At 37.1% G+C, this 247,223-nt stretch overlaps 1 protein-coding gene and 1 long non-coding RNA gene across 5 annotated transcripts; one reads left to right on the forward strand and one right to left on the reverse strand.

Moving 5' to 3' along the window:
* Positions 1-1,461: 1,461 nt before the first annotated feature.
* LOC121947998 (uncharacterized) lies at positions 1,462-46,716 on the forward strand. Of its 3 annotated transcripts, XR_015776404.1 has the most exons (9): positions 1,462-1,542; positions 6,235-6,294; positions 7,231-7,281; positions 8,771-8,811; positions 9,809-9,876; positions 13,989-14,057; positions 18,066-18,268; positions 21,093-21,188; positions 46,236-46,716. It is a non-coding gene; the product is annotated as an uncharacterized LOC121947998 (long non-coding RNA). The 3 variants fall into 3 exon arrangements; XR_015776402.1 differs by lacking the exon at positions 8,771-8,811; XR_015776403.1 differs by lacking the exon at positions 8,771-8,811 and having other exon boundaries at positions 13,993-14,057.
* On the reverse strand, positions 16,297-239,064 carry gpc6a (glypican 6a). Of its 2 annotated transcripts, XM_088076552.1 has the most exons (10): positions 238,417-239,064; positions 200,032-200,190; positions 145,461-145,852; positions 122,750-122,915; positions 97,465-97,595; positions 94,603-94,746; positions 91,463-91,492; positions 61,889-62,019; positions 59,311-59,486; positions 16,297-21,540 (listed from the first exon to the last, which is right to left on the reverse strand). In XM_088076552.1, exons 1-10 carry the CDS (start codon positions 238,574-238,576, stop codon positions 21,317-21,319), a joined length of 1,713 nt encoding a protein of 570 aa, XP_087932678.1. In that variant the 5' UTR covers positions 238,577-239,064; the 3' UTR covers positions 16,297-21,316. The 2 variants fall into 2 exon arrangements, with proteins under 2 accessions (XP_087932678.1, XP_042349145.1); XM_042493211.2 differs by lacking the exon at positions 91,463-91,492.
* Between the last annotated feature and the right edge of the window lie 8,159 nt (positions 239,065-247,223).

A 247,223-nucleotide genomic window follows, 5' to 3' on the forward strand; every position in this document is an offset into this window, starting at 1 on the left:
TAACCCTGCTGGGGGAAAAAAACAGCGAAAAACAACCCTATGTTAGCTGGTATTAGCTGGTTTTAGCATGTGAAAGATCATCTTAGATGGTCCTGACCCAGTTCTTGCAGATCTTTGATGGTTTAGCTTGGTGGGCCACCAGCTGGATATTCTGGTATGACCAGCCTGTCAAGGTACGCACATTTATCTTTATGCATATCCCATGACAGTAGACTTAACTGATTTAGTCCTTTTGCTTTTCATACTTTATATTCCACACTCAAGGACGTTTATTTGGCTTCAATTTTATAGGAACATTAATGGATCAAACCAGCTACCAGCTGATATGACTTACTACACCCTCAAAGATAATGCAAAAACATAATCTACCTTAAGCTGGTTAAACAAGCTGGTCAACCTGCTTAACCATCTTAATGCTTTTATTCTATTTTTGGATAGCTTTGAAAATCTCTTCCTTTTTTGTTTGTTTTTTCTTTCATCTTGGACAGCTACCTGTGGCAGCCTCGTTTGGACAAACAGATGTTTTATACGCTGCCAGATCTGATCTACGCACACTTGGTCAAACAAGCTTCTTCTGCGGAGACAGAGGAAGAAGAACTATGGAAATCAGACCCCTGGCTTGATCAAAAGTTGTACAACCTTTTTGTACGTTTTGTATGAATTAATACTGTTCTGCCTCTTTGGTGTAAATAAAGTTTTGAAAAAAACCCAAAATAAAACAAAACAAAACTTATCAGTTGAGGAGACAAGAGACAAAGGAATATCTGGAAAATATCTCAGGAACGCCCTGCATTGTTCCGTTCATGACTTTATAAATATAATACAATTTATAACTGATTTAAAGTTATTTTAGTTATTTCAAATACATAATACAGAGTAAGCTGTAAGAATAACCTATCTAATGCAGGTAATCCAATGTGCTCTCTAAAATGTCGAAATTGATTAAAGTTAATCAAAATCCGCCCAACTGCAGTTAGAATATGCAGACCTCTGCTTTAACACAGAAATTTTAAAAATATCAGAAATTAATTTAGCATCCATCAGCATAACCTCCAAAAGCACCAATAAAATGTCAAAATTAGCCAAGCAGTTGCTGATGTGGTGTTATAATAATTATAATAATAATAACAATAATAATAATAATAATAATGATAATGATATTATAATAGTAATTATAATTATTATTATATTATTATTATATATATATATATATATATATATATATATAAGAATAAGTTGTTTTCATCTATCAATAATCAGTTATATTCTATGCACATTTTGCTTTTCATGCTCTTCCTTTTTTCCTGAGACAAGCTCTCTTAGCATGAACAGCGAGGCTGCCATAGGTAGCGTGGATCAGCGCATGGATCTATCAGAGCCCCTTGTTTACTTCTAGTGCACTAGCGTGGATGTATAATAGGAAGCTGTTGCGCATGCGCAGAACGGATTGGGTGCTGACCTGACACGGTTCAATAAAGTTGTATTGGGGGGAAAAAAGAGAAAACAAAATGGCGACGGGCAGGGAGCCACGGAATCACGCAGGTAACAAACAAAACCACCCTAAAAACAGTTATACGGTTAGCTAAAAATATACTCCTGAAAACGTTTTAGTCGAGAAACAGGCGACGCAGTAACAGAGTATTGGTTCACGTTTTATCAGGACTGCTTAGTTTTACCGTTTGATGTCTGTATTTTCAGCCTGTTGTTGATCAGCCTCTCCTTCAAAACGTACCGGCTAACAGTCACCGCCGAGCAGCACCAGCATATGTTGCTAAAGTTATTTTGGGTGAAAAATAGTCAATACAGTGACCAAATCTTGGTTTATATTTGGTCAGAGCTGCCTTGTTTAGCTGTTTGATCCTTGTTTGGTGAGGTAAACCATGGTGGTGGCGAGTATATGAAAATCCAGGTAACGCGAAGAAGTATAATCTAACAGAAAGCTAGCGAAAATCTGCCGTATCATCCGGCGGATTTAGATATCTCTTTTACTGACCTTACTGCAGTTAAAGATGATGAAGATATCCTTTGGTTGGATTTTTGTGAAGACAGGTGTGTAGGTGTAGTTTTTTGCAGTGGCTGTAAACAAGTTGCTCCCTGAAATTCACACAGTAGATCATGCAGGATCTCTACATATTGTCATGGACAAAATTTAAGGATCCATAATATTAATTTTTCTTGCCAAACTTTTTCTGGCGTTTTTTTTTTATTTTTATTTTTTTTTAACATATCTGATTCAAACTTAATTGAAACACAATTTTAGTTAGCCCAAATACATGAAGGGAGAAAATGAGGGAACATATCTGATGGATAAAAAAAAACATTTATTCACACAGCGCTACAGTGACTGTATGTTACTGTAGACAGCAACAGAAAATACATTTGTCATTAAGTTACATACAGTGGAATTTTATCCATTGAAGATTACTATTAACAGTTTAATTATAGACAAAATTTAATTACCTTTCCAAAGCTTTCAGTGATTTTTTATAAATTTCAAGACTTTTACAGACCTGGAAAATACAATTGTAAAAATTTTATGACTTTTCCAGGTTATCCATGACCTGTTGGGCAAGTTACCTCCAAAGTGTAATACATTATATATTACTAGTTAATCTCATTTGAAAGTAATTAGGTATATTACAATATTACTGTGTCTAAATTGTAATGAGATACACTACTTGTCGTTACTGTTGAGTGCCTTTCACCAAAATAACCACAGAAGTATGACTGGGTATTTTAAAATGCTAAATGTAGTTTATTGCAGTTCGTTATGCATCCACTGTGGGCCCCTAAGGCTACTAACAGCTTAATATAATAGGCGCAGTGTAGGCTCACAACACAAAACAATCAGTAACAATAACTGTCAGAATCACAAAAGCAGAGAAAGCATCAAAGTCTGGTAAATTATTTAGATTTAAATTACAAGTGATGGAGACCTGAGAGCAGTGTTTTAATGGAAGTATGTCTAAAAAGTTGACATTTTCTTTCCAGTGGCTTTATTGTTCCAAAACATAAATAAGCAAATTTACACTGTATGATAATCGTCAAGCAGAAGACCATACTGTATAAAGTGGAGCTGGAAGTTACACACATATTATATTGGCTATGACTGAAAAAATATGGCTTCCCCCCCTTATTAAAGCAATAATTTAAACCAAAAAAAACTGACAAATCAAAGCATGTGACATTTAAAAAATATATTTGAAGTCAAACCACATCAAAAAATCAAAATGATTGGAAGTCTATTTTTGGACAGGTGCTCAAAGTGCAGTTATTCTTTGTAGATACTGCCTTTGGCATTTTTCATTACAGGTAATTGGGAGTTGAGAAACCTGGATGTTCACTTTGTGCACAGAGACTAAGAAATGAAGGGGGATATTATTGGACTCCTGCATTTTAACAGAGGTGAAGACAGGTATTTTTTTGAATAGCTCTCATTGAAGTAGTTTCTCTGTGCTGGAGTAAGTCCAATTACAATACACTTTGGTGTCTTCAAAATCACTCTGAGGTAAAGCCTCAGATAGTACGAACCGTTGTCTTTGGAGTCTTTTATCTCTGCACACTGAAGGAGGCCTCCTGGGACCTTCTAAGGAAAATAGTGCTGAGCGCTGCTTAAACGTATACAGAGATTAATTTCATATTCCCATCGAGGTTTCTGTTTCACTCAAAATTATTACTGTGACCTTGACAACGGCTAACGTTTAGCCTCAACTTAGACGGGAGCTTTAATCATCACAGTGCAGACGCAGACAGGGCTTTGTATCATTCTTGAAGTTGTTCATGGTAAAGCCAGTGTTTTCAGAAGCTTAACTCTGCACACGGGGCATGCCTTTCAGTGAGTCAAGGAGATGGATTGTTGTGAAAAATGAGTGAGGTCATTTTTAACTAAGGAAGGATTATTACCACAGTGACATTGCTTTTCCTGCGCAAGTTGTATAGGCCTGACAGGCTGTTTATATTTTGTAATGACTAAGTCGAATAACAGGATTTTTAAAATTTATTTAATGTGTTTTTAATCATTATTTCCTTTGGCTTACTTCATGTCTTCATTTCATACTCAAAACATGATTTATTCAGTACTTTGGTTTTGACCTGCAAAACAAATAACATTCCCTCAGTTTTGCTCTCAGCAACTATTAGCATATTAACATGCTAAAGTAAGATAATGAACACGGTAAACATTATACCAGCTAATTATAAGTATGTTAACAAATGGGTTCAAAGGGTTAAATACTTGTGAAAGGCATCTGACAGCAGCACATGAAAAGTGATGTAGCTCCAGGTTTGAATGGGTTAATCTGGAGTCAGTGCTTCACGGCTCACAAGGGTTTTAAAAAATTTTTATCTGGTACTTATTTTCTTTGAAAAAAAAAATGTTTTTCAAAAGTGCTTTGCTAGTAATATCTTATTGTTAGGTCAGTTATGCAACCAACATTTTTTAGCAAAAGGATTCATAAATTGTCCTTGGTCCTGTCCCCTTGGGTCTTATTTTATTTTTTAAAGATCGTGGAAGTTTGATTTATAGGGATTTGGGCAACTTTTGTCAGAGGTGTGTAATATTCAGAGTTATGTTTTCATTGGTTTACAATTGCCAGACAATAGGACTCTTTTTTGTTTTCTTTCTTTTTTTTGTTATCTTAGAATGAGCTGTTTATATCTACATACGGAGTGGGTCCTCTTCCACAGAGTCCGCCATGATGTTGTACCCTAGCACAGAATGGACAAACTAAAAACTGGCTTTAGATAGGGCCATTCACATTTTCATATCAGCCACCATAGTTCTACACACTTGTACTTGTACTGGCACATGGGAGTTTTAGTTTTGCAACCTCACTGCCAAATGCTACTAAATGCAACACACTAGACCTTTAAGGGAAATAACGATCACCCTATACTGTATGCAGTTAAAAGAGATGTTTTTTAATGCGTCACAGGTTTTCTCCAACTTATCATCATTTGCAGAAACTTAAGAAAGACATTGATGTACGTTGTACCTTATGTGGAGAGCTTAGAGTGATGCTGGTGCATTTGTTTGGTCTCATCCACGCACAAAACCACTGGAGTAAATTGTCAGGATTTGTTGCTTATTATATCTACCCTCTGTTCATGTGACTTTGAAAAAAAATGTAATGTTTGAATTGGCTGAACATGACAAGAATATTTGCTTGCAGTTTTATTGCTTTTTTTGACAAAATTGTATATTCACAAATACAGATTTTTAGCGAAAAGCCATATTCTTTTAAAACGTATGTGTATTAAGCAGTACATAGTTTCTGTTTCTGAATGTGCAAACAAAAAAACTTTTAAAACATTGATCCGATGTAAGCTTCACCAAAAAAATGATCTTTTTTTTCCTCTTATCTTCTTTTTCTGCAACCCCACGTGTTTTGCAATTGCAGACTGTTGCATTCTTATTGTAGACACAATGTATTGAAGTGACTGTCAATTTTATATTTGATTTTTACTTTTCTGAGTGAACCTACTTTAAAAAATCATGAATAAATATGTTAAGGTAAGCTTGTAAGCATTCTAATATTAGCATTTAGCTTTAAGGTCTTATGTGTAGGATTTAGTGGCATCTTAGTAGTGTACCAAGCATGTAGAAGAACTACGGAGGCTGACACAAGATCTTTTTTTGCTTTGAATTACAGTAAAAAAAAAAAAAAAAAAGATGGACTCTTTTATAAACTTAACTTAAAGATTTAAATCTAATATTATTTATGCTAAGAGATGCCCCTAAATCCTACACACTGGACCTTGAGAGCCTCATTGTGCTGAAGTAAAGCCTCAAAGAGCTGCTAGCCTTCCCAAAATTTAAATGTGCATAATAAAAGTCCAGGTTTGAATCTGAAGCATTGCTCTGTTTTAAGCAAGTCCACTCCAGTGTTCAGCTCACTCACGGGTCTGAGGTCTGTGTTGCATTGTGTGATCTTTTAGTTAAATTCCTCCTACACAAACCCAACACAGGCACCTGTCTACCTTGCACTAGACAAACACAACTACTGTTACCAGCTCAAGTGGGGAACAGTAGAACTAATGCCAACAGGTGGAGCTCAGGTCAAGTGTTGCTGTTGACCCATTCAGTGTAAAAATACTGAGACATTACAGATAATCACAGGTATATTTTACTGAACATTCACAGCTTGGATACACCAGTAGGGTTAAGAACCTGCATTTATTCATGACTGCACTGTATTGTTTCTATTATTCATTTATTTCATTTTTCATTTTCAGACAGAAAGAGAACAGTCGGCGTCAACGAGCACCAAACCGAGCCACCCTGCTGCCCAATAGGTACTTTTTACATTTCTTGATGTGTGTTTTCAGACATTAATGGTAAGCTGAAGGCACAATGGGAAGCACAAGCACGTACCTCCCACCACCTGGAGATAGCAGCCTGTGCATTCTCACTCTTGTTTTCTGTGCTCAAGCCTTTTTTTTCTCTGAGAAAGGGGTAAACAGTCCCATCAATACAGTGTTTTCCCGCTGTCTACCCACCCACTGCTTCCAGATTATCAGACAGGACTACAGCGCAGGTTTCACAATAAATCCTCTCATCCCTTTTCTCCCTGGCTTTCCTCTTCACTCATCTTCTTTTTTCATCACTCTGACTTTCCTCCTCTCTCTTTGGCAACTTACTCTCCCACCAAGGTGCAGTTTCACAATACAAAATCGTATTTTTTCAGCAATCATTTTCAAGCTTTTCCTTTTCAGAGATATGCCAGCCAGTAAATGAGGGTGCATATAAAAAATCTAATATGAATTTTACATATTTATATGCCTTATGTAGTTTTTCAGTTTGATTTATATGAGCTGCCACAGTATCAGTCATAGGTGTCTGCCAATTCGACCTGAAATCTAAATTTGGCAGACTTGCTGGGACGTGAGCCATGAGTTTATTCTCGCCGGGCTCAGAACTGGGATCAGGTGTGAGGATAAGTGACCATAAATAAGCCCGAAATATGTGTGCAGGAGTCTAACATTTATGAAAATGTAATTTGATGTACTGCTGGGGTTTCAAGTGGCCCTGCTGTCTGGTAAAAAAAAAAAATTCTAGTTAAAGGGAAGTTGTGAAAACTAGCAGATGACAGAAAAGGACATTTCAAAACAGAAAAAATGGGAAACATCGAAATAAATGGTGAAAAATTCAATTTTAATTAATTAAATGTGGTAATTTACTTTTCTATGTAAAAGTAAAAAAGCTAATATTTTTCTTCTTTCACTTTTCAGAGCAAAGCAGTTGTGACAAATAACACCACAAACAGATGGCACCTGAGACAGGTGAGAACATTGTAGTCTTTTTTCAGCGTATTTATCCTCATGTCTGCTCTTAGAAGGTCAGTTGGCCAAACAGTGCAATACTGCAGCATGTGCAGCACATAACAGAGGGCTAATTTGGCACAAAGTGAGACAATAAAACATGCTATCACTATTCCTTGAAATGAGAAAAATCACGCGTGTAGTTAATGCTTTCTGGTTAAGGAGGAAGGGGGAAAAAATTCATTAATCCCATCCTAGTTTCCTTCTTACTGCTGATAAATTTCCTGACATAATTCACTAAGTGCTTCTGTGTTGCTTTGTCCTGAAACAGAATCTTCACATTTTATTCATGCAACAGCTGTAGCATTACTATCATCACTTTCAATAATGTTCTGCGAGAAAAGCTCTATTTTATTTACTGACCTACTTATCACAGCTCACACAAGCATGGCTGCTTCTACTGAGACCATCCCCATGGCCACTGACCCATTTGCCAGACAAGCCAGCCTTCGAAAATTTGAAATTTTTTCAGATCACATAAGTCACACATAAATCTCTTCCTTAATATTTCTCCTCTGCTGCACACCGCCACTAATAGTACCCCTCTCTTTCAAATCCCACCCACCTTCTTCTCTCATAGTTCTCTGGTGCAAGGTGGGTGTCCCGCTTAGCATCGCTTCGTGACTGAGGTCTGACACATCCTCTCACTGCATCCAGGGCGGACGCACTGCCAGTTCCATTTATGACACAAGCCGATACATTATTCATGCCTCTTAATTAGGTAGTGAAGCAGCAGCTTATACTGCTGAGACATTTAGTAGATCAGGTTCTTGGATGGAACTTTCAACATGACTTTGCCACGGTACACAAAAGCAAACTCAATAAGAAATGGCACTGTGACAGTGGATGTGGTATTTTTAACTACGAGCTTTGGTGTTATTGTGAATACTTTAAGAAAGGTGCAAACAAACACAAGGTACTCATAAAACATCAGAGCACACAGAGTAGAAGTCACATTGAAGATTTTTAATATTATACAGGACATTAAGCATAAACAAAACACCTGAAGATAACACGGTTATGTTTACTGACTGAATTGTTGCTCTTCATGGTGCTATGTCAGAAAAAAACACGAAATTTGTGGAAGAAGAAGAGTGGTAATAAATACAGTGAGATGAACAGCTCCTAATGAATAACTTCATGAAAATAGTTAAATCCGTTAAAGGAAACAGCATTATTGATCACGACCACTTGACTTGTTTTCACTGCTGTCAATGATGACAAAACCTGCTTTTTATACAGCTGATCCTAAAAGTCTTGGCAATGGCATTGAAATCATTAATCAAAACATATGGTCTTAATTGATATTAAAATGACTTAAATCAGTCTTAAAAATGCTGACAGATGGAAAGTAGAATTTTATAAATCATTTCTTTCTAAAAATGCATTTTGAAATCTCAAAAATCTCAAATAATTTACCAAAACCCTTTTCTTAAACTTGTCATTATAGGAAATACAAAGCTGCCAAGAAAACCCACCAAAAAATGCCAGGTATTTCTCAATTCCCAATGCAGAATAAGCATGATACTAATGTTGCTCATAGTCATGATAACATTGCACATATGGAAGACATTCTATTTACTGGTTTTTGCACATATTGTATTGCATGGTTATTAAACAGTTTAATTCTTTATGTGGTAATTTAAATGTTAAATTCTTTAATGATGAACCACTCACACTTATTAGCCTGTTAAACTTTTGCAATAATCAGTTCTGCAAATCTGTATTTTATCAATGTTTGTTATTCATAAACATATCCGATGAAAGGCTGAATGCTGGCTGCAAGTGTTGTATTTTCAGAGCCAACAAATCTGGGCTGCTTTCGGAGCAAAGCCTTTTTAGTTCCCTCTTGTCAGATGAAAAAAAAAATGGCAGTGTGTTGTACCTGTTGGCACTGGAGCTGTATGCCTCTGACATGGCTGTATGCAAAACCTTGTTTCCTTTTCCTTTTTTTTGGAGTGCAGATCAGTATGGTGACAGGCCCAATATCCACTGCAGATTCCTCTCTTTCTCCAGTCAAGTGCTGGGTCAAAAGGGATAAAACCACTTCCTTTCTCTTCTCTGATACGTGCTAATACGCAGTCTGTCAGAACTGAGGTGGCAAGGCCCTCAGGGAGGGTTTTGCACTGAACTATTTCTTGTCTGTAGAAAGATCAGGGAGGGTAATCTCTGTCTCTGCTATCCAGGACTGTGCTGCTGTGTAATTCAGTCTTTATCCTAAATCCGGGGAGAGAAAGACAGCAGAGAGAGGGAGATAGAGGGAGAATTATTTGAAAACCTCTAATGTACGAAACAGGGAAAAAAAAGAGTATTTGCAGAAGCGACATGATTGCAGAGGGGTTAGGGCATTGACAAGGGGACACTTTTTCCAGATAGCTAGATGGAAATACATATTCACAAAGACTCCTCATCCTCATACAAAGCAGTGCACACCCAATGTGATAATTTAAACAAGTTATTCTAACAGTCTTATCATTCTGAATTGCAGGCATTGAACGAGCCCTTCAAAGACAATAAACGCTGCAGACCACGGTCATATCACTATCATGGAGCCAGGTGAGTGTGTTGGTGTATTGAGTCTGTAGTGTTGGTTTTGAGATGAAGTAAAAACAGTGGGTGGCGAGTACATCAGTATCTGGTCTTATTTATTACAAATATATATAAGTATTTTTTTTATTTAAATTTTAAATAAATAATGAAGCCTGTCCAAGAGAAAATATGATAGTCGAGATCCACTCTGAAGCTTATTTATGTCTTATTATACAGTACTGGGTTAAACCCATTTAATTGCTCAACTCTTGTGGGAGTGAAAATTGAAAACCAAGGTTTAATTTCATAGGTCTCTATTTTCAAGGGATTTTTCAGCGTCTCTAAAGCCCTTGCACTATTACTTGTCATGTAAAAAGCAATTACAATCAGTGCGTGGATGAAATGTGTCATCAGAGAATCCATTAACAATGTCCTCAGACCTTAATATTTACAGTCACCACCCTACTTTCAGAGGCAACACTGAGTTTTATGAGTTGTGAAGGACAATTAGAAGGCATTGGTCTCATTGTCAGATCCGTTGTGCTAGGCAGTCTATTTGAGGCAATTATCATTTCACAAAGGTATTTATTACAGTACTATTGTATTACATCAAATTATACAAGTGTTCATGTTGTGTTCGGGTCTTGTATTTGACGCTACGAAAAAGCCGTGTAGCTCACACATCATTAACTAGTGCAATAAAAAAGGTCTTTAATGACTTGTGAAGGAAAAACAACATCAACCGTCAGTTTTCTCTTTTAAGGACACAATAAGCGATACAAATAAAACTCAGCGTACTCAGGCTAATAAAGTAGTTTATCAATATAAACAGGCCCGCCTACAGAAATAGCTGTGCCTCTGAAAAAAGTCCAGACATAAGGTCCTTCCCAGTTGTGCATTACTCATATCAGCCTACCTCTTGGCTGGCAATTAGGTGTGGGTGATATGACCTTAAAAAAGTATCAAGATATTTAAGGGCAATTTTGCAATAAAGATATTCTTGATGATTTATTAAGATACAGGGGAAAAAATATTCTATTGATTTCAAGGACATTAAATAAAAACAAAATATAGTTTTATAAGTTAGCATAAATTTAACAGTTTGCTTTCAAATATTCAATAAAGTATCAATAATAAAGAATTAAGTAAAATGATCTTATTTATTTTTCAAACAGAAACTAGCTTATAGCTACGATTAATTTGTTTCTCGGGTCATGTGGCCGGCCAGGAGAGGGGGTTTTCATTCATAACAGGCTACATTTTACTAGAGCAACAGTAAACTATATGTTTTTCTTGTTTTAATAAGTAATAGTAAAGATTTTGGTTCAAAATAAAATTTGTTTATATTTCATTTAGGATGAACATGATTATTGCTGGCCTCGATAGCCCCCACCTCCAGCGGCTGGCCTCTAGAAAGCTTTCCCCTTTTAACCCCCCGATGGGCAGCGCTGATTGTAAATACACTTATTCACATTCTTGCAGATGGTTGGATTAATAGATTGATCGGCTAAAACTCTCATGTTTGTAGCTTAGAGTGACGCTACAGACTGAAGTCAGTGAGCCTGGACTAGAATAAGTTCTGGAAACAGTTAGCCTGGCCGTAACCAAATATTAATCTGCCACCCAGCACCTTGAAAGCACACAAATTTGTCTCTGCTATTTCCAGTCTTTAAGCTCTAAGCTTATGAGCACAAAAAATAACACATTTTCAATATCGATGTAACTGAAAAAATTGTTACATACAAATGTTATCTCCCCACAATATCTAAATACTGTTTTAAAGCCTTTTCCCAAACAATTCTGTCAAAAAATATATATCCCTTTATTTAAATTTTTGTCCTAAAATACTATGCTTACACTAAAACTGGGTTTTCAAAGTCTCAAACGCTCCTCACACACAAAATAGAGACGCCTTTACTTCCGTAACACCTCCCTGCCATCAACTCCGTTGGAACCACAGTTCACATGATGCGATGGTGAATATAAACAAGACGTATATATTGCCATGTCATCAGTACCTTTACTGTATGCAACAACTTGAGAACCCCCTTTTTTAAAGCCTGTTCCTTGACATTTTAGGAAACTGGCACCATTAATAATATGTAGAATTGGCTTTTAGCAATTCATTTTTCATTTGCAATGTACCCATGTTTGTACTGACAACTATCACTGGATTATTTTAATAGAAGAACAAGTTAAAAACATAACAATTCTTAGACGAGTTCTTAGATATAAAGACAGTCTTTTTTACATCTGGATTTATGTACGTCTCTTTTTACACATAGGACATAGGAAATAATGATTTCCCTTGAAAGTGTACGTCACACTCAATCTAAAAATATGTGGATCGTGTCTGTGAGTTGAGATTTATGGCAGCTGTCTCAGAGGTTTTTAAAGTACCTTGGTACCATCCATGAGCACAGGTCTTGTGTCAAAGTCTCAGATAGCCAAGTGTTTCTCGTAATGGTGGCCCTTTAAAACAAAGCAAGGTCCTGTGACACCTTGTCACATTTATGTTTACAGGTTGTGACCAGTAAACTGTTAGAATTTCACAGTATCCCTTCTCCAGCAGTTGCATTGCATTGCTTTTTACAGGGTTCGTATGGTCATGGAAAACCTGGAAAAGTCATGGGATTTCACAAACTCATTTTCAAGGACTGGAAAAGTCATGGGATTAATAAAAATCACTAAGGTTTTGGAAAAGTCATGGAATTTTGTTGTATGTAAAAAAAAATTTTTAAAAAAATCAATCATGTTCGGTACAAAACCTACCACGTCCAATTCATACGTTTGAAAGCATGTGCCTTGATTCTTATGTGACAGTATTTTTTCTCCATTTAGAAATTAATTTCTAATCAAATGCATTAATGATGCACTGATGGTGTAATTGGTTCTGTTTTTCCTTATACTTGAAAGCCAGTGTCAGAGTGATTCACTAAAGTATATGAAGTGAATATAAATATAAGCAGTTATAAGAGATTTGAAAAGGTCGCCGATTAGTTTTATTACAATAATTTACCTTTGGAGTTAGGTATATTGTACAGTGCTGTTATTGCTATATGTTGTTAATGTTCTCCGAAATTTTGTTGTGGGTCTTACGGAAAAGTTTTGAAACTTTGTTCCTCAAAATTTGTGGGAATCCTGTTTTTTGGATTCCTTAAGAGATAAAATTATTCAGTAATTTGTTAAGGGGAAAAAACAACCTCATTATTTGTTTTCCTGTCTTTTTACGTATCTCCTGACCCCTCAAATATTTGGCAGGGTTCCCGACCCACAAGTCTGGAGCCACTGACCTAAATGTTGGTTACAAGCTCTGCTTAAACACACAAATGATCACGCAGCTCCTCAAACATCACAGACCATTTGTTACTAAACTGCGTCCTTCTTTCCTCTGATATGTCAGATACTCAACTGCCAGTGTGTATTTAATTACAAAGTGTGTTGCCTGCTGCGTAAATCATCAGTGAGACAGTACGAGTTGTAATGATCAATTCCCAAATTCACCAAACATTCACCAAGTCATTTCTGCTGTCTTTTAGTGTTATTCTAGCTTATATCCTTTTGCAGTCATTTGCTGAAATGGCTTAAAAAAATACTAATCACAAAAATTAATAGAATTCTGAAGCTGTCCAGTTGTGTGGAAGTTATTCAGATGTTCTGAATGCGAAGATAAAGCTCAGAACAAATGGTTTCAATTAATTTTTTTAAAACCATGCCAGCTGATCAGATGGTGCAGCTGCAGTTACAGCACTCGTACTGTATTTCTCCAGCACTACAGTGGAGCAGAATTAATTCTTTCTACAGTCACATGTGGTTTTGCCAAGAGCAATTCAAAATTATCAAGTGGATCCCGCAGAAAAACTCTGCTCTTTGAAATCCATGAACTTTTTGTGTTTCGACTGGAGTTTGGCCCTTTCACACTGCTTTTCCATAATTGAAGCACATAAATAATTGTACACACAGAAAGAGAGATTATAATGAATAATTCTGGTTCTGGTTCAGATGTGAAGCTGTTTCGTGTTGTCCCCGTTGCTGTTGTCATGTGAAAATGAATAAATTGATGTTTGGGGGAGCTACTAAGATGTATTGAATGTTGCAATGCAGCTAAGCTTTTCTTGTCTCTGTGTCTTTTCTGTCAGCCAGACGTTCTGCTGCCTCCCCTTACGAAACTTGACAACGAGCCAAGTTTGACGACTGACGGATTACAGGTAGCAGATAACACATGAATCTCAACTGAGCTCAACACTATCTGTTTCTCTTTCTTTCACTTTATCTTTTTGGGAAGGTGTCTTTTTGTTCTGTGAGCATTCGAATTGCATTACATTTCTGGAATCCAGGTCTTATCATCTGCTGCAAATATTGTGCTAGAAAGAGGTGCTAGAAATGTAATTACCTACATTAAAAAAAGTTCTTACTAATTGCAATTTTTATATTTACAGTTTATTTAGAATGTACAATGTCGTTCTATAAATATGAGGATCAGTGTCACCAAAACAGCTAATCACTGATGTCACTTTATGAAAGAATGTAATCTTTCTTTGTCAGGTTACACATTTAGTGTATTACAGCATTATTTCTCAGTCAGTTTGAATGTTATACTCCCATTGCCACATTAAGTCTCAAAATGTATCATCTCTGATCTAAAGTTCAAAGTCATTTTTGAAAGAATATTGCTTTGTGTTGAGAAGGTGAGAACAAAAATGACAAAAACAAAATTGTGAGCAAAGGGGAGAATTTGTATTGAGATGATGCAAATTAGCTCAAAGATGAGACACGAGGGTTTTTTTTTCATGAAGGTTCATTAGAGTTCATTAGTTCTCATGCAGTAATAATTTTTTTTTTGGGAAGGGATCCGTCTTATAAGCATAGTCTGTAATTTAGCCTCAAACTGTATTAGCTCAGCCTCTCATCTGGCTTTCTAAAATGCATCTAAAGCGGAACCTTGACTATAATCTGCTGTGTTAGGGGAAAGAGTCTGAAATGCGGTGTTTTGCCTCAAATAGTATTTTCATTTTGTTCTCATACATAATATCTCATAAGTCTTAAATAGAACTAATTTCACCTCTTGTCATTCAAGCAGTTCTAACTTAAAAGGTAAAGTGGTTGGGAAATGTCAAACATGCAAATCATTTTTATTACATTCACTTGAGGGCTGCTCAGCTACTTTATAGAGCCATGTATCTCAGAGTTGGAACTTTTTCACTAAAGAGTTTGACTTGTCACAGTAAGAAAAGCACAGGTGTAAATAATGAAAGTAATGATGGTGATGGTGGTTGACTGCCTCAGTTTCAAGGTCCTAATATTATGCATGCTGACTGTCACACTGTAATGGCTTTTTGGGGCACTTGAATTTAACAGCCATTGTCAATATGATTACGAACACCTGTGCTTTTCCTGCTTTTATGAGTCATAGTGTCTGCTGTAAGAAAGGCCCTTATGTTGAGGAACGTTAAGGAAGTTCTTTAAGTTTACTTCATTAAACCCTTTCATAACCTATTGGATCTCAACCTTAGGCTCATTTTCCAAAACCCAGTTTGTTTGTTGTTTTTTTTTTCTTTTGTTTTTCTTGTTGTGTTTGTAAAGCATGTAAATATTGTGCATGTTAAGCATTGATTCTTGTTGACATAAACAGGCAAAATAACTTAAATACGTCTTACATTTAAGGAGAGAAAAAACTAACTAACTAACACGGCACTTATTTTAACCCAAACAAAATTCTTTCCCCAAACTTAACTTTGTTTTTTTTTCTATGTCTGGCTCTATTGGGCTTGGACAAACAACGTATTTTGTCTTTAATTTGGAGGCCTTGGCAGATTACTTCTCTTTGTAAGATATTGGTTGCTTCTGCACGCCGCTGCTTCACTGGTGACTCCCCAGCTTTTTGTTCCAGACACTGATAATGAGTTTTTAGCTGTAATTTTAGCTATTGTCGGCTGTAATTTTAATTTCAAGCAATACATGGAATGCCAGTAAAACTGATAAGTTATGTTTTCGGAAATCCTCAATATTATGAAAATTAGTTCTTGTTTAAACTGATGATTACGTTTTTCAGAGCCGAATTTGTAGATCTTTATCCAGAATATTTTTAGCTTTGGGCAGTGTTGCTTTGTGTAAGGGTGGCTTCAGCTGATGGACATTTGTCACATAGACATGACACATTTGGGAAAAAAAGTTTATGAAGTTAAACTTTGGAGTAATGCAACTTCGAACTAGATTAGACAATGGTCGGCATTAATAGACAGTATTGAGTCCCCAGCTGTTTTTCCAGACAGCAGTTGATATCTTTACAACTAATTTGTCGTCCCTCGCTTTCTTTATGGCCTCCGTAGAGGTTGGGTTGAATCTTTGACAGGCATTGTAAAAATATGATGTGTTTCTTAGTTCCTAAACAATGGAGATACATGGTTTTCAAAAGGCAATGATTAACGGAGACATAACAGAGAAAACTAGAGTAAGCAGTCATTTTTTAATAAAATGTTTATTATTACCTTTTGTATTATTTTCTGTATACAAGAATGTGTAACAAAAGCCAAATAAGCAATCCATTTTAGTCTTTTAAAAATGGTAAGGCATGTCTGCTTGTATAACCATCAACTTCAGTTCCCCCAAAACACTTCAACAGCGTGCACTGACAGCTCCGAAAATCTTAATGTGCTCCTTAGTTATCTGATTTTGCAAATCACAACAGTACCACACTCACAGCATATGTTTTAGCAAAGGTGCAGCAAACGATTAACATCAAAATGGAGAAGACCTTGCATAACACATTTTGTTCTAAACATTCTGTAAAAAACCTCAGCCGACCACGATTTTAGTCTTTTTTTTTTCTTTTTTTCTTTTTTCAAATGCCAAAGAGAATGAACAAGACAAAAAATGAAAAAGCTCATAGACAAATTGAGTTAAGCACTGAAGCATATCAGACAGTGATACTGTAATGTCTGACCAGGGTAACGAAGCTTGTCAGGAGAGAGAGGAATTCACAAGGCAGTGGAAAATGGCAAACATTTCTCTCATCATAATAACAGAAGACTGTTGTTAGTACCGATACCATCAGCATGTTCTGAAACAGTCATTTCTTGATTTACTTTCTATCCTGTATTCCAGGAGCACTAGACCTGCCTTATCCTAACTCAACCAATCCCAAACTCTTGTTGTTGCTATTAGATCTTGCAGAGGCTCTTAAGGGTGCATTTGATCTTTGCACGGCTGCAGATGCTTACTAAGTTTTCTTACTTTCACAAACATAGTTGTTAAGTTCTGGCTCACCTTTGACCCTGACTCAGGAACATCTGCCTTCACAATATTTTTTAATACTTGAAAACTGAATTTATATGGCTGTGTTTGCCTGCAGCAATATATTACCCACTTACCTGCCCTTCTAATTGACTCCTTCCTCCTCCTGTTGTATACTGTATGTTTATTTAAAGTACCAATTATTGACCAAGCACAGAGATCAGCTGAATGCCACTCCTTTACAGCCCAATTAACTCTAGTTTAATGGAATGATATGACGCTAAACATCAACATAGAGGTGCTGACAAAATATCTGTTTATGTTTACTTCTAAAAATCAAGTGTATTCTCTGAGAAATGTCAATGTTTGAAGCTGAAATTGAATTATCAGTCTGAGCCTCAACGGTCCGACGGCCCCATGTAACAGATCATGATTTTTACATGAAAGCTCCTTCATTGCAATTATCTGCTATCCAGAACTGCACTCCTGGGTGGGTGAATCCTACCAGATGAGGAGAACTGTTGCTGCACATCAGGCCCACCAGCTACTTACTTAATTCAATATTTAGCACATTATAAATAGTTACTGCTGGGTGTCCATCCTGTCTAACTACCTCCCATCTGTCTCTTCTGTCTGACCCCCTAAGTGAGTTCACATCGGCTTCCCTTTGCCTGACACAGTTGGGTGGTGGATTCTTTGAGAGGATGATCCAGCAGTGTAACCCATTTAACTTCAACAGCGGCGTAAACACTATTTCACATTTTGAGAAATTGGTTAAATGTGTGTGTTTAGTTTCCACTTCCTCCCTATTTTTTTATCTCATACGGACTTGACATTAAAAGGGCTCAACAGGCATTTTTAGTTGCCTCTGCAGTATGCATTCTTGTTTGCATGTTTTCTTTGGCCAATCAGAATCAATTCACCAACCCAAATCTCCAAAATGGATGCATTCTAACCTCTTCTTTTATTCCTCTTTCTTTTAGTAACCCAAAAAGCAACAGGATCAAAGAAACGAATACGATGAGATTGCCTCCTCTCACTCTTGCTTCATATCACCGTGGCCTGAATCACTCCGACTACATTTCTAGCCAGGGATGGGAAGTGAGGAAGTCTCCCACTGGTGCCCACTTCTCTGCATATTATGCTCTTGGTTGTCATCTCCCAATGCTGCTGCCTGGCTTTTCGGGTGAGTACCTGTTTACTTTGTTCCCATAGATTTCTGAACCCTTCTCAGTCTCCTCTTAGCTACCTTGGTCCTGATGCATTAACAATGTGTACACACAAAACCCATGTGTACGCCTTTTCCCATACATAAACTGGCATTTGCAAAGGAAGAATGTATGCACCTCACACTGACTTCTGAGCAGGCGTAGGCACAGTTTTAGTAGTGATCGCAGAGGAGAAGGTTGAATGTAAATAGAGAGATGGATAACATTGTTTTAAGCTCTTTTGCCAATTTCACTTATTATGTTATTAGTTTTGTAGGCTACACAGTATTGTGTAAAATATCAATCAAAGTCATATTTAAAAAGTTTAAAATTTGTTCAACTTTGAATTATTGACTAGCAATGAATTTCATTATTGTTTATTTAACTTTCCTGTCTCTGTTAATGATCATTTGATAGCACATTCTTTACAGTTATCCCCATGGGCAGGTCTAAAGAATGGTGAAGGGGCACATGGATAAATCTGCAAGCATATGTTTAAGGACGTTTCCTCATCCCTTTATGGCGAACTTTGGGAGTGGAAATGAGGCTTGTACCCATTCGCCCAGCGCCATATGATCTAGATTTATAAAACAAAATCAGGCGTACGCACAATTTTGTAAATGTGTGTCCTGCATTTCCATGCAGGTTTCTTATGAACAATTTGAACATGTTCTGTCTGTCCCTATATTGGTTTACCTCACTGGACAGTTGTGACACTGGGTAGGCCCTTATTTTGATCAGTTAAGTGTTGTCTTTCCCCAGGCTTTAGTTGGCTAGTGGCCTGTCGGCTTCCACAATTAAGGTTCACGCACCAGTGGTGCAGTGGAAGGCTTCTGCTCAGTCACATTTCCTAGAGCGGTTTCTGCAGGGAATGAAACAGCAGAGGTCAAATGTTTTCCCATCTGTTCTGCAGTGAGGGCTTCCTGTAGTGATTGGGGTCTCCCTTGTGAGTCATAATCTCCTCTTATTGGGCTCTTGAGCTCACTGAGGGGAGACTTCCCTTAAGGTGCTGTCTGTGAAGACAACCGTGTTGCTGATGCAAACTCAGGCAATGTAGATATCAGTCTACTCTAGTTGTTTGCTCATTTGAAGGGACGGCAGAAGCACTACACTTCACCCGTGCATGTAATTCGTGCCTGAGAACATCAAATATTTTTTTCAGGTCTTGACGGTTGCAGTTTGATTCTTATGTCCCTTTCTTGCTTTCGTATGCTTTGTGAAACATGCAGTGTCTCTGAGATGCTTGCAGCAGCTGTTAATTTGTCACAGCGATGGGTTTGGGGAAAGCTCCTGTTGAGACAAGGGACTTACTTATTGGCTATGTAAAAGGCATTTCAGGTGCTTATGAGCTGATGGGATTGGATCCTCCAGGCACACTCCAACACAAGGGTGGCTGCCTTAAATGCCCTCTTTTGTGGAGCAGTGAACATTTCTCCCTTTGTTTGTTTGTTTGTATGCCTGCGACCCTTCAGGAACATCCTTTTTCTGTGTGACCAGAGGTCACAACCACAGAGTTATGTTGGGGGAGTGCAAACTATTAGTTTGCTCCCTCTGGAGCCTGTTAGAGGTCAAAGCCTATTTTGTAGATAGACTGATGGTTATGAATAGTAACCCTAGTTCTAAGAGTAAAGTCAGAACCGTCTAACCTTGGCACCCTGCTGTTTGAGTTACTGAGTTTGTTCATGCCTTTTAAGAAAACCTAACCACTTGTGTAACCTGCAGCCTGTTTGGGTGGTGGGTGTGTTCTGATTGGCCAAGCAATAACATGGGTTTACCTGCAGAGCCTGTCAGAGAGCTGCAATGTCTACCATCTATAAATGTAATACAAACAAGTAATGAAACATTCAACATAAATCATAATTCTAAATAATTAAAGCGTGGGAGCCAAGAAAATAAATGAAAATGTCATTAGCATTTACCTAATATCACTAATGTATTCTGAGTCCTCTGAGAAATTAAAAAGGTAATCTGAACTGTGCATCTTAAGTACCCAAACAGAAGAGAGTAAATCAGGTAACTGAATATTGTTAGCAGGCAATTGTAGTATAATGGCTTAGTGTTGTTGCGAAAACTCTCCTGTGTTTTTTAATTTTACAGGCAATCAAATAACTTGTAAATACAAATACATTTATAGAAAATGTAGCCATTAACTGAACCAGTAAGATTACATTACAGTACCTTCCAGTGAAATACATACTGCAACTGTTAATAAGTACAATACAATCAGTTAAATGATCTGAAAATATAGATCCTCTGCCTCTATGGGGTAGATGTTTCCTGTAGCTTTATAAACTTATGAAGCCAACAAAAATAATCTGTGCAAAGTAGCTCTCTTAGTGCAGTACATTTGCACTTTCTTAGAGATAATCAAATGTGCAACTATTGAGTGGCTGTAAAAACGGCTGTCTCCTGAAGCCACACTGATATGACCAAACGGGAAACCAGGTGAACCGCTAACACTGTACAATCCTGTACCAACAAATCCCAAACTGTGTAGCCTGCTTTAAAAAAAAATAAAATAATAATAATATATTTTTTTTTCCTGTCAGTTAACATTTCCATGCATGCACACATTAACGTTCTCCTTTTGTCTGAGGGGGGAAAGACTAACGAAACATAATGAGCATTATCTCATTTTACACAACATCATCATACTTAGGAAAATAAAAACAATTTCTGCCTTTGTCTGAAAAATCTGATTAGATGTTTTTTTACATTCTAAATGAGAAGCATGTTCTTTAAAATCCACTTTCGAATAATGAGAAAACACCACATTTTCTTTTCTTTTTTTTTTTTCTTCAGAGATGTGAAAGCTGGTTCAGTGATGGCACCAAGCATTCTTTGGGGGACGAGCAGGATGCAGCACTGCACTCACTTCCAGTTCTACCATACCACACAGTAAGCCATTCTCAACAGGTTTCCACGAGGTTCTACATGTCCAGTGATGGAACAGCAGTAGAACTTGCTGTTGAACATACTGTACGTAACAGTATTAAAGTCAGTGATGATCAGGCCACACTCGTGTATTATCTCCTTTGAGTCTGCATTGCCCAGAGCTGGAGTGTGAGGGCGACCATCACCAGGGGTAGGGAGGGTCCTCGGGAAAGCGACTTGCCCGCCGCTGCAGCTGCTGCGCGTTCATCACTTCTGTCGGCTCCAATCACAGGAGCTTCTGTTCCAACAAAAACAAACTCTGTTGTGCAGCCGTCAGAGCAGCCACTGCCACTGCCAGAGCTACTGCCCTCGTCACCTGCAGCAACAAAAACACGCAAATTCAAATTTACATAAAAATAAATCCTCACAGGCAGCCAATAGGTTGACTAGAAGCAAAACAACAGCTTAAAAATGTGATAGCAAACCATGTCCTTCAAAATAATATAAATAAAAACATGATGGTGACTAATGAAGCATGTTGTCCAAAATAGATCAAAAAAGTCACAGTCTGTCATGTCCTTCAAAATATCATAAATGAGTAATAATATAGTATATCCTTCAAAATAGCATAAAAATCTCACGGCATATTATGTCGTTCCTCGCAAAAATAGCGCTAAAAAAAGTCAAAACATACTATGTCTTCCTTAACATGTCAAAAATAACATAAAAATGTCACAGTATATTATGTTGTCCAAAAGAGCATGAAGTCAGAATATAGTCTGTCATCCAAAATATGTCCAAAATGCCATGAAAAAGTCATATTATAGTATGTTGTCCAAAGTATGTCCCGGATAGCATAAAAATGTCATGGTATAGTATGTCATACAAAATTGCATTACAAAACTCATAGTACTTTACCTTATGTTGTCCAAAAGAGAATAAAAAATATATATTAGAGTTTGTCATCAAAAATAGAATAAAAAAATTCATAGGTTAGCATGTATTCCAAAATAGCACAACAACCACGTGGTATAGTATGGTTCCCAAAAATTCACTAAAAATTCATAGTACAGTATGCCATCTAAAATATGTCCAAAATAGCATAAAAATGTAATATAAAGTATATTAAGTTGTTAAAAATAGCACAAAAAATTCATAGTATAATATGTTGTATAAAATAGCACAAAGAAGTCAAAACATACTATGTCATCCAGAATAGCACAAAAATAGGCATACTATAGTATGTCGTCCAAAATAGCACATATGACGTCTAAAATAGCATGAAAAAGTCATAGTATAATATGTTGTCCAAAGTATGTCCCAAATAGCATAAAAATGTCATGGTATAGTATGTCATACAAAATTGCATTACAGTACTCATAATACTTTACCTTATGTTGTCCATAAGAAAATAAAAAAATCATTGTCATCAAAAATAGAATTTAAAAATTCATAGGTTAGTATGTCTTCCAAAATAGCACAAAAATGTAGTGGTATGGTATGTCCAAAATAGCATTAAAAAGTCATATGTCATCCAAAATACATCAAAATGGCATAAATAGTCACACTAGAACATGACATCCAAAACCACATAAAAATATGACACTATAGTATGATGTCAAAAATAGCATAACAGTCATACTATAGAATGTCATTATAGTTGTCATCAAAAATAGCATTAAAAAGTCATAGAATAGTATGTTGTCCAAAATACAACCAAAATGGCATAAAAAACTCATACTATAGCATGTCATCCGAAACAGCGTTAAAAAATCATTGAATAGGAGGTTGTCCAAAACAGCATAAAAAAGTCATTGTACAGTATGTTCAAAACAACATGAAAAGTCACAGTATAGAATATTATCCAAAACAGTATGAAAATATCATAGGATAGTATGATATCCAAAATAGCATGAAAAAGTCATTATAGTATGTCGCCCAAAATATGTCCAAAGTGGCATGCTATGGTATGTATGCTTCAAAAAATCATAGTATAGTATTTCGTCCGAAATACCATAAAAACTTCATAGTATAGTATGTCGTCGAAAACAAGTCCAAAATAGCATAAAAAGTCATAGTATAGTTATCATCCAAAACAGTTTAAAAATGTCAAAATACAGTATGTCTTTCAAAATATTTTAAAAATAGCATAAACATCATACTATAATATGTTGTCCAAAACAGCATAAAAAAGTCAAAATATAGTATGTCATACAAATTGCATCACAAAAGTCATAGAACTTTCCCTTATGTAGTCCAAAATAGATTTAAAAAATCTTTATAGTTTGTCATCAAAAATAGCATTTCATAGGTTAGTATGTCTTTCAAAAATAGCACAAAAAAGTCATGGTATAGTATGGAGTCTACAATAGCATGTTAAAAAATATTGCAGAAAACCGCATATTATAGTTTGGCCAAAAATGTAAATTTAGCATGTCAAAAAAATGGCCAAAAAAACACACAGTATAGTATTGTAAAATCTGTCAAATTTTGACATGTTCCAAAAAGACTGAAAACGTCATATAAGGGCTTGTAGAGTTGCACCATAGCATACAATGTCAAACACAGGGCCAAAAGCGCGATAACTTAGCATGTAATTCTATACTTCATACTATAGTTAAGTGAAAAATGTCAAATTTTGACATATTCCCAAAAATAGCTGAAAACAACATATTATAGTTTGTAGAGTCAAGTCATACCATACAATGTGGAAAAAAGAAGCTAAAAAAACATAATTTGGCATGTCCAAAAAATCGCATACTATAGTATGCCGAAAGATGTCAAATTTTGACATTTTCCAAAATAGCTGAAAACCATATATTATGCCTTGTAGAGTTGCACCATAGCATATGATGCCTGAAAAAAGACCAAAAACGTCATCATTTAGCATGTGGAAAAAATGCCCAAAAAAAGCATAGTATAGTATGACAAAAAATGTCAAAATTTGACATGTCCCAAAAACAGCTGGAGACTGCCTAAAGTAACCTGCCAAGACAAGCCATAGCTTAGAAATTTGCAAAAAGGGCCAAAAAACACCATAATAATGCATGTGAAAAAATGATCAAAAAGGCAAGGCTGTAGTATGGCAAAAATGTCAAAATATGACATGTCCCGAAAACAGCTGAAAACACCTCAAAACAGCATAAAATAGCGTGCAAAGACACACCATGGCTTAGAATTTTGCAAAAACGGCCAAAAACACCATAATAATGCATGTCCAAAAAATGACCAAAGAGGCAAGGCTATAGTATGGCAAAATTGTCAAAATATGACAGGTCCCACAAATACCTGAAAACACCTCAAAACAGCATAAAGTACTGTGCCAAGACACACCACAGCTTAGAATTTTGCAAAAGCGGCCAACAAAACCATCATAATGCATGTTGAGAAAGTGGCCAAAACAGCAAGGCTGTAGTATTGCAAAATTGTCAAAATATGACATATCATAAACATAGCTGAAAACACCTCAAAACAGCACAAAATACCATGCCAAGACACACCATTGTTTAGAATTATGCAAAAACATCCAAAAATATACAATAATTCATGTTGAAAAAATGACCTAAAAGGCAAGGCTATAGTATGGCAAAAATGTCAAATTATGCCATGTCATTAAACAGCTGAAAACACTTCAAAACAGCATAAAATAGCATGCAAAGACACACCATAGCTTAGAATTTTGCAAAAATGATCAAAAACACCATAAAACTTTATGTTGAAAAAATGACCAAAACAGCAAGGCATCATAATAATGCATATCCAAAAAATGACCAGAGGCAAGGCTATAGTATGGCAAAAATGTCAAAATATGACATGTCCCAAAAACATCTGACAACACCTCAAAACAGCATAAAATAGCATGCCAAGACATGCTATAGCTTAGAATTATACAAAAACGGCCAAGAACACCATAATAATGCATGTCCAAAAAATGACCAAAGAGGCAAGGCTATAGTATGGAAAAAATGTCAAAATATGCCATGTCATGAAAACAGCTGAAAACACATCAAAACATCATAAAATACTGTACAAAGACACACCATAGCTTATAATTTTGCAAAAAAAGGGCCAAAAATGCCATAATAATGCATGTCCAAAAAATGACCAAAAAGAGCAAGGCTATAGTATGGCAAAAATGTCAAAATATGCCATGTCCCAAAAACAGCTGAAAACACTCCAAAACAGCATAAAATAGCAGCCCAAGACATGGCATAGCATAGACTGCTGCAAAAATGGCCAAAAACCCATAAAAATTCATGTTGAAAAAAAGACCAAAACGGCAAGGCTATAGTATGGCAAAAATGTCAAAATATGCCATGTCATGAAAACAGCTGAAAACACATCAAAACATCATAAAATACTGTACAAAGACACACCATAGCTTAGAATTTTGCAAAAAAAGGCCCAAAACACCATAATAATGCATGTCCAAAAATGACCAAAGAGGCAAGGCTATAGTATGGCAAAAGTGTCAAAAATGTCATGTCATAAAAACATCTCAAAACAGCATAAAATAGGATAAAATAGCATACCAAGACACACCATAGCATAGACTGCTGCAAAAATGGCCAAAAACACCATAAAACTTCATGTTGAAAAAATGGCTAAAACGGCAAGGCTATAGTATGGCAAAATTGTCAAAATGTGCCATGTCATGAAAACAGCTGAAAACACCTCAAAACAGCATAAAATAGCGCGCAAAGACACACCATAGCTTAGAATTTTGCAAAAATGATCAAAAACACCATAAAACTTCATGTTGAAAAAATGACAAAAAAGGCAAGGCTATAGTATGGCAAAAATGTCAAAATATGCCATGTCATGAAAATAGCTGAAAACACCTCAAAATAGCATAAAATAGCATGCAAAGACACAACATAGCTTAGAATTTTGTAAAAATGATCAAAACCACCATAATAATGCATGTTCAAAAAATGACCAAAACAGCAAGGCTATAGTATGGCAAAATTGTCAAAATATGACATCTCCCAAAAACAACTGAAAACACCTCAAAACAGCATAAAATAGCGTGCAAAGACACACCATAGCTTAGAATTTTGTAAAAATGATCAAAAACACCATAATAATGCATGTTCAAAAAATGACCAAAACGGTAAGGCTATAGTATGGCAAAAGTGTCAAAATATGCCATGTCCCAAAAACAGCTGAAAACACTTCAAAACAACATAAAATAGCAGCCCAAGACATGGCATAGCATAGACTGCTGCAAAAATGGCCAAAAACCCATAAAAATTCATGTTGAAAAAATGGCCAAAACGGCAAGGCTATAGTATGGCAAAAATGTCAAAATATGCCATGTCCCAAAAACAGCTGGAAACACTTCCGAACAGCATAAAATAGTGTGCAAAGACACACCATAGCTTAGAACTTTGCAAAACTGATCAAAAACACCATAATAATGTATGTCCAAAAAATGGCCAAAACGGCAAGGCTATAGTATGGCAAAAATGTCAAAATATGCCATGTCATGAAAATAGCTGAAAACACCTCAAAATAGCATAAAATAGCATGCAAAGACACACCATAGCTTAGAATTTTGTAAAAATGATCAAAAACACCATAATAATGCATGTCCAAAAAATGACCAAAATGGTAAGGCTATAGTATGGCAAAAGTGTCAAAATATGCCATGTCCCAAAAACAGCTGAAAACACTTCAAAACAACATAAAATAGCAGCCCAAGACATGGCATAGCATAGACTGCTGCAAAATGGCCAAAAACACCATAAAACTTCATGTTGAAAAAATGACAAAAAAGGCAAGGCTATAGTATGGCAAAATTGTCAAAATATGCCATGTCATGAAAACAGGTGAAAACAACTGAAAACAGCATGAAATAGCATGCAAAGACACACCATAGCTTAGAATTTTGCAAAAATGATCAAAAACACCATAAAACTTCATGTTGAAAAAATGGCTAAAACGGCAAGGCTATAGTATGGCAAAAATGTCAAAATATGAAATCTCCCAAAAACAACTGAAAACACCTAAAAACAGCATAAGATAACGTACAAATACATGCTATAGCATAGACTGCTGCAAAAATGGCCAAAAACACCATAAAACTTCATGTTGAAAAAATGGCTGAAACGGCAAGGCTATAGTATGGCAAAATTGTCAAAATATGCCATGTCATGAAAACAGCTGAAAACACCTCAAAACAGCATAAAATAGTGTGCAAAGACACATCATAGCTGAGAATTTTGCAAAAAAAGGGCTAAAAACACCATAATAATGCATGTCCAAAAAATGACCAAAGAGGCAAGGCTATAGTATGGCAAAAATGTCAAAATATGCCATGTCCCAAAAACAACTGAAAACACCTAAAAAAAGCATAAATTAGCGTGAAAAGACATGCTATAGCTTAGAATTTTGCAAAAAAAGGGCTAAAAACACCATAATAATGCATGTCCAAAAAATGACTAAAGAGGCAAGGCTATAGTATGGCAAAAATGTCAAAATATGCCATGTCCCAAAAACAGCTGAAAACACTTCAAAACAGCATAAAATAGCGTGCAAAGACACACCATAGCTGAGAATTTTCCAAAAACGGCCAAAAACACCATAAAACTTCATGTTGAAAAAATGACAAAAAAGGCAAGGCTATAGTATGGCCAAATTGTCAAAATATGCCATGTCATGAAAACAGCTGAAAACAACTGAAAACAGCATGAAATAGCGTGCAAAGACACACCATAGCTTAGAATTTTGCAAAAATGATCAAAAACACCATAAAACTTCATGTTGAAAAAATGGCCAAAACAGCAAGGCTATAGTATGGCAAAAATGTCAAAATATGAAATCTCCCAAAAACAACTGAAAACACCTAAAAACAGCATAAGATAACGTACAAATACATGCTATAGTATAGACTGCTGCAAAAATGGCCAAAAACACCATAAAACCTCATGTTGAAAAAATGGCTAAAACGGCAAGGCTATAGTATGGCAAAATTGTCAAAATATGCCCTGTCATGAAAACAGCTGAAAACACCTCAAAACAGCATAAAATAGTGTGCAAAGACACACCATAGCTTATAATTTTGCAAAAAAGGGCCAAAACGCCATAATAATGCATGTCCTAAAATGACCAAAAAGAGAAAGGCTATAGTATGGCAAAAATGTAAAAATATGCCATGTCCCAAAAACAGCTGAAAACACTTCAAAACAGCATAAAATAGCAGCCCAAGACATGGAATAGCATAGACTGCTGCAAAATGGCCAAAACCCATAAAACTTCATGTTGAAAAAATGGCCAAAACGGCAAGGCTATAGTATGGCAAAAATGTCAAAATATGCCATGTCATGAAAACAGCTGAAAACACCTCAAAACAGCATAAAATAGTGTGCAAAGACACATCATAGCTGAGAATTTTGCAAAAAAAGGGCTAAAAACACCATAATAATGCATGTCCAAAAAATGACCAAAGAGGCAAGGCTATAGTATGGCAAAAATGTCAAAATATGCCATGTCCCAAAAACAGCTGAAAACACTTCAAAACAGCATAAAATAGCGTGCAAAGACACACCATAGCTGAGAATTTTACAAAAACGGCCAAAACACCATAATAATGCATGTCCAAAAAATGACCAAAGAGGCAAGGCTATAGTATGGCAAAAATGTCAAAATATGCCATGTCCCAAAAACAGCTGAAAACACTTCAAAACAGCATAAAATAGTGTGCAAAGACACACCATAGCTTAGAACTTTGCAAAAACAGCCAAAAACACCATAATAATGCATGTCCAAAAAATGACCAAAGAGGCAAGGCTATAGTATGGCAAAGGTGTCAAAAATGTCATGTCATAAAACATCTCAAAACAGCATAAAATAGCATAAAATAGCATGCCAAGACACACCATAGCATAGACTGCTGCAAAAATGGCCAAAACTCCATAAGACCTCATGTCGAAAAAATGGCTAAAACGGCAAGGCTATAGTATGGCAAAATTGTCAAAATATGCCCTGTCATGAAAACAGCTGAAAACACCTCAAAACAGCATAAAATAGTGTGCAAAGACACACCATAGCTTATAATTTTGCAAAAAAGGGCCAAAACACCATAATAATGCATGTCCTAAAATGACCAAAAGAGCAAGGCTATAGTATGGCAAAATGTCAAAATATGCCATGTCCCAAAAACAGCTGAAAACACTTCAAAACAGCATAAAATAGCAGCCCAAGACATGGCATAGCATAGACTGCTGCAAAAATGGCCAAAAACCCATAAAAATTCATGTTGAAAAAATGGCCAAAACGGCAAGGCTATAGTATGGCAAAAATGTCAAAATATGCCATGTCCCAAAAACAGCTGGAAACACTTCCGAACAGCATAAAATAGTGTGCAAAGACACACCATAGCTTAGAACTTTGCAAAACTGATCAAAAACACCATAATAATGTATGTCCAAAAAATGGCCAAAACGGCAAGGCTATAGTATGGCAAAAATGTCAAAATATGCCATGTCATGAAAATAGCTGAAAACACCTCAAAATAGCATAAAATAGCATGCAAAGACACACCATAGCTTAGAATTTTGTAAAAATGATCAAAAACACCATAATAATGCATGTTCAAAAAATGACCAAAATGGTAAGGCTATAGTATGGCAAAAGTGTCAAAATATGCCATGTCCCAAAAACAGCTGAAAACACTTCAAAACAACATAAAATAGCAGCCCAAGACATGGCATAGCATAGACTGCTGCAAAAAGGGCCAAAAACACCATAAAACTTCATGTTGAAAAAATGACAAAAAAGGCAAGGCTATAGTATAGCAAAATTGTCAAAATATGCCATGTCATGAAAACAGGTGAAAACAACTGAAAACAGCATGAAATAGCATGCAAAGACACACCATAGCTTAGAATTTTGCAAAATGATCAAAAACACCATAAAACTTCATGTTGAAAAAATGGCTAAAACGGCAAGGCTATAGTATGGCAAAAATGTCAAAATATGAAATCTCCCAAAAACAACTGAAAACACCTAAAAACAGCATAAGATAACGTACAAATACATGCTATAGCATAGACTGCTGCAAAAATGGCCAAAAACACCATAAAACTTCATGTTGAAAAAATGGCTGAAACGGCAAGGCTATAGTATGGCAAAATTGTCAAAATATGCCATGTCATGAAAACAGCTGAAAACACCTCAAAACAGCATAAAATAGTGTGCAAAGACACATCATAGCTGAGAATTTTGCAAAAAAAGGGCTAAAAACACCATAATAATGCATGTCCAAAAAATGACCAAAGAGGCAAGGCTATAGTATGGCAAAAATGTCAAAATATGCCATGTCCCAAAAACAACTGAAAACACCTCAAAAAAGCATAAATTAGCGTGAAAAGACATGCTATAGCTTAGAATTTTGCAAAAAAGGGCTAAAAACACCATAATAATGCATGTCCAAAAATGACTAAAGAGGCAAGGCTATAGTATGGCAAAATGTCAAAATATGCCATGTCCCAAAAACAGCTGAAAACACTTCAAAACAGCATAAAATAGCGTGCAAAGACACACCATAGCTTAGAATTTTGCAAAATGATCAAAAACACCATAAAATGTATGTTGAAAAATGGCCAAAAGTAAGGCTATAGTATGGCAAAATGTCAAAATATGCCAAAATGTCAAACAACATGAAAACAGCATAAAATAGCATGCAAAGACACACCATAGCTTAGAATTTTGCAAAATGATCAAAAACACCATAATAATGTCATGTTGAAAAAATGGCCAAAACAAGGCTATAGTATGGCAAAATGTCAAAATATGCCATGTCCCAAAAACAGCTGAAAACACCTTCAAAACAAGCATAAAATAGCATGCAAAGACCATAGCTAGAACTGCTGCAAAATGGATCAAAAACACCATAAAATAATGTTGAAAAAATGACAAAAAAGGCTATAGTATGGCAAAATTGTCAAAATATGCCATGTCATGAAAACAGCTGAAAACACCTCAAAATAGCATAAAATAGCATGCAAAGACACACCATAGCTTAGAATTTTGCAAAATGATCAAAACACCATAATAACTTGCATGTTGAAAAATGACCAAAAGGCAAGGCTATAGTATGGCAAAATGTCAAAATATGCCATGTCCCAAAAACAACTGAAAACACCTTCAAAAAAAACATAAAATAGCAAAGACATGCATAGCATAGACTGCTGCAAAATGGCCAAAAACACCATAAAACTTCATGTTGAAAAATGGCTAAAAAAGGCTATAGTATGGCAAAATGTCAAAATATGCCATGTCATGAAAACAGCTGAAAACACCTCAAAACAGCATAAAATAACGTGCAAAGACACATCATAGCTTAGAATTTTGCAAAAATGATCAAAACACCATAATAACTTCATGTTGAAAAATGGCTGAAACGGCAAAGCTATAGTATGGCAAAAATGTCAATATATGAAATCTACCAAAAACAACTGAAAGCACCTAAAAACAGCATAAAATAAGCCAAGACACATGCATAGCTAGACTGCTGCAAAATGGCTAAAAACACCATAAAATGTCATGTTGAAAAAATGACCAAAGAGGCAAGGCTATAGTATGGCAAAATGTCAAAATATGCCATGTCATAAAACAGCTGAAAACACTTCAAAACAGCATAAAATAGCATGCAAAGACACACCATAGCTGAGAATTTTGCAAAAAACAAAACACCATAAAACATGTTGAAAAATGACCAAAAGGCAAGGCTATAGTATGGCAAAATGTCAAAAAATGCCATGTCATAAAACAGCTGAAAACAACTGAAAATAGCATAAAATAGCATGCAAAGACACACCATAGCTGAGAATTTTCCAAAATGGCCAAAAACACCATAAAACCTTCATGTTGAAAAAATGGCTAAAACAAGGCTATAGTATGGCAAAATGTCAAAATATGCCATGTCAAAAACAGCTGAAAACACTGAAAACAGCATAAAATAGCTGCAAAGACACACCATAGCTGAATTTTCCAAAAACATAAAACTTCATGTTGAAAAATGACAACACAACATATATATACTGAAAACAGCATGAAATACATCTAAAACAGCATAAGATAACGTACAAATACATGCTATAGTATAGACTGCTGCAAAAATGGCCAAAAACACCATAAAACCTCATGTTGAAAAAATGGCTAAAACGGCAAGGCTATAGTATGGCAAAAATGTCAAAATATGCCCTGTCATGAAAACAGCTGAAAACACCTCAAAACAGCATAAAATAGTGTGCAAAGACACACCATAGCTTATAATTTTGCAAAAAAGGGCCAAAACGCCATAATAATGCATGTCCTAAAATGACCAAAAAGAGCAAGGCTATAGTATGGCAAAATGTCAAAATATGCCATGTCCCAAAAACAGCTGAAAACACTTCAAAACAGCATAAAATAGCAGCCCAAGACATGGCATAGCATAGACTGCTGCAAAATGGCCAAAAACCCATAAAAATTCATGTTGAAAAATGGCCAAAACGGCAAGGCTATAGTATGGCAAAATGTCAAAATATGCCATGTCATGAAAACAGCTGAAAACACCTCAAAACAGCATAAAATAGTGTGCAAAGACACATCATAGCTGAGAATTTTGCAAAAAAAGGGCTAAAAACACCATAATAATGCATGTCCAAAAAATGACCAAAGAGGCAAGGCTATAGTATGGCAAAATGTCAAAATATGCCATGTCCCAAAAACAGCTGAAAACACTTCAAAACAGCATAAAATAGCGTGCAAAGACACACCATAGCTGAGAATTTTCCAAAACGGCCAAAAACACCATAATAATGCATGTCCAAAAAATGACCAAAGAGGCAAGGCTATAGTATGGCAAAATGTCAAAATATGCCATGTCCCAAAAACAGCTGAAAACACTTCAAAACAGCATAAAATAGTGTGCAAAGACACACCATAGCTTAGAACTTTGCAAAAACAGCCAAAAACACCATAATAATGCATGTCCAAAAAATGACCAAAGAGGCAAGGCTATAGTATGGCAAAGGTGTCAAAAATGTCATGTCATAAAAACATCTCAAAACAGCATAAAATAGCATAAAATAGCATGCCAAGACACACCATAGCATAGACTGCTGCAAAAATGGCCAAAAACACCATAAAACTTCATGTTGAAAAAATGGCTAAAACGGCAAGGCTATAGTATGGCAAAATTGTCAAAATATGCCCTGTCATGAAAACAGCTGAAAACACCTCAAAACAGCATAAAATAGTGTGCAAAGACACACCATAGCTTATAATTTTGCAAAAAAAGGGCCAAAAACGCCATAATAATGCATGTCCTAAAATGACCAAAAGAGCAAGGCTATAGTATGGCAAAATGTCAAAATATGCCATGTCCCAAAACAGCTGAAAACACTTCAAAACAGCATAAAATAGCAGACCAAGACATGGTATAGCATAGACTGCTGCAAAAATGGCCAAAACCCATAAAATTCATGTTGAAAAAATGGCCAAAACGGCAAGGCTATAGTATGGCAAAAATGTCAAAATATGCCATGTCCCAAAAACAGCTGGAAACACTTCCGAACAGCATAAAATAGTGTGCAAAGACACACCATAGCTTAGAACTTTGCAAAACTGATCAAAAACACCATAATAATGTATGTCCAAAAAATGGCCAAAACGGCAAGGCTATAGTATGGCAAAAATGTCAAAATATGCCATGTCATGAAAATAGCTGAAAACACCTCAAAATAGCATAAAATAGCATGCAAAGACACACCATAGCTTAGAATTTTGTAAAAATGATCAAAAACACCATAATAATGCATGTCCAAAAAATGACCAAAATGGTAAGGCTATAGTATGGCAAAAGTGTCAAAATATGCCATGTCCCAAAAACAGCTGAAAACACTTCAAAACAACATAAAATAGCAGCCCAAGACATGGCATAGCATAGACTGCTGCAAAATGGCCAAAAACACCATAAAACTTCATGTTGAAAAAATGACAAAAAAGGCAAGGCTATAGTATGGCAAAATTGTCAAAATATGCCATGTCATGAAAACAGGTGAAAACAACTGAAAACAGCATGAAATAGCATGCAAAGACACACCATAGCTTAGAATTTTGCAAAAATGATCAAAAACACCATAAAACTTCATGTTGAAAAATGGCTAAAACGGCAAGGCTATAGTATGGCAAAAATGTCAAAATATGAAATCTCCCAAAAACAACTGAAAACACCTAAAAACAGCATAAGATAACGTACAAATACATGCTATAGCATAGACTGCTGCAAAAATGGCCAAAAACACCATAAAACTTCATGTTGAAAAAATGGCTGAAAGCAACAAGGCTATAGTATGGCAAAATTGTCAAAATATGCCATGTCATGAAAACAGCTGAAAACACCTCAAAACAGCATAAAATAGTGTGCAAAGACACATCATAGCTGAGAATTTTGCAAAAAAAGGGCTAAAAACACCATAATAATGCATGTCCAAAAAATGACCAAAGAGGCAAGGCTATAGTATGGCAAAAATGTCAAAATATGCCATGTCCCAAAAACAACTGAAAACACCTAAAAAAAGCATAAATTAGCGTGAAAAGACATGCTATAGCTTAGAATTTTGCAAAAAAAGGGCTAAAAACACCATAATAATGCATGTCCAAAAAATGACTAAAGAGGCAAGGCTATAGTATGGCAAAAATGTCAAAATATGCCATGTCCCAAAAACAGCTGAAAACACTTCAAAACAGCATAAAATAGCGTGCAAAGACACACCATAGCTGAGAATTTTCCAAAAACGGCCAAAAACACCATAAAACTTCATGTTGAAAAAATGACAAAAAAGGCAAGGCTATAGTATGGCCAAATTGTCAAAATATGCCATGTCATGAAAACAGCTGAAAACAACTGAAAACAGCATGAAATAGCGTGCAAAGACACACCATAGCTTAGAATTTTGCAAAAATGATCAAAAACACCATAAAACTTCATGTTGAAAAAATGGCCAAAACAGCAAGGCTATAGTATGGCAAAAATGTCAAAATATGAAATCTCCCAAAACAACTGAAAACACCTAAAAACAGCATAAGATAACGTACAAATACATGCTATAGTATAGACTGCTGCAAAAATGGCCAAAAACACCATAAAACCTCATGTTGAAAAAATGGCTAAAACGGCAAGGCTATAGTATGGCAAAATTGTCAAAATATGCCCTGTCATGAAAACAGCTGAAAACACCTCAAAACAGCATAAAATAGTGTGCAAAGACACACCATAGCTTATAATTTTGCAAAAAAAGGGCCAAAAACGCCATAATAATGCATGTCCTAAAAATGACCAAAAAGAGCAAGGCTATAGTATGGCAAAAATGTCAAAATATGCCATGTCCCAAAAACAGCTGAAAACACTTCAAAACAGCATAAAATAGCAGCCCAAGACATGGCATAGCATAGACTGCTGCAAAAATGGCCAAAAACCCATAAAAATTCATGTTGAAAAAATGGCCAAAACGGCAAGGCTATAGTATGGCAAAAATGTCAAAATATGCCATGTCATGAAAACAGCTGAAAACACCTCAAAACAGCATAAAATAGTGTGCAAAGACACATCATAGCTGAGAATTTTGCAAAAAAAGGGCTAAAAACACCATAATAATGCATGTCCAAAAAATGACCAAAGAGGCAAGGCTATAGTATGGCAAAAATGTCAAAATATGCCATGTCCCAAAAACAGCTGAAAACACTTCAAAACAGCATAAAATAGCGTGCAAAGACACACCATAGCTGAGAATTTTCCAAAAACGGCCAAAAACACCATAATAATGCATGTCCAAAAAATGACCAAAGAGGCAAGGCTATAGTATGGCAAAAATGTCAAAATATGCCATGTCCCAAAAACAGCTGAAAACACTTCAAAACAGCATAAAATAGTGTGCAAAGACACACCATAGCTTAGAACTTTGCAAAAACAGCCAAAAACACCATAATAATGCATGTCCAAAAAATGACCAAAGAGGCAAGGCTATAGTATGGCAAAGGTGTCAAAAATGTCATGTCATAAAAACATCTCAAAACAGCATAAAATAGCATAAAATAGCATGCCAAGACACACCATAGCATAGACTGCTGCAAAAATGGCCAAAAACACCATAAAACTTCATGTTGAAAAAATGGCTAAAACGGCAAGGCTATAGTATGGCAAAATTGTCAAAATATGCCCTGTCATGAAAACAGCTGAAAACACCTCAAAACAGCATAAAATAGTGTGCAAAGACACACCATAGCTTATAATTTTGCAAAAAAAGGGCCAAAAACGCCATAATAATGCATGTCCTAAAAATGACCAAAAAGAGCAAGGCTATAGTATGGCAAAAATGTCAAAATATGCCATGTCCCAAAAACAGCTGAAAACACTTCAAAACAGCATAAAATAGCAGCCCAAGACATGGCATAGCATAGACTGCTGCAAAAATGGCCAAAAACCCATAAAAATTCATGTTGAAAAAATGGCCAAAACGGCAAGGCTATAGTATGGCAAAATCTCAAAATCTGACACATACCAAAAACAGCTGGAAACACTTCAAAAATGAATAAAATAGTGTGCAAAGACACACCATAGCTTAGAACTTTGCAAAACTGATCAAAAACACCATAATAATGTATGTCCAAAAAATGGCCAAAACGGCAAGGCTATAGTATGGCAAAAATGTCAAAATATGCCATGTCATGAAAATAGCTGAAAACACCTCAAAATAGCATAAAATAGCATGCAAAGACACACCATAGCTTAGAATTTTGTAAAAATGATCAAAAACACCATAATAATGCATGTTCAAAAAATGACCAAAATGGTAAGGCTATAGTATGGCAAAAGTGTCAAAATATGCCATGTCCCAAAAACAGCTGAAAACACTTCAAAACAACATAAAATAGCAGCCCAAGACATGGCATAGCATAGACTGCTGCAAAATGGCCAAAAACACCATAAAACTTCATGTTGAAAAAATGACAAAAAAGGCAAGGCTATAGTATGGCAAAATTGTCAAAATATGCCATGTCATGAAAACAGGTGAAAACAACTGAAAACAGCATGAAATAGCATGCAAAGACACACCATAGCTTAGAATTTTGCAAAAATGATCAAAAACACCATAAAACTTCATGTTGAAAAATGGCTAAAACGGCAAGGCTATAGTATGGCAAAAATGTCAAAATATGAAATCTCCCAAAAACAACTGAAAACACCTAAAAACAGCATAAGATAACGTACAAATACATGCTATAGCATAGACTGCTGCAAAAATGGCCAAAAACACCATAAAACTTCATGTTGAAAAAATGGCTGAAACGGCAAGGCTATAGTATGGCAAAATTGTCAAAATATGCCATGTCATGAAAACAGCTGAAAACACCTCAAAACAGCATAAAATAGTGTGCAAAGACACATCATAGCTGAGAATTTTGCAAAAAAAGGGCTAAAAACACCATAATAATGCATGTCCAAAAAATGACCAAAGAGGCAAGGCTATAGTATGGCAAAAATGTCAAAATATGCCATGTCCCAAAAACAACTGAAAACACCTAAAAAAAGCATAAATTAGCGTGAAAAGACATGCTATAGCTTAGAATTTTGCAAAAAAGGGCTAAAAACACCATAATAATGCATGTCCAAAAATGACTAAAGAGGCAAGGCTATAGTATGGCAAAATGTCAAAATATGCCATGTCCCAAAACAAGCTGAAAACACTTCAAAACAACATAAAATAAGCGTGCAAAGACACACCATAGCTGAGAATTTTTCCAAAAACGGCCAAAAACACCATAAAACTTCATGTTGAAAAAATGACAAAAAAGGCAAGGCTATAGTATGGCCAAATTGTCAAAATATGCCATGTCATGAAAACAGCTGAAAACAACTGAAAACAGCATGAAATAGCGTGCAAAGACACACCATAGCTTAGAATTTTGCAAAAATGATCAAAAACACCATAAAACTTCATGTTGAAAAAATGGCCAAAACAGCAAGGCTATAGTATGGCAAAATGTCAAAATATGAAATCTCCCAAAAACAACTGAAAACACCTAAAAACAGCATAAGATAACGTACAAATACATGCTATAGTATAGACTGCTGCAAAAATGGCCAAAAACACCATAAAACCTCATGTTGAAAAAATGGCTAAAACGGCAAGGCTATAGTATGGCAAAATTGTCAAAATATGCCCTGTCATGAAAACAGCTGAAAACACCTCAAAACAGCATAAAATAGTGTGCAAAGACACACCATAGCTTATAATTTTGCAAAAAGGCCAAAAACGCCATAATAATGCATGTCCTAAAATGACCAAAAGAGCAAGGCTATAGTATGGCAAAAATGTCAAAATATGCCATGTCCCAAAAACAGCTGAAAACACTTCAAAACAGCATAAAATAGCAGCCCAAGACACACCATAGCATAGACTGCTGCAAAAATGGCCAAAAACCCATAAAATTCATGTTGAAAAATGGCCAAAGCAACAAGGCTATAGTATGGCAAAAATGTCAAAATATTCCATGTCATGAAAACATCTGAAAACACCTCAAAACAGCATAAAATAGTGTGCAAAGACACATCATAGCTTAGAATTTTGCAAAAAAAGGGCTAAACACACCATAATAATGCATGTTGAAAAATGACCAAAGAGGCAAGGCTATAGTATGGCAAAATGTCAAAATATGCCATGTCCCAAAAACAGCTGAAAACACTTCAAAACAGCATAAAATAGCGTGCAAAGACACACCATAGCTGAGAATTTTCCAAAACGGCCAAAAACACCATAATAATGCATGTCCAAAAAATGACCAAAGAGGCAAGGCTATAGTATGGCAAAAATGTCAAAATATGCCATGTCCCAAAAACAGCTGAAAACACTTCAAAACAGCATAAAATAGTGTGCAAAGACACACCATAGCTTAGAACTTTGCAAAAACAGCCAAAAACACCATAATAATGCATGTCCAAAAAATGACCAAAGAGGCAAGGCTATAGTATGGCAAAGGTGTCAAAAATGTCATGTCATAAAAACATCTCAAAACAGCATAAAATAGCATAAAATAGCATGCCAAGACACACCATAGCATAGACTGCTGCAAAAATGGCCAAAAACACCATAAAACTTCATGTTGAAAAAATGGCTAAAACGGCAAGGCTATAGTATGGCAAAATTGTCAAAATATGCCCTGTCATGAAAACAGCTGAAAACACCTCAAAACAGCATAAAATAGTGTGCAAAGACACACCATAGCTTATAATTTTGCAAAAAAAGGGCCAAAAACGCCATAATAATGCATGTCCTAAAATGACCAAAAGAGCAAGGCTATAGTATGGCAAAATGTCAAAATATGCCATGTCCCAAAAACAGCTGAAAACACTTCAAAACAGCATAAAATAGCGTGCAAAGACACACCATAGCTGAGAATTTACCAAAAACGGCCAAAAACACCATAATAATGCATGTCCAAAAAATGACCAAAGAGGCAAGGCTATAGTATGGCAAAAATGTCAAAATATGCCATGTCCCAAAAACAGCTGAAAACACTTCAAAACAGCATAAAATAGTGTGCAAAGACACACCATAGCTTAGAACTTTGCAAAAACAGCCAAAAACACCATAATAATGCATGTCCAAAAAATGACCAAAGAGGCAAGGCTATAGTATGGCAAAGGTGTCAAAAATGTCATGTCATAAAAACATCTCAAAACAGCATAAAATAGCATAAAATAGCATGCCAAGACACACCATAGCATAGACTGCTGCAAAAATGGCCAAAAACACCATAAAACTTCATGTTGAAAAAATGGCTAAAACGGCAAGGCTATAGTATGGCAAAATTGTCAAAATATGCCCTGTCATGAAAACAGCTGAAAACACCTCAAAACAGCATAAAATAGTGTGCAAAGACACACCATAGCTTATAATTTTGCAAAAAAAGGGCCAAAAACGCCATAATAATGCATGTCCTAAAAATGACCAAAAAGAGCAAGGCTATAGTATGGCAAAAATGTCAAAATATGCCATGTCCCAAAAACAGCTGGAAACACTTCCGAACAGCATAAAATAGTGTGCAAAGACACACCATAGCTTAGAACTTTGCAAAACTGATCAAAAACACCATAATAATGTATGTCCAAAAAATGGCCAAAACGGCAAGGCTATAGTATGGCAAAAATGTCAAAATATGCCATGTCATGAAAATAGCTGAAAACACCTCAAAATAGCATAAAATAGCATGCAAAGACACACCATAGCTTAGAATTTTGTAAAAATGATCAAAAACACCATAATAATGCATGTTCAAAAAATGACCAAAATGGTAAGGCTATAGTATGGCAAAAGTGTCAAAATATGCCATGTCCCAAAAACAGCTGAAAACACTTCAAAACAACATAAAATAGCAGCCCAAGACATGGCATAGCATAGACTGCTGCAAAATGGCCAAAAACACCATAAAACTTCATGTTGAAAAAATGACAAAAAAGGCAAGGCTATAGTATGGCAAAATTGTCAAAATATGCCATGTCATGAAAACAGGTGAAAACAACTGAAAACAGCATGAAATAGCATGCAAAGACACACCATAGCTTAGAATTTTGCAAAAATGATCAAAAACACCATAAAACTTCATGTTGAAAAAATGGCTAAAACAGCAAGGCTATAGTATGGCAAAAATGTCAAAATATGAAATCTCCCAAAAACAACTGAAAACACCTAAAAACAGCATAAGATAACGTACAAATACATGCTATAGCATAGACTGCTGCAAAAATGGCCAAAAACACCATAAAAATTCATGTTGAAAAAATGGCTAAAACGGCAAGGCTATAGTATGGCAAAATTGTCAAAATATGCCATGTCATGAAAACAGCTGAAAACACCTCAAAACAGCATAAAATAGTGTGCAAAGACACATCATAGCTTATAATTTTGCAAAAAAAGGGCTAAAAACACCATAATAATGCATGTCCAAAAAATGACCAAAGAGGCAAGGCTATAGTATGGCAAAAATGTCAAAATATGCCATGTCCCAAAAACAGCTGAAAACACTTCAAAACAGCATAAAATAGCGTGCAAAGACACACCATAGCTGAGAATTTTCCAAAATTATCAAAAACACCATAATAATGCATGTCCAAAAAATGACCAAAGAGGCAAGGCTATAGTATGGCAAAAATGTCAAAATATGCCATGTCATGAAAACAGCTGAAAACACATTAAAACATCATAAAATACTGTACAAAGACACACCATAGCTTAGAATTTTGCAAAAAAGGCCCAAAACACCATAATAATGCATGTCCAAAAAATGACCAAAGAGGCAAGGCTATAGTATGGCAAAGGTGTCAAAAATGTCATGTCATAAAAACATCTCAAAACAGCATAAAATAGCATAAAATAGCATGCCAAGACACACCATAGCATAGACTGCTGCAAAAATGGCCAAAAACACCATAAAACTTCATGTTGAAAAAATGGCTAAAACGGCAAGGCTATAGTATGGCAAAATTGTCAAAATATGACATGTCATGAAAACAGCTGAAAACACCTCAAAACAGCATAAAATAGTGTGCAAAGACACACCATAGCTTATAATTTTGCAAAAAAAGGGCCAAAAACGCCATAATAATGCATGTCCAAAAAATGACCAAAAAGAGCAAGGCTATAGTATGGCAAAAATGTCAAAATATGCCATGTCCCAAAAACAGCTGAAAACACTTCAAAACAGCATAAAATAGCAGCCCAAGACATGGCATAGCATAGACTGCTGCAAAAATGGCCAAAAACCCATAAAACTTCATGTTGAAAAAATGGCCAAAACGGCAAGGCTATAGTATGGCAAAAATGTCAAAATATGCCATGTCCCCAAAACAACTGAAAACACATTAAAACAGCATAAAATAGTGTGAAAAGACATGCTATAGCTTAGAATTTTGCAAAAACGGCCAAAATCACCATAATAATGCATGTCCAAAAAATGACCAAAACGGCAAGGCTATAGTATGGCAAAAATGTCAAAATATGACATCTCCCAAAAACAGCTGAAAACACTTAAAAACAACATAAAATGGTGTGCAAAGACACACCATAGCTTAGAATTTTGCAAAAATGATCAAAAACACCATAAAACTTCATGTTGAAAAAATGACAAAAAAGGCAAGGCTATAGTATAGCAAAAATGTCAAAATATGACATCTCCCAAAAACAGCTGAAAACACTTAAAAACAACATAAAATAGCGTGCAAAGACACACCATAGCTTACAATTTTGCAAAAAAGGCCAAAAACACCATAAAACTTCATGTTGAAAAAATGACAAAAAAGGCAAGGCTATAGTATGGCAAAAGTGTCAAAATATGCCATGTCATAAAAACAGCTGAAAACACCTCAAAACAGCATAAAATACTGTGCAAAGACACACCATAGCATAGAACTTTGCAAAAATGATCAAAAACACCATAAAACTTCATGTTGAAAAAATGGCCAAAACAGCAAGGCTATAGTATGGCAAAAATGTCAAAATATGACATCTCCCAAAAACAACTGAAAACACCTCAAAACAGCATAAAATAGTGTGCAAAGACACACCATAGCATAGAACTTTGCAAAAATTATCAAAAACACCATAATAATGCATGTTCAAAAAATGACCAAAACAGCAAGGCTATAGTATGGCAAAAGTGTCAAAATATGCCATGTCATGAAAACAGCTGAAAACACCTCAAAACAGCATAAAATAACGTACATATACCTGCTATAGCTTAGAATTTTGCAAAAATGATCAAAAACAACTTAAAACTGTATGTTGAAAAAATGGCCAAAACGGCAAGGCTATAGTATGGCAAAATTGTCAAAATATGCCATGTCATGAAAACAGCTGAAAACACCTCAAAACAGCATAAAATAACGCGCAAAGACACACCATAGCTTAGAATTTTGCAAAAATGATCAAAAACACCATAATAATGCATGTCCAAAAAATGACCAAAGAGGCAAGGCTATAGTATGGCAAAATTGTCAAAATATGCCATGTCATGAAAACAGCTGAAAACAACTGAAAACAGCATGAAATAGCATGCAAAGACACACCATAGCTTAGAATTTTGCAAAAATGATCAAAAACAACTTAAAACTTTATGTTGAAAAAATGGCCAAAACGGCAAGGCTATAGTATGGCAAAAATGTCAAAATATGCCATGTCCCCAAAACAACTGAAAACACATTAAAACAGCATAAAATAGTGTGAAAAGACATGCTATAGCTTAGAATTTTGCAAAAACGGCCAAAATCACCATAATAATGCATGTCCAAAAAATGACCAAAACGGCAAGGCTATAGTATGGCAAAATGTCAAAATATGACATCTCCCAAAACAGCTGAAAACACTTAAAACAACATAAAATAAGCGTGCAAAGACACACCATAGCTTACAATTTTGCAAAAATAAAAACACCATAAAACTTCATGTTGAAAAATGACCAAAACGGCAAGGCTATAGTATGGCAAAAATGTCAAAATATGACATCTCCCAAAAACAGCTGAAAACACTTAAAAACAACATAAAATAGCGTGCAAAGACACACCATAGCTTACAATTTTGCAAAAAAGGCCAAAAACACCATAAAACTTCATGTTGAAAAAATGACAAAAAAGGCAAGGCTATAGTATGGCAAAAGTGTCAAAATATGCCATGTCATAAAAACAGCTGAAAACACCTCAAAACAGCATAAAATACTGTGCAAAGACACACCATAGCATAGAACTTTGCAAAAATGATCAAAAACACCATAAAACTTCATGTTGAAAAAATGGCCAAAACAGCAAGGCTATAGTATGGCAAAAGTGTCAAAATATGCCATGTCATGAAAACAGCTGAAAACACCTCAAAACAGCATAAAATAACGTACATATACACACCATAGCTTAGAATTTTGCAAAATGATCAAAACACCATAAAACTGTATGTTGAAAAAATGGCCAAAACGGCAAGGCTATAGTATGGCAAAATTGTCAAAATATGCCATGTCATGAAAACAGCTGAAAACACCTCAAAACAGCATAAAATAACGCGCAAAGACACACCATAGCTTAGAATTTTGCAAAATGATCAAAAACACCATAATAATGCATGTCCAAAAAATGACCAAAGAGGCAAGGCTATAGTATGGCAAAATTGTCAAAATATGCCATGTCATGAAAACAGCTGAAAACAACTGAAAACAGCATGAAATAGCATGCAAAGACACACCATAGCTTAGAATTTTGCAAAAATGATCAAAAACAACTTAAAACTTTATGTTGAAAAAATGGCCAAAACGGCAAGGCTATAGTATGGCAAAAATGTCAAAATATGCCATGTCCCAAAAACAACTGAAAACACCTAAAAACAGCATAAAATAACGTACAAATACATGCTATAGCTTAGAATTTTGCAAAAATTATCAAAAACACCACAATAATGCATGTCCAAAAAATGACCAAAGAGCAAGGCTATAGTATGGCAAAAATGTCAAAATATGCCATGTCATGAAAATAGCTGAAAACACCTCAAAACAGCATAAAATAACGTACAAATACATGCTATAGCTTAGAATTTTGCAAAAATTATCAAAAACACCATAAAACTTCATGTTGAAAAAATGACAAAAAAGGCAAGGCTATAGTATAGCAAAAATGTCAAAATATGCCATGTCCCAAAAACAGCTAAAACACTTCAGAACAGCATAAAATAGTGTTCAAAGACACACCATAGCTTAGAACTTTGCAAAAATTATCAAAAACACCATAATAATGTATGTCCAAAAAATGGCCAAAACGGCAAGGCTATAGTATGGCAAAAGTGTCAAAATATGCCATGTCATGAAAACAGCTGAAAACACCTCAAAACAGCATAAAATAACGTACATATACCTGCTATAGCTTAGAATTTTGCAAAAATGATCAAAAACAACTTAAAACTGTATGTTGAAAAAATGGCCAAAACGGCAAGGCTATAGTATGGCAAAATTGTCAAAATATGCCATGTCATGAAAACAGCTGAAAACACCTCAAAACAGCATAAAATAACGCGCAAAGACACACCATAGCTTAGAATTTTGCAAAAATGATCAAAAACACCATAATAATGCATGTCCAAAAAATGACCAAAGAGGCAAGGCTATAGTATGGCAAAATTGTCAAAATATGCCATGTCATGAAAACAGCTGAAAACAACTGAAAACAGCATGAAATAGCATGCAAAGACACACCATAGCTTAGAATTTTGCAAAAATGATCAAAAACAACTTAAAACTTTATGTTGAAAAAATGGCCAAAACGGCAAGGCTATAGTATGGCAAAAATGTCAAAATATGACATCTCCCCAAAACAACTGAAAACACATAAAAACAGCATAAAATAGCGTGAAAAGACATGCTATAGCTTAGAATTTTGCAAAAACGGCCAAAAACACCATAATAATGCATGTCCAAAAAATGACCAAAGAGGCAAGGCTATAGTATGGCAAAAATGTCAAAATATGCCATGTCCCAAAAACAGCTGTAAACACTTCAAAACAGCATAAAATAGCGTGAAAAGACATGCTATAGCTTAGAATTTTGCAAAAACGGCCAAAAACACCATAATAATGCATGTCCAAAAAATGACCAGAGGCAAGGCTATAGTATGGCAAAATTGTCAAAATATGCCATGTCCCAAAAACAGCTGAAAACACTTCAGAACAGCATAAAATAGTGTTCAAAGACACACCATAGCTTAGAACTTTGCAAAAATTATCAAAAACACCATAATAATGTATGTCCAAAAATGGCCAAAACGGCAAGGCTATAGTATGGCAAAAGTGTCAAAAATGTCATGTCATGAAAACATCTCAAAACAGCATAAAATAGCATAAAATAGCATAAAATAGCATGCCAAGACACACCATAGCATAGACTGCTGCAAAAATGGCCAAAAACACCATAAAACTTCATGTCCAAAAAATGGCTAAAACAGCAAGGCCATAGTATGGCAAAAATGTCATTTTTGTTTTTGTTTGTTTGTTTCAGTTTTCCCGGATCTTGGCTGCGTCTGAATATGGTGATGACTGTGCTGATGCTGTGGCCCTGCCTCTTGCCATGCTTTTGCTGTGGCTACACCTCCGGTTGCTTTGATCGTGGTCTTGGTTGTGCTGTTGCTGTGGTCCTGTCTAAGGCTGCGCCTGTGTTGTGGGACTTGGTTGCGTAGATGCTGTGATCCTGCCCGATGCGACCTTCTACTGCCAGTTCTACACATTATGCCTCCGCTATTAATATACGCATTGGACTCTTATCAACACCTACGATATTTGCACGTGATATCACATCCTATCATGCACTGCATTTAGTAAATTTCCGTCTATCACTACTGTTAAATGATATGCTATTGTTACCATTACTGCTGTGCTTCTCTCTGTCTCTCTCTGTCTCTCTCTGTCTCTTTTCCTCTTTCCTCTGTCTGTGTTTTGTAATAATGGCCTTTGTAAATAAAATTAAATTGAATGGAATTGAATTTGTCTGAACTGGATTGTCTATTGTCATGAAAACAGCTGAAAACACCTCAAAACATCATAAAATACTGTGCAAAGACATACCATAGCTTAGAATTTTGCAAAAATGATCAAAAACACCATAATAATGCATGTCCAAAAAATGACCAAAGAGGCAAGGCTATAGTATGGCAAAAATGTCAAAATATGCCATGTCCCAAAAACAACTGAAAACACTTAAAAACAACATAAAATAGCGTGAAAAGACATGCTATAGCTTAGAATTTTGCAAAAATGGCCAAAAACACCATAATAATGCATGTCTAAAAAATGACCAAAACGGCAAGGCTATAGTATGGCAAAAGTGTCAAAATATGCCATGTCATAAAAACAGCTGAAAACACCTCAAAACAGCATAAAATACTGTGCAAAGACACACCATAGCATAGAACTTTGCAAAAATGATCAAAAACACCATAAAACTTCATGTTGAAAAAATGGCCAAAACAGCAAGGCTATAGTATGGCAAAAATGTCAAAATATGACATCTCCCAAAAACAACTGAAAACACCTCAAAACAGCATAAAATAGTGTGCAAAGACACACCATAGCATAGAACTTTGCAAAAATTATCAAAAACACCATAATAATGCATGTTCAAAAAATGACCAAAACAGCAAGGCTATAGTATGGAAAAAGTGTCAAAATATGCCATGTCATGAAAACAGCTGAAAACACCTCAAAACAGCATAAAATAACGTACATATACCTGCTATAGCTTAGAATTTTGCAAAAATGATCAAAAACAACTTAAAACTGTATGTTGAAAAAATGGCCAAAATGGCAAGGCTATAGTATGGCAAAATTGTCAAAATATGCCATGTCATGAAAACAGCTGAAAACACCTCAAAACAGCATAAAATAACGCGCAAAGACACACCATAGCTTAGAAGTTTGCAAAAATGATCAAAAACACCATAATAATGCATGTCCAAAAAATGACCAAAGAGGCAAGGCTATAGTATGGCAAAATTGTCAAAATATGCCATGTCATGAAAACAGCTGAAAACAACTGAAAACAGCATGAAATAGCATGCAAAGACACACCATAGCTTACAATTTTGCAAAAATGATCAAAAACAACATAAAACATTATGTTGAAAAAATGGCCAAAACAGCAAGGCTATAGTATGGCAAAAATGTCAAAATATGAAATCTCCCAAAAACAACTGAAAACACCTCAAAACAGCATAAAATAGTGTGCAAAGACACACCATAGCTCAGAACTTTGCAAAAATGATCAAAAACACCATAATAATGCATGTTCAAAAAATGACCAAAACAGCAAGGCTATAGTATGGCAAAAGTGTCAAAATATGCCATGTCATGAAAACAGCTGAAAACACCTCAAAACAGCATAAAATAACGTACATATACATGCTACAGCTTAGAATTTTGCAAAAATAATCAAAAACAACTTAAAACTTTATGTTGAAAAAATGGCCAAAACGGCAAGGCTATAGTATGGCAAAAATGTCAAAATATGACATCTCCCAAAAACAGCTGAAAACACTTAAAAACAACATAAAATAGCGTGCAAAGACACACCATAGCTTACAATTTTGCAAAAAAGGCCAAAAACACCATAAAACTTCATGTTGAAAAAATGACAAAAAAGGCAAGGCTATAGTATGGCAAAATTGTCAAAATATGCCATGTCATAAAAACAGCTGAAAACACCTCAAAACAGCATAAAATACTGTGCAAAGACACACCATAGCATAGAACTTTGCAAAAATGATCAAAAACACCATAAAACTTCATGTTGAAAAAATGGCCAAAACAGCAAGGCTATAGTATGGCAAAAATGTCAAAATATGACATCTCCCAAAAACAACTGAAAACACCTCAAAACAGCATAAAATAGTGTGCAAAGACACACCATAGCTTAGAATTTTGCAAAAATGATCAAAAACACCATAAAACTTCATGTTGAACAAATGGCCAAAACAGCAAGGCTATAGTATGGCAAAAATGTCAAAATATGACATCTCCCAAAAAAAACTGAAAACACCTAAAAACAGCATAAAATGGTGTGCAAAGACACACCATAGCTTAGAACTTTGCAAAAATGATCAAAAACACCTTAATAATGCATGTCCAAAAAATGACCAAAGAGGCAAGGCTATAGTATGGCAAAAATGTCAAAATATGCCATGTCCCAAAAACAACTGAAAACACCTAAAAACAGCATAAAATAGCGTGCAAAGACACACCATAGCTTAGAACTTTGCAAAAACAGCCAAAAACACCATAATAATGCATGTCCAAAAAATGACCAAAGAGGCAAGGCTATAGTATGGCAAAAATGTCAAAATATGCCATGTCATGAAAACAGCTGAAAACACAACAAAACATCATAAAATACTGTACAAAGACACACCATAGCTTAGAATTTTGCAAAAAAGGCCCAAAACACCATAATAATGCATGTCCAAAAAATGACCAAAGAGGCAAGGCTATAGTATGGCAAAAGTGTCAAAAATGTCATGTCATAAAAACATCTCAAAACAGCATAAAATAGCATAAAATAGCATGCCAAGACACACCATAGCATAGACTGCTGCAAAAATGGCCAAAAACACCATAAAACTTCATGTTGAAAAAATGGCTAAAACGGCAAGGCTATAGTATGGCAAAATTGTCAAAATATGCCCTGTCATGAAAACAGCTGAAAACACCTCAAAACAGCATAAAATAGTGTGCAAAGACACACCATAGCTTATAATTTTGCAAAAAAAGGGCCAAAAACGCCATAATATTGCATGTCCAAAAAATGACCAAAAAGAGCAAGGCTATAGTATGGCAAAAACGTCAAAATATGCCATGTCCCAAAAACAGCTGGAAACACTTCAGAACAGCATAAAATAGTGTGCAAAGACACACCATAGCTTAGAACTTTGCAAAACTGATCAAAAACACCATAATAATGTATGTCCAAAAAATGGCCAAAACAGCAAGGCTATAGTATGGCAAAAATGTCAAAATATGCCATGTCCCCAAAACAACTTAAAACACATTAAAACAGCATAAAATAGCGTGAAAAGACATGCTATAGCTTAGAATTTTGCAAAAACGGCCAAAATCACCATAATAATGCATGTCCAAAAAATGACCAAAGAGGCAAGGCTATAGTATGGCAAAAATGTCAAAATATGCCATGTCATGAAAATAGCTGAAAACACCTCAAAACAGCATAAAATAGCGTGCAAAGACACACCATAGCTTAGAATTTTGCAAAACCGGCCAAAAATACCATAATAATGCATGTTCAAAAAATTACCAAAACGGCAAGGCTATAGTATGGCAAAAGTGTCAAAATATGCCATGTCATGAAAATAGCTGAAAACACCTCAAAACAGCATAAAATAACGTACATATACATGCTATAGCTTAGAATTTTGCAAAAATGATCAAAAACAACTTAAAACTTCATGTTGAACAAATGGCCAAAACAGCAAGGCTATAGTATGGCAAAAATGTCAAAATATGACATCTCCCAAAAAAAACTGAAAACACCTAAAAACAGCATAAAATGGTGTGCAAAGACACACCATAGCTTAGAACTTTGCAAAAATGATCAAAAACACCTTAATAATGCATGTCCAAAAAATGACCAAAGAGGCAAGGCTATAGTATGGCAAAAATGTCAAAATATGCCATGTCCCAAAAACAACTGAAAACACCTAAAAACAGCATAAAATAGCGTGCAAAGACACAGCATAGCTTAGAACTTTGCAAAAACAGCCAAAAACACCATAATAATGCATGTCCAAAAAATGACCAAAGAGGCAAGGCTATAGTATGGCAAAAATGTCAAAATATGCCATGTCATGAAAACAGCTGAAAACACAACAAAACATCATAAAATACTGTACAAAGACACACCATAGCTTAGAATTTTGCAAAAAAGGCCCAAAACACCATAATAATGCATGTCCAAAAAATGACCAAAGAGGCAAGGCTATAGTATGGCAAAAGTGTCAAAAATGTCATGTCATAAAAACATCTCAAAACAGCATAAAATAGCATAAAATAGCATGCCAAGACACACCACAGCTTACAATTTTGCAAAAAAGGCCAAAAACACCATAAAACTTCATGTTGAAAAAATGACAAAAAAGGCAAGGCTATAGTATGGCAAAAGTGTCAAAATATCCCATGTCATGAAAACAGCTGAAAACACCTCAAAACAGCATAAAATAACGTACATATACCTGCTATAGCTTAGAATTTTGCAAAAATGATCAAAAACACCATAAAACTTCATGTTGAAAAAATGACAAAACAGCAAGGCTATAGTATGGCAAAAATGTCAAAATATGCCATGTCCCAAAAACAACTGAAAACACCTAAAAACAGCATAAAATAGCGTGCAAAGACACAGCATAGCTTAGAACTTTGCAAAAACAGCCAAAAACACCATAATAATGCATGTCCAAAAAATGACCAAAGAGGCAAGGCTATAGTATGGCAAAAATGTCAAAATATGCCATGTCATGAAAACAGCTGAAAACACAACAAAACATCATAAAATACTGTACAAAGACACACCATAGCTTAGAATTTTGCAAAAAAGGCCCAAAACACCATAATAATGCATGTCCAAAAAATGACCAAAGAGGCAAGGCTATAGTATGGCAAAAGTGTCAAAAATGTCATGTCATAAAAACATCTCAAAACAGCATAAAATAGCATAAAATAGCATGCCAAGACACACCACAGCTTACAATTTTGCAAAAAAGGCCAAAAACACCATAAAACTTCATGTTGAAAAAATGACAAAAAAGGCAAGGCTATAGTATGGCAAAAGTGTCAAAATATGCCATGTCATGAAAACAGCTGAAAACACCTCAAAACAGCATAAAATAACGTACATATACCTGCTATAGCTTAGAATTTTGCAAAAATGATCAAAAACACCATAAAACTTCATGTTGAAAAAATGACAAAAAAGGCAAGGCTATAGTATGGCAAAATTGTCAAAATATGCCATGTCATGAAAACAGCTGAAAACACCTCAAAACAGCATAAAATAGTGTGCAAAGACACACCATAGCTTATAATTTTGCAAAAATGATCAAAAACACCATAATAATGCATGTCCAAAAAATGACCAAAGAGGCAAGGCTATAGTATGGCAAAAATGTCAAAATATGCCATGCCCCAAAAACAGCTGAAAACACCTCAAAACAGCATAAAATAACGTACATATACCTGCTATAGCTTAGAATTTTGCAAAAATGATCAAAAACAACTTAAAACTTTATGTTGAAAAAATGACCAAAGAGGCAAGGCTATAGTATGGCAAACATGTCAGCATGACAGCTGAAAACACTTCAAAACAACATAAAATAGCCACCCAAGATATAGCATAGCATATGCTGCAAAAAATGGCCCAAAACACCATAAAACTTTATGTTGAAAAAATGACCAAAGAGGCAAGGCTATAGTATGGCAAACATGTCAAAACATGACGTCTCCCAAAAACAACTGAAAACACCTAAAAACAGCATAAAATACCGTGCAAAGACACACCATGGCTTAGAATTTTGCAAAAAAAGGCCAAAAGCACCATAATAATGCATGTCCAAAAAATGACCTAAGAGGCAAGGCTATAGTATGGCAAAAATTTCAAAATATGACATCTCCCAAAAACAACTGAAAACACCTAAAAACAGCATAAAATACCGTGCAAAGACACACCATAGTTTAGAATTTTGCAAAAATGATCAAAATCACCATAATAATGCATGTCCAAAAAATGACCAAAGAGGCAAGGCTATAGTATGGCAAAATTGTCAAAATATGACATGTCATGAAAACAGCTGAAAACACCTCAAAACATCATAAAATACTGTGCAAAGGCATACCATAGCTTAGAATTTTGCAAAAATGATCAAAAACACCATAATAATGCATGTCCAAAAAATGACCAAAGAGGCAAGGCTATAGTATGGCAAAAATGTCAAAATATGCTATGTCCCAAAAACAGCTGAAAACGTTTCAAAACCGCATAAAATAGTGTGCAAAGACACATCATAGCTTAGAATTTTGCAAAAATGATCAAAAACAACATAAAACTTCATGTTGAAAAAATGACAAAAAAGGCAAGGCTATAGTATGGCAAAAATGTCAAAATATGCCATGTCCCAAAAACAGATGAAAACACTTCAAAACAGCCTAAAATAGCAGCCCAAGACATGGCATAGCATAGACTGCTGCAAAAATGGCCAAAAATACGATAAAACTTCATGTTGAAAAAATGACAAAAAAGGCAAGGCTATAGTATGGCAAAAATGTCAAAATATGCCATGTCCCAAAAACAGCTGGAAACACTTCAGAACAGCATAAAATAGTGTGCAAAGACACACCATAGCTTAGAACTTTGCAAAACTGATCAAAAACACCATAATAATGTATGTCCAAAAAATGGCCAAAACGGCAAGGCTATAGTATGGCAAAAATGTCAAAATATGATGTCTCCCAAAAACAACTGAAAACACCTAAAAACAGCATAAAATAGTGTGCAAAGACACACCATAGCTTACAATTTTGCAAAAAAGGCCAAAAACACCATAAAACATCATGTTGAAAAAATGACAAAAAAGGCAAGGCTATAGTATGGCAAAAATGTCAAAATATGCCATGTCATGAAAACAGCTGAAAACAGCTAAAAACAGCATAAAATAGCATGCAAAGACACACCATAGCTTAGAATTTTGCAAAAATGATCAAAAACAACATAAAACTTTATGTTGAAAAAATGACAAAAAAGCAAGGCTATAGTATGGCAAAAATGTCAAAATATGACATCTGCCAAAAACAACTGAAAACAGCTAAAAACAGCATAAAATAGCCTGAAAAGACACACCATAGCTTAGAATTTTGCAAAAATGATCAAAAACAACATAAAACTTTATGTTGAAAAAATGGCCAAAACGGCAAGGCAAAAGTGTCAAAATATGCCATTTCCCAAAAACAACTGAAAACACCTAAAAACAGCCTAAAATAGCAGCCCAAGACATGGCATAGCATAGACTGCTGCAAAAATGGCCAAAAACACCATAAAACTTCATGTTGAAAAAATGACAAAAAAGGCAAGGCTATAGTATGGCAAAAATGTCAAAATATGCCATGTCCCAAAAACAGATGAAAACACTTCAAAACAGCCTAAAATAGCAGCCCAAGACATAGCATAGCATAGACTGCTGCAAAAAATGGCCAAAAACACCATAAAACTTCATGTTGAAAAAATGACAAAAAAGGCAAGGCTATAGTATGGCAAAAATGTCAAAATATGCCATGTCCCAAAAACAGATGAAAACACTTCAAAACAGCCTAAAATAGCAGCCCAAGACATGGCATAGCATAGACTGCTGCAAAAACGGCCAAAAACACCATAAAACTTCATGTTGAAAAAATGACAAAAAAGCAAGGCTATAGTATGGCAAAAATGTCAAAATATGACATCTGCCAAAAACAACTGAAAACAGCTCAAAACAGCATAAAATAGCCTGAAAAGACATGCTATAGCTTAGAATTTTGCAAAAATGGCCAAAAACACCATAATAATACATGTCCAAAAAATGACCAAAAAGAGCAAGGCTTAGTATGGCATAAAATACTGTGCAAAGACACACCATAGCTTAGAATTTTGCAAAAATGTCAAAACATGACATGTCGCAAAACCAGCTGAAAATACCTCAAAACAGCATAAAATAGCGTTCAAAGACACACCATAGCTTCGAATTTTGCTAGAATTATAATGCATGTTGAAAAATGACCAAAAAGGGCAAGGCTATCTTATGGCAAAAATGTCAAAATATGACATGTCCCAAAAACAGCTGGAAACCATCTAGAATAGCCCGCCGAGACACGCTATAGCACAGAGAGTTGCAAAAATGGCCCAGAAGACCATAATTTGGTATGTTATAAAATAACCAAAAATGTAATACCATAGTATGGTGACAAATGTCAAAATTTGACATGTTCCAAAAACAACTGGAAACCCCCTAGAATGACCTGGCCTGACATACCATAGCATAGAAAGGTGCAAAATTGGCAAAAACCCTCATAAGTTGGCACTAACTGAAAATGCAATACTATAGTATGGCAAAAAGTGTGAGATTTTGGCATATCAAATGGTGGCATCATAGCATACGATGTTGAGAAAAAGGCCAAAACTGTCATAATTTAGCATGTCAAAAAAATGGTCGAAATCGCATAGTATAGTATGGTGAAAAATGTCAAATTTTCACAAGTCCCAAAAATGTCTGAAAACGACATATTACAGCTTGTAGAGTCGCATCATAGCATACAATATCGAAAAAAGGCCAAAAACGGGGCTTCTACCCAAAGATGACACCCCAAGCAGGAGATAGTTTCTACTGGAACACACCACCCCAAGGCCAGCCAATAAGGAGAGACGGAGAGTGAAGAGAGTGATGACGTGACAGACCTCCAAAGAAAAGAAGAACAATAGATCATTGTGTGTGTTTTTTGGCGCTTTTTGTGCTTTTGCCTTATAAGCTTAGACTTGGTGTTAGACGGTACATGAAACTCCTGTAAAAGGGAATGAGGTAACTGTTGCTTACACATAAAGCCTTCCTCGAGCAGTTTTAATCTTTTTGTACCATCCCTGGGTGTTCATCCTTCTCAAAATCTGGTGAGTGGCTAAAAGACAAAAAGAAACAGGTTGCTGGACAATAGCGAACTTTTAGTTTGCTGCTTGGCTTTGACCGACCATGAGTGAACAAAAATTCCAAGGGAGGGTACCACCAGAGGTACTCCCAGAGCCACCCTGGATCCCCCAAGAGGGGACGGAGCGGAGACACTCCCTTGGACTGAGTGGTAGAGGGTTTGTCTCCTGGTCTGGTCAATCGTGAAAGTAAATACTGTTGGGTATCTATGACTCAGAAAAGAAAAAGACACAAAACCTCTCTAATAAGCCACGCTCTCACAGGTGGGGGTGTTGGTTTATGAGTAAGGGGGAGACACAGACTCATAAAGAGGAGAGCTGCAGCTCCTTGATAATAACGTTTGGAGGTCATTTACATTACCAGTTACTATATAGTATGGTATTTTGGTAACACTTTCTGTGAAGCCCATGTCTATAATTCATTTTATACAACAGTTAGTTCCGACCAAGCAATTTGATTGGTGGCATCCTGTGAGTGCTGCTATAGGAGTACAACATCACTTTTAACTCTGCATGTATCATTCTGCTTCACAGCTGTTCAACATCTGATAATTAGCGTAAGAGTGAAAGTGAGATATGTATTAAAAGTGGGATATGTTTATAGTATGGTGTAAGCATAGGCCCAAACAGCTATTTGGCGCTGTTCACGTAGCTGTCAGTTGCGTTAGGTTGAGGGAGGAGAGAAGAAGAGGGGAGAGAGAGAGGAGAGTGGGGGGCTAGCAAGAAAGGACAGGATTTTTTAAGTGTGGCTTGAGCTGACGGTTTATACATTGGAGCTGCTAAAAGTTAGGAGAAAGCCCAGGATGGGGGCAGCTGTGACGGACGAGTTTTGGTAAACCGTGTTGTTACAAGGATGTGCAGTGAGACAGGGACACACTTATCTGACACTTTCCACAGCCTGAGCAACACACCGGCGCACACACACACACACACACACACACACACACACACACACACACACACTGTCTGATATGGGACTCGAGGTGACGGAGATCTCGACAGTGAGTGGACAAACGTTGGAGCGACAAACTGTCTGATCAAATTAACTCATCTGAATCTCACAGGCCGCATTACCTACCGAGATAATTGTTCATGATACTACGGATCTGGTCTGTGCATAAGATGCAGACTGAGCTAACAAGGATTAGCAAGCAGCATGCAGGAAAATGTTTATGTGTTGCTAGGCAACAGCTGTCACATCCAGCGGTTGCCGAACTATTTGTGCCGGCGGAGCCAAAAAAATAATTAATTAAACAAACAAATCATAATCTGTTGTCGCTTGTTACTATTAACAAATAAAAGACGCTTGTAGAACTGTTGTGCAAAAGCAATATCACACTCAGGGACGTGCGTTGTGCTTGTATATCATCACGGTTGTGATTCGATTGTAGGCCTGAGGCCGTAGGGTTTCACCCAGAAACCCTGCGTCATTTAACATTGGAAAGAGTTTTCAGTATAAAACACTGACTTTTTTGGATTTGGAGACATAATAAACACTACTTTTAAGCTACAGAATGATGACTGTTCTAAAGATTTCTGAATATTAATAAATGCTTATATCTATATGCACATTATAACACCTCATTAGTGTGTTCATAATTCATTATAGACATTGGCATCATAATGAGTTATGATTATTTTTTACAAAGTATTATAAATAACCATCAGTGCTTATAACTATGATTATACAACATTAAAGAGGCGTTATAATGCATTTTAAGTATGTTCATAGTGCATTATAATCCAATCAATCCAAACCCAGCCAAAAACACCACTTTCCTTGACCTTCCACCAGGCAATTATTGCTGCGATTCATGCACTCAGTTTTACATGCGAGTGTACTACATACACCCACTCGATAACAGGAAAAAGCTTAAAAATAAAAGGCACTATATCCTGCTCAACAAAAACTGTAATTTACTTAATAAAAGGTCCATATGGTCTAGCATATGTTGGATAAAAACAGAGAGCTCTGAAAACCCAGATAGCAGAACACAGGAGCTGCATCCGAAACCAAGATCCACCTAGCCCGGTGCCGGTGCATGTCAGGGAGGCTAATCACTCTGTGGCCTCCCTGAGATATATTGGCACTGAGCATGTTAGGTCTCCAAGGAGAGGAAGAGATTTAAATACTCTCCTACTTCAGAGAGAGAGTTTCTACATCAACACCCTCCAAACTTTGACACCCAGAGGTTAAAATCAAGAATATGAGATTAAATATTTCCTCGTCCAAAGTAGCATAAATTGTCGAAGTATGGTATGTCGTCCAAAATAGCATAAAAAAGTCAAAGTATAGTACGTTTTCCAAAGTAGCATGAAAAAGTCATAGTATACTGTGTCGTCCAAAATAGCATAAAATTGTCATTCTATAGTATGTCCTCCAAAAGTAGAACAAAAAGTCATCGTTTAGCATGTCATCCAAAATGGCATTAAAAAAGTCAAAGTATAGCATGTTGGTCAAAAAAGCCAGAAAAGTCATATTATAGAATGTTGTCCAAAATATCACTAAAAATTCACTGTATAGCGTATCGTCCAAAAATCATAGTATGACATGTCGTCCAAAATAGCATTAAAAAAGTAATAGTACAGCATTTTTTTTTCCCAAAACAGCTTTAAAGTCTTTAAAGTTTAGATAATTAAGAGTCAGAGTTGGGAAAGTAAAGTAGCGGGGTTTGGCAAAAGAAAAGAATCATAGTTGGGTGTAGTCACATAACATACTTAAAGTAAAGTTATTACGGTTCATTTTAAGAAAGTAAAATTATGTAGGTTAGGTTTAGGAAAAGAATCCCAATTCTGTGTTGTTACCTTCCACATTCAACGTAAAGTTACATAGCCTAGCTTTAGAAAAGTTAAGTTCAAGGGTTAAAATTAGAATTAATTGACTTCATTGCAAAATTATTTTTTTTAAAGATATTTTTTAGGGTGTTTTGGCCTTTAATTGATAGGACAGCACAAGCGTGAAAGGGGGAGGGAGAAAGAAATGACATGTAGCGAGGGCTGAAGTTGGAATTGAACCTGCAGTCACTGTGGCAAGGACACAGCCTCTAAACATGGGGCACCTGCTGTATCCACTGAGCCACAAGACACCCTGCAAATGTTTTTATAATCATCGCAACTGGGCCTTTACAGGTAACAGAGCAATACAGGTTTTGCATGATTCAATATTGCCAAAAAAGCCGGTTATGAATATCAGTGTATTCTGAGGGTAGAACTTGAAAAAAGGGTGTTTTTGTATTCAGGGCTTAGTGTTATTTAGCCTACTTTTACAAGATATTAACCTATGCAACAATTTTAGATGTTTGTAATAAGGGGTCTGTGGTGTTGAAGAAGACACCACTCCTAACCAAAAACAAACATGGTAGCAACAAAAATGGAGTAAAGGTGAGAAAATTTAGTGTTAGTAGTTGTGCAGCCACACATTTTATTTAAAGTTTAGTAAATCTCCCTTCTTGTCAGCTGAATGGGCTCTGCATAACCTGAACGGAAAAATGATTTCTGTCATGGCAGTATTGGAGATGTACATCTTCCTAAACGTAGTCTTGGCTGTCTGTCATTGTTTCTGCTGCCATACCTACAGCTATTTATTCGCCTAATAATGTCAGTCTTGCCTCGCTGCGACACTGATGTGTCCTGTGGAGTTGTATGATGAGTCGCTACAGGAATGACACCTGGGATTTTATTTTGGCACAGTTTATATTTCTGTGGGTGTATTCTTGTGTGCGTAGTGAGGTCCATATCAAACATGCAGTGACAGAAATCAATACAAAAACTTTACTCTCTGTACTTGACTTCAAATTCTTATTATTATCTTGTCTCCACATGCACTTGCAAACACCCTAGAGTTTGGAGAACTTACTTGAGTCCTGGAAGTAGATGTCATTTCCGTTGTAGGCGTTCTTTAGCTTGTTGGTCATGACACGGAGAGCCATGATCTGCTGCCTTATCAGTGTGTCAGGCCTGGTGATATCCACATCCACCTCTGGGTTGTTCACCTGGTTGGTTAGACCCTCCTTCACCACTTCAGGGAAATATCTGGACACAGTGACAAGGACAACATTTAGATCACCTAATATCTTGGTGTAGTATCCCTGTAAGCACTATCAAAATGGGCTTTTATGGCAAAATTTTCCAGATTTACGACTAAATGCCTGGCTGATGCATGAAGATAATGTGTGATACAATACAAAATAAATAATAAATTTGATACACTTATGCTTCATGCCCAGATCCACAAAAAAAACCTCTTGGACCCACACCCCAAACCCAGCAGGAAGTTGGTCATTTTGAATTGCTCATGTTTGGTGATTTCCGACCTCATACTTTTGCGAACTTGTCCTACAGGATTGAGCCAATCGACTTCAGATTTGGCGTATCCGATCTTAATCCCTTAGTGATGAAAAGATATCAAACTTTTACGGTTTCCCCGTGGCGCGGCATTGAATTTTGATGTTTTGCGATAAAACAAGAAATTGTTTTATGAAGAACTTTGGTGTACATTGTTCTATCTGCCTGAAACCTCATAGGTTTTATAAGGGCTCCGCCCTAAACATGTATGTATATCAATATTAACTAGTCATAATAGTGCCACCAGTTGGCAACAGGAGGTAAGCCTTGTGGGACAATTATCATTTACATTATATTTACATGGTTTGGTCAACAAATGCTGAACATCATGATTACATGGAATTTGTGTCACCGCCACTGCCACCTAGTGGCCACTGGAAGTACTACACCATGTGAATTAGCTCACTCCAGGGTCTGAACCTGCATTTGTGGGGGTGCGAAGGCCCTTTCATCGCTGCTTGCAGCTTTAATGTAACTATGGTCTTTTAAAAACTGTGATAAATTAAAGTAAAACAGTATCCATGGTTATTAAAGGTTAAGTTTGGTATTTTTCAACCTTAATCTTTTCTCTGATGTTTTTGTGTAAAAGGGGCTAATGGGAACAACAATTTATAAAATAGGTCCATTATTGAGCTGTGATAATGGACCTACCCATTAGTCACTTAGACACAAAAACAAAAACAAAAAAGGGGGGGCTCTACGTCTAAAAACAGCAAACTTACCCTTTAAGCAGAGTCCCTGACTCTAAATCAGAGGCAATTTATTTTATGGTGCTGCTTGACAGAATTCATGACACTTTAGCCTCAGAAATCCCATGCAAATAGATAAAACACAAGCGGATGAAGAAAACATCTTCACTACACACCTCCGATTTAAAACACAAATAGGCACAAATGAATAAAACATGTCTTATTTATCCCATGTTTATTTAATTTGCTTATGTTTTATTTATTCACAGCATATGTGTTTTAAAACTGGTGAGGATGTTCTCTTAATTTGCTTGTGTTTAGTTCACATATGTTTTTTCTTAAATTGTGCGCTTTTTGCATGAATGCAATCCAATCAAATTACAGAGCTGATCCAGGTGCTTTAATTTTTGCCAGTATCATGCCTGTGTGCAGCCATTGTGTCCCTCTCCTTCACTTATTAAAGTGAATTTGACCAGGACTTTGCATCCTTTCTTTCTGCACAACAGCACTCACACATAATGCTAAATGGACAGCATTTTCAATTTACCGTACAAAGCTCTTGCGTGTAATCACGCTCTACAGCCTATTTCTTGTTGCACTTTGCTACAGAGAGCACTGCATGTGCCTGTTCCCCAAGAAAGACTTTATTTCTTTTACCTTAATAAATCTAAAACATTTAATCTGCTGTATGATGAAAATAATGCACTACATGAGAAAGTCAACCTATGCTCACAAGAAAGGAGTGTATCATTTAATTGCAGCACTAACTGCAGTCTTGTTTAGTAAAGTGTATGGTTATTTTGCCTGTGTGTCACCATTTAACCATTAATTTTGTACTTCAATCTAATTAAACTCTATTTAATTTAAAGTTTTATGCAAAGTGACGTGTATATAGTTTAAGTCTAATAATTTCATAACTTACACTGTCTGACTGTTTCTGACGTTTCATCATCTTTGGGCACTCAATTTACCATCCAGATTTAGAGCGCTGCTTCAAAATGTGACTGGCACAAACAAGAGAATTAACATGTCTTTTATTGCACCATCTGGTGATTTTGTTACTTGGAGAGGGCTAAAGTGATGGGGTGATATATTTTTTCTGCCAGCATCTCTGGTTCACTGTCAGAGAAAACAACTCACTGTCCAATCTACTGTACAGCTAGGCGACACTCTACACACCACAGTGGTGATAAGAGGTGTTGGAAACTCGGCAGTCTTCTGGGTATTAGAGCCTCGGAGCTTAAATAGAGGTTTTCCATATACGTAAGCACTAACCATTGTACTTACAGAGAGAGTTAATCTGGGAACACTGTGGTTATTTTAATCCCTGGCAGGCAAAATTTGATAACTGTAGAGAAGGGTGACTTTGCCATGGTTATTAAGAGTAACAGAAGTCCTCACCTGCCCTTCGTGTGGCTGTTCCAGCACTGATCCTCGTCTGACTCTGTGAGCTTGCCCTTGGCACAGATGTCATCAGGTAAGTTGGACCAAAACCTCCTGGACTCCTTCAACCTCTCTTTGATGTCAATCACCTGCCATGGGCCAAAACAGAAATATATTAGGGTTAATCATTTTATATTTTACAGGCTGAGAAATCAGGGCAAGAAGTGGACTGTCAAGCTGCTTAATATATACACCGAAGTACATACAACTCATGAGTTCTCAGAAGACTACGTTTATTTCACTACTTTCAGTTTAAACAACTTGCAAAAAAATGTATTTTAGAAAATATAATCAATGAAGAAAATAGGACAACTTTTTACAATAAATACAGTAAAAACCTCTATACATACAGAAACTCAAAAACAAACTAACAAAAAACACAAGACAAACACAAATATAGCTGACTTCAGTAGCTCCATCTTAGTATAGGGGTGTGACACATTGTGATTTTAAACATTCATGTGGCAGCAAAAGTTTGTGTACTTGCACAACCCCTTCTGTTCATTTATTCCATCAGGACAGAAGTACGGTTGGACTGCCCGGGGTTCTTTTTCTTTCCATTTTGCTTCTTGTCCACTTGTATCCATACTGTGTTCATCTCTGATTCATGCAAGACAGACTTGGGGTTTCGAATTTGATATTTGGCATGAGCAGTCACCCCCGACTGATTCCATCTGGACTCGGCAAGAAGTTTGAGCAAGTGACCAACAAACTGGCCAAAAAAAAATCCCCCCCCCAAAAAAAATCAAAATAACATGAGGATTCAGCACATTGTGCTGCTTTTGTCACTTTCATATAGTTAGTAAAAAATCATGAGTCAGAACACAGAAGCCTTAGTAACCTGAATATAAGTGGTAAGAGATTCATTAAGGTATACTCTTATCATGTCTTTTGAAATTTTACCTGTTTACCACATGTATAAAAAATGTTGGAAAAGAACGTGTTCACAATATAAATGAACTCATCCTTAACAAATAGTAAGGTTCTGTAAAAGAAGAGAAGGATGACAACAACATACAGAATCAACACCAGTTCACCCAGAATATTGTAGATTCAAGATTTTCAAACTTATTTGGCATACTTCAACATTTTGTAAAGAATAATTATATACAGAAGGTTAAATGTAATGTAGTAAATGAGAATACCACTCTTATGTCCGTTATTGACGTATGAAGCTTAACACAGCAGCTTGTTATTTCAACGTAGTATTAAGACTTCGAACAGGAAAACAGCTGCTTGGCTCGTAGAATACACTAAATCCACCAACTAGCATCTTTAAGGAAAAAAAAGTCATCGTATAGCACTTCAAAAAAATAAATCTAAGTATGTTGAAATTGTAGTATGTTGAAAAAAGGCATAGTATAGTATGTCAAAAAAAGAGAGTAAAGTATGTTGAAAAAGTTTGCTGAGAAAAAGTCACAGTATAGTATGTGTAAAAAAGCCATAGTATAGGATGTTAAAAAAAAGTCATAGTATAGTGTGTCAAAGTATAGTAAGTTCAAAGAAAGTCATAAAGCAGTACGTTGACAAAAAGCCATAGTATCGCATGTCAAAAAAAAAAAAAAAATCAGTATAGAGGGTTGCAATAAGGCTTAGTATAGAATGCTGAAATAAAGTAATAACATGGTATGTCAAAAAAAATCTGAGTTTAGTATGTTACAGAGTATAGAATGTAAAAATAAAGTCAGTACAGAGGGTCAAAAAAGGCATAGGTAAAAGTCAATTTTTTAAGTTGAAATTTTTTTTAGTATAGTATGATGATAAAGTCAGAGTATAGTCAGTCATTTTCTGTAACCGCTTGTCCTTGTAATCCCAATCCCAGCTGCCATTGGGCGGAAGGCGAGGTACACCCTGGACAGTTCGCCAGACCATCGCAGGGCTGACACATATAGACAGACAACCATACACGCACACAGTCACACCTAAGGGCAATTTAGAGTCACCAATCAACCTGAGCTGCATGTCTTTGGACTGTGGGAGGAAGCCAGAGACCCCGGAGAGAACCCATGCAGGCCCGGACCAAGCCCCGTTCCAACCGGGATTTAAACCGGGGACCCTCTTGCTGTGAGGCAACAGCGCTAACCACAGAGCCACCGTGCCACCCTGAGAGTGTAGTATTTTTAAAAAGTTAAAAGTTAAAAAAGCTAAGCTAAGCTAAGTTAAAAGTTAAGCTAAAAGTAAAAGCCTGAATGAGAGGACAAACACAGGTGATATTTTACTTAAAAAGTCAAAAACAATACAGAAACAAAATCCACAGATATAAAATCCTGCATCCAAACATAAATCCCTGGAATGGAAAGGTGTGCTAGTGTGTTTTAATATATATATTTGGCATAAAGAACATTGTTGATGGGTCACGACCTTCTCTGTGATATTGTATTGCTTTCAACAGTGATGCAATTTTTCCTGTAAATTGTTTTGGACTTGAACCAATTTCAGCTGCTGAATTCTTCAAGGCTCTGAAAAGCATAGAGTGCTATTCATAATTTATACCCAAATATGTCAAAAATAACATCTGATTTAATGCAAAGCCCAATGCCTGTATTCTTAATGTTAGTGATATTTCAGCAGAGTTGCCAAAGGGTATAAAAATTGCTATATTTTATCACAACTTTATAGAAGAAATACTGTGACATTATTGAAAATTGCTATGTGTAGGAGTTATCTGCTTGCTGTGGCAGGCATAAAATAAAATACAAAAACAGAAAACAAATACAAGGAATTGCACATTTCCAATTTCAAACCACTGAATTAACTGGGGAAGTGACTGTCAGGAGTTGCAGCCTCAGGCTTCGCTTCATTGGTTGAAAGGACTTTTCTTGAAGCACAGAAAAGAAATTAGAGCTGCCACATAAAATTCTGACATATCAACCTGATTGTTTAGCGCAATACATACGTTTTCTTCAATTACTTGTTTATAAGTGTTAATCCACAAAATGCTTTCCTAGGGCTGGGTGATATGGAGAAAATCACATAGCACAATATTTTTTATTTCTGGTATTTTATATTGTAGTGATGACTACGAGTGCTTTCGCAAAGTATTTACTGTGAGATTTTTATTTAATATAAATAATCACTGGCAATGTGGATATAATGACTGTAGGTAAAGAAAAATAATAGAAGAGCTTGAACTGTCTAATAAGTTCAGAAAATTACATTATTTTACACTAATGCAGCCTTTTAAACCAGTGAAAGACAACACTTCTGTATCCAAAATCTAAGATGATAAAGTCTCACAATATCAATACAATGTTGATGTGTTACCCAGCTTTAGTCTCTACTGCAGCTTTAATAAAAATAGTATTTGATAAAAACAATTCAAGGTTCACTTACTAGCCTTTTCTGGATCTTTCAACCTTATGTGAGTTTAGTAGTGATAAAATATAAACCATGTGTTATGATTGAAAGCTCAAGAAAAAGAAATTTAGTGGATTTTCAATTGGAATTGTTCTATTAAACTATTATTTCCAAAGACAATGACAACATTTGATTATTCAATATAAGCTGGCATGGATGAGGAGTCCTTAGTGTATACACTACAAGACAACTGAGACTACAGCAGAATATTATATCAGACTTTGCTGCAGCATATTCTCTCAGACGTACCATCTCTGAATAGATGTGTGTTTAACACCTGCTCTTCCTGTGTCTACCACATTGATCTATTCACATATTCTCCTTCTGTACTTTGCCAGACATATTGCATATTTCAAGCTGTGGAGGGATTAATAAATGTTATCATTTTATACATGCAGTTCGCAGCTCAGGTTTTATACATTTTTCACTAGCGGTAACTGTTCTGTGCATCTTTTTGCACATGTGACCAATTAACAGATCAGGAGCCATATGTTGTTGCTAACGGTCAGTCCTCTTACAGTTAGCTGTGTTTCCCAGAGTTGTACATTAGCGCCTGATTTATGATACAATTAAATCAATTATTTAATTTTCATCAAAGTTTTGCTGAAGTCGTAATGTAAACACATAAAAAGAGCAGAACAGAGACACTAACTTACTCAACACTATATTAAGTATTAGTAGTATTTAATGTACTGTAGTACAAAAAAAATGCTCTTTGGCTTTGGATGCAACACTTTTTATAGAAGCTAGTTAGTCTTGTATGCTAAGGTTTGCAATGCATGGGATGCTCGGGCAGACAAACACAGTTTGAGAAATTCTGTGCACTTTTGCATCGCTGTTATCAACACCCGTCATGACCAAAGTGTGTCAAGACAGAGACGTGATGAAGACCAGAGTGTATTGAGACTGAGTCAGGACTAAGATCAGAGTGTTTTAAAACCAGGACATATCCAAGATCACACCAGTATAAGTCCCACTCTGCATTATACACTTACAGTGGATGTGGAACATGCAAACCATGGCAGAGGTTTGCACACATTCATCTTTTGTGGTGGGCCACCACAACTACAACATCTGCTGCCACAGGTAGATTTTTGGAGCTGGACTATTCATTAGGAGGGCTATTGGAATATATATATACTTTTAAAGTGCACTCGAGGCAAAAATTGTCCAACAGAACATCATGAAATTCATTAATTCCCATAAAAATACCCATTAAAAACAAATGATGATTCCTCTGTTTATTGCCATACTGTACATATGCATGTGTAAGTATACCATGAGAAATGTCTTGATATAAAAATCAAAAGGCATTACAGCTTTGAATTTTTTTGTGGAAGTTTAGCTTTGTTTTCAATACGCAAACAAATGCAAACACTAAGGAGATGAAATATAATATAAATAATATATATGTGGTGTTTTTTGGACAGGAAATTTATGGAAATCCCCACAGTTGTTAACAATTCTTGAAACACAAGTCTGAGTCCTCTGTATGAGACAAAGAGAAGGCCATAGAAAAAAGCGGTTGAATCTGAGGCGGGACTGAAAGTGGTCTTACGACTGGTGTCGAGACAACACTGCACTGTTGTGCCAACCTCTTAAGAAGCCGAACACCACCTTTAACAGCTTCAAACGCACCACTTGTGGAAAAATCCAGAGCTTGAAAGACCTGCTGTGCCTAGTTACAGTTGTCAAGCATATGAACAGACCATCACTAGTTGGGGGATGGGATTAGCGACATCACATACATGTTCTAAGTGGGAGGTAGAAATCTGTCAGTCCTGTCATCTGTAAATCACGGGTTCACTCTGCTCGCTGAAGCAGCATGTGTTGTGGTTGGTGGTTAGTTCAGGATGTGGGACTGACTGCTCTGTTGTTCGAGGCCAGTGGGGTGACAGTTGAGAGAGTGGGAGCTATCAGGTTAGCTCTAAGCCTGAGGTAATAACCCAGTGAGCAGCAGCATTTCTTTATCTTGGCTTTGGCTGCAGGCCACAGTAGCCTGTGGTTCATTCAATAAAGCCCTTGCTGAACAGAGTAAACACCTCATACAGTATAAATTAACTCTGCTTCTTGAGGGTGCGGAGAATTTGACAAGTTATATAACGACTTCCCATTATGCTAAATATTTAACAATGTTACACATCTGCATGTGCCAGCTGTTGTTCTGAAAATTACCCCTCACTGAGATTTAAAAATTAATTTAGGAGAAGGAAGGAGTGGTCAACCTTGTGGTTACCTAATTATAACACCCATTAAGGACCACTCACCTCTTCCTTTAATCCTGATCCCTAATACCTGGAGTCCTGGAATCTGAAACATGTGACAAACTGAATGATTTAAAAATCGCTTCATAGGATTTACATATTTTAATGGTTTCATCTCTCTTTACCCATTTCTTGGACTCATTATATCGGGCTCCTTATACTGGATTTGCTACATTAGTATTGGATCCGTTATAATCCTATTGTAGAATTATAATCCCCTTGCTGTATTTTGTATTTCTACTAACTGCTTCAACTTTCTGTTCATGTTTTGCAACTGCCATTTTCCCACCCATAGCTCCGACGGCACTCCTTGGTGTCTCATGGAGAAAAAAAAATTCCTCCTTTAAATGTCTCCTGCTGAGGTCTTTTTCCTGCTTTAATGGAGTCTGTGCTGGGTTGGAAACTGTTGTGAGACAATGTCTGCGATATATATATAAAAAAAAACACTTGACCTGACTAAAAAAGCATTGAGGTTATTCTGGCTTTAACTGACTGAGGCCATACAGTACGTTGCTACATGGATAATGTGATAGTTTTCATGGGTATCGATACAGCCATCTTTAGTTCTAGTATGTGTATGTGTAGTTCTAGCAAATGCAAAGCTGTAGGCCCTGAAAACACTTGTGTTTGTGTTCATATTAGCAATTATTTCTTCTTCTTCCAAAGATGGTTATTTTATAGGAGTGTAATAATTCTCCAAATCCATGATTTGTTTTACTTTTTTGAGGCCACAATGTCATTATTAGATTACTGAGTCTTTATTCATAATTATCCACCAATAAGCTATGCTGTGCCATCTTGTGTTGAATTACAATCGATATTTTATTTTGAATTAAAACCGTGACAGCCCTATTATTTTTTTTAAAGTTTTGTGCTAACCGATCAGTAGTGGTCCCACCATTTTCAGTCAACGCAGACAGTAGCAGTAACATTTTACTTTACTAAGTTTTTCAAATTGATCACAAAATATAATATTGAAAAAATAATTATAATAGAAAATATATTTTAAAAAATCTAAATACATAGACATCTATTTTTTTAATTGATCTGTTATTACTACTACTACTACTACTACTACTACTACCAAGCTATCAGTCAGACACGTTATCTGTGTTTCTTGTAGGTTTTAACACTATAGCTTGCAAAACAGACTGATGTATTACATGAGATTTGAACTCAGACCCTCAAACCTTCAAACCGATCCTCTATCTCCCTGAGCTAATGAGCTGTTGACACGTGTTCTTGAGATATTGTGTTCACAACAATTAGACAGACCAGGTTACACTGACCTTTGACCAAAAACCACCAAAATCTAATTATTTCATCCTTGAGTCCAAGTGGACATTTGCGCTATATTTGAAGACATTCCCTTGAGGCATTCTTGAGATATCGCATTCACAAGAATAGGACATCCAGATGTACAAAAAACCTGAAAACATAATGCCTCTGGCCTTGGCTATTTCTAGTGCAGAGGCATTAAAACAATCACCCAGACCTAATTTATACATTTATTTGGCTTGTACAAATGTATGATTCTGCATGCAACACCGAAAAAACGTATCCTTATCCTATTTATTTATTCTTGACCCTCCGGTTACAGTTGAAGCCCTCATTACTCATTGTGCACTTACTAAAGTGCAAGCGGACACCAGTAATAGCAAAAAAAGAAGAAGAAAGAAACATGCACACACACATACGACCCTCATCATGTCCTAGCTACACTGGGGATTTGGGAAAATGTGTGCAGTGAAGCCTCAGGTCTTAACAGGACATGAAAGGGCCTGTACCAACAGGATGCCACTGCAGGAGACTGCCCTCACATTTGATGTGGTAATCCTGTCATGGAGACACCAAAGCTGGTTAGGTTTAACACATGCTGGTGTGGCTGTGATTCATGATGGCCTGAAGCAGCCTGGCACTGACAACAAAATATGGATCAGAGCAGAATGTGTTCGGTTATTATACTTGAACTTTAAAATTTAACCACAGTAATGTGACATTTATATGGTCCATTCTGACAGCCAAATGTCTCCAAACAGGAATATTTCAGATTGACTGGAGGCAGGAAGGATATACATATATAAACATAAAAGTAAATAAATCAGTTTATGATTCATTTGGGGATTGATGCCTATGACAGTATAATGCAGTGTGTTCCATGTGTATAATATAATGTGCAGTCCACATAAACAGTGTCAGGAGTTCAGTATCAGCACAATCTATTCTACTGCACAACTAGAACAGTAAACAAACACTTGTTCATAAATAAATGCAGACACAGATACAAACAAACACAAGCACACACACACTGCACTGAGTGTGTATTGTGTAGACAAAAAAACTAACCATGAGTCTTTACATGAGCGCCCAGGGGCAGTTAGTCTGACTCCAGCTAGAATAGTTGCTGCTTTCACCGCATCTGTGCTGCTGCTGCAGCTGCAGGATTAGATGCAGCTGAACCTTCAGTGTCTCTGCTCGTCTCACTGACAGCCCAGAGTTCACTGCTGAACAGCTTTACACAAACCTCTAAATAACTGATAACATCAAGTTCAGGTTCATTGGTAGAAGAGATCGAGAACAGTGATACAAATTTTCTCTCAGTTGGAGACAATGTACCTGTTTATTTTCCAGTTTAAAATGTATACTCAGTTTATTGGGTACACCAAGCCAAAATTGATGCCCTCTAATACAACAGCCCTGCTATGAATAATAAAGGTTTTAATGTTCAGATTTTGGTTAAACTGTTCTAGAGAGGCTGCAGTTTGTGGTGCTTGTAGAACTGTATTTTATCATACTGACAGGTGTTTCTATTATTTTGTCCAGCCCAATTTTATGAATAAGGGTAGGCTAAACACCTCTATAAAACAGTTGCAACAAACTGATGACTAACCTTCATGCTTGCTGTGTTCCTTGCAGGACTGTTGTATTAGCTTGCATTAGTTATCAGGTGTACCTAATCAACCGGCAACTGAGAGTGAAGACACAGCCACACGTGCTTGAAGCAATTGTTAAATTCAACATGAAAGCTGTCATGAGTTATTTTCCAGACACTGTCACCCTCTACAGTGATGAGAGATAAATGAGATAATGTTAAAATTACAACAAAGACAGCAGATCATACACAGTCACATTTGTGACATTGTGTCTTCAGCTGCCGTTGAGTGAACTATTATTTTACACAATCCTTTGTCTGGGCATCTCACAAACTTTACTAATCACAGTTATAAGTATTTGCAGATACTTTCTATGTTATAACTACCTGGTCGTCTTGTTTGGTCCTTTCCATTTATATACAGAACCAGTGTGTGATTTCAGACAGTATGCTGGCATCACAGATGCAAAAGAGGTGTGACGGTTGTGATGTTTAGCACAACAGCATCAGCCTCTAGTGTAACACATAACATATGCATCAGCAGTGTTTTCTAAGCATTAATTATGGCACAACATGGTAATAACAGTCATTTATTGTCTGTTATATGACAGCTTATTTTGTCCTCTATGCAGAAAGGACAGAGCTCCCAGACCTAATTTGGTGGGTTTTTCACCAGCAGGTTGGTTCAGTTCAGTACTCATTTTTTTGCGTTTCCATTGTAAAAAGTTTTGTTCGGTACCTTTGGAACAGTCCCCATTTTTCGTCACCCCCCTCCTTGAACTACCTAGCATGCAAAGTACTAAAAAGTGGAGCTAAAAGTGCTCCAGTCCATTGACTAGTTAGTAGAGAATCAACACAATGGGCTGAGCTGTGGCTGGTTTAACCACTGTTCATACCATGACAAGTTTTTTATACATTAGTAAACTATAACAAACTGAAAGGATGTTTCGCAGCCTATAGCAACCGTGCCAGACTGAGAATTTTTTTTTTTAATTCACTAGGACGACTGCCGGCAACTTTTAAGGTGGAACGTTTACTTGTAATGTTACTCAATTTATGAGATGACAACATGAATCCATCGCCATACCTTAAATTTCAACGTGACAACATTTCATTTGTTTTTATTGTCTCTCTTGGATGACAAACACTTTTAAGCATTTAAAAAACTTATAGTAATTGCAACTGGATTATGTGAACTGCATATATTCCAATCACCTCTTGGAGAAAAAAACTTTGCTGAACATTGTTGTCGTGTGCGCCAGCAGCACCAAACCCCTGTTGCCTAACAAGGAGTCAATGCGATTTAACACACTATGATTTATAAATATCCCATTGAAAGAAACTCTCACTCCAGCCTGCTCTTTTTTGTTCAGAAAATGTTGTGCTGTGCTGCCCCGTTCTGTGGGTGATAAACGGGGTGCAGACTTCGCTCTGTATCACTGGTGAATGAGGAAAAACAGCATGTGCTGCCAGACGGAGCAGTGAATTACAACAACCTCGCCAACCCACACATCATACGTTTAATACATAATAGCCAAACAGTATCAGTGTGATAGTCCCACTTTGAACAGGCAGTGTTAAGAGGGGATTTTGTGAAGAATTCTATACAGAATAGGCATAGAGCGAGCTTTAAACACTGCTTACATCTCTGTTAACAACAGTGATTCTCTTCCCAAGAACACACAGGACATTAACCGAACCTATCTTGATTGATTTCACAAAAAGTGATCCACTTTGACTCCCTGTGTGCTATCTGTATAATAGATTTGATGCTAAAAGGCCTACAGTCCCCTGGGCGAACATTCCTGTGCATGCATTCACCTTTCAAGTCTGAACTTATGCTACACTTACACACCATATGTGCACTGAGAGGGCTGTTGGTCACTGTAATTATTCCTCCTTATTGGCTGTATGTGTGGTTGCACTATAAAGGCATCTCTGCACAGGGAGCAAGAGGAGAGATGATAACAACGGACTTTATTAAAACAGCGCATACATACAAATCTATGCTTTAACCATGTGTATGAACGTTTAATGCAAAAATCTGGGATTCATCAGTATTTCTTTCCATGAATGTGTGCATTCTCTGCAAACTCTCAGGGTGTTAAGATGGCATATCTAGCCTCGCTTGAAGATATTGCAGCCCGTTCAAGGAGAGAGCACATCTTTAGACACCACCATAATGTTTCTGAAGAGTGACGAATGGTCTATGGACTCTTTCCAATACCAGGACACTCACAGACGTTCATTGACGGCTTGAGAATGGTGTGTCAGGGCCTTAAAATCTGAATTAAAACAACTTCCTCTGGGGTACCTGCAGGCTCAGTGGATAGAGCAGGCGCCCCGAGTGTGTAGGCTGTGTCCTCGCTGCAGCGTCCATGTGTTCAATTCCCGCCTTGGCCCTTTGCTGCATGTCACACCCTCTTTCTCTCCCTTTCACACTTGTGCTGTCGTATCAATTAAAGGCAAAAAGGCTATAAAAATATCTTTAAAAAAACAAAAAAAAAACTCCCCATGATACATGTCGAAATGGGCAGCAATCTGATAGCAAATAGCAGGTGCAGGCCTGTACATTTAAAATGACTTATTCACTAACATGCACATGGTGGCAAGAACCAAATTGACCAGTCAAAGCTGAAGTAATGCTGGACGGTATGACCTAAAATTTTTATTAAATTTTAAAGATTCTGGTGGTTTTACAGTATATCAAGGTGCACATCCCTCTATCCTTGGACCCTCACAGTGGATAAGGAAAAATTCCCCCTAAAATCCCCCTTGGCAGGAATCTCAACTGTAACCTTTCCCATCAAAAACAAAAGCCAGATGTTAGAGGGTGTTATTGTTCTTTTTCTTTTGTCCTTACACTCAGGATGTTTTGAATTAAAAATTACATTAATTCAGAACTTATAATGTGAATCTTGTGTTTAATTATAAACAGTAAATGCCTAATCTTGTGATACATAAAAAACTCACCTGAAAACCTGCAGTTTAATAGCCATTTTTAATAGCCATTTAAAAAAAAAAGAAAGAAAAAGAAAAAGAAAAGAGACAAAAAAGAAACAAAAAACATGATTGCAGTTTTACCATTTTAATCTATCCCCTTCTCACCTTTGTGTGTTGCCTGAATCAAATATGTTATTCAAACAAAGCTTTATCTAAGCCTGCTTCCTCCTGGGTTTGCTGAGTCTTGGAAGTGGTGTCAAGTGTTTGTTGATCCATCAGAGCATGTAGGGCAACCTCCAGCAATGCATGTTAATGTAGGTCCAGTAATTTTAATTAGGACTTTCATGGGTCATATCCACCTGCTTCAGTTCCAAATAACAGCCATATCGTTGACTCCAGATAAACTTAGACAAGGTGAGCTAACCTTATTAAATAGCAGACAGAACTCCCTTCATTTACCCTCACTGTAATTTGTTTAACCTCTAAGTTTTTTTCTTTGCACATCACAACTCCTGCCTTATATTGATGCTAACAAATACGAGTATATGCAGACGCTCTCTATGTTCAAACTACCTGCTTGTCACTGTGAAGTGTATGTGGGAGTGGAGCTGTAGCTCACTGACGCAAGGTTTTAACACTGTGATTGGTCCCCCACTTACGTCTCTGTTAACAACAATGATTCTCTGCCCAAGAACACACATGGGCCATTAACAAAGCCTATATTAATTGATTTCACAAAAAACAATGCGATGCAGAATGACTCACTGTGTTGTGAAGAAAGCATTAATTGAAACCAAAGCACGCACCAACAGCTTGTCATTTCTGTCAAATGACTCATATGACACCCAATTTCCTGAAGAATGAGTAATTATAGAAAAGAAACACAACAATTTTTAAACACAGGCAGATTTGGAACAGCAGATGTCAAGGCAGCCAAAGTTTTCAAACATTTTGTTAAAACAAATATATAAATAAATTATATATATATATATATATACTTCCCTCCACAGTCTATGGCCCTAATAGATAAATCCCAGTGCCCCCTGATCTGAGTCGAGACAGTCGAAAAGCCACACGAGCCTTTTGCAAAATGATCTCAATGTGTGTTCAGGCTCATGTTGATTTGAAAGCCCAGTACGTGGTTTAAATACTAACAATAGAATTAAAATCAATACAGATTTTCAGAGGAAGCCAGAGTCGGAAGGCCAACAGGAAGATAATGTGTTTCCTCCTTCTAGACGCAGCAAGAGGCTGCAGCTTTTTTAGCTCCAGCTGCGATCTACCAATACTCTACAACCCAAAATACGTCAACACAATAACACAACAGTTATCATGACAGTGAGGAATGGAGTCAGTATGATCGTTTTGTGAATGTTTTAAGGTTAAAACAATACACTGTCTGATTTCTTCTCACTGGTTCGAAGTGGGCCAGGGCTCAGTTAAAAAGGTGATGTCATTTACTTCTGCCAATCAGAACTGAGAAAAATTTGGATTTAAATGTGATGTCAGTTTTGTTTTTCTTTTTATCAAGTTCTCTATTATTAGCGTATGATCAATAATTATGCTCAAGCTGCCCCACAGCTGTTAATCAAATCCTATCAACCCGCATCCACATAGTTCTACAAAGCAACCTTTTTTTGTTTTTCCCCAAATTATATTTGATTGTTTCTTATTTGCCATAAATATATAACTCTTTATAGAGTTTCTTTAAATCTTTCAAAGACAAGATTTACAACTAACTTCAAGCTTACAGACAATTTTAAATAATTACTGCTAACCCCCCCCTTATAATTATTACAGTGTACATAATTAAAAACTAAAAATAAATACATGAGGCATACTAAATTAAATGTAGCAATCTCAAAGACAGAGCAGGATGTTAGATTATTTTCTGATTATGATATTGCCAGTAAGAACATTTACTTGAATTCTTTCTGCAAAGACTGCTGATAATTAGAGAAGATGATGTTTGGATTTCATGGCCATCATTGGTGAATGGCTATGGTGAGACATGAGGTGAAGGCCACCTTATTCTGAAAGAAATGACCCCTGCCTGTAATTGCACATGAACAAAAGCTTTGTGAGGGTTCAATAGCATATTGAGTGTGGGATTTAAAGGAAAAACTACTCTGTGGGAGCTGAACTGCGTGGCTGTTCGGTAGAACATTTAAAAGGTTATAAAAACTATCTTTAGTCTGCAACTGAGGGTTATTTTTTCGGCAAGGACTATTTCCTTCTTTGCATTCTGTTGTCTTTTTAAAAGACTGGGGACTCCTGGATGTTTGCATCTTAGCAATAATATGGTTTTATCTGCGGGGATATAATATTTCTAACTGTGGAATCACTGATATTCAGAGCTGATGGCTGGGATGAGGGAGATGCTTTGGTCCTAACCACAGCGCTCAGAGGCAGAATTTTCTAACTAGCTCATGCCATGACAAGTACAAGGCAGAAGCGAGGACTAAGGTATGAGCACAGAGAGGTATCTAAGTGCTCAGGAGTCGGCAACTCTCTGGCCATTACACTAAAAATATTAAATATATTTTGCAGTTAGACTTTGAGAGGTGAAGAGGATGGAGAGGAGAGGAGAGCTCTACTGCTGTAGTGTCATAGCAGGACCAAGATCTCCAGTACTGACCCTTTCATTTCACATAGACAAGAGCAGTTTCTACAACCAGGTGTCAGGTTTTGTGGAGGAATGGCTGACATGGGAAATAACAAGGTCTGGTCAGTTTGAGTCCTTTTAGGAGGCAGAGCTTCTAGCAGTTTAAGGCAGCATCAGAGGAGCAGTTTGCAGGAACTTACACATGAGGTCTCTTTCAGCTGACAACTATGAATCCAGCAACTCCCCAGAGTGATCTGGCTCTAAAGAAAGTATTACAAACCACTATTTTTACTGATGCAGACACGAGGATTTAGATGCAAATTTGTTTTCATTGAATGCATAAATATGTTTCAGGGGCTGTGAAGGTGGTGGTCATTTGCATAGCAAAAGTGTTCGACTGTTAATTACTTCAACTCTCACAACAGGTGAACTGTTTAATGCAATATTTTATGATCATGTCTACAGCTAATTATGTAATTAGTGGAGGTTTTGTAACCATAATGTTATGTCCCACACATCTGTTAGTTTCAACAACAAGCAGTAGGTATAGTTAGTATGCATTTCACAACTTGTCCCCATGACAACTGCTTTACCCAATAACCTTCATGGTTTTTACAGCACTGTGTGTGTGTGTGTGTGTGTGTGTGTGTGTGTGTGTGTGTGTGTGTGTGTTTGTATGCACTTGTTATCCCTGTAATTATATTTGCAATAAAGTAATAACAGGATTTTCTCATATTACACCGTATTTACTGTAGTATCTGTCAACAGCATCCTACAGTTTAGACATAGATCTTCAAACATGCAGCCTCAGAAATGAGAACCAAAATATCGAATCATCGCTAAATGCCTTTAGCAGCCTGTTTTTACAAACAAAAAAACACAAAAAATATTGGAATTTTCCTCCCAAGACAAAAATGACCTCACACCCTTCTTTATACCAACCACTTTACAGATCAAGGACAATAAATAGTATTTCAAATTTGCACTATGTCACCGGCCTGTGTCTGATTCAAAGGTTAGATTTTATGAGCTGTAATCAGGCTCAAGTACATGAATAGATTAGAAAAATAAAATCTAAGATCAGACCAAAAAGAAAAAGAAAGCAGCAAGTGTGGAAGTACTTGGAGAAACTAACAAGAGGGTAACTGCCTGTTGGACCTTTAAAGGAAAAAGTGCTTTTTTAAATAACCAACTGCTTCTGTCAGTCTGGTGATCATTTCTCATGCAGCAGAGCAGGTGCTCCGTCCTGCTCAGGCTCAACAGACAGACACTGAGCAGTGGTGGACTGCTCGCTTTGCAGAGCTCCATCAGTTTCACACCAAATATCAATGAATACGCGTGTATGCAGCACCCATGAACTATTGAGAGGCTTCTGATTTCAAGTGTTCCTTTTCATCTTTGCTATATTTTCAATTTCAATGCTGAATACATTGTGAACCACCACAGAGGAATGTTAATATTGTGAAATTGCAGCCCACTGAAAGATGGCTTTCTTCAATTATGCCAACATATGGAAAGTTTAAAAAGATACGGTTATTATTGATTAAAAGTTCATCCCAGTATCTTAACCTGAAGATAGTTTTTATCAGAAAAAAAGAACTTTGACAACACATTTTTTCTGCCAGCTCCTAAAATGTTTTTCCTTCCCTTGGGCTGAAATCTTCTTGATTTTTTTCCAATAAAGTTTGACCTGATTTGAGAGTTTTCTTACGACAAATATGAGCGACAGACCACTCATTTTGAATCTTAAGTTCATAGCCTGTAAAGATCGCTTGAGCTTGATACTTCACATTAAAAATAAAAAATAATTTAAATTTTTCCAGCGATTTCCCTTTTTTTTTTTTGTAAATCGTATCAAGTTATTTTTTTACAGATACAGATACACAGCATTTACACGCTTTAAAAAAAACATTCTGACCATATATGTTTTTTCCAGCGATGTCTTTGAGTTGTCTGCTTCAGGTTCCACTTAGTTTGTAAAACAAAAACCACCTGCGCCCATTATTGCACCTGTCCCTTTCGAAGTCTTTGCACAGGCTGAAAGGATGTTGCTGCTGAGAGACTCAGAATCTGTAAATTATTTATATTTCAGGCAGAAAAACAAAGTTGGAGAACAGAAGGGTTGACACTGAGGTAACGACTCGATTAGGTTTCAGGATGGAAACCAGGCAAATGAAACACAGAGCATCATTTCTAGCACCTCAGTACCAACACTCCCCTTTTAATGAATTTCACTCACACAACAACCCTGTCTCCTAGACATTACATTTCTATATTGCTCAACTGTTTTCATAATTATGTCGTAGTGACAATGTTATTGCTTCCTAGATTATGTTCAAAGACACCCTTTCCTTTTGTTAATGAAACACTTTTATGCACTGAGCTGGATGTGCAGAGAGTTGGTGGGGTGTCGGGGTGTATCGTGGACAAACAAGCAAAGTGCGGGACTGTGTTTCTGTGCTTTTGGCAATTTTCAATTTTGGTTTAAAGTAAATAACAAAGGTAATAATAAAAAATAATCCCGCATTCACTACGAGTGAATGCTGTATTGCAAGATTGCCTGTTTTTGCAGAATACATACAATGTCCACATTTTTTAGATTTGCCAACATTTCCTCATTATGTTAACAGAAAACGTAACGAACACACACACACACACACCAACCCTTTCCTTTTAGGGTCATATATAGCCCCCTCTTAACGCCACAAAAAACCCACTAACATTCACTAACATCTGGTCTTTGTCTTCAGTGGGAAAGGTTATAATTGGCGTTCACTCGCAGGACAAATGACTGCAGTATTCATGGGGATTTATCAATTTATCGGCCTCAGCTCCAAATGACAGTGATTTCAATATGACATCTTAGAGGATGCACAATTTTTCATCCCTTTTCGTGTATGATGCAATGATGCACTGCCACAAAATGCCATCTGTCTCCATCCAAGCAGCACTATCACTTCCCAATTTGAAACAAGACTGAATAAAAAACAGGTTTTTAAGAAAGAAGTAACCTTTGTAACATATTCAATGACATCCATGCTGCTTTCTACTGTTTACTAGCCAGCTCTCCATTTCCCTAGGAACGCCGATCAGACCTGCAGCCAATTTTTCCCAGTGGCCACTAACGGTATTGCAGTAAAAAAAAAAACCTGCCATCCAAAGAGCAATCTCACCATAGACCATCATTATAAAACAGACATCTGTAGGACAGGACATCTCGAACTGCAAATAAGGTCAGTTATAACTCTTTTCATTATAACTTTTTGATCCACAGAGGTTTTATATTTGTAAATCACCGCAATATAGTCTATGAGCCAATTTTTTTTATGATTTTTTTGTTATGCTCAAGGCAAGCAACTCCATTTAAATGAACAGTGTACCATCATGTCATAAGATATCTAAGTATTATAATAAATATTAGAATAAATGCATGCTGATGCTGTGCATGTACATGATATGGAGTCTATTGCCTATTTTTTTGCAGTTTTTCCTGCAGTTAAAAAAATTGATACATGTGCCATTTTTTGGAGAAGGTTTGTATGTATCTTTAAAGGGTAAGCCCACTGTTGATACACAAGACCTGTATATTTATATCTTATATCTCGTAAATACACAAACTATTGTTGTCTCCAACGGAATGAATATGTTAAATATGTTCATGTAATGCTTGAGGCATTACATAAACAGGTTGTTTCTCATTACTTGTGCATAGAGAACGCTAAACCTAAATAATAAATACTTTTTGTCTTTGATAAAGCATGCTTACTTTTGTATTGGACACAACTGAACTCGTTTTAGCAAAAAGCAATAAAATTGGACCTTAAACGATAAGGGTACTGAGCAGTTTTAGTACAGCACATTCGTGCTAAGCAAACTGTGACCTGACTAATGTAAGCACAGATGGAAGTTTCATACACAGCTGGTTTTGTGTCCCATCCCAAGGGTAAACACACCGTTTGGGGGAAAAGGCTTTACAAACAGATGCTTCTCTGTATGTAAAGTTACTAAAGCAACTTTATAACGAAGCTGGTCACAGATTAGATAATACAAGAAGCATCAAAATTAATGCATGCATTAACACCTGGACTCAGGCAGGAATAAATAAATAAAACTGGTGTAATTATTCAGCAGTCTTCAGCGTATGACACTGGAATATGTCCAACCTTACACACTAATACTGAGCCTCATAGCCTTAAATATAAAAATATTCTGTTTCACACTTCTATAATTTATGGAAAAAATGTGTTTAAATCCCTTGCATATGGGTGTTAATTTGATTTTTGTATTGAACTCTTGAGTCAGGAGACTTTAAACGTCAAAAATGTAAATGTGTGTATGTGTTAGGCCATAAATTGCCTGGCGAAATGTCCAGTCGTGCTGGAACAGACTCAAACACCTTCATCCCTACAACAGTAATAAGCTGGAAAGGAAACTGATGAATAATTTAGAGTGGGGATGGCATCAGTATTGATTGACCCTGGGCTAGTTACAGGCACAAAAACAACAGAATTGAGGGTAATTTGTTCCCCTCTTTCTCCTTTACTTTCATGTCGCCCAAACACCTCACAAACACACTGAATGCGACTAAAATCCTCTGTAACTTCTCAAACAAATGCACACAAGTGAGACAAAAAGATACATATAGTGCTGAATATGCGTCAATACTGATATGACAGAATAAGTAAGCGTCGTTTCACAAACTTCATGGACCAAAGCAAAAACAACACATAAATAGAGGAGATGCTATTGAATTTCTGGAAAGAGTGGCTGTATTGACCAGTCTTAACAAGAAGTTTAGAGTTATGTAATTGTGATAATTATGCAAGGATAGACTGCAGGATCTTTACAAGTCCTCCAGTTTCTAGGTCACATGGACAACAGGAACTACTTAATGGTACGGTGGATTGAACCAGCCTCTCTGCACTGAGGGATTTAAACTATAAAAGCATGTCTATATGTACAGTATAAAGCCTGGTTAAGAGGTTTTCAACAGAGTAGGAAAACCTCCAAAGGCAAGCAACACAAAAGTGGTCACTTTCTCGTTATGCTCATAGCAATTGGGTTAGCTTACCTCCAACACAATGGCCCTGCATTTTGTGATTCAGTGCTTTGAATTATGCACTTAATAGGATTTCCTTGGACACACTATGGTTTTATTTCAGCTTGCCCGCCTACCCACATAGATGAGTTTAGCTCAAAAGGCTCAGCTGTGTTGAAGCTAGGTAAACACCTTCTACCTTTAGGCAGATGTGCTAACCACACTATGTCATGGGAAACAGTGGCGGCCTAAACAGCCCGCTGATGAGCAGAGAGGCAAGAGCTGAGACAGATTCCAGTACATGCTGTGGCTTTCTGGCAGCGTCTACTGACAAGCTGCTCGGGGGCTAAAGCAGCCAGGTTTGGTGGACCAGTTTGGCTCAAATTGAGCTTGAGATGGGAAAGGACTCTCATTTACACTGAAACTGAAGATAATGCAGAACAATCGTTACAATGAAATGTGGGGCATTGTATGTTTCTGAAAGTCAGGAATATGTTACATTTGTATGTTTCATATGTATGACAATATTCAGGTTACATGCATGCTGAGTTTCTCACAAGGACTGTTGGGCATAGCTTCCATGATGTCACCCATAGGATCGTGGACTCATTACTGCCATTGGGTTTTTAGCCACCAGAAGTGACCATATTTCAGTAAAAGGGTGGCGCTGTGGAGGAGCGAGGGATGGATCTGACTGAGGAGCTTAAGACACAGGCAGCCTGTCAATCAAAGTGGCTTTAAGTTTTAATAAAATCGAACAGGTGATTTTTAGGCTAATTTTTACTTAATTTAAAAAGGACTATAATCATACTGTGCATACAACATCTCTTATTTAGATTTTACCCATTTATATTGTTAAATTATGTTGTATATTTTTAACTTGTAAATGTTGAACCATATTGTGTGCCTTTTTGTTTGATGTCTTAACCATTGTACATGCTGTTATTTTTAGGATGCCTTTTAACATCAGGCGAGGACTACTGACGAAAATTTGCTCTCCAGCTAACTCAGGGGCATTTACATTTGTTTGAATGTGGATCACCATAGACTGTCCCTTTTTTTAATAAATGATGAAAATAAAATAAAATTAATTACATAAAAATGGGGGTTGAGTAATGTGATGCCAAGACTTTGTGCTAAAGGTGTGGGTAAAGTCTGGTACTTGCAGGTTCATGCTTTCTTTGAGAGCACTGTCTGTGAATAATGGCACCTGAGTTGATTCAACCTGTTTGTTGGTGATTTTACAAAGAACATTTTTACTCACTGCTCTATGACAGAGCCGAGTGATTGGTTAATTAATCCAGGCTAACAAACTGAAAATACTACAGCAGTGCACACAGCATCCAGATGCATACTGGCAACACTGTTGGTATTTACTGTATATACAGCAGGGTGTTGATTAACCAGTCTTCTGCATGCAGCATACAAGGGAAAGATGTGTGATGTTTTGCTGTTCACAATACAGTACTGTGGTGCTCCAAAAATAAATTCTATAATGGCATGACTCCAGCACCTCTCCCTCTGTTTCCAGGTTTATTGTTCATCATTAAAGTTATGTGTAAACACAAAATCAGCACTATCCTGCACTTTCAGTTCCAAGCACAGTGTGGAGAAGGCAGCTAACAATGACCATAAAGCAACTTGTGTGTTTGTCATGTCTATGTAGTGTTGATTATGGTAAACTATCTTGCACATGGAGATGAGCACTACAATTTCAGTTTGGTTGTCTCAGCCAGGTTTTGGAAATTTGAAAATCCACATGTATGAGATGTCGAGTGTGAACCGCTTTCACTGGCGCTCATTATGTTTGAGCAAGTGAGCCAGGAAATCATATAGGGAGTCTTTGTGCCATCTCAGTGAGAACTTTTCAAACATTTTGTCTGTATGATATCATGCAGCGCTCTTGTTGTGGAAGATCTGTAAAGACAAGCTCCACCAAGACTAAGCTGCAAAAGCTTAGAGGAGCTTGCTAAAAAACAGGCAAAGGCACAGGAAACTACCAAACAACAAAACATCACCATGGTTTTGTAATTTATCATCATCCCTGCAGCACGAACCATACTGTGCACATCTTGCAGACAGCTGTCGACCACAATAGGTGTCTAGCCCTCTATTTTTCTTTTTCAGCAGAAACAGCCACACTGACACGGAGTACTGTGAATTGTTTTTCTCTAGAAGCTACATTTTTACTCAATTATGTGTTTTTGTAAGAAATTGGTGAATCAAAATCCGAACAACCATGATCATTTTATTGCTTAACACACTGTCTGCGATGCCTCAGTTGGTGCGTGCACTTCTAACTTAGCAAAGCATGAAAGTACATAAAATAAGACCATTTAATGTGAAGGGTAAAAACATATAAATGAGTGAACTACCCCAAATTAATGGTGAGGAAGTAAAGCAGATGAAGGGGTGGCATGGATGAAATGATAAGTAAAGTGATGGAGCTGCCTGGCTTTAAACAGTGAGGGGTTAGAGGGTGGCCACATTGATCTGTTGTGTCTGTCCACGTACATTAATCCTAATTCAGACAGGTCTCCGTTGAGCGAGCACGGCTGATTACACATCAGTCTCTGTCAGATTTCCATCTCTTTTGACAGACAGAATCACCTCTGGACAGACGGATTCATCGCCCTCTATTAAGCCATGGAGGTGAAAACTGAGACAACCCACTTCACACCTTCCCATCATTTTAAACTCATTAATAGGTATCAAATGAAAATTTAAAATAGCCCAGCAATGTGCTGGAATGACTGTGGGTTTCCCAGCTCAATTTTTAATTTAATTTACACTGAGTAGACAGCATGTTTTTCTCCATTCTCTGGCCACCAAAATCAGCTAACAGACAGAAAACATCTGTCCAATTTGTTACAGTGTGGTTGTGTTGTTGGAGCTGCGGCACAACATCAAACCGTGGCTCACAATTTTCTCAAGCCAAAAACCATAAGTTCATGTCCCTAATAGGGATGTCAATTTCGGTTATTTTGCTTTCAATAGGTTGACACCCATTAACCGCTACCTAACACATTCATTTTTTTAAAAAGTAAAATACAAAACAGCTATAGTCCAGCACTTAATTGCCTCAGTGAACTCTAGCACAGCATTTAAAAGCATTTCCTATTTAGATGTTAATATATTGTCTTGACTTTTATGTTATTTTCTGTTGGCTTTGCTGACTGAAAGTCAGCCAGCCATGTTAACATGTGGAGATGTGCTCACCACCTGCACTGCAACCCGATTAACGATTAACTGTTGAAATCCCTAGTCTCTATCCAACACATTCTAATTTGCAACTCATCAGATACTGATGACTGGTCAGGAGCATTACTTCACAAAATGTGACTTGCTATGTACCCCTCCAGCATTAGTTTTAGATGCTCAGGGATAGCATATTATTTTACGCTCCTTACATGCATTGTGTCTTTTAAAGTTACATTTATTTTCTCAGGAAATGTGTGGTTTTAGCTTGTTAAATGCATAGTCTCTTTTCATAATACACTTAGAATGTAGGTTGGAAAAAAACAGGTTTTTTTTAGGTTTAGAAGAAGTGACAACATGGTTGGGTTTTGAGAAGAATGTCATGATTTGGCGGAAAATAAGCATTTTTTTTATTAATATAATGTAATGTCCCGTGACATATGTCACTAGCATAGTATGCTGCATATACTAGCAAACTACATAAGATAACTCCACTGACTTTTGGTTTCATACAGGACACGAACAGCGGGCACCTGGGTGAAGGTCCGAGGCTTGTTTTAAGCATCCACTTCCCTTCTGCCTGCCCTGTGCATAATATAATGACTTTCTTGCACTTTATACAACGGTAGGCGCCCAGTGCATCAAAAAATGTTACAGGAGTCCATGCTAATTAAGGACTCCTCGGTGTGTCGATTTATGACACTAAAGGCCACTGACCATTATTTGACAAGTTGGGAGTGAGACCAGGTTTCCCTATCTAAAACTATTTTGAACATCTTGATCTATAATGACCACAGCAGCATTTCCCACACATTCATGTGTTTGTGGTGCAGCATCATAACATCAGCATCCACAGCCACATTTAGATTTTCTAGTTTTGGAGATGCGACTTAACTATTCATTAATTTATATAGTCTAGTGTTGTCTATCGTTTTACCAATATACCTTAAAAGAAACGGGCTGCATTCCTATGGAAACAGTACACACCTGTTTCCTTTCACTTGCCTCACTTGCCTGAGCTGCAGCTGCTCCTCCGATCCATCGATCTAATCTGATCAGCTCTTATTAATCCTACCAGAAACTGACTTAAAGGAAGTCTTGAATGTGACAATTAAACTGTATTTTCCTCAATTATTTGGCCCGCAACTCCCACTTAATAAACTGTTGTGAAGTTTTGCTTGTGCTACGTTTAAAAACAGTATTAAAAAAGTATTTAACTTTAGAGTGAACTTCTGACACCACAAAGTATATACTCGTTTTTTTCCACCAGATCTTTGTCAGCACTATGTAATACAGAGATTAGAAATCCCAACAGCACTCACACCCTGTGGTTGTTACTGCTGCTAAAACATTAGCTCAGCATGCCCAGTATAATGAATTAGCATGCCAGTGTGATTAACTGGTGCTAACACTTGTTCTTTTGTCGCCTGCTGATCTAAAAAGAAGCTGTGGCAAACTTAGAGAGAAACAATGTAGCGAACCAATCTCCAGTACATGCCACAACTTCATTAGAGCTGTAACTGAATTCATTTTATGACATGACTCATGGATTTGGCCAATTTGGCCATGTTACCATCGGTCATAATTGGCTGTTGTGTCTGCAATTGCACTGGGCGGAGTGACTTTTCAATGACTGATTGCTCTGGCAGGAAGAAACTTTCATGTGGGAATTGAGATTTCTACTTCTATTCAGAAGCTGAAGGATGTTCAGCTCTGGGTTTCTTTCCATGCATTCAAATTCACAGTGTGTTTCCCTAAATCTCCATAAAATCCTTTAGTCCTCTCAGTGTAGTGTGGCTACAATAAGTAATGCACACTAAAGTATACATAGGTGGTGCCCATCAACACTGGATTACTGTGATTGATTGAAGAAATAAAACACTGATCATTTATTTTAGACTTTTTCCTTCCTGAGAAAAATGGTCATTGCCAGATCGTTTCCTGGCCCTGGCACTCTGCTGAAACAACGTGAAATGGAGCGTGGAGAAAGGCCTGGCCACTGCTAATGACTGATTTACTTTCTCTCCAACTGCATCCCCATTCCAACAGCGCTCAACAACAAACAACCCATTAGAGAGGCTCAAAATATTTAGAAATTGGTCAAATAAATCAATAATGGATTTCTCTCAGGACATCCATCACATTTTACCGCAAGCATTTGTGTAATGGAGAAATTGACAGTAATGTCCTGTCAGCACTGTTAGTTTTAAGCTGATGGAGAACAAAGTCATTTCTGTCAGATTTGTGTCATCAGACATCTGCTTATCATTGGCAAAATAAATGAAGAAAATAAATGTTAGGTACCGAGTTCTTCAACCCCCTCAGAATATCAATGTGACTGTCGAACACATGGTGGAGGATGTGCTCCAAAACTATACTGTAAACTGAGCATGTTTATTTATCTCTACAGTGACTTCAATCTGGATCGCTATATCAGTTGAATGATGAATGATGCAAGTGAAAACATGAATCTTTATTATCATCTTCATGGGTACGCCTTTATTTTGTAATTCTCTGTCACCATGAGGAGAAAGATGATGAAGAAATAGTCAGGAATAAATCTGCAGTGTGGAGATATAGTAGATTTTTAAAGAAAATTAGAGTCAATAGACAGAGCACATGCCATATGTAAATGACATTATGAGATGAACGTACCTGCCTGAAAGGGCTTCTCACTCTGCTAACTTCTTGCAGCATCATGGCAACATTAGCTGCTCTGTTTCAACAATGCTGAAAAAATGTGCATGCAGGCTGAAATTTAACTGTACTGTTCTGTTAGGATATGCAGTGACTTTGACCAACAGTGATTAAGAAAAAGTATGAATAATACATGTAAATTCTTAAGCTATAACTAGAGGAAAGCTCATGGGTGATAAAAAAAACAACTGTTTTGTCTGTGAACTTTTACAATTATTATTGAGCCGAATTGTTTTACCTTTTGTTATGTGATCTTGTAAATCTAGCTTTTATGGCTGTTGGGAGAAGTTTGCCCTTGGGGCTTTAAGCCCTGGATTTGGATTTTTTTTATTTTTTATGCACGTAACCGGCTACGATTATTAACATTATTTATGTGATGTTTTTTATCTTTTATGGCCAAAATTAAAAAGAAAGGGGTGGAAGCTTCTTCTGTAACAGATTGTGTTACATGGACAGATGATATTGTCATATCGATCACAGACCCCTGAATCAGTCTAAATTGTATCACGGCAGACTTGGTGATATCAGCAGATATCATATCAGTGTTGAAAGAATCAATGTAATATCTTATTATGATGAAACTGGTGATTTACACCCCTACGTCTTATCAATGTAGCATTTTACCTGATAGACTGAGTATCTTATCTTGAGCATCATATTCATCAGCGTCTTCAAATGAACGTGCTTTGTAGAACAAGGCAAAAGCTAGCTTCATGCTTGCTGTAGTGGGAAGTTCACACGCTAAAAAATGCATTTCAGCACCTCCGGTTCCTACATCTCAAAGTCAATGGGTCTTTTGAATTGGGTTTTTGATTAGAAGCCTAAAATAAGGTCTCAGGTTAACACAAGCTGAAGAGACTTTCACCATTTGTTCAACAACATAAATCACTCATGAACTTTGAAGCTTATGTGTTTTCAAAAATGCAGTTGCTAAAAAGTGGCTACAGAACATCATCATGCCGAGCTGCCACATACACAGCTTTAAAGCCTTGCTGCGGTGGCGACGTTAAATCTTGTGACAATGATGTAGTTCGTTCATAGCCTAACAGTAGCTTTTTATTTCTGGTGATTACATTTTGGCCTCAAAAATGCTATAAGTGATGTTCTCATTTGACGATTATCTTGCTTAACAAAACATACTATTATCATTTGTTTGCAACAGAGCTTATTTTGCACAGAAATTCAAAATGGAATGAGAAAATCTCATAGGCTTTTTGATGAGGGAACCATGGCTAAGCTAACTTTCGCGTCAGACTACAGAGTAACATCAACCCTGATGCACTATTTCAACAACAAGGTTACACCATATGGGGACCATAAACGTCGGTACAAACTTTCGTGGCAATACATTCAATAGTTGTAGAGAAATTCCAGTCTATTGGTGGACCATCTGACAGCCAATGCAATTCCACAAGCCTGGCAAGAAAAAAAATGCTACAAAGCCTGAATTGATCCACAATATTGTACAATGGAGCACGGTCAGCCTGTAATGTAATGTTAAGTTTTCAGATTTGGCTGTTGGTTCATAGCTGGTATTAAAAATTTCATCTTTTTAAATTAAACATCACAGCTTCTGTGGGCTGCCATCAGTTTCATGATTTTTTAAACAAGTCTCCACCACAAAACAATACAATATATGCACACAGACAAACAAACAAGCAAAAAAAACAAAACAGCAACTGAATCTGCGGATGCTTCCTCTGGTCAGTGTTATACAGACAAACAGTGGAAGAGCCCTCTCTGACTCTGAGGGAAGCTTTCCTTTAAATCAGAAGGTCACTCAGTCCCAGTGATGAGTCAGCACTACAGAAAGACAGATTTCTCTGTAAACACTGTAGGGTCATGCCATTAATATACATTACACAGTATCATAGAGTTAATTAGAATTCAATTGTATGGAAGGAAAAGTCCAGTAATCTTACTTAAATTAAGAATCACAGACAAAGCAAAACACACAAGGACAATTATAAATCAAAGCTTATATAAAACTACAGTATATTGTTTAAACCAGTACTTCTGTCTGTATTTACAGTACATTCTACATGCAAAGAAACATTTTACATAAGTCCGCTACAGGACTCTTTATAATAAACCATCCAGCTTTAAATCGTTTAGCGGTGAGTGGTAAAAGGAAAAGGATTAGACGATATGTAACAATTTAATTCAGCTTTGATCTGAGATGCAGATGACCGACTGGGACGTGAGAGAGACATTAGCACAAATCAACTGAAAACAGACCGAGATTGAGCCATGCTGCAAATGGATCGGAGAGCGAGACACTTGAGTAAATATATAAGGGATAATGATGACTGAGAGCTTTACATTCATCATAAAGCTCAATGCTCAATGGTAATCAAAGTCATATTAACTAAACCCTTTGCTCCTTGTTTCTGAGCCTGAAGCCAATCAATTTTTTCATAAAACTCGCTGATCTCAGACAAATCCCACCACTGAACTGCAACTTCTGACCTTTCCGTCACTCACAGAATGTGTGCACAAGTTGCTCCCAGTCACTGCTTATGTAATTAGCTGCTGCCTTAGCAAACCAGAGACTAATTATATACAGACAGTGAGTGTAACACAATGATTTCATGAACATAAATCCTGCCTTCTGTGTCCAAGGTCTGACTTGGAAATAAAGCAAATAAATGCCATCGCATATGTGTAGTTGTGTATGTAACAAGTAAAATATTGTCCTTAAAAAAACTTGAATTTAATGTTTTTTTAAATACTTTTTCAAGATCTTTTTTTGTAACAAAATTTAAAAATGTTTTTTTGAGAAATCATATATTTTTTTATTCAAGCACTGCAGGTTAAGGATAAAGGCAGGCAGTTTACATATATATGTTCTTGTTCAGAGTTATGTTTTATTCAGGAACATGGTTACATGTTGACTTAGGTTTATCTAAATTTTGCCACCAGGAATAAAGTAAAAAGACATTATTGGTGTAAGTGTTTTTTATATTACTATGTAACAATTTGAGAGCTGTTAGTTTGTTTAACTGTCTGCTTGCACTAACATCCAACTGTAGACTGAAAGTTTCAAATCCACAGCAAAAACATCAACACTTCTGGCACGGGACGAGCTGAGTCGACAGGTTCTGCTTTAATTTATTTAATCATAACAATATTTTATTCAACTTCACTACACAGTACTTTATTTAACATTATACTTTATTTACCAGTATAACAGTAATTCATTAAACTTTATTATAAATGTAGTTTGTGGACCTTTATTTTATGGCAGCAGCTACTTTATTTGTAGCTGTGGTTCATTTAATAATTTTGTATTTCGTTAGTTTACAATAGATTTCAAAATATCAAGATACAAATCATGTATAGCAATATAGCCTAAATATGTTGATACGTTATTTTAAATCAATTTCGTAAAGCCCTAGCTAAAACATTAATTCTAACATTAAAGTTTCTGACTTTCGTGTCATGATGTCATAAGTTGATGACATCACTATGTTACATTAAGTGCTGTGCAAAACCGTGCAATGAATGGTGAAATTATCAAAAAGCCTTTGGAATCTGCTTTAAAGAAATGAGCATATCTCAAAAAATAAATAATGTACAGAGTTTGAATAAATAAATAATAATAAATATGGAGAGTCAACTTCAATATTTTATCCATTAATATGGGTTATTGAGTTATGAACTCTTAGCTTAGGTTGTACAGAGGATATATGGATATGAAGCATTTGAGGATTCTTGAGAAATAATCAAAAATATCAGTGAAGGCACTGGTGAACCCTTGCAGAATTCAAAAGGTTAAATAATTTATGTTGTACTTAGGTGGTGTTAACTGAATGCTGGCAAATTGTTTGACAGATCATCCGAGTATTGCAAAAGCCCTACATAATAACACTTGCTAACATATTCAGGATGCCATTAAAAATGATTAAAAATAGTCAGAAACCTCGCTCTATAATGAAAATTACCCACTGAAAACATTCATACACAACATCAAGCAAAAACAAGACAGCATACTCTGTTTCTATCTCTGCACAAGGCCACAGCTGGTGCATGAGCTTATCCCAGCATGCAATGGAAAATAGGCAAGAAAGCACTTAGGATTCTTTACTAGGCCATTATAGGGTTAACATACTAACATATGCTGATCACACCTGTGGGCAAATTATTTAAATTCTCTAATCAACCTAAGCTAAAAGTCTTTGAATGGGGGGAAAACCCGAAGGAAACCCAAAGAGAAAATGCAAAATTCAAACAGGAGGAATGATGATTCAAACTAACAACTGTCTTGCTGTAAGGCACTAACAGTGCTTACCAACGAACCAGCATGCTGCAAAGTCTAAATTATTTTAGACAAAATGAGAAACAGAGAAATCATAAATATTGACCTCAGCAGCGTAGACTATCCAGACTATAAACACCCAAGAATAATACAACCAAAGTAAATAAACAGCAATGTCACAAACAGGCAATCAATATCAACTTTGAATAATGTAAAGAGGCTGAGCTCTATAGGCAGGTTGATTAAAACACCACAAGACAGATGACTTGGTGAAAGGAAGAGGAGGAATGGAAGGCTTACACTGTGTTGCATTGTCCTCCACACAACCCTCTGGGAGCAGCAGAGAAATGAAGAAGAAAGAGATTTAATTGGACATTGGAGAAATTGAGAGACTGAGAGAGAGAGAACAGGAGCAAAAGAATGTCTATTAGTTAGTGAGGCAAAAAGTTAAATGATAAATGGTGCAGCTGAAATATTCCATCCACCTGCCTCATCTCACTATGAGATTTAGTACCTTAAACCTTTTTATCCACAATATGTTTCCCACTGTGAAATCAGTTTAAAAGCTGCTGCCATCAAATCTGATCAATGCAAATATCAGGAGCTGCACACAAACAGCAGCATTCGTGGATAATTAGTCTAATAACAGCAGTTATTTCATTCAATGCAATCAGCTCGGCTCACAAAAATATAATCAGTTAAGGTTTACAGATATTTTAAGGATTTACATGCTTCATAAATTTGCACAAGAACATGCCAGTACAGCAGAAGAGTGAGGTGTGATGCAGTGAGTAAGACTCACTTTTATATGAAGTTGGCCTGAGAGTAAGTAAAAATGAATTATTAGAAATAGTGAAACCTGTGGATTTTCTCTAAATGTGCTTTTATCTTTTAGCAATTTTTCTCTATACACTATTTTTGAAGTGAAGTGAAAAAAAGAGGAGGGTTTGGTTTGGGGTTTTTTTTTCTTCTTTTTTTAATCATGCCCTGAACTGAAGAATAACATTTTATTTAAAATTTTAAAGGATCTGGACACACTTTTTTTCATTTACAGAGAGTATAGACTAGTGGTTACCAACTGGTGGGTCGTGGTCCAAAAGTAGGCTGCGGGTCCATTCTGAATGGACTGCAAGTGAATTTGTCAAGTCCCAGTACAGCAACTATTTAATTACCCCGTTTGTGGTATTATTTGGCCTATTAACATGCCATGCCTTTGCAGCGTCACTGGTCTTGAAGCACAAATGTGCACTTCTTTGGGTGCAGTGCTACTTATTTACTAAGGTTTAAGTAACAGAACTTTATTCTTTATTCTTGCATTGTGTTTTATTTCATTGTATTCTAAGCCTGTGTGTTGTTGACATTTTGTGAAATGAAACTGAACATGTGAAAATTTAGGTGTGGACCTTGAACTAGTGACTTAGGAGAAATCTGAACTCTGCAGCTGGACAAGTTGGGAATCACTGGTATAGACTACATACAAAGACTGACTGACTGTAGCTTCTAATCTGCTTCTCCGCTCCTGCATATTTCCATTTTAATCCTGTCAAACAACTTGTTCAGCAGAAGATTATCAACTGTGCCTTTTATTTAAAAGGACAATAATGTAGTTAATAAATGGATTTGTCAGTTGGACAGAGGATTATATAAAGAATGGTGTATTAAACGGATTGGTCAAAGGACAAATTGGTGACATGAGAAATATGGTTTAATAATATCCAACCCATGGGTGGACATGTTGTTATTCCACTGAAATGTCTTTCTAAGCACGAATGTTGTACAAAGTACTTTTGTTAAAGGTATACTTTGAGGATTTGTGGGTTAATGGATTTCATGCAAGACACAGTATACACTCAGATTGTGTCTTGTGATTTTTTGTATCCAGTTTGTTCTTATTTTTTTTAGTACCTCTGGATTTTTGGGACTCACCAATGATTTCTTATTTTTGCTCTAATAGAAAATGTTATGAGTGGTTGAGAGTTGTCTTCCCCAGATATGAAAAACTTCTGTTTTAGTCTACACAGTGTTAATTTGTTTTTTTGAAAATCCTACATAGTATACCTTTAAAGTGAAAATCTATAAAAATATTTCAAGGCACAATGGGGTGTTATTATAAGAAGGACTAACAATATATCATACTGTTAGAAGTCAAACTGTATATAACGCCTCTCTTTTTATACCACAGAAGTTTGCTTTAATTATGAGTCTACATTTTGATATTTAAATGTTTGACAATAATGCAGGCTGACGTGGACAAAAGCCATAATTCATTCCTTTGGTAATTTTGATTTATTTTAAACATTATATTTACATAACTATTAAGCCCTTGTGAATACCTAGAGACATTACTGCAGCATACGTTTTGTAGCAAAGGGAAAAGAGATGCACAGTTGTAGACTGCAGAGATTAGAGTTTTGGGTTGTGGGGCCAGACTGATCCAACACCATGTCGACTTAAGGCCCTCTGTGTTGCTATATGCTGGCGGTTGACACAGACAGTCTCCTCCTCATTTTGTTTCAGTGGCATCGGGGTGGTGAAATGGATCTTTTTATCGCCTCAATTAAAGTCTTAGGATGTGTCATCATCCTGAAGTTCGGTGGGTGGATGTTGAATCTGTTTCAGCCTCCTCAAGACTGATTCTGAGAGCAAAGTCTGGGAAAAGACATAAGCCACATTTTTTGTGATTAAGTGTGTTTCGTAATCTTTCCTAATGGCTCTTTTCCTTCAGCAGTGTGCACTCTGAGGAATATATCCTAAATAATATGTCTGAGGAGGTTAGTGGGAAAGCATGTGCTTTCTGAAACCTCTGGCACAGAGAGTGTAGGGAAAGAAAATATTTTAACTCTGTGCACAGCCTGGTGGGAGACACTCAGAACCTGGGGTCGACATGGACTACATGAGCATGGATTTACAATGATTTTTCTTGGAATCATTGAGGGCCTCTATTTTTTTTTATTCTGGACTTTGGACTTGAGCCGAAATAAGCTGGCCTTAAGCTCTGTTTGCCTCCACCAAGTGTATTTCAAAAAATTCTCAACACACTTCTGTATAGAAAATTGGTGGAGCAGTTAAAATACAGAGTGAGAAAGGAGAGCGTTCAACATCATTTAATGCTAGAATATAGACTTCTTCAATAAAACCATCATGAACTGGCTGCTTTAGACTTAATTAAGTTTTAAAGTGAAAGAGATTTATTTTAGGAATGTATTGGTTTTCTCATGCAAATGATCTGACCTTAGATTATTTTCTACTTTATAGTTATCTCTCACTTAGAACTTTTTGTTAAATGCATATTTTATATCCTGTCTTTTTTCCATACATTACAAATTCAACCCCAAATGACCTTTAAAGATTTTTTTTCTTGATATTTAATCCGTCATTCATTTCTTAATACTCTATCCAAATGCAGTTTAAAATACTAGTTATTTCATCTCTGTACATACCAGTCTATCCAGGCTTGTTCCAGCTGCTGTGGTCGGCCTCTCTTCAGGGGTGTAGGGTCGGAAGCGAGCACTGAACACATCAGAAATGCCACGTGCAGACCTGCCCATTCCTGAAGGCTTTGGCTGGCCGCATCCTTGAAAAACCTGAGCAGAGTGATATACAATTACTTCAGAGAGGGGGAAAGGACACTGGAAAGAGGGTACAGATTGTTTCTACAGTATCTTGAGGAAATCACCTGTTTTTGCAACATTAAAGGTCCAAGATTTTAATTTTTGTGTCATATAAAGTAGATAAAGAGGTTAAATAAAAACTGTGAAAGTATCAAAACACTCAATCCAAACACAACCTAAATTCAAAAACTGTGCCTTTACACAAAATATCAAAATGTGTGAATTTGTGATGTCACAAAAGCCTGATTACCACTTAGCAGTCCGGTTCAGTCTGGTACATGTTTTCCATTTTCATTGTGAAGAGTTGTGGATGGTCTTAACATTTCCTACCATCCAACATTTTTTGTCACCTCTGTTAAAGTGCCGACTTCCCTCTGCATCACTTGAGGTACTGACTGCAGCGGAAACCACTTTTGGGTCTAAGTACATGTTGCAGGTGTTACTTTTGGCTCTAAAGGTACTATACTGAAAGTTATTGGTGGAAACAGGACTAAATATACTATATAGACTGTTTTAAAATTGAAACCTAAACATTCTAGGTGAGCCCCTTTGTATTTTCTGTTGGAGATTTTTTGAAGTGCATATGATCGACATCAGCTGACAGGAAATAAACATGGACTTGTGCTTTTCCCTGGCAATACAGTTCCAGTTCCAAAATAGAAAGTGCTGCTACACTGCCATTACAATCATATCCCTAGCTGCAAAAACAGTGCAGAGAAATCGAGCACAGATTTAGAAGACTCAGAAACCCTGACCAATCAGAGCAGACTTTTTCAGGAGGGGTTTAAAGAGACAGGCACTAAAACGGAGCATTTAAGACAGATGGTGAATACACGTTTATCTAGACAGACAATGTGAGAAAAACATTGTGTTTTTTAAACACTGAAGCCTTTAAACATGCTCAATTACAAACGCAAAATAAAAGTATGAACCTGAAAATGGTAATAATATGGGTACTTTAACACAATATTTCTTCATTATTAAGACATGTGCAGGTCTCATTGCAACTCTAAATAGTTAGGGACCAGGTTATAAGAAGTCCAGAGCTGCATGAACTCTACACTGAGCCCCAGATAAGTCTATTTACACATCTATTTCCATCCAACAAAAGTTTTGGTTTGCTTTCACCACAGACATTTTCCCTTCAAAAGCTTCTGTCAATTTGCTCTTTCTGGTCTGTGACTTGAGATAGAAAACTATATAGAGCCAGTCTGGAACCAATGCTATCTATCAGTGCCTGAGTCTCCTTTTACAGAAAGCGTTATTGGTGGCAAAGAAAATGAATTAACCCTTGATAGGCTGTTTCTTACATGCAATTTAAAGTCATTGCTAGAGTAAAACCCTTTTTAATTGCAAAAATACAATAAAAAAGAGCTTTTAATTTGTGTTTTAAACTGAAATTATATCAGATAGTATTTGCTTTTTATGAGTCTGATAGACCCATGTCATTGTAATTTGCAACCATGACAATTTTGGCTTCAGGAAATCTAACATTTGCTATGTTATACACAGAAAATAACTATGCATCAGACAACACTATTCTTGGACAAACATTTGATTTTACAAAGATGAGGTTTTCAACTCTCCCTAAAATAAAAATTTAAGTTTTCTTGTTCATAGTGAGACAAAAACAGAGGAGCAATTCTATTATTAATTGAACCTTACATTAATCAGTGTGTAGTTCATAGAGGTTCATTATGAGAATAGATTGTTTTCTGACAGTGTGGTCTCTACAGGCTCTGAGGGCCCAAACAACAAACCTCCAAACCGCACAGCTCATTAGCATTCCTCTCTGGCCCGTCCGCCGGCCCCTGGCTCAGTATGTGATGGAGCACTCTAATGCGCTGCATGGCTGTCATGACAAGAGGCTGTCTTTTCTCTAATATTTATCAATTCTTCACCATGATTACAGTTCTGCTATCCTGTACATCACACCAGCAAACCGATTTTCAACAGGTCGGCACGGCGGGAATGAAGGTACGTACGGTTAAAATGTGACTGTGGGGGAAAGATTGTAATCTCAGAGCAATCTGTCAGCCCAGAACATCCTTGCAGGGATGGAGCGTCAAGTGCATAGACAATGGGTGAAGTTGTAAATTGCAGCCTTCTCGATATGGAAAAGAATGTGACATCTAATTCACACTGACCTTTGTAACTCTGGCATGAAGATAGCACAGAATACACCAAAGGGTCTGAATAAAAAGTTGAACTGAAAAACCTGCCTTTTGACAGGAAAGACAATGACAAACTATTCTGTGTGTGATAATATCCTGAATGTGCTGCTTGAAATTTCAAACTATTCTAAAGAACAATAAGCAATCTGAAGTCCAACAGGGCAAAAGAGGAAATGAGCTGCTTCTCTTGCATGCTAAACGCTCTTTAAAATCATCTTTATACAAAATACCAGTCTCCACCATCCTGCATCCCAGGTGTGATTTGGTTAAGACTCCTAGACTGAAATAACCCACCTCATATGGTCATTATTAACTCTGTTACATAACCGTATTTTTTATCTCCCTTTCTTTGTCTCATCAGTGTCATTATTAATGTCATATACATTGTTATGTAGTTTTGCATTGATTAATACAATAAAAACTTAGTAAGTCTAAAATGGTTTATGTATAAATTGTTATCAATGTAACAGTAAAACACATCACAGCATGGCAAAAAAACTCTTTCAGAAGACAGTACCTTGGCTGACACTTGCATGCTGTTGTCCTGCATGGTCATGATGGCGTCAGAGATCTTGATGTCAACTGGCTCAATAACTGCTTCAATATTGAAGGGTCCCTCCAGTCTGTCTGCCACCAGCAACATAGCATCTGTCATAACAAAGAGCACACATGTCAGCTCAGAGATATTAAACGCTCACACACACACAGACATTTTACTACTTCTGTTTATGCACACACGTCAATATGTTCACATCATCGCTGAGATTTAACAATACTCAGTGCAAAACCTGTTGCAGGGTGCTTTGCTCCACTGTGTGTCTATGACATGGCTCCAACTAGGAGAACAAAGAACAGACCCTTCTCCAAATGAAATGACTGCCAATAATCACAAACACAAAAGGAACCTGCCAACACCTTCATGTAAACACACACAGTGGAAAAAATGAGATCTCTGGAGCAACTCGGGTTTGTAAGAGGATGTGCGACATCAAGTAGAAATTAAAATTTTAACGTGCTAAGCTTACAAATAGTTTATACATAAAATAATCATTGACTTGCTAATAACCCTGGTTAGACAGAAAGCGACAACACTTCTGATTTATTCATCTGTTTGCATTAGTGTTTCTAAACTGCGAAAGCATATCAATAAATACATAAATTCATGTCAATGCATCATGATATTAATTACTTTTTAATAACAGCTCAGACACTCACTGCTTAAGTGTCCATAAAACACCAAAAACATGCAAATAATTCACTTTACCATAATGCATCACTTGGAAACATCTGGTAGCAAGTGATGATAGCACATGCAGCGTAGTATTTGTTGTATCCTGATTATGTCAAAACCAAAACTTCTCACATCACATCATATCTAATCATGTCTTTAGAAAACATAAAACATATTTTATGTGCTTAACAACATGAACAACAGTAAGAACAAACAAACAAACACAGACCATGACCTCATCACAGCGGATAAAACTTGGCATGAATCGATCCCTAAAACAGATTACCCCTCAAACTGCCAGTTTTAATTTTCATTACAAGAAAAAACAAAAAACATGATATTATGTTCACACAGAGGAATTGTTGTATTGATCGTGTCAGACTGGGAGATGGTAGCAGTGAAAATTATGTTTGATATTTTCATTAGACTCTATCCTTTGTCTCTCAAAAAAAGTAATTAAGAGCCCAGCGAGTCTTGTTTGAGTGGTTAGCACTGGTTAAGTGGTAAGGGCAGGAAACAGTGATATCAATAAGACTTCCATCCCTGTGCACTGACATTTGCAGCAATGTGGACCAATCAGGAAAAGCCTATTTACCCCTACGGGGACTGCCTGCTCCCTGGAAAAGGGCAGCAGAAACACTGTTTCACATCCACTTAAGCGATAAAGAATGGCAACGCAAATCATTAGATCATGAGTAATCATAACAAGAGTTTTCATGCATGTGATCAGTGGCTTCTTGTGTAGTCCACCAAAACAGCTTCTGTGGACATTTGACTTTTTTTTTTATTTCACCTTAAAAAGGATACAACAATATGCACCACAGCACATTTCACAAACGTCAAAGAAAAACACATGCGCTGTCTATTTTTGATGGTGCTACAGCACTTCTCACAAAGTAGATCAAGTTCTCGTGCTAACTGGCACTGTATGTGTATTATAAATACAATGTAATCATGAGAAAAAATGTGTTTTTTATGACTAAACACAGCCACAAATCTCTGATCTATGTCATTCATAACTAGACTTTTCACAAAATCAACTCTGTAAGCACAACAAAGTAGGAAATAACACAATGTAAAGATAGAAAAAAAAAAAAAAAGACCAAATCAACAAAATCCACAAGTCTACAAAATTAGGCTGTGACGTCATGCGATGGACAGAAGTGAACTGGCTGCAAGCAGCGCAGCTGTGCCTGGACGATTTTTCTCTCCCAGTTTCTTTACAGTCTAGCTCGAGGTGAAGATAACAAAAACAGGAATGTCACTTTAGTGGATTATAACAAATTGGGTAAGGAATTCATCTACAGACGTCAGTTCAAAATGAGACCAAACTTTTCCATCGATGTCAGTGACAGAGACACAACAAAATCCAAATTGTGGCCTGCAGGACACAGTATGGGTTGTTGTTTTTAGCCAAGGTGATTTCTGAAAATCTTGCAGCCCCTATCCGATGAAGAGGAGTGAGGAGTCAGCAGTCTCTAACCTTGTAAAACAGTCAAAAACAAGTTTACCACCGTAACCACAAGAGGTCCTTGAACATACGGACATAAATGTGCTGACAAAATATTAGGTTGATTGGTCCAGTATTATTCAGATTTAGCTGCAGACAGATGGATACACACACTCACATTGGCACATGCACACACAAGACCAATCCAATAATCCCTTCCAGGCTGACGACTGGCATCCAGCAGCACCCCAAGAGACTGCTGCTTTTGAAAATTGTGAACAATAAGAAAACTATAGTATAACATCACCAGCTAGGTTACCTAGGTAACTTTGTTTTTCAACTCACCTATAAAAACAACTCAGCAGTACTAACAAGTAACAAACATATGAACATGTTTTGAACTCCACGAGATATTTTGATATAACATATTGAGTAAGAAGAGCTGAGGGCCGTCCATTAGGGTCTATGAATGGGATATGATCTGCAACACACGGAGAGCTCTGACAGCTCCCAAATTCTCACACACATTAGCTGATAGAAGGCATCTAGCCATATCAAAACAAAGAAATACACTACCAGAAAAATACAGTGGATAGGCACTATTTTCATCAACGCACAGATAACTTGTAATGGAAGTAATTGCACTTTAAACCCATGATCACTACTCGACCAACACGCAGAGCAACAAGTACGCTCTCTCTGCTCGACACGCCATCGGGCAGGTGGGTTGCCAGCGTAAACTGGCTGCCCAAAATACCAGCATGCACTGAATAAACATATACCTAACAGCATATTAGACAAGGAAGCACCAAATGGGCAACAACTCAATAACACAAACTTGTAACTTTGGGGCCTTTCCTACTAAGCAATTCAACAAAATCAGGGCAAGAAGTCCTCAAACAGAAACGGCAAAACAGATCCGTGTCGGGGCCAGCAGGAGAAACACTACTGCACATATTCAGTGGGCTGCATACCGTGGAGGTAAACCCGGAAGCTAGAAAACTTTTTTGGCACATTTGCCAGGCGTAGCTTCATTGGTGTGAATAGAGGCCATTTTTGGTCCGCTGTCTAGGTATTATTAAAAAAAAGTGTCTAAATGAAATTACAGACAGATTCTCATTGAGACAGAGATTACAGCTGTGCCAAACATGGTGTAATAGCCTTGTTGTGGCGGTATCATTAAGTCAAGACTGTGGTGTAGCTTGTTTATAGCATAATGTTAATTTTTTTATTCTAGCGACTGCATTAGTCCTCAAAAAAACGTGTAGGTATTATAAACACTTTTTTTATTCTTCTATTGTCCAAAATCCAATGGAACCACATGGAAGCTAACTTCTGCATTAGCGTCCAGGAAAACGTAATCCCTGGGGCACTCTATGGCATGACTCATGAGTGTTTTCTGATCTGCCACTCTGTGGTTGAAGCTGACAACTGAGTGACTGTTGGTAGGAGACAGAACATGAAGCCTTAAGTGTCGAGGCACACTTTGTACTGCATTGAGTTTTACTTTTTCAATTCTGTTTTAATATTGTGTATTTCGGCCTGTTGTGGAAACTTTAACTTGTTAAGTAAGAAAAGCTTAGCAGCCTTGTAAAATTGACAGATAGGATCATTGGGGTAAGTCAGGTATAGCTCTTACAATTACAGTGAAACAGGCCAGCGCTGAAGAAAGCCAATACCTTTCAAGACTGTCCTGACCGGCCCTGGCAGAATGAGTTTGAGCTCCTGCCCTCGGGCAAGCATTTCAGAGTGCCTGTCATGAGACCTAAGGAACATAAAGTCTGCCTCCTCTCAGTGGCTATTGACAGGGCAGGATATTAAGCTCATGCGCTTGACTGAGCAGAGTGATTTAGAGGACAGGTGAGTACAGAGGAGAGAGCACTAGCCTGTTTAAAGGGAGGGGAATTAAAAGCATAAAGATTAATACTCATACCTGGTATTGCCAATTAACATTGAATTAAGTTGTGATAATATCCTGGGGCGCAGTCTCAGCCGAGCAGAACTGGGCAACCATTCACTGCAACCCAACCTCCTCAAAAAAGAGGTGTATACAGTACATTTAATCATATATCTGTTGTATTTATGTATGCATGATACACACACACACAAATACCTTTGTCAACAAATCTGTACAAAGGTTTTTTTTTGTGTTTTTTTTGTCTGTCAAAATATTGGAATAAAGTTGACAGATTTGGCTAAAATCTGGTGGACAGACCCTTGATGATTATTTGATGGGGTTTTTAGTGGTGATTAAACCTATAGACAGCTATCTGAACACCCGCAAAAGTGATTTTGAGTACTCTGCCAAGTGTTTTTTTGCCTGTGGATATAAATTTGTCTTCACTGTAGCGTCACAACCGCTCAAGAACAAGCTGCGTTCAAATGGGGTTGTGTTTAGCCTGAGCATAAGAGGACCTCGTTTGAACGCCTGCTTTGCTGACATTTTCAGAAATGGAGCAGGCCTCAGACTCAAATTTTTCAGGGATGGTAAATTAATTTTAGCAGTACAGAATCATTCTTCGTAATTATACTACGTATAAGGATGCTGATATTCCCAACAGCCTCATCATTTTCCTTCGATACTATGCCTTTGCATTACCTGCATTATGTGACTCACTCTCTAGCTTGCTCAATATGTTAGCCTCAGTGGCCTCTAGACTATACTATACTCTATGTTAGCTACTACACCCCAAAAAGTGTGATTTCGCCCAAAGTCTCATTTGATTGGATGAACTTTTGCAAATGCCCCTGAGTGCAAGATGAGTCATCAAACAATTAAGACAGTTTTACCCTGGCTTTACAAAAAGAAAAAAGATACAGACTTTGATGTAAAATACGGTGATACTTTGTAAAAATGTTTTAGTTGTATGTATATTTGGCATATTAGAAAACACAAATGACCAATTAACACAGCATACAGGATTAACTGGTAAAATGTGGTTTTAATATGGATTAAACCAGATCAAACGATTAATGTGTTTCTGACACAACTGTTGGCAATGGCGGGAAATCTGGGACTTCCAAGTGTTAACATGCATTAACATATATTAACATGCTATTTTCTCAGTGGCTCGAACCCAAAAGACTGATGATGATAAACAAACAGAACGGAAAAAGTCGAAACATCATGACACTAAAGAACACAGTCACTGACCCATTTTGTTCTTTTTTCACTATAGACTCCTTCAGATGTAAAAATGTGATGACCTACTACATGAAAATTGCATAATTTCTTTTTGTTTTTCCATTCTAGATGTGTACCATGTATAGTAAATAAATGTACGTTTTATCTTATAAAATAGTGCTTTGTTTAGCTCATGACCTGCTGTGATTTCCTGTGTGTTTGAGGATTTCTTTCTATCTCAAATACAGTCTCTGGTCTAACGTTATCTGTTATTGGCTGTTTTTTTATCCACACTTTTTACATCTGCACACACTGATAGGTTTTACTGGAATATCTGAGGCTAACTGAACCAAATTATAACCAGCATCTGGGTGAGAAAAGAGTTACCTCAGATTGTTATACTGAGATTTAGTGAATTAAAATAATTCAAACAGCTGACTCAATTTATGACCAAAGCGCTTTTTGATGAAAGTTGAAGAAATTTTACACCCTGGTATTGGTGTTCAAAAATCAATTATTGGCCATATTAGGGTGCTAAAATTGAGGGATAAAGGTAAACTTTTGACTTTCATGGCAACATAAATCTTATTTTAAAGAAAAAAAATCATGTTACTGATTAGCCAAAGACAAAGACAGCTATGCATTATCTGTGAGTTAAAATGTGTTTTTATTTATTATACCATATAATTCAGTTTTTTTCCATAGACACATAGATTTGTGTGCAACCCTCCATGAACAGCAACCAACATGTTAAACCTGAAACAATTCTCCAAGAACCTGTCAAATTACAAATATTGCTTTGCCAAACCCCCTAAAAAACAAAATCAGCCAGACTGCAGACAATTTAGTATGCACATATTTGAGCATCTTGGACGAAAACTGTAGTAATTTCTTTCTTTTAGGTTGTGAATCTCAAATGCAGGCCAGTGCTTTTACAGCGTACTGAGTGAACAGATCTACAGATAGACCCTGCTCTTCTGTCTGTTAGTGGCTGTACCTTTGAAGAGCACTCTTGTTTGTTTACTCTGGAGTCTCAAATTGGGCGTGATGCTTGGTTAGATTTCCATCAGGAGCTGGCTGGAGGTCACTGTGGGGGGCCAACCTGAGTCCTGTGAAGTCTTCAGCTGCCTATGTTTAGCAGAGTACCGCTCTAATGCAACCACAGAAAAAGCCTCAGTGGAATACAGTGAGAGTAGAGGGGAAATTGGCAGCAATTCTGTAACTCATTCTATAAAAGACTCAAAGACCTAAATGATATCCTCAGCTGAGTTCTGACAACCTATTTTTCATATAGCCTAATGAATATTTGATGGGTTGTGAGTATGAGTCGGCCATGTGAATTGCTACAAGGAATTGTTACTTCTACATGCTTAAACAACTTTGGAAATTATGTCACACACAGGAACCCTTTTTTAAAAAACAATGGACTGTGGATGAAAAGCAACTTGAAGATGAATCTGTCTGTACTTTAAACATTCAAACAAAGTGTGTACACACTTTGCTAAATCATTTCTGCACAAATGGTCAAGTAATAACTCATACGACCAATTTACCACCGTTTAAGTGTTTACATTTAGGGGTTCGAGCGTGTTATTTTTGTGCTGGTTTATTATTTTTATTCTTTACACAAACTTCAGTGAGATGTTACATTGTATACACATGAAGTTTTCACCAAAGATTGGAAGTTGTGTGCAAACGCTGCTCAAGCAATATATGATCCAAATTGGCCTGATGGGGGCGCTATAGTTAAACTCAGACACCATAAGACCGATTTACACAAAACTTTATACAGAAATCCATCTCTTTGCAAATTTGCCTCAAGAACCACCACTAGATATTCTGCTATTTTAAAAACACAATTTTTACATACTCCAGTCCCAGTTTGTACTTAATTTTCTGTTAATCACCAATGGACCAAATTTATCAAAAGTTATCAAAAACTTGTTGATAACGCATTCTGTTTATAATATAATGAGCAATGAACTTTAAACAAGTGTGACTCATCACATAAATAGACCTTACTTCACATCCGACAGGCCAGTCATCAAGCCAATTATCACAAAATTTGCAGAATATGTCCACATAGGTATCTGACATATGCCTTCCAAGTTTCATTCAGATAGAGCACTAGGGGTTGCAACGGATGGGAAAAATGGGTATTGCATTAGACAAATTAGGCTATAAATCAGACATTTTTTGTGCAATCATTACAAAACTGTCAGAATAACTTTCACAACAAAGTTGAACCCCATGTGGTGAACTATTTGGATATCGCTCAATAGAGGGCACCATCAGTTCCAAACATGTTCATGGATCTGGCGCCAAATTGGCAAGTGTAAAACTGATTTTCAGTCTTGCTATTTATGCCTATTTGCTGTGGTCCTACCTCCCCAGTTTTATCATGTACCAATAAACTAATACCCTAGTATAAAATAATATGTTGCTGTGCATAAAAGTCCTGACTTTTATTCATTGGACCAGGTCCAGATCAAACACTTTCCACTTCTAGCTGTTTGTAATGTCTTGAACCCCTAAATCCCTTGTGGAGGCTATATTTTTCTGATATTTTTATAATTGTCTTGGACCCTGTTTTTCAGTTTCAACAGAACAAGCTACAGATTGAAAACACAAAGCCTCACGATTCTATTTGTGGAGACCATTTTAAGATTCCCAAATCTCTGTGACAACAGTTGCTCATTTTGTAATATTAATTATTAATTATTATTATTAAATAATTTTGCATAGAAAACACAATGGTAAAATAGTAAAATAAGTGAGAAAATTAATGATCATGTCCATGCCTCTGTAAATTGGTCTCAGTATCACTTCAGCATACACTAATTGTGGGATTTAAGGTAAAGGTTAAGTCAAAAGAGTTAACTTTTAGAGAAGGTAATGGCTTTATTCAAATGGGATCGAGTCACCACTTTACATTAGGTATGTCATTTTCAGGCTTGCAGACAAGAAAAGTGGTGCTTGTTAAGGGGTTTGAAACTCCACTTCTGACTTTTATTTTATTCAGATTGCACTCAGGGGAAACGCTCTGTTTCTGTCTCTCCACTGACTGCCAGATTTGGACTATCAACAAACATTCAATAGATTTTTAGAAATACGTGATTTACATAAAAAATGTTCTTGGTACTTGCTGCACTGCAACTCAAAAGATGTCTTTGAATACAGTGTTCCTGATGGTGTACACTGACATACATTGAGGAATCGCTAGTTTTAAAGTACTTTTTTATCACATATTTTCCATATCTTGAGCCAGATCTACTTTTTTATATATAAATGGATTTATAATTGTTTTTCTGTTTCTCCCTTTATCTGATATTGATCTTGACTGATCTATATTCTTTTGGCATTAAATTCATGTAATGATGAAATTGTTCAATTCGTACCACCATTTATCCATCTATCCATTGACTGACACAGCGGGCTGTACTGGCATGGTTGTTTACAGCTGGCTGCACGGTGCCAACTTTTTTTTTTCTTTCTTGCTCCAGGCTGCATGCTTGGCTATTTCCTATTGGAAAACTCTCCTTTTTTCTCACCCAGAGGGATTTGGAGAGACTCCGCCAAACTACCTGCAGAGTCTCTTGGGGGACACAGCAGTCATTCATGTGTGAATCTGTGACAAATCAACAACTTTTATGTGAAGATGTTGAGAAACAAATACAAGGTTTCCCAGTTATCAAGGACACTTTTAACCTCTTGATTTTTAATTTTTATGACTGTTTAATACAAACTAATGCAGGTATTTCTGCTGTCTGATCCCACTGGTAGATCAAATTGACTCCTTTTACTTTTGGTCACTGCTCAGTCAATACAATTTTGATGTGGTGAGTGGTGCTAGAGAGTTCAATAAATACACCCACTCTAAGATCAATTTCTGTCACATAGTACTAGATCCATCCTCAGCAGGTACCTATAAAATCAGTTAGAATATATGTGCTCTCTGGTTTCTTGCCCATTGCTGAGGAACTACATAGTTTGAAATATTGACAAGAATATTATTGACAAAAGGTGTGTCTTTCACCCCACTTAGAGTTTTACTGATGTGAACTGATCCAGGAGTTTTTGAGATATGATACATGCATTTTGTAGGAGACATCTCTATTGAGATTTACCCATTTTAACATTGTGGCCAAAAATCTTAATGAGTGGGAGTTAATGATTTCTTGTTCATTGGCCATCACTAGGATGTCAGATTTCAGTGGTGAAAAATCTTTGACTATTTCACACCGCATACTGGCCCAAGTAAAATTAAATCATACTGGGCTCTGCATGGCTGCTCTGGAGTCAATGGGAGAACCAGAGTGTCAAGTCTTACAGAGAATAGAAATGGTCCACTCAGCTTAGACTGTGTTCAAAATCATTCAGCATGACCTTGTCTTTTAAAGTCAAAGGCGTATCACTATCCAGATTATGTAAACTGGTAGCTCCAGTGTCACATACAGTCTGTCATTCTCTTCGCTGACATAGAGGCCGGAGAAAGGTGTGAAACACTGAATGAGGTATTGAATAGTTTGGGTTGTTTCAATACTGATACCAGTATCAGAAATGTCTCAGATACTTTCTAAAGAACTGGATCGGGTACTGCCACAACAAAAGCCAATGCACCGATCTGATACCACGTAATTTACTGATAAACTTTAAAGTAGTTTCACACCTGTGTACAATGGCAGATTTCCTGGTTACAGATTCTTTGTCACTCTGAAACAGTAGTCTGCAAAGCAAGCTGCATTGTGCAGCCACTGGTCTCTAATGTTTTAGAGCAGCAAAAAATAAGTGATTTCTGTTAGGAAGCGTAATTCTTTCTGTAAATTCAAACAGATAATAATTCATTAAATATTCTTCTGTCTTTTATCGTTTGGGATTGCGTGTAGCTGCTACTAAGCAGCAGTTCTAGCATGGCTAGGTGTGTTAGCATTACGCTCTTCACTTACGTTTATTGTTTCTGAGGTTGACTTTATGCCAGAGTCTCTGCTTGTAAACTTACAAAATTATCTATTTGGGCTCACAAAAATGTTCATACACCAGGAATAATAAGCTCACTGTCCAATATGTTTCAATAGCATGTAAATGTCGGCTAGTTCACCTCACTGTTATGGATAAGTGCTGCACAGCAATTTAGTGTTAGTAAGCTCACATAATTGGACAAAGACTAATGGGAAACAGTAAACCTGTCATTAATATTGTGGACTTTAAATTTATTTATTATTTCATTTTGTAAATAGGCCAATTTATCTTTGCTAATAATATGTTGGATTCATGATAATGTGTATTTTCATACAAATTTTAAACAAATAAATAAGGGGCCTTAAATTAAAAGTCAAATTAAAGGTTTCAAACAATAATTTGGCAGCCCCCTTACCGTAACTTTGAGGACCTCCTCGGGGTCACGGACTCCCTGTTGGAGACCAGTGTTCTATAGCATTCATGTATTTATTCACGGTATACAAAGGGTTTAACCAGATCCATGCCACACTACAATGATGGCATTCTTTTCAAATGCGTACTGGGTTCATGGTATACAATGAATTTATACTTAATTCAGTGGTATCGGATCGGTTCTTGGTATCTGCAGATATACAACTTTAAGTATCAGAATATGTATCCAGACAGAAAAAGTGGCATTGGAGTGTCTCTAAATACTTTTATGTTGTTAAAGGTGAATGAAAGTAATGGCTTTCTCTTTAAAATATTTAATACCACATACATTTTAAAATCACTGAAAACAGCAACAGCAACAGTTTGGTATTGCAGCCACTGCTCATCCGGTGTTGACGTGAATTAATCGGGCTTTCATTCTATTGTTTGGAAATGATGAACATAATGCAAAGATAATTGCACACACATACAAGACTGCCCAATGATTCAGAGTTGCAGATAAGAAAATGGAGAGAATAACTTTCACCATCTGCGAGTGAAAACTGAGAAAATCTCTGCATACAAACACTATGCATCCAACAATATAAGTTAATGACACCCTGCATACATTTACAGAGACAGTTGATTATTCTCCTGTCAGTGGTAGTGATTCTCTGCATGCTGACAAATTGCAATTGTCTGATAATGATATCTAAACAGTGCATGGATTATATTCTAATTTTAGATTCTTTACTGCTTTATGTTTTGCTTGTATTAATGATGGCACAAAAATGATTGAGAATATATGTATAAGATAATACTTCTGATATTTAATTTTATTAAACTCCCTTAAAAAAAAACAACCCTTCAACTGCATCTTCCATGGGGAGAGTAGTTCCATGTCACTGAGCATGCTTGGGGAGATGGCTACTTGTTAACATGCTTTGCTTGTTTGACAAGCTGGGAGAAAACTACACTGGCTTTGTTCAGTGAGGAAATGTGTCACCTAAATACTGTACAACACAATGACCCTGTTATCTTTTGCTGCTGTCTCTTTTGTACTTTTGTCTATCACAGCATATAATTGCTACTCAGCACTTGCAAAGATTTCATGGAGTGTCTCTTGGAGCATCTCGAGGAGAGATGCCAGTTCAAAGTATAGTATGAAAACTAAAACTGGGAAAAAACAAAACAAAAAACAACTTGAAGATAAAAAGAAACATGAAAAAAATAAACAAAAAAATGTTTGTGCATTTATAATTTGGAATTAGCTCTATTGTTTTCCTATTTTTCATGATCAAAATTACTGTTACAGCTTTCTAGTTTTGGGCAGCATCATGACTCCACATTTAGTGCTGTTGAATGCTCTGGGTTTGATTTCTAATCCTAACTGAATACAGGGTGGCTCCTGCAAAAGAAGCAACTAATGGATCAGAGACTAAATGTTGATCAGTGACTGGTGAATATGTCAGTTAATCTGTGTTAACCTTACAATGACCTGGTGACTCGTTCAGGGAGCCTCCTCATCTCCTCTTAATACATGTTGTAAAAGGCTACCTCCCCTTCCCCCAAGCACATACGATGCCCTTAGAGAACATTAAATCACCCATACAACTGATTTAAAGTCAGTACATTTTACATGCACTCTATGATTATGCACAGAGAAAAGCAATACCTTCATTACTGAAACTATCCTGTTAACTCCTTAATTAGTTTATTATACTTGTATTGAGATTGTAATCAGAATAAGCACACTATAACTGGATTAACGGAGCCATCAGTCTTAGGAATTAGTCTTTGAAAGTAAACAGTATATTGTTAGTTTCCTTTGGCTATTTTATTCTTCACACAAGCTACAAAAGGTCACAGACTGAAGCTGTTTGCAAACCAACATGTTGGAGGAAAGAGCAACATGGCTTGCTGTGGTGAAACAGTAAGGCTTTTTTTTTGTAATGGCAGTGAGATGAGTTTTTTCAGTCCAAATCCAAACAAAAAGTGAAGTTTGTGTTGAGGTATTATGTAAATCTGTCAATTTGAAAAATATAAGATTAAACAATTTCAAAAAAGAAAATAAAATAAAGACATTAAAGGCTTTTGCACATCTCGGGCGTGATAAATAAATGACGTAAACATGCAAAATGGCTGCCTGCTCAAAATTACTCATACCAGCAGTGATGTGAATTTGCAGCAGGTAAAATGCTTGAATTAGCTACTGTAAGCTTTGTTAGTCTCCTTTTAGTGAAATGGTCTGATTGAATTTGAGTTCTTGTAAAATGTTACGGGATGTTTGTGTCTAGGGCTTTGATTGTGAAAGGTAAGAAACAAAGGAGGGGATCTGATATACGCTGCCGCTGTCAAGGTTGAACAGAGCAATAAAGTCTGATGTCTTGATTTTGAATATAGACTATCTCAGAAGAATGGACCTTGTTACAAAAAACAAATCACTCTGCTTTTTTGCTAAGTGATATCCACAATCTGTGTGAAAGTAATCATAACAAAAACAACATTTTGAAAAAAAAACTCTCAAAATCTCAAAACCTCAGTTTCTAAAGGTCTTAAATAAAATGTAAAATATTACTATTTAGTCCATTTTGAGATGTGATTAAAGAGATTAGAATATACAGACTGGTGTAGCATGGTTTGCTTTGCTGTATCTGATACAATGCTAACTATCACTAGGAGTCACAAAAGGCAGAGGTTCAATACTAATAATAATAATTACAGTTGTAGCTGTTGTTATTATCATTATTATTATTATTAGTAGTAGTAGTAGTAGTAGTAGTAGTAGTAGTAGTAGTAGTAGTAGTAGTAAAATAAAAACATGTCCATCAATATATTTACCTTAGGGGCAGGAGGTCATTAAACACTTAAAGAAAATTTTTCTTTAGAAAACCTTTATCAGCTTTTTAAACATTTTGTTGACTCTTCACATGGTTAATGAAATTATAGAGCATAAACTATAAACCTGGGTTCAATGTTATTTTTTTTTAATTGCCCAGTTAGGCCAGTTGGGCATTTAGAAACGTAATTGCTCCAAGTCAAGTTTTACTTGTCCCTATACAAACTGTTTTATTTATTGGTGAATATGAAATGACAACAAAGACAGCAGTTTCATATAATACAGATTTATACTGGGCATGTGCAACTCTCAACTGAGATGTGAAGGAAGCAAGATGACTCACTTCTCAGCTATTTTAATCATAAACTCTGGAAAAAAAGATGTGTTTGATAGTTGTTTGTGAGTTTCTAGATTTACAAGCCAAATGCAGCATTCTACTTGCTCCAGGGGTGAGGACAATCCTTACTGTTGAGCCCTGAAAAGTATTTTAAATGCTGCAATATCCAGTCAAGAAAAAATGCATTATTAAACAAACAATGGAAGACCTGCAGATTATTTTGAAGCAGTCAGTGCAGTAAAACTGCCCTACAGAGGCTAACAGAGCTAAAGCCATGGATTAATTTTTGTCCCAATAGACCACTGAGCTCTCTGACCTTTCTTTGAGGGGCTCAGTCTCAGTGGATGAAAACACATGCAACATGCAAAAAGAGATTACAAACACATTATGTCTCTGCCAACGTGTTCTACAGAACAGTGACGCACTTGTATTCTATTTTCAGTACAGCAGTACCAAATGGCTTGCAGATGTTTTGTATCATTAATCAAGTCAACAGACGGACAGGAAATGAAGTATGGAAACTTCAAATCAGCTTCAATCGTTCCGTCAGGTTTAATACAGTATCACCATCCTTCAATCTGCATTCTTCACCTTTGTTAAACTAACTTTTAAATGCATCCAAAGTAGAGCTTGAGTTTATGTTGAAAAATCCCAATGTTTGTGAAACAAGTGTGAAACAAGCTTTTCACTCTCACTCAGAGCGCTCCTCGTCTAAACACAAATACTGCCAAAACCACTCTGCTTAAAGACGTCTGACATCAGTTCCCTGTAACATTTTTTCCAGTTTGCAGCTGCAAGAGGTGAATCAATTGCAAAAGACTCTCTAACTTGCCAACATATCTGTTTGTCTTTGGGGAGTCTCCACAGGCATTCTCTCCTGCATTTACAGCTGGATTGTAGCTCAATAACAGCACCAACAAATACTTCTTAATAGAGCTTCCCCCCTTGTTTTATTGGCTTTTGGCAATGTCTCGACTACTTATCTCATCTCAAGTCTCAAATACCATGTCTGTTGTTCCTCACATATGAACTCTCATGTCCTTTCACATTAACACTTTTATCAATTGCTACAGCTGCAAGACACGACTGCTTGTGCTGGATAACTTTATCTGTCTGTGCTGCCTTTCAGCTGTTTGTTTCATTCTTTAGTCTTTTAGCAAAGTGTTTTATTGTTTTACAGTAAAGGACACATTAAAATTAAATGTGATATTCACCCATGATGGATTACCAACTGAACTCAAGTGTATCTGACTGTCACACATTAATGAAATTAGTACAAACATGGTGCTGCTCAGACGGTAGACAAAAGGAATCCCACTTTAAAAAGTAGTTAAGGCCCAGATGCACCAAACCGACATCTAAGATCAAGTGGCAGCGGAGGCTGATTGTTTCATCAGTTTATGCCCCTTGTGTCTCAACCAAAAACTTGCACTTGAACACACTGCAAAGACTAAAGCCGACATTAAACTAGCATGTATATTCTCCACCTGCAAGAGAGGAAATAACTGTCAATAGCAGGCGGCGGCAGTCTTTAAAAGTCATCAAAACGGTAAACCAGACGACTGGCAGGATGGGTTCAAGACGCGAGTTAGTCAGTCAGCACATCAACAACACAACCTGATGACAAAGAACAAAAAATATTTACCGCGCCCAAGTGAAAAATTGCACAGTTTTAAACAGTTTCTACTAAAGAGTTCAGGTTTTCCACTCTTATACAGAACACCAGGCACAGTGAAAATGCGGACACACACTCACACACAAAGGATGAGAAAAAAAGGACATTTGCTCACTCAGCCCCCCATGTCATCAGCTATCACCACATAGATTCTAATCAAAGCTCAGTGGCTAAAAAAAATAATTGTAACTAACAGAACAAGTTTGTTTTGATCTCAAGTCCTCTTGACTTAAGTCATTGTTTACATTTGCCACTTTCGTTTCACTTCTTGTGCGCTGAGGTGAATGGAAAGTCAGAGTGATTACATCCACTGAAGGACTCCAACAGGCTCTAAAGCCGTTTTACATTCTTAATTGACTAAACAAAATACAATTAGGACATAACTAGTGCTAATGATGCGGTGTACACTACAAAAACTAGGGCAAGAGATGGCCTGATATCGGCTGGCCATTGGGTTGGTGTGTCAGGGCCCTTAAATGGTCTTAGATCACTCTCCTCAACCACATACTACAAATTAGTACATTTCCAAACATGTCAAACTATTCCTTTAGATATATATGATTTGAAAAGTCTAAAAATGCAATATCATCAAAATGTATAATTCTGTAAAAGAAGTATGCATAAGTTTACATGAGTATGAAAAATGAGGATAAAATATAATAATATTCAGTGGACATGTGTATAAAGGCAATAAAACTGTTAAACATAGCTGTGGTTAGGAAAAGGATATGTTCACTGTATAGAAAATGTAGCCATGAAAGCATCCCTGCTACATTACCAGAAAATCGTCATCTTGCTTATTCTGTGCAGCCTGCGGCAATTAAAATATACTATATTCTTGATTATTCTGAGAATATGGAGATCATTTCCACTGGGCTTAGTGAGTCATCCAGCCTTCAACTCTCTGACAGGCGGGATCCCGCTAGCTAGCTTGTTTGTTCCTGTCATGTCTGTTACTGAGACGATCATGCCTAATACTCCATCAGTTTGAGTGCCTGTGTGTGCTTGTGCCTGGTAAATGTCTCAGATTTCACTAAAAGATGCAGTTTTTGAAGAATCATAAAGACCGCTGAATTACTCTTCAGTTAAAGCATGTGGATGTTGAGTGACACAGAAGAAATTTTACAGTAAGAAAGGTGGAGAATTTGCAGATATCTTTAAGGCGGCAGCGTGCATAACAGCAGAGTGTGAGCTTAGTTTCTGCCAAGCTATCTGTATCATGTAAAGTAAAGTACCGGCAGCACGTTCATCTTCATAATCTCACAGACATCACAGAAAGTCCTTCTTGGAGGACAGAAAAAAAATTGCCTTGATTTCTTGTGAACTGGGGGTTGTGGGGAGGTCCAGTTACACTGGGACACAATCCATGCAATTAAAAAGAAATGAGCAAATAAAATCAATGAGGATCGCTTACACTGTGGTGTCAAAGGACTCAACAGAGGACAACACAAGCCTATATCTTAATTAGGAGAAATAATGTACACACAGACACAGCCCGGCGCATGCAGTAGGGGAATACATTGTATTTACAAATGACTTCTCATTTAAAGCAAGAATGAGTTTATTACTTTAACTGTAAATCCAATCCAAATCCAAAAAAAAAAAAAAACCTGTCCGCACTTAGTTACTGAAGCTACACCTGTCAATATTTCCATTCTCACATGGCACATACGTGGACAAAGGTGACCACTCAATATTAGACAATTGATCCTTGATTTCAGACAGACGTAGACAAAAGCAGGTTTCACATTTTTAGCTGCTGATTGACAAATTTCTTGACAGTACAATATGACACTGGCTGATTTTATCATCTGTTGCCAGTTAACTAATTAAGCTAACAGAGCTCATTGGAAGCACTGGTTATGTTCGAAATCATTCACCCATTTTATCAATCCCTATTTACGATCTCGGGAATTCTTTGTAAAAGACTACATCGTGAGCTTGTCTGTAACATGACAAAACACTTTCGGACACTACTTAAGTAATTTTCTTCATGCACAATCAAAACATGCCATATCAACATCAGCTGTTGGTCTATCCAAATATCAAAGCGCATGTTTGAGATAAATTCATGATATTATACAGACATATTTCCATCAACTTAACTAAAAAAATTACAAAGTACTTTATGGCTGTTTGTGTTATGATGTGCTGTTCAGCCTGCATTTCACTATAACGTTTAAGAGAGACTATAAGAGAGAGTAGTGCGACTACAACTTGTCCTATAAATGTAAAGAATTTACCATTCAACAAACTTTGATATGTTGAAGTTTGGTTTACCAGTTAGATGTAATAATTTGTGAATATAATGTGTATTGTTATACAGTATGCCATTATGGCACAAATCAGGGCTCGGAACACTCAAGATGATCAATATTAGATAGCGTTATTATTAGCCAACTTCTGTACAGCACAAAATCCATTGCTGATTTATCAGTTGGATACAAGTTGGATGAGTTGGATCTCTCAACCTCACAACAGAGGTATGAGCTAAGCCTGCAAATATCCTTAAATCCTTGACTCTGTGTAAATCTGACCTGTGCAGTGCAGCTACAACTGGCCCCTGGCCTCCTGTTATTTGCAAAAGAGGCCCCCAGGCAAAGCAATGTGAGTATGGAATAGTAATTCCCACTATACATTCAGACAGCATTACAAATTGGCACTATACAGTGGACTGAGAAATGAGGAATTTTAGACACAGCCACTGTCTTCACTTTTTATTGTATTCACTTGACTTATTTTAAAATTAAATCCTTTAGAATGAAAAGCCTTCATAAGGCATTTGGTGAATACTTACATTATTCATTCATTAATTATTTATAAAATATGACAACTTGATCTTACTTTAGATAATATTGGGAATTGATTGCCTAGAAAAAGTAAATTATACAACTATTAATCTTAATTTATGTTTGAGTGCTAAGTTTACTTGAAATTTAGCTGTATTTACTTAATTTTGTGATGTTGTTGCAACTTAAGTGAAATAAAATTGTTCTTTCTAAGTGTTAACAACTTCATTAAACCAAGGTAGTCTGACTTAACTTGATCATCACAGAGAAGATTTTGCCAATGATGAAATTAGAAGACCTATGTCCTGTTTTTTTTAAAGAATAAAACACATTTAAGAAAATACAAATATAATTGACATGTTTGCAACCAGCAGAATACAGATACATAGCACAGTACACTTCGTTCAGTGAAGTTTATTTGATTTAACTTGTCATTTTTACAAAATTAAGTAGCTTTTAAGTAAACTTAGCAATTAGTAAAATCAGCTTGTCAGACTTTACAGCTGCAGGTAGTAAACTATAGTAAACTGGACATGCTAACAAATGCAGCTTAACTTAGAGCAAATTAACCATTCCTTTCATCTCTGCTTTTATTTATTTTTTTTGGTTTTGTGCAAACACATCACCCTCAAACTCTTAAATAAATTTGACTTTTGCTTTTACTATTGCCCCATGCACACGGCTTCTTCAGTCTGCCATGCCTAGTTACGGGTGCTATGCTATGATTGGACGATAACTGTTTGAGGAAAGGGTGTATCAAGAAATAAATTGGATCCTGCCATTAATTTTGGCCACGTGTAGCTGAAATTATGTTACACAGTAATGTCACTTTCCTGTGAATAATGGTGTTGATCATGGTGTAAGCCTGAAAAACTGCAGTGGTGTGTGAATAACAGCATGTGTCCTCTCTCTCTCTCTGAGGGTATTTTAACAAGGTGCTGACAAGAAAAATGATAATGATGTGTCTGTCATGATGCAGAGCTGGGTAAATTTGTCATGATGGCAGGTGACTGATGGTGTGGTATCACCCATTGGCCAAACCATGATTTTTTTCCCTCAACACTGAACACAGACAGACAGACACACACACACACACGCAGGATGCCTAAAATCACTCAGCACATGTACGAGCAGGTAAATCACATCCTTCCTCAGGTTTATGCTCATTGTTCACCGGCAGTCTGTCTTCCATTTGCAGCCTGAAAGCCGTGAAGTCGTTACGGTAACCTTTACAAACTGTAAACTGCCGTACTGTGACTGTAACTTTGAAATGTATGACACCAACGCTGCAATCACTCATTTTTCTCCTGCATAGTGATATGTAGGCTGCGTCAAAGTATCCACCAAGGTTATTATTGTTTTAATGTTACACAGATTTCAGGAATAAACACGGCAGTGGCACATTTGTTCTACTCTCCCCAGTAATGCTTTTAAACCCCGCAGAGTGATACTGACATCGTAATATCCAAAGTGCTTGTATTTATATGTGTTTATTAAAATCCTGAGTGGTTATCAATTTGTCAGATTGTCTGGAATTTACTTTCAGTCTCAAGCTTGTAAGTCTCCTTGGTTTGTTTGGTGGTACAGTGCGTCTCATAAATTCCTCTGCTTCTGTGTTGTTAATGCTTTATGTTAAGTGACATTTTAATGGCTTTGTACAACGTTTAGAGCAGCAGAGAAAAAGTTGTCTTGACATGTTTACAGCTAAAAGCATGTTCTGTTGTTATTGTTTTGATTTGTTTTCATCCTCTACTCCATTCTGTCCATTTATTTTCTACCAAAAACTCAAAGCCAAAGCCATTATGTGATATGGATAGGAAATAGAAATATATTATTACCATGTACTAATGAGAAAAACAAATCAGAAACATTACACAAGCATTTGTGAAGATCAGAAAGAAAAAAAACAATTCTTACAAGTTTATCTTCTCTGTCCAGAACAGAAATATTGCACTGGTAGATTTATACTCAAAACACACTAATGTTTTTTCCTGTCCATTTCAATACACCAAGAATCTGAAGGCAGAAACCACCTTATTGTAAAAATGTCAATAAATGGTCTTAACAGATCTTTTTTTCAACTAAAAAAAATAGCTTTTTTATTTTTCATGAATGGTTTTGTATTGTATTTATTTATTTATTTCAGTAAACCAAGTTAGTGTGACTTAACTTCATCATGGCAATGGGAATTTGCCAGTGCCGAAGTTAGGAGATCTGTGAGTTCTGTATCGTTAACATGTTTAAGAGATTATACAAATATGACTGACATGTTCGCAGCCAGTAGAATGCAGATATATGGCACAGTAAACTTAGTTTACGGCAGTTGCTAAAATTTTGAAAAAATGATTTAATTACATTTTTTAGTAATATTTTTTGTTTTTCATTAATGTTTTTGTATTGTTTTTTCATCACAAATCAAAATATCGTCAGTGTCGTAACTATCTCCAGAGAATATTTTGGTCAAAGCCTCCTAAGATGAATATTCTGTGTACATAATAAATAGTGTGCATTACAACACAAATGATGTACTTTAACATATGATTAATACATTAAAATGTGCCTCCTCATTGCATCACACTCGGACATGCTTGTTGTAAAAGGGGTGTGTAGCTCTACTGAAATTTACTTTAGATGATGTGGGACACTGTAATTTGCTTTTGGACTTCCCATCAAATATGTTTGTGTGTTTGGTTGGAATCAGATGACAGTAATCATAAATATAGACATCCCATAAAGGTTACGTCCATTTGAACGGACAGGCTAAATATATGAATATACCCAGGACAAAATAGATTTGATTAATATTTTGGAAAAGGACTTTATTCTGTTATTCTCAAAACTATAATAATTAAAGTGCCACATTATTTACTTGGTCGTTTATTTACCTGATGTCCAGATAAAAAATAAAAAATAAAAAAAAGGCTGGTATGTATCTGTTACTGAGGGCCGCCAAGACATTTATGACATTTCATACCAGCACGACAATAAGCAGTACAACTACTCAACTGTTGCAACTTGAGTTCCCTGGTTCGCATTTTCAGCAGAGACAAGAGGCACCATGTGTCTTGTGCTGTATTGCATCAGATGAAATACACATTTCTGTGGCAAAGTGATGACAGAAAACTCCTGATCTTCATTTTTCAAACAAAATAGAGAATAAGCCATGTGATGTGACTTTCATGTGTTCTGGTTTTTGTATTTCAGAGCAAAAGAGAGGAGGGAGAGAGGTGCGCTTCATTTGTTGTTGTGCACTTGCCAGAAATTGTCATCTACAGACATGTCAGCAGTTGATGTCACCATGTGTTTTGTGTTTTGGGAATGAGGGAACATGCAAGAACATTTCTATTAATGTTTAACAGGAGGCAAAAAAACAGTTCATAAAGTGCTATCCTCCATGTTGTGATGATTTAAAAACCAAAAAAAAAAAAAAAAAAAAAATGCATTAAAGATTTAACTTCAAGTCCCCACAGTTATTTGCAATATATTGTATTGCTACACAGCCATTTTGAAGCTGATTATTAAAACTCTGTACTTATACAATTCTTTTTTATTTGAAATGCTTAACAATGTTAATGACATGTTTTCACTGATCTGTGTAAATCTAGTGGTTTTAATTAAAGCCTTTTTTTTAGTCTGAAACATTAAGAAGTACAAATGCTAAGATAGAAATAGTATCTTAACCATATTTCTCAGGTCCACTGTTAGACTCTATTGAGCTGGAAATGAGTCAAGGAGTTAATAAGCACACACACACGCACGCACGCACGCACGCACGCACGCACGCACACACACATTGCGGACGGGCTTTATGCTTGTTTTATGCTTGTTCCATTAGGGAGGCTTACCTCATTTGACACATCATGTCACTGCCAATCATTATCTAGCAATTAAACTCAAAGTGAGGAGAAACGATCATAAGCCAGCTTGTTATATTTAGCCTGTTTCAGAAAAAAGTGCTTGGCAGTGTTCTTTTTCTGTTTTCCTCGCTTGCAGCTCATATTTCCACGTAGCAAACCAAAGGCATACGAGGTGATGTACATAACACATGCAAAGTTTAAAACAATAGGCAGCCATCTCAACTCCTCACAGAACCAGTCTACTTAAATCAAACTCAGCCAGTATTATGTATTAATTTCACTGCTGGCTTTTCTGCCAATAAGATTAAAAAAAAAAACTGCAGGCATCTGCAGGTCAATACAAGCTGCCTTTAAATTTTGTGCTCTGCTTCCACAGCCACAGGTGCAGCTATCTGGGGTGGAGGGTTTGGGGGCATATCCCTGTAATATTTGTGCATTTGGCCACTTTCAATAAATGAAGTGTTTGATTATCAAAATGTCCTGGCAGAAGACTCTAGGAATTTCTGGTATTAGGTTTAGGTAGAGGTGACGTGTAGATCACATGATAGATTGTGAGCTCGATACAGGCTGAGGCCTCTGCAGCGGCCCTGGCTCCATTCCAGCCCGCCGCCCTATGCTGCATGTCGTCCCCATCTCTCTCCAGATTTTCCCGTCTATATTTCTGTCCTTTCAATTAAGGGATTAAAAGTGCCAACACAATAATCTTAAAACAAAAAAACAAAAAATCCAGTGAACTGAACACGTGGGTCTTGGTTGCACTGATGCCGTGATCCTACTCGACGCCAACATCTACTGCCTTTATTATTAATCATGCCTCCACTATTAATATATACATGTATTTCATAAATTTGCTTGAAGCATTACATGCTATCAGACATAAAAATAATAAATGTAATTTAAATTATATGTTATGTTATTGTTACCATTACTGTTGCTGTGCATCTCTCCCTCTTCCACCCTCTCTTTCTCTTTTTTCTCTCTCTCTTTTTGTCATCTACTGTAATTCTGTTGTTTACTATTGCACGTCTATCTGTCCTGGAAGAGGTTTCTACCATTTTTTCCCCCTGTTAAAGCGTTTTTTGGGGGGAGTTTTTCCTTGGTTGATGTGAGGGTCTAAGGACAGAGGGATATCATATGCTGTAAAGCCCTCTGAGGAAAATTGTAATTTTTGATAATGGGCTTTATAAATAGAATTGACTTGACTTGATTGACCACTAAGTACTTCTATTTAGTTATAAACAGTAAAAACAAAACATGTTAGGGATAACGCTTGATAAAGTGTCCACTGTCAGTTTTTAATGGCTGACGTGGATGCGTAAAAATCAGATGTGCAGCAGAGTATTGTTACGTTTAGAAGTAAATGTAATAATACATTTACAGTGTTAAAAATAACATAAATCTGCAAATCTTGTTTTATTCCTTGTGTCTTATCTTCAGACAGGTCTCTCCAAAAACACATGTTGAAATATCCTTTTCAATTATAATTTGCTCCAGGAAGTAAGAATGAGGCAAGCTCAATGAGAGAAAAAAAAAGCATCATCTGGTTTAAGTTTAGTCAACTCATCAATCTTCTTTTTTGTCTGTTTTCAATAAAAGCAAAAATAATATTTGTTACATAAATGTCCCTGATTCAGCAGGATTTAGAAAGATTATAGACCATTTCCAGAACTCATTTTCTCACTCTCTATGGAAGTTCAAACAAAAAAAAGCCTTAGACTTTCTATTGTGGTCTTAGGATCAATGGTATCAATAGTGACCTTTAAGCATGAGCAAAGTCCACAGGTAAATGTCATTGAAGGTTCTTAAAAATTGAAGGCTGTGCATCTAATCTAACCTGCTCTAATAAACGATGATTTGAAGGGATGACAAAGACAGACCGTGTATGGGCTCAATCCATAAATTTCTATAATGCAAAGATGTGCTCCAGTGGCGAGAACTGACCTGTGATACATTTAGAAGTTGTCTCTGAAAGGCGAATCAATATCTCTTGCAGGCTGCACAGTAAGCAAATCGAAGTTCTTTAGCAACAGTTAATGAATACAAAATGTCAGTAGACATCAAAAAATTAGTCTTTCATGGTGAAAATAAACATCCCTTGGGTTCTACATTTCTAATTATAATACCCTCAACAACATTTTCTTCCCAAACCAAAAAACAATGTCTGCACAAAAAGTGGTTCAAAATTAAAAATCCACTTTTTCTACACCTCAAGGGTGTTTTTGTCAAACCAGATTCATCATTCTGTTGCAACAACAGCTTTTCCCATTACTGTCAAGCAGAGCGTCCCTTTGCGGCAATAGATTTGCCTCTTCACAACCGAACAAGACACTAACTTTTTAACACATGTCATAAAGCTGCGAGACATCTCATTCAGTGCATAGGGGCCTGTGTTGATCTGAGACTTCAGACATGCCATCGGAGAGAACAAGCGGTACGTCATCTGATGGTTTCTCGAATGACAGGCCTGTCACAAAACAGCCAAAAGCTTAGAAGTGCAGTTCACTTGACACACAGTCTTCAGGGATGTCTCTTAAAAAAAAAAAAAAAAAAAAAGTCGCCCCATTTTTAAAGAAATCTGTTAGTGTGGGTGGGAGGATGGGATTGGGGTACATAACAAATAAAGCATCGGCCTACAAAAGATCCAGAGGGAACACTCTATGTGTCTCCTTGGTATCCATTTAACAGGAGAGCTTACAGCATCCAGCTACTTACAGCCCAACCGAAGTGCTATATTACTCACCGAGCTCAGCTGGAAACACTATAGAAAAATGTGTTTGCCTAGGATCTGCTCTCCTTTATCAATCCCAAACAGCAGGGCCCAGAGCTTTAAGCACTATGCCAGGGTTCCAGCAACAGCAAACAACATTTCAGACAGAAAAAGAAGGAATGGTTGCACAAATAAGATTTCAGTTTTGTCTCTGTAAATCCTTTAAAGCTGAATCTAACACAACACATCCTACTGAATTCCCACAGAGACTATTCAAAGGCACCGCCTTGGAAAAGTAACATGCAGACTTAGAAGTGTGCACACAGACAGACAGACATACTGACAAATTTTAAAAAGATGACAGAGAAAATGAGAAACCGTTGCAAGGGCACTTGGTTTGAGTGAGAATATTTCATTTCTTACCGATGAAGAGGTTCCACTCAGCGTCGAGGTCTGCCTGGTTTGCTAGACAGCCCCTCATAACGTTGTGGCAATAGTTGTGACAGGGTTTCAGCCCAGGCATGCCGCGGCAGTATGGACAGTACAGCATCTTGGTCAGGGCTTTGACACATGCTGGAACTACATTCACCTACAAAGCAAATAGAGAGATATTCTTCAATTATGTCAAGTCTTTTCAAGCTTATTAAAGGGATACTGACTCTCAACCAGCTTTGTATGTATCATGATATCGGGTGGATTTTAGCTGTCTGTTGTGTTTTTGTATGTGCACCACTATGGACACAAAAGGTATAGAGGCCACCTCTTTCTCTATCTCAAATTCAATTCAAATGGTAAAACTAGACAGCCCTGATCAAATATAAACAAGATTCTGTTACTGTATTACGCGTTTACCTGTCAGGTACAGTGCAGTGCATTCTGGTAGTTGGATGTTTTCTACATCTTCAGTTAAAGGGAATGCCAAAGCCCTTCTTCCTCTGTTTTCTCTAGTCAAGTGGCACCATTTCCAAAAGTATTTTCGTCTTTCAGGCAAGACAGGCAAGTTTTACGAAAAGACCATCTTTCTTGCAGTGAAATACTTCATATAAAAAACCATATAATTGGGGGGAGAGAAGTTGTGTTAAAACAGTAATATTGACATTTCTATATTTCTAAAAATAAGACATCATGAAATTTCCACAGGAATGAAGCATCAGTGGTAAGGAATGCAATCTCCAACTGAAAGTTCAGGGACGTAAAAGTGAAACGCATTTCAACTTTTGACAAACATCGCCACACTACATTACATCTTCTGAAGCTTGAAATGTGAAAAGCCGCCAGATAAAACTGTATGACAAGACAATGTTTACAACTCTGTCCATCTCCATTCCTTGTGAGAGATGTGCCTTTTGTTGTTGGGCCATGTCATTGTACCAGCTTGAGTGAAAGCGACAGGATTCTCACATCTGCTTTCCTTCAGGGGTGGGGATGCAGAACGAACAGTACATCTGATAATTGGCCTGTCAGCCTGTATTCATGCTTGACTTTAGACTGTGTCCAGAGCACACTCTGGAGACTGATGGTGTGTCTGGGTGTCTGTACAGAGGAAGGCTGGCAAATCGGTCAGTGGTTATCATAGGAGAGACCACACCACTGGACGCCATTTTTATATTTTAAAGGGTTTAGGTGTAACAGAGGAACCAGTCTCCTAAGAGCCAGTAAAGGGGAGACACCCAAGGTGAATAGGGTACATGGTTTAACTAATAGATACCACCATGAAACTTCCCCAGTTGATTACTTAAGGCGGGATAATGAACTTTTACATTACACATTTTCTTAAATTTCATGTTTAAATATGCAAATGATGCATGTTGTATTTAAATATGCACACATTTTCCCACATTGCCAACATAAAAAAAAGAAAACATATTACAAAAAAAAGTTTGTTTTTTTTAAAGGAAATTCTGGATATCTCTTAATCATTTCCTTAATCAAAAAATATCATCAACAGTCATGAAGACTCAATTTTTATCATGTTTTTAGGAACAGAATTTTCATGAATCAGGTTATGAATGATTTTTGGATAAATCCCTCTGAAAATCTTCACAATATAGACAGGAATAAGACTGGAAAATTTCATGTTAGGGTTACTGAATATACATTTTTGGCTCAGAGAATGAGGAAACCATCTCATCTAAACAAAGTCTAAATATAGATTAATGCTCATTCATTAATTTTCAAAAGTCAGTTCAAGTCAAGTTGTATTTATTTTATAGCCTGAGATCACAAATTAGAGCTTTAAAATGTGTACAGCCCCAAACACCTTGTATTTGTAGCCTTTCAATTCAAATAAGAAAAAACTCTTAACAGAAAAAAGCAAGAAACATCATGAAGGAGCAATATAAAGGAGGAATCCCTCTAGAATTAAATTGAGTTTTTACTCTGAAAAATAATTATTAATTATGCTTATTGTTTTATTTGTCATCTTTTTTAAAAAAAAAAAACAAACAAAACTATTTGACCTTTGTTACTGCTATAAGAAAAAAAATAGAGAAACATGCAGAGACATACAAAACAAAGCCTGGTGATATAAGTACAGATAAAAAATAAAAGTGACCTGAAAATAGAAAACAACATCAGTGCACTTCTGGAGCGCCATAGCAACATCTGATGCTGTGCAGCACTACATCCAGCTTTAGTCTTGTCTCCAGTCTGTTTTGAACACTGTGGTCTGTCTTTGATCTTACTGGTACAATGGCCCGACCACCTGTGTGTGCATGTGCGTGAGTGAGAAAAGGAGGAGAGAGATGAGAGAGAACAAGGGAGAGGAAGTGTAGGAAGACAGAGATGTGCGCTATTAGTGTATTTGCTTTCACTGCTGCTGGGCAGCCGACAACAAGGACCAAACCAACCGTCTTTGACATTTGCAGTCTGCCGCTGACAGCACGCAATGTCAACTAAAAAGGCCATTAAAGAGGTTGCTAGCTGCCAATCCATCGCAGCATGTCATCCTCTGGTATTATTATTGTTTATATCACTCAGTGGTTAGCATGTGGAAATTTTTTTACAAACACGGTACATTTGATTGAACACATTTCACAGCTGACATGCATGAAAACCACTTACATGTACGTGTCAGGCTTCTGTGGCATCACGTTAGAAAACAATTTAATGTCATTAATGGAGCTTTTGCTTGTATTAATATTTTAATTTAGAATTAGACCAAGACCAAATTAATTATTATTAATGTGAAAATATTTTGTTGAGATGAACTAATGGCCAAAAAAATATTATTTCAGTAACTTAGATACCAAGCCCAAACCAACATATGAGAAAAATCATTCAGGGTAACACTTTACTTTAAAGACTTAATTCACTGCTGTCTTTTCATAAAACTGGGCTGTCTATGCTAAAGACAGACATAAATACTTTCGAAATTGGTACTATATGACCAGAGAAAACAGAGACAAAGGACTGTGGCATTCCCTTTCACTCAAGAGATAGAAAACCTGCCAGAATGCACAGCACTGCACCAGACCGATGAATGCTTTTACTGGTGGTTTACTGGCTAGTACGAAACTATCTTGCATACAGTTAAAAAGATGAAATATGTTTCTGAAAACATTTGAGGCAAGAAAAAGACAATACAAAAAACAGAATCTTGGTTTATATTTGTTCAGCACTGCTTAGTTTTACCGTTTGGTCTCAGTATTTTCAGTCTATGTTTTCACAATACAGGAAACACTATGGTGCCACAAATTTGCGTATTACAACTAAACAGTGCACTAAAAAATGTTTCTGAAGACATTTCTGATGACAAATAGGCAACAAAGTAACAGTATATTTAATCAGCATTGCCTAGTTTCACCATTTTATCCGAGTTTGGTCTGAGTTTAAGAGAGAGAGAGAGATAGAGAGAGAGAGAGAGAGAGAGAAAAGTGTCTCTAAAACCCTGGAATGCTTTCATTCTTTTTTTAAATTTCTAAGGGAATACTGCCATAACTAAATTAAAACAGCGAGACAGATCTGTTAAAAGACTGACTTCTGTATTAAAAAATTAGTTCTCTGAGGTTCCTCACACCCCCTCAAGATGCAAAATGGTTTAGTCTGTTGCTGCACTAGGATTCATCTGTAAACTCAGCGACAGTCCAGTGAGTGACTGCTTATGCGGTTGGAGCACCAGCCTACAGTGTCATGTTTTTCCCCAAAAGAGGGAAATCAGGGTTCCAAAAAAGAAAGAAAGAAAGATGGAAAAGGAAAGAATGCACTGACTTTGTGGGAAAAAAAGGAAGAACGACAGAAAATTGAAAGCCACTTGAGAGACATGGATCCAGAGAGGAAGGGCTCGGGGCCAGCAGAGTCCATTCATGCATAGGGACCAGAATTTGGTGGTACAACCCCCCCACAGACGCACACGCACACATGCACACACACGCACACATGCACACACACGCACAGTTTTGCTTTGTTTTGTTTCTTTTTTACCACATTGCTTATACCTATCAGTGGAAGCCTGCGCTGTATCCCTGTTTTGTTTTGTATAGTTTTGTTTCGCTGTCTTAAGTTTTATTGGATGTGTCACTGTTTGTCTCTCTTGTGTGTTGAGTGTTTGCATGTTGTTGTGCTTATTTTTTACTTGTTCTGTTGTCACTGCATTTCACAATAAAAAGGAAAAAAAAAGACAGAGAGAGACAAGGATCCAGAGAGGAAGGGCTGGGGGCCTACAGAGACTACTTATGCATAGGGACCAAAATTTGCTGGTACACCCCTGGATACAAAGCTGGCTGAAAATCTTCAAAGTCACCGCTGATTTATATACAGTATTTCCAATAGTGCTATAAATATACCAGCTATCAGCCTGTATGAACCTTTCATAATCATTTGATTTTATGCACATTTACTAGCCTTTATTTCCTACATTTTCTAATTCATAGACAGTGCTGAAGGGAGGACAAAAAAAGAGAAGAGCAAACAGATAAAGAACCGGCTGTGGAGAAAGCCAAAGACGCTGCCAAAGAAGCAGAGAAACAAACACCAAGAAAACAGAGAGAGACAGATACAGATGAAACAGACGGAGAGAAAACCGGACAAGACACTAGCAGACAAACAGAGGGAACGGGCAGGTGTTACCGCCACATTTGGACAGTGAAACTGAACAGAGAACGTGCCAATCACACTGTTTGCTTTTGGAGAGAGTTGCATCTTATTTCCCAGAGAATTTTTCACTTGCAAATACACGGTCTGTGATTTTCTAAAATAATGATTTTCTTAAAGTAAATGTAATTTGAGCTGGAGATGAGCATTACTGTATATGATGAAATCTGGGAAGAAGTGTGTGAATGGGGACATAAAGCAAGAAAAAGCCCACTTTTGAAAATGTTCAACTGGAAATTCAATTCAATGAGGTATTTTAGTGCTCCTCTCATTGCATCAAAAGTATGAAAGCAATGACACAAATTTGTGCTGGAGGGATTGTTAACAGGTTGGAGATTACACACGCGTTTTTTGCTGGATTTTCTAAAACTTAGGGCATACTGGGAAGGGATTCATACAGAAATACTGACCATTTTGAACACTGACTTACCTTTAGACCCATAATATTTTATTTTAGGAGCATTCCCTGATGGAGATATGAATAGTGAAAGGTTTACTTACTGAATATCCTTTTTCAAAAGAAATAAAAAAAAAAAAAAACCCTTTATCTTGCTAAAACCACTGTCACCCACTCTACCTGAATGGCAAAACAGACTAATAAAAGTGCACTCAATGGAAAAAATAATGCCAAAACTCCATTTAGTCAAAGATAGGTTTTAAGATGTATGGGCTCCTGCAATTACTTGTTTTAGATTACGAAAGTGCAAGGCTGCTATATTGATTTCATTGTGAATTTGGCCAAAGCAAATATCTGTTTCTCTTAATGTATTTTCATTTTATTTGTATTCTATTTATTTTTTGGGGACTCTGCTTTTTGTGCATGCATTGCCATGATTTTGTAGTTTGAATGTTTATTTACTGTATTCTAAATAGTGCTAAATATTCCAGATAAAGAAGCTAGGTATAATGTAGAGGGTTTCCCACACTTTCATTTATTTGTGGCAGCCCGCCACGATTATCTGCCACTACAACTATATTTTCTGTTTTTGGGGATAGACCAATTTAGTAGGAGCGCTTTTGAAATATATATACCATTCGGTTATATGTATACATGTCCAAATAATGCTCTTAAAACCCAAATAACACCAGAATATCCCACGTCTTAACCGAAAAATCCTGAATCCGGAAACAACCTGATTCTGATTATTTCATCGGAATATGCTGTTTATACTACACACTTCAAATTCCAAATTGTCATATTTGTAATAAAAGGGTAATACTGGTGTGCATGTAACCAAAGCCACTGAAGAAATATTTTGGTAAAAAAGTATATGTAATATTTTGTTGGCCAATTAAACAAGCAGCCAACACCAAATTAATTTTTGTACTAGTTTTTGTATTATTATTCAGTTAAATTACGAACTGGTATCCTAGTGCTTCAGTATTTGGCTGTCTCCATCTGCAGCCCACATGCAGCCAAAACTGTTATATATCAGTCAGGTCACTCTGTACTGGCCCTTCACTGACAAAATCAGTATCACATATATAAATCCACGCTCCAAATCTGACTGCTACATGCAATTCTCCAGTCTACCTAAAGTGAGACAGGGACGAGACAGTTTTTAGATTGCACTTCCACCTCTACCTGCATCCTCATACATCTCCAGCCCTCTCTCCCTCTCCCCCGTCAATGACTCAAAGCCTGCAGATTAAATATAACACTTTCCTATCAAGCTATTTGAATCATTTTACTCTACAGGCTAATTTGCATATAAATATTGTTACAGTGACAGCCGAAAGAGAGAGAAAGAGGGAGAGCTTTTGTTTTCTGTGTTGGCTCAGCCTCACCCTGTCACTGCACCTGGGCAAGACATTAAATCCAGTTAAAACCGCAATCATAAAACAGAAACAAATCAACAGGATGACACTGGAATATATTCTCTTAATAAATTCACTGTTCCTCTGCTGTGGTTTAAATGATGGCAGCATTATAGAGAGCTTAATGAATATATAGTACACTGTATCATCTACTCAACATCAGCAGACCATTGCAAATGTCATTTTGTGCAATTTAATTCCATTTCACTTTTTCTTCAAACTTGTACAATAAAGTACAGTATTTATTCATAAGAATATTAAATAATTTTAAAAAGTTCTGGGATTAATCTGTTTCTGTCAATTCAATTAAACTTGGCCCAGTTTCCAGACAGCCTATTTAAGAGACATGGAAAAAACACTGGGAGAATTTTCTCAACCTGTTCTGACTGCTCTCTTTGCATTCAGTGTGGCCTTTTAGTGGCAACCAAAGAAATATATTTCAGTCTGCAAATAGGAAAAGTGTTTTAGGCTGCCCTTGAGCTTTGGGAGCCTTTAGAAAATTTGCATTAAAATGGTGCCTCCTAACGCAATTATCTTACAGGGATTTTTACATCGCTGCAGTTAGTGTGCCCAGCAGTCGCTGTATGCCCTGGATGAAGGGTAATCTGATAATCTTGTTAGCATTTATTTACAGTTGAGTGGATGGAATATTTCACAGCAGGCTGAGTGTAGGACTGGAGCACGAGACGCCTCAGATCCAGAGTGAGATTAAAACACTAATCTACTCATCTGACGTTTAAGTGCTGTGATAACACCATGTGGAGAGCATGTGTTTATGTGTGAAAGTGAGTGTTAGTGTTGCAGTGGTGGAGGCAGTATCAGATTCTAAGTAAAAGTAGCAATACTGCACTATCAAAATACTCAACTTCAAGTTAAAGTCATGCATTGAAAATGTCACTTAGGTATAAGCACCCAGCTATTATTATCTAAATGTACTTAAGTATTAAAAGTTCTCATTATGAAGAAAAACTGATTATTATGCATTTGATAACTGGATTATCATTATCTGCAATTAGCATGTGTAATTGCCTTTTTCAGTTTTTTTGGTTGAGATGGAGCTACTTTTATCTTTTTTATACACTGGTGGGAATTTTATCCTACTGCACTAAAGCATCATCATATATTATCTTAATCTGTAAAATAACTAAATATGTAACATAAACGTGGTTAACTGAAGTGCATTGAACATTTCCTGCTACATAGTGGAATAGAAGTATAAAGCAAAATGACTCCAGATTTCCAGGTAAATTACATTAGATCTACTTTGTACCTAAAGTGGCCATTCTAAATGCTTAATACTTTGATACATTGATACATTAGGTACATTTTGCTGTAAATACTTTCTAATACTTTATCTTAGGTAGTTTTTTTTTCATTGTTATATAAGTACCTCTGCTTAAAGAAGAAATTCAGCTGCAAAATGACCATTTGTATATCAATAATAATTAACTAATCCCATGTTACATTGAATTTGTGAAGAAAACTTTTTTTTTCTCACATGCCTCCAGTTAATGGAGAATCCAAAAAAGGTGAACAGTCGTGATTAACTGAAGTCATTGAGGACTGCATTCAAAGAACAGCAAAACTACAACAAAACATCAGTTTATAAACTCATGCACACCTCGTGCAGTATAATTCAAGTCTCACTTATCCAGTCGTATGCTTAGTACTTTGCAAACAGTGAGCCTTACAGACGGGAAACTGAATATCAATGCCCTCTTAAAGCCAGACTCTATTGACAGAAATAGTCATTTCACCTCGCTGAACATGTGAGCTGCTCATCTACCACTGTCTTGATTGCTTATTTAGTGCTACTGTGACACTTTGGTGTTTTAAAGGGTTGGTTAGGACTTGGATTATATTCCATGAGTTATGCAAGATCTTGTAGATGAATGTTTTGATACATTTTTGCTGTTGTTAAAAGCTGACCCCTATGACTTAAGTTCATCAAGAATTTCCTGTTTGGGGATTTTTCATTCAACATAGAGGAATGCGAGAAAAGCAAAGTTTTCTTCACAAATGCAACATAACACAGGGTGAGAAATTGGTAAATTAATAATCATTTGGGGGCTTGAAGTAGTCCTTTAAGTACAGTACCCAAGTGAATGGACTTAATTATGTTTAGTGTTTTGTAAAGAAATGCTCCACTTACAAATGAGAGTGGGGTGAGGCGTAAACAGCGGCCTGCTCATTAGCCTGCTGCTTCAAAAGAGCATCTTGAAGATGCAGTCAGCGTTTCAGCCAGACTCCTGATGTGAGCATTAACTTTATTGAGGATTGAAAATGTGAGATTATAAATGCAATGAGCCCGAGCAATAATACGACAAGCCACTTCTCATTTTATCCATTAAAAGACTGCAGTCAGGAGCCATTACACTCACACCTGAATTCACTATCAGCTATTAGACATATCCAAGATAACTAAATCATGATGATAAAGGACAAGGCTCACTATCATAATGAGAGATAACTCTAAAAGACATTCTTGGAAGACATCACCTTGTCTATCCGACAGGGTGTTGTCATGCACATATGGCATGAACTCCCTTTAGGAGTAACAGAGTGGGAAGAGCACAGACGATGGAAATTGCTTTGTGCCACAAAGTAATGAAGTTGTGAGAAATGACAATGACTTTGCAAGCTACCAAGGCCAATCAAGGGGAACACTAGTGGGACGGTGAGACTGTCGCCAAAAAATTGTCTCAATAGTTCTGTCATAATTATTGTGACAGGCCACATTGCTTCGTACTGATTGGACATGGATGTAAGACTGCATTGGTGCCCCAGTGTCCCCACTCAATTCCACAGCCATTAGTGTCAATGGCAATATGAGTGATCTGTCACTGTGCAAATCAGACTACCATCTGCCACCAAGAGAAACATGTGCCTGGTCGCACCAAACGTCTGTGTAAAAAGTTCACTTAATTCCTCCTAACCAAAGGAATACATTAAAGGGTGCTGCAATAAATATCAGAAAGTAATTCCTAGTAGGTTATAGAAAATTTATACCATCAACTGGAATATGCTGACAGAAGTTAACAGTAAAATCGTCACATGCTATCCTTGTGCTGCACTGGCACGAGCTGCTGCTTTTTTAATCATAAGAAAAAAAAAGAGAAGAGCAAACTGGAGTGATGATGAGACAGAAATAATGCCCATACATAGTTAAGTTCAAAAACTTTCATCACATATGTCTGTCATGCAGTAAAATATGCATTATCGCATATATGGTGTGCATTTGCTTTATGTGGTGGTTTATGTTTAAAAGAGGAGCTCATAAAGCACAAGTGCTGCTCATCACGTACAGAAAAATGAACAACATGAGGTCCTATATTTTGGTTTTTGCAACTCAACACTAATTTTCAGAGAACACTGTATTTGTTTGCCATAACATTTAACAGACAGCTGCATTTAGTGCTTAAAGTTTTACTTGTACACACGCAATGAACTCATAAAACTTGATGCTCTGTTGGAGTTTAAACTTCAGTGCAGTAGTTAGACCAGAGACTCCTCACAGGTTAAGATATCAGTGTGATTCTCTCCAGCTTGAACACAAGAGCCAATTATTAGTCTTCATGGTGACACAGACAACATAGAAGACTAAAGGAACAACATCTACTTATTAATAATTTGTGACAAATGAAGAACAGGTTTTAAGAAGGCCATGTAAATTACTTATACTTCACTAACAGTTTACTGCTTGTGGTGTCAGGAAAAATGATTCTATTTACCATAAAAAATGTTGGAATTGTACATTTCAGCAAAACTCCATACACATTAGAGTTGCATGTTAATATAACGTGGTAGTGTTTCGACAATGCTGTGGTTAACGTGGTTAGTTTAGACACAAAACCCACTTGCTTATGGGCGGGAAAGGATCATGTTTTGTCTTAAAATCCACAGTTTGGCCACAGTTCTCAGGAAAAGACAGCCATTTTTTGGGGCACTATCCCCTTTGACAGGTCCCCATAAAACACCCACCTTTGGATATTAGAAAGCCACTGGAAAAAAACAACTGCTCAGTCCAGCTGGACCTCTGTTTATTTTTTGGCAATACACAGCACAGTGTCACAAATAGATGAAGATACACAAAAATATATCTGCTGTTGTAAACCACAAACATGCCAATTTACAAATATATGTAGAGGCTAAGAGAGTATTTAAGATAAGCAAATGAATATTAATCCTTTGGCAGGGTACAACATTGACAGTATTTTTCACTTGCCTGGTCGCACATGTGGGTCACAAATCTACTTGCCCAAAGTCAATTTTTGCTCTGCCCTATACAAATTGTTTTATTTATTAGTGGTTGTCAAATAACAACAGACTAAAGTCAATTGCAATGAAAAATGCTTGAGGCAAACTGCACGATATATAGTTGGAGCTTCGCCAACATCCTCCAAAGACACCCAACTAAACTCTTGTTCCCAGAATAATAGAAATGCTTGTTTGCGCTTCAGCCTTTGCACTTTGTCTTTATCTGCCAGTATTTTCTCGTGAGTGCCCAATCGGTAGCGCAGATTTGTAACTCTAAACAGAGATGAGAAGGAAGTGAAAAAGCTCACTCCTTTACTACTTTCACTGTAATGTGTAAACAGCTGTGTTTTTACTGTGCATATGACAATAAATGTCTTGAATCTTGAATCTGTTCCGTTATCAGCTCTGAAAAAACGATGTGTTTATTTCTTTGATTGCCCAACATGGCATTTTACCTATCCCAGTCCTTATTATTGAGCCTAGTTTTGTACAGAGAGTCACAGATTGCGGCAACATGACAGTGTGTGCACTAAGGTTGTCACTAATAATAAAACATGGTCTGTAGCACTTCATACTTTTACTAATCTCCTTCCTGTGCCTCTCTGTGAACTTTAGAGTCTCCCTCCACTCACCATATTAAATGTTAGATGGAGCCAAAGACGATTCCTGGGAGCCTGCACTAAAATCACTTGCTGTCAAATCAATGAATGTCTGAGAGTGACAGAATAATCCACAAGTGAGCAGCTGTGCCTTAACGAAACAACGCAGTGGTACTCAGCAAGCCCGGCGACCCACGCAAATCAGCTCAAGTGTCTGTCTTTGGTGAGGCATGGGATCGCTCGCTGATCTACCCTGACATGTACCATGTTATGTGGCATGTCTAGAGCAGCAGTTGGGACTGTTTCTTTAATTTACCAAGACAAGTGCAAACATGCTAAAAGCCGAGCCCATACTGCTCAATGACTAGGCACAGCTCACCGTGAGCCATTCAGCATCCCTGGTGGGTACCAGACCTGTCCTGCATACACTATATTTTTATCCATCTGCCATGGCTCCTCCTGGATTAAAGCAGAGCTCTCACCCCATGTCCATCTGAAGGTCTGCAGCCCAGCCTGAATGTCAGGGGCAAACACGTCCCATGCGGCTGCCAAGAGACCTCTGAACAAATGTCACAACATCAGTGCTGACAACCTTCTCTAAGTGCTTGTTAAATAAAGATGTGGTGCTATACACTTTAAGTCAAGGTGCAAAAAAGTAGTCATAAGACGTGATCTGAGCTGGCACAGCCAACTGGTGTGACATATTTTTTACTAGTTGTTGGATGAGAGATATTTTCTGAACATGCTAATATTTAATGGAAGTTTTGACCATTTTCCATGCTTTTGTATGTTGCTCTAAATGACCTTCTACTCAGTAACAGGCTGGCTGAGTCTCTATCTTTAGTTTTCGGGATGAAATTGAAGAGCATATACTGTTGAGATGTATACAGTATATTTCTTTATTATCCTTTCATATCATGTCCTTGTATTTCAGACCACATGCCGTCTCTCATTTTTTCCAACATTCTGCAGTTCACCACAGATCAAAATCTTTTAATTAAAAAGGACATCTTTGGTGCAGCACATTTCCCGATGACGTGCCAACCTTTTTGAGCCAGTTGCCATCTGCCGTCACAGCACTGTGGCTGAGGCCTTATCCCCAGCAAGCTGTGTGAGCTGTGAGCCAGCGAGAGAGAAGGAGACAGACAGAGAGAGAGGGAGGGGGAGGGAGAGACAACTTTGTCTGGTGCATCTGTAGAAGTGGGCATCAGCTGAGAAACATGGATGAACCATACTCTCATATGGAGGAGGTCACTTAATCTGCCCTGAGCAGAATCTGCTGTCAAATTGTACTAGACGACTTTCTGGTTGTGCAACATTTCATCATCGCAAATACAGATATTGAACTACATGAGACTTGCATAAGAGACACTGTAATATACTCTCACTTTTCTGAATAAATTGAGGCATATTGTCTGTAACTAGTGCCATCTGTTTAATTATCGAATAGTGAATTTGTAAATACTGAATATTCCACTATTATATTCCTAAATAACCAATTCCACTAGCATTACATATAAGCCCCCCATTGCGTGCAATTTAGTTAAATAAACCTAATTTATTTTGTTATTGCCTGTATTTAATTTAATTTAATTTTGCTTAACAAAACATTATTTTTAATATTGATTAATCTGCATTTTTTTTCCTATCAGTCTATCAATAGTTTTGTCTATGAAATGTAAGAAAGGATTACTACATGTCCAACACAATATGAGTCCTACAGTGAGACAAAAGACGCAAATCCTCATCAGGGAAAAGCAAAAACCAGAGTTGAGTTTAGACACAAAAACCGCTTGGTCATGGTTTGGTGAAGATCATGTTTTGGCTAAAATACCCATTTTTAGGGGCAAAACCCCACAGGAAACGCAGTAAAGTCTCTTTTTGTGGCACTATCTGCGTCAACGGGTCGCAACAAAGTGCCCACGATTGAAGCCAAAAAGCCAATGAAAACACAGCATTGACTTGCTAAAACGCAACTGGTTCTGTCGTTTATTGGTCTCAGACAGTGGTCTGCAGCTTGGCAGGGGTCTCGCCTTAGAGACAGGCCTCCTATCATCCCCTCCACCTCTAGATGAAAAATTTTGCTCATATATTACATTATTTTAGAGACGCTAATATAATACATATAATACATAGAAATCGTGCAAATGCAACGCATTTGTGGTTTTGCAAAAACATGAAATGTATACTTTTTTCTGGTAATTGGGCTGTGTTATGGTATTTTTGCTCAGAAAATGGCAGAAAAACAATTAACTGATTTAGCAGACGATCATTATTTTTCTAAGACTGGATTAATCCACTGATTGTCACAGCTTTACAATATTTTATATGAATATCATGGAGAAAAAAAATCTTGATAATGTGCTTTAACCCACTGAGAAAACCAGCCAGATTACTACAGATATGCTGTGCTCCAGCTGAAGTCGGAGGTCATAATTTCCCTGTTTAAATTTCCAACTTCTAATCTTCAAATACTCCAGGCTCACAACGACAAACATAAACAAAAAACATGGCTGACCGTGAAACACGAGGTTTCTTGGCAAGAGTACAAAGAAGTTATCTCTCAGCAGTGCAGCCTCCTTGCATTTAATACACAAAACAGAGGAGGAAAAACAAATAACTGTAGGCAGCTACCTAATACCCATGGTGACATATTTTGACACTCATTTACATGCAGAACGGGTTTAACTATGATATCATTTTAATTAAATGCGGCTAAATATACCTTCTTTAATTGATGTTTTACCATTCATAATGTGCACTTCCATCGGTTTCATCAATATTGTGTGACATCAGTCAAATGCGACTTAACAAGTAGGAAGTCTGACTCTGAGTTGTATATTTTCTAATGGGAGGTATACGTTTTGGAGTTTCTAATTGTGTGGAACACAGCATTAATTTAATGTAATGATGGGATGACTTTGAAGCCAATGTCTAAGAGCTAGCTGGCTCAACGACCACCACAGAGTGCCAATCGAACAAAAAATCTCATTATCTTATGCTTCATGCTGCTAACGGCTATGGGTGTTTTTTACATGGACGGCTTACCGTACAAGCCTACCAGACACATGCCCAGGATCCCAAAATGGCAGGGCTCCACGTGGCTGTAAAATATCACTCAAATTAACACATACCAACCAGGAAGAGACTAAAAATGACCATGAACAGATGCAAACAACCTGCAAAGAGTCATACAATAACCACAGATGGGGCAAAATAACCACAATTGGACCCAAAAAACAAAAAAAAAAAAACCAAAATTACTTCAAAAACACACAACAACAACCACTAAAAGATGCCTAATGATGACAGAGATGTGCAAAACCAACACAGAGTCTGTATCTCTTGCTCTATGGGAGAGGTGGTGGAACCTTTTGCATAGTTGCATGTTTATACTGTACTGTAGCAAAATACATCTTAAATGCTTAGTGAAGCAATGTCCTTTTATTTAAGCGCAGTGTTATGCAAAAGAGGTAGTGTGCTCAGACTCAAGTTTCTGTAAGTGCTTTTGATGAACACTATTGTCCCATAATGTATAGCACAAATGATACAAAGAAGCTGCTTACAGCTGCAATAATTTTAAACAAAATGCAGGTAGTGGTGGGACATCTACAAAAAGGGAAATCTGCTCTGTGTCAAGAAACTGGTACAATAAAAGGGAAATTTTAAAATTAAAAATGTATTACATAATTCTACTACCCTGGAGACTTTAGTTGGTTTAAATCCAAAAAGCAGCAAACGAGTAGTGTGTTAGCCATCTCTATGTGTTTCCATCACTTTAGTCCCATTTATTTTTTATAAATTCAAAGTACTGACTCAGAGTGACACTGCTGTCTGAGCTTGTATTATTGAGTGTCGAATGCACTTTACTGTTTTGCCCTGACAGTGAGTGGGCTTAACTGATATATGGTACTGTAGAAAAGGAAAAAAGACACCCAAGAAAAGCTATGCATACCACATGTAACTGATCCCGATATTTCGCACTTGTCACCAAAGACTCAGTAATCTGGCAGAGCATTGATCTAAGGTAAATGCTGTGCAAAGATTAGAAACTGCCTTGGAGCTTAATGTCAAATTATCTGACAGTTCGTGGTAGGAAATGAGTGTATAATGAGATCAACGTGACAGTGTAAGCCATCAGGAAAAACAAATCCCTCCGTACAAAATACCTTCCTTCCTTCCATCATCACGACTAAATATGCACCATGGACTAGGCCTGCTTCCTGTGCGTATGCAGAGTGAGTGATAAGTGCTCTAAATGCCCGAACTCTAAACCTTTCAAAAGGTCCAAATCCCTGCAATCTTCTCTGAGCAGGTCTTAATGTGGTTGGACTGTGTTTTAAGTACCCCCAGGATAAAACTCTTAATGGTCATCATAAACTGTAATCCAGAGAGATTCTGCTCTTAATCCAGGATCGAGGTCCAGGAAACTGTTCAGCGTGAGTCAAGTGCAATCCCATTTTAGGGAGTGATATCTCTCCAGTTCTGACTCGACTGCGTGCAGAGCTGTCGGTTAGCAGTAATTATGTATGGCTCATCACCATCAGCACTCCATCCTGTGTTAAAGGAACGTGGAAAATCGAACAGACAGATGGTTGAAAGCCGACATTTCATATAAAAAGAACATTTTGTAATTTTTAAACCTTCATGGCTGATTTGGTTATCTGAGTTAGAGCCTTAATGGTGGCTAGTTAGAGCCACTCACCAGGGGCCATGTCCAGCATGCGACACTACATGTATAAATTGGACTTAAGAATTGTGGCACAGACAAGATATTTTCTGCTAATTCTTATAATGCTTCTTGTAGACCAGTAGGGATTTTAACTTCCCCAACTCCAAAAATGAGGGAAAAGGCATTCTGGGTCTGTATGCTTTGATTTATTTTTTCAGTGCTGGTAAAATGGTTATGTGAAAGACGAAAAAGACAAACAAAGACACCTTTGACTGACGTAGACTAAATTATTGAGATAGAATTTAATTATTGGTTAAAAGCACCAGCAGTAGACAGTCTAGACAGAAGGAAACTTTCAAGCCAACATGGCCAAGAAATCCATGAAGTGTTGAGGAAAAAAGGACATTTTAGAAATTCAGTGACAATTGGGCATACTCCATCTGCTCAAAAAGATTATGTAATAAAATCTATCCAACATCCACGAACAGCTACTAATTAATGTTAACCACAATTGTGTTACTAGTAATAATATTCCCTCTAATGAGTCATGTAACTAATTACTGATAGTAGTTTAGAATTAATATTTCAGTTCACCCAAAAACAAATAATTCTTTATGATCTTACTTTTATTGTCAACTCTCTTCTCAATTGAAAACCAACAATTAATCACATTCCAGATTAATTTTTATAACCTTCACACATGCATGTCAGAAAGCAGTAGATTAGCTTGGAAGATGGAAATGCTCACATTAGGCAGCTAAAACTATTCTGATTACTTTGATATTGTTTTGGAGGAAAGATGTCAAGAACACCACTGCTCCAGATAGCAAAGCTAAGACTCTATCAACTATGAAAGTCACGTCCTCAAACCCCCTAACCAACAGCACAACAACATAAAGTTTGTGAAAATACACCCCACCAAAGGTAAGCCCTTAGCCGCCAAGAATGGCTGCATCCTTACATCAACTTAAGAATCAAAACTGAATTTTAATCGTGGGCAGCTACAGGCGTGACAAAGAACTAATGAAGGTTCAGGGTTGGGATGAAATCACTACGATTTACGTTCTGCAAGCTATCTAGCCTTAGCTGGGCTTACCACATTCAGGCGTACAATAAACATGAATTTTGTGGATAAAGGATGCAAATACCAATGTGGAGTGTAATGAAAAAGTAATATAACCAACAGTGAAATGAATTACAGTTGGCATAATAACAAGGTGAAAAATGAGAAGCTAATCTTCTCATTTGACAAGCTGGAACCAGAGAATGAAGCCTTTACTTAAAAGCTGGTAACAATTTATCATTTATCAGAATACTTGCGGATTGAATTTCTATTAATGAAATAATCCAAAAAGCTCTACATTTAACACACACATCCTGCATAATGTGTAGTTTTACTTTTGATTCCTGACAATACTTTTTTATTTACTTAACTATCTCTTAAGTATAATTTTAATGGCTGGACTTTTGCCTGAAATTGCAGTATTTTAACATGATCATATTAGTACAGTACTTTAATTTAACTAGTATGCCACTGCTACACAAAAATAAGTACTCAGTATTTCACAATACTTTTCTCTCACAGCAGCTATGAGATGTGTGACCACCCACGACCAATTACAGCAAAGACATATGTAGTTATTACAGCAGCAACAATACAAATACAGTATTCCACTGTAATGTATATATAGATCCTTGTCGCACATGGATGTGAAATTGAACACAAAGTGCCTTGTACTGTATACCGTGCTGTGCTTACACCTTAAAATGAGAAACTGCACTCTAAGACTGTGCTGTAAGGAGATGCAAGCGGCTTTTTGTCGCTGAAAGCAGCGAGTATGCAGGGTGATTCTTAGGTCAAGGTGATTTGTCATGTCAAGCAACTTTTCACCTCCAGTCCTATGCTTGTTCACCAGCCTGACAGCCTTCAGCAATGCCACACTGTTTCCTGGCTCCACTTCATAATTGATGAGGAAGCAAGGAATATGGGATTTGATCCAGAGTGAGGGTGCCTTTAAGGCCCAGGACAGATGTATAGAGGTGCTCGTTTTAACTCTTTATCTGAAATGCCACTGAGGAATGGTGGAGGGCTACAGGAGCCCAGTGGCATGCTATAAGACAATAATAAACAATTTTTAAGATGACTGAGTCTTCAGATATGATATACGGCAGCAGCAGGGAGGAAAGCACTTTAATATGCTCATACTGCCATGATGTAAATTCCTCGCGATTATGAGCGGACAGCGGGTACAGGAGGAGGGTGATGATATATCAAGCTGATGGTTCAGTTTCAGACACAATGGTAATAAAAGTTGGCAGTGGTTTTTGTGTCTGGTCTAATGAAAAGAGAAAGTAAATTGGGAATTTTACTGTAGCCTTTTCCTGTGTGTAGAAATAACGTGGCTTTAAAAAATGATTTCATCCCAAGTCATGCTTGGTTGCTACAGTTTTCTCACACAATCTCATAAACTGACCACATTAGTTACAACAAAAATTGCTGCCAGAAGTGTTTTCTTTAATTGGAATTTCTGTGAAAAAACAAGTACAACTTGAGTCTCATGTCTGTTTGTTCATTGTAAAATCTCACAGTTTAACACTATAAGATTTAAAATCAACACTATCAGGTTGGTGTTCTATTGAGTCTGGCGCCAGCGTAAATTTTTAGATACATTTATTTTCACTAGAGTAAAACGGGAAACATTTTGACAGTATATTTTATCCAAACTCAACAATACCCACTAAATAATTCAGGAAAGTGTTAAAATACTCTGTAGTGTTGTAATTTTAATTGCAGAGCTGCAATGATTAATTAGCTATTTTTGGTAATCAATTAATGGTGTCAACAGAAATTGGATGTGAGAATGATGAAAAAAATGAATAAAAATTTGAGGGCTCTGGATAGCCCACCAGCAGAAAAAATTCACATTGTACATTTCTGCAAACCATGGGTCATCTTGATTGTACATTTCATAACAAAAGTGTTTCTACAGAGAATAAGAGCTGATTTGTCATTGGGAGGTGAAGCGGATAGTGGATGGTGTGACAGCTAGGTGTGACAGCTGCCAAACTGCAGACCACAGTTCAAAACTAACAAACAACAACAATTGTTTATGGGTGTTTTCAGCCAAAAACATGATCCCGTCCTTACTCTAAGTTTTGTTTTCATTCCTAATCACATCTTTACAGCTTTGTTTAGAAATGTAAAGTTACTACACATCTGCTAAAAAAAGAATGTACAATTGTAACATTTCTGTGGTTTGCAGAAATCTACCATGTGAACATTTTTTTCTAGTGATTGGACTGGTTTGTACTGTTGTTTGGACAAAATAACAAATTATTGAATAAAACAATGTAAAAACAATCAGCAGATTAATGAATAATGACATGTAAGTTGAAGCCCGAGTTGACTATACTTAATGTTGAAACAGCATTTTCAGCAATATAACAAAGATTTACATGGGGTCATATACCTAAGTTGTGATGTTATATAATGCTCACAGTTATGTGCACAATCTACCAGGTTCTATGATCTGCCTCTGTGTGGCCAGAGCTCAGCACAGGGAGTTGGTTAAGTCTCCAACATGAGAATGATTAAAGGTTTTTCAGCACATCTCATTTATTTTTTGCTGTCTCACTTTCTTTCTTTCCTCTTCTGACAATTTGTCTTCCCTCTTCGACTGAAAGGCACAGCGAGCTTCAAGATAAAACCACATGAAAAGGAATCCTTTCACCGCTGAACTCTGAAGACGTTTTCAAAACTTATGTTTGAACTTGAGAAAAAAAAACTACAGTTTTATGTCATTTGTGTCTAATTGAAGGTGAGAAAGCCTGCACTCTTTTCTGGAGGGGTCAACAACTTTCCAGACTGAAACTGTCATTATGATTTATCAGCAATTTAATGAAATTAGGAGATTAATAAGTGTTGAAAAATATCTAATTATAGTTTCTATTACTAAGGACAAATTTGCGGTTAAGGGCCTATAACAGTACATTTTGCAGTTTTTAAAAGTGCTGAAGACAGTGTGAAGTAAATATTTTCCAACATGAGTGCTCATTTATTCCATATTGTCCTTGTAAACTTTAAATTGTCTCTTTTAAACGTCAAACTGTAAATCAACAGAACCAAATATAATACATGTAAATGATAGAAAAGAAAACTCAAATTTAACAAAATCTTCAATTAAATTTGCTAAACTAAGCTCTCTAAGCCCTCATCTTACACCATTACAACTTCCTCTTTGATAAATTTCAATGTTATATATTCTTCAAATGATGAAATTTGACTGTAAATAACTGGCCACTAGTTTCATCATTCTGTCTGTTTTTTTGCATCCATTTCATAAAGCTGAGCAATACACTGTACCACCATCAGCAAACAGCTTTGCTTATATAACTTTTTACAGTTTAGACACTGATGAAAAACTGTTGCATAACTTTCTGTGTTTAACATGGAATTAGAAAACATATCCGCTAAGCCTTTAAAAACACATTTCTAATCTCCAGTGTTTGATAATGCTCTGAAAAAAACATATTTATTTTTCAGAATCAAATCAACCAATTTCTCAAACCAAATCATAAACAACTGCAGAAAAAAATATCATGATTAATATAATCAAATGAACTGTCAGCGCAGAAAATGTCACTAATTTTCCTGATACACGATGTCCAAAAAGTAACAAAATGAGAATAGCAGACAAACAAAACCACATCAGAAATCTCGGCGGGATATGGGCTTTAATCTTTTCTCTTTTGCAAAGCTTTTCTCTCTGCGGGTGATTCTTCTAAAATGTGGAGCATACTGTGTGCTGTGTACTCCACCAGTCATATGAAAAAATGTCTCGTACTGGCCCTCAATCCCAGAGATCAAGCGCATCCAAAAAAAAGATCCTCATATGGATAAAAATGTTTGTTCTTTATATCTGAGCTTTAATAAATAATTCAGATGCAATCTAATCTAAAGGAGTGTGATGCAAAGTCCAGTGAAGATGTTTCAAAGACCATCGGTATGAATAGAGCAAAACCCAGGAGCTATTCTCCTATCTCCTTTCAGACCTTACAAATTTTATTCAAGAGTAATGAAAAAATGTATGCGTCAATTCCCATCTGGAAGCAGTTAACTCTTTGAAAGCAGGATTTACATAATTTTTCTTCTGCCTCCAGATGCCTCTCACAAGCATTTAAACCTTAAACAAAACCTTGAAACGAACGCAAATTGGTTTGATTTATTTCAAAAACATGGGAAAAAGGCAATCAGCAACTTTAGTTAGTAAAAAGTTACAAGAAAAAGACCTGAGAGTTATCTTTTAAAAAAGAGAATTATTAAACAATAGGGAAATATATAAAGAAAATAAAATTTTTGTTTATTGGACTTGTGCATTTAAAATTAGCTTATAGAAGTAAATATCTTATTTATCTTTTTTAATTTCAGGCAATTTTCTTGTAACGCTTTACTAATTTCTTGCTAATTTTTAGGTCTTTTTTTTGGAAAGTCGTTAATGCTTGCTTTTCATGTTTTTGAAAGAAATCAAGCCAACTAGCTCAGGTTTTAAAGGGTTAAACGAGCATGTCAACCTGAGTTCCCCAGCTCTCTGATGCCAATAACCCTTCATTTGCAACATCCACAGCAGATGTCACTTTTAACATTTGTGAGAATCCTGGGATTCAGACTTTATTTGATTTGTATATTGTAAGAGATTTTTGCTTTATTTTAACAAATGGCTGATAAATCAAAATTATCCAGATTTAACGCTTTCCAGTACCTTCAGATTCAGAGATGATGTTTGGAAATTTATACGAGCTGACAACCCAACTGACTACACTTAGATCCACTGTCAAGGTCCCACTTCCTAGCCTAGTATCTATCCTCTACACAGCCCTGCAGAGTGAAAAGGTGGACACTTTTCATATAAAAGAGAAATGAAAAAAGGATTTTAAAGATCCAGATTGCAGAGAGGAACAATTAAATCATGGTTTGAAAAAAAATAAATGGATGCACTGTTAATGTCAGGCACTGCCCAATGCAATAACCTTTCAACTCTACAATAGAAAAAGTCTTCCAGTGTGTACATAGCTATTGTTGCTTAATGTCATGTCATTTCTTGGTGTATCTTCAAATGTTTCATATCCCTAAAATCTGTACAACCTAAGCTAAAAGGTTATGTAATGTAATAATTGTGCAATGCCACTTGTTTTAATTTAATGTAGGATCCTTTGATTTTGTTTTGGGTCCCTTGGTTGGATGTTTTCTCTCTTCTTTTTTTTCTAAAAGACCATGGTGTCTGTATTAATTTTGTAAAGGCCCTATTTATCTTCATATTGCATTTGTATATTTACCAATAATTTCCGCATTTGTATATATTTGCCAACAACTTGTGCAAATTGACTCCATGCTCGACAAAATGCTTTCAATACAAAAAAAAGAAAAGTGCAATAAAGGGTGTAGGTGGATAGACCATCGGTCTAAGAATCATATAAATGATTAAATATATTTCTCTTGTGTGTCAGTCAATCAGAATAACCATATAATATGGACAAGAATTATTTATGGCTTCATGAAAACAACCTAATGTTACAGAGACATATTCAATGCCTAAATTTTTCTTAAAGCTAAATACAACACTCAACACCACGTGATCACTTAACAGCCGAGCAACACGACAACTGACAAAACAGCTATGGGAAAAAAAATTAGACTCACCTTGGCGACCCTGTTGGCGACCTCCCGCCCCACCATTAGCCCCTGGACAAATGTCCGTGCAGCGATAAAGGCCCTGGTGACCTGAGCCTTCAGTTTCCTGGGCACGTCTCCAAAGGGCTTCAGCTGATCTGTGTATTTACTGACACACTCCAGGTAGTCGTCTGTGAAGTGGTACTGTGAGTTGAGTAACTGGAACATGCGCTCCAGCAGCCTGGACCAGAAGTCATTGAGCATCTCCTCCAGGTTGACGTTGCCCCCTGTGTAGTAGCGCTTCAGCTCAGTGAACAGGTCCTGGAACACCTCTGAGTTCTGCATATACAGTTTCCCGTACGTCCTTGTGAACATGCTGTTGAGAGACTTCTCAGAATTGTCCAGCAACTCCAAGAAAAACTCTAGATGGATGGATGATTTAGGGAGAGGAGGGAGGAAGGGAGAGAAGAGAAAAACAGCTGGGTCATTGTGCAGATATTTACTGTATCTTATGTCTTTCCCTACAATATAAAGCAGACAAAAAGCTTTGAAAGCGTATGGCGGGGTATAATAAAATCAGAGTACTGTTGTATAAAACGTCTCTTTTTATGGCTCCGTCTGCGGGTACAGCAGCAATGTATAGCAGCCAACAATAGGTACTTGATTATGCTAAGAAAGTCAGTTCAATGCATTAATAATTTAATATCAGAAATAATGGGCCACAAGGACTATGAATGATTAATGTAAAGGTTCTGATTGCATACTGTAACAAAATATTCACAAGTTTTAGACACACACTAGTATACATTATCATCCTGAGCACCCACCATTATTCCCAGACGCACGAGTTCCTCACTGAAACAATTTATTTGCCTGCCGAGGCAGCTGGCCTATGAGCCTATAATTGAATATTATGTTACAGTATATTGAAAGAGGCTTCATTCGCTTCAAATTATCTGAAGAGTATGTTAACAGTACTAAATTTCACCATGAGACAAGCACATCTATTTTATTTCTATTATTACTTTTGCCGTTGATTGTAAACACACCGTACATTGTGTGACATTAAAAAATTAACAAGTCTTTTAACATGAAAGCTGCTAAATTATTTTCACTTTTCAAGGGCAAATTAACTACACTGATTCTGCGGTTCAACAGAGGATAAAGCCATCTTTAGTCACAACTGTGGCAACAGTATCTCGGCTTCTGGATGTTATTTTTCTGTCCTGTGACAATGGGAACTGACATTTGAGAGCCAGCATTGCTAGGAGACTCACATTCTTACCAGATAATTCTTCCTTTTTATCAACAAGCCAACATAGTGTTGGCATAGCATTTTGAGTTGTCTGTCCCTTTACCATCTTCAACACTTGATTTATTTTGCTGTTAAGGTTGTATTCAACTCAGCTAGGATAGAAGTTAATGTTGGCACACAAGGCAACATTTGTACTTATTACTACTGGATTTACTTTTCCACCTTATATAAAGATGGACAATGTGTCTCCACTCCCTGCATCTGTACAACAATAAAGCCATAATATGCTGGATTCAAGGACTGCCATCTCGCACAGAGTGGTGCCAACTTATTCTTTCTCTCAACTTGTCAAATACAGACGCTTGGTCAGTGGCACGTCACGTCAAAAAATGATACTTTAGGTAGCTCTCCTGTGTTGATATTGGACCTTCAAGGACAGTGTGTCAACTTATGCTTGTTACATGCATGGTGTCTTTTCAGAATAAAAGCCAGTTTCTGCAGGAAATGTACAGTTTCTTCTTGTTAAATACAATCTTTGAAAATAAACTCAGAACAGAGTTAAAAAACTTAATTTTTAGGATGACTTTCTTAAGTTTAGGCAACAAAAGCACATGTTTCGGTTAAGAAAAAAACATCATGATTTGGCTGAAAATAACTACACCTTTTACTAACATAATATAAAGTCATGTGACATACGTCACTAACTTAGTATGCTACACATACAAGCACACTATGTCTTTATATAAATATCTCGACTGACTTTTGGTTTTACACTGGACAAAAACAGCTGGCTTCTGGGTGAAAGTCAAGAGTTTGTTTGAACTAAAATGTGAACTTCTTGCTATCATCACTATGGTAATTGCCTGGTGTGTCAACAAATGCTGCTGACTTGGTCTTTTCATACCGCCGTTATAGGGTGGGACGGGCCACTGAACAAGCATCATTAACTGATGAGTTGAGAGTATGACTGTGTTGCATATTGAAATCCCACCCATACATCAACTCGACACCATTGGCCCAACTCAATTGCGAGCACACCCATTAAGACACACAACTGTCAATCAAACTGTCAAAGTTCCTTTATAGCGTCAAATAACTAGTTAGATAACTAGTTAAAACTAAGCTTACAAAAAATTGAACATCCGTGTCTCATTCACGAACACTGACTGGGCGGGCTTTATGGATTAGACTGCAGTTAGCCACCAATCAAGAATTTTGGCTTCATTTTTAGGGAGCTGTCAGATCTGTCCATGGTCCATCCCAATCCTCAACAGATGCAATATATTAACACAGTAATTTCCCAACTGGTTGGTCACAGTCCAAAAGTGGAATTCTTGGCACAGAGTTTTTTTTTTCTGTTTATTCTTTCAATATGTTTTGTTTCTGTTTAAGTTATAAGGCAAGATATTGTTTACATTTTGTAGAATCAAATTGAATATGTGGTAATTTATCTCATGCATGAACCTTGAACTGATGACTAAGGAGCAGCTGAGAACCACTGTATTAATAAGTAGTCCAGTGCCTACTTATGTGACATATTCCCAGCTACTGCCATGGCGCCCAAAAGCCTGTTAAGACTGTAGACAGAAATAGGTACAGAAATAGACAGTACATATACTTTTGAATATTTTCTGTTAGATAACATTTCTGAGGGTGGAACTTAATCCTCAAATCTTAATATGAAAGATATGACTACATCTTTACATTGTTTTACATTAAATATTACTTTACAAATGTCAAACTGCGCAAGTACAACGACAAAATTAACAACCATAGCAATTATAATACTGTTTCTTTTCACCTGCCCAAGTGGCTCTCTACCATGTGAGCACCTGATCTCTTGAGCATTACCACATCGCCAACAAAGAGGAAAATAAGAGAGAAAAAAAATCAGCACGAGCTGGGGAGTATCTCTGAAGCCGAGCAAATAGGATTTCATGTTCCTGAGCGCACAGGCATAAATGACGGGAAGATCACATCTCTCCATGCACAAATGCCAAATATTTTTTCTCCTTTCTTTGTAAACAAACACGCTGCAGACATTTCACGTGTCATGCTTGCTGACAAACCATACAGGGATTCTTCTCCTGTTTGGGTTTTCTGGCTCTCTGACATTTCTTTGCATTGTTAATGATAGCAGTCGCACAGCTACGTGGTGGTCATATCTAGCTCTAATAATAAATCTCCCGCCTGTGATGATATGACTACACCATAAGGAACTATGAGTCAGTTCACATGTAGCTTGTTTTGTTTACAGTGAAGGAGGGCTGTGCTGTAATAATCAAGGAAAACAAGAAGCTAAGAAATGTTTGAAACATTCAAAACATAACAAATGTAAATAGTGGAATCTTAGATTGCAAGGATTTTAAGACATTTACTATTTCATTTCATTTTTTATTTTGATTCATTTTGACTTGAGATCATTTGAAATATTAAATATCTTTAATACTACATACCAAATGGGCTATAGAAGTGCATTTAAGGTGCAGTGTAAAAGGCCATTTAATTAATTTGATTAAAAACAACAAAATAAAGAAGTTAAACCCAATTATATTTAAAGTTATCTTTTCTTCCATTATATTGTATTATACCAGAAAATAGAAATAAAGCAATTATGAAACTATTCCAAACTGCAAACTAAATCACGGGCTATGTAAAATCCTACCATGCTGTAATCTTAAAAATAAAACATAGCAGGTAAAAAGAAATATGTATAATTCACTATCATGCCCTCACACATTAGTCCTTTTTACTGTGCGCATCATTCAGTAATATCAAACCATTTTGGCAGAGTGTGTGTTGTTCTGATAAGCAAAGGCGATGTTTAAATGAACCACTGACTTTGTTGAGTGGAATAATACAAATACTCGTACTTCAGCTGAGTTCAAGAGTCAAACTCTGAACCTTGCATGATCATCCACCACTTTGCAAAGTGTGCTAAACCACCAGTGCAAATTCCTGGGAAACTTTCTGTAAAGCGGGGGCCCTTCTGTGGGGAGTTTACATGTTCTCCCCATGTCTGTGTGGGTTCTCTCTGGGGTCTCCAGCTTCCTCCCACACTCCAAAAACATGCAGGTCAGGTTGACTGGTGACTCTGAATTGGCTCCAGCCCCCCCAAGACTCTTGCGAGGACAAATGGTTAGGGAAAATGAATGAATGAATGAACTTTCTGTAAAATTCTACATCTGCATATCCTCTGGCTCTACATGCTAATGTAAAACCAGAAGTTCATTTCTCACTATATCCAAGACTGGTGGGAGTTACAGTTCATGTTTAGCTGTGCTGGAATCCCTTTGAATCACCTTTTGTTTTTACAACTTGTTTAACCAATCCTCTCTTCTCTCTATTGAAATCGCACACTATGTCGACACCTTGAGCAGGTAGACCAGTCCCTAGTCACTCACTCTAGTTTCCCTGCAAGTGAGTGACCTGCCATTACACCTACATTTGTTTAAATACTGAGAGCCCGCAGGGCCTTTTTTATTCCGTTTTTCCAATTGGATCTGAATCAAGGACAAGTAAGCCCCTGTGTATTGTACAAGCAATTTTATGTCACGACAGCAATGGTGTTACCATTTCAGTAGCTCTCATGAGAATTCATATGTATCACAAAACAAAAGCAACACAAGTTAATTCTTATTATTTACAGTGATTATTTGTATAAAGACTACATATTTCAGTTGTAAAGAAATTCCTTAACACTTGTAAAGCACCAAGACTGATATGTTCTCTTCTACATTTGACTCTATATGTTTTAGACAAAATGAATCATGGCCTCTCTGCCAAGCTGTAGATCTTCAGGCTACTTAACACTGTAAGGTGCTATGATGGTTGTGGCCTCACAGCAAGTAGCGGGAAAGTCCAACAATTCAGAAATTCAACACATACATCACATGATAAGCTTTTATATTTTGAAATTTCATCCACAAGAAACGTGCAATTAAATCCTCTGTGGACAAACCAAATGCCTGAAAAATGCTAGAACTGCCACAGGTGACACACCATCCATTAACTCCTTCACTTCAAATCACTGATGGGTTACATCTGACATTATTAAGCAGCAGATACATTGAAACTTCACATTTCAATAACACTGCTGTGGTTAGCATATGGTTAGATTTAGGTTTAAAATACCTGGTTTTGGGGAAACAATCTCAACTGGACAAGCAGAAATGTCCTGGTAAAAAAACAACTGCCTTTCATGGCCCTACCTCAGGAAGAAAAACAGCAATGTCTCTGTGAAAAAACACTGCTTTTTGTGCCACTATCCTGGCAGGAAAAGCAGTGATGTCTCAGAAACGCAGCTTCAGAATACCCACAAAAGCTGCTGGAAACACAGCAACGGCTCCCTAAATTACAACCAGCTTTGCTGTTTGTTGGTTTCAAACAGTGGTTTGTAGCTTGGCAGACGGAAGTGACACATCATCCATCACCTCATTCATCCCCTAAAGACAGAGTCAGCTCATGTATTACGTCATCTTAGTAACAATGATATGATGCGTATAAAATGTACAAATGTAACATATGCATAGACGAAATGTACTGAACATAAACACAATATATTGTTACCATCATACTACTATGAAGGACCTGCAATCTGACCCTCATCCTTCATTCTCTTTGCATATAATAAAGTTCTGCCTCCATTTGTGTGTGGCAAAGGTTTGTAAAAAAGATTGGGGCAGTGTTTTATCTCTGCATAGCTCATACGAGATGATCAAGTCCAACGCAATTATTTCCATGAAGTAACACAAGAAAGACTTGGCTAAGATGAATTGTGCTGGGAAGAAAATTCTGAGCTCACAAAATTAAGTTTTATGCAGGGTAATTGAGTCCCAGGCGATGATGACATGAGAGGTCATTACGAACAGATCACATGCTTTCCTAAACTGAATCGAAGTTACTGTGAAAGACTGCTGATAGATAATAATTTGATAATTTTATCAGATAACATAATGTCTTTGGGAATGTTTTACTTCCAGGCAGGCAGAAAACAGAAGTGACATCACATAATGACACTCATAGTTTCTATGATTACATGCAGCTGACTAAAACTGTCTCTGTTCACGTCATAAGACTGTGGTTATTGATTTTCCAATCAAAATTATGTTCAATGACGGACTTTAATCATCTCCTTTAAGCTGGACCTTCCGTTAGTTGGATTTAGCTTCACGATAGATCCCTGCAACAATGCACAAGTGTACAGTTTTCACTGGAGAATGTCGTTCTTGGCCCCCGTGGCGAGAGTGCTAACTAATGATGCCAGTATTGATTGGTTGATTCTGTTAGGTATGAGGAGCAACTTTTGACAGACTTTTAGACTCTAAGTCTTCTTATGACTGTGTGTGTCATTTAGGATTTACAACTCTCCTGAGTTTGAAAAATATTCTTGTTTGAATTAATGATGGAAAATCTCAAGAGGGAAATACCCATTTAATACAATTAATATACAGCAGCAGCCTTCGCTGCTACAACTTCTGAATGGCATATCTTAGACAACCATTACTATAAGTACAAATCAGTTGAAGTAGTTGACCAAAGTTAAACGTTACTTCATCTGAGCTTATGAGTTCTTGAACTAATGAGCAAGTGCACAGAAATAATCACCACTCTTCTCTTGCATAACTGCTGGGTCTTTATGCAATTTCAAGGCCTTTTACCTGGAAAACAGCCTGTATTGAGAGTTTCAGATCGCAGCTGCAGCTTGCCAACTTGTGAAGAGTGAATTGCTCTCTGCTGGCCAAAACACATATTTGGCCAGGAAATTATCATTGAGAGTTATTGACCTTGGATAACACTCAGCTATTCGGCCTTAAGGGTCTTAATACTTGGAAACATCTCGATACAAGGGTGTATGCTTACTGACACAATGCATTTAAGAATCAGCCAAATCTCCCAAGTAATGGAGATTGTTCAAATCAAAAAAATTTGGAAAAGGAAAGATGGATGTTGCAAGAAAATGAAAAAAACGTGCCAACACACTTGGGAGAGCTTCACTTTCGGAGCTAAAGTCTTTGTGAAATGAGAGCTCTTAAATCTAAAAAATTCACTAAAAGTTTCATTGTCTGCTTATTGAACTACAATTGAAATATATTAAAATACAAAAAGTATTGCACGAATGATTGTAGGTTATTTTTTATAGTAAAACTAAAAAAATGCACTTAAAGTGGGGAATCAGGCGATGGACAAAACCGAGCTAACAGCACATGTATTAAATGTTAATAATGTGGTATTTTCATCTCAACCCTTTAGCCAGTTTACTATCCATTTATTGTCGTGATCACAGGTATCCACCCCACGGCAGAGACAGCTTTCCAAAGGATGTATGGGTGTGAAGCCAAAGACAATTTTCCACAAGTGTACTATAAAGATGTCTATTGTTTTCTAACATTTTAAAAGTCTGAAAATTTCTAACATTAGAAAATATAACCATCCTTAGTACAGTAACAACAACCTTTGTGCATATCTAAACAGCAAGAATACTATAATACTTGATCATCTTTTTGTTTTGGTTTTTCTCATTTTGTCCCAGTTTTTGTATATTTTGTCTAAGAGTCTATAAATACATATGTAAATACCTGGGACTCCTGTTTAACATGCAAACAGATTTTTTATGTATGTGTTTTGTTTACTATGTTTATGCAAACATTATTTATCAAACAAAAAAACGTTATAATCAGGCAACTGTGGCTCTAGGGGTAGAGCGGGCTGTCAACTGATCAGAAAATTGGTGGTTTGATCCTTGGCTCCTGCATTCAACATGTCGAAGTATTCTTGTGGTGAAGCAAATATAATTTCGTTTGACTTCAATTTTTAATAAAACAAAACTATTAAACCAATTTGCATATTTAATCAGCAAAAAAAAAGCCTGTCTTCAGCCAGACCATAAAATGTACTTATTTACTTGTTTGTTTATTTATTTGTTTATTCAGTCATTCTCCCTGATTTGTGGAAACAGCATGGGAGAAGGGCTGCACTTGTGATTCTGGAAATCAATCATTTCCTCCTAAGTTATTACAAAACTATTTGTATGATTTTTCACAAGATAAGTCATTGGTCTTTGACTGCATTTGTATCTGTGTATCTCCTGTCAGACCAAATTATGAACTCTTCAGTAGTTTTAGAAACGAGTTTTAGTTATTGCAAATGAAAATGGAGCTAAATGAATACTGTACTTACTATTTCTTTTTGACTATAGAACAGTCTTCTCAACCTTTTCATCCCCAGGCTATTCCATTTAGCTCTGTTTTAAATTTAAATGTATTTCATAATAGCCATTATTATGTTGTTGTATTGATTTATTGTATTGAGTATCTTAGTTTTGTAACATGGAGTATATAGAAGTTCTGTAAAGTGCACAGAAAGGCTCGTCACATAAAGCTGAATATTATTTATGATCATATTTAATTATATTAGTATCATATTTGCCAGCCTTGGGTTTTTCTCTGAAGGGAAAGCAGAATGAAGAAAAAGCTCAATAATGAAAATAAAAACGGTGGCAATGTGAACCATCACATTAGTGCCAGTCCTAATTGAGGTTGGACTTTGTAATTCTCATATTGCATACAAAATATAAAACGTGTGAATACCCTTGAAGTAATTCTAAGCGTGAAGAATCAATTTTCTTTTAGAGCAGTTACAAAGTGCTCCTCTGATATCTGGCCTAATTACTGTAAATAATTATCATGATTAATAAAGGTGACCTTTCTGTTGCTCTGATAATAACACTTCTTTTCAAAAGAAGACAGAAACCTGCACTTACCAATTAATTTTACTCCAGACTACTTGAAAACTCTTTTTTTTTTACTGGCTCAAACAACTGAATCTATAATTCTTGCTGCAGTTAATTAAGACCAAATTTCAATTAATGGTCTGACAGTCTTGAATGACCAGAGGGTAGTTATTGTCAAAAGCTTGGCCTGGATTTTATTACATCTTATATGTTTTAGCCTGGTATTGCATTTTGAATGGAGTCGGAGAGACTGAATTTTCTCTTGTCAGGAGGATGTTAAACTTAAAAAATGAAAAACACTGATACACATTTTCCCCACATAATCCAATTTATAAATACCTGGCATATTGACCTGTGCTACTTTATAATAAACATCACATGAGGCTCATATCTACCGCTATATATTAAGAGGTCTTTTTTATCATCTATTCAACATACATTACGTGTGATACTGAGCAAAACTTCTTGATCTCAGTGGGCTGCTGCTCGTTGACAGAGGCATCCATTATTCTCAAAGACGTCAAAGTGGGAAACCTTTGTAGCAGTGTCACTCAAGTGAACCACTTAACCTGCAAGTAAACAGCCTTGTACATATCTAAATGGTCCAATTCTTTGGTCCAGACTGAAATATATGAACAGCAGTCAGCTGGACTGACAGATTATTTTATATGAACATTCATTTTCCCAGTAGAAGAATCACATTGACTTTGGAGATTTTTTTGACTTTCCTCTAGTACCAGTAATATGTTGATATATTTGTTTTTTAGTGAAATATCTAAACATCTATACGATGGTTGGTACAAACACTCACTGTCCCGATGCTCCCCCCAAATGGAGTAAAAAAAATCATCCATCATAGGGAGGGAGAAGTCTTGATATAATTTACAAATGTCATACTTTCATTCAAAAAATTTTAAGTTACAGAATAGTCGTGCCAAGAATGAAAAAGAAAACAAGGGAGAGATTTTTCAAACCCTAGAATGAATGTAAATAAGAGGTCTAAGAAAACTGATCTTCATCTTCAAATCCAAAATATTACACTACTAGTGTGGTTTAAGTTGTCCTATCTCATCTCCTCACCCCCAAAATCACATAAACTTTCTAGTTAACAAACACAACACGTTTTGCTTTCCCCCCTCCCACCTCTACTGAAATTCAATCTCCTTCATGTTGCCGGTTTTCAGCTTATGGCCCGTCAGACACTACAGTGGCTCCATTTTTCAGTTTATAAACATATTTTATGTTAATCATGTTGTCATATTGCTTATTGCAAATGCAATGCAAGTTGGATTTAGCGATGTGATGCCACCCGTACAAGTTGATGATGTATGCAACTTTTTATTTGTCAGAAAGTGACTAACGACAAATGCTGATTTAACTGGTTTGCATAAAATCAACCTGGTCTAGCTTGTACACCGAACTGGACTGGCAAAACATTAACCGTCAGCTTTAGTCTTGTTTATTTACTATACTTACTGCTCTCTCTTTATTCAAAATCTCATCAGATTTGTCAGCAACACTGATACTAAGAATTTGCTAGTCACCTTCAAGGCTGACCAGTAAATTGTGCTGGACTAGCACTTAACCACATCTCTGACCTTGTCAGCTCCCGTGATCCAGATCATTTTACAGACATGGTTAGTGTTTCATTTTCCAGACAGAGGTGTCACATTTCATTCATTCCATGTGTTACAATACTTGAGCTGAACATAATCGAAGTAAGGTTATTTTAATATTGGTAAATGTGAGAACAACCTCTCAAATACCAAGAGCAGTGGTCAACTAATTACCAATATATAAAAGATGTTTTGTGGCAAAAAGTTAGCACCATCCACTTCCCAAATGCTGGTGAAATATGCAAATCGCTGGTAGGTCTGCTTCCCTCACCAGCCAAAGTAACGTTGAACATTCTCTAGCCATTTGGTCAGTAGACAGTACAGATAATGTTGCACCGTGATGTGTGTTAAAGTATTTGAGCTTGTATGCGTGGGTGGAGAGAGCACTATAGTGGCAGATGACATCACCATGGTCTAACAAAACGCCTTTTGTATTTGCAGGGAAACAACATCTGATGTCGACCTGTGATGTTTGAGATCACAAACAACCTCAAAGTCACAACACATGATATGTGCTGTACACAGTCATGTGTAGCATGTGTGTAACATAACAATCTTACATCAGATGCTGAGATTTTAATATACTTTTCCATCCTGTCCTTATCTGTCTTTCCTTCACTGTCAAACTCATCCTTTCTTTTTCTTGAGCTTGCCACTATTTGTGATGAAATATTCGTATGGAAAAAGATATTCTGTGCACAATAGTAATTTAGAGAAACTGGAGACAATTTATAATTACTTAATGAATGTATATATTTCTATGCTGTTAACTATCAAATAATACATTATTTTTCTAGCAATTAATTTTAGAATACGGAGAAACTCAATCAAGTGAATGATATCAATGTGTCTCCAGTAATGGACTCCATATAGAAATATATATAATGCAGATTTGATTTATCATGTATTTCCCTCATCAAAGATCCCCAGCACATGTTAGCAGTGTGTGCATTGTGTAGCAAAGCAAATTTCCATCTCATTGTTATTCACAATTTAAAGCCAGCACTTCTCTATATCACAATAGATACTTGAAATGACTGCAAGGTTTGTTTTGTTTAGTTCTCTCCAATATTCATTACCTGCATAAGATACAGTGGAACAGACAAATGTGTGTGTGCGTGTGTGTGTGTGTGTGTGTGTGTGTGTGTGTGTGTGTGTGTGTGTGTGTGTGTCTTCAGCCAATTATGATAATGTTGTTTTCTGTCCTGTTTGTTACTGTGAACAGACTGCCAGAGTGGACAAACAATCCTTCTACATGTTTCAGTCTTTTCTCTGTATTTGTGAATAATTATTTGAGAATTGGGGGCAAACCAAACAATGATCAGTATCTGATACGTTGAGGCTCCATTTTAATTTTACATCCAAAAAGATTATTTTGTTCGCAGTAAATCATTTTCATGTATGTATTTAGAAGTCTGTGTATGGTTGGGCAAATAGTTTTTGTTTTGTTTGATGTGGTGATGGTCTCCTGTTGTACAAACTATACTAATTTACCCAAAATATTTTGCCAGTATTATGAAAATTCCCCACTATTGTGTTCCTCAGTAGGTTTGGTTTAGTATTACATAAAGAATATGCATGAAAGAAAATGACAAATGGGAATGGTTACTGGCTCACAATTTTAAGCTTTCTCATTGTTGGCTGTCTGACTTTCTCCCCTTGGACACATTTAAGCTGTAGCCAAAGAACATTGTTTTGTTAATATTCAGCCAACCGGTCTGTTATGAATTATTATGCATTGCAGAATATGTTTTTTAAGGTTACTGGACAAGTTTTTGGGACAGGAAAGTACATGGTGGTATGAAACATTTCTGGAGAAAAACAAGAACCTAAAATCATTAACTCTAAATGGTTTCTGTTGGGGCAACCTGGTCCCACTCCCAATTTGTCAAATACACACACTTGGTCAGTGGCCCTTGATGTAAGATATTTATTCACAGAGGCACCCTTTGCTGGCTGTATGAGATGCATCAGGTGGCAAAGATTTTTGATTCTCAAAGCAACAGCCACAGAGCAAGAAACTGCTTAGAGCAAGGGAAATGGAGGTTGAAGGGTCAAGCAAACTCTGGACTTATACCCAGGAAACTACTGTGTCCTGTGTGAAGTCAAAAGTCCACAAAGTAATTTTGATAGTACCATGTGCTTTTTGATACATTGTTTTGATAATATACTTTTTGATAACATACATTGTTGATGTGTGGTTTAAGAACACTGATAAAGTTTATTGTATAAACATCCTGGATATGGTTCAGATATGGTTAATCTTACAGTTATTTGGGGTAAACGTCATACTTGTAAGTGGAAATGATGTACTCCCTCTTTCATTGTGCTCATATATACTTTACCAACTTCTTCAAGTCACTAAAACACATGGTAAAATTGAATTGCAAGGCTTAAAGACTGTATAAATCTTTACCTAGGTTCTTACTGTTTAAATGTTCCAAAGGCACTCATTTTAATCCAAACCGTGACATCTTTTTTTCTGAACCTAATCACATGCTTTGCTGCAAAAACACGAGGAAGCACTTACTTTCTAGTTTATTTTGAAAAGAGAGAGCATGCATTTAACAAGCGGAAACTGTACATTTAATGTGAAAACAACAAGCCCTGAGCGCCGTTTACCCTTTATACACCAAATTTAGCATGTGTGCAGGTTTTGTAAACACGGGAAAACAAACTAAAATTGGCTATAGATCCCTTTCCCATCACTATCAGACTAGAGCTATCTACAGTTACTTCTTTATGACTCTTTCTTATTTTGTCTCTCTTTCAAACTCAGGCAGACTAATTTGGAATGATGTATGAACTGCTTTTTCTGAGACAAACGGTATTTTGTGATGATGCATGATTGCAACTCATCGGTTAAGGGGATAAAATTAGCGTGTTTATCCAGGTGTTGTATGTTCATCAATGCCAATCAAATCCAGAGCCAATAATACCCATGACTACTTTAAAGTCATTTAACACAGGTGTCAACTGTGGTTGTCAACTTTCCCATTACATACAAAAGCCAGACATTAACGGGTGTTAGTGGGTATTGTTTGGCAGATGTTCAATGTTGTGAGTGAGAATCTATTGGTTTGGGATTGGAAAATGTTAAAATTTCAAAACACAATTTGAATCAACAGCTGTATTGCTAAAGGGAGGCGAGCCTCATATTGTGAAATTACTTTTAAATGGGCAGAATTGCTGCAAGACAGTTAAACAAAACAAAATGATTACAGATATTTCCCTTTTAACTACATACACATATTGTGCAAATTCTGATTTTCTGAGACATGCATAATGTATTCTCTAAACTTAATCTACAGTCTGTTTTTCAGTTTAAATTTAATTCTAGTTTGATTTGTATCTTCTCACTGTGTTTGCTCTTTATGCACTAAAATATAACACACACAATGGTACTGAACAAAGAGTCTCATTAAGGCTTATCCTCTCTGCACGAGAACATTCAGACTAAATATTTTTGCCCAATCCATTTAACATTCAGAAACATCTGTTTTCAATCATATCTGTGTTGATGCTGATGAATCCCAATCGTTCATTAATGGAAAGCATGATAACAGGACCTTAATTATCATGCATTAACATATCCTAATGACACTGAATGAGAAGTGTCATATTAGTCAGTAGAGAACACCCACATCTGTAATCAAAAGGACCATCGAGGCATTGATGAAAGCAACAAATAAGAGCTTCAAAGAGGAAATTTAAGGTTATAATGGGTGCAAAAGGTCCAACTATCGAGCTGCTACAGGAGTATTACTGCCACACAGAAGAACAACCTATGACAGGCGATCACAGAGGGGCTGAACCGCCATTAAATCCTTTCAGAGCACCGAGCAGAGAGTTATCTTGACTTTCCAATAAAGTGTAGTATAGCAGCACAGAGAAAAGCTAAAGGCCACAGGCCACTTTCAGTCCTCCCAAACTGATGCTGGACATGTTTCAGTGTCTGGCATTATTCCAGGAGGGAACAATGACATCATACCCACCACTGAAACCTTTCACCAGCTGATCGACTCAAGGGATCAAACCAGGTCAGATTGCGGGGCTAAGAAGAGGGAAAGTGAGTCTACCCATTAGCTCAATTTCCTTGGAGTCCAAATCTTTTGGGACTTTAATTCTTTTGGGGGGGGGGATTAACCTGTTTTTTTTTTAATACTTTGTACTAATATTAGAAGAAAAGGCATACAGTGAAGAAAAGACAGCCTTTTCCTTGTGCAATGTCAACTTCAGCAGTAATAGCCTACATGATCTGTTAACGCACACATTTTACACATGGGTAAATGTTTTATTTAAATTATGGTTAGAGATTGGAATAATTTGTTTGATGACTACATGACTTTGCACATTTTTTTCTAACATGGCATGTTCAGGTACACAGAATAAAAGGATCTGAATTCTTTGTATTTGCCATTTGGCAAATCTCTGCATGTTCAGCCTGCATATTGAGTTGGAATTAGCTACCTGAGGGAAAAGCAGAGGAATGGGAGCACATTTTAAAGTTCACCTCCCCACATTAAATGATAACAAAAGTGTTTAATTCATGCGCTATTACATTACAGTAAAAAAACATTTTATTATCCCTTCATGAAATCAACTTAAATGTGCATTATCTACAATGAGACAGCAAAAATGTGTCAGTAGTTTTTACAAAATAATTTATACAGCGGCTTCTATTCAATAAATTTGGTTGCCTTCAGCCATTGTGGTGAACTTTCCATATCAATGAGTATAAATGCTTTATAGCAACATTGAATCTATTTGTGCATCAAAGTGATTAAGTAACTTAATTATAAAAAAAGGCATTAAATTCATCGTGTTAGCCTCAGACAGATGTCCCCAGCTGGCTATTTGATTTACAAACAGTTTCTGAATCAAATTTTCAGAGGATTTACTATATCAAATGTACACTATGTGTCTGATTGGAAATTAGCATTTCAGGACCTCAGGTTACCTTGTCTTAAGGTCAGTGGGTTTTGGTTAGAAGCCTGAAATAAGCTCTGTGGTTAACACAAGCTTAAGAGACTTCTAGGTTTTGACATAAACTACGTCTGTAAAATACCCAACCTACAAACTTTGAAACTTTTATGTATCTTAAAAAAGGTGGTGCTGACAAATGCCTAAATGATACTACAGAACATCATCATGCCATACAGTGCTGAAAACGGCTTTACAGCCATATAGCAGTGGTGATACAACTGTGCCGTAGTTTGTTTAAAGCCTAACTTTAGCCTTTTACTTCTGGCGATTGCATTAAGTATCATAAACATTTGTTTACCACAGATTATTTCTGCATTGATCCAAAATCCATTGGATTGGAAACCAGAGCGACATTAGCTTCTGGATTGGCCTATTGAGAAACCTCATTCCAGGGGCCTCTATTAACTTGAAGAGACACAAAACAACAAAAAAGAAGCAAAACCAGCATAAAGTCTAAATGTCTTGCATCTATGTAGGAGAGGAGGTGGGGTCTTTTGCATATCTAGGGGCCCATTGTCTCATAATATGCCCATGATCACTGATCTCTACTTTGGGCCCATTATGTCCACACCACGTATTTGTTACTGTTTAATCTGTTACTACATCACTGATGCACAACACGGGTAGCCTTCACTTATGGGGGCTTAAATGAGCTTTTAGCTACATCTGGCACAATAAACATGTTCTGCATTGTCCCTGTTGAGTGAACATTAGAAATCCCAATTTATGTGGATATTATGACACAAAAGTACATACACAGTTACAAGTTTTTATCTGTTTTTATCAGCTCTGTCTACTAACTCTCCAGTGCAATTAGCTAGACTATTGCTCATGTTGCATCGCATACTGTACCTCAGGTTACAGTGCAATACATTACCTGCTTTTCCGTTTGTTTTATTAGCATCAATAAAATATTCAAAGTTGTTTGCATCTTAAAATAGTGAGATAATTCTGGTAGGCATAGCCAGTTTTAAAACTAAGGTCACTTGAGTAATTGCTTTAAAAACAGATTTACTGCAATTACTCAGGGCCTTTATTGACATTTCAAAACTGTCAAAGTGAATGGATAAAAAGACACTTAACTCTGACATTTGAAGGCTATCTAAATTTGCTTTCTGAGTGCTAAAATATTTTTTTTTCTTGGGATGCACAAGGAGATTTAAATGAACTGTTTAGAGAAACAAGCATATACATATGCATATTGATTAATGGAAGGTCAGTTCAGACATGATTGTTCATCAATCAAAATCAAATTCACTTTAAAACTCTGAGCGGGAGCAAACAGATGAGTGAATACATGAATACCAAAGGCCTTGATCCCCAGGCAATATCACTCCACTTTGATGACAATGCATTTTCAGGTGATGACATTGTGCACAATGATACTGTACGGAGCAAGGAGACCAGGTGGTAAAATCCATTCTCCCCCCATACATGATGCATATCACACTGGAGCTGACAGCATCAATACAGGGGGCTCGTAATTAAAGCCCTCTGTTGTAGGATATAGAGGAACGGGAGGCAAGTTTCACACAGCCCATCAATCACACAGTGGCAGCTCATTTAAAACATCTTTAAAATTAAAGTTGCACCAGCCGCTGCCTTTTACAAAGAGCAATTGTTTTCTGACAGCTAAGTGAATCTCTGCTGAAATCTCTGTGAGAAAGGTTGAGTGTAGAGGACTTTTATGCAGAGAGCTGACAGACTGAATTGAGAAGGAGCCCATTCTCTGTTCTCAAAGAAATAACTCCGGCTGTACTTGATGCTCTGTGATAGCAGCAGAGAGAGGGGTCACATATTTGCCTTGGATAACGGGCTTTTAGACATAATGGCACACAGCCAGCAAGCCAAAACAGAGAAATTTCGCAATTCAGCATCTGTTGTATTAGAAGATGCTTGATGGTGTCCAAACGTACCATCTGGCTCTGTAAATAAAGGATGAGTGGATATCGATGCCAGTTTCCTCTGCAGATTTGTAAGTTAGTTGAAAGATAATTTGTATCCAATAAAGCGTAATGAAGGAATGTTTTCACTGAGACATTTTGCCAAACGCTGTGCACCTCAGTAAAAAACAAAACGATGAAAAATACTAGTGTGTGTTGAAGCAAACAAAGGTACCATCCTATGCTACTGTGACTCCATGTATGCACAATTACTGCCATAATGCACTGTGACAATCTAGGTTTTTAAAGCATGAATTCGAAGCATAATAAATGACACCTTATCTGATTTAACTGTACATCTGATGGATAATGATTCGTTATTACTATTAGCTCATCTATCCACAAGAGCAGCATGAAGATTCACACAGCAGGCACATGTTGTCATTTCTCACATGAACTGCCATCATTAAAGCATGATGCCGAGTACCCTGAATTTATATTGTACTGTGCAACCCTTAAGTCCCCATAGTAGAGGGAGAAATACTGTGTGTGTCAGTGACAGGACAAATAACTGAGATGCATTAATAAGAGGCTTTTTGCTTTTTTTCTATCTGTATGTTACTACTAGAGATGCAGAGAAGCTACATGACAAAAATAACTTGTGCTGTATGTTAAACAGGCTCCCTGAAGGCAGGCAGTGATTGGTAATTCCAGTGACACTGTCAAAACCAGCACAAGATTTGTCCTTCGTAACATTCTGTTCTTTTCTGTCTCAGGCTTAGTTCATAATGCATACTATAGCGGCTCACTAAATTTTAGATGTAAATCTATGTTAGTCAAATATACAAGACTAGTGCGGTATACAGCACTGTCGATAAAAAGTGGTTCTGATTTTCTTGTAGACTCTCTGGAGGTTGATGACTGATTATGGGGATAAATAACAAGTATGCAGTGTAATCACCTGGCCTGGCCATCAATACTGTAAATGTGGATGGAGTCAAGATACTGCTGGTGAGTGAAGGTGGTGGTCTAAAACAGATGGTTTAGATCTTATCAACTGTGTTTCTGCTTATCAATTTTAGCCGTCAGCAAACAGTATTTCATATTCTCTCCATATTGTTTAGCGAAAACAATATACGATAACTTATACTACTAGTTTATGTATGTGTAACCATGTATGGAAGCTTAGTAGCTAAGGTCACTTGTGTTATTGCTCTAAAAACAGCTTTCACTAGAATTATTCAGTGACTTAATTGCCATTTCCAAAACTGTTAAAGTGAATGGATAAAACAAACCTTAACTTTTTCATTTGAAGGCTATCAGTATAATTCTCAAAGTCAGTATAATTCTGAGTACTCATACGTAAATTAGGTAGATCTAATTTTATAATAGTTTATCACTACAATCGAGACGGGACATTGTCTTTTTTACTGCACTACATATATTTTGCAGCCATAACTGGTTGCTTTTCAGATTCAAATTTCAAAAACCTATAAGCATATAAAATACAATACATTTTTAAACCCCATATGCACCAAACATCAGAGAACTAGTGGTGATGAACTATCTGTTTTATCACTTTGGCCAAAAAGTTCCAATTGTTTACCAGTGAGCACATAAACAACACAACAGTTGAAAGAACAAATGAAAGTTACTGTGCGCTGGTGAACAATAACACAAACATTTACAAACGCTCTCTGCTAAAGAGCTCAATGGTGAAAAAAAAAAAATTACCTTACATAACAAGTTTGTTTCAATCTCACTCCCACTTGATTTAAACAGTTCGCCTTCCTCACTTCAATTTCTCTTCTTGTCTGCTGAGCTGAACTACCAACAACAGTTATTCCATTCACTGACGGGCTCCGCTGTCTCCGACATTGATTTAACAAGTTAGATCAGCTCAAAAAAAGCCAACAAGAGGGTCAACAAGGACCAACTAGTGCCAACGGTGAGGAAAACACCGCAAAAACTACAACATGAACCACTGGCCTGGTATGTCAGGTCCCTTATACAGTAAACTGAACCACCTAACAGTGTGTTTAATACTTCTATAGTATAATACACAATGATGTAAACACTGACAGCCAATTTTGATTGCAGAAAATATTGCACTTTTATTCTTTAAGTACATTTTACTGATAATACTGACATACTTTTACTTACTTAAGATTTTGATTGCAGAACTTTTACTTGTTATGGACTATTTTTATTTTTTATTCTAGTAAAAGATCTGAATACTTTTTCCACCACTGGCCAAATCAAAAAAGAATTAATAAGCAGAATCATAGAGGCATGTTTTGTACATTTCCTGCTGATATAAATTTGGAAAAGGCTCCAATTCAAAGTTGATCTTCTGTACCCAAACCTTTAGTGTTATGTTGGCGGCAGCATCAGAAGCAGCAGGCGGCACGATAAAAGAACATCTAAATCATTTACAGAGAACACTGATTTGTGATTGCCTCGGGTGTGGATAAGACAGGCCAATGATAGTTTAAGACTTGTTGAATGATGGCGTGAACCAGGAGGGAGCTGCCTTTTAAATAAAGGACGGTGGTAAATTATATGAGAGGGCTGGAGCCAAAAGGCACAGCTTCGGCATAATAATGAAATAAAAGAAGAGGAGGAAAAAGGAAGTGGCCTTTGTGACTCATGTCTCATAAAGCTCCTTCTTCTCCTATACTTATTACCACTTTCATAGATCTCCAGCACTACCAAATATGGCCCAAACAATATTCTCAATATCTGTGTGTGAGACAAGAGACATGTTAACTCTTACCTAGCCAGCTTGACATTAAAAGACACTCTGAACATGGTTATAAAGATGAACTCATAGATGTATTAAAGTTTGTGCCATCTAACACAGTGATCATGTTTCAGTGACTTCCTCATCTGCACTGTGCGACTGCAAAATCACTGAAGCTCTGATAACAAATTGTCTAATCCAATCCAAGTGCCAGAACATCAACATTTTCTGACAACCTCATCAAAAAGAGGAAACCAACAAAGCAGGAAAAATATTGGCTAGAAAATGGGCATTAATAATGAGCACCAGCAGAGAAGACGACACACGGCGCAATGAATGTGAATGATTTGGACGGCTGTGACCGGGCGAGCCTACAAAGTCTGCTGGTTTTGAATCTTCCCCTGCTCTGTGTCAAAAACAACAAGTCTCAGCTCTGCTAGCATGCAAGTTCTTTAAAGAGAGAGGCAATCTGCTCTCACATTCATCACTCCTGCCTGCCATCAGCCGCCTGTACGACAAGGGTGGAGGCAGAAGAGAGCATGCAACGTGGGCCCGTCAGTGGAGATGTGGACCTCAGTGAATGATGATCGCCTGGTTTCTGTCTTCTCTTACATTTAGGAGATCAAATTTTTGTAACATCATTGTACTGTTTTAAAATTTTGGCTTCTAATTAAGGGTATTATATTTAATTATGTATATAATAATAAAGACGATCTATATGTTAATTTTCAGGCTCGTATCTGTATTTAATTTATCTACTTGAACATAATGGTCAAAAAATACATTTTCCTCAGACTGTCTGCGCTGGAAAACATGTATTCACCCTCTATCCTTAGAAGCTGAAAAATGAAGCCAATGCAAAAAAACTGCAATTCCTCGAATGACCACTTGAGGCTGGCTCCAAAGCAGAGTAAATCTCCAATGACTCCCATGTTATAATGCCCATCTTTACAGCAGAAATAAACATTTTTATAGTCTGGTGCAAAAAACAGCTTTGCCTTCTATAGCTAATTTTAAAATGACAGCTGTATGGGGGTGAATTTTTATATACAGCAATTTATCTGTTTACATCTTATAAGGCCTTAAGTTACATTATTCATAGCAATATATATTTAAGGAAGGAGCCACCTGTGAGGCTATGACTCAGATGACTCAGATCCACCCCTCGGTCCTTCACAGCTCCACCTTCTCATCCAAATATGGTCTCTTCTGGCTCCAAAAAAGACAGCAACTGCAAAAATGCTAAACTCAAAGCATCAGAATGGGAGTCCACAAACCAATGGGTTATGTCACGGTGACTACGTCCATTATTTTTACAGAGACTATATGTCTAAACTCTCCATTTAGCACGTCTCTTTAAGCCCCCCGTAGAAAAAGCCATGTTTGCTTTGATTGGTCAATGTTTCCAGATTTTCCGTATCTCACTGCATCTCTGCACCATCATTGCAGCTGGTAGAATGATTGCAATGAAGAAGTGGGGCACTTTTTTTTTACCGTGAAATGTCACCAAGAAAGTCTTCTAAATACAGTCGGGCATTTTCCAGCTGGAATATGTTTCGAAATGTTGGATAAATTAAAAAACATCAGCAACCAAGTTTACATGTTTCCCTGACGTGAGCACGTAGCTTCATGTAGCAGTGTAGGCTACATAATATAAACACTTATAGTGGTAATGTGCCTGGAGCAGATGACCTTATAAAAAAAATTCACCACACTAATAGGAACATCAATCACAGTAACACTATATATACGACACAAAATACCAAAAAGCCTAATAGGCTTAATAGGTTTATGTTATCATTTGACAGAATGTGATTTAGAAATCTTAAGCTTTATAGCAGTTTTCTGGCAGTGACCAAATGAGGCAATGTTAATGCAATATACTACATTAAATAGATAAAGATCTTTATCAGGGCCTCTCAAAATCTGCCACAGACATGGTTAAGGTTTGGTAAAGTAAAACTATTTGGGTAAGATCAGAGAAACGGGAAAGAAACCACTGTTGACTGTCAGACCAATCATCCACCCTGATGTCCTTTCTTCTTGTCAGGAAAATGTAAATGTGTCATTTCAAACATTTGAAAACAGTCCAATGCTGTCGTTTTTCGGCAAAAGACAGGCTCTGTGATCTGGTGTCTTACAAACTAAAAACAGTCGGTGCAAATCTTTACACATTGAAAACTTAGTGACAGGAATGTCAATATATTTAGAAAAGTGAATTCAAGTTCAAAATGGAACTATGTCTGCCCTTTGCGGCAAATTTGAGGTGCCATATTATTTGAGGCTTGCAACTCCCAGACAAGGACATCTGTTTTCTCATGGGAGAAGCCAATCTTAACTCCGTTCTCCGTTGCAAAACTGACTGCACGCCATGTAAGGGCCGAGCTCTGCTTTACAACAGGAAAGAGAGGAACCGATCTGATACACCAGGATTGCTGTTAACACACCTACTGGTGATGATGTATTCTTCCTGATCCCAACCCACTTCCACCTGCACTGCTGATGAGATGTATACCTCTGTTCTCAAAAATAACATCTATAATCACTCTGTCATGTGTGCCTGTGTGTCATTCATTGTGCTTCACATAATGCCAGCTTATTTATCATAACAAGACAAGGTAACATCTACCCTAAAAATAAATGGATGTCTGAAGACAAGGTGGTATTTGAATTAAATCTACATACAATTATACCTTGAACATTTTCAAATACCTTGGCAACCTGGACAGTAATGAATACTTGTAATAGCATTTTGTATTCTAAGCACAGAGATGTAATTGAATTCAGTGATATTAAAGGTGTCTCTTGCACAGTATGCACATTACAGCATTACTGCTCATGCCCCCATCTGTGGTGTGTTTGAGTCTTTAAGTTCAGGCTTAAAGGCTCATTCTGCTTAAAACCAAAAACAAATAAATTTGAAAGTATTCAAACTTCATTTGACACATGGTCTGCAGTGACATGCAGGGTGGTCTTTCGTTGAGGTTGTGCATCAGAGAGTAATATGCAATAAAAAATACGTTTAGAAAAAGAGTTAGAGTTAAATAAGAACTAATTTAACGTATAAAAATTCAAAAATTAAAACCAATCCCTTAACCTCAATTTTGACATTAAACTTAGACCCTCGATTTGCCCTCTTTGGCACTAAAGAAGAGGATGATATGCACCTGACTCCAATGAAACAGCCCACACTGTCCTTTGCCTCTCTTTTTTTGGGACAGACTGTCAGTATAGAGTGCTCCAGGGATAACATTTTTCTGTGGGCCGACACAGAAGTTAGCCTTGCCCTGGTTCCCTCATCAAAATGCCAATAGGATTTTACCATTGGCTTTTGGATAACTGCTGAAAACAGGCTCTGTTGCAAACAAAGGTTTATGATACTAACACATTTTGTTTAATCTTCACAAATGAACACCACTTTTAGGGTTTTTCATCCTTAAATTCAAGCACCAGAGTTAAAAAGCTAACATTACACTGTAAACAACTGTGGTTTCATAAGTGAACATCCCCACAACGATGGTTTATAGCTGTTTGGCGTGGTTCACCGTAACGAAACTTGTAGTGTCATTTAGCCACTTGTTGGCAACCGCCTTTTTTAAGACACATATAAGCTTTAAAGTTCACAGTGGGGTATTTACTGAAGTATTTTATGTTGTTGAACTGAATGTTAAAGTCTCTTATTCTTGTGTTAACCACAGACCTTATAACAGGCTTCTAACCAAAAACCCATTAAAAACCCCACTGACTTTGAGATGAGGGAACCGGGAATGATAAAATGCTAACTAATTTCCGGGTTTTAGGGACACATCCCCGGGGCACTCTATTGCTAAGATGGAAAGACACTGCCCCACCTACCCACGCTCAGCGACTGAGAGACATTATGTTCTAGCTAAACCTTGAAAAGATTTGCTTTTCAGCCTGTAACTCCAATGTGTGGGGACCTTTCCTGAAATACTCAGAACCTTCAGTCAAACTGAACATTTATCATCTCGCTTATCAATTTCTAAATCTGCCTTCTCATACTTATTTTTTCATTCTTTCTGTCTTCCTATTCCAAATATAAAACTCAACTCGCGGTAACTTCCTATATTACTCCAGGGACTTTTAATATATGGAATACCAGCATACTGAATGTGCTAATTGGGGTGAGGGATGATTTGGGCATAAGACTGAATGCTCGGTTCCTATGTGGTCTGCTAAGCTGACACACTTGTTATGCACTTTGACATTTCCTATGTTTATTTTGTACATTGTTCAAAATTCAATTAAAATCATTTATACGAAAAAAATTTCAAAGATACAAAATATTAGAGTATTAAAAATACTGACGAGCATATTTTGCATTTTATTATTATCATGCAATAACGACCATTTTTTATGCCTGGCAACAATCATTTTTTTCAATGTACTGTTCAGTGACAATACAGAGGTCGACAGTAGGTCTACTGTTGCCATATTCCTTAACTACATATCTTAATATATATATAGTAACTTTTTTAATTTCTCTTGCCGCAATATAATCATTTCAAGTTATTCACTGTGACTAGACTAACTTCTCTCAAATAAATCTAAACTGCACGCTGAATTAACTTTGTCACCAGAGATGGCGCAATACCATCTCTAAATTGGGCCATTGGGGATCATTTTCCTTCAAAACCACCTACAATATCTACTGAGATTGAACTTTGAGGAGTTCTTGTCATTATCTCAAAGCACTAAAATAATTGTCCTTGAGGAAATTAATTACCTTTGTGCACTATTGCACTCTGTGTAGAAAGTGATTTAGAGTTAATGAAAGCTGAAGCACTGTCATCTCTTCCGCCGTCCCTCATTTTTCAGGCTAATAAAGTCAGTTGAATCAGTGGGTCACTGCAAGTTGCCCAGAGCATGCCGAGTTTGTGCACATGAGAATTTAACAGATTCTTTGTTTTGTCTCTTTTTCATCCCAAAATGAAAAACTGAACAAAGGAGCCCTCAGGTTATTTCTACTTTGGCCTGTGAAATTGGAGTATACAATTATCTCAGTCGTGCACACGTTTTGCCTTCTACCTGCAAAACAAGCAGCAGTTTCCACCGCCATGAAAATTAGCAATGTGAGGGGATTAATCAGTGACGGCTAATTGCATTACACTTCAAAGATTAAGATAAGATTATGAGGGATGTGACAATTCATACTGTTATCAGAGGTAATTAGCAATTCAAAAAATTCTACCGTTTTTGTATCCCAAAGCTTTTGATGAACTGAGATTCAGTGTAAGTAAATATATAAACAGTCTGAGGAAAGTTAAAGCCGGTTTGAAGCTGAAATTAGTATGAGATGTTTATTGGCTGATAAGCCTCAGTCCCTTCAAACTGCAACATAACAGCAACAACCTCCATTACCACAATAAAGAAATGCACCACACATAATCACACAAGTCCATCACGAAAGCAATCAAGCACATCAGGATATTTCAGATACAAAAAAAAGGTGAAAAGATTAGGATGCTATTTTTAACAGCACTCTAAATTGTCAAACCCAATTGAACTGCTTTGAGAAATTTCGCTCAACTTGGGAGAAAACAGGCTTATAGACACTGTCCTCTTTTCCCTCCTAATGTAGTGAGTGAGTGCACTGCACCCACACCCACTGCAGTTTGATCCTCTTATTTGTTGTGAATAGGGCCCATCAGCCTGAGGCTCAAGAACCGAGGGGTGAAATCCTCCACTCCCAGTGCCTGTTGTGTCTAGTAACCGAGGGGGAAATGGAGGTGAGGTGCAGCCAAAGGGGCCGCTGGCGAAGGACGACTGCCAGGCATAAACTAATTAGCACGGGCTGTGGTGAATGGGAGAACATTAGTGGGGTTGAAGTTAGTAACAGCTACAGTGAGTTAGTAGACAGTAGAATGTGAGTGTTTTGGGAGTGAGCTTAGTTGGGCAGAAATGGTGACCACTTTTTATAGTTTTTCTTTTTTTTCTGTATTTCCATCAGTGGTTTGGAGTCATGCACCCCTAGTTTCAAAAGCCCCAGGTTTTATGTCACAGGCCCTTGTAGAGGTTGCCCCATCTCATTGCTGGAGGTTGTTGCAACTGCATATCATTAATGTATTAACAGATCTGGATTCAGCCCACCAGTGAGTCTTGCTGCCAATATTTTGCAGTGCCAAACCACGGTATTGCAACAAAAAAATCCCCAATGTGCCAAGAGGCATTTTCACCATATGTGGTCATTGGAGAGTAGTATTCTATTCAAGTGTATTCTTAAACCATAAAGATTGAATATTTCTAAAACTTTATTTATTCCTCCACTACTGTGTGTGTGCAGTGGACGGTGCAAATTGAAAGAAACCAAAATGCAGGAAATCATTGAGATCTTTCTTTGGTTGATGTGCAAGCAAATTTTATTCAAATAAACGGCTGCCATTTTGGTGTCTGGTATCAAGGTCATACTAGACATTCATACTCAGTGGTGTAAGATATCCAAGTAATACTATTTTGTTAAAGTACTTAAGTTTTTTTGGGGGAGTATCTGTACTTTATTTGCATGTTTATTATCCTGTCAACTTTCACTTCTACTCCTAAATTTCCCCAAAGCATTTTTGTTACACACTGCAAAATAGGGAAGGAACAGAAGGAGGAGGGATGGGAGGGAAGAAAAAAATGGATTTTGTTGGTTAAATCCTTCAAGCTGCAAAGGAACCAGGCTTCATTTTTAAGGCTGTGCATATTAGAAATAAATAAACTTCATAATTCTTAACATTTCTCACCAACTGCTTTTGTATTAATGGCATTCACTTATACTTTTACTTTCATTACTGATAAGTACATTCAATACCATAAAATTACCTTTGATACTGAAGTACAATAAATATCTGATTATCTAAGACTTATTCAAGTGTGGCTTTCAGGTATCACACCACCATCTGTACTATATTTTAATTTATTTAATATTTTTATTTAACCAGGAATATTCCCACTGAGATTCAAAATCTCTTTTGTGACAGAGTCTTGACAAAGACAGCAGCATGAAGAGTTTTACATAAAATAACAAACAGCCTAAGAACACAACAAAACAAAATATTTTCCTATTTAGCCTAACAATAAGGCTGCAGTCACAGAGCTTTAAAAATTCTGCCGCCTCATGTTTATGCTTTTCAGATAAAGATTTTCTGTTTGGTTTTGTTTTGGCTAATATGATCCTTAAAGACACAAGAATTGCACATAAACCAAAGAACAGTGGCTTTGCAGTAAAGATAGAAATGTTATTTATCATAAAGTATCAAGAAATCTAAATGTGATTTTTGTGAATTAATAGTGTGGCAATTTACATAAAACTTTTTTGGTCATATATCTATTATTATAAAAAGCACAATAAACAATTTTATACTGATATGTTATTTCCTAGAGTGATTTAAATGTAAATAAATGCAGCAAATACCATTCTTTAATAACATTATTTGTGTTAAATTGTTCGTTTTTGTTGGCCTGACTTCATTGTGCCTCCATCCTGACTTTTAATGCCAAACATACCACCCTTTGTGTTTAGAGCATCACCGCCCTGAGCAGGTCATGAAATTAAGTGCGGAGAATGAGGCAGGAGCCCAGTAGAGTGAGAGTGGGCAGCTTAATCCAATTTATGAACATTTACTTAAGCAGTCATTTCAGTGCCTCTCAGTCCGTTGCCTAGCTGCGATGACCCAGCTTCCATTATTCACAGCTCTGATGTTCTATATTTGTCAGTAATTAATAGGTTCACAATAAGACTTAAAACATATCCTCTTGGAGAATTAAATAATTTTCATTTTGACTTGTGTTATCCATGTTTCCTAGAAAAAAGGGTAGGACGCTTATATTTTGTTTAAATGTCTTCCATCTTCAAATTTAAATGTTATCAGTTACTTTTAATGACAAATTTAATCTTCAAATATAAGTTACTGGTCAAATTAACATGTCTTCTGAAGCACAAAATTCTTCTATGATTTATCTTAAAGTCCAGGTTCTTATTTCAAAACAGATCTTGATCGACCTTTTCAGAGGACTGCGCCGCATTTTCACTCATATTCAAGCCACACAGCTGGCACAAAGTTTGATGCGATGAAAGAATCCAAAAGGCCAAATCATGTTTAAGTGGCATTTTGATGACATTTCTTTGGCCTGTTTAACCTTTGGTGAGTTTCATTTTTCTTGTGCATTACATCTTATCCATGCAGACCAATTTCTCATTCCCTACACCACCAAACACTGCTTTTTTATGACTCTTCACCAATCTCTCAGCAGAGCCCGCTGGATAACTGCAATCACAAATGCATCGATACAGCTGAGAGGCAGAGAAAACTAGATGCAAAATCACTTGAACTTTTGATTTTAGTTGTTTAGTGACAGAATTGAAACGCATAAGAGTGGACTGTTTTAAATTTTTATGCATGTTAGTATCACACATACAGTGGAAGTAAGCACTGGATCTTCATTTTCCCTGCTTCTACAGGCTGTAAACATGATGTAAGCCTGCTAACTCCACAGAGGAAACAGAGGGATAAGCATTCTGGCAAAGAGCACTGTTAGTTTGGCTCAGACCAAGAGTTGTAGCCTGCTCTCTGAGGTTCATCTCTGAGATAGTCTGTTTTGGACATTTAAGTATGATTTATGTTCTGTTTGGGGGTATGGGGAAATGTTTTTAGAAGTACCTAAAAAGACAAACGTGGTGATGTCTGGCAAGAGATAGTGTTTTATGAGCCTGGTGTGTGCATGTGGGTATGAGATTGCCAGAGAGCAGCACTTGTTTATCAATTTTGAGAAGTTGAGTCATTGTCAGCAGCCAAGTAAGAAGTGCTGAATTCAAGAGATAAGGTCGGTAACAACTGCAATGTTCATGAGAGCTGTTTTTATTTATGCTAGCGTCATCGCTCCTGTGATTGCAAGATCATTCTGCCAATCTGTCGGTTCACCACTTTGGTCCAAACTGACATATCTCAATAACTAGCTGATGAATTGCCATGGAGGTTTGCACAAATATTCATGGTGTCCAGAAGATGACTTGTAAAGACGTTGGTGATCCCCTGACTTTTCCAAGGTTCAGAGTTTTCACTTACCCTGTGAAATATGTCAATAAGTTCAAGGTTCCCAGAGTATTTGTCCTTGTGACTTTGGTGAGCCAGTGATTTTTCTGCCACTGACACAAGGTTCCAATTTCTGCTTTTTAGTGAAATGTCTCCAAAACTGTTGCATGAATTACCATAAATATTTAATACAAAGCAAACAACCAACTAGCAGGTAAGTTCTGCGCCTGAGAGGAGATAACTCTCAATATCAGCATGCAGAGCTAGTCTGTACTGGTCATTTAAAAAGGAAAACCGGAAGAGTGGCAGGATGGATTCAAGACTCTAGTTAGCCAGTTAGCACATTAACAACACAACCTGATGTTGAAAGAATGGCTGATATTTACCATGTGCTAGCAAACATTGACACAAACAATTATTATTGATTTCTGTTAACAAGTTCAATGGCTAGAAAAATAATCTTATCTCCTTTAACAAGTTTGTTTTGATCTCATGCCCTCTTTAGCCGTTGTTTGCTTTACCCACTATCGTTTCTCTTCCCCTGCACTGAGCTGAATTGACAATCAAAGGGATGTCAATATAGAAAGGGCTTCACTGTCACTGATACAGATTCAACATGCAAGACTGGCTGAAAAAAAAACAGACAAAACAGACAAAACAAAACAAGGCCCAACAAAGGCCAACTAATGCCAATGTTGTGGGACACACTGCAAAAACTAGGGCGACAGACGCTCACCAACAGCCTAGCCAGCCTTGGTGTGTCAGGGCCCTTATCAGCATGTTAGCATTTTCCACTGTGAACATACTTGCATACTAATGACTGCATTGAGCTCAAAGCACATCTGTGCCTAAGTACCCCACAGAGCTGCTGGCATGGCTGCAGACTCAGTCTTGTTTTTGTAGAATAGTCTGCAAAAGAGTATAACTAAACCCCAGAGTTTTGGCTGAAGTGCCCTCTAAAACATGAAAAAATATATATAAATGTAATATATCTGACATAATTTGTGAAGTTCAAACTACAAGGTCAGGATTTTGGACCTGAATCCATCCACAACACTACTAAATACCTATATACATTATTTTTCAGCTGAAAAGGGGGTTTATGGGTTTAGTTATTCTTTTATATTAACTAAAACATTTATATTTGTACAACTATGACTTATGAATGTTAACATTTTGGCTCAGACCTAACAACACTTTTACAAACTACATAAACCATATAAACCATACCACTCAGCACAAAAGACACCAGCTAAAACATGAAACTTTTCCCATTACCGTCTGCCTCAGTGGGTGCTTGCTCCAGCAGGGACTCCCGAGCCTTTTCTTGGCTCGAGCAAATGCTACAAACCATTCACAGCAGCTAGTTGGCTTGTTTTCGTACTTAATGAGGCTTGAAGAGTTTTAGGAATGAGAAAAGTAGAGCACATTCTCACACCTCACTTTTGCAGTGAGAAATGGACACTGTTGTGCTTCAGCACAAGGTCGTGCTTTGCTTCAGATTTAATGGGACACCGTATGTGCATATTTGGGCATGAAAATAAATGCTGTAAGGCAGAAACATGAGGCCAAGAGAAATGTAAGATCTGCAGTTAATATTAATAAAGGGTGTTTCCCACCTCTTGCTCAAAGCACGCTGAGAGTCTCCAGTCTGCACAGCCCTCAACAGAAAAAGCCGATATAGTATTAACAGAGATGAAAGGAAAATATATAATCAGATACAGTAGGATGGTGACAAAGTCCACTTTCTATTTGGGGAATGTGATCTCTTTCTTTAAAAAGTCAAATGTGCATATAGTGCAGGTTTTAGGTGAGGAACCTCCACTGGAAGTATTGTCCCTGGTTACAATATGTAACCTTAAAAATAAGTTGGACACAGCCATGAAATACAATGCAGTTCCATCATGCAGCAGCCTAAAAATTGCACTCATTATGTGAATTTTGCAATGTTGATTTTTTGTTGAAAATGTGTCACACAGGTGTTGACTCAAAATTCTCATAATTCTTGAGGTCATATCTTGTGTCGTTATTGGATTCTAACTCTGTTTTTCAACTGCATTATAGAGCAAGGTGTTCTTGTTATTATCTTGTTCATTTTGGACAAAATAGCCCCCATAACCACAAACAATGACCCCAGTAACCTATCACAGCACTCCACTACCTCCAGACCATTACTCGGCTCTTCACTCCACTATTTCTTCTTCCCTTCTCAGTTACTTCGACAAACTCTGTTTCTGTTTGCCCACACAGGCTGAAAACCGCCTTTCAAATGCACCTTTCCTTCTGACCTCCAGTCTTCCACACAAGACCAACCACTGCTTTTGCTCTAATTTTACTCTCCTTGGTTCATGTTTTGCTGTTTGCATGGCACACTGATTAAAAAAAGCCAATATGAAAGGAGGAAAAGTGTCTCACTGCATGGCAAAGCCCAAACACTGAGAGGTACAAAAGACAGGATCGAGAGCAGGATTGTTAAAGCCGATAACACAGCAGTTTCAATCACTGTGTGGTGTGTGTGTTTTTCTGGAAGCCCAGCAAGAGGCCCGGGCTTGGACAGAAACCAAAAGATAAATGTTCTGAGGTTGACTGGCTGCCACACCTGTAGTGTAATGGGTTCATGATCTTACTTTGTTTCTCTGCAGAATACTTAGCTAAATCTCTGCACTAAGTGACATCCAAGAGCCGAGCACAAGCTGTCATCACAGAGAGATAACACAAAAGTGGTTGTTAATTTGCAACCCAGAATCCAATTATTGTCATAAAATACACATACATGCAGAACTTACAAAGCAGCAACTGCATCAACTTGCATAAAACTACATTTATAATTTCCTTAGAAATGTTGTAAATCAGTGTAAGTGTTGCTTGCTAAACTTAGTGTGAAACTTGGGAAACATTATTCAATGTTTTTTGGTTGTTTGATCCCATTTGGTCATGTTGGAATCATGCTTTTCCTAGAATTAGGAACATACAAATGTTGGCCCTTAAAATGTAACAAAGTGAACTCCCATAAGTATCACTGAAACATTCAGGGTGTTACAAAACTGCATGAAATAAACAAAGAGTCCTCCACCCAGGATCTGGGAACTATCAATGTTTAAAGAGAAATTTGATAGGCTTGTTAGGCATCAGTTTGTGTTTTAGCATTACAAGCAATTCCATTATTGCACAATTACTGCAACAAGGCAGTTACCCAGTGGCTTCATCCAGTGGAGAATACCTTAAATTACTAAATGAATTTAGCCAAAACTGATTATTGTCCAGCAATTATGTAATATTACATAATGATTTGATTACGATGATGGTTATGCTTTTTCAAAGTGAATATTAAAAATAGGCAGAACTAATTGTAGCGTTAAGTAAGATTTTATTTCTTAATCTGCCTGTTCAGTAACGGCATTTTACTCTCTTGTGATGATGGCACAGGACCCATAATCTATTCAACTATGTACTTGTTGTTTGTACTCTCAAAAAATAAAGCAGCATAAAGATACAATCACATTTTTCAAAATCCAAACAAATTTTAAATGCTGCCAAAATGTGTGTCAAGTTGCTATGAACATATCCTGCAAAACATGACAACTAAATAAATAAAAGTTAACTAATAACATTTATTTACTGTGTTTTTATCAACTCTTTTCCATTAAAATGCACACACACACTCATGCGGTAACTCCCTAATACAAAACACATGCCCACACTCATACACATATACACACACACACACATCTCAGTTTCTCAGGATCTCTCTTATGCCCAACTAAATGACAAGCCTAAGCACCTCTTTGGTTCAGCACAGCGAGGAGGCATCCAGCTGGTACGAGTGTGTCTGAAGGCTCAGACTCACTTTTCGCATTTGCAGACAGCTTGTACCGCATGTGGATGTGCACACGTGTCTGAGAGCTCATCTTTGTGATTGTGAAAGAGAGACGGAGAGCTGTTGATGATCAGTGCCATTAGACTCACAAGGTGATCCAAACTCCTTCCATTGTCTCTGCGTATCTTAGAAAATAGGTTTAACTGACTGGTATTCCTGGTGCCGACTAATGAGAGTAGCAATGTGTAATCCATTAATAGACTAATTACACACATTCCTAAACAATACATGGCACAAAGTTTTGGCTATGTTTTCCAATGGTTAGTGTAAAGGCCATTGCACACCACATCTGTATTGTTTGTCCAAAACTGTCGCACATTAAAAAGTAAATGCTACATCACATTATGTCAATCATGTTTGAACACCACCTCCAAAACTTTTGTTCATTATTAAAAGTTTTCGGGATGGATTCGTTTTTCTGTGGTTTTTCAAAACAGGCAAAAGCCTTTAGAGAGTTGTTTGACTAAGAAGCAGTTGGAAAAAAAAGTGGCGTAATCATAAACGTGGCGCACGGTATTATTTCATTACTCAGATAGCTACTTTTTACAGATAACATTCTGGTGGAAGATGCTGATGAGGAGAATGTAACAGAGCATGAGGACCGCAGAAAAACAATGAGAGAGCAGCAGTGAGGTGCCAAATGCAAGACATGGGCAAAGAACAGCCAGGGAGGTTTTTTTCTTTAAAAAAAAAAACAGAGCGCAAAGTCCTTAACTCACCTAACTCAGTCCTTAACTCTACCAGTTGTGAGACTCACTAATTGTAAGTAAAGGTGAAAAAACTGCATAGCAGTTTTTGAAGTAAAATTGTAGTTAATTTAATAACTTCTGCCAAACAAGAGCCAAAAGTTGTGTTTGTTTAATGACCCCACAAGGGGCACTGAACAAAAGTGTGTGTAAAAATGTTAAACCTCAGTCACTGAGCCTGTGCACAAGGCTGCCTTCAGAGTCAGGATACAAAAGATGAAGAACCTGCATTTTAGTTATTGCTTTTTGGTCACATTGCTCTATGTCAGCAAATACAGACCTCAATATACAGTTTTCGTGCATAAGTAATTTTTAATGGCTACAGAGCATACTGATGTGTCAAAACTACAGGTGATATCTTTATTAAAACATAAAAATGCTAATGATGACATTTTGTATTAAATGTTGAGATATTGAATTTTAACGTAACAGAATATACTGTATGTATATAAACTTACAATCCCCTGGGAAATTATAAAGTTTGTGGAGGTGGTAATCAATCAATCAACTGCTGGGCTGAATCAGACGGTTCCCGACGCATCTTGCTATCAGTGACGACTCGATGATGATTTAAACAATTTCCTCACTCATTAAATGCATGGCCTTGTTTTCTCTAAAAGGGGATCTTCACCAGTTTTACACATCAAAGTCTGTTTACATGGTGATACTGCATATGTGGAGAAAGTTGTATGAAGCCTTTTGTGGCTCCAGAGGGAACTGTGCAAAATCTTTTATATTATTTGAGTTCGCTGCGGTCGAGGTTGAAAACTGCAAGTTTGAAAATGATAAAAATCTTTTGGTGTGGCGTTAGAACGAACTGAGTTTCCCAGACCTCTGTAACTGCTCTTCATCTCTGCTTGAGGCTTGCAGCATGAGACCACATTAGTCGCCACTCACTACTAGCATAACACACTTCAATTCGGACTGAACTGCTGGTGCTCTGGTTGCATTGTGGGTAATCTAGGCATGATGTTTTGTAAAGAGAGAAACATGCGCAGAAGTAAAAAGACATCTTAAGTTCTGCTGCATCAATTTTTAAAACTCTTCTCTTCATGAGTTTGACGACATTACAGGTCAGGCTGCAAGTAAAGTTTTGGGGGTTTTTTTCATTGTGGATTAATCTGTTTCAGATTTTTTTTCTCAATTAATCAATTGGTTGTCTGGTCAGAAAAACAAAAAAGATAAGATCATCTTAGTTTTTAAATCTAAACTGAAAACTCTGTTATCCTCGAGCACTTCTCACTAAATGTTTCTAAAAGCCAAAGTCTAATTATCATTACACTACTTGAAATCTTTTACATTATTTTCTCTGATTCTTTCGCTGTTTAACGTTCACCTTTTATATCTTCTCCATTTACTGTTTGAATGTAAATCTCAATCCTTTATGTTTTAGATTTTATTGCTCTGTAAAGCACTTTGAATTGACCTTTAAATGTGTTATTTTGTCCACAACCCAAAGATATCTAGTTAACAACAGTTAACAGTTATAGTGGGGTAAAGCAGGACATATTCACATTTCAGAAGCTGTAATCAGATAATTTTTATATTAAAATTGATAGATCGGTTGATTGATTATTAAATGAGCTGGTGATTAAGTATTTTTGAGTACTAATAAATTGAGTAATTTCTGCTCTCCACACTTCACACCCCTACCATAAAATGCTGCAGGAAACTCTGGTATTAGCAACACAATGCATTTCCTCCATAATATCTTGCAGGTAAGATTTCTTAATGATGAATACAATAACATGCAATATAATAATTTATTATAAAACCTCACTGGCAGTGTTGCCAAGAACGAAATGTATTTGCCTCGCAATCTAATGACACCTGCATAAACCATTATTCCTGGAAATAAGTGATGTGATTAATTCTGGGAAGTACAACATAAAGTAGTAAATGAATTAACCACTTTCAGACTTGGCTCTAAACCAAAACTGGAGGGCAAAGCTATAGTTCCTCTCGCCTGTTCAGTTAATTATATTGACAAAATCCACCTAGCTGAGGGCATCTCTCTGTCTTCCAAGATCTGAGTTCACTGTTAAGAGGCACTGGAGAAGTCAATTAGCAAGGCTCAGAAAATCAAAGTGATTTCCTCCCATGGATGATATTCACAGCCGTTGAATAGCAAGGAGCAAATTGGCTGCACACACCATTACATTACTGTGTCCCCGTGGATAAGCAGCTTTGTCTCAACCTGGCTGTTGGAGTGCCTCTTCCTATGAAAGCTTCCATGCAGAGCTTTGTCAGACTAATCCATCCTGCAGAGTGTTTCCTGCGCCTGAGTGAGGACACCGAGGTTCTCAGAAGAAAAAAAACACAGGCGGTGTATTGTTGGTTTCTGTCCTTGTTACTGTGTCATTTCTGAAATGAAGGTTAGCTTTTGTCTAGGCAAGAGCAGGACAGCCGCCATGGACAGACACTACACGGTTGTGGTCTCATTCACTCAAGGACGTTAGGTGGGTGTTGTATGAGAATATTGCAGCTTCAGCCTGCCTCACAGTTTTAAAGGCAAAGACAGGACTTTTTCTGTCAATACAACCTTGTCCAATTTGTCGTTATGACCAGTTGAACAAGAGTCTTTGATTTTGATTGATACAACTGACTGTTGGGTTTGGGCGATATCTTCTCATACCCTCCTGACATTTTATCATAGTGGGGATGGGTATTGTTAGGAGTTTATCGATAGCGTAACCGGTACTGCTTATCGATACCGATACGTAGTATCAAAGTTATTTTGTTTTCGCCACAAACTGGGCAACTCAATCATTTGTATGACTTCTCATGTGACACTGGCTATTCAAATTTTCATTATTTCCCATGAACTGTCATGACCTGCAGGTTTCTCTCCTGTCCTGTGGGACCTATCATGGAGCTTTTTGTTTGAATTACGCGACTCCCACAGAGTGAACTGCAAGGTTTCTATACATTATAACTTCTCACGTCAATCTTCTATTTCCTTTGCTCAAAAAAAAATAAAACATAACTATAGTCCTTGTTAATTAACGTTGATTGTTATTAGGGAAGCTTAAACTTTATTCTCCAAATAACTATCAGCAGTTATCTAACAAACCTAAACCGACTTTATTCCACTGGAGTGAAGGGCTGTCTTTCAGGCTAAACTTGGCAGCAGCTCTGTGACATCCTGCTGTTTTTTTCTTTGTAATCTCCACTCTTTTTGCGATGTGTTGGACTTCAGTGTCTGATTTCCATCCACTGAGAGCCGCCGGAGCCACTGACGCTCGGGGTATAACCTTAGCATTCACGGCTTTGCTAACGCTTTCAAACATGCTGTACTGCTTTGTATTTATGAAATGCTGCACTTGCAGCTACTCTTTGACACAGTTAGATGCACCCTCGTGACCCTCTTATCCGATGTTCGCCTATACTACTACTGCGAGCAGAGCAGCAAGCCGCGGCAGAACAATAAACATCACACGTCATCCCCTGATGCTGGCAAAATTAAAAGCTGCTAATAATTCTTGCCGGAAGACCCGATGACACTTGCTTCTATGTTGGACAACCACACATGAATGGAATTAACAGAGATAACAACAGGAGGTGCTGGCAGACTGAATAAATGTTTGACGTGTTGCCCTCTTTAGTGAATAAATAGTGCACACAGTGCTATGTGTGTTGACTCGCTCCCCTTTATCATCAATACTAAACCCCAAATACTCCCAAAAAAAGAAAAAGGCATTTTGCCTTTTTACTACTCCTGTAATGTTTTCCTCGCCTCCCCATAACTTGCAGTCACAATCGTTCTCAGCTCAGCCGCCTGTTCGGGCACCTCTGGTGCCGTGTCCTGTTCACTGCACTACATCCCCTCAATGCAGCATTTTAGTATGGGTTTGAAAGAAAGCGGAGCATCTATGTTTTTAAAAGTATTAAAAATCCTACCTTTAGGATTTCTGTGTGGTAATACCTTGACACTGCCCAAGCCTATACTGTAGCAAACTGCTGTAAAAATATAAGCAAATTCAAAAAGTAATTTACCATTTATCCAAAGTTCACTAAAACACTGAAGTCAAAAACACTTAAACATTTTTGGAGTCAAAAACACTTAACATAAACAGTAGGCTGCTGTATGATTTACAGCATTATGCAGTATTTTTCATTTTATCAGGAGCAAGTTTAACAGAGGGACAGCAGCCACAAGCAGGTGAGCTTAAGTATTTCAGAGTAAACATCACAATCTACTGTACAATACTGTTGTTAAACAGAAGTTATTATAATGAAATAATAAAGTAAGAAAATTGTTACAGTGTACTGCACACACATTTTAGGAAATGTGTGTGCAAGAAGAAGGAGACAAACAACACCCTGTTAATATCCCTGTTCTGATTAGAAACAACTTCCTCTTACATTTCCAACAGTCAGTCAGAATCATTTTGCTATACATTATGTTGCAGTGTTATACAGCCATTTAGCCAGAACCTAATTATGTGACTCTAAATTTACAGTTCTATTTTGTTTCATTAAAAACATTAAAGAAAAGAGACTTCTCTCAACAAACCTAATTTCTTTAAGGCTCCTCAGTCTAAATTACTGTTTTGATTAAAACGATTTTTTGTGCAGCTTTTTTCTCATCTGTTCCTTTTTTCTTGAGAAAATAAGCCATGGGCTGAACATGCGCACACACGCTGTGGCCGAGGACATAATGTGTCCCTGTCCCACTGTGCTTAAAATAAGCAAAAATGACTGTATGGTCCTGGAAAATTACTCAACCTATTACTGCATTATTTCTTAATACCAAGTACAGGTAATTTAGCTTTTCACAACAATAACCACCTTGTTGTTAATACTTTCTACCAAACCATAACTCGCCATGAATTCTACATGTTAACTGCTAACCTTTAAGCATGCATACTGCAAAATTTAAACCCCTCTTTAATTGCAATTTAGTTTATTTTCAATCTAAATTTTAATAGACATATCCTGGAATATTTTCACTAATTAATCACTTTCCTATTGTTTCATAAAAATGTCACAATTCTCCTATAGTTAGAGTATTGTACTGTGTATATATAGACGCTTCCCTGATGTATCTCATAATCAGGTTTTAAAATTCACATATTCATCACAATTGAAGTGCTAAACTAAAAATTATGCCAACCTCACGGTCACCACATTCAGTCAATTTTTAAATGATGCATGGAGATCAAAAGGAGACGGAGCGGCAGGGATCTATGAGGGAGGCATATCACCACCTTTGCAGGAGGAGGGAAACATTTTTCATCTGCCTCAGTAGACGGCACGATCTCAGCTGTAGCCTGAGCAAACTCAATATCCCGAGGATAGGATTTTTTGTAAGTGAGTTTTCACAGTGTATATGTTTCAATATCTGACACAGAGTTTAAATTTAATAAATATATTGAAAAGAAAGATCACATAGCACCAGGCCCATGGATTTTTCTTCCTCATTTTTGATACAGAGGCTTGTGGAAAGGTATGCCTCGTACAGCCTCTCCTTGAAGCTCAGCAGTGGGACAGAGTTAACAGTGCCCAGGCCACACAGAGCCATCCATCCTGAAGTACAAAAGTGACACCGGGCTGCAGCTTGTGCCAGATGATGGAGGCTGCCACCACCTCTCAGCTAAAGCACTGCTGGACAGACCCCATTCCCACTGTCCTCAGAGAATTACAGTCTTCCTGACATTCACTTAGGATAACACAGGGACACCAAAACAGAGGTTATTTATTTATGAACACTTCCAGGAACTGCGTGTCCACATGGTTTTAAATTTCATTAGAAATGGACATGCGACTGTCACAGAGCTTTCAGCTTCATCACTGGACTGTCAGGGGCAAATCAATGTCTGCCCTGTCCTCACCGGTGTCCTGCCCTGTGTGTAATTTAGTGTCATCTCCTGTGTAATGAGGGTCTGGTGCCATCAGATGGTTACCAAGTACTGTGGTGTCCTTTGAGTCCTGTACATTTGTTTTATCCTGTGTAATGTGTCCTGTACTGAGAGGTGTATGGTTCAGTGTCATTGACTCAATGTCAGTTTCTCCCCAAGTAAATGGATGTTTCTGATCCAAATTAAGGGTCTAAGCAGTGATGCTAAAAATCAAATCAGGCCCACATTAGGGTGCTGGGTGGCCCATGCAGAGACCATTTTTTAATTCACAATGAAAATAAATTGATTCACACTGAGAAGTGCTTTTGTATTTTGTCAACACATTCTCACTCCCAGCTTGTCAAATAAAGATGTTTGGTTAGTGGCCCTACAAATCAAATGCACCTATTATATGCAATGTGTCTTTTCAAAATAAGCTGTCAGTTTTCAAAGGACACGATATATTCATACAGTTTCTTTCTAAAATAAACATAGAACATTCGTAAAAACAAATTTTCATTTTTAGATTTACATACTGAGGCTTAGGAAATAAAAGTATGTGGTTAGATTCTGAAAAAATACATCATGGTTGGCTTTAAATAATTATGTTTTTCACTTATGTAGTATAACGTCACTTGACATACATCACATGCTACTCGACTGACTTTTGGTTTCACACGGGAAATGAACAGCATCCTCAAGGATGAAACAACATAGTTTGTTTGACCCATCTACCTCATATCCCACAAGCCCTATGCAGACTTGCTTGCTCTTTTACACTGAGGTAGTTGTGAGCATCAAAACTTTCAGCTACCTGCTGCATCTCAAACAGTCGTTAAGGGGTGCCTCCCTGCATCGGTATCAGATATTGAGGGCCACTGATGAAGCGTCAGTATTTTATGATTTGGGAGTGAGACCAGCATGACTGAATGAATGTAAACAGGGTGACAGATTGCATGAAAACAGATCAAAATAGAGCTTGTTAATTATAAAGAAAAGTACCAGGGCTAGATCCCCCGGACCCCCTTACAGAGGCCCCTGAATGTCCTCAAATCCTAAAAAACTCCCCTGTGTACACCTGTTCTGTGCGAGGCTGCTGTGACTGAATTTGCCTTTTGGCATGGATGAGTCAGGACAACAAATGTCAAACAGATGAAAACAGGCAATTCATTTATTACATATACTAATAAATATTGTTAATGTTTGTAATTAACTGGCCTCCTGTAATTTGGCAAAAGAGATCTCTGGGCAATCTCAGGTTTTTAAATTGTTACAACATTTCTGCCCACTCTGTGGGAGAGCGTGCATGTAATATTTGTAAGATACTCTCCACATTGTTGATTAATAAGTGCTGAAGCCCCGACAGCACCCAATGTATTTAGTTTGTCTACCTCTTGCCAAATTAGCGTCCAGCGGGCCAAAACTTTCGAGTGTAATGTCTAAACGGGGCCAAATCTCATCAGAATCTTGCACTGTGTATCAAGTGTAACCTCTTTATTCAATTTATTCATAGTATAAATTAATAATGTTGGCTATTATATTATGCACAAAGGATAATGGGAATTACAAATCAGTCCACAAACTCAAGTACTCAGTCTGCAGCAGTGGAGCTCGTGATGGCGTAATTAAATGTGTTCAAGCTATCAGTCAAGTTTGCAGAGGCAAAACAGACGCAACTTGTTACATCTGGGATATCAGGGATGATGCGTCAACATTCTACGTGACCAAATCGTTTACTTTCTTAAAAGTGTTATCAGGCTGGCGATGACAAAACGGGTAATTCTAGTTCATAGCTTCAGAGCTGAACTGGGGCGAGCATTTATAATGAGGACCTTTGAGATCTTGTTTTGATGTAACCACTTGATGTCAGCTATGAATTGTGGGCATTTCAAAATTTTACTTGGTAAGTACTTCAGTGAATGTCGAACATGAATAATAAATGTAAGGCCTCTTGAGTTTGTGATGTCTGGGGACGTTAGTAGATTACCAGAGGTTTTAAACATAGATTTATCAGAGCAGAACTGGCTTTGGATGCACCTTTTTTTTTTTTTTTGTCAGAACATTTACCTTGTTGTGTTGATTCACTGTGACCCAGATGAAACAATAGGCTTGAACTTGGTGATGAAAAATTGTCTCAGTGTTAACATCCAGCATTAAAAAAATCTATAGACTCTGAAAGTCACATTCCTTGAACAAAAAACGATAGCACTGAGGCGACAACACCATGGTGCCTCTCTTTGAAACAGAGTGAAAGGTTTTCTTTAGGAGACACACACAAAGAGACGCTATAAAGAAAGGATAATCCATCACCATGTAGTGTCACTCAATCTTTAAAAACCAGCCTCCACACTTGTAGCATAGCGGTAAATAGGCAAAATATATATTTTCCTGTCTGACACAAACCCGATCAATCTGTTAAAGTAAATGATCTGGTTTGAAGGCTACTTAGGTTGTAATATTTATTAGAAATAATAGGAACCAACATAACATGCTGTTTCATCTACTGAACATTAACAACTAAAGCATTTTGAAAATAAAAGACCTGCAATCATGTCTATTCATCTCTTACTGCAGCCTATTCAAAGTATTTCTAGACCTCATAATTAGAAGCTTCAGTCCATTATTTGACTATAATACAGACCCATTTACATTTAATAAAAGGTCTTTGGTTAATTTTAGCGCTTCATTAATCCTTATTTGAAGGGCTCTTGGTTTAAAGTAAACAGCTATATTGCCTTCACCACGAAGCTGAAGCTGTGAGGGTTGGGTTGGATATGAAAGATCAAATAGGGCTCCTACAGCTCAAGGCAAGTTAGCTTTAAAAAAAAATTCAACCAACGATCTACCTTCATCAACTATTTAGGGAAAGGGACAATTTAGCACAATTTTTTAATAAATACCTGGCATGCTCTCTTGGAGATTTTATATTTTTCACTCTGCATGTGGGATCCCACTGCCTTGATTTCCATCATCTAATTTTTTTTTGCATAAAATATACTAAGCATCATGCATTAACTTGTATACCGATATTGGGGGAAAAAAATCATATTGCTATTATTCTGACAGATATTGCAGCTGCAGTATGAGTGCCAATTTTATTTGGATGGTAATTATTGCATTCGATTTAACTGGGGAAAAAAAAGATTTTATTTTTGTCTAAATCAAACAAGCATGTCACCTCAGGAACTATGATTTTTAGGCTTGGGAATCTCTGTAGCACCACAATGCTTCATTTATAATGATATAATGATTTACCTTTATCAAAAAAAAGCTCCAGCATTTTGGATATTTTCCTAGGCCATGTTTAGATTTCAATAAAATTATGTCTAATTATACATTTATAATACCGCTTTTAGCCAGTCTGGTCGTCTTTAACTTACCCACAATCAAGGCTAGTGTGTAAGGGAGATCGTGCCTTTGAGCACCTCCAGCCTCCAGCTTTCAATCAAATGCTGTTTCTCCACCGACACTTTCAAGACAAATCTTAAGACGTAAGCGTTTTCAATGGCCTTTCCCGGTTTTAATATTTTAGTATTTCATAATCTTATGTACGTAGTCAATCTTTCCAGGTTTAATCTGTTTTAAATATGTGTACTATGGATTTGTATTGTTATTCAAATCTTAACTACTATTTGTGTGCCATTCACTTTAACTTGTACAGCACTACAGCTCTGGTTGTTCACAAATACACTTGATTTGATTTGATTTGAGTTCACCAACTATTTAAAACAATTTACCAATTATTTTGAGATTTTAAAATGTAATGTCAGAAAAAAAAATCGATTCATAAAATGCCACTTGCCATCCCAGCATTTTTAAGACTCATGATTGGTTTAAGATATTTAATATCAATTAAGGCCTTGTATTTTTAGATTAATTAAATGCCTTTTAAAGACCTGAAAGGGACCAGTGCTTGATAATTTAGTCAGTCAGTCATTTTCTGAAACCGCTTGTCCCGTAAGGGTTGCGGGGGGGGGGCAGTCACACCTAAGGGCAATTTAGAGTCACCAATCAACCTGAGCTGCATGTCTTTGGACAGTGGGAGGAAGCCGGAGACCCCGGAGAGAACCCACGCAGACACCGGGAGAACATGCAAACTCTGCACAGAAGGGCCCCCTGCCATGAGGCAACAGTGCTAACCACAAAGCCACCGTGCTGCCCGCTTGATAATTTACCTACATAAAATAAAATGTAGGCTACAATTGTTCTAGTTTTTGCTTTATGAGAATTAAATGTGTTTTAAATGAATGAAAATGATTGTCCATAACTTCACGAGACATGACTGTTGAGATAATAAGTGACAACATGTTGGTTCACAGATCCTAATCTGTCCCTCTGTTGTTTTGTAATGGGGTCAATTTTTTAAGTGCACTGTTGAGTATGACTCAGCACTCTCTCATTTCCCATCAAAGCTGTGGTTTTTCACACTCTTTGTTTAAAAGAGGCCACAGTATCATGCGCTAAGCCAATCTGTTCACCATGAGGAGTCAAAAATTTTAGGTCCCATTTACTGCTCTTTCATGCATAAAAAATGTGCTTGGAGCTTACTCCTCAAATTATTCACTCAGTATTCTGCGTGCACAAACAACTTTATGCATTAAATAATTAACGCAAAAAAAAAAACAATCGAGATATAAATTAATATTGAGGCCAGGAAAGGCTGTGTCTGCTGGTCTCTAACCAACAGAAGAAGGATGGATTCTTTTATTTTTTTCCATTGAAACCTAATAAGACAAAATTTCCTATCTCTGGGGCTTTTCACCTTGAACTAAAATGTTACAGATAAAGAATGAATCTGTGAAATGCAATAAGTGGAGTTTTTGCCCTTGTGTGTTTTTCTTGGCTTACACAGTCCACTAGGAGCTTGTGAATTTGTAGAGACCGCAGATTAGAGAGAATGGAGTGTTGTGTTTCCAGTCAGTCTTGGTTGAAGTCGGGTGTGAATAAGGGATCGTTGAAGTGAATGAGGGGCACTGCGGCTCTCAACGTTGAGCAGAGAAGCTCTTCTGGGGCAGGATCAAAGAACTCAGTCATCCAAGGCTGCTGCTCAACCCAGACTTTAGTCAACCAACCACACATACAAATCTCATGCCGAGGTCTCCACAGAAAAACACCAACAGAAATGAACCTAATGAGCATCTACTATACAACCAGAACAAACAGAGGAAGAAGATACAAACGAGCCCTCTCCAATCCTGTCTGTTAACCTCTTTAACTTCTACACACCTACTGGTATTTGTCAAAGACAGTAAATATGCGGCTGGATTGCAGGGATGTTAATGCTGGATGAGACACTTTAACTAATGTAAAGTGCAGCCATAAAACCTAAGCGTATTCAATTATTTTACTCAATATAAATTGAAATATTGTAGCTTCAAGCAAAGCAAAGAAAGCAAATGATACAAGTATTAAATTGCCATGAAGTGGTTTCTTTCTGTACCTTAAAGCTATTTAAGAAGAAAGTCTTACTCAGAGAGTTAAGTTCATATTTCAGATCATTCACATCAATAGATTTGTGAAGGAAATTAAATTGAGACTTTTTAATCCAAACTCTTCAGGAATAAGAGCCATTTGGAAATAAGCTGCAATTTTCAATGAGGTACATGCATTATGTCCCATTTACAGCAGCATTTAATATTTATGAAGGAAATCAATTAATTTTGAATGTTAGCGCCATAATAAGGAGATTTGTTTGCATGAGCAAAGTAAACATTTAATGCAACTTTGATTAATTTTGACACCCAAATTTTTGCCATTGACCGGCGGCAAACTGTCTTGATGGTGCTGACCTTTGAGGTACCGGGGGCTGGAAGGTCCAAAACAAACACATCTATAATAATTTATTAGTTGTGTTGCCCCATTCCCTTTTATATTGTTTAAATGTGTATGGGTACATAACCGTCAATAATGCCCAGCGAAATATCTCCACTTGTGTGTGAAATGACATCCACAGACCATTGCTAAAAATACACTTTTACAACCTCCTCGACTTATTTAGGGCTACTACGGAGACTGGGTCCGCCCACTTAATGTCAAAAAAAAACCCCAAAAAAATAAATAAATAAAAATTGGCGAGCGAGCAGGTGAAGCTCGAGAGCAGGAGAGCATTGATAGTAGCCATACAGATTTTACGCGCACTCAGAACACAGTTTTCTCCACTCAGGCTACGATATTGCTCTTGCAAGCAGAAATATTCTGCGGGCAAGTATGGTTCTGTGCATATGGATCCCATTTTGCACATGAGCTTGTTGCTGTGCATGCGGATCTCTTTCTTTCACACGCAAGCTGCCCACAAGTATGGTTCTGTGCACACGGATCTCATTTTCATGCACAAACTTGATTCTGCGCTGTGGCATGTGCAAGTAAAGATATGCTCTTGGCATTGATATTACACTGCAAGGGGCAAGACAAAGCAGTGGTATTTGTCGCCCTGGGAATGAGAACAGTAAATCATGTCTAAAATATAATTTTCTACAAAGAAATGACACATCAAATATGTAATACAAGACTAGAACTCAAAGAGATGTAAATATTAAATAAATAAAATAAAATAACTGACAGCTTTCGTGGCTCCAAACCACTCTGAAGTGCGCTTTCAATCTCAAATCACTTGACTGAGCATGAGGCACCTTTTATCATGGTTCATCCCCTGCAATTAATCTCTGTGATGCAACTCTCTGCCTCTCTCAAACATCCAGTTTTTCACTGTCTCTATCTCTGTCTCCGTCTCTGCAGCTTTCTCTCTCACACGCATAAATATTGTAAATATTTATCTCATTTCTTTTCCTTAATTCGGGTTACCTCAGGGCACCCGCTGAGCCACAGCAGTGAACACTAATACTTTCAGAGACTAATAAAACAAACCTGTTGGGAGTGGTAACCATACTGAGGCGAGGAAAATACAGAGTTGCAATACTACAAAGTTGGTTGTGAGTTTCTCTCTCCATACTGTGCATCAATTGGACTGGAATATGACTGGACTCCAAGTCTCACTGGGAGAATATAAGGCAGACTGAGAGACGGGGGAAAAGATTTCTCGGCCAGATGATTGGACATTCAGAATACCCAAACCTTAATTCTAGTGTGCAACAGTCATTTATGGCTTCAGGATTGCTCAATAATGCATCAAAACCCACAGGCCTCCAGGGGAAGCAGTCAGTAATCAAAAAGTAAGTTAAGATTTTCATAATAGGGCCCTATAAATAACTGGGGACAGAAATGAGGGCATGTAAAATTGATGAGGGATGATTCAAACCCCACGAGGTGGAGAGAGTTTAACGCAAGGAGAAGGAATGAGATGTTGAGTGGCCGGCAATATGTGCATGTGTAGAAGATGGAACTGCATAAGTGATTTGTGTCACCAGTGTCACTTTGTAACCACACAGATATATGGATGTTGTTCTGGAGGCGTCATCTTTGAAATGGTGCTATTAGTGCAGTAAAATACTTAAAAATACACCCCATCTCTGAAAGTATTTTACTGCACATTTCAAACAATCCAACACTTACGTAACCTATGGTTACCAATTAAAAGTTTTACAGAAGAAGAGCTGAAACTTTTTATGTTGCAATTTTTTCGGTTCTTTCCTAGATTGTCAGAAATAATGAAACTTTTACAACACCATGTGTTTAAAACAATATTATCCCCATTAATTATGCATTGGACAGCACCAAAGCTACTAAAGCTATGAAAAATATATCTACAATCAAACTTTCAACCTAACTTGTAAGTAATATTAACATTATTACAAATGTGTAGGAATGTGTTCAGTGACTTTTCTGTACCAGCACTGTGTGCGGGGTGTTAATCTAAAAAAGAAAGAAAAATATCCTATTTTGACTGCCATTAAGACCTTACTTGCCCTGGTTTAGAAAGGGGTACTGTGCTTAATTTTTTTATACTAGAACTACATCAAAGGAGCTCATACAAGAGCTTGAAAGGTCCCCTACTGGTTCTTCTGCTTAGTTTAGTTTCGAGCCAGTAGAGAACCTTTTAAAGAGACATTCACAAGCTTAAAAAGGCCCTTTTTAACTCTTTTCCACCAACATGTATCCAGTTCTGTTCTGTTTCACACACATAATATTGAACCGTTCATTTCGATCAAAAATAAATTGATTCATAACCCGAAAATTGTTTCTCTGCTGGAACCAAAATATTGTTGTTTTAACTTCACCTAAAGTGGAAACAGTAAGGACATTAATGGGTAATTAACTTGTGCTACAGGTTGGAAAGAGAGGATGGAGAAGAGGAGGTACAGAAGAGAGCTTCATGCTTTTTTTTTATGTTTTTATTTTCATTAATTTATGTTTAATTGATTTATTAAATAATTTTTTGTGGGGGTTGATAAAAAATTATCTGTAATAACAAAGCTCTCAGGTAATCAGTTTCATTCGCCATCTTGCTACAACTGATCACTTCTATTGTGTATTGTCCAGCGCCCTCTGTTGATGAGATATCCTTGATCACAATGGTTACGTGCAAAAGCGGTAGAAATGAGGGCTGGTTCACTAAATAACGCCAAGGTTTCAAGAATGATGAACAGAACCGATTCAAGGATCAGAGCTAATTTGAAAAATGGGAAAGTATGGCAGTGCTATATGGCACCTTAACCCATGCCAAAAAAACAAAAAACTGAGGAACCAACACAGCCAAACACATTATAGTTTTTCTGTATTCAATCCAGCTTAGTAAGTCGGAGAGAAAACATACAGAAACATGACTTTTATATCTTCAAGTTATGGGTTGAAACAAGCACCTAAAACAAAACTCCCACACATGCTTTCAGAAATGCAAAAGACAGTGGGCTTTAACTTCTTGGCATTTTCGACAGGATCCTGAGTTCTCCAGTGCACCTAACACTAACTGCACTCTTTTGTGAAAAAACATTTTCAAAGTGTTTTGAAACTTAGGGCGTAATGAGGCCTTGCAAAGTTTAACTCTGAAAGTAACTTATTTACTCAACTTTAAATAGAGTCAGTCTTGTAATCTTTTCGTGTGTGGTGAAATGATGCTTCCATTAGGAGCGCTTAAAGAAGAAAGATAGTGGGGGGGGTAGTTGTCATGTAGTCATTATTAGATGGAAATAAATGGAAAAGAGAACAAAATAGAAAACTGCACACATTACAGTACATTGCAGATTTCCTTCAGTTGTTTCAGAGGAAAAGCCAGTTTCTAGTTGGGGGTGTGGCGATACCGCAGTAAATTAGCATACTGGCTTTCTTTGGCTATTCATGTGCTTTTGTTCCTTATTTGGGCCAATCAGCTGCACGTTAAAGAGGAACCACAGCGCTACTTAAGCAGCCGCTTCTGCATTAGTAGTAATGTAGGCTAGTAACTGTTACTGCTACTTCTGGAAGCTGTGTGTGTTTTCATCATTGAATGAAGATAGAAAAACACATTGCAGAAGAACTAAATCGGGGCTCTTACAGCGCAAATCTTTGGCAGTACTTCTTCAAGAAGCCAGATCTTCTGGTCATGCCAGCGCCAATCTTCTGATTCTGAACCCGAACTAGAAGATGAAACTGAAGAAATCGACGAGAGCAAAATGCTACGGAATAACAAAGGAGAATTCGGACGGATGGATTCTTTAGCGGCCGAAAGAGAGTGGCAGGACATGAGAATAATTGGACACCTTAAGGCGAACAGGCGTACAGTAGTTACTTCTGAGATGACTACATCCACCAAGAAGACTCCAACAAAAAGAAAGCACCACCGAACTTGTTATCTGATCAGACGCAATGAAGTCTGCAGGAATACTTTTTAGTTTTTTTATGGGATGAATTTTCATTAACGTCCAAGTTATCTACGTTATGTTAGTGTTAATTCAAAGTCACATACAGGGATAACAAACTGTTTTTCATGCTAGAAGCTATCTTTTAATAATCCACTGTGAGTTTCATTTCAAGTTATCTAGCTAGCTAGCTCATTATTGTCGTTTTAAAATGCAATGACATACACATCCAAACTCTGAGCATCTGCTATTAATAACACACCAACCTGATAATGTGCTTGAATAATGTGTGAATAACACACCCATGGGTGAATAACACCTCTGGGTGCAAGAATAAAGTATTGCCTGTCCTGTGGGCTAACAGATGTCACTGATAGCTAGACCGGTAGGGGGTTGGGTTTATGTAAATGTGATGCAAATGAGCAGCAACTGTTACCTGGCTCCCCAGGTAGGTGAGAATCTTTGAGAAACTTTGAGGCTGGATTTCTCACTAAACTAGTTTGAGGAGTGCCTACATTCAAATGGCCACATCTTCTTCAAATCATTTTCAGATTTCCATGTGTTAGAAATTGTTGGAAAGCTTAGAAACTACACATTCAGAATCTGTAAATAACTCAAATTGCCCCTGGGGCGACTTGTTCCTGGTTTTTCCATGGCTGGACACATTTATGCATGCACACACACGACCGAATCAGGCTGTTCTTATAAAGTGTTTGTATGTTTTCCCGCAAAAAATAATGCACCCAAATTTGTACATATCCCCACACATAATCATAAGCCATTAATTCTTGAACAACCCATATATTTTCCAAGGCTGCGATAATGTGATCAATGCACTCATGAGTGTAAAAAAAAAAAAACAACGTAGTCCCAAGCGGTCTTGTAAGGGCAGTTTGGGTCAGTAGATGGGTCAAAAAAACACAGACTGTCCCCTGGAGACGCCTTTGTGAACTTTGACTCATTTTAATGTCTGTCCTCTCAAGGTTTCTTTTCTTAAATCTAACCTACGTAACTTTACATAAATTACGTAACTTTATGTTAAGGATGTTACGCTAATTCATAGGATATCATACCAACCCTTCTAAAAAGACACTCAACAATTAAAATCAACAGTAAAGAATTATTCCCACGACTAATACAGATGGTTTATTCCAGTGACCTTAAGGGATGTCTCCAATCAAGTCTTTCTGGCCCCGAACCCAGTCTGAGGTTTTAATATTGAGTATGTGTTGATACATAAACTGCATTTACCCAAAAACAGATGGAATATACTAAATCTGACACACTGAACAGCTGTAGCTTACTTAATCTGACACACCTTATTTTTTTCATGAGCTACTTGATCCAAATGCTGAAGGGCCTGGTTCTGAAATATTAAGTTTATAAGCTTAAATTAATGATACCATCTGAATGAAAGTTTAATTGCAGAATGTGACTGAAATTGTCGTGACACGATCAGCTAGAGAGAAGACGGATCACTCTGTTGCAGTTGTGAAAATTACAGACACGCTCATGGTTGCACAGTGGGGTCTTGAGCATCATACCACACAAACCATCTTTGGTCCAGAATAGAGAACAACTGAATAGAGCGCTTTAACCAAATAACCAGTTGAATTTCCTGTCATGATACACACAGAATTGATGACTCTGATATGACCTGCCACAGGTGATGTTTGTCATTTTATCTGGTGAAGACCAGCCTCTAAGTTTTCACATTCACACACTCTACAGTAGAGTACAGAAAAGAAAGGATTGAACTTCTTTATTTTAGCCAATTCCCGTCCATTAGTACATGCCTGGATCGGATCAGACACTGATTTTTCAGACAGTGATTCCAATGACTAATCTAAGTCAAAACTTCCAAACTACAAAGTTAAAGGTCCTCTCCACGCACTGATAAACCTCTAAAAGCTAATCTTTGTTCATAAACTACATATTCAGAAGTTTTTTCCATTTAAAAAATGTAATGGCGAAGATGTTTCTCTTCACCTTTGCCTTATTTAGTATTCGTGGAACTATGATTATGCAAATTAGTTCCATCCCTAAGCTGCTCGCCTGCAGCTTGTGCTTACCTGCTCACCTTTGACTCTGCTCATCAAACACAAACATCTGCTTGTACACAGTGACAGATAACATGATTTGACTACATTACCAGACAGCTAATATTGTGTTGCTAATGTTGCTAAGATAAACTTTGCTCCTGATCGCCTGCTCTGATAAGTTAAAGTGAAAGTGAAACTTAACTTAAAGTAAGAAACACATCGACATTAGCACATTACCTCATACGAAAAACCTGCCCTTTTTCTTTTTGCACCCACCACACTGCACCACATTGTACACATTTGAATATGTCTATATGTCCAAAATATGTTTTTTATGTAGGTATGTATATACACTATGTCTATATTTTCTTTCTTTCTATTGCCCGACTATTTAATTTATGTACATGTATATTTTTAGCTTTTTTTCTCTTTGTTTTTCTATTATCTCTTTGTCCTGGGCATAGAGAAACGCACGTTCAATTCCTGTATGTCTAACAAACATGTCAGAATTGACAATAAAGATGACTTTGACTTTTGAGTAAGAAACATAGCTACACATGGCTAAGAAAATCTCACCCCATCTCTAAGGCTGAGCCCAGCCACTCTGTTGAGTGAACTCACTTCGACCAAATGCATCCACAATCCCATTCTTTTGGTCACTACCCAAAGCTCGTGACCATCGGTGAAGGTGGGAACAAAGATGGACTACTAAATTTAGAGCTTTGCCTTCCGGCTCAGCTCCCTCTTCACCACAATGGTTTAATGCAACACCCACATCGCTGCTGATGTTGCACAGATCCACCTGTCCATCATGTGTTCCATCTTACCCTCACTCTTGAACAAGAGTGAGGGTAAGATGAAGTACTTGAACTTTTTTGCACAGCGCAGTAACTCACTTCTGACCCAGTGGAGACGATCCACGATTTTCCAGCAGAGAACCACAGCCTCAGACTTAATGCCCATTTATACTCACAGTACATACAAAAATAGATCAGTTAATTTCAAACATAAACATCACTGCCAACATACTTCCATGCTGTCTTTCTGTTGGCATCAGTGCATCCACTAGATGGACTAAAGGGTGGAGTCAAAAGTTTTTGACATCAACAAACAATGTGATGGTGGAGGACACCTAGACAATGTAGCTTTTAACTGAGGCACTGGTGTAGATACGGTGGCATGAGGCCGTTATATACACTGCCACATGAGGACAGGGGTTTCTTTTGAAAATTTTATTGATTTGTTCTGCTCCATCATTTTTAAAATGTTGTGTCTTACGGCTGTATCCTATATCTCAGACTATGCTATCCATAAGCTTTTAGAAAACGTGCACGAATAGGAACAAAATTAAGGTAGAGTTCAGATAGAAGCTCCATACATGTCTGTAAACGTATTCAACCTCAAGTATAAATTAGCTGTTAGAGGTACTTATTCATATCAGGACCACTTCACACTTAGCTGAAAACCTCTCCAGTGTTTGCTACAGAAGCCAAGTTTTGATGACCTCTTTGCAATTTGCTGTAGCATTACAGACAGTTGACAGGACTAGTTCCCCTGCTGTGTCATGTAACAAATCCAGAAAGATAAACTCCATGTTTTTGAGACCGTCATTGGTACACTGCAGTTCTAAAGGGAAAATGCTAAGCAGTGGCACTGATGGCTTATACTGCTCATGCAGCAATCAAAGAACACCATAAGACATGTTACCAAGCTTAAAACTTGATTTTCAAGAGGATCTGATAATTTCCTCTAAATAATTACATATTCACATTGTCATGAAAAGAAGGAAATAAAACTGCTGTTTGTGATTTGAATGCAAGTATTTACATGTTCACTATGATAGAATAAATTATATCATCTAGATTCTTCTTTCAAGCATTTATAACCATCTTTTCAGGCCTTTCAGACTGTGTTTGAAAAACACATTAATAAAACAAATGCCAATTAAAATAATAGCAATTGAATTCCAACTCTATTGTAGGTCCAGGGACATGCAGGTATTGTCCTCAGTTGACTGCCAACCTGACAGATGGATCATTTATCACAAACGCAAACTTGAAAGAAACTATTCTTGATGGTTTTTGGCCAGGTGAATGGTTCATCTGTGACTCCAATCGTATCATTTGTAATGACGGTACACAGTTTTCAGTTTGTACCACGCTTGATATCACATAAAGAGAAAAAATGAGTCAGATTTTAGATGTTTGCCAAGGACCACATGAAATGTCCTGATTCAACATTCATTAGTCTCTTTCTTCGTAATGAAGGACCTGCATTCCCTTTTCCATCTGCACATAGATATTCATTTGCAGAATCGCAGACACATTAGAGACGGAAAAGGCTCCTAGATTTTTCTGTTACATAAGGTCACAACTGAAATTTTAAAAAACCATGTATGACAAATTTGGTATTCACTGTCAAGAAAATGTTTAGTTGATCAAAACCAGACACTTTGATGCTATTCACTGACGTTAACCTGAGACCTAATAAATAGAATTTTAAATAATGCAACTCATTCATCATGAGGAGAGAGAGCCATGGACAAGAATATACACTGACTCACAGTTTAAGTGGCACAAAAACACTGTAGCACCTTGATCTAATGCTGTACACCACGACTTTTGCTTTTTAGACAGGTTTGCATTCAAGCATACAGAATGCCAATACAATCTTCCACCACAAAACCACATTAGCGCTGTCTTGTTCTGGTGGTAAATTCACAGCGGCTCTTTTGGGACAGGCAACACACAGCACCAACACACTGCTCCATCAGTCAGTGAGAAAAAGCATTTGTGAGTGGAACAACAGAAATGATCGCTTGTTAGACAGACTTGTGGTTAGGTCACATAAGGTAGCTGGTGAAAGGCAAAAGAAAGAAAACTCCACCAAAAAAGTGCTGTACTGATGAAGAGGAGGGCCAAAATGTAGAAAAAGGAGACTTGTTCATGAAGTTTCTTACTAATAACAACCAGTGGTGATTAATCATAGCATCAGTAGTCTGTATTTAGTTTGACGGTGCTTGTCTGGAATATATGTATTAAAAGTGCAAGCGTCTGGGATACAAATTAATATGTATGTCATTCTCTGCATGTCAAACAGATAAAATTAGGCTTACCATCAAACTTTTTATGCCTCGAGACAAACGTTGTCCTCATATTGTGGCTGCTCTCCTCCACCAAGTTTTCGAACTCCAGTTTGCTCTGCTGGTTGAGTTTGTCCTCCATCTCAGATGTGCAGCAGGTGTATCCCTGAGGACAGACACGCAGGTGCTCACCTGAGGGAGACAGAGACATAGAGCGCCGCTTCTTTAACACACATCACTGCCACAGGATTCAGTTTTTCAAAAGGCTGAGCCGAGTCTTTGATCAAAACTCTCCTGTGATTTTGGGACTCTCATCACTGAAGCTATCAAAGAGGGACAGACCGTAACAAATGGGGAAGGATAATATTTGTCGGTACCCTGCTATCGTGTGAAACAGAGAGAAACGTTGGTAGAGCGGTGCATACGGCTCATGCGGGGTTTTCTTTTATATCACAGTCTAAAGCAGTGCAATAATGGCAGCTGAGCTCTTGCACATCAGTATTACATAAATCAAACGGAAGGCAGGAAATTCAGAAATTAGATTTCAGTTTCTAGTTTGTGAAGGCGAATCAGTCAAAATAATCTCTGAAAATTAATAAGGCCTATCATGACTGTAAACACAAAGATGACCTGTTTCCATAGTATAAACATATGTTTGCAAACAAAAGCTTACTTACACTTCAGACACTAAGCAACAAAGGCATTCTTTTACATTCTTTTTTGGCCACCTGTATCAAAATTTTTGATGCTTTGAAGAGTCATTCATTGGTTGAAATTTGAAATTTGAATCAACATTACAAATGATTCATTCTGTTTAAACCTGGTAGTTCCAGAGCTTTGTAAAGTCCAAAGGCCAACATGTATTTAAAAGAGATAACATTTGTTGTCTATCAAAATATTTTTCTTTGGTTCGTACTTGCTGGTGTTGAGTTTTTCAAAAACAACAATTTCATTGGGTCTCAAAGCTTTTTGCTCTCCTGCTTGCAGCACACAGAGGGAGGCACTCACCTGAATTAACACAACAGTTTACTTCAGTAGCAGAAAGAAATGCAAAGTAATGGAAGCGAAAACACATGATTAAAAAATGAGAATGATCATTTGACAGTCCTACTTTGTGAGAAAATGTGTCAAAGACACTGAAATGTTTCTGGTGATGAAGGGTTTGCATGTTCTGAGACAGGATTCATTCAAGGTGAGTGAAGTGTTTCAGAATCCCTTTAAAGGTCTTTGAGATGTATATAGGTTGAGTGCTTGCATACAAGGAAAATTAAAATTATTTGACTGATGGAAGAATTTAGCAGAGTTAAACATTCAAAGTATAAGTCCACAAAAAGTGTGTACAATATATCAGAGTGCAAACTGGAGAAAGGAACTGCATGTATGATTCAGAAATAGAAGCACTGGATCTGAGCAGGGGTATTAAATAAATTGTCAAATCTGGAGAGTTCACCAAAGTGCACCAGACATGATTAATAAAGTGAGAAAATGTGACACAATGCCGTCAGTATTCAACCTTATGTTTGGAGAGACAACAGTCAGTAAATTACCTTACACATCTAAAAACCCTCTCATTAAAAATGAAGGGTTATTCTCACATCTGCAGATTCTTCCGTGTGTGTTAAGAGTGTAAGTGTGTAAAAGTGTAAGGATTACATAAATGGAGCAGGAAAAAAAAGATTCTGAAGTCTGATGAAATGAAAAATTCAGCTCTACAGACAGAATGCATGGCACTATCAGACAGACACCAGGCTTAACCCATCATGCATTTAACACAATCTCTATCTCAGAGCATGCTGATGGCAGCATCACCAGACAGGTGTGCTTTTTAGTATCAGGCACAGACATGTGAGATTAGAAAGAATGATGATTTAAGCCAGATAACGACAGATTCCTGAAGCGAACTTTGTGAGTGCTAAAGAATCTTTGGTCGAAACAAACATGTCCAAAGGGGACAGATACACTGTGTACTCTATGTAAAACTGTGTGTGCACACAAAGACGGAAATATGCATACGTTTATAAAGCCACACAAACTCCTGATTATGTTTTAAATATTTACTGTGGAGCATTGAGACGCACGTGCACAAGCCTCAATTCCACTCCTACAGGCTTCAATAAATGGACATAAAAATGCTCTTAAACATTTGCTTGCATCATACAAGCTGTGAAATTGGCAAACAATCTAAAAACAATGCTATTCGTCACTCAACTCATATTTGATGTCCCCTTTTTTATCATCATCCACAGCTATCTCAGCTAAAACCGTGTGTGTACGCTTGATCTGACATATGCATGAGGTGTCTCACCGCATGTCCTTCCGTTATAAATATGTATAAATGTGTGGGAAAAGGCATGGTATGGTGCGTATACATCTTAACATGTGTTGCCCCTGGAGGATTTAAGGGCAAGAGTATAAAAGTCCATTGGTGAGCCAATCCATGTAAAGACTTAAATCAAACTGAGACTCTGATATGTGCAATGATTCACGCTGAGCATCCAAAGAGATAATAAAAACCAGACTTGATTAAGCTTGACTAAACCTGCAAAGGTACCAACTTTACACACAAAAGTGCACAGCCAAAGCTGCATGCACTAAATACTGGCTCAAGGGAGCATTTGTTTCGTGCTGATTGACAAAAACTTTTTCCATTCTGAATCGACTTAGACAATTATCGAAATAGACTATTTTATTTACAAATTATTAAAATTACAAATATCATTTCAACTTTTGGTAGCCTACTTGCATACCATAATCAATTACTTTCACTCGATAACGTGGCTGAACAGAACATGTTGGGAGTTGAAAAAAGGTAATAAATCACAAAATATCCCAATATATTTTGACGAAATACATTTAGTGATACGTTTAAAACTTAATAATATTGTATCATGATAATATGATTTTCACCAGATTTCCAAGCAGCTAGTGGTCCAGACGTCCATCAAAAAATATTTGTCTCTCTGACAAAATATGAAAACAAGTCAAAAGCTTTATCCTGTAAATCTACTATAAATAACAATATATATATATGGTCCATTTAGTAAACATTACCATATCCTCTTAACATCAATCAGTTACCAGCTCTTCACTTGTAGAGCAACAACACAAAACATGTATTTGCATACAAGTGTCAATGAGTGTTTGTTTAGCCCTGACTTACCAAGTTGTTCAAAACAATTTAACTTTTTCTTTTTTAAATTATGTCAGACTGTGATTACAACAAAGCAGCATAAAACCTCACACTGAGTTTGACTGCTGCTGCTTTCAGGCTTTCAGTGCTTTTATTACACAAAATGTCTGAATTCACCAATAAACTGACTTTTATAGCCTATAAATGTCCTGGTCTACCCTGTCTCCTAAAAATTACATTTGTATATTAGGTCAGAGATATCAGAAAACAAAAGCAACATTGCTGCAGTCAGGGAACCGCGTTGCCAAAATATGCCCATTAACAAACCAATATATATAACACGGTTTCCTTTGAAAATACTTTGAAGGTTTTATTTATTTTTTATTTCTATGTGTTATTTCTGACAAAAAGCACTTCAGAAGTTGTATCTATGAACATGTAACTCAACAGCAGGAGCTTCAGAGACGGACTTTAGGGCTCCATTATACTTGTCAGTGAGAAGATGAGACCCATAAACAAAGAAACAAACAAAAGATTAAGATTGCGGTTGCTGTGTAAACAATAAAAGTAGACTGGTCATAATGTGTGTTTTTTCCACAGTTTGTCTTCGTGGGCAGCAACATTTGCAGAGCCGGCAAAGTTTGTTGCTAAAGGAGGCAGCAGTTGTGCAAATTCTTTGGAAAAATAATTACCCAGTCTTCGACTCGTTACTGATACGTACAAATATAGCAATTTTAGAGGTGCCACATTTTCTGCATACTCGCTGTATTATCTCTCCTCTGCTGCTTCACGTCTGAGAGCATCAGACATCATTATCAGAGGTTTAAAAAAAAAAAAAGAAAGAAAGTCTGGCCAGCAGTCGCATGAAAGATTTGAGTTTTCTGAGTTTTTTTCCCCCAGTTTTACCTATTAACATTTGAGAAAGAGAAAGATGAAATGCTGTCACTGTACCAGTGGTGGATTGGTGCAGAACAGACTCAAGACTGTGGGACTTTTTTGACGGATCCGACTACACAATGCAGACACTGACAGCCCCACTGGTATTCTGCATGCATATACAGTAAGCTATAGATGAAGGAGCTACGCATGGATAATGAAACAAGGAGGGTGCAGTATGTAGGTACGTGTTGGTACTCTCAAATGTGCTTAATCCTTAATCAGTCCTTAGAGAGGCACCAAGCTACAGTAATGAGGTGCACCATCAACAGTTCAACACAGACCCATTGTCTCCAGAGTAATGCACAAGCCTCCTGGCCACTGAGACCAAACTCTCTACGACAAAATAGGCTGAAATGCAGAAGTCGATTTTGATTTGGTGATTCTTTACAGGCTCTTTTGTTCCTCTGCTAAACGACAGCGCCGTAATCTTTTAGTGGTGCAGCAGCATTCCTCAACTGTCACACATTATTTCCACTCTGTGGAGATGCAACATTGTGTGATAATCTCTATTCCAAGCTGTGATCAGTTTAACACATGCCTGCAGAGAAAACAATATCGTGCAGAGTGCAGAGCTCGCGGTAAGAGGAGCATAGTGATACTATTTCATCAACTTGTTTTTTCATCAGTTTCTCTCATGTTTTCTTTACATAAATCTCCTTTTGGGCGACGTTCTCGTCACTGTTTGTGTTGTATCAGTTTTGCTTACATTTGAGCTCTTGTTCACTGAAACACTGTATCATTAAAGTATCACTGCAGTGCAACATGGTCCACCACGTTTTGCTTACATTGAAGAGTGGAGGGATAATTAAGGCTGACTTGGGGTCAATTTTAACTGGCATGCATCAGCTGGTTGGCAAATGTCAAAGAAAACACCTCAGTGCAGCCTTGTGGACCGAGTTTCCCAGGATCTAAAATGGCAGTGCTTGAAACTAAAACGTAAACGTAAAAGTTAGAGTTTGGCCAAAGATGATAATACGCTTTATTGTCATAATGATTGGGCAAGTAAAATGCATTGAATAGTTTGGTCTATGTTATGACGCATGGCACAAACTGTGGAAACACAGTGTGCCTTTTTTAGCTCACATGATGAATTACAGAACAGGACTATTAATCTTCTGTTGTGAAGAAATAAACGATTCACTTCAGATTGTCTCTAAATAGCAACATTCAATAGCCCAGAAAACTCCATAATGTTACATTATACTTTAGCATCTCTCAGACCCAATTTAAGCAAATGAGCGTTAGCTACCATAAATCTGCTATATCCGTTAGATTTGTGTTTGTTTTGACAGATAAATGCACAATCAACATTACAGGTACATTTTTTAAAAAGTAATGAACAGAAACACCTTCAGTGTGTTTTCCTTCCCTTATGTAATGGATCAGTGTAGCCATCAGTCCCCTGATAAAATTAAAGTTATCACATGATAAAACTGACGCTCGGCAACACTGATCTATCACAAAACAGAGAAAACAGACATATATTTCTTTTCCTTATTTTTGCTGTAAGATTTACCAGTATTTGTGTGTTTCAGGAATAGGCTATGTAATTGATCCCCAGGGAGAAATCATTATGGTCGCTATACAACATGGAAAATTACATAAAAGTATAAAAGTACAAGCATGAAAATAAAAATAAAAAATATAAAATAAAATGTATGCATTATGCTTCATTTTCACACCAATATGTAAAACATTTGAAAATGTAAAATATGCATAATATGTAAAGAATGTAAAATGTGTAAAAAAGAATTTACCTTATGCTACATTATAACCTACAAACTAGGTTTGGAGACTTATCCGGGTGTCTGCAGGAGATGGCAAGTGTAACTAACTGAAATGACATAGAAGACAGCATACGAGTACGAGTATACAACGTAATATTATTCGTTTTTTGAATATTTTAAACCACTAGAGACACACAAGTGAATCCTAAATTTCTTCATAACAGAAACTTAAATAATGTCAAACCAATTATGCATTTGTTTTATTTTATTCTAAGGTCAAAGCTGCAACCCCATGTCAATTTATTTAATTCATATTTTTATTGTAAGGGCCATATCTGTATTCTAAATGAAGCATAAATTTAGCTTTTTTTATTTTTAAGTTGTTCAAAAGAGCATTGTTTAAGAGGAAAAGAAATAAGTTGGTTTTTTAATAAAATGATAGAAAAAAAACATACAATTTCACTTTTTTTTGTCTAATTTATGATTTGATAGATCAAAGTAATAATCCACAAATGTGTCAGTTATCAGTTAAAAGGTTGATGGTTGCAGCCCTAACAATGATGGGTAAGTTAAGAAACATTTTCTCACTGCATTAGACCTGCAACTCTGAAGTTAAGATTCAGTTTCAATTTGAAGTTTCTGTTGATGCAATAAATTGACTTGATTGGCAAAGTACGTGGAACACCAGTGCTGGCCACTGAAGGTTGGCAAGAAGAAAAAAAGAAAACCAATAAAAGGAAGAACTTTCCTTAAGTGCAAATAACAGCTAGAAGGAAGCTCTGTTGCTTTTAGCTTTCATAGGTTGCGCACAACTCTGTTGATCTTCCAGTGTTGTTTTTGTATAAGCATTTGACACATCCAGCTACTTTCACTACATTGAATCAGGTGCTGCTGTTACATAAACATGATATAGGACTTTATGAGCAGCAGGCAGCAGCTGCATGCTTATGATGGTGTGACTTTTGTCACGTTATTCCTTCACTCCTTTTTCTTACTTGTCTTTTTTTTTCACTAGCTGCTTTCCACAATATAGATTCCAAAATAAACAGCAGAATATAAATAGCAGTAATGTCAAAATAATACAGGAAAAAAAATTTACACATAAAACTATCATGCACATTTTTTCCTGTGTGTTCTGTTTCAAAAGAACAATACAAACATAAAAAGGCCTACCTTAGTGATCTTGGGGAATAATCGTCCCTAAATCTAGATGGGATTTTGGTTCACTAGACCATATCTGTCCTGTTCTAGTTGGTTGCTTTGCACCCAAGATGGAATTTGAAACCAAGCTGTCAATACACTGTACGCTTGCGAGATCACAGTTGTGCTCAGAGTCTGTCAGGCTGAGTTAAACTTGTAAGACTTAATACCAACAGTGCCAACAAAAAGTGGAGACGTAGGGGTGGATACAATAGAAAGCCAGGGATGTCTGTTTGGGTAGGAAACACAAATGGTGTTGTTATAAAAATACATTTACAAAGATGAAATCATTGCGATACTTGAGATACTGCATTCACAAGAATAGAACAAATGAGGTCACAGTGACCCATACCTTTTAACTTTGACCTTTGACCACAAAAATATTTTTTTTAAGATTATCTTTTTGGGACTTCTTTGCATTTATTTCACAGGACAGCTTGAGCGTGAAAGGGGGAGCGAGAGAGCAGATGACATGCAGCAAAGGGCCAAGGCCGGAATCAAACCCGCGGTCGCTGCGGTGAGGACACAATATCTGTACATGGGGCACCCGCTCTAACCACAAACCCACGAGGCATCCCTTGACCACCAAAATATAACCAGCTCATTGTTAAGTTCGAGGGGATGTTATGCCAATTGTTTTTAGGAATTTTCTAAAGGCATACTTGAAATATTGAGTTCATGAAAACAGGACGGGCAGACAGACAATACAAAAACCTCAACCACAACCAAAAATTTATTTGTTAACACTGAAAATTTCTCCTTCTAATGATGACAACTACTCTGCAAAAACATTATGGTTATATCAACACATTTAATTTTGAGTCTCACTCCCTGAGAGTACACAAACACAATCAGTCTGAATGTGTTAACTAATAAGGCCTTGTTATTACTGTATGCCTACATAAACAAAAGCCACAGTAATGGATTTAGCAAATTAGAGCTTTTAGCAAGTGGTGCAATGAGGGTAAAAAAACAAAAAAAGAACACTGTTTTTGTCGCTAACATTACAGTTGGCTGCAGGTGAAGAGGGGCAAGTGGGATGTTGGGTACAGTCCCAGAGCACGTCCATCGCATCTGTTAAAACGGTTTGCCAAATTAGTGCTGCAGCCCAGTCTTTAACTGCTGCTAAAACTTTGCATACTTGGTAAAAACAACTATTGGGCTCTTATCATTTGATAACATTTTCTGTCTGTCAGCCTTTTGACAATCAGGTAAAACAATAAAAGGGAGAGTGTAAAGTTTGATTTGAGTGAGTGACTGAGCAGCACAGAAACATGTAACACTGACAGAGGTGCTATATATTATAGGGAAAAAAAAAAAACAACTTAATCTTAACCTGATTGAAAATGTTATAAAACCAAGTCGCAATGCAATAAAATAAAATATACAAGAAAATATTCTTTTTTTACAGATAATGAAATAATACCTTTCAGGTGGTCCTTTTTCAAAAGTTATGTAATAAAATGCAATAAAAAATAAAAAGTATGCATTTTTCACAAATGTAAACTGTGCAGGCATACAAAATTTATATGACTGTTAGTGTTTTGAGTAGGTTAACTTGACTCTCACATCTGACACTCATTTCATTTTTTGGATATGTAAACTCACGGCTTTAAGTAGAATTTTAAATTTACAACTGATGGCAAGAGGTACATTGTTAATCGGCAAAGATGTAATAAACTAAAATAGCTATTAACGGGAAATGATTTATGGATTTAGTTTTTTTTTCTAGATTTGCAGTATGTTCTGATAAGGCAAAGCTTGCATTACTGTCTGCTGTGTAATTAATTCCCAGTAATTAAATTAAATAAAAAAATAAAAATGTCAATATCAGTCTGGACAGTTTAATACAATATTGGTCACATTATTACATTATTGGGTTTATTAAATATTCAGTCAAGTTAAGTGCAAATTTTACTACATGTTTGGATATTATTACATTTTCAGGACTTTTTTACATTATTAGGTGCTACATAGATACACATGTCACATCAGGTTCACAATCTAGAGAAAAGGATCTGCTTCCATTTAGATGTAAAATTAAACAGCTGTATCTTAAACATTAGGTCTGGCATATCCGCCCACATTTATGATTCATTACACTCCGAGAATTGATGGATCAGCACACGCAAAGACAAGCATACACATGAGCATACACACATACATAATACATTATTTACTCACAGGTTCATCCATGACTCGTAAACAAATAGTTATGCAATCACTGTGAGAAAAAGGCATGGATAAAAGCCCTCACTAACATCTTTAAATTAGTCCAGCTTGCTTGTGTGATGTACCACTCTGTCCTTGCAGCTGCCTCGAGCGCAGATGTCAGAAGGCACTGTGGCACATCTTTCCCTTTCAGAACAAGCTGATCAGAGATTTAAATGTATGTAATTACAGAAAGCAAGATAATTAAGGACAAATGCTAATCTTCTGTGGGGATTTTACAGTGAAATGTTCTGGCATTAGCTCAAATGTCTCCTAATCAAAAGGAAGTGAGGCATAAGAAACATTGTGTGGCTTTACAAATGCAATCACACATTAGCTGTTTTGTTCAGTTTCTTTGATGCGCAGATGTGTTTAGCTCCTCTGGATCACAATCTTTATGGACTGCATAACATGATTGAAGCGTAGCATTGTAATTAGGTGAAATTGCTGACTATGGTTTCAGCGATTGCTCACATAGGCCTCCTCAATGCTGATGAATGGCGGGAGAAAAAAAACGCAAGACAATGCCGGTTTGACACGTGCAATCAGAGACAAAGACACCGCTCAATTCACAGGGAAGAGACTCCAACCCATTATAAATGTTACTTTAAGATTATTATGTGTGACACATATGTTTAACCACAAACATTCTGATCTGCTAAATAATAAAGTCAGGCATATATAGGTCATTGGGAGGGAGTGGATGGACCTGGAGGTATGATCATGCATATATTAAAGAAGAACTAACATCATATGGTACGCTTTATTCCACAGTTGCCTTGTATTTGGCCTCAGTTCCCTTTGGCTTCACATCCCTTGATGTTAAAGAAGCATGTACTCTGCGTGTTTGAGCTTTCATAGGCAGTCAGATGCTGCAGTCATGTCTAACGGGCAGGCACAAAGGATGGCATATTTCTTATGTTTTCTTTCTATTAGGGCCTCATTAAAATTGGCGGCCGAGCCCACAGTTTGTAAGGCAGCCATGTGATGTTAAAGCTCAACAATTGAGGCAGATGCCCCGGTGAGACGCAACAGATTTGCAGTTTAGAGATGCCTCATATGCAATAAAGTGGAGGACTGCCACTGAGGTTTTCTCTACCTGTAGAACTCATGTATGCTTTTGTTCTCACCATTCTGGAAGAAAAGGTGACCATTTCTCAAAAAGAATACAAAATTTGCTTTTCACAACACGTTACAGGATTCCTCAAACAAGGAAGCCCATCTGTCCGAAACTGGCCTAAGCATTGGCTATTTTTAAGATGTCTGTAAGCTATAATTACAGTGGAACAACTCGGTTTGAAACATAGATATAATGGTTAGCAAGCTCACTGGCAACATCAGTGAGCTCTTTTGTATACAGACAGACAATGTGTCTCAACTTCCTCCCACTGTACAAAAATGAGGCCAAAATTTCCCAGATACAGCCACTACCATCTTGGGCTAGTGATGTAATTTTGAGCCAGTGTTTGCGCCTTAGTGATTTCAGTGGTGTTGTGTTTTGTTCATACACCAATCCAACCAATTGTGAGCAGTGCCACTGATTGCGAGCACATTGACTGTCATCAACAGGTCAGGACGTCAAACCGCCTTTAAATTAAACAACACCTATAAGAAAAATCAAACAGATGAACATACATCAGCAAGATAAGAACTTCCTAAAATGACTGAAACCAACCTTGGGAAAAGTTTATTTGACCTGTACTGAGTTTTTAGATTGGCCCTCATTCCATCTGTTAACCTGGAGTGGGTGGGGTTTATGAACTATACTGGGGATAGCCACCAGGGGGCAATTGAGATGTTTTTGTTTCACTTTTGGCGTGCTATCCATGGGTAAATTAAGAGAAATGGACACAGCGGTTAAGGCGTGGCCTGTGATAGTCGCTTGGTTGCACACAGAGTCAAAATGGTTCAGCTGTTGCATATAAATTTACCCGGGGATGATCGAGACTACTTCCTCACTGTGTGGCCCAAAGAGCAAGTGCAATACAGATTAACGGTGACCAAGTGCAGCAAAGCAGCTAACTTCTGTCAGCGAAACAGATAACTTATGGTTTAGTGCTCTTGAATGGGAATAAAATGATTTAATCTTGCAGCTCTTACAGATTTTAAAAATGTCCTTGGACCGAATGGATCAAATCCAGATAGTGAAACGAGTCATTTTGCAGGGATTGTGATGCTCGAAAACATGTATCCACTGATTTACAGAGGATGCAAATCCATGTAAGTTAATGGAGACAAGTCTTTTTAAGCAGCAGAGCATCATGTGATAATAGGCCGGCTCACATTCTGGGGGCCTGGAGCTGTCGTGTTGTCCATCTTAAATTATCCAGTCTGTGGTTAAAGTGAAAGTCTAAGATCTGTTCTTTGCCCTTGCTTTCAACTTTAATGCGAAAATGTTGCCCAGCAACCTTAACTAGCTGGTCAATCTGTCAGTAAGTGAAACTTACTTCATGACATTTATGGATAATGTCAGGGAGGATTAAAGCTATAAAACCTTTGACAGTATTTTCATATGGCCAAACACTGGAGGTGATAGTGATGAGGGACAGACTGCTAATATTTGTGGCTTCACTGAATCAACAATGTTAAGTCAGCTTCGGATCCACAAAGTGCAGCAGCCGGCAAGCACCTAGTTAGCTACATCGCACCCCATACTACTTAAGAAAGAACTCTGGACATCCACATCTTCCCTTTAATAAGGCTGTAAAAGTTTTTGAAATTACTGTCATGAAATGCTTTATTTTAGGGATTAGTGTTTTTTTGTGCAAATTTTGCAAATGTTTTAATTATGTAGTACCCAAGTCATTTTAGCAAGACACAATCTATATTTAAACCAATTTGTAGTCATCATATCTGCTTCTACTGTTACCATGCAATCACAGCAAAACCCTCAATAAGCAGCCTCCTCATTTGCTAAGACTGTATCACCCTGACTACAACAATGGCTTTAAGTCAAACCGTAACCATCTATAACCTAAACAGAAGCGCTTCATTAGTGGAGCCCTGGGGCTTCAGGCACCATGGCAGGAATTAGCTGCAGCCAGGGACTGTTTAGGTTAAAAATTGTTTCATCACTCCAGGCAGTCCATGTTTTTCTGTATTTAAAAAGAAAAACCAGGGTAGAAAATGCCTAAATTTTGTTTGTAAGTGACTGTGTTTATATTCCCATAAAAAAGCTTAGTTGGGAAAAAGCAGTTAATGACTGTCCTATCAATATAATATAAAGTAGATGGCTTGTATGAAAATACTGAATTGTCTTTGAAGTCATACAGGATTTTGAAGACTGTAATAAACACCTTCCTGAAATCTTTGGCCAATATTTATGAAACCTAAACTGATGTTCTGTTGAGTTAGTGTATTAGATTAATTAACTCAGCATTAATGACTCATATATTAGGTTTAAACATTTACAGAGGTGTGGAAAGGCAGAGCATATTTTTCTCTTTTCATACAGTAACACAAGATAATCCTAGAAGAAAAGGGTCTATAAAGTAGAATATAGTTTGTTTGTTTTTTGGAAAAAGTGGAAAAAGCAGACTTCACTAAAATCTTTTGCTTTAGTGAGAAAAAATGTTCTGTCAGAGAAAAAAAACCCTAATGCATTATTACATATTGCAAAGTGGCAGGAGGCTCGCAGGACTGAATGACATGCTGGCATGTTTACCAAACTCAGGCCAGGTTGTTAAAATGTTTCTCTACTTCTTTTATAAAAATAAAGAAAGCTGAGACAAAAACTGGATAAATAAAAAAGAAATATGTTTTTTCAAGGACGCAAAATGGCCCAATTTAAAGCAAATCCACTTATAGGTAGACCGACCGTGGACAGCTGTACACATGGACATTCAACCCTGACTCGTGTTTTCTCAATAATCGTCCTGCGTGGTCATCTGCTAAATGGCCGTCAGCAGGTGGGCCAATGTACTGTGTTGTGTGGGACCTCAACAGTCACAGAGCACTGCGTTGAACTCTGATTGGTCTCAGTCACTTTGTCGACTCACGATAAGGCTTCAAAGGGAAAGCAAAGGATAAGGCTTCAAAGCTGAGGTTGAGGAGATCCTAAGGCTTCTACTTCAATATGGTCGATTGAGTGAAGTGCAGTTATAGGATAATAATCAAAACAAAAAATAAAGGGTGTAAATCCATCTCACTCGCAGTCATACTGCTGCACTAATCTTTGTCACAGCTCAGCAAATTTATTTATTTATTTATCTTTCCAGAGGAGACTCAGCTATCAGTTTATTAATCAATATGTCAATCAACAGAAAGTGATTGGTATCTATTTAAATAATCACTAAGTGTTTTAGTATTTTAAGCAAAAAGTCCCCCAAAAATGCTAGTTTATTGGTTCTCTTTGTAAGAATTTGATGCTTTCCTCTGTTACATGATAATAAATCGAGTTGCTTTGGATTTTTGGACAGTTGGTTAGATAAAACATACCATTTGAAGATGTCACCTTGGGCTCTGGGAAATTATGCAGGACATGTCTCATTATTTCTGACATTTCATTGACAGAACAATTTATTAGGAAAATAATTGCCAGGTTTATAGATAATGAAAATAATCGTTAGTCGTAGCTGTACACTAAAGGTTGGGAAATGTCCTATTGGGTCATTTTATACTTTACTTTTTCATTTATTTATTTATTTTATTTTTCAAAATAACACAAAAAATAGTATTTTATTAACCAAGGACCTACATACATGGTTCTTTTCAGGAGAATAACAACCACCACAGGGTCATGAATGAAACAGAGCTGAAGCCCCAACACACATCTTTTTTTTGTGCTTTGCAATTATGAACTGCTCCAACAACAAATGACCACAATCGTCTGCTCTATGAAATCAGTTTGACTTCCATACTGCTCCATTAAATCCCTATGTCTTCAATACATTCTAAAAAGGCATGCTGACAATGGACTGAGCAAGTGCCAATATAGGCTGCATATCTCTTGTTTAACCGGTCATAAGGTTCCTGGCTGAAATTCCACTTTCACAGCATCATGGAATTTTTATCAAGTGATGCATTTCTTCAGATTACAATCCAAGAGGTCATGGAGTCTGATTATTTCAGTCATAAGCAATAATATCTGTTGGATTTAATTAGCTACTCCACTCTGCTCTTTTACATCCATACAGCAGGTAAGACAGAAGGGGTAGGTTATTGTTAAATTTTCACAAAGCTTGTGTCCCAACTGTTAGTTGGGACCGTTGAATGTTTTTGGAAGCCGCCTCTCGCCCACATCTTTCCAAAGTCCAATTAGGGGCAGGTTTTGTCTGACCATTTCTAATAAAAATTCTAAACCAGCAATCACTTGATTGGCCAAAGTGAAGGTGAGAAAGGAGCCAGCTCTCTGTTTTTATTCTTCTTATTGTTATTATTTCACTTTTTATTTTAACAACCTGGACGTTTTTGTGAGTCTGTGAACACAGCGCAGGTGGACCTCTTCCTGAGTTTTTTTTTTTTTTTTTCAGCAGCAGCAGTTTGTGTTGAAAGGTGGAAAATTGATCAGTTGATCTGGTCAGAACTGATCAGATCAGATTGATGTATTAGAGGAGCAGCTGCTGCAGAGGCAAGTTAGTGCAAACTAGAAACAAATTAGATACAAAGATATACACCTCAAGATATAAGGAAACATAATTCCTTATATCTTATAAAGCAGCACAATCAACAAATCAACATATACCAAAGCTAAAGTTCAAGCCCAAAACAAATTCTGAAGTCAGGAGCTGATTCAAAACAGTTCAAGATACAAACAGTAAATTGACTACTCCATTATCTTCTCCTTCGGAGATTTAAAATGCTAAAGAGACTTTTTTTTCATTTCATCCTCATAACTACAAGCATATGTTGCAGGGAAATGCGGATGCTTCAGAATATTTCAGGGCAGCTGTGAGAAAAGAGTGGGTTCAATGCCCATAGAGGGTCTGATGCCAGACAGTGTGATTAACTCCCAAAAGGATTCATTAGTCTACCTGGCCAAAGGGCAAACTGCATATGGGCCATGCCATCTGGTACATCCCTTGACCACTCTTGCCAGCATTTATAAAGTGAGGACATTCTTGCCAGAGCTTCTTGCCAAACAAGCCAACAGATCATGAAGTCAAGAGAGAAAAATGTATTATTCACCCAGGCTGAAAATTCATAAAAAGGTGTAGTGATGCAGTAAATGAAATTAATTTCTGCAGAGTGTGGTGGCATCTATTGTACTCTGAGCTGGCGAGTTTTTATTCAAAGTTTAATTCCCTGAAAACAGTTTACTATGAAGAGAATAAAAGAGCTAAGTATAGCGTATACAGCATAAAAGTAGCCCACATTTTGACTGAAATCAGGATTCGTTTTTATCTGGTTCCAGGATATCTTAGACTGCTGCCTGTTAGTGGGGTTTTCACACCACAGGAGAGCCAAGCTCAAAAATGGGGAAGCACCATCTTGAATGAATCACATTTATTATCATCGATCTACCACCAGATTCGAGCTCCAGTCTCATTCAGAAGTGCCTCTGGAATATTGCCCCCTCTCGCTCTTATGGTCCGGCTGCCATAGAGACTCACTGACTTCAAATGAGGGCAGAGGCCTGAAGCAGGTCCATACTCTTAACACTTCAATTCATTCAGTTGAGTTTACTTGAGCAGGGTCTCCTACAATATCCATAATTCACTTTATTTGTAACTCAGTTTCTCAGTTTTTAGCATTGATTCTGTTCAAAATTAATCACTTGCTTTGCTACACAGATTTACATACACATGTAGACATACACACATGTAGACTGCTATCCAGCATACACATAATACATTCTCTAAGAATCAAACCCATTAAGGCATCAAAAGTGCTTTCTTTCAACACTACTATAATAAAAGTGGTTATACTTTTTTAAATATCTGTGACTTAAGATTTACTGTACAACATTTTTTAGTTAAATGCTAAAGGTGTGGGAAAACAGATACAGCTCAGATCATGATATTTTTGCTTGGCAATATTGTATCAATACACTGTGCCAAATATTGATTTTTGGCAGCCTACTATAATTAGAAAATCAATAGCATTTTTCAATGAGCAGGACTTCTCTATGAAAAAAAATAAATAAATAATATTATTTCATATTATTAAATCAATGTGATGAAGTACCATGATTTGTCAGGTATTTAATTCATTTGATTTGAAATAGAAAAAACAGCGATGCCTGTCTGGTTATGTTATTCATTAGTCATCACTGAATTGATTTTCCAGAAATTGTCTCATATGATAATATCAATATTGTGAAATAAAATTACATATGCACTGACAGAGGATTTTATCTATATCATCCACCTCTAAAGACTCATATGAATAATTTATTTTCAAACTGGCAGTTTGCATTTATGTAAATTACTTTCTTTTTGTTAAATAAAATGCCTCCTACCACTTCTTACAATCTCTTACTGACTGAAGGAAGCAATTTCATCATGCCTTCAGACAAGATAACATATATTCATCTTAGTTTTAATTTCCAGCGACCATGAAACATAAGCCTGAAATGTACGCTCACACTACAAGTATTGTCACATTCTTTTATCTTATTATCACACCAAGTTTTTATGTAAATTACTGTTTGACACTGAATTAATCCAAAGGAAAAATCAGAAAATCTAATTTCATCATTGGTAATGTCTATAAATGGCATGTTACAGTTGCTTTTCTGGGTTTTATAGATTGTGTTGTATGTAAAAAGAACAGCACTCTCTGTGAAATAAAGCTCCACTGAAAAGTGGCAAAATTGTGAGTAGCATGATGACAAAATATAGTTATCAAGTCCAGGTTAAAGACAATTGAATTACCCTGTCCAGGAGAGAAGGGGTTAAGTTAAGAATTTCTCTAAATAACAGTCCCTGACATTGTTGGTCTTTTTACTCGTCCTCTCTCTACTCAGTTTGGACTTAATGCTTCAGCCAAGTTTAGCACACTGGACAGTAAAAGCTAAAAGGCAGGCTGATCCTCCGCTCTCTGTGAAAGGTTGACACCTCTATCTTTGAGATCTATTGACTCAGGAACAGCTTAGGCCCCTCACACATTTGGGCCATGACTGTCCTTTCTTTATTTGAGTTACGGCACATTTAAAAGGGCCCTTTATTCAGCTGACATGACCTAGATTAGAGGGCAAAAGGGAGCAAAATCACGCAAATAGAATTAAAGGATGTTGAATGATGGAGGACTGTATGAACACTCTGTAATGATATATGAAAAGGAGAAAATAGCTTTGAGCAGAGAACGGTGAAGTCAGCAGGTACTCTTGTCAGCTTAATACTCCAGATGATATGATCTGTTTAAAGGTTAACTTTCAAAATCAGCATAATGAAGGATTCCTGCAATCAAAGGAATTCTGGATGTATTGGGACATCTTCTTCCTTTAAACACATCTAAGTCGTATTTAAAATGCAGAGCAAAAGTAGGCTACCAACTGTCAGACAACTATCTGAGTACTTTTTACTTTCTATGATGAAGTACATAATATCACCTCATGCAATCCATTCTACTCAAAAAATGTAGTCCAGGAATGAAATATACTGACCTTTAGAAAGTGATTGATAATGTCACAAAAATGACCGTATATCTATAAAGGTGCTCATTTAGAAATGACTGGAGGTAATTAAATTTCACAGCAGAGCACTTTGAGAGATCTTATGTTGACATATGAAAGGATGATCATCAACGACTGTGTTTTCTTGGCAAAACATGTAGACCAATGACTGTATTTAAGGATGAACAATGCATCAACTTCCTCCCGCTGAGGCCAAGATATCCTGGACACAGCCGCTGTCATCTTGCACTGGTGGTGTCATTAAAAGCCGGAGTCTATACACTAGCATTCTCTGCAGTATTGAGTTACCACCATCCACCAGTAATGAGCATCGTCATTGATCGCGTGCACACTGATTAGCGGACACAGCTGTCAATCATGACGTCAAATCCCCTTTTTATTAGGGATGGGAATCAAGAACTGGTTTCATACATGAACAAGTTCTTGTATCCAATCCATCGAAATGATATGTCATGTTTATTTATTCCTTTCATCGACACAGGCATGTTTTGCCTCAAAGTTGTGCAAAACAATGACTATAGATGGGTACCGAAACCTGGTATTAAATGGGTCCGAGGGCCGAATTATTAAAGACCATAGTATTGATACACTCTGATGTTAATAGCTCTGCTGATTTTTTCTTGTTTGTTTAGGTTACATAAACATTATCTTGCACAGTTTTGCAGCAGGATTAGGACATATGTCTATGATGCATTTTCACTCTTCAATCCAGGCGAGAGCTGTGTGTTGGAGCCTGGCAGCCTGCTGCATGTGTGAGGGGCAAGGCCGGGTCAGCTCTGCCAATCTGTGTCTCTCTCTCTCTCTCTCTCTCACACACACACACACACACACACACACAGGGGCCCTGTTCTCAGTGACAATGGTGGAGAGAGCAAAATGCTCCAAAGTCTGCTGCTCATTGCCACAGGTGCAACTATTTAACATGTGCGGGTGAGGACACGAGCAATCTTTCAAAACATCTCGCAAAAGTGCATCACATACAGGTGGAGAATTGCACCATTTTCATCCACCGAACTTGTTATTCAGCTCCCATTACCTTCACCTCACATGTTATAGTCTAAAATAGCGATTTATTCAAAACAAGGCTTATTCTGTTCTTATTTTTCATGTTTTCTTTTAACTTAAACCTCCCTCAAAACGTACAGATAAGAGTAAGAGAAGCAGCTTTGTTAAATCTTAACCACACCCATCCCTAACTATGACGTCAAACTCATGCGGCTACGCATGAAATGGTCTTCTTTTCACAAAGAAAGATGACAAAATGCATGTAAAATGATTTTAATTCAAGTCAGGATGGAAACACTGCAGCAGTAAGCTGAAGTATCCTTCTATTCAACATGGGCTTAAATTTCAGGAATGCCATGTACTTGATACTTTACGCACGAGTTCCACTGCTTCCCAACTGAGCAGTACATCCATTATCGAGGGTAAATATCCTGTTATAAGAACATCAGCCCTATGCAGACAGGCTTAGCAGATTTTTTCTCTGACTAAGAAAACCTGGATGAAAATGACTGCTCTACAAACATTATCTTAATTCATCCATGATGACAATAAAACTGTGTCTTCACTGAAAACCTGTGTAGGCCTATTGTTTTTCTATGGAGAAAATTGATCATGAATGAATAAGGGAATCAGTAAACAATTTGGCTAATATAGTACTAGTAATGGCATTGGTATTGAAATATTGCAACAATTTTCACTCCTACTTTGTATAGTATCAAATAGTTAAAACTACAGTTGTCAGAAAAATGAACACTTGAACATACATCAGGGTGATGAGAAGAGAAGAGAGATAGAATAGAGAAAAAGATAGAGAAGTAACTTGACTGAAACAGGTAATTATTAGAGTTATTAGGGTTCAAGCCTCTTAAATTGGAAGATTTTGCTTCTTTCCTTTGCCATGTATGACTATAAACTGATCATATTTCGGGTTTGGACAATTGGTTTAATGAAACAAGCTATTTGAGGATTTCACCTTGGGCTACAGGAAATAATAAAGGAAAAATGTCCCTACATTGTAATATTTTATGACAAAAACAACCAATAGAGGAAATAATGGAAATAATTGGTAGTTGCAGTCCTGGTATTAACAATTAAGGAAGAAATCTAGAGAACAATTATTGTATTCTGAATTAAATGGTCACCTAAACATGCTTTCTTTAGCCTATTAAACCTAGAAACCTGATGAATGATAACTGTTATGATGAAACAACACGTGAAGAAATGTACGCTTATTAGTTTATACAAGCAAGTTTGCGCTTTTGTTTTTAAGGTGTTATGACTTGTCAACAGAAATCACCAAATTGGAAGCAAACTCAATTACTGTGTTAAATCACATCTGTCTGCATGTTGAAGTGGGAAAAATGCATCAAGCTCGATTGATCTCACCGCTGCTCTGCCATCTGGATCTCCTCTCCATCACCCAAATCACCCACTTTCAACTATTTCCACTGAGGCTTGGGACCCAAATTGAATATGTCCAAACAAGATGACATAGATAATTCCCACAATCGCCCCGACCATATGTTACCACACTTGGAGGCTGCTAAAAGATTTTCCAACTTTGAAATAACTTCCAGAGTTGGAACACTGCGTGACAGTAATGGATAGATAAATATATGGTTCACAGCGTGGCGTGAAGTAGCGACGTAAAGCTTAATGCCCTGAATAAAACCACACATTTCTCCAAGCTAATCACTTTTTAGCGCACTTGCCAATCTAATGTCAACTCTGCACTCCTTTTAGCCTGATGAGCAGTCTGTGTGCATGAAACATGACAGCAGTATAAGTGTAAATAAACACACTTGCAAGAGCATCTGAGAGAGAATGCACAGACCATTTTGTTTACAGTCATAAACTCTGGCTTCCATCAGTGTAAAACAACAACATGACAGGTAGATCATAGGAAGATCAATTCAACATATATGTAATCAAAGAGTGTATTTGTTTTTCTTTTTTTTTTTTTGTCTCTATTTTTTCTCCAAACATCTTTTTGCTGATTTTCCCCAAAGATGATAAGTGCTGGAGGCGTTCCATTTTGCACAGCGACAGAATTGCATTAGCCAGGTTCTGTACTGAAAAACCAGTTGGGCTAAATGAGAAGCCATTACTGAGTTGGAAATATGAAAAGGTAATAACTCAAACTGTGGGCAAATGGCAATGAACCTCAGACCATGATTCAAAGGTGTGTGAAAAGTACGAACTTATTCTAAATCATGGGGATGCCATGCTATTGACATGCAGAGTGAGTCGTATTGGTTCAGTAAAAGGCTGAGGCATGGAAAATTACACGGCAGGGAATTCAGCAGAATCACTGTACACATATATGTAAGTCATAAGTAAGGCAAGTCTACTGCAGCATTCATGTCATAAAAGATTCAAATGTTTACAGCTTGCAAACATTCTCGTCGTCAGACAAGGCAAATCGAACGTATGATTGCAGTATTGGTCATGTGAGAGTTACAAATGCTGCATTTACATGATAACATTATATCTATTAAAGGGATATGTTGCTGATTTTCAACCAGCTTTGCATCATATCAGTGTTGATAGTTTGTGTAAATGAACTGCGGTAAACTTTGTTTCATCTCACCAGCACCCAGATCTCAAAGCTGCAGGATGACGTCATGATTTCCTGGCTCTAGGACTGTTGCTCGCACTACAGATTGTACTTCCACATTTTAGTATGCCCGCTACTACGGCTGCAAAGAGTCAGACACATTCCTCTCTTTCAAACTTGGACCAAACTTAGATCAGTCTGTAGAACAAGCAGTGCCGATCAAATAACAAACAACAATCTGTTACAATACTGTCTGTATTTCACCTAAAATGTCTTCAGAAACAAATTTTGATGCACAGTTTGGCTGTCATACAAGAATTTCAGAACAGAAAGTGGGCGCCATATAGTTTCTTGAATTTAGAAGAAGACTAATAACACTGAGCTCAAACAGAAAAACAAAGCAGTGCTGATCAAATATGAACCAAGAGTCTGTTATTGTATTGTCTATTTTTCGCCTCAAGTGTTTTGAGAAGCATATTTTAGCTTATCATACAACTGTAATCAAGATTACAGTTATTTGTAGGTCCAGTGCAGCGCAGTGCATTGTGGTAGTTGGAGGTTTTCTACCTCTTGAACAAAAGCAAATATGACTTTGCCTTGTTTTATCTGGTCATATAGGTTCATTTTTTTAAGTATTTGTGTTTTTGTACTACATGAACAGCCTTGTTTTATGAAAAGATCATATATTGATCATGGTTTTTGGGCACTTTTGTATTAATAAGTGTTAAATCTGATAAATAGGAGATTTCAGAAAAAGAAACAACATGGACATTTACATGAAGGCTGTTTACGAATCAATGTGAAGTGAACGCAGCATTCAGCTCTAAGTTTTAGGTCAAACCCAAAGTTGATACCAGCAATGTTGCTAACAAAAATATATTTTTTGGATTGTGAACAAACTGTCTTTTTAAACACAGATCAACTCGACTGTGAATACAGAATGCATCCTCAATACAGAGCATTTACCAAACACACTCTCTAAGCCATATTTCAAGTCAAGTCTAAAACACATCTCAAGTCCTGAATATCAAGTTTTCCGTCATTTGTAGTCTGGAAACTTCACATACTCTTTGAAATCTGATCAGCACAAGACCTGCTGCACTCCCTTCCTCTGATTTACAGGTTGGAGCACTCACTGTGAGCTTTTTATAAACCTCCCATCTGACACCTTAATTCCCACTCATTTTAACTACATTTCTTATGCATTAATGCTTTGGTGAGCATTTCTGCAGTTTCCTTGACTATACAGCTCATACCTGAAACCAATATGCATGCTTCCAGGTTGGAGACTCTTGTGGTAAATGTCAAAGGTAAGCCATCGTACAAGTCAAGCACTTGAGCGGAGCTTATGACCACGAGCTCCAGTCATGCATGCAGTCTATTAAAGCAGACCTACAGTATACTGTTACTGTACAGCTTCATGGCTCTGTCATAAGTACTGCCTGGGACCAATTTTCCAAACAGAGTACACAGATGAATCTGGAGTGATCCCTGGAAATAAGAACATAATGGCATACGCATTTATAAATCACACCCATGGAAGGAGGTGTTACACAGTCTCTTAAGGTGTTTTTCAATTATAGAGCTTGTTATCATCCTTTTTACCCTTATGTTCATAAAGCCAAAGAATTGTGCCTTGATTTCAGGAATTACCTAGCTGTGTAGATATCAGTGATTAGACAAATGGGTTCTAGCTTGTAACTTGTACTACATTATAATGGTTAGTAACAGGAAGAAAGAATAGGATGATGATTAGGATGACTAATTAGTCAAGGAATTATGCTTTTTTGATTTTTGGTATGGATGTATTAAGTTATGTATGTCAGCATTTCTGTACAAGAAGATTTGTATAGGTTTTTATTATTATTATTATTATTATCATGCTTTTATAATTCAATGGTATGTTTTTCTGATATGTTAATGTTAATTATTCAAAATGAATAAAAAAAAGGATCGTGTGCATCACAGTCACCAGTTCACAGTCATCAAATGGTGAATAATAATAAGATAAGAGTGAAAAACTCATACTTTATTGAAGTATTTAATGACAAACCAAACATGAATTTCTTCAATTAAAGCTTCAATTCAAACGTGAGGTCAACGATGTATTATAACCTTACACTGAATAAACACATTTAAACCTCTGAATAATGTATTAAATGTATTAAATGAAATGAAGTACTGGCATCACTTGAAATTGCCTGCTTTTGCTGTCGTAGTTCAATAAATAGTCAAACCAACTGAACATGATTCATAATTGTGATGCTTTTTTGGAGGACATACATTAGACTGAACACACAAGGCTCCAAGGGCCTTATCTTTTCTTGTATCAGTAATAGTAAAGGAGGCTATAAATGCTTGTATCAAGTGGGTACATCTTCTTTCAACAGACTATAAATTTATATAAGAATGAATCTGCACAGTCAAAGATGTGTCTGTTCATGTAAATACTTGTGATTAAATGTGATGAATCATTATAGTTAATCCGGTGGAGAGAAGGTTTAAAAGAGGAAGTGAACTGCGGTGAACTGATGAAGAGAACTCAAAGCTCCAACACGTCATCAAAGTAAGGAGAACCTTGAACCAGCCGAGCTGCACCTGTCCTTTGAAAACTGGTGCTGGCAAAGACGAGAACAGAAGTCTTTTCAACTGGCACTTTTTCAAGTTCGGTGTGTACCAGGTCTAAACCGGTGTGTACCTCTTCCAGGAAATAACCACAGCCTGGCGCTCTGACATCAACGAAAGCTGTCCCCTTCCCCTGCTTATTTAGATTTTACATAACACCAGATTAAAGAAATACATCACCCCTTCACTGAACACAGGAGCTGCTGGTCTGCCACTGCCTTGAGTAGTCAGTTTGTGTTATTTTGCGATTTTGGTGTTTTAAAGATTTGGTTTGGATTCAGCAAAGTCGCACAATAAAACAGACTAATTTGTCCAGGTGGTGGTAGAGCACTCAATGAGGCAAAATCACTGTTTTTGTCATTGGAGTCTGGATTTGAAGAGAGCATAGAAAAGTGTGACTTTTAGTTCAGTTCCCTGTTGGAAAGGGCTGTCTGGGAAATACTGGATAAACGAGGCTTGGATTATACTGCATGAGTTGCGTGAGAGTTTGTAAGCTGATGTTTTGATATAGTTGTCTGAGAGTTGCAATACAAAGATGTCACGCTATCCTGCTGGAGACCCGCAAAGGAATCATGGCAGAGAGGAAGAAACTATCTAAAGTGTGGCTTCATTTCATTTTGTAACGTCTCTAAAATTATTATTTAAATTATCGGTGGAAACAGGAATATGCTGAAACCTTTGCTTATGCAACATGAGCTTAAATTCCAGAAGTGAGGGTCGCCCAGTAGCTCAGATGGTAGAGCGGGCGCCCCATGTGCAGACGCTATGTCCTCACCACAGCAGCTCAAGTCCGGCTTCTGCCCTTTGCTGCATGTCGGCCTCCCACCCCCCCACCCCCCTACACACTGTCTCTCTTATCTAATAAAGGCACAAAAAGCCCTAAAAAAATAAATATAAAAAATATATATATCCAGAAATACCATGCATTTGACACAAGTGGCACTGTCATCAGGAATTTTCTCAGTTTTCTTTGTGCACTGTGGAGGCATATGAGAAAAACAAAGCCTTCTTCACAAATTCAGCACGTCATGAGTAAATAATATATAAGGTTAATTTGGAGATTAAGTACTCCTTTAACTGTAACCTTAAACAGTATTACATCAAGAGGGTTTCGATATCAAAAACATTTATTGTCATTCAAAAACATGAGGCTTATTGGACGGGAACGAAACTTTGTACTGAGGTTCCAGTAAGCAACAATAAAATAGGACACTAAAATCTAAAACCAGCAGAAACAATAAATAAATACAACGAAATATAACAAGAGTCGAAGATTAATAAAACAATAGTGTAAGGATAAAAACAGTACAAATCTGAAAGTGCAAATGCACTTGATCATCACTCTGCAATGAAGCAATGCCAGAGATTTTCAATTTCTGTCATGCTTATCATGAACATATGTTGTTATTGTTGTTGTTTAATCAAATTCTTAATGGTGATTGATCATAGAGGTCCCTAAAATTGTACTAGCATATTTCACATTATCACAGTTGCTCAAAGGTATACTATGCAGGGTTGCAGGTTACTATTTGTAAACATGCTCACCAGTGAAAGTAAAAGCCAACATTAGATTTACTCCTGTTTGGTGTTTCATGTCACTATATTTCTGTGTCTTCTGGATGCCTGTTGCTTATGGTCTGGCACCTGATCGCTACATTTTTTATAAAGCCTGACCTCACCTGAGTGCTGTGAGGGTACATGCCCATAAACAAGCAAAGCACAGAAAATAAGAAAATACAGACAGACGGCAGAGTCTTGGCAGAATAATGCACCACCACACACTTTTAGTGGGTCATAAATGATGATTGAGGGGGTTTACTTTTATGGGAGTCTTTACATTGTTTTTAAAGAAAATCCTGCATAGTATGTCTTTAATATTTGAGGCTAAGAGGGAAGGGAGGAGGAGACATACGGCGAGGTTAAAGCCTTGCACTCGTGCTCTGGATTCATCATGCTAACTGGTGCATGACTCAGTCCCAAACACAACAGCTGGTGGTCTGAAGAGCCCGAGGTAGAGCCCCAGGGTGCGAGATGACCAGCCCACTCATTTACCGGCAGCTTACACAGGGGACGGGAAACAGCGGGGTTCTGGGAGCAGGAGACGAGGCTGGCTTCTTTACAGATTCTAGCACCCTCCAGGAGCAACAGAATGAGGGTGCGCCAAGAAGCATCACAATGGCAGATGTTTCATTTGACACATGAAGAAATTTGAGGGCCCAAAAGATGTAAACACTGGACACGGGCTCATTAACCCATCCATTCCAATAACCCTCTCCAAAATGCCTGCACCTCCCATCCAACAGGCCTTGAATTAATGGAACCATGAAGGCTGGAAATATTCTCCCTCAAGCCCCATCGACATCCTCAGAACGACTTTAAACTGGTCCTCTCCTGACATTAAGGTTACACGAGCTTGTCACATTTGTCATGACAGCGAGGCTCCCTGGAGATGCACTTTGTGGCCTCATTCAAGTCAGTGGTGTGAGCCTAGATATCTTTTCCTGCAAGGCTGCTCTGCACTCTCATCAGCTACAAGGATAGGTGATTTAAATGAACTGTTGGTTCACCCCTGCTGTTCTTCTTAACTTCCAGATGAATTCTGATGTCCCTCTGCAGCACTTTGCAAGTCCTATGTCAAACATGCTTCATTATAAGCCAGTTCTATAAGAAAATATATAATGTGCTGCACTGTCATACATGCAAAATACATCCAGTTCTAAAGAGCTGTTACAAACCACAGTAATATAGTAGTGCACTAATTATTGAAGTAGATTTTTAGCTGTAGCTTCAAGGAATAGTTCTGATTTTTTGAAGTGGGATTGTATGTGGTACTTGCCAATAGACAGTATATTACACATAATAGGTGTCAGTCAACACGCCCCCAGTTTGGAGAAGCAGGCTGGAGTTCAACGTGGAAGCTAAGCGAAGTACTGCTGTGAGGGGTCAGCAAAACTAAAAAAAAAAACAGTATCAGTTTAAGTGTACACTTTTTTGAGAGTATTTTCAATGCTTTACTTAAATGTCACACAGTGATTTCCAGTGGTGAAAATAGGGCATTAAAAGCCAAACTTCAGAGGAAAACAGTAAATTAACCCATTGAAACCTGAGTAGATTGGCGTGATGTCTTTGAAAAACATAAGAACGCAGCAATAAACAATGAAAGAAATGACCCCAAAAGAAAGTAGCATGAAAATACAAGAAAACTACCTGAAAATTAGTTTTAAAGAGAGAGCGAGGGAGAAAAAATGTAAAAAACAAAAACAAGTAAATTATCTAAAAAATGCTTTGAAAATTATAAAAACATGATCTTAAATATGTAATAATTATAAATATCAATTTCCCCTTGTTTTTCCCAACATATTTTTCCCAAACTTTTTAAGAATATTTTTTTTGCATTTCTTGCAATTTTGTGGAACATTTCTTACCACAATGCTCATTGCCTATCCCCCCAGGTTTTTGAAAGAAATCCTACCAATCTGCTGAAGGTTCACAGATTAAAATAAATACTTGTGAAAGGCATCCGAAAGCAGCACATTAAGAGTGATGTCACTCCAGTTTTGAAAGTGTTAACATCACTGAAAAGCTGCTGGTTTACTGCTGTCTCAAACAGTTAATTTGGTTGTGTTATTGTGTGACTTCCGCATTTTAAACGGTTTATTCGGATTCACCAAAGTCACACTAGAACACAAACTAACTAATCGATACAGTGGTAGACCAGCAGCTCTTGTGTTTAGTAAGCTAAAATTACTGCTTTTGTCAATGGAGTCTGATTTGACAAAAGGGTTTGAAGCCGTTACAACTTTCTTTTTGGAACGGTCCTGTCTGACATTAAGGTAAAACACCAAAAATACCCTCAGTGTAGCATTCACTTAAACTGATACTGATCTTTTGGTGGAGCTTTTTTTAGGTGGCAAGAATACGTTGCCGCTGACCCCTCTACAGCAGTTCATTACTTAGCTTCTGTCGGACATCCCAGACCGCCATCTGCTGTATGTCACACAGTGACTTTGGATAAATACCCAATTAACCCCACTTAAAAAAAAAACAGAACTATGCCTTTAAGAGGTACTTCAATGGTTTTTAATATCTCAATTATCATCTTCTCTCTCATATTGTGTTGTTAAAGATTGACTTTTTTTGTTACATTTTTGCAGGAATCAATCATCATAAAATCCATTAACATCAGTATAATTTTGGCTCTCACAGATCACTGAGCAAAAGGAGTGCAGGGCCTAAACCGGAGTAAAAAGGAAATGAGGCAACACGAGGTGAAGGAACATAGGGCAAACCTCTGACACGTGAGGGAGTGTCACTGCTTCCCCCAAGGCATTTCACTGCAAAGCCTATTATTTAATGTTATAATTAAAGCCCAGAAATGTGACCCGGGGTTAAGATCAGCCCTCTACATTTCTGCATTAACATAAAAATAATAACGATCTCCAATTAGTCTCTCCACCTCAAAGCCGCAAACGAGATCACACTAAACTGGGTCATGAACTCATGTAATCGGTATAAATTTCCTAATTTATAACTAGAACAACATGCTTTCCTTGCATGTCTGGTCCTGGCTAACAACTACTGCTCTTTGAAAACACAATTTGCAAGAAATCTGTATACTGTTAGGGGTGTTGCAAGGTTGGCACTGTGCTTTTCTACTGTCTTGTTACTGTGTGAGAAATTATTATCTATTCACTTGAGAGATGCAGTCATGCAGTCTCCTGTTACGCCCACTGCAATGCTGTTGTCATGAAACTATTGAACTCAAATGCCAGTTTACTGATTGCACACTTAAGGTAAAAATTGTACCATGCTGCCACAGAACATTAGGATACAACGTTTTTCCCGTCATCCAATTTGCAAATGTTATGGTGATCAAGTGCATAGGACTTTTAGTTCATTTCTGAGACATGAGAGAGGCAGGAATAACACATAGCTTTACACAAGCAGCTTATACAGAGAGCACAAAGCCCCGCTTTTTCTTTATCACTGAATCTCCTGAACTGAACCTTCACTGAACCTCCAATATTGCAGGGCAAAAGATAGCACAAAGCACCCACACAGCATCAGAGCCAAAAACATCTCAATCTAGTCACCGGGTATGTTGCACTCACACTGTAGTCCAATTATGATCCTTATTTCAGTCAGGGAATAGTCTTGTTAGGCAATATACTGTGACAACAACTATATTTACCATTTACAGACAATAAATTATAAACAGCAGCTTCAGCACATGCATTAAATTTTAAAAACACCACATACGGTGACTGCAGGTCTATGAATCCTGGGTGATGGTTTGCTGTGACAGGAAGTTCTTTGGTCTCTGGCAGTTAGTAAGTATCAAACAGAACTCTCCACTCAGCCAAAAGTTGATTTCACTCTCTGGGTAGGGTGCTGCCCAGATTGGAGAGAAAGTTACATTGCCTTCTACTTCGGGTCGTGGAGTCCAAAGCAATGTCACAGATTTCTCTTTGGTCTAGAGGACAAAATTAATTGATTTTCTCTTGAAAAGGGAAAAGAAGTGCTGTTGCAATGAAACTATAGACTGGGACCACGATCAATTGAGAATAGAATTAATTTACGTACTCGAAAAAGTTTTTAAAGTGTTTAAGGATAAGTTTGGTGGCACAATACAGAATATTTTCAATAACACATCTCGAGTGACCACCCCAACTAACAATTAATGTGATGCCACTTCTAAGTATTGCATGTGTAGCCAAAGCCTGATATTACGTCTATCAGTATCACAGGGATCCATCGTTGTCGAAGAACATTTAACATGAGCCACACTTTTACAATGACTGACATTCCTATGAACATGGGCACTAGGAATGGGAACTGAAACCTAGTAATAAACTGGGTGTGGCTCAATTATTAAAGACTACAATACTGATAAGCACTGACATTACCTGTTCTTTTATTGGTACTCTCGGTGTAATTTATTATTGCACTGCAGCCTTTTCTCTGCCCTCTCAAAAACACACACACACACACACACACACACACACAACATGAGGTTAAGTCAAAGAACAGGAGAGAGGCAGTAATAATAATTACTTTAAGTAAGTATAATAAAGCCTTAGTGAGTAAAAAGCCAATACTTTATCATTATGTGTTCAACAGGAATAAACATGTTAACATGGAGAAAAGCGATATTTCAGTCTGTACTGTCAGCAGTTTCTTATCCACCACCAATGACATAATGCTTTAAATAAACACGGTGAGCTAGCTCGGCAAGTAGCAAATTGTTCCAAAAAAGCTCAAATGAAAGCTGTCTGTGACAGACTGTTCAGCTTGCTACATATCTTAAATTTTACCAGCAGTCCCTGCAGGCAGTGAAACACATCAGCAGCAGAGGGAGAAGGACAGAGGACAAGAGAAATGACAAATACCAACCAAAGTCTGTGTCCTTCATTCTGTCTAAACTCCACATATTGTGATGTCAGAAATATGATTTCTTGTATTCTCATTTTAGATTTGTTTCCAGTGAGAATTAATTAAGTTTAATTAGTAAATTTGCTGTTGTAAATATTACTGTTGCTGCTGTTTGCAAAGCAGATGTACATTGAATTATCTTACAATATCTGTCCATTGTTATGATTATTTTTGTTTGTTTGTTTTTGCTTTTGTTGTTATGTGTTATGTACAGTTGTTATTGTTTGTATATATAATGCACTGTATATGTTAAGAATGTGTGCCTGACCCCAGGATGAATAGCGGCAGCTATGCTGCAGCTAATGGGGATCCTAAATAAAACATAAAGATAAGCTTAAGAAACAACATTTAGTAATATTTAAAATATTCCGTAATGCTGTTCTGAATTTATTCTTTTTTTTTTTGTAAATTATGTATTTATATACAGTTTAGAAAAGCTAATAATTTTGTAATAAAAAATAAAATCAGTAAGGAGTATTGATAAAATCTTAAGATACCTATTTCTAATGGGCTCTGTAATTTCATCAAGTCAGCTCCATGTATGCAGTCCTGATGTCAATACTACAAAGGGCGACAAATCTACTACTGGAAATAGTCTGTGAAAATAACAGATATTTACGAGTGCAGTTCTCTACGATATAGTCCAACTCTTACAGAGAAAATGACATGATTTTTTCAAAATGGAAGTGTATATTTGTGACCTGTTTTAAGTGATTTACGTCAGTAGGAATGAATGGGCTTGCGGCTGAGAGCCATAATCATGCTGGGGAATTCAGTAAGTATTGATTGAGTATCACCAGCCTCATTCTTTGCTACTCTTTAAAGACACCCCCACATGACCTTACATAAAGGTTGACCTTGTTTTTCAGTCCTTGCTTCTTCTTTTTTTATTCCAACCAGTACAAGTGTTACAGTATCCAAATATTCAATTTCTGCCTCAACAATTCAGTGACAAAAGTATGACTATATTTAGAGTCCTGAATGATGTTCACAGGCCTTAAAGTTAGCCATTGATGTACTGCTGTGGCTTTGTTTGTACTAAAAAATGTCTGCATGTTGAATCATCTGCAGTATTGATTTTGATTCATCAAAAGCCCCCCGTGGTTTCACAACAGTAAAACCACCACGAAGGCCTTTCAGGGCTCGAAACTGTCTATGTTTCTTCAACACAACAACAGTGTCACTGTCAAGTTTGTACCGCCAGTGACACCACCGTTGTCTGCATTTGTTGACAGCATCTGATGTTTCCATGACAATTTTGGCACACCATGTTTATCTGTGCTTAATGCTTGTTTACTTCCAGGTCTCGGAGGGGCAGCTTATTTAGCAAATCACCTCAGCCATGTGTACTTGTCTGTGTCTGAAAAACAAAAACAAAAAGTCCCCGGTGTGAAATATATTTGCATCCTTGACACCTCGATATGACATACCCATGCGGGTTTTCCCAAAAGCACTGTGTGGCGCTCATCTCTCTGAGCCTTATCATCGGTGTCAAGCTTGGGACTTCTATTCAGAGACTAGCCTCGAGAGGCAAGAAGTCTCTGTGGGCGAAACAAAAGACCAGAGCAATCAACACAACAGAACGCCTTGGTTCTCAAACATACTTACAAATAATGGTAGGAAAACCACAAACACCCTCTTGGCTAGAGGGTGAAAATAGAAGTGATTAGCGTTGTCTATGTAGTAAACAGTGTGTTTTATAGGCTTTAGGTCAATCCTCAGGGTCTCCTACATAGACACTGGAAGGAAGGCTACCCTCTGATCATTAATACCCACCGACTATTCTCACATGTCAGCAATGATCTGACAATGTGACCCCCAGCATCCTAAACAACATCCATGCACCACCCTCACCCACTGACAGAGAAATCCGAGGGGACGCACTTTTCCCAGTGGTAGAGTGGAGGAGTACCACATGTGACTTTTCCTTCTGTCACCTCCTGCGGCACTTTTTTTCATCTGCTAATGTATTAACAAGAGAAGCAAAGCTGAACGCTTCTTCTTTTTTGTAGAAACGAGTATAAAAGGGGGCATGTAGCTATACTTGTGTGCAACACAAACAGAGAGCCAGATCACTAATCCCTCAAATTCAGATGGATTACATCCTACCTGACTCCCTCCTCATATCCCGCACAGAGTTACCACTCAAGCCATGATTTTAACACATGGTTAGTCAAGGATGCTCTCCATGCCTATATGCTCACTTTGACTGAGTAAATTTGTTTATTTTCTTGCTTATTCTCTGTGCTCCTGTCATCTAATCCCTAGACATACAATTGCATCCATCCGTAGACTTTTTGCTGTTATTTTCTAGTTCCTCTCGAGGCTTGAGAGGGGAGAGATCCGTAATCCCACCCTCCATTACTGATTTAGGCCAGCAGTTGATTGAAAACTGGAAGAAGTGCTATAGCAGTCTCCTACGCTAGCCGGAGGCTTTTCACAGTACTCAGAAAACACCATACATGGTGCTGAGGAAGGCTGCCAGGGAGCTTGCACACCATATGCATTTCAGACATGAATGCCTGCAGAGGGTTGACACGTTCTTCAGGTCAGGACAACTGTCAGATACTCTCATTTGCTAAATCGGACAAAAGGTGGGAAAGCACAGCTGGATGATTCACACTGAAGCTCATTTGAATGTTCTATGCATACAATCTGTCTCGCCCGATAAAAAACAAAACACTTTTTGTCATTTTCTGCCACAATAGAGGTGCAAAGCAAAGGAAAGATCGGGAAAGCAGGGCTAAACTGCTGCACACACACAAACACATCCGTGTGCGCACACACACGCAGCCTAATCTCCCTCACATCTCATTAACTGTTCTCTCTGAAGATGTATACAGGCTGGCAAGAGACTTATTTCCAATTTGGCAGAGCCAGGAGCATCTTAATGGGCTTTGGAAAAAAATGCCCTACAGAATTTTTATATGGATATTTGCTAGGCTAGGGCTTTTAGAGTGGTATTCCCACACTTTCACTAAAGGTCTCATGTCATTCCATTATTTAGTGATTAGGCATCTGGCTGCAAACACATCTAAAATTACTGAGAAATTTATTTTGCATACCTGCCCTGCATGTCAAATAGACTCAAAATAGATCAGTGCAACAAACAGACTATTGATTAACCATGTCACTTCCTGTTATGTGCCACATCGGATCACTTCAAATCCCTGACAGAAACGCTGGCACAGATTGTATGTTTATTACTAAATATCTTTAAAACTAAAATGTTCATTCTTGTGATGAAATCATGAGGGAACACAACAATAATAAGCTGTAATTACAGCTTTAATTCTGAATAAATTGTATCATATTCTTGAATTACGTGCAATTTTAACCAATTAAATCTGAGGCGTGTATCTTTTATGGAAGAAAATGGGCTCAAAACGGCTTGAAAAATACGAAAGATTTTGTTGTTTTTAAGTTCTGATAAAGTATATTTTAAACAGCCTCATAAGAATTGTACATTTAGATGTTAATAAGTGTTGTAAGAGTTTATTTTAAGAGCTATGGTGATGTCTGTGTTGAGAAAGCTCAGATGTTGACAATATTAACTGTGCCATACACAGAGGGTTCACAAGGGTCCTAACATCCATTTAAGTACAAACAGCAAAGATTTCTGATATGTGGGCTGTGTTTAAGGGAATCTGGGGACCGCATGCATCTCACAACCTGCAAAGCGCAGATTACAGCGATAGGCAGAGCAAGCTACAGCTTCAGGAATTCACAAGAGGAAAAATTATGCTGGCTTGTGTAGCAGCTAATAACTGTTCTGTTAAAGAGAAATCAAATGATATTCTTTAAAGTTGCCACCGATGAACCCCAAAGGTAGTTGTTATTCTTGACAAAGGAAATATAAGACTCAGGAACGGCATTAATAGGAACTGGAGCACATCAAGTGGTTTTGTTTCAAAGCCCAAGCAAAGAGCCGAGTCCACCCATGAGAATCCCAAGCGCTCCTTGTAAGTAGCTGTTGATATTAACAGCAAAGCCTCGGAGCAAGAGCTCCCTGGCAGGGCCTGACTGAAGCATTCAGAAGCCATTGTGTTTATGAACAAAGGCCTGACAATCAAGCAGCATTGTGTGCATGACACTATAACTAACGTCTGACACATGCACACAGGGGTGAGGCAGGCTGTATTGCTGGCTGGCTGCTGCGTAAAACACCAGGCAGGCAGGCGATGGCACACTGACACGAGAGTGGAGGAATCTGAAGTTCGACCCGGTGGAGTTTAATGAAGCTGTCCTACAGCCAGTTATAGACATTTTTCAGTCATGTGTTGAAACACCACCACGCTGTTCTACCCCCCCAGTAAGATTTCTCTCACTGGCCTCTGCCTCCCACCACTCTGTACTTAGGTCAGCTGAGGCACTCGAGAATCCTTAGGCAAAAAGACAAAGTAGCACTCTTTAATCAATGAAGTGGGCAGTATGGTCGACCTCTAACCGAGCCAGCCAACTCTGCCAACGACATTATGTCTGTATCAGCCTAACACTTTTCAATCCCAGAATAAAACTCTGTATGATGACAATTTGCCAAGCGCAGCAGCGAGTATGACAGAAATGTTATACTGCTGAGTGTGCATCACATCTCTTCATGGCAAACACACATATGCAGATCTGACTGTCTCTGAGGCAGCGGGAGACTGTACATGAATGTTCGGCTTTCTACTGGTGTAACATTTGTAATTGTGAGATGTTATTATTAGCAACGCCACTCTAACTGGGAAAAAAAACACTTATTGTGTACCGTACACTAAATGGAAAGCATAGTGAAAATGTATTTTCAGGACAGTTTTACAGATTTAAATAAAAGGAGCCATGGAGAAATGACCTCATTTCCTGGGGTAATCTTTGAAACATAAATTTTGGGTTTCTGCTCCGATGGTTTACCAGGTTCTTTGTGTTCTGTATAGGTTTTATGGCTCTGGAGCCCATAAGACCCATTTAAACACTGCTGTAGTATTTCAATAATGGATGGCCTGCAGGATTTACATAGTAGCTGTGTTAATGTGCTCATTCAAAAAGATCTAACTGAATTCCAAAAAAAAAACTTCTAATCATATTTTTACAAACGCACATAAATAAATAAGGATTTATCTTTAGAACAATTATTAAATTTACTGAAATGATATGAGATTATTGTTTAATCAAAGTTAAGTGCGGGTTCAACTTTTAACCTTTTGTATTTTCACATGCAGAATCTAACATCTGTGTTTGTCACCTCTTAAATAATGCATCTCAGCTTGTCAGTGGCTGTCAAAATAATTAGCTTATGCAAATGGGGGCTTACCACCTGAGTTAGCCTCTGCAGAAGTATTAAACCTGTGTGTTTAGTATCTAGAGGAAAAGCAGTAGCATGACACGGCAACTGATGGAGGGATGAGCGCTAACGCTGCACATGCAGCTTTCCACACGTTTGTATTAGCATAGCTAATTAGGCATAATTGAGTGCTTTCTACTATCCCATCTCTTGAGGCCGATATCTAACTTGTGTTGTATTCATGGAAAGGTTATTTGGAGGCAACAAAATCCAATTACGCACAGCGCACAGGCTGCGCATGAATTGTAATGAGGATTTGATCAGAGCTCCAAAAAAACTGCTCTTGATCTGTGACGTGGCCAACAGACCTCTGTCTTTAACTTGCTAAAGTTCCAAGTATTTGAGATATTTTATATGACATGGAAGAATAAATACTGAAATCTCTTATAATCCATTAAAAGTATGATCTCTATTCTTGTTGTGGCAAATGGAAGCTGTCCAGAGCTGCGGGGAGGTGGAGGCCAACAAAAACTCTATGGTCAAACACTGAAAAACGGCATGATTTTCACTCCTACAAGAAATGTTAAACAAACTGAAAACAGCTGCACAAGACAAGTCCAAGATTCTGTCTCAGTCAGGATACAATAACATAATCAAATGTGACCAGATATATAAACCAAATACAAACCAGATAATCAAAAATTGTCAGATGAACCATGTTCATTTTTCACTTGATATGTCATGCTAATGTCAAACTGAATCAGCAGACTCTTGCACAAAAGAATTCCTGCATTACCAAATCATATTTGGGACTAGCTCATAAAGAATCCACAGATCCACTATGAAAAAAAGAAAACCATCACTTTACAACACTGATGATAAAAAAAGAAAAGGGGGCAACATCAGAAGCAGGCATGTCTGTCTAACTTCCTGTGCTCTCATATCAGAAACGAATAATGAAATAAAATAACAGAGAGGCAGTGCTGCATTACTACTTTTAAAAGCATATCATGTAAGTGTTTAAGAAAAAAAGACTCTGCACACATTAATTATTCTAACCACAGTGTCTGGTATTTTTTATTTGAGCAGACTGCTGCTGAAAATGTCTTTTGAGTTGCTGCTGAATGTATGTTGCTACTGGAGCAGAATGAGTGTGGGAATAAAGTTTTTTGCTTTCACATATTTTTCTACAGCTTCTGGTGCAGATTTTCCTGATGGATGTGCTCTGTTTTTTTAACATACAAATTGTCCTTTTTGCTGCACTATAGCAAGTTGTTATTTGGTTCATGTTGAAAAAGGTCCGACTAATCAAGGAGGGCACTAATTTGAAAATTTGCCACGTGGACAAAATTAGCACTCTTAATGCAAGGATCCCTAACACACAGACTTACACACACTCGATCAACAAAACTATCAAATTCCCATCCAGCCAAAACCCTGTTTAAAGCAAATAAGGCGGCTCTATGATCATTACTGCCTGACATTGCCAATTACCAATGCAGTATCTCTATTTTGTCTGTAAGAGGCAAAAGAGGGATTAACTTCAGGCCTCTCTGCTTCCCCTCTTCCCTCTCATGAAGCTGACTATGTTTACTGACTAATCTCCTTTCCTGCTTTGACCATAAATGTGATTACCACCACACAAGAGATAATAAAACCCATATCTCTGCTGTACCAAAGAGCATGAATTAAAACCTAAGCTGTAGCCTTGAGGAATATCGAAAAGAGGAGGAAAAAAAAGAAACCCTCAGCAAAAAAGGAGTGTTTCGTGCTGAGTGCATACAGCCCCCTACTGGTAAACAGCATTCACTATTTAGCCAAGTACAACACAACAAGCTCCATGATCTTCTGTTGAATGTGAGCAACAGGTATGCAGCCACTTTGAAAACATATCTGCTGGTGTTGCACCGAAGTCAATACTTTGCCGTCTCCATTTAAGCTGTTTTATTTTTGAATGATCTCAAAATTGGGGGACTCCAAGTGCATTACATACTGATGTTTCACATGTGAGTCTTGGGCTGTTAGTTCTGGTGTTAAATGGGTTATCTATTAATTTGTAACATGTGGGTAAGGTCAAAACTTTAAGGCAAGAGACAAACTTTGTCCAAAACAGGTGAAAGGGTTTTTTTGCCAGTGTTAGTGTGAGTTAAATTTATTGACAATAACAATTTCAATTTAGCTTAGAATTCATGAATAAAAAACAAATACTAACAATGTAAGGATGGATATATGTACACTTAATTTGCAGCATGATGGGTGGATCATTTTAATGGTAGTGTTGATTTTAAATCCAGTGTTTTGTGTCCACTTATTGGAACATTATTCATGAAATGCAGCTTGCTATAATTGATCATAAAGCAACACAGACATGGAGAGGCTCATACTGACCTTTAGATTGCAAAGAACCATTTATAGTTCCACTTTATTGCAATGGCATGTCTTTGATTTGTCACAATTCTTGCAACAAGCCAAACAAACTGGATTCAAATCAGACCAATGCTTTGCTAAAGTCTATTATGAAAAGTGGCATGTTGCAGAACCATACTTTTGGTATTTTACTCTATTTGGATCGTCTGAGAAAATGGGATGACCGGATGTTACTGACAGCTTCAATGCTCAAATGTCTAACAGAGATCATGTAGTTCAGGTTGTGTGTGTCATCAAATTGTTTAATTTGAGGGAGAAACAAGACATCACACGTGGTGGAGGAGAGGGGAGGGTGAAACGCACCGATCGCTTGTCAATCTCGCCTACCTGATATTTCCTGATGAGGCACATTGACGAGGCTGAATCCTTTAGCGTTATAAGCTTGCCTAGCCTCGCTACAGCTCCGCGCTTTGCTTTCACCAGCAGATGACAGGGACAGCACCGACAGAGTACATAAGGCGACTTGCAGTCTCCACATCGCATACATCAGTGAAATCCTTGATAGTGTTTCACAGGGAATACGAGGTCCGTTAGAGGGGAAAAAAATCAGAAGAAGGGGTTGACTGAAAGATTGCTCCAGTGAGCAAGCTGTCAGATATTCATCAAAATAAAACAAAAAAATAAAACAAAATAAATCACTCCTCACTATAGATACTGGTACGTCCACCTCATTGCAAAAGCTTCGTGTGTCCCCCTCCGAAAAAGAAAAAAAGATTCACCCCGGCGAGTCCGATTGCTCCCAGCTTGAAGAAATCCGTTTGAAGAAGACAGTTGCTACCTGGTGTTCTCTGTGCAAACAACTTCTCCCGCACACACAGCAGCCGCTGTGTTCGTGTCGGCGTGAGGAAAGCCAAATGCAACGGAGACACACGCTGCACAGCGAGCAGAGCGCGCAAGGGCAGGGCAAAACATGGATTGGAGTGGCTGCGACTTCAGCTGCTCGCATCCAGGGGCGCGTGCTGCTGTCCTCTGCCTTTATGCATGCTTGGTAATGCGCACCACAGCGCGTTAGTGTGCAGACACATGTTGGTGGAGGCGCGGGGACTTGGAGGTAGTGTAGGCGGAGTAAACCTACACACCGAGCAGATTATTTAGTTTTGTTTCAATCCACAAACTCACAGAACCCCTGCTGACTGTTCACTGTCTATTGATGACAGTAACCTACGAAAGTGATACAATAAGATAAGGAAAAGATAAAAACACTTAAATGTGCTGTTATAGCTTTATTAATTATGTGCTAATTTGCCAAATCCCCCACCACCACCACCACCCACACACACACACACACACACACACACACTATTTTCCCATCATTTTAGGTCACCTCATGACAAACTGTTTACTTTTAGTTATGTTAAGAAATAGAAATATATGAAGCATGCACATATTCATACCTATCTCTTATATTTCTGTCAGATAACATATCTCTCCTATATTTTAACACTTTTTTGATGTAAAATGTACATTATGCAACAATATATAGATAGAAATTTAAGAAAAAATGACATATTTGTCATATATAAAATATGTGCATATGAAATATGATGTAGATTTTTTTTGGGCAACACTAGGCACAAAGAGAACATTAAGAAGAAGGTCATTTCACACAGCTAAACACTGTCTGTCAGGAGCTGACCTTATATGATGAAATAAGTGAAAAAAATATTAAAATCAGGCAAATTAGCATATAATTGCTAGAGACAAAACAAAGTATATGAGTGTTTTCTTTTTTTTCAAAAGTCCTTTTTTCTTATAATTACTCTATGACTTTATACAGTTCATGAGCAACTGCAAAGCGTTCTAAATCTGAATCTGAAGTATGTACAAAACCACCAGTGCTTTCACTGGGACAGAGGTGTTTGTGGGTCTCCTATTTATGACGATGATTTTATCTAATTTACCTTCCCAGCCACAAATAATGCATTAACTTCTGTATGTCAGCACAGAGCTGTTTCATCACACTAACATCAAAGTGTGTCATGATTAAAACATGTTTCTTGAAAACAAAGAAAAAACTTTGGGAGAAGAAGAAGGAGAAGAAGAAGTTGTCTTGTTATAATGAAGAAAATCCAACAAGAAAAGTATCTCGTTATAACATGAGAGATTTCCTCTTGAGGGTATGAAAGTAGACTGCGTCTCATAATGTCCCGTACAAACACTCTCATGGTGTGTTTTTGTGGTGTTGGGAGCTACAGCTGGCTTGTTAAAATCAACTTTAAAATGCCCTGTAAAAGTGCAATTAGCCATGATTCAGGGTTGTGTGGACGTAAAGGGAAAATGTTGCTGGTGTTAGAGGGGTAGAAATGTATGAGTGCAAAATCTGAGGAAACCATCACATCTCAGGATCTATAGACAGAGCTGAGTGAAAAAAGAAGTAGTAGGTAGTAGACAGTAAAGAAGAGAAAGAAAGGAGGTAACGTGCAATGTGCGACATGCCCTGCAGATGTTGCAGCGGTTCATGGTTAGCGTCTTAGACCCCTGGGCCACCAGAGCATCCCAGTATCTCACTACAAAATGTATGGCATCATAAATACTTAAGTCTTCAGTCAGAGTTAAATCTAACAGTTTCTAAGTGGTAACAGTCAAGCCTTGAACATGAATTGTCAGCAGTAAGTGTATTATTCAAGAAATGCGAATTCAGCTCCCTACAGTTTCTTCACCCACACTGTTACTGACGCCTTTGTTCTTCCCCAGCATTTAAACATGAGTCAAGCGCTCAACAGAAACATTTACAACAATATGTCACACAATTAGTACAGCTCAGTCAAAATCAATATCTTTACTCAAAAGAATAATCCAAAGTGAGCCATCTGCTCATACAAAAAACAGCAATAATAGCTTTGTGAATACTGGAGTAAACATATACGTCAACCTTCAGTCTAATGAAACTGACCCCCAATCAGTCCCACAAAAGCCTGTGATGAGTCATGATGAAATACTGACCAGATTAATGACAAAATGAAAACTATGTAAATTATGTTTCCATTCATAGTCTGGTAGAACACGATGCTGCATTTCTAGCCCCAAAATACAAGGTTGCCACTCCAGAGAATAGATATTTAGAAGCAATTTGGAGCCGTTTTGCTTTGCAATACCATCTCTCAACAGCGGACCCTCAAAAGCACTGTCAGCAATTTTGTCTAAAAAATGGTGGGGGGAAGATGAGATGCATCAAGTACCATATTAATAATTGTTAAATTCTTTTATTCCCTGGAAACCAGATGGGCAAAAATACAAATTCAACTAAATAGGATGTTAAAAAATGCTTTCATCTGGATGTTAATATTTTTCCTGTACACTGGAAATACATCTGTCCACTGTAGTGGACACCATGCATCAGTGGTGCAAACATTGATTCAGTGGAACTCAATTTTAGTCCAAAAACTGTATGTTTGTTTATTTATTTATTTGTTATGTTCTTTTGTGTATTCATACTACTAATTACATTTTCAAAACATTTTTTTAACGTTTTTTTTTTTTTTCAAACCTATATTGAGCTCCATTTAGTTACTTTTTATACCACTAATGCATGGTATCTACTGCACTGGACGATACATAACTCCTTGAAAATAACATCTACTGAATAAAATTATTAGCATGATTTTTCACTTTAAGCAATTAAAAGTATTTATGATTTAATAATTAATGCAAGGAAGGGCTGACCAACTTTCTGCTGCTTGTGTTTAATTATGCTTTAATTCTGAAAAATACATCATAGAGTTTGATGATTTCGCAAGTAATACCTGTTGGGTTTGAATAGCTTCTCCACAAAAGATTTGTCACAACTAAGCTGTGGTCATCAAACAGAAGTGTTATGGCAATAATGGGTTTTCCCAAAGTCTGTGTCCAATTTCTGACTAGTGTTTTCAGACTGAATAACTTCTACATTCATACAACTACCTTCATCCCAAACATACCTGTATTCACTGTCAGTGTATGTATGTTCAGTTCCACTCTGCCAAAGCAGTATTTCCAACATTGCCCAAGCTCGCCCGATTCATCTAAACATGCACAAAGATGCACCATAACATCCTCAAAACAGACAAAATATGGAGCTTTCCTGAGAAGAAATTATTTTGTAACATACAGGCTTGGTTTTTGGTAAACTGGTCATTTCATAGCCAAATCTACTTTGTTTGCCTTCTTTTTTTGCTAAAATTTGAAAGAAAGCATGCAGTAGGTGTGTCCTACTGCAAACACCATTATGCCAGATTCACACTGGACGTGGAAGAACTTTGTGACATCAACCCTGCCAGGCTGAAGCATGTTTCACGCTTGTGGTGTTCACATTGGCAGCATCATGGCTGTGATGCTTCTGCAGGGCTGCCTGCTGCTATGAGTACTAGATTTCCACATTTATGAGCACAAATTCCACTCATTTATGAAGCCATGCAAGCTCCAGCATTTTCAACAACATGGTCCTGCAAATATTTCACAATAAAATGCCTTGCATCAACAACTGATGAGATTCTGTCAACAGAAGCAGAAAAAGTTTGAATAAAACAGATATATTTGTATTTCTTTATGTCTGCGACAGATTAAGACTTTGCAATAAATAAACTGTAATAAAAGGTGGTATAGAGTCAATATAATTATCAAAATGCCATTTTCACTGTCTATTTCTAAGCAAACCACTGTTTTTCTTGATGTGCCACAGCTGGCCATCAGCTGAGACACACCTGACAAGCGCTGCTCATGCAGACAGTGTGGATGCTCTAACATGTTGACATGGACACCGAAAAAAAAACCCAACAGGTTTGGCGATGTTCATGCACTGCTTCAGCGTACAGTGTGAATCTGGCACTAAATTAGTAGAAGGGACATGATTTGTTTCATGTGCCTCTTTCAGAATATAGTGACATTTTCAGCATATATGACTAACAGCTATTTTCATGAAAGCTACTGACTGTAGCTTTAAGAGAGCTCTGTAATGCCACCATTCTGTATCAATGCTACCAAACCGTGCACCCACAAAATGGTAACTAGACTACTTCCTGATGCATTGTGTATTTATAGTCTTGACTTGAGAGTGGTCATATATTAGTACACATTCTCTTAATGTACTTCAATTCCTTATCACTGCCACTGATGTGCTTTTAATTGATAGTGGGCTAAAGCTATTTTGTTACTGTCTTGGTTACTGCCCTCTCTCTCTCTGCCTGCCTAGTTGTCCCTCTCTGGTGGTTGAATGTTTCCATCATACTCTCGCTGCATCTTTTAGTTTGTGCTGTACTTGAGAGTGCTGTCAGTGGCAGCATAGACACTTCTTGGTTGTTTTTCAGCAATAACACAGTTTTAGAACGTTATTTAGTAGTATGCATTAAATATTGTTGTATTATCACTGAATTAAAAATACATTTAAAATATCTTAAATCATAATGATCATAACAATCAGCTCAATCAGGGATGCAGAGTTTGCCCTTTGCTTATATAATGTCCATTAAGTTTGACTTTCAGGAAATCTACATGAAGTTTAAAGGAGTAGTTCATAAAAAGTAATTATAATACATCTTGATTTTAAGAAAAAAAATCAAAGAAATTACTATTAATAACTGTATTTCGGCTATCAATATTTGTAATATATTGAAGAATCCATAAGGGAATGCGAGCCAACTAAAGAAAATGTCTACTTCATTGTGAATTTAAATTTAAATATAAATATGAATACACATAAAGCAGACATGTAGTTCAGATTATGTGGAAAAATGACCTCTGTTTGGAAAATTATATGAGATATACTAGAAGAACAAAAGATCTCTGTGGGCCTAAATCAGCCAGAGGATATTACTCCTCTGTGTCAGATCTGGACATCATCTTGGTGCTGCTGAGGAAGACAGACTCAGTCATTTGTGTGATCTAAATGAAATGGAAAATGAAATTAATTTTGCTTCACATTATTCTTTTTATACAAGGCCTTTGTTTAATAAGATTAAGAGGGAAATCAGTTTTTGCCTAAGGAGGATTGTGAGAAGAAGCAGTGGCTGAAAATGAAACATTTGGTGATTATTTAGAGATGGCTCAGGAACTTATTTTTCTTCTTTTGAACAACTGTGACTACATTAATTCCTCTATTTTCTCCTCCTGGGAAGTTACTCTCTATATTGTTTAACTTTACTCCATGTTAGATTTTTTTTTTAGAGATTGTGACAAATTTAGGCTACTAAAGAATTAATTAAATTAATTTAAATTACATTAGATACAAGGGATTGAATTGAGAAAAACATTATAGGTTTGTAAAATGACAGCGGGTCACAATAACCCAAGAATGAAGGAAATGTAATGTTTTTTTTAAGTATAATAAAATAATAAATGAAGTAAAAGTGCAGTTCTCCGTCAGGCATTCACTTAAGACAATAGTTGTAATTTCAGCAGATGCGCTCAGAACCATCCAAGAAGCTGATATAAAATATACACTCCTATTTTTGACAAAGCTGCATCTCATTGCACAGAACAGATTAATACTTCCTGCTAACAGGCACTGTATGTGAAGTATAGTTGCAATATAATTATGAGAACAAGTGCATTTTAATAACTAAAACACAGCCACAAATCCCTGATCCATTTCATTCAGAACTCAACTTTTTACAGTATTAATTTTGTCTGTAGGCAACAGCACAACAAAGATGGAAATAACAATAATCAACACAAGTGAAAAAGATAAAATAGAGACTGTTTAACTACATATCCCACTTACTTACTTATGGACGAAACACAAATATCAAGGAAAAATGACCAAATCAACAAAATCTGAAAATCTGCAATATCAGGCCAGCAAAACGCCTCTGAAATGCTCTTAGTGTGGCATGATGCCATGTGGAGGGCAGCATAAAAGCAGGTCGTAGCTGCAGCTGTTGGAATTGTCCTTCCCAGGTTGCTTATAGTCAAGATAACAAAAACAGGAATTGTCTGGTATTGTGCCTAACATTAGTGAATCATAACACATTGCTCCAGTTCAAACTATTGTTTGCATGTCATATTTTTAGCCAAAACAAAGGCCAAAATGTGCCCTACAATAGACTAGGTAAGGCTTTTGTTGTTTTAACCAAGCTGACGTCCAGAAAAATTGTGGCCCCTTGCAGCCAGTTAAGAGAAGTGAGGAGTCAGCTGTTAACAACTTTATAAAACAGTCAACAAAACAAGTTTTTCAACAATTGTGAATCACTGCAACAAGAGATCCTAAAGCATACAGTCATTAATGTTCACACAAAATATTAGGCTAATAGGTCCAGTAGTTTCCAAGATTAGCTGCAGGCAGACAGAAACACACACTCAAAAACACGTTGAAATGAACGATCCCTTTCAGGTTCATGTCTGACGGAGAGAGTTAAAACCACTATGTGCACATTCACAACTTCTTACAAAACATGATAGATGGTCTCTGTCAGGTACATATAATGACCATAATAGCTGTTTTTTTTTCATAGGTTGTTTGTTTGGATGACGAGCAGCCCACATTAAGCCCATATTGATTCTCTTTCAAGGCAGCCAAGGTGTCTTATCTCGGTTTTTGGGCTCTATTCAATTATCTATTCCCTTCTACTCTATTTAGGAAGGCGATGCCAGTCAAGCATAAAAGTCCGAGATCAAATGGATTTTACCCATTCAACGTTGGTTTCATCTGCACAGCACTGTAACAGCCCTACTCAGCTAATAAGCCCCTGCTAATGAGGCCTAGAGATGATGGCCAGAAGGTGATCCCGCTAGTGGATCGATAGCTCACCACGAGGAGTCAGCACAGGGTTCATCATGACTCATACTCAGTGCACCACAGGGAGAACTGAGCATTCAACATGCAGGCCTGCTGCCTCACAGAACAATGTTAACTGTCCGAAATTTGATTGCAAAATTTTCATGGGATATTAATGTGTCAGAGTTTAAACTTTGAATCCACAGCCAGACAGACAGCTACACCTAAAGATAGACCAACCAATCGACTCAAAATCAATAGAGAGGATCTACACACGAGCCACCAAGTAGACAAACAGCTGACTGACGCCATTATCTTTCACCGTGGACAGATGGATAAATGGATGAATGTGGACATCTAATGGATCTACATGGATCTCACAGGAAAAGGAGCATTTTAATCATGCCCTTGGCCAGTGATTGAAAGGAAATACACTCATAACCGTTGTTATGTTCCCTCTTTAAAGATCATGTAATAAATAGTAATATTAATGCATTTTATTTATATGCACCTTTCAAAGCACTTAAGGATGTCTTAGAAGGCACAGTTAAAAACATACAGCAATGTATGTATGTAATGTGTGTCACAATTAGATCAGACTGAATATACAAACTTGAAAAGGTGTGAAAAGGGAATCAATACTGCAAATATGGCCAATTCTTAAATAGGATGCATTAAAAAGCACAAAATAAATATGATAGATGTTACAGGAAACAGGTGACACATCAGTATATGAGTGTTTGTGTTGTTATGGGGCGTTCCTTTAGTTTTAAATCACTGCAGGGTTTAAACAGTGTGGCCTGCAATGTCATAGCTTGTATGTGAGGTAAACTGTAAGCAGAGGAAGAATAAGGTCACTTTGTTCACATTAGCGCAGCAAGCAAGGACATGAATAATTAATCATGTACTTATAATTCATGGATGTTTAAGACAAATATGTGCAACTTCTTTTTTTCCACATAGAGGACCTTGGCTTATTGATGGCTGTACCGAAACCAAAAAATATCCAAGTAAACAAAGTGAGGGAGGGTTGAAAAGCAGTTTTTTCATCAGGCAAAAACTTAACACACTTAACACATTTAAGCATAACTTCTCTAGGCATTGAAAACCTTTTGAATGTTCATGTGTGGGTAAATGTTTGCATTGTTGCATGTTTCAAACCAAAGAATCCCTTTGTGTGTGGGGACAAAAATGATCATCCATTCATTCATCTGTCCAGGTATTCAAGGATGTATTGTGGTAATCGTCTGTCTGTCCAGGAAGAGGGATCCCTCATCATCCTCTGCCGCTCTTCCTGAGGTTTCTTTCATTTTTTTCCCCTTTACAGGGGTTCTTTTTCGGGTGTTTTGCCTTGGGTGATGTGAGGGCAGAGGGATGTCGTACACTGTAAAGCCCTCTGAGGCAAACCATGTTTTGTGATAATAGGCTCTACAAATAAAATTGGCTT

Source organism: Plectropomus leopardus, chromosome 1, assembly GCF_026936395.1.
Source record: "Plectropomus leopardus strain MGB_pleo_1.0 chromosome 1, ASM2693639v1, whole genome shotgun sequence".
Lineage (NCBI taxonomy): Eukaryota > Metazoa > Chordata > Actinopteri > Perciformes > Serranidae > Plectropomus > Plectropomus leopardus.

What these genes read in the sequence shown, in the direction of transcription:
- gpc6a (XM_088076552.1), bottom strand. Translation starts at nt 238,576, where the DNA reads ATGTATGCGATGTGGAGACTGCAAGTCGCCTTATGTACTCTGTCGGTG. An exon ending in GCATGCAAGTGTCAGCCAAG is followed by an intron (nt 94,747 to 97,464) that starts GTACTGTCTTCT and finishes CACTCTGCTCAG; the next exon opens with GTTTTTCAAGGATGCGGCCA. An exon ending in GAACAAGCCTGGATAGACTG is followed by an intron (nt 91,493 to 94,602) that starts GTATGTACAGAG and finishes TGCTGCTCCCAG; the next exon opens with AGGGTTGTGTGGAGGACAAT.